Source organism: Dermacentor variabilis, chromosome 8, assembly GCF_050947875.1.
Source record: "Dermacentor variabilis isolate Ectoservices chromosome 8, ASM5094787v1, whole genome shotgun sequence".
Lineage (NCBI taxonomy): Eukaryota > Metazoa > Arthropoda > Arachnida > Ixodida > Ixodidae > Dermacentor > Dermacentor variabilis.
In genome coordinates, this window is record NC_134575.1 from 63,618,722 (window position 1) to 63,907,079 (window position 288,358).

The following is a 288,358-nucleotide window of genomic DNA, read 5'->3' on the forward strand; positions in this document are numbered from 1 at the left end:
AAGAATACGACATACACGGCTTATACCGCTCAGGTCGCAAGCACACTGACGCTGACGCTCTGTCCCGCTCTCCGCTGCCCCCCCCCCCCAGCCGACACGCCCTTCCTCTCCACCATTAAGGCGGTATCCTCGGCCGACATTCACACCTTCGCAACAGAGCAGCGCAAGGATCCCTGAGTGGCCTCTCTTTCGGATCTCCTTTCTGGCTCGCCTGCATCTACCATCTCCGGCTCCCTGCGTCGCCAGGCTGTCCATTTTGCTGTCCGGGAAGACCTCTTCTATCGACGCAGCTACCAGCCCGATGGTCGCAAGTGGTTCCTGGTTCCCAAGGACTTTGCGTTCCGACATGTGCGCGTCTTTTCATACTGACCCACAATGTGTACACGCAGGCGTTTTGAAGACGTATGATCGCAGTGGGCATAACCAGGGTGCTGCTGCTACTGCTGCTGCTGATGATGATGATGTGCGCCAGCGGCAACGTTACTACTGGCGAGGAATGCTAACGTTTGTCCAAAAGTTTGTCGGCTCGTGCCCGCAAAGGCAACACCGCAAATCTCCGCCTCATATGGCCCACAGTTTCTTACAGCCGCTTCCGTGCCCTGCTCCTGCCTTCGACCGTGTGGGAATTCGCCCGTACGGGCCGCTACCGCTAACACCCGCTGGAAAAAAATGCAGTATTGTTGTAGTTGATCACCTTACACGCTATGCTGAAACCGCTGCTCTACCTGTAGCGACCGCCAGTGACGTTGCATCCTTTCTGCTCCATCGTTTCATTCTTCGTCATGGCCCACATGGGGAGCATCGGAGTGATAGAGGCCATGTGTTTTTGTCGCAGGTGCTTGAAGCTCTGCTTGCTCAATGCCGTATAGTTCACGGGACCACCACGGCGTACCGTCCTCAAACTAACGGGCTTACAGAGCGTTTGAGTCGCACCCTTGGTGATATGCTCTCTATGTACGTTTCATCGGAGCACACAAACTGGGATATCATCCTCCTATTTGTCACGTACGCATATAATACGACTACACAAAGTACTACAGAATTTTCTCCATACTTTCTTCTCTACGATCGCAATCGTTCCCATACTATCGATACGGTTTTGCCTTACACGCCAGACACGTCAGAGTGTGCTCCCGTTTTAGCGGTCGCCTGATACGCCAAGGAATGCAAGCAATTAGCCCGAATGTTCACCTCCGCCGACCAACAAGGACAAAAAGCCAATCGGGTTGGTGACGCTACGAATCCGAACTTCACTCCCGGCACGCTTGTCTTGCTGTCCGTGCCTTTTAGCACGCCTGGACTTTCGTGAAAACGTCTCTCGCAGTATGATGTACCATACCGCATCATCAAACTCACCTCTCTGGTCAACTATGTCATAGACCCCCTTACATCGACATCCGACAAGTGCCGCCGAGGACGGGATGTTGTCCAGCTTCGCAGCCTGAAACAATTCTATGACCCACTCGTCTCCACGTCGTCAGTCGCCAGGATAGCTCCGCTTTTCCACCGGGAGTAATTGTAATGAGGAAGAAGAGCGCAAGAACAAGGCCAGCCAGATCGTCTCTTCCGTGCCTACTGTGCAACCAGTGGGCTAGCCGGATCACCAGTGCTTAGCACGAGTGTGAGCCGCTCGGGCAACCAGCTGTTCCTGCTCTGCTTCACCTCCCTTCTCAATTACGAATAGACGTTCCCATCGGAACTCTTCAGCACACCCATTACATTACATTACATTGCAGTACATTAAAGTGCATTACAGCACCATAAAATCTGTTTTTCTTGAGGATTCTGCAAAAATACTCGGTTATGGATTATGAACCTAACGAGTGCCTAATAAACACAATATATCAGTATAATTATTTTGACCACCTGGGGTATTTTACGTGTACACAATACGCGGCGAACAGGAATTCTTGTATTTCACCAAATCCGAAATGGGTGCCGCCGTGGCCGACATTCAATCCCACCCTCAGAGGCATTTCGGCATGACGCAGGAAACACTACTCCACCACGGAGAGTCCGCTGGATCAGGACCTTTAGCTATTTCGTATTTAATTTGCATCCACAAACCACTGCTTAAGTAAATGCTAGTTTTCGGTGTTTATCGCTAGTACGAGTGTATATTCCATGCCCACAATTATAGTTTTCTCAAGATTTCGAAAGCACTTCCAAGCCGTTATACATATATCCGCATATTCATGAGATTTTACTCAATTTCTTTGCCGGCCGTGCTTAGGAAATACCTATAACTGTTTCGTGAAAACTGATTTTATGACCTCATACATTATTATCAATCCAAAAAAAGGCACCGAAGGAGCTATTCCCAGTGAGGGCAGTCAATTGGGCTGCATATTTTTGCTAAGAGAAAAGATTGTCTCGCAAGACAAGTTGTTTTCTTGTTTTGCACATTGAGAAGTGCTAATTTCACACGCCCCGCTTACAAGAAAGCAGTTTCCGATTGCTCCCCGGCCGAGCTTTGCATTGCGTAATTGCCAACTGCGGCTCCGTGGCGAAATTTCGATGGCATTTCTGATACTTCCGGTGAATAAGCTGCTTTTTTCACATTTTTCCTCATTTCTTTGCTACATTTACACTGATTGGATGACAAACTTCCGTATCAGTCATTCGCTGCACCAAGCTACACGTGCGTGCCATTGTTGTTTTCTTTGTCTTCGCCATTTCTCTCTTGCCGGTTCAATGAACCGCTATGGGCAAATACAAACTTTGAAAAGCAGAGATAACAAGCAGGGGCAACTGAAACGTACTCTCAACAAATAAAGAAACCAAGCATAAATGGCCACCCGAATAGCATTCCGTAGGATGAAAGCTGGCTTGAAATTCCTTCTGCTCTCTCATACACGTTCACAGGCTAGAAAACGGTGCTGCGAAGATGTATACAGTCAAACTCATAATGTCACAGCAGCGCTGCGTATGACCTTACGTCGTGCCGCTCATGCGTCTTAACATGATAAATGGGATGTCGCTTTAAAGCTTTTGCAGGTTGGAAAAACGCTTCGAAAACTACACGTGTGTGACATTTCTTTCCTCTTAGAGTACGTTGTCCTGATCCAGCAAAGCTTCGTTGAAAGCAAATGCGAAATTTACTGATAAAGCTAGTAGAAAGTAAAGCAATACTGCCCAATAGAAGCTTAGTCCAAGTCATCGCCTGTGTTGTGTTCTTCCTTTTGTCCTCTCCTTTAGCGCTGCGCAGACATATTGATATTGCGGACAACCTGGTTATCATGCGTAGAACGGTCTGATAACTCGCGCAAGGACGCCATTGCTTTATTGCGAACTTAGTAATTGTATTCGAGAATTTGATATTGATGAGAATTTGGCTTATGCGATCGTATGCTCGTCTCTAATTGTTGGTAGAATCCCAAATATTTATTTATTTCATACCATAGAAGTGTACGACAACTGGCGACCATGCTTTCTACATGGTTGTTAGTTTCACTTTTATAACTTTATATTTATCTAAGCAAAGTTCCCCGAAATGTCTTCACGGCTGAGGGTATCACATGGAGGGGGACTTGTCAAGCAATCGATAAAAAGATACAATACACTACAAATTCATTGAAAGAAAATTGAGCACAGGACATGTGACATAAGAACAAAACTACCAAATACTGTTAATTCAGACAAGGATAAAGTTAAAAGAAAAAAGCAGTGACAAGAACAAAGCAGTAGTAAAAATTTGTACCAAATATACATCTTCCCACAGCATAAAATGAAAGGGAACAAGATATATATCATAAGAAGTACGATGTTTATAGAGAGTTCGAATGTGAGATAACATGCATCATGTTAAGCAACAGGAAAGGCGGACAACAGTTTCCAAAACTTATTGGGATCAGTGGCAGCAGCAACATATGGAGGCAGAACATTCCATTTCGCTATGACGCGTGGTATGAAGGAATGTGTGTATTATATGCATGACAAGACTAGGGCTGATCCTTAAACGGGCGGTCGCGTTGGTGAAAGATGGATGAAGGCAAACGAAAAAAAGTCATTATAGAGTGATGATACAGCTTATGAGAAAGTGATAAACATGCAGATTTTGGCGGTGACATAGTTCTTGCCGGCCGGCGTGTTTCTTTAATGTTGTGATTCTAGTAGGACGTGTGCAACTAGAGTAAAAAAACGAACTGCGAAGTTCTGCAATGATTTTCTATTGTTTAATAAATGTTTGATGAGGGTCCGAAATGAGAAAAGCATGTTCAACTTTAACTCTAATTAGTGTAGAGAAGGCCCGTCATAGGAGGTGAGAAGGAGCATGCTCAAAGTTATGTTTTAGGAAACCTAATCACCGATTTGGTCTGTTTGCTTTCTGTGCCAACTGCGCCACTAAACACTTCGGTTCCTTATATTGTCTTCAGTCTATCGTTCCCTCATGTTCACGCCAACTACACAATGTCCATAAACAAGAAAAACATATCCTTCAGCGTTGGTACTTTAGCATCAACATCCGGTTTTTAAACTGATCATTCTATGATTACTCGAGGCATTCTGCTGTAGGTATACCTACGCATGATTCACACTCGCATAGCTTTGGCTTCTCTGAAAAAAATAGAAGTGTCCGACGGTGAACAGAACTTCGTGCCGTGGAACAATAGCGCAATGTATTAATAATTGAGACCGATATGACAGCTAATTTTCAAGCTTTACACCAGGATTGCCCAAGAAATCTTCCATAACCTACAGCAAGGTCGAAAAGTGTATCACATTTCGGTGCCTAAGAAAATCTGTATTTAAAATTTTATATCGTACTTCAATCTCGCACCAGTCTCGCTACGCTTAGTGGTGACGCAAAGAATCATACACCGGGAAATGGCATCCTGGTTGTTACTGAGGCCAGTTTCGAGGGCCATGTTTTCCTGTACTTCAAGCGCGCAAAGCAACTGCAGTAGCTAAAAATGTTTTTGTTTATGTCGTTGTTTATGTACAGGTGTCATCGCGGCCAGCAGCTACTCTTCAGCACCAGAATGAATATATGCTGGGCACAACTGAGCGGCAATGCCCTTGCAGCCTTTTGGGTGCCTGAGCATGCGATGCAAGGTGCTCCGTGTGCTCCCGAACACTTTGTGGGCAGACGAAACAGCGGTGGCCCCACATTTTCGGAAGTCACAAATTCCATGAAAAATGTCTGTCGCTCTCCCTGAAAGTGGCTGAGGAGTAGCGATTTCAATTAGAATTTTCGAATGTCGGCGAATAGCCCACACTTTTTGTATAGCCACGTTCCGCCAACCCAGTGGAGTCTGCTGTCTACGCACTATGTTGTGGGTAGAGGCATATTCCGGACTTCCTTCTCATGTAGACCAGAAAGAACAGCTCTGATGCAAAGTGGCACTTTTTAACTTTGAAAGTATGTCTGGATGACTGGACAGCCTCGAATACTGTTTCAAGGTATGTCATGTATTCGTCACTGCTTGCGGGAAAAACATCCACATTACTGAAGCGAACGGAGGAGGTCGCAACCTAAAGCAAGCCAATGCTGTTTCAGCCACATGCTTGAACGTTGCCGTTGCTGAGGTGTAGCCGATTGGCATGACCTTGAATTCAATGTGGCCGTCCGGTACACTGGAAGCCGTCATATATCCGTCTCTCTCAACACCTTCGATTTGCCAGCCACCAGTGTTGAGACATGTTCCCCAAAATTACTAGGCATAGCAAAGTCACTGCAGTGCATCATATATTGATGGATAGGGGCACATATTCTCCTTCGTGAAGTTTTGCGTCGATGACAAATCAAGCAAAACTAAGTGCTCCATGGTTTTAATCCACCAGGTCAAAAGGTATCAGTTTGGGCGAGTTGGAATGTCATGACCTTCTTATGCTGGTAGCGTAGCTTATAAAGAGCAAAAAGGAAGCTGGAACGGTTAATGAAAGGGCACAGTGCGCTCCCTCAATTTCCTTTCATTAGCCCTTCTGTCTTCCTGTTTGCTCTTTCAAAGCGGCGCTACAGGCCCAAAAAATCCGCCAGGATTACAGCAAACGAAAACGGAATTTTTGATGCAAAATCATTTCGAATTCATTGCGGAACATTTCATCGACATGTTGCTTTATTGCCTATTTATCACTTTGCGATACTCGGTGTGGTGTTGAAGTGGTCAACTGGATGTTTCGTATAGCATGCGACGGTTAGGAACTGATGTCTGTTTAATCCTTGATGGCAATGTAAATAACTCCATGGATTGTTGGCGGAGACTTTTGACATGTGCTTCTTTGTGCCAGCGAAGACTCGGAAGAATATGAAAGGCTAGTTCAGGTACTGTGATATCAATAATACCAGGGGATCGCTTGCTACCGTAAGCTCTCTATATAAAAAGTTCATGCTCTTGTTCAAGTGTTCTAATTCGTGGCTGATGTTTGTCACTATTACCTTCGCAATTACATATATAGAAAGGATATGGCTCGAAGCAGACGAGGACGAAGTGCGACACAAACGGCATATACGGGCGCCCGTACACGTCGTTTGTGTCTTCCTCGGTCCTTGTCTGCTTAGAGGCGCAAATTTTCTTCTTAATTCATGAACCAACTAACTTAGCAAGAAGTTTTGTTATTATATACGATTAAAGGATTCCCCTTGCAATGAAGGTTTCACGGTGGAGCAGGTGCTTTTGGTCACTCTCTACAATGCCGCGCATACCTCATGTGCCCTTGTGCGGAAAGAAGTTATCATGTTGGTGTGAGACAGCATATTCAGTTGACCTTCAAGCACACGCATGGCTTGGTGACCGACAGAGCTCTCCAGGTTGTAGTGTTCGGCCTTTTGATAGCATTATCGACTAGTAGTCCAAGGTCAATTATGGTGCCCTCTTTGTTCAGGAAGTTCATGCTGAAAATCATGTCTCATGAGCATTGTTGTAAGATAGCGATGATAACAGGTTGTGCCACAATTGTTTTCTGCGCTCTATTTCGAATGCGCTCTGTCACATTTTACGCAGAAAAGTTGTAATAAATCGACAAAATATTCATATTCCTCTAACTTTTGTCAAATCAACTCATTTTTCGATATCGAAGGAATTTAAGTATTTTTCAAGTGTACGGCTGCTGATGTGGGGTCCTACAGGTATCATAACCAGTTATCCAAGGAAGCGCTCTTGGCGCTGTGCTATCGCTCGTATATATCGGTGATACTATAACGACAATGGGTACATCACCTGCACGTACCCGGCTATTTCTAGAAGACCTAATTTCCTCTACAACTGTACTTTCGCCGAAAGTCAAACGGTGCTTAAAGACGAATTGCGCTGGCAGATTTCGTCCATAATATTGAGCGCCAAAAAATCTGTTTCTCTAGAGGATTTTGCAAAAAAACCTACTCGGTTATTGGATTACAAAGCTAACGAGCGCCTAATAAACACATCTTAGCAACATAATTATTTTGACCACATGGGGCCCGTTACTTGTGCACAATAGACGGTGAACGGGCATTCTCGTATTTCGCCACCTCCGAAATGCGGCCGCCATGGCCGACATTCAATGCCACCGTCAGAGGCGTTGCGGCGCGGTGCATGAAACACTACTTCACCACGGAGAGTCCGGTGCATCCGGACGCTTAACTATTTGCAATTTAATTTCCCTACATAAATTAGTGCTTAAGTAAATGCAAGTTTTTGATGTTTCTTTCTAGTACGAGTGCATATTCCATGTTCACATTTCTAGTTGTCCTTTCGTTATTTATCAAGCACTTCTGGGCCTTAACTCAAATTTTTGAAGGGGCATGAAAATCTGTTGGATTCCTTTTGATGGACAATATTTTTTATGGTAGTGCTTGCAGCCACATATCCGCAAATCCGTGTGATTTAACTCAATTTAATTGCCAAAAACAGTGAGGTACTGCTTAAAACAGCTTTGTAAGAGCTGATGTTATCTGCTTACACATCTTTTAGCAATCAAAAAGAGCGGAGAGATTGAAGAAGCTATTTTCGATGAGGGCAGCTTTCGGGCTGCATATTTTTGATTAGGGCAAGGACTGTCTCGTAAGAGACGTTATTATTCGCACCCAGGATTGCTGTCTTCAAACGCCCAGTTTACAGCAAACCATTTTCTCATTTGATCCCAGCGGAGCTTTGCGTTATGGATTTCCCGATTGAGACAGCGTGGCGACATTTTGGGGGCATTTTCGATACTTGCCGTGAATTGGCAGCTTCTTTCACTATCTTTTGTAATTTCTTGGCTGCATTTACACTTTTTGGATGACGAAACATCGGAACAGTCAATCTCGGCACCACGCATCACGTGCATTGCCGTTTTGTTTTCATTGTTTTGCCATTTTCTGTTGATTTTTCAATAAAATATTGCCTGCGCCTCCACCGTTTTGAAGCCTGCCTTGCCGTTAACGTCTCAACATGAAAAGAACATTTTTTTGCATAGAATGAAAGTAAAACTGTATCATGTCCACTAAAATTTCCTGCAAGATTCGCCACAACTAAAGGCTTCGTTTTTCCGAAAAAAACTTGACTAATTAGTCCAATCACAAGAACACCAATGGACAAATCAAGGCTTTGAAAAGGAGAGTTCAAACGTAGGGGCGACTGAAGCGTGCTGTCAACAAAGAAGAATACCGAGAGTAAAAGTCAACCCAAGTAGCATTCCGTACGAAGAAAGCTGACGTCAAGTGCCTTGTGCGCTCTGAGAGATGTTCACCCACCAGCTAATGGTATTGCGAAGTCATGTACAGTAAACTCATAGAGTCACAGCGCTGCTGCTTATGACTTGACGTCATCCCCATCGTGTGTGCTAGCATAGCAAATGGGACGACGTTTTAATACTTTGCAAGTTTCGGAAACGTTTGAAAATCTTCACGGGTATGACATTTCTCCTCTGTTAGAGATCATCGTCCCGATGCTGTAAAGATGCCTTGAAACCAAATGCGAAATGAACTGACAAAGCATGTAGACAGTAAAGCAGTACTGGGCAGTAGAAGTTTAGTTGAAGTTAATGCCTGTGTTGTGTTCTTCCTTCTGTCCTCGTCTTCAGCGCTGCGCAGACACGTCCATATTGCAGAGAACCTGGTTAGCATGTGTAAAACGGCCCATAGGTCTCGCGCAAGGACTGCACTGATATTTTGGGAGTTTAGTAAACATTTTCGAGAATTTTATTTTGATAAGGATTTGCCACATGCGATTGTATGCGCGGCTCGAATTGTTGGTAGAATCCCAAAAATTTAGTTCTCTCATACCATGAAAGTGTAGAGCAACTGGCGACCATGCTTGCTGCTATGGTTATTAATTTCACTTTGCTTCGCTTTCTGCGCCCACTGCCCCTCTAAGCACATCAGACGCCTCAGAGTGTCTTCCGTTTTTCGTTCCCTCATGTTCGCCATAACTATGCCATGTGCATGAACAAGAAAAAAAAGACGTATGCTTCTCGTAGCGGCCAATCTACAGTCGTCCTGTGAGACAGTCGTGTGTAGCTCCAGCGGCGGTACTTAAGCTTCAGCACGCGGTTTTTAACAGAGCATCCTATGATTATTCTGGGAACTGTGCAGTAGGTATATCTAACCATGATTCACTCTCGCATTGGCTTAGGATCTATAAAAGAATAGAAGTGTCCGACCGTCAACAGAACTTCGTGATAAAGAACAAATAGCCCAATGCTCTAATAATGAGGACCGATATCACACTGATTTTCCAATCTTTGTTTCAGGATATTATGAAAAACTTTCCACAATCTACATCTAGGTCGAAAAGCTTGATCATACTTTCGTTCCTCAGAAAATTTGTATTTCAATTTTTGATATCGTATTTGAACCAAGCACCAGTCTCGCAACACTTAGCATTGGCGAAAAAAGTAATACGCGAGCTGTAACAGAGGACAATTTCGATGGCCGTGTTTTCATGTACTTGAAGCATGGAAAGCAGCTGCAGGAGTTGAATTTTATTTTTGTTAATGTCGTTGTTTTTTATGTAGGCATCTCTGCGGTCTGCAACTTCTCTTCAGCAGCAGAGTGAATATATTAAGGGCACAATTCACCCGCAATGCCCATGCTTCCACGTCGGGTGCGTCAGTATGCGATGCCAGGTGCTACGTGTGCACTCCGGAACACTCACTTTTCAGATGACACAGTGCTGGCGCCACATTTGCTGAAGTAACCGGCTGGCTAACAAATGTTGGTCACTGTCCCGAAGAGTGGTTTAGGAGTAGGGATTTCATTTAGAATTTCGGAATGTGGGTGACTGGCCGACTGTTTTTGTTTGGATAGCCGCGTCGCGCTCTCCATCCTTAGATACAATGATAAATTAAATATAGAAGCAAGATCGTGGTCAAGCGCCTTTATGCAAACGTGTTATTTCTTTTTTGGCGCCAAAACACAATAGGCACAAAAAGACACAAACATAGCTGTCAGAAGAATTAAACATATCAAGGTAATATAGGAAGACCATAATAAATTAGGTATGTTTCACATGCGACAAAGTTTACACACTCAGGGCATCCATTCAGCAACACACATATGTAATATATGCAATTCCAGAAATATTATTGCAGCCCCACGCAATACTCGAGGCTTTGTTTTGCTTAAATGTGATAAAGGCGAGTATTCATCCGGGACCTCCATGTTGTCATGTTGTAAGGACGATGAACAAACACGTTGGCACAACAGAAGTAACGGAAATATCTATTTATGTCGACGTATAAGATGTCATTGGCAAAAACCATTTAGTAGGCACATAGGCCAAGCAATCTGCGCACTGCCTTGTTGTCTTTGCGCTGATCAACCTTCGCGTTGTCCGCTGTCTGTTGTAGGTGGGGCATATTCCGGACTGCCTGATCACGTACACCAGAAATAACAGCTCTCATGCGAAGTGGCACATTTTAGTTTTCAAAGTGTGTCTGGTTGACTGGACAGCCTCCAGTACTGTTTCAAGGCACGTCATGTATTTGTCGTTACTTACGGGAAAACTATACTATGCAAGCAGAAGAAGGAGGTCTGTAACTCAAAGAGTGCAATCGCTGTGTCCACCACATGCTTGAACGTTTCCGTTGCCGAGCAATCGCCGAATGACATGAACCTAATTTCAAAGTGTAGTGAAAACCGTCATTTCTCGGTCTCTCTTCAATGCATCGCTTTGCCAATAGCAAGTGAAATTCACATTCAATTTCAAGTTTATTTACCAGACAACATGCTGGATGGTTCGCTGGGCTAAAAGCCGTGAAAACTGCTTGAAGGGGACCAGGTGACTGTTACATGTCAGCGGCGATACGAGGTGCAGATGTAGAGGACTAAGATATGCTGCGATAAAGGCAAAAATAAAAAAAACGTACAGATTACAGTGCATAATATAACGTATTCATAAATCACACAAATGCGCTTCAAATACGATGCATATGAAAGAGCATATGCAAATTACAATACATAGTAAAACATATTTATCACTCACATAAGTACACTCAAAATGCTGCAAAACAAGTTTATTTGCTTTAATGACTGATTGGCAAGCAGTGTGCGTATATATATATATATATATATATATATATATATATATATATATATATGTGTGTGTGTGTGTGTGTGTGTGTGTGTGTGTGTGTGTGTGTGTGTGTGTGTGTGTGTGCGTAGTAGATATTTATAAATGCTGCCAATTTTACTAGCAAACAAAAGAACCAAAGAAACAAGGTAACTGTTTCTTACTGCAAGCGGCTGTGTTTTCATGTGTTTTTATTGCTGTTGGGGTTTTGCCTGCAACTTCGATACTTATAAGTTGTATGAAATCGAGGTATAGTCCATGTATGGGTGTTTCTCGTAGGTACTTTAATAACACGACTCTCTAGACATAAGGCTTTAATAAAGTCCGAGAGCTCTCTGTTTGAAAAGCAGTGTGTGTTTCACAAACGGTACGAGTAAATGTTATAAACCCGAACTATACTGAACCAATGAAACGAGTTGAACGTTGTTCCAAGTTGTTCAATGTTTGCAACGCAGCGAGTTACCCTTTTTAGTAGAACAAGAATATTATTTATGTTTGTTTTTGGTGAAATCTTTAGATCTTTTGTTGAAGTCTTGAGATCTATCAGTCAATATTTCTAGGCCTAGCAAAGTCGCTACAGTGCATCATCTATTCGTGGCTGGGGGCACACCTCCACCTTCGTGACGTTTTGTGGCGATGACAATTCAAGCAACATGCTGAGCTGCATGCTACTAATCCCCCAGGGTTACGGCAAATGGCCACGGAACCTTGAATGGCGAAAAGATTTCGAATTCAATGCGCAGCATTTCATCCAGGTGTTCTTTTATAGCCTAGTTATCACAATCGGTTTTATTGTGTGCTCTCGAGCTGTCTTGGTTCCAGGGTCTTCTCAGGCAGATTTACCTTTCTGCAACTTGCTGGCGAAACGCCCTTTCATGACGGAGTGGTCGGCTCTTGTGTTCCCTCAAGTGTTGATTACGTGGCAATCGAGAGCCATGTCGAGGTGAGTGTTCTTTTCTCTTGCATTGCAGTTATGTGATGACATCGGATCAAGGGTGCGTGCCGCTGTCCCGCTTTTAAGTCCCATCGTCAGGTCTTCTGTAGGAGGCGCAATTCTGGCTTCAAGGCTTCCGTCGTCTAGCGTGGTGCCATCGTTACGTTGTCGAGATGGTCTTTTTGGCGTCTCCGGCATCGCTGTGGAGCCGCTGGGTCACGCAGCTTGATCATATGGTAGTCCCAGGGAAGAGCCCGTCTGCATACGCACCCCATGTATGACGCTTTACTGCCTTGACAGCATGGTGTCTCTGCGTTGATTTCGGTATGATCACATTAATTTCGACATTCAAGGCGAGTCGGGTTGTGCTACAATATTTTCACGCCGGATTCCCAATGCGCTCTGTCGCGTTCCGTGCAGCAAAGTTGTATTAAATCGGAAAGATAGTGATCTTCCTGAAACTATTGTCAAATCAACTGTTTCTTACATCTTAAGACAACTTCAGTTTGTTCATGTGCGCGGTCGCTGATGTAGGGTCCTACAGGTAATATATGCAGTTCTTCAGGGGAGCGCTCCTAGCGCTATACAGTTGCTTGCAGTAATACTATCAGAACAATGCGTATATCACCTGCACATATTCGATTATTTCTAGACGACGGAATTTCGTTTAAAACAATTCCTTCCCTGAGAATCAAACGGTGCTTAAGGAAAACCTACAATGCTATAAATTGTGCTGCCAGGTACGGTCCATAAAAATAAGCGCCACAATATCTGTTTTTCTTGATGACTCTGGAAAAAATAGACGGTTTTTAATTAAAAACCTAACGAGCGCCTACTAAACAAATGTTATCAGTATAATTATTCTGACCACCTGGGGTTCTTTACGTGTACACAAAAGACGGTAAACGGGCGTTCTTTTATTTCGCCACATTGGAAATGCGGCCGCCATGGCCGACATTCAATCCCGGTCTCAGAGGTATTGCTGCGCGACGCAAGAAACACTAGTCCACCATGGAGCGTGCGGTGTAACTGGACCTTTAGCTATTTTGGATTTAATTTCCTTCCACAAATCACTGCTTAGGTAAATGCAAGTTTTTGGCGTTTCTCTCTAGTACGAGTGCATATTCTATATCCACAATACTTGTTCTCTTCTCACGATTTTAAAAGCACTCCTGGGTCTTAAATGTTATTTTTGAAGGCACATGAATTGTGAGGGACTTCTTTTGATTGACAAAATCCTTTCAGATAGTTGTTGCAGCCGCTTATCCACACACTCATATGACTTTACTCCGCTTCCTTGTCGACCACCGTGAGGGACAATTTATGAATGTTTTGTAAAAACTGAGTCGATTACTTTGGAAATTATTAAGCACTCTAAAATAAAGGATACATAAAAGAAGCTATTCCCAGTGAGGCAGATTTCTGGGCATTTTTCATACTTGTGGTAAATTGGCTGCTTCTTTCACTACACTTCCAGATTTTTTGGCTACATTTACACTTTTTGGATGACGAACCTGCAGTGAAGTCAATCATGTTACCGAGCATCACGCGCGTTGCCTTTGTTGTTTTCTTTGTATTCGCTATTTTTCCCTTGCCCTTTCAATGAAACTTTGGCTGCACCTCAACCTTGTTGAAGCCTGCCTTGCCGTTGGCACCGCAACAACGTGTAAAAGAACATTTTGTTGCATAGAATAAAAATATTCTGTATCATCTCCGCACAAAATTTGTGCGTAATTGGCCATAAATGAGAGCTCCGCTTATTCCGAAAGAAAGTTGGCTGCTTTGACCAATCACAAGAATGGCTATGGGCAAAAGACGTTTGGAAAATTACAGGCAAATTTCGGAGGCGACTGAATCATACTGTGAACAAATAAGAATACCGATCGTAAATATCAAACGAAATAGCATTTTGTAGGATGGAAGCTGAGGCCAAATTCCTTCTGTTCTCTCAGACACGTTGAGATGCCAAGAAATGGCACGGCGAAGTTGTGTACGTTAACCTCACAGAATCAGAGCCGCACTGCGTGTTAACTGACGTCATCCCTGTCGTGCGTCTGAGCATGATAAATGGGATGACGTTTTAAGGCTTTTGTAGGTTGGAAAAACGTTTCAATATCTACACGTGCGTGACATTTCTCACCTCTTAGAGTACATCGTCATGATAACGCAAAGCTACCTAGAAACCAAATGCGAACTGTACTGATAAAGGCAGCAGACAGTAAAGCAATAGTGCACAGTATCAGCTTAGTTGAAGTCGGTGCCTGTGTTGCGTTGTTCCTTCTGTTCTCGCCATTAGCGCTGCGGAGACATGTAGATACTGTGGACAACCTGGTTAGCATGCGTAGAACGGTTTATGGATCTCGCGCAAGGACGCCATAGCTGCATTCGGATTTTAGAAAACGTTTTCGGGAATTTATTATTGATAAGATATGCCTCATGCGATTGTTTGACCGACTCAACTTGTTGGTAGAGTACCAAATAATTCTTTCTTTGATACCTTTAAAGTGCACGACAACCAGCGACCATGCTTGTTGTTATGGCTGTTAATTACGTTTTGCTGAGCTTTCCCTGCCCACTGCTCTAATAAAGACATTGGTCCCTTTCATTAGCTTCCTTCTATGGTTCCTTTATGGTCACTGTAACTACGTCATGTACATAAAGGAAAAAAAACGTATCCTTATCGTAGCGGTCTAAACACCCTTGTCCCGCGATGCTGTTGTGTGTAGCTCGTGCGTTGCTAACAAATCCCCAACGTCCAATTTTTAAAAAGAGGATTCTATCACTCATTCCAGGCACTCTGCTGTGGGCATAGCTAAGCATGTTGCACTCTCGCAGTTGCTTTGAATCGCTTGAAGAATAGGAGTGTCTGACAGTAAACATAACTTCATGCCACGGAACAATACCATAATGATCTAATAATTAAGTCTGATATGAAACCTAATTTTCGAGATTTATTGCTGGATTGCAGGTTACACTGTCCAAAAACCACAGCAAGGCCCCAACATTTGAGCATATTTCGGTTCCCTAGAAAATTTCTATTTAACTTTGTTTATATCCTACTTGAACGAAGCACCAGTCTGACAACGCTTAGTGGTGACAAAAGGAATCAGACTCCCTGTAATGGCTTCCTGGGTGTAATAGAGGACAATTCCTAAGGTCTCTATCCGATGTATTTCAAGCACGGGAAGCAGTTGCAGAAGCTGCAAAACAATATTTTTGATGCCGTGTTGTTTTATAGGCGTCTTTGCGGTCTGCAGCTTCTCTTCAACACCTGAGTGAAAATATTCACGGCACAATTTAGCGGTAATGCCTTTCCTTCCCCGTTCGGCGCCTTAATATGCGAAGTGCTCCGTGTGCTTCCAAACAGTTTGATTGTTTGAAGTCGTTTGCAGACGACACAGTGGTGGCTCCACAAGGTCCATGGCAAAGTTGTGGCACTTCCTTAGGAGTAGAGACTTCAATTAGAACTTCTGAATGTGCGCGAATAGCCCACTTTCTTGCTTGTATAGCCACGTTGTGCTCTATTTTGTTAGATAAAAAATAAATTAAAAATAAACCGAAGACTGTGGGCAACGCGCCATTACGCAAGCCTTTTATTTGATTTTCCAGGCAAAACACAATACGCATAAAAAGACGCAGACAAAACTGTCAGACAATTCAACATGACCAACTAAACGTAGGATGACCTAACAAAATATTTTTTTTCAGAAGAAGCAAAGTTTACAAACAAGGCACGCTTTCAACTACACACATCTGTAATATAAGCACCTCCAAAAATATTAATACGCCCTCACGTAAGTACCCGTGGTCTCGATATTCTGGACTATCATAATGGCTTGTATTAATCCGGGACCTCCATATTGTCTTGTTGCAGACAATGAACAAATAAATAGGCACAACCCGAGTAAAGGAAATCTTTACTTCGACACATAACAATTCTTTGACAAACACCATTTAGTACGCACAGAGGCCCAGCAAATTGGCTCTGATTCTTGTCGATGTGCTGATAAAGTATTACAGTGACTGCTGTCTGTGTGCGTCGCGGCATACTCGGGACTTACTGCTGACGGGGTTTCGAAAGAACAGCTCTCGTGCAAAGTGGCACTTTCGAGGTCTCAAAATGCGTCTGGGTGACTTGATTGCCTCTAGTACTGTTTCAAGGCGTCTCATGTGTTGGTCGTTACTACGAGAAAAAATTCATTATGCAAGCAGACGAAGCAGCTCGGCCGCATAATACCAGCCAACGCAGTGTCCACCACAGGCTCGAACGTTGCCGCTGCAGAGCAATGACAGAATGGCACTACCTTGAATTCAAAGAGGGCTTCCGGCGTAATAATGGCCGCCATTTCGTGGTCTCTCAAGGCTTTGATTTCTCCTTATGCAGTCTTGAGGTCTGTCAAACAAAAATTATTTGCGTAGCAAAGTCAGTCCAGTGCGTTGTCTAGAAGTGGGATGGGTGCACATCCTTCTTCGTGATGTTTGGTGGCGTTGATAATTCATGCAAAACGCAGTGCTCCACGCTACTAACCGACAAGGATTACGGGAAACGACCACAAAGTTTAGGAATGGATGAATGGGAAGTATGGGAGAGGCCTTTGCCATGCAGTGGGCGTAACCAGGCTGATGACGATGATGATAATGAACAACATTTCATGCACGTGTTGCTTCATGCCTGCTTGCTCACTTGCCAATACTGTGTGCAGGGTTTGAGAGAGCGTTCACCTAACCGCTTCGGTCATTATGCAATGCTTAGCGAGTGATGTTTGTCGAATCCTTGATGACAATGTAAACAAGGCCCTGTATCGCAGGAGGAGACCTTTGACGTTTGCTTCCTTCGACCTGCGAAGACTCGGAATAATATTAAAGGCCATTTGATGGACACAGGCCGTTGGTTTAGGTTCGGTAATATCAAAAAGAACACTCGCGTGCTACCGTAAATTTTCGACACGGGATTTTCATGCGCTTCAAGTGCTCAAATTTGTGACTGAAGTTTCTCGCGATTACCTGCGTTTTTAGTACATACAAATAAAGGATGTGGCACTAAACAGACGAGGACGAAGCGAGATTCAAACGGCATATACGGGCGCGCGTATATGCCGTTTGTGTCGAATTTCGTCTTCGTCTGCTTAGCGCTGCGAATTTAGTTTTTATGTAGTTAACCAACTAACCCAGATGGAATTTTGTTACTTTATATGATTCAACGATTTGTCATACGATGGAACTTTCATGGTGGAGCAGCTGTATTTTGGTCACTCTCAACGATGCCATCCATACTTCTTGTGCCCTTGGCACCGACCGAAATTATCAAGCTGGCGTGAGACGACATATTCAGCGGATCTTCAAGCAGTCTCAAGGCATGGTGGCGCAGAGAGTTCTCCAGGTTGTATTGTTCTTTTTTCTGACAGCACTATCGGCTAGTACTTCAGGGAGGATGATGGTCGCAACGTTTGTTCAGGAATTTCATTTTGAAAGTTGCGTGTGCTGAGCATTGTTATAAGATAACAATCCTAACAGGGCAAGTCCGGTCATTAATTGTATTTGTTGGCATGCTGATCACAATCGGTGTTATTAGGCGTCCTCAAGCTGCCTTGGTTCCGGGGCCTTCCCAGGCAAATTTCACTCGCTGAAACTTGGTTGTGAAATGTCCTCTCATGAACGGAGTAATCGGTTCTTGTGTGAACTAAGGTGGTGAGTGCGTGGCAGTCGAGAGCGTAGTCGATGTGCGTGTTCCATTCCATGGGATTGCGGTTATTTCACGGCATCGGCTAAAGGGCCCTTGGCATTGTATTGCTTTAGTGTCTCATCGTCAGGTCTTCTGTACGTGGAATAGTTTTGGCTTCGATGCTTCCTTTTGCTGGCGTGGTGGCGTCGCTACATCGTCGATAGGGTCTTTTGACATATTTGGCGATGGTGGAGTGCCTTCGGCATTTTGACAGACAGCAACCACACCAGTGTTGGTCGGTGCTATTAGTTTTCCGGATATCGGCTTACAGACGAGTCGCGAGATGGGCCAGTTTATGGTCGGCGCTGCAGCGGTAGTCTGTGATAGTCTGTAACTCGCGGCGGTTTGTGCAAAGACGGTTGTAATGGGAGACTTCTCTGCAGTGACAGCAAAGTGAAAGGTTGTCGGGAGTGCGTCAAACATCCATCTTCCATGACAAGTGACGCTGGCAGTTTGCGGGTCTGCTAGTTGTGCCGGCCGTGGTTTGGGGCTCAAATGCATGCTACTGAGCCCTGGCATGGGAAAGGTGGGGGAACGTGACGGCAGATGACGGCAGCCAAGCTAAAATCTTCTGGCAGGAGCTGCCGTAGTTCAAGAACTCGCAGAGACTACTCCAGCTGTTCATGGGAAATGTCTACGGTCGAGGCCACGTAAGGCTGCGACGAACGGAACAAGTGCTTCAGCTCCTCACAGACGGCCACTCTGTTCGCTGGTTTCGTGCTGGTCTTTGGTGCCCAGTGATAGATGGTGGAGTTGATGATGATGATGATATTGTTCCGGTGTTACGCGCAAGAGAGAGACCCAGAGGAAGCGATAGACATGACTGTATCTTGAAAATGCGACATTTCTACCAGCCTGCGCGATTAGCTTCTCCCCATGAAATTCTTGTGAATACATTTGGTAGAGAGCTTTCTCTTCGTAACAAATGGTGAAAATGCAGGGTATTGAGTGAGAGCGGATCTTTCTAGTGGCCACCGTTCCGGTTCTTCAGCGATGTCGCAGAAGACAGTGCCTATTTCCGTAACGCCTACGTCTACTGCGTCCAGCATCGTACTCAAGCACACGGGTTATGCAGGAAACTTCTGCGTTACCGCTGGCGCCGGTGTCGATGACTTCGTGGAAATGTATGAGCGGGTGAGCAGTCACAAGAAATGGTATCCCATAGTGACGCTGGCGAACACATATTTTTTTACTTGCCGGTAACTGCGCGAGTGTGGCCCCAAAACCACGAAAATACCTCGATGACTGGGATATCTGCAAGCAAAAGCTGTGAGATCTTGTCAAAAAACAGCTGGGTCGGAAGGTCATCCCCAAGAAATAGTATGCATCACGAGTTAAGACGTCCACCGAAGGCGACAACACCTATATGCAAGACGCGCTGGCACGCCGCTGCAATGCCGACACTGAAATGGAGTTTGAAAAAAGTTAGGCATGTCTTGAAAGGTAGCAACGATGGTCCACCCAGTTTAGTCAGTTGTGAGAACTCTACTTCGGCTAATAACATAACTACGGAGCACAAACCTTTCGAGGAGGTGAAAAGTCGTCGTATTTATCAGTAATTCGCACGACTACCCAATACGGCGTCATCACCTTGCGAAGACCAACAGGACTCTCCTTCGCAGCAGCACCCTTCAGAGCATCTGACGAAGACTGTGCGCCGTGAGTTAGAAGTCATGTGCCTCGCGGTTCTGTACCCAACTATCATCGATACAAGCAGAGCTTGATGCTGCATATGGAACGGAACCTTGGATGGCGAAACGATTTCGCCATCCAAGGCGATTTTCGCCATCCAAGGTTCATGCAACGGAAACTTGGATGGCGAAAAGATTTCGAATTCAATGCGCAGCATTTCATCCACGTGTTCTTTTATAGTCTAGTTATCACAATCGGTTTCGTTATGTGTCCTCTAGCTGTCTTGGTTCCAGGGTCTTCTCAGGCTGATTTACCTTTGTGCAACTTGCTGGCGAAACGTCCCTTCATGACGGAGTGGTCGGCTCTTGTGTTCCCTCAGGTGTTGATTACGTGGCACTCGAGAGCCAAGTCGAGGTGAGGGTTCTATTCTCTTGCATTGCAGTTATGTCATGACATCGGGTCAAGGGTGCGTGCCACTGTCCCCCTTTTAAGTCCCATAGTCAGGTCTTTTGTAGGAGGCGCAGTTCTGGCTTCAAGGCTTTCGTCGTCTTGCGTGGTGCCATCGTTACATTGTCGAGATGGTCTTTTTGGAGTCTTCGGCATCGCTGTGGAGCCGCTGGGTCACGCAGCTTGACCATATGGTAGTCCCAGGGAAGAGCCCGTCTGCATACGCACCCCAAGTATGACGCTTTACTGCCTTGAGAGCATGGTGTGTCTCTGCGTTGATGTCGGGATGATCACATTAATATCGACATTCATGGCGAGTCGGGTTGGGCTACAATAGTTTTCACGCCCGATTCCCAATACGCTCCGTCGCGTTCTATGCAGCAAAGTTGTATTAAAACGGAAAGATAGTGATCTTCCTGAAACTATTGTCAAATCAACTGTTTCTTACATCTTAAGACAACTTCAATTTGTTCATGTGCACGGTTGCTCATGTGGGGTCCTACAGGTATCATATCCAGTTCTTCAGGGGAGCGCTCCTAGCGCTATACAGTTGCTTGCAGTAACACTATCAGAACAATGCGTACATCACCTGTACATATTCGATTATTTCTAGACGACGGAATTTCCTTGAAAACAATAACATCCCTGAGAGTCAAACGGTGCTTAAGGAAAACCTACAATGCAATCCATTGTGCTGCCAGGTACGGTCCATAATAATGAGCGCCACAATATCTGTTTTTCTTGATGACTCTATAAAAAATAGACGGTTTTTTTAATTAAAAACCTAACGACCGCCTAATCAACAAATTTTATCAGTAAAATTAATTTGACCACCTGGGGTTCTTTACGTGTACACAAGACGGTAAACGGGCGTTCTTTTATTTCGCCACATCGGAAATGCGGCCGCCATGGCCTACGTTCAATCCCACCCTCAGAGGCATTCCTGCGCGACGCAAGAAACACTACTCCACCATGGAGCGTGCGGTGTAACCGGACCTTTAGCTATTTGGGATTTTATTTCCTTCCACAAATCACTGCTTAGGTAAAAGCAAGTTTTTGGCGTTTCTCTCTAGTACGAGTGCATATTCTATGTCCACAATTCTTGTTCTCTTCTCACGATTTTAAAAGCACTCCTGGATCTTTAATGTTATTTTTGGAGGCACATGAATTGTGGGGGACTTCTTTTGATTCACAAAATCCTTTCAGATAGTTGTTGCAGCCGCATATCCACACACTCATGTGACTTTACTCCCGTTTCATCGTCGACCACCGTGAGGGACAATTTATGACTGTTTTGTAAAAACTGAGTCGATCACTTTGGAAATTATTTAGCACTCAAAAACAAAGGATACATAGAAGAAGCTATTGCCAGTGAGGCAGTTTTCTGGGCTGCAGAAAACGCCATGCTTACAAGAAAGCAGTTTCTGATCGCACCCCAGCCGAGCTTTGCCTTACGTAATTGCCAATTGCGGCAGCGTAGCGACATTTTGGTGGCATTTGTGATACTTGTGCTAAATTGGCTGCTTCTTTCACTACACTTCCAGATTCTTTGGCTACATTTACACTTTTTCGATGACGAACCTGCAGAGAAGTCTATCATGTTACCGCGCATCACGCGCGTTGCCTTTGTTGTTTTCTTTGTATTGGCTATTTTTCTCTTGCCCTTTCAATGAAACTTTGGCTGCACCGCAACCTTGTTGGAGCCTGCCTTGCCGTTGGCACCACAACAACGAGTAAAAGAACATTTTGTTGAATAGAATAAAAATATTCTGTAATATATCTGCACAAAATTTGTGCGTAATTTGCCATAAATAGAAGCTCCACTTATTCCGAGAAGAAAGTTGACTGCCTTGACCAATTACAAGAACGGCTATGGGCAAAAAACGTTTTGAAAATTACAGGCAAATCTCGGGGGCGATTGAATCATACTGTGAACAAATAAGAATACCGAGCGTAAATGTCAAACGGAATAACATTTTGTAGGATGGAAGCTGAGGCCAAATTCCTTCTGTTCTCTCAGACACGTTGAGATGCTAGCAAATGGCACGGCGAAGTTGTGTACGTCAAACTCACAGAATCAGAGCCGCGTTGCGTGTTAACTGACGTCATCCCTGTCGTGCGTCTTAACATGATAAATGGGATGAAGTTTTAAGGCTTTCGTAGGTTGGAAAAACGTTTCAAAAACTACACGTGCGTGACATTTCTCTCCTCTTAGAGAACATCGTCCTGATAATGCAAAGCTACCTAGAAACCAAATGCGAAATGTGCTGATAAAGGCAGCAGACAGTAAAGAAATAGTGCACAGTATCAGCTTAGTTGAAGTCGGTGCCTGTGTTGCGTTGTTCCTTCTGTCCTCGCCTTTAGCGCTGCGGAGACATGTCGATGCTGTGGACAACCTGGTTGGCATGCGTAGAATGGGCTACGGAACTCGCACAAGGACGCCATAGCTGCATTTGTGAATTTAGAAAACGTTTTCGGGAATTTATTACTATAAAGATTTGCCTCATGCGATTGTTTGACCGGCTCAACTTGTTGGTAGAGTACCAAATAATTCTTTCTTTGATACCTTTAAAGTGCACGACAACCAGCGACCATGCTTGTTGTTATGGTTGTTAATTACGCTTTGCTGTGCTTTCCCTGCCCACTGCGCTAATAAACACATTGGTCCCTTTTATTATCTTCCTGCTATCGTTCCTTCATATTCACTGTAACTACGCCATGTACTTAAAAAAACGTATCCTTATCGGAGCGGTCTAAACATCCCTGTCCCGCGATGCATTTGTGTGTAGCTCCTGCGCTGCTAACAAATCTCCAACGTCCAATTTTTAAAAAGAGGATTCTATGACTCATCCCAGGTGCTCTGCCGTGGGCATACCTAAGCATGTTTCATTCTCGCAGTGGTTTGAATCGCTTGAAGAATAGCAGTGTCTAACTGTAAACATACCTTCATGCCATGGAACAATACCATAATGATCTAATAATTAAGCGTGATATGAAACCTAATTTTCGAGATTTATTCCTGGATTGCAGGCTACACTGTCCAAAAACCACAGGAAGGTCCCAAAATTTGAGCACATTTCGGTTCCCAACAAAATTTCTATTTAGATTTGTTTATATCCTACTTGAATGAAGCACCAGTCTGACAACACTTAGTGGTGACAAAAGCAATCAGCTCCCGGTAATGGCTTCCTGGTTGTAATAGAGGGCAATTCCTAAGGTCTATATCTGATGTATTACAAGCACGGGAAGCTGTTGCGGAAGATGCAAAACAATATTTTTGATGCCGTTGTGTATTATAGGCGTCTTTGCGGCCTGCAGCTTCTCTTCAACACCTGAGTGAAAATATCCACGCCGCAATTTAGCGGTAATGCCTTTGCTTCTCCTTTGGGTGCCTTAGTATGCGAAGTGCTCCGTGTGCTTCCAAACAGTTTGACTCTTTGAAGTCGTTTGCAGACGATACAGTGGTGGCTCCACAACGTCCATGGCAAAGTTCTGTCACGGCCCTAAGAGGGCCTTAGTAGTAGAGACTTCAATTATGACTTCTGAATGTGCGCGAATGGCCCACTTTTTTACTTGTATTGCCACGTTGCGCTCTCTTTTGTTAGATAAAAGATAAATTAAAAATAAACCGAAAACTGCGGTCAACGCGCTATATGCAAGCCTTTTATTTGTTTTTCGAGACAAAAAACAATACACATAAAAAGACGCAGACAAAACTGTCAGAATAATTCAACATGAGCTACTAAACGTAGGATGACCTAACCAAATATTTTTTTTTTCGAAAGAGGCAAAGTTTACAAACAAGGCACCCATTCATCTACACACATCTGTAATATAAGCACCTCCAGAAATATTAATACGTCCTCCCGTAATTCCCCGTTCTCGATATTCTGGACTATCATAATGGCTTGTATTAATCCGGGACCTCCATATTGTCTTGTTGCAGACAATGAACAAAAAAATAGGCACAACCCAAGTAAAGGAAATCTTCACTTCGACACATTACAATTCTTTGACAAACACCATTTAGTACGCACAGAGGCCAAGCAAATTGGCTCTGATTCTTGTCGATGCGGATGATAAAGTTTTACTGCGACAGCTGTCTGTTGCGCGTCGCGGCATACTCGGGACTTACTGCTAACGAGGTTTGGAAAGAACAGCTCTCGTGCAAAGTGGCAATTTCTAGGTTTCAAAATGCGTCTGGGTGACTTGATTGCCTCTAGTGCTGTTTCAAGGCGTCTCATGTGTTGGTCGTTACTTCGGAAAAAAAATTCATTATCCAAGCAGACGAAGCAGTTCGGCCGCGTAATACCAACCAACGCAGTGTCCACCACAGGCTGGAACGTTGCCGCTGCTGAGCAATGACAGAATGGCACTACCTTGAATTCAAAGAGGGCTTCCGGCGTAATAATGGCCGCCATATCGTGGTCTCTCAATGGATTTGAATTCTTCGTATGCAGTCTTGAGGTCTATCAAACAAAAATTATTTGTTTAGCAAGGTCAGTCCAGTGCGTTGTCTAGGCGTGGGATGGGTGCATATCCTTCTTCGTGATGTTTGGTGGCGTTGATAATTCATGCAAAACGCAGAGCTCCACGCCACTAACCGACAAGGATTACGGGAAACTACCAGAGAGCTTGGGAATGGCGTAATTGTTTCGAATTCATTGAGCAGCATTTTATCCACGTGTTGCTTTATGCCTGCTTGCTCACATGCCGATACTGGGTACAGAGTTGAGAGAGCGTTCCCCTAACCGCTTCGGTCATTACGCAATGTTTAGCGACTGATGTTTGTCGAGTCCTTGATGACAATCTAAAGAAGTCGCTGTATCGCAGGAGGAGACCTTTGACGTTTGCTTCCTTCGAACTGCGAAGACTCGGAATAATATTAAAGGCTAGTTGATGGACACGGGCCGTTAGTTTAGGTTCGGTGATATCAAAAAGAACACTCGCGTGCTACCGTAAATTTTCGACATGCGATTTTCATGCGGTTCAAGTGCTCAAATTTGTGACTGAAGTTTCTCAGGATTACCTGCGTTTTAGTACATACAAAGAAAGGATGCGGCGCTAAACAGACGAGGATGAAGCGAGATTCAAACGGCATATACGGGCCTCCGTATATGCCGTTTGTGTCTCATTTCGTCCTCGTCTGCTTAGCGCTGCGAATTTAGTTTTTATGTAGTTAACCAACTAACCCAGATGGAATTTTGTTACTTTAAATGATTCAACGATTTGTCATACGATGGAACTTTCATGGTGGAGCAGCTGTATTTTGGTCACTCTCAACGATGCCATCCATACTTCTTGTGCCCTTGGCGCCGACCGAAATTATCAAGCTGGCGTGAGACGACATATTCAGCGGATCTTCAAGCAGTCTCAAGGCATGGTGGCGCAGAGAGTTCTCCAGGTTGTATTGTTCTTTTTTCTGACAGCACTATCGGCTGGTACTTCAGGGTGGATGATGGTCGCAACGTTTGTTCAGGAATTTCATGCTGAAAGTTACCTGTGCTGAGCATTGTTGTAAGACAACAATCCTAACAGGGTAAGTCCGGTCAATAATTGTATTTGTTGCCATGCTGATCACAATCGGTGTTATTAGGCGTCCTCAAGCTGTCTTGGTTCCGGGGCTTTCCCAGGCAGATTTAACTCGCTGAAACTTGGTTGTGAAATGTCCTCTTAAGAACGGAGTGATCGCCTCTTCTGTGCACTATGGTGGTGAGTGCGTGGCAGTCGAGAGCTTAGTCGAGGTGCGTGTTGCATTGCATGGAATTGCGGTTATGTCACGGCATCGGCTAACGGGTCCTTGGCAGTGTCCTGCTTTAATGTCTCATCGTCAGGTCTTCTGTAGGTGGCATATAGTTGGCTTCGATGCATCCTTTTGGTGGCGTGGTGGCGTCGCTACATTGTCGATAGGGTCATTTGGCATAATAGCGATGGTGGAGCACCTTCGACATTTCGACAGACAGCAACCACACGTGTATTGGTCGGTGCTGTTAGTTTTCCGGATATCGGTTTACAGACGAGTCGCGAGTTCGGTAAGTGTATGGTCGGCGCTGCGGCGGTAGTATGTGATAGTCTGTGACTCGCGGTGGTTTGTGCAAAGACGTTTGTAATGGGAGACTTCTCTGCAGTGACTGCAAAGCGAAAGGTTGCCGGGAGCGCGTCAAACATCCATCTTCCATGGCAAATAACGCCGGGAGTTTGCGGGTCTGCTGGTTGTGCCGGCCGTGGTTTGGGGCTCGAATGCATGCTACTGAGCCCTGGCATGGGAAAGGTGGGGGAACGTGCCTGCAGATCACGGCAGCCAAGCTAAAATCTTCTTGCAGGAGCTGCCGCAGTTCAAGAACTCGCAGAGACTGCTCCTGCTGTTCATGGGCAATGTCTACGGTGGAGGCCACGTAAGGCTGTGACGAACGGAACAAGAGCTTCAGCTCCTCACACACGGCCACTCTGCTCGCTGGTGTCGTGCTGGTCTTTGGTGCCCAGTTATTGATGGTGGGTTTGATGATGATGATGATATTCTTCCGGTGTTACGCGCAAGAGAGAGACCAAGTGGAAGCGATAGATATGACTGTATCTTGAAAATGCGACATTTCTGCCAACCTGCGCGATCAGCTTCTCCCTATGAAATTGTTGTAATAACATTTGGTATAGAGCTTTCTCTACGTAACAAATGGTGAAAATGCAGGGTATTGAGTAAGAGTGGATCTTTCTAGTGGCCACCGTTGCGGTTCTTCAGCGATGTCGCAGGAGACAGTGCCTATTTCCGTAACGCCTGCGTCTACTGCGTCGAGCATCGTACTCACGCATACGCGTTATGCAGGAAACATCTGCGTTACCGCTGGCGCCGATGTCAATGACTTCGTGGAAATGTATGAGCGGGTGAGCAGCCACAAGAAATGGGATCGCATAGTGACGCTGGCGAACACGTATTTTTTACTTGGCGGTAACTGTGCGAGTGTGGCCCCACAACGACGAAAATACCTCGATAACTGGGATATCTGCAAGCAAAAGCTGTGAGACCATGTCGAAAAATAGATGGGTCGGAAGGTCATCACCAAGAAATAGTATGCATCAAGAGTTCAGACATCCACCGAAGGCTACAGCGCCTATATGCAGGACCCGCTGGCACGCCGCTGCAATGCCGACACTGAAATAGAGTTTGAAAAAGTTAGGCATGTCTTAAAAGGTACCAACGATGGTCCACCCAGTTTACTCAATTCTGAGAACTGTACTTCGGGTAATGACATAACTACGGAGCACAAACCTTTCGAGAAAGTGAAAAGTCGTCGTATTCATCAGTAATTCGCACGACTACCCAATACGGCATGATCACATCACGAAGACCAACAGGACTCTGCTTCGCAGCAGCAGCCTTCAAAGCAGCTGACGAAGACTGTGCGCCGTGAGTTAGAAGCCATGTGCCTGGCGGGTCTGTACCCACCTGTCAACGACACATGCCCTTCTAGGTTTGCTCTATTTCAGGTTATTGTGGACAAAGAACATGCCATTGTCTGCTTGCAGTCCGTTTGTACCGTGGTTAGTTCCCAGTTAACCAAACGTCCTTCGCTCGTACATACTGAGAACCAATGGGTCGGTCATGGTTTTCGCAGCATGGCAGAGTGCCGAGCACCGGACGACAGAGTTTTTTGCTTCAGTTCTCACCGCGTTAGTCACGTCGCCCGATACTGCCGCAACCGTAGGTCCTCGATGCCGTTCTCGAACAGGCCTCGTCGAGACGGCTATTTTTGCCATATGCAGCCGCAAGCAGAGCCGAACAGGCAAGCCACTGACGGTACCACAGCATGGCGCCGTCAATGACGGTGGCTGCAGTCACCAGTCGTGTTCGCCTCATTGTCCTCTCCCGTCGTCCAGATCGCCCCAGTCCCGTCGCCGTTCGCCGTCATTCCTACCTGGGCGTGTTCCTTCGGGAAACTGCAAGATTCAGGTCCCTGAGGTGACGCTGCATTATCGATGTCTCTGCCAAAGACTCCACAATATAGTCGACGTAGAAGTTGACGGTGTATTTCTCCTAGCGCTTGCTGATACAGGAGCCCATATTGCGGGGATGAGCAACCGTGTTCGTTGCCGCCTGAAGAGAGGCTTTACAACTGCTGCCTCTCGTGCTATCAGGGTCGCTGATGGAGCAACGCCCATTAACCTTGACACGTGCACTGCTCCAAACACTGTTGCTGGTTGTAAAATTTCCGTTTTACTTGCTGTTAATTGCAAGAGGTGTGGTTGCAGACCAGACTTTCTTTCTTTGTCCCTCATTGATAAGGAGCGAAATAGACTGCAAAGGCAGTTATGGGAAGTTTTCATATGATAAAATTGGGCAAAGTCTTGTGCGTTAGTGAGGCTTCTTTCCAATTTAATGATAAATTGCAATTTTAAAACACAGCGCCTAAGCTTGGCGCTAAGCACGTGTTCTTGGATGTTTATAGGCTCATTCACGAAAACAATCCATGACATTGTATTCCATTTAAAAGTTATCTGTAAGTGGAGCGCTTTTCCCATGCTTTTTTCTGCTTATGCTAGCGTCTTTTCACCTCCTGGAAGCATTTTACCGGAACTATGCACGAAATCGCCCAACAAATCACCTTACCCATTATATATTCATATTAAACGAGAGACCAGGATACGCATGATGGCCGCCGTGGTTGAGCAAGTTCACTACCACAAATCCTCCCAGTCATTTCAGAGCAACAATTTATTAAATCCGTGACCCGTTCTGGCTTTGCAGTGTACCTTTATGGGCAGCCTGTCATCTGGGCAACTACCAAAAATCATTCAGAATACATTGCGTGGGTATGTTTATAAGCGCCAACGTACACGGCGTAAAAAAGCCGAAACCTTTTCGTTGAAAACTTCTAAAAAGAAACTCAAGGCAGGCATTTAGGCGGCAGCTCTTTTAAGCTATATTGTGCCTGGAAACGTGTTCTGGCATGATATATTCAAGGAGTAATATCTTTATTTAAATACAGTACCACTGGCACAATTTAATGCGGTTATTTGTTCCTGTTGCACGATCGCCTCACTTGAAGCGTTGTGTGATGTGTTGTTGTCGCTGTTGTTGCGCTCACAGTTGTTCGTGACCTGTTCCCGCATTAGACGATTGGTAAATTGGTGACAATTGGTGGATGAAGAGGAACAGGATTACTTAGGCATGTAGGGAAATAAATATTTCCGAAATAAAAGTTCTGAGGTGCCGAGAAAATAACATAATTACACAATCTACCCTATTAGCTACTATTCCTAAATAATTAGTCATCTTTACCATACTGACGAAGGAAAATAAAGATGAAGTTGCTGGAAGAAGAAGAAACTCACTGGTAATTGCAACATGTGTGAAGTGTAGAAAGGCACACTGCAAGAATTATTAACTAATCATGGCAATGAATTTGGAAACACAACCATATTTAGAGTAGTAACCAATCAAAATTTCAGCGTCTTACTTTACAGTTAAAGACTTCATTGAGAAAAGAAACAAACTTTCGTAACCACACTGATTGTCCTAAATTACCTAGGTAAAAAAATGACGTCTTCTGTTAAGGTAGTTTTGAATAACCAGAAACTGAAAATAGGAGTGTTAAGTTCGATCATACTTCAGCATAATTCCTCAAGCGTTGTTGTATAGGGTACAAGAAGTGTTACATTCCAGTTGCAGCAACCACAGCATTTTCTTGTCTTTTTCAGTGGCGAACAATTGCGTTTTGATACTTACTTATGAGGTAAATGCAACCCCATACTCATGGCACTATGCTGCTGATTCATTCGATATTCAAATATATTTTCTGTTTGTGGGTAATTGGCTAAGAGCTAATCATAGATGTCCAAACTTTTAGAGTCGTTTTCGACTAGATTTTTTAAAAGAGCCTATTTTCTAGAAATATTGTATTTGTACATGTTAAACGTCGCGACAACAGTGTACTAGCACACAGTCAATGAACTGCACCAAAAATTTAAGCTGATAATTTAGACCGCTAGTTCCATGGCATTAAATTCCTACAGAAGTGTTTGGAATCTCTATGGCTCATTAGCTATTGCACTTAAGGTTTGCTCGCCTAACCTTATTTCATGAACTTTATCACCATTCCACGCTTCATGATGACTTCTTTTTACCACAACGTGCAGTCATCCCGTGCCGTGACCATGCTAACAAAGTAAAACGCATAACGTGCCGCTCATCGCTCTACGCAAATTCATTTATTCCTCGCACAATATTAGAATGGAATAACCTACCAACACGCGCTGTTACTGAAGTTCATCTACCATCTTTCCGAACCTTGTTGCGCGAAAACGGTTAGCGGTAGCAGATGAGTTATTAATTATTGTTATATGTACATATTAACATATTGTGTAAAAAATGTTCTTTTGATTTCATGAATTAGTGCGTATGTCCCCTATTCTATCTATTAATTTTATGTTCCTTGTATGCGTTTTTATTTCATGTTGTTTTAGTTCTTGTGTATATTTAATATTTGTCCCCCCCCCATCCTATGTAATACCCTCGAACGAGGGCCGTTAGGAGTAATGTATATAAATAAAAATAAATAAATAAGGTCATAAGCAAAAGATCAAAAACTACCATCGAGGAAGACTGGCAGTACTTCAGCGCTTCTTCTAGGGACATGCCGCAGATATCAAATACGCATCTGCGCGAACTGGGGGCTCTCATTTACAATATGTATCAAGGTAAGCCACTTCTCAACGCTTATGAGTCATGTCCGCTTATGTTATTAAGCTCCAAGAATATTTTAACCATCTTCCTTTAAATGACCTCTTTGAGGGAAGAAATGAATATGAAAACGTAGATTAGTTCTAAAGTATTGATAAAAAAATTACCATCTAACAAGCACGCAAGACTCACACGTCAAATGCGCAGGAACGTAAGTCGACGAAGACCTAAGTGCCTTAGCAGGTGTAGAAGAAGCGCGATTTCATCTCTAACTTTGACAGCAAAAATGCTTATTGTTTGAAGACTAACGTCGGAAAGAATACCGGTTTGTTCGGAATCGGGTTCAGCACGCTCCAATTTCGTTCGGGCTCCGTCCCCGGAGAAAGAAATACTTAAAGCGATTCTTGAACTAATTCGCAATACTGCACCTCTCCTGAACCAGTAGTGTAAACCGCAATCTACCCTACCCTATGGCGAAATTTTGTAGTGTGCTATCGACTTGTCCGTATGGCTACAAGTAGCGCACTCTTCGTGAATGTCATCAATCGCAATTCTTTCTAAAAAACAAGTATATTTATACATTCCAGATACAATGAAGTTGTCGTGTTCTAATTATATTCATTTAATGAACAACCGCCATTCCAATGCCATACTTCGGATGTTGGATATGAGTTATCATGTCGCGGAATACGTGATAATGATAATTAATGATGATATTATCGGCCTTAGTGAAATTAGAACTGGTAAGGCTCACACATTGCTCAATAACGGCCATGTCTTCTGCTATAGAGGCCTCCCTGATAAGAAGCAATAAGGAGTAGGATTCCTAATTTATAAAGACATAGCGGGTCAAATTACCTAACTCTACAGCATTATGAGAGGGTGGCAGTAGTCGTAATCAAACTTAATAAAAGGGATAGATTGATGGTAGTACGAGCCCACGTTTGCTTCCTTCGAACTGCGAAGACTCGGAATAATATTAAAGGCTAGTTGATGGACACGGGCCGTTAGTTTAGGTTCGGTGATATCAAAAAGAACACTCGCGTGCTACCGTAAATTTTCGACATGCGATTTTCATGCGGTTCAAGTGCTCAAATTTGTGACTGAAGTTTCTCAGGATTACCTGCGTTTTAGTACATACAAAGAAAGGATGCGGCGCTAAACAGACGAGGATGAAGCGAGATTCAAACGGCATATACGGGCCTCCGTATATGCCGTTTGTGTCTCATTTCGTCCTCGTCTGCTTAGCGCTGCGAATTTAGTTTTTATGTAGTTAACCAACTAACCCAGATGGAATTTTGTTACTTTAAATGATTCAACGATTTGTCATACGATGGAACTTTCATGGTGGAGCAGCTGTATTTTGGTCACTCTCAACGATGCCATCCATACTTCTTGTGCCCTTGGCGCCGACCGAAATTATCAAGCTGGCGTGAGACGACATATTCAGCGGATCTTCAAGCAGTCTCAAGGCATGGTGGCGCAGAGAGTTCTCCAGGTTGTATTGTTCTTTTTTCTGACAGCACTATCGGCTGGTACTTCAGGGTGGATGATGGTCGCAACGTTTGTTCAGGAATTTCATGCTGAAAGTTACCTGTGCTGAGCATTGTTGTAAGACAACAATCCTAACAGGGTAAGTCCGGTCAATAATTGTATTTGTTGCCATGCTGATCACAATCGGTGTTATTAGGCGTCCTCAAGCTGTCTTGGTTCCGGGGCTTTCCCAGGCAGATTTAACTCGCTGAAACTTGGTTGTGAAATGTCCTCTTAAGAACGGAGTGATCGCCTCTTCTGTGCACTATGGTGGTGAGTGCGTGGCAGTCGAGAGCTTAGTCGAGGTGCGTGTTGCATTGCATGGAATTGCGGTTATGTCACGGCATCGGCTAACGGGTCCTTGGCAGTGTCCTGCTTTAATGTCTCATCGTCAGGTCTTCTGTAGGTGGCATATAGTTGGCTTCGATGCATCCTTTTGGTGGCGTGGTGGCGTCGCTACATTGTCGATAGGGTCATTTGGCATAATAGCGATGGTGGAGCACCTTCGACATTTCGACAGACAGCAACCACACGTGTATTGGTCGGTGCTGTTAGTTTTCCGGATATCGGTTTACAGACGAGTCGCGAGTTCGGTAAGTGTATGGTCGGCGCTGCGGCGGTAGTATGTGATAGTCTGTGACTCGCGGTGGTTTGTGCAAAGACGTTTGTAATGGGAGACTTCTCTGCAGTGACTGCAAAGCGAAAGGTTGCCGGGAGCGCGTCAAACATCCATCTTCCATGGCAAATAACGCCGGGAGTTTGCGGGTCTGCTGGTTGTGCCGGCCGTGGTTTGGGGCTCGAATGCATGCTACTGAGCCCTGGCATGGGAAAGGTGGGGGAACGTGCCTGCAGATCACGGCAGCCAAGCTAAAATCTTCTTGCAGGAGCTGCCGCAGTTCAAGAACTCGCAGAGACTGCTCCTGCTGTTCATGGGCAATGTCTACGGTGGAGGCCACGTAAGGCTGTGACGAACGGAACAAGAGCTTCAGCTCCTCACACACGGCCACTCTGCTCGCTGGTGTCGTGCTGGTCTTTGGTGCCCAGTTATTGATGGTGGGTTTGATGATGATGATGATATTCTTCCGGTGTTACGCGCAAGAGAGAGACCAAGTGGAAGCGATAGATATGACTGTATCTTGAAAATGCGACATTTCTGCCAACCTGCGCGATCAGCTTCTCCCTATGAAATTGTTGTAATAACATTTGGTATAGAGCTTTCTCTACGTAACAAATGGTGAAAATGCAGGGTATTGAGTAAGAGTGGATCTTTCTAGTGGCCACCGTTGCGGTTCTTCAGCGATGTCGCAGGAGACAGTGCCTATTTCCGTAACGCCTGCGTCTACTGCGTCGAGCATCGTACTCACGCATACGCGTTATGCAGGAAACATCTGCGTTACCGCTGGCGCCGATGTCAATGACTTCGTGGAAATGTATGAGCGGGTGAGCAGCCACAAGAAATGGGATCGCATAGTGACGCTGGCGAACACGTATTTTTTACTTGGCGGTAACTGTGCGAGTGTGGCCCCACAACGACGAAAATACCTCGATAACTGGGATATCTGCAAGCAAAAGCTGTGAGACCATGTCGAAAAATAGATGGGTCGGAAGGTCATCACCAAGAAATAGTATGCATCAAGAGTTCAGACATCCACCGAAGGCTACAGCGCCTATATGCAGGACCCGCTGGCACGCCGCTGCAATGCCGACACTGAAATAGAGTTTGAAAAAGTTAGGCATGTCTTAAAAGGTACCAACGATGGTCCACCCAGTTTACTCAATTCTGAGAACTGTACTTCGGGTAATGACATAACTACGGAGCACAAACCTTTCGAGAAAGTGAAAAGTCGTCGTATTCATCAGTAATTCGCACGACTACCCAATACGGCATGATCACATCACGAAGACCAACAGGACTCTGCTTCGCAGCAGCAGCCTTCAAAGCAGCTGACGAAGACTGTGCGCCGTGAGTTAGAAGCCATGTGCCTGGCGGGTCTGTACCCACCTGTCAACGACACATGCCCTTCTAGGTTTGCTCTATTTCAGGTTATTGTGGACAAAGAACATGCCATTGTCTGCTTGCAGTCCGTTTGTACCGTGGTTAGTTCCCAGTTAACCAAACGTCCTTCGCTCGTACATACTGAGAACCAATGGGTCGGTCATGGTTTTCGCAGCATGGCAGAGTGCCGAGCACCGGACGACAGAGTTTTTTGCTTCAGTTCTCACCGCGTTAGTCACGTCGCCCGATACTGCCGCAACCGTAGGTCCTCGATGCCGTTCTCGAACAGGCCTCGTCGAGACGGCTATTTTTGCCATATGCAGCCGCAAGCAGAGCCGAACAGGCAAGCCACTGACGGTACCACAGCATGGCGCCGTCAATGACGGTGGCTGCAGTCACCAGTCGTGTTCGCCTCATTGTCCTCTCCCGTCGTCCAGATCGCCCCAGTCCCGTCGCCGTTCGCCGTCATTCCTACCTGGGCGTGTTCCTTCGGGAAACTGCAAGATTCAGGTCCCTGAGGTGACGCTGCATTATCGATGTCTCTGCCAAAGACTCCACAATATAGTCGACGTAGAAGTTGACGGTGTATTTCTCCTAGCGCTTGCTGATACAGGAGCCCATATTGCGGGGATGAGCAACCGTGTTCGTTGCCGCCTGAAGAGAGGCTTTACAACTGCTGCCTCTCGTGCTATCAGGGTCGCTGATGGAGCAACGCCCATTAACCTTGACACGTGCACTGCTCCAAACACTGTTGCTGGTTGTAAAATTTCCGTTTTACTTGCTGTTAATTGCAAGAGGTGTGGTTGCAGACCAGACTTTCTTTCTTTGTCCCTCATTGATAAGGAGCGAAATAGACTGCAAAGGCAGTTATGGGAAGTTTTCATATGATAAAATTGGGCAAAGTCTTGTGCGTTAGTGAGGCTTCTTTCCAATTTAATGATAAATTGCAATTTTAAAACACAGCGCCTAAGCTTGGCGCTAAGCACGTGTTCTTGGATGTTTATAGGCTCATTCACGAAAACAATCCATGACATTGTATTCCATTTAAAAGTTATCTGTAAGTGGAGCGCTTTTCCCATGCTTTTTTCTGCTTATGCTAGCGTCTTTTCACCTCCTGGAAGCATTTTACCGGAACTATGCACGAAATCGCCCAACAAATCACCTTACCCATTATATATTCATATTAAACGAGAGACCAGGATACGCATGATGGCCGCCGTGGTTGAGCAAGTTCACTACCACAAATCCTCCCAGTCATTTCAGAGCAACAATTTATTAAATCCGTGACCCGTTCTGGCTTTGCAGTGTACCTTTATGGGCAGCCTGTCATCTGGGCAACTACCAAAAATCATTCAGAATACATTGCGTGGGTATGTTTATAAGCGCCAACGTACACGGCGTAAAAAAGCCGAAACCTTTTCGTTGAAAACTTCTAAAAAGAAACTCAAGGCAGGCATTTAGGCGGCAGCTCTTTTAAGCTATATTGTGCCTGGAAACGTGTTCTGGCATGATATATTCAAGGAGTAATATCTTTATTTAAATACAGTACCACTGGCACAATTTAATGCGGTTATTTGTTCCTGTTGCACGATCGCCTCACTTGAAGCGTTGTGTGATGTGTTGTTGTCGCTGTTGTTGCGCTCACAGTTGTTCGTGACCTGTTCCCGCATTAGACGATTGGTAAATTGGTGACAATTGGTGGATGAAGAGGAACAGGATTACTTAGGCATGTAGGGAAATAAATATTTCCGAAATAAAAGTTCTGAGGTGCCGAGAAAATAACATAATTACACAATCTACCCTATTAGCTACTATTCCTAAATAATTAGTCATCTTTACCATACTGACGAAGGAAAATAAAGATGAAGTTGCTGGAAGAAGAAGAAACTCACTGGTAATTGCAACATGTGTGAAGTGTAGAAAGGCACACTGCAAGAATTATTAACTAATCATGGCAATGAATTTGGAAACACAACCATATTTAGAGTAGTAACCAATCAAAATTTCAGCGTCTTACTTTACAGTTAAAGACTTCATTGAGAAAAGAAACAAACTTTCGTAACCACACTGATTGTCCTAAATTACCTAGGTAAAAAAATGACGTCTTCTGTTAAGGTAGTTTTGAATAACCAGAAACTGAAAATAGGAGTGTTAAGTTCGATCATACTTCAGCATAATTCCTCAAGCGTTGTTGTATAGGGTACAAGAAGTGTTACATTCCAGTTGCAGCAACCACAGCATTTTCTTGTCTTTTTCAGTGGCGAACAATTGCGTTTTGATACTTACTTATGAGGTAAATGCAACCCCATACTCATGGCACTATGCTGCTGATTCATTCGATATTCAAATATATTTTCTGTTTGTGGGTAATTGGCTAAGAGCTAATCATAGATGTCCAAACTTTTAGAGTCGTTTTCGACTAGATTTTTTAAAAGAGCCTATTTTCTAGAAATATTGTATTTGTACATGTTAAACGTCGCGACAACAGTGTACTAGCACACAGTCAATGAACTGCACCAAAAATTTAAGCTGATAATTTAGACCGCTAGTTCCATGGCATTAAATTCCTACAGAAGTGTTTGGAATCTCTATGGCTCATTAGCTATTGCACTTAAGGTTTGCTCGCCTAACCTTATTTCATGAACTTTATCACCATTCCACGCTTCATGATGACTTCTTTTTACCACAACGTGCAGTCATCCCGTGCCGTGACCATGCTAACAAAGTAAAACGCATAACGTGCCGCTCATCGCTCTACGCAAATTCATTTATTCCTCGCACAATATTAGAATGGAATAACCTACCAACACGCGCTGTTACTGAAGTTCATCTACCATCTTTCCGAACCTTGTTGCGCGAAAACGGTTAGCGGTAGCAGATGAGTTATTAATTATTGTTATATGTACATATTAACATATTGTGTAAAAAATGTTCTTTTGATTTCATGAATTAGTGCGTATGTCCCCTATTCTATCTATTAATTTTATGTTCCTTGTATGCGTTTTTATTTCATGTTGTTTTAGTTCTTGTGTATATTTAATATTTGTCCCCCCCCCATCCTATGTAATACCCTCGAACGAGGGCCGTTAGGAGTAATGTATATAAATAAAAATAAATAAATAAGGTCATAAGCAAAAGATCAAAAACTACCATCGAGGAAGACTGGCAGTACTTCAGCGCTTCTTCTAGGGACATGCCGCAGATATCAAATACGCATCTGCGCGAACTGGGGGCTCTCATTTACAATATGTATCAAGGTAAGCCACTTCTCAACGCTTATGAGTCATGTCCGCTTATGTTATTAAGCTCCAAGAATATTTTAACCATCTTCCTTTAAATGACCTCTTTGAGGGAAGAAATGAATATGAAAACGTAGATTAGTTCTAAAGTATTGATAAAAAAATTACCATATAACAAGCACGCAAGACTCACACGTCAAATGCGCAGGAACGTAAGTCGACGAAGACCTAAGTGCCTTAGCAGGTGTAGAAGAAGCGCGATTTCATCTCTAACTTTGACAGCAAAAATGCTTATTGTTTGAAGACTAACGTCGGAAAGAATACCGGTTTGTTCGGAATCGGGTTCAGCACGCTCCAATTTCGTTCGGGCTCCGTCCCCGGAGAAAGAAATACTTAAAGCGATTCTTGAACTAATTCGCAATACTGCACCTCTCCTGAACCAGTAGTGTAAACCGCAATCTACCCTACCCTATGGCGAAATTTTGTAGTGTGCTATCGACTTGTCCGTATGGCTACAAGTAGCGCACTCTTCGTGAATGTCATCAATCGCAATTCTTTCTAAAAAACAAGTATATTTATACATTCCAGATACAATGAAGTTGTCGTGTTCTAATTATATTCATTTAATGAACAACCGCCATTCCAATGCCATACTTCGGATGTTGGATATGAGTTATCATGTCGCGGAATACGTGATAATGATAATTAATGATGATATTATCGGCCTTAGTGAAATTAGAACTGGTAAGGCTCACACATTGCTCAATAACGGCCATGTCTTCTGCTATAGAGGCCTCCCTGATAAGAAGCAATAAGGAGTAGGATTCCTAATTTATAAAGACATAGCGGGTCAAATTACCTAACTCTACAGCATTATGAGAGGGTGGCAGTAGTCGTAATCAAACTTAATAAAAGGGATAGATTGATGGTAGTACGAGCCCACGTTCCAACATACAGTCACGGCGATGAGGAGAAAGATCAGTTTTATGAATATGTTGTATTCGCGATCAGGAAAGTGAAAACTCGGTGTACAGTAGTAATGGATGACTTCTAAGCGAAAGTGAGGAAAAAGCAGCTGGGTGAACAGACAATTGTTAAGTACGGCTTCGATTGAAGAAACGCTAGAGGACAAATGCTGGCAGAATTTGCAGAAAGGAATCAGCAGAAAATAGTGAACAACTTCTTCAGGAAACGTAGCTACGGACAGTGGACCTGCAAAAGCCCTATGGTGAAACAAGAAATGAAATTGTTGTCATACATTCTGCAGATCCCAGCATAGTGCAGGATGTAGAAGTGATAGGGCGGGTAAAGTGCAGTGGTAATAGACTACTTAGGGCTAGGATTCACCTCAATTTGAACCAAAACAGGCTAAGATTGGTCAAGAAATAACGGGCCAGCTTAGACGCGAAAAGATAAAAGCAGACCAGTTTAGGCGGGTACTTGCGAACAAATATGGGGCCCTAGAACAGAGAGATAATGATGATGATGACATAGAGGTAATGACTGAAACCCTAAGGAGGCTGGCTTCAGCGTCACCTATTGAAGTGGGAGGCAAGGCACCAAGGCAACCAGTAAGCAAACTCTTCAAAGTAACAAATGACGAAATCAAAAACGTGTCCAACTCAAGAGATAAGAAAGTATTCGCGGAACTGTCAAAACTCATCAATAACGCGGATATAAGTGATATTCGAAATTATAACGCGAGTAATACTGAAGATGCCGTACATAAATTTAGCGTGAATTCAGTGAGAAGGAAATTTGGCATAGGAAAAGCCGAAATTTATTCACTGAAAGATAATCGGGGTAATATTATCTGCAATCTCGAAGGTATAATAAAAGCAGCGGAAGAATTCTGTACTGACGCGTACAGTACCCAGAAGACTCAGGACTAGTCCATTCGAAACAATAATGAATAGGATACAGAAACTCCTCCTATAAGGTGATGTCAGAATGCCCTTTCAAGACATGAAACGGGGAAAAGCGGCAAGAGAAGATGATATAACAGTCAACAGAAAATGATATATAACAGAAGATGATAACAGTCAAAGATGGAAAAGCGATCATGCTATCAAAACTGGTGGCTCTCTATACAATGTATCTATCGACAACAAGAGCCCCAGAAAACTGGAAGAATGGATCCATTATACTAATCAACCAAGCGGGAGATATTAAAGAACTGAAAAACTATGTGCCCTTTAGCTTACTCCCAGTATTGTATAAAATATTTACCAAAAAATTATACAATAAAAGAAGGCCAATACCGGACTTTAATCAACAAAGGGGGGCTGGCTTCAGGATGCGATACTCTACAATAGATCAAATTTATCTCATTAATCCGGCTATGAAGAAATCCGCAGAGTACAACACACCTAGTTATATATCTCTGATCGATTACGAAAATGCATTTCATTCGGTAGATAAACCAGCAGTCATAGAGGTATTGCATAACCAAGGAGTGCAGACCGCTTGCGTAAATACCCTGGAAAATATCTACAGAGATCCGACAGCCACCTTCATTCTACACAAAAACAGCAGCAAGATACCTATCAGCAAAGGGGTCACGCAGGGAGACACAATCTCTCTAATGCTATTCACTGCATGCTTGGAAGAATATTCAAGCTATTAAATTGGGAATGTTTAACAGTAAGAATCGACGGCGAATACCTCTGCCACCTTCGGTGTGCCGACGACGTTGTTCTATTGGCCCTCCGGGGTAATACAAGCCGTCATCTCTTGGTACCCCTCAAAGACTTCGATATGCCTGTATGCAGTCTTGAAAACATCCCCCCAAAATTTTTTGCGTAGCAAAGTTAGTGCTGTGCATCATCTATTCGTGAGAGGGGTACACCTCCTTCGTGAAGTTTTTGGCGATGGCAATTCTTGCAAAACACATTGATTCATGCCACTAATGCACAAAGATAACAAGAACCGGCACCAAGTTTCGGATGGCTGAATAATTTCCAATTCATTGCGCAGCATTTCATGCACATGTAGTTTTGTGGCATATTTATCACTTTGCGATACTCCCTACGGACTAGGAAGGGTTCAAGTGGACGCTTCGGTAAATATGCGATGCTTCGCAACTGATTTTTGTCAAATCATTTTGTCGAATATTATGAAAGGCTAGTTCAGGTTCTATGTCATCAAAAAAAGAGAAGATCGCTTCCTACCGTAAAGTTTCTATGTGAAATACTCATGCTCTTATTCAATTGTTCCGATTCCTGGCTCAAGTTCAAAAGTATTACCTGCGCAATTACTCCGTACAAAGAAAGTATATGGCTCTAAGCAGACGAGAACGAAGTGGAACACAAGCGGCATATACGGGCATCCATAATTGTCGTTTGGGTCTCATTTGGCCCTCGTCTGCTTAGCGCCACAAATGTTGTTTTAAAATCATTAGCCAACTAGCTCAGCACCAAGTTTTGTTAATATATATGATTACAAGATTCTCCTTGCGATGGAGGTTGCACTGTGGAGCAGGTGCTTTTGGAAACTGTCGACGATGCCGTCCACAGCTCATGTAGACTCGGCGCCGACAGAAATCATCATGCAGGCTTGAGACGGCATACTCTGCTGATATTCAAGCACTCTCAAGGCAAGGTGACAGAAAAAGCTCTCCAGGTTGTATCCCTGGTTCATTTAATAGCCTTATCCACTTCTACATCAGGTCGACGATTGACCAATGAAGGTTCAGGAAGTTCAAGCCGCACATTATGTCTCGTGAGCATTGCTGCAAGATAACGATCGTTGTAGGCTATCTGCGATCATGGATTGTGTTTGTTGCCATGCTGATCTAAGCCGGTGTTATTATTTGTCCTGGCGCTGTCGTGGTTCCAGGGCCTTCCCAGGAAGATTCAACTTTTTGCAACTGGGTGGCGAACCGTCCTCTCGTGACGGGGTGGTCGGCTCTTGCATGAACTCAAGTGGCGCTTACGCACTAGTCGACAGCCATGTCGAGGTGAGTGTTCGTTTCTCTTGCATTGCTGTTTTGTCGTGACATCGGATCACGCGTGCATACACTGTCCAGCTTTTAGGTCACATCGTCAGCTCTTCTGTAGACGGCACTCGCCGTGGTTGCTCAGTTCCTATGATGTTGGGCTGCTGAGCACTAAGTCATGGGATCGAATCCGGGCCACGGCGGCCGCATTTTGATGTGGGCGAAATGCGAATACACCTGTGTACTTATGCTTAGTTGCACGTTAAACAACTCCAGGTGGTCGAAATTTCCGGAGTCCTCTACTACAACGTGCCTTCCAATCAGAGTCGTTTTGGCTCGTAAAACCCGAGAATTTTTTTCTCTAGGAAGCGTAATGCTGTCTTTGAGGCTTCTTTCTTGTGGCGTGGTAACATCGTTACATCATCGAGATGGCATCTTTGACGTCTTCGCCATCGCTGAGGAGCAGCTAAGTCAAGCAGCTTGACCATATGGAAGTGCCAGGGAGGAGCTCGTCTGCCTATGCACTCCATGCATGACGCGTTACTGCCTTGAAAGCATAGTGTGCCACTGAGTTGATTCCTGGATAATAACGTTAACGTCGATATTGATGGCGAGACACGTTGTGCCACAGCTGCTTTGGCGCCCCATTCCCAATACGCTCTGTCTAGTTTTACTTAGCAAAGTTGCATTAAATCGGCATATTATTGATCTCGCTCTATAATTAAACAACTTTACTCATTCTTAGATGTTAAAGCAATATCTGCTTTTTCATGTGCCCGGCTGCTCATGTCGGGTCCTGCAGGCATCAAATCCAGTTATCCAAGGGAGCTTTGAGTTGAGTTGAGTTGAGTTGAGTGGTTGTAGGCTACTGGTGGGATCAGCCTTGCAGTTGGTGCCGGCAATTGCTCCACCGTAGCGACACTTAAAATACATAAATCATATATATCATGCACAGACATCACAACTACGCATAGTCACTCCAAAGGTCACCATGTGGAGGCGGGAAAACAGTGTCCTGAATAGAACTGTGAGGAATACTTGTCTTCTTGAGGGACCCGAATAACACACTCCTTTCTGCCTTGTGAAGAGTACAGCACATTAGGTAATGTTGTATGTCACCACACACACCACACGTTGAACATAATGGAGACAATGCCAGGCCAGTCTTCTACACACAGTCTTGTGCACGGAACGTAGGGAGCTTATACATGAGGCATCAGGAGGGTACCCGCGCTCTAACCTTTCAAGGGAGGATTTTGAATCTGTAAGAATTACACAGGTCGAGGCGTACAAAACCGTAGCTTCTTTAGAGCTGCCTCAATGACAACGCTTTCGGTCATTGTGAAAGACACGACTGCAGTGAAGTGAACCGACCAATCATACTTCAAAGAGGGAATGTGAAAAACAGCGGCACTAGATCTTCTGACCTTGTCCATAGAGCCATCAGTAAAAATTCGGAGATAGCGTGCATATTCAGTCTCAAGATGTTCCAGTACGAACGAACGCGTTGCCGCCAAAGGAGAACTCCGCTTAGTACGAACTTGAGGAATTGTCAACGACCAATCGACGCTCGCGAAAGACCAAGGAGGTTTCAACCTCTTATTTGTACCTCTAGCGTCAAGACCCAGGTAACCAAGAGTATTTAGGGCCAAGTACGCTCGGGACTCAGATCTCTTTCGAAGGCTCTCTAGAAGGGCTCGTCCTGCTGTCGTCTGTTTGAGGCGGCCAATTTTCATCAAGAACCTTTGTGAAGCGACTAGGCTAAGAGGTCTCGATAGAGACTCATAAAGTACTGCATTGTTTGGAGCAGTCTGCGGAACGCCAAGAGCCCTTCTTAGGCCCTTTCTGTGCAAAATCTCAAGCCGTTCCAGCTGTAACAGTGAGGGGCAAATTAAAGGGAGATGGTAGAATATTCGCCTCGTCACTTGTGCATCGTTCAGCCTGATCATAGAAGAAGGGTGATTTCCCCATTGCTCACTTGCAACTCTACGTATCACATTGAGACGCGCAGATAGTGATGTCACAATAGAGTCCACAGCTCGTCGCCACTGTAGACGGTCGTCAATGATGACACCCAAAGAGCGCTTTTGCTTCAATTGACGAAGGCAAGATTGATCAAGGTCTACCTTCAGCCGCGCATACCGTCTTCCTCGACCTGGAAACATGATGAAGCAAGATTTTTTCACCGAGAGAGTCAACCCAACACCTTGTAGGTAATTTTGAACTGAAAGTAATGCCTGTCGAGCTATCAGATCTAAACGCTTGTGTTGATATCCGCTTAACCAAAGGCAAATGTCGTCCGCATATAACGACATATGGATATGCCTGCAATGCTTTTGCACTTCAGTGGGAAGACCAGCCATTACAACGCTAAACAGCGTCGGGGAAAGAACACTTCCCCGAGGTACACCTCGCAATACCGCCCTTTCGGTGCTTATGGTACTTCCTAGCCGCACTTGAATTTTACGATCACTGATAAGTGAGTGAATGAATCGCAGAAGATAGCCCTGTATGCCTATGCCCTGCAAGCTATTTAGTATTGAGCTCTGAAGGACGCGATGATAAGCATTTTATACGTCTAGGAATATAGCTGGTGTTGAGAGGCCGAAAGCTCTTTGATGTTCAATGTGGCTTATCAAGTCGAAGACGCTATTTTGCGCGCTTAAACCTGTGCGGATTCCACTCATGCATGTTGGCAGGACCCTTCTATCTTCGAGACACCATGATAAACGCTTACTTGCCAGCTTCTCCATGAGCTTAGCCACACATGACGTCAGTGATACAGGACGATACTAGGCCAAGTCTGTCACTTCTGGGCCGGGCTTCAGCACTGGGAAAATACAAGCCACCTTCCATGAAGAACGAACGTCGCCAGTCTCCCATACTCTATTGAAATAGCTTAGGAGCATCTTACAGTGTTCTAGAGGTAGGTTCTGCATCATCTGGTTGGTAGTGCGGTCAGGGCCTGGTGCACATCGACGCTGCAGGCTGCTGAGTGCTTTCTGTAGCTCTCGAAGTGTGAACGGGGCGTCCATAACAGACGTAGATGTTCCAGGCAGAGCACATAGACGAATTCCTGAACTTGCGCGCACAAGTGCATCTGCAAATTCCTCTGCCCAGCACGCGAGAGGTCGCTGCTTGCGCAGTGCAAGCGCTTCGAAAGGTTCACTGGGACGAGAATTGCCAGCAAGGCTACCAATGACACGCCAATTCTCGTCATCGGTGAAAAAACAGTCAAGCTAGCGCAGAAGGACGTCCACTGCAACCTAGAGAGCTTTTTCTTATGGCGGCAAATGGAAGAGTTAAGCCTGTTGAAGGTCGTCTTCAAGAATTTGTCGTCCTTCTTCCGCATCAGTTGTCGCTCCGCCCTTCAGCGCGCTGCCCAAAGGTTCCTGAGTTTTAAATCCGGAGTCGGAAAATGATTTGGCAACTTGACCGCCGTGGTAGCAGCCATCTTACCACAAATCATTTTGACTATCACATCACCAGAAACACTTGAAAGTGGCTCCCTGCATTTGTCCCAATTAACAAAATGGTTCATTTTACTGCCACGCATGTGGAAGTCGGCAGCAAACACTAAAATTGGATAATGATCACTTCCCATGCGGTCAGATGCAGTTTACCTCTTCACACGGACGTCAGGCGAATGCAAGGTTATGTCTATAGATGTGGCTGAGGCTGGAGGCCAGAAGAAAGTGGGACTTCCATCATTGGCCACGCCCAGGTCCGAACTGTCGATAAATTATACAAGTTTTCGTCCGCGGGAGTCTGTGTTCCTATCACTCCAGACAGTGTCATGGGCGTTGAATTCACCGCAGATAATTCGGGGCGCTGGGCTACGGTCACAAAGCTGCTGGAGAAACAGATCCATTGCTACGATCTTCCGCGGAGACACGTATACCGATGCAACAGAGAGAGTTCGGAAGCCGAGCCATATCCTCACAGCCGCTACCACACTCCTATCGGTGCAAAGATCGGTGAAGTTCAAAGCCACATTAGGAATCGCTCTTCGTATCTAAAGGGCGGAAATTCTTGCGGGAAATGACTTTATTCTGCAATTCTTGTGTGCGACATATCTAGTCAGAGATCTCCCCCTTGGTAGGCCAGCATCCGAGAGGGCAATAGTGGAACACAAGTTCCTTTCAATATAATTTCAGCTCTGCTACTCGACTTATAATCGCAACGCAGGTCCATTGCATAATAAACGGCACTCTCCGGTAATTTTTAGTTGCCCGAGGTTGAAGAAAACAAGCCATATAATAAGGTAAAGTTCGCAGCGAAGGCGGTAATCATTGACTCAAACGAAAGAACGAGTTCTAGAAAGTTCTTCAGGGTGCCAGTCTGCATCGCTTGAATATATGAACGGAAGACTCCAAACAAAACTTGCAGAAAGCCGGACAGATCCCGATTTTTGAGCTACTTATTTTGCTGGACGCACTGCGTCACAACATCAACAAAAGTTGCGGATTGGGACCCACTTATGGCTGCTGCAGATGGTTTCTTCGTCTGTTTTGAGGCAAGAGGATGTCCTCTTTGTCTTCGGGTCTGGCTGTGATCTTGTCCCTGAAGAACTTGGACACTTTTGGCTAAAACAGTCCGAACAACCGACTCACCCACAGAGGACTTTGCCGTCTTGCTAAGGTCAGGTAGCTCACTGACGTTGCTTGTTACCCGGCCACGAACTTCCGACTCTAATGCAGGGAACTTGTCACTTCCAGGTATCGGCTTCTCAGTAGGCTGTGGCTTGGGACCACTTATGAAGGACACTCGACGGTGTAAGGCGCTTACACGGAAGGGGCAGCCACCGAAACTTGCTGGATGGTCACCCCCCCTTATTAGCGCAAGAAAAATGTGCCTTGCAGCCTTTGTAATCGTAGGCGCCACCACATCGATTGCAATGTTGATCTTTCATGCAAACTTTGGCTACATGCCCAAAGCGTTGCAAATTATTGCATCGGGGAGGAGTTTCGACGAATTCTTTGACTGCATGCTTGGTGAAACCTAGGTCATTTTTTTCTGGGCGCTGGGTGTTGGGAGCAAACGTTAGCACAACAGAGTTAGTAGGCTTCGCTACCCATTCTTTTTCTTGAGTCTCCACCCGGCGCACCATACGTTTCACGCGCAAAACACCTTGCGATTTCAAGTAGTCAAGAAGGTCGCTTTCTGAATACCACACTGGTGCTCCCCTAATAAGACATGTGTTAGTCACGTAGGAGTGGGGCAACCGGGCTTTAACTCTTATGTCAGCGATCTGAGAGCACCGGAGAGCACTCGCTCTTCCGTTGCGATATCTAGTTGAAGGGCACCTTGCGTTGTGAAGTGACTGCGAATCGCAGCAGATCCCAGCAGTACTTTAATGGCTTCCAAGAGCCTAATAGCGTCCCGCTCTCTCAAATCAACACCTTCGTCTGTTAGTAAAACTACCACTTGGATTCCGACCGTTCTTTGCTTCCGATGACTCACCACCTTGAAGCCGTCTCTGTTCACTTCCGCCATATCAGCCACTTCTTCGTCAGGGTCGACAATAGTTGAGTCGTCCCCACTGAGCGATGATGAGGCACTGGACGGCTGATCGCCCCTGATGACTGACAGCTCCACGCCTTGGAAGGCCATGGCCGCCTCCGCCACGCCGGGTTCCTACCGAAGGCGCTGTCTCTTTAAAGATTCCGGCGCTGGAACAGCCGTACCCTTTCCAAAGGGACAGTACCGCCTTAAAGGTGCGGCCGTCTTCTAAGGATATAAATAACTCACTCAATGAATAGCAAAACTTATGGAAAAATTAAAGAGCTGAGGAGACAACAGCTTTCAACTATCTCAACTATGGGTACATCATCTGTAGGTATCCGGTTATTTCTAGACGCCTGCATTTTTTGAAACTGTGCCTTAACCGAGAGTCAAATGGTGCTCAAAGACTACCTACAATGCTATCAATTTCGCTGCCAGGCTTGGTCCATCAGATTGAGCGCTGTAATGAGGAAGAAGAGCACAAGTACAAGGCCAGCCAGATCGTCTCTTCCATGCCTACTGTGCAACCAGTGGGCCAGGCGTATCACCAGTGCTTAGCACCAGTGTGAGCCGCTCGGGGAACCAGCTGTTCCTGCTCTGCTTCAAGTGCCTTCTCAATTACGAACCGACATTACTATCGGAACTGTTCAGTACACCCATTACAATTGGGGGAAAGTGCGGGGTATTCAAGAACATCTATACCCTGGAACTCCGATCTCGGACTGTGGCTCCCGTCATGCCCGATTCTCCCCAGCCGACGTCGTTGGCACCCCCCGTTGCCTGCTCTGGCGTTGTGCCGCAACGGCATCCAGGGGTTATCAGTGGTACGGATGAACAGGACGTCAATGACTGGTTGTCTGCCTACGAGCGGGTGAGCTTGCACAATCGATTGGATGATACCGCCAAGTTAATGCCGTCATATTCTCACTTCCGGGAATGGCTCACATGTAGTTTAATAATCACGAAGCCGACTTTCAGTCCTGGTCCTCGTTCAACATCAGTTTCGCTGCAGTTTTCAGTCGCCCTGCCGTCCACAAGTTGCGCGCCGAGCAGCGGTGACGAGAGCGAGCCCAACAACGCGGTGAAACATTCACCCGTTATATCGAAGAGGTTCTCGACCTATGCAAACGTGTGAATTCTTGTTTGCCCGAAAATGACAAATTGAAGCCCATTTTGAAGGGCATCGCCGATGACATATTGCAAATGTTGATCGCCAAGAGTCCGCGCACCGTTACAGAGCTGATAAACTTGCGCAAAGCTGTGACGAGTTGAGGAGGCAACGCGAGTTGACCAGGCTCCCCTCAGTGGCTGACGAAGCCCTCTCTTCTATGAAAACCTTCTCTGATCGCTCCCCCTTGCTCATACAAATCCAAGCTTTCGTGCGGGAGGATGTTGCACGTCACCTTTCTCTGCTACCCGTCGCTGAGCTACAGCAGGCGCTGCCGCAACAGCCTCCTACACAGCTCGCTCCTACGCTCCGGCGGGTTATTGAAGATCAAGTCGCTGAGGCTCTACCAATGCAGCATCAGCAGTACCCTGTCGCCGCGCCACTTTACGCATCCGTTGCTCGCAGCCTCCTCATCAACCACTCGTTACGCTACATTCTCGGCCGCTACCACCCGTTCATCATCCCATTCATCGACCTGCTCCTGCCTTTACTAATCCTAGGCGCACGCAAGACAACAGGCTCAGATGTTATGCTTGCCGTATTCCCGGCCATGTTGCACGACTCTACCGCCGCCGCATGCTTCACTCTGATGGGTTTGTGCACTTGCCTCCCTACGCCGACGTGCAGCCTGTCCACGACACTTATTTTTGTCGGCAGTCGAACAGGCAACCACGCGAGCCCCGGAACCTTACACGCAGTTCACCTCCGCCACATCGCCGCTCGTTGTCCCCCATGCGTCGGCGACCTTCACCCATGGAAGAGGAAAACGAAGCGCCGCTGTTCAGGAGGCAGGAACTGCGTCGCCATTGATCTGTACCAGTCCTCAATTATCGCCTTCGAACGTTGTCGGCATTACTGTTGACGGCGTCCTTACCGTTGCGCTAATTGATACTGGAGCAGCCGTGTCTGTGCTAAACGAACGCCTCTATCGTGCTTTACGAAAAGTTACGAGGCTACTATCTGGGTTTTCTCTTCGCACAGCAAGTACCCAGCCAGTTCAGCCTTCAGCAGCATGCACACCTAGAGTTGCTATTCAGGGCGTTCTCTATATTGTGGAGTATGTGGTTCGGCAGTCCTGTTCTCACGGCGTGATACTTGGGTGGGACTTTCTTTCGCGAAATAACGCCGTCATCAATATTGCACATGCTGAAGTCGAATTATCGCCTTTGTGTGACATGCCCCTCGTCGGCGTCATTTCTCTTCCCGGAAAGCTAGTTCTTGAAGAAGGCATCGCCATACCACCGCAATCATCTGCTGTTGTTCCTGTCTTCTGTGGCACTATCTCTGAAGGCGCTGTCCTCTTTACTCCTTCGTAACTCTTCATAACCCGCAAAACGTTCCCCTTCCTTTCGCCACGCTTGACATTTCAGCCGGTTCCAGCACCGTCGTCGTCTGCAATCCGCTTCCTACAGCCCTGATGGTTCTTTGCGGTGAAACACTTGGTCATGTTCAGCCTCTTAATGACATGTTTATAACCGACCTGCCGGATGCTTCGTATGCAGAGCTCACTGATTTCTGTGCACTTTCCCCTGCTGCTCCGCCATCACCTGATCTATTCACAACTTTCATTGCCGATGACCTTACTGTATGCGAGTCGGGGTCAGGTAATGAACAACTTTATTGCAAGAATGAACGGGGTATATATACAAAGTAGTGCCGCAGTGGGTATTGCCCAGTGCATACATATAAGCGTGACATTGCACTTATTCATCCTTGCTACACGTACTTCTGAGCAGCACTCCCAGCTTCTTCACCTGCTTGCCCAGTTCCACTCTTCTTTTGATGTCGCCCAGCCTACACTGGGTCGCACGTCAACTGTCAGCCACATCATCGACACTGGATCCAACGCGCCATTGCGGCAGCGCCCTTACCGCATATCCGCCAAGGAGCGTCAGGTGATCAGTGAGCACGTGTACGACATGCTTCAGCGCGACGTCATTCGACCTTCCAATAGCCCGTGGGCGTCGCCTGTTGTTCCCGTCACAAAAAAAATATGATTCCATCCAGTTCTGCGTCAATTATCACCGTCTTAATAAGATAAAGCGAAAAGATGTCTACCCTCTACCGCACATTGAGGACGCTCTAGGCAGATTGTAAGGCGGTAACTTCTCTTCGTTAGCTTTACGCTCAAGCTACTCGCAGGTCCCGATGTCAGCAGTTGATCGCCCTAAAGCTGCATTCATTACCACAGATGGTTTATACGAATTTAGTATGATAACATTTCGCCTAGGCAATGCGTCTGCTACGTTTGAACGAATGATGGAAAATATCTTGCGCAGCCCAACACGGAGCGCGTGTTTGTGCTACATCTACATCATTGCTGTGTTCGCCCCTGATTTCAGCACGCATCTTCTTCGCCTTAGACAAGTCTTGACGTCCTTGACCAACGCTGGAAGGCAACTGAACCTGTAAAAGTGCCAGTTCGCCGCGCGCAAGCTCATGAGTTTAGGTCCCGTCGTATCCCAAGACGGCGTTTGCCCCGACCTATGAAATCTTCGCGCTGTGGCAGAATTTCCTAAACCTAAGACACTCAAAGAACCCCGTACCTTCATCGGCCTCTCTTCTTACTTCAGGCGCTTTCTTCGCCATTTTGCCTTCATAATATCGCCTCTGACACAGCTCTTAAGTGGCGCCAGCGACCTATCCTCCTCGTCTCCTGCATGGGAAACCGCATTCGTGACCTTACGCCGTATCCTGGCGTCTCCGCCTATACTGCGACACTACGACCACGCCGCCCCAACTGAAGTGCATACCGATGCCAGTGGTATTGACCTTAGCGCTGTCCTTGCGCAGCACAGGTCTGGTTGTTCCGAGTACGTCGTTGCTTACGCCAGTCGTGCGCTGATCAAAACGGAACGCAATTACAGCTTCACAGAAAAAGAATGCCAGGCCATCATTCAGCTATCGGGAAGTTTTGCCCTTATTTATACGGCAGGCCTTTCAATGTGGTTACTGACCATCACGCCCTTTGTTGGTTATCATCTTTAAAAGACCCGTCCGGACGCCTTGCCCGCTGGGAACTGCGCATTCAAGAATACGACATACACGGCTTATACCGCTCAGGTCGCAAGCACACTGACGCTGACGCTCTGTCCCGCTCTCCGCTGCCCCCCCCCCCAGCCGACACGCCCTTCCTCTCCACCATTAAGGCGGTATCCTCGGCCGACATTCACACCTTCGCAACAGAGCAGCGCAAGGATCCCTGAGTGGCCTCTCTTTCGGATCTCCTTTCTGGCTCGCCTGCATCTACCATCTCCGGCTCCCTGCGTCGCCAGGGTGTCCATTTTGCTGTCCGGGAAGACCTCCTGTATCGACGCAGCTACCAGCCCGATGGTCGCAAGTGGTTCCTGGTTCCCAAGGACTTTGCGTTCCGACATGTGCGGGTCTTTTCATACTGACCCACAATGTGTACACGCAGGCGTTTTGAAGACGTATGATCGCAGTGTGCATAACCAGGGTGCTGCTGCTACTGCTGCTGCTGATGATGATGATGAGCGCCAGCGGCAACGTTACTAATGGCGAGGAATGCTAACGTTTGTCCAAAAGTTTATCGGCTCGTGCCCGCAAAGGCAACACCGCAAATCTCCGCCTCATATGGCCCACAGTTTCTTACAGCCGCTTCCGTGCCCTGCTCGTGCATTCGACCGTGTGAGAATTTGCCTGTACGGGCCGCTACCGCTAACACCCGCTGGAAAAAATGGACTATTGTTGCAGTTGATCACCTTACACGCTATGCTGAAACCGCTGCTCTACCTGCAGCGACCGCCAGTGACGTTGCATCCTTTCTGCTCCATCGTTTCATTCTTCGTCATGGCCCACCTGGGGAGCATCGGAGTGACAGAGGCCATGTGTTTTTGTCGCAGGTGCTTGAAGCTCTGCTTGCTCAATGCCGTATAGTTCACGGGACCACCACGGCATACCGTCCTCAAACTAACGGGCTTACAGAGCGTTTGAGTCACACCCTTGGTGATATGCTCGCTATGTACGTTTCATCGGAGCACACAAACTGGGACATCATCCTCCTATTTGTCACGTACGCATATAATACGACTACACAAAGTACTACAGGATTTTCTCCATACTTTCTTCTCTACGATCGCAATCCTTCCCATACTATCGATACGGTTTTCGCCTTACGCACCAGACACGTCAGAGTGTCCTCCCGTTTTAGCCGTCGCCTGATACGCCAAGGAATGCAGACAATTAGCCCGAAAGTTCACCTCCGCCGACCAACAAGGACAAAAAGCCAATCGTGTAGGTAACGCTACGAATCCGAACTTCACTCCCGGCACGCTTGTCTTGCTGTCCGTGCCCTTCTAACTCGCCTGGACTTTCGAGAAAACGTCTCTCGCAGTATGATGGACCATACCGCATCATCGAACTCACCTCTCTGGTCAACTATGTCATAGATCCGCTTACATCGACATCCGACAAGTGCCGCCGAGGACGGGATGTTGTCCAGCTTCGCAGCCTGAAACAATTCTAGGACCCACTCGTCTACACGTCGTCAGTCGCCAGGGTAGCTCCGCTTTTCCACCGGGAGTAATTGTAATGAGGAAGAAGAGCACAAGAACAAGGCCAGCCAGATCGTCTCTTCCGTGCTTACTGTGCAACCAGTGGGCTAGCCGGATCACCAGTGCTTAGCACGAGTGTGAGCCGCTCGGGCAACCAGCTGTTCCTGCTCTGCTTCGCCTGCCTTCTCAATTACGAATAGACGTTCCCATCGGAACTCTTCAGCACACCCATTACATTGCATTACATTGCAGTACATTAAAGTGCATTACAGCACCATACAATCTGTTTTTCTTGAGGACTCTGCAAAAATACTCGGTTATGGATTATGAACCTAACGAGTGCCTAATAAACACAATACATCAGTATAATTATTTTGACCACTTGGGGTACTTTACGTGTACACAATACGCGGCGAACGGGAATTCTTGTATTTCACCAACTCCGAAATGGGGCCGCCGTGGCCGACATTCAATCCCACCCTCAGAGGCATAGCGGCATGACGCAGGAAACACTACTCCACCACGGAGAGTCCGCTGGATCCGGACCTTTAGCTATTTCGTATTTAATTTGCCTCCACAAACCACTGCTTAAGTAAATGCAAGTTTTTGGCGTTTATCGCTAGTACGAGTGTATATTCCATGCCCACAATTATAGTTTTCTCAAGATTTCAAAAGCACTTCCGAGACGTTATACATATATCCGCATATTCATGAGATTTTACTCAATTTCTTTGCCGGCCGTGCTTAGGGAATACCTATAACTGTTTCGTGAAAACTGATTTTATGACCTCATACATTATTATCAATCCAAAAAAAGGCACTGAAGGAGCTATTCCCAGTGAGGGCAGTCAATTGGGCTGCATATTTTTGCTAAGAGAAAAGATTGTCTCGTAAGACCAGTTGTTTTCTTGTTTTGCACATTGAGAAGTGCTAATTTCACACGCCCCGCTTACAAGAAAGCAGTTTCCGATTGCTCCGCGGCCGAGCTTTGCATTGCGTAATTGCCAGCTGCGGCTCCGTGGCGAAATTTCGATGGCATTTCTGATACTTCCGGTGAATTAGCTGCTTTTTTCACATTTTTCCTCATTTCTTTGCTACATTTACACTGATTGGATGACAAACTTCCGTATCGGTCATTCGCTGCACCAAGCTACACGTGCGTGCCATTGTTGTTTTCTTTGTCTTCGCCATTTCTCTCTTGCCGGTTCAATGAACCGCTATGGGCAAATACAAACTTTGAAAAGCAGAGATAAAACGCAGGGGCAACTGAAACGTACTCTCAACAAATAAAGAAACCAAGCATAAATGTCCACCCGAATAGCATCCCGTAGGATGAAAGCTGGCTTGAAATTCCTTCAGCTCTTTCATACACGCTCACAGGCTAGAAAATGGTGCTGCGAAGATGTATACAGTCGAACTCATGATGTCACAGCAGCGCTGCGTATGACCTTACGTCGCGCCGGTCATGCGTCTTAACATGATAAATGGGATGTCGCTTTAAAGCTTTTGCACGTTGGAAAAACGCTTCGAAAACTACACGTGTGTGACATTTCTTTCCTCTTAGAGTACGTCGTCCTGATCCAGTAAAGCTTCCTTGAAAGCAAATGCGAAATTTACTGACAAAGCTAGTAGAAAGTAAAGCAATACTGCGCAATAGAAGCTTAGTCCAAGTCATCGCCTGTGTTGTGTTCTTCCTTTTGTCCTCTCCTTTAGCGCTGCGCAGACATATTGATATTTCGGAAAACCTGGTTATCATGCGTAGAACGGTCTGATAACTCCCGCAAGGACGCCATTGCTTTATTGCGAACTTAGTAATTGTATTCGAGAATTTGATATTGATGAGAATTTGGCTTATGCGATCGTATGCTCGTCTCTAATTGTTGGTAGAATCCCAAATATTTATTTATTTCATACCATAGAAGTGTACGACAACTGGCGACCATGCTTTCTGCATGGTTGTTAGTTTCACTTTTATAACTTTATATTTATCTAAGCAAAGTTCCCCGAAATGTCTTCACGGCTGAGGGTATCACATGGAGGGGGGCTTGTCAAGCAATCGATAAAAAGATACAATACACTACAAATTCATTGAAAGAAAATTGAGCACAGGTCATGTGACATAAGAACAATACTACCAAATACTGTTAATTCAGACAAGCATAAAGTTAAAAGAAAAAAAGCAGTGACATGAACAAAGCAGTAGTAAAAATTTGTACCAAATATACATCTTCCCACAGCATAAAATGAAAGGGAACAAGATATATATCATAAGAAGTACGATGTTTATAGAGACAGTTCGAATGTGAGATAACATATGTATCATGTTAAGCAACAGGAAAGGCGGAAAACAGTTTCCAAAACTTATTGGGATCAGTGGCAGCAGCAACATATGGAGGCAGAACATCCCATTTAGTTAGGACGCGTGGTATGAAGGAATGTGTGTATTATATGCATGACAAGACTAGGGCTGATCCTTAAACGGGTGGTCGGGTTGGTGAAAGATGGATGAAGGCAAACGAAAAAAAGTCATTATAGAGTGATGATACAGCTTATGAGAAAGTGATAAACATGCAGATTTTGGCGGTGACATAGTTCTTGCCGGGCGGTGTGTTTCTTTAATGTTGTGATTCTAGTAGGACGTTTGCAACTAGAGTAAAAAAACGAACTGCGAAGTTCTGCAATGATTTTCTATTGTTTAATAAATGTTTGATGAGGGTCCTAAATGAGAGAAGCATGTTCAACTTTAACTCTAATTAGTGTAGAGAAGGCCCGTAATAGGAGGTGGGAAGGAGCATGCTCAAAGTTATGTTTTAGGAAACCTAATCACCGATTTGGTCTGTTTGCTTTCTGTGCCAACTGCGCCACTAAACACTTCGGTTCCTTATATTGTCTTCAGTCTATCGTTCCCTCATGTTCACGCCAACTACACAATGTACATAAACAAAAAAAACATATCCTTCTGCGTTGGTACTTTAGCATCAACATCCGGTTTTTAAACTGATCATTCTATGATTACTCGAGGCATTCTGCTGTAGGTATACCCATGCATGATTCACACTCGCATAGCTTTGGCTTCTCTGAAAAAAAATAGAACTGTCCGACGGTGAACAGAACTTCGTGCCGTGGAACAATAGCGCAATGTATTAATAATTGAGACCGATATGACAGCTAATTTTCAAGCTTTACACCAGGATTGCCCAAAAAATCTTCCATAACCTACAGCAAGGTCGAAAAGTGTATCACATTTCGGTGCCTAAGAAAATCTGTATTTAAAATTTGATATCGTACTTCAATCTCGCACCAGTCTCGCTACGCTTAGTGGTGACGCAAAGAATCATACACCGGGAAATGGCATCCTGGTTGTAACTGAGGCCAGTTTCGAGGGCCATGTTTTCCTGTACTTCAAGCGCGCAAAGCAACTGCAGTAGCTAAAAATGTTTTTGTTTATGTCGTTGTTTATGTACAGGTGTCATCGCGGCCTGCAGCTACTCTTCAGCACCAGAATGAATATATGCTGGGCACAACTGAGCGGCAATGCCCTTGCTTGCCTTTTGGGTGCCTGAGCATGCGATGCATGGTGCTCCGTGTGCTCCCGATCACTTTGTGGGCAGACGAAACAGCGGTGGCCCCACATTTTCGGAAGTCACAAACTCCATGAAAAATGTCTGTCGCTCTCCCTGAAAGTGGCTGAGGAGTAGCGATTTCAATTAGAATTTTCGAATGTCTGCGAACAGCCCACTCTTTTTGTATAGCCACGTTCCGCCAACCCAGTGGAGTCTGCTGTCTCCGCCCTATGTTGTGGGTAGAGGCATATTCCGGACTTCCTTCTCATGTAGACCAGAAAGAACAGCTCTGATGCAAAGGGGCACTTTTTAGCTTTGAAAGTATGTCTGGATGACTGGACAGCCTCTAATACTGTTTCAAGGTATGTCATGTAATCGTCACTGCTTGCGGGAAAAACATCCACATTACTGAAGCGGACGGAGGAGGTCGCAACCTAAAGCAAGCCAATGCTGTTTCAGCCACATGATTGAACGTTGCCGTTGCTGAGGAGTAGCCGATTGGCATAACCATGAATTCAATGTGGCCGTCCGGTACACTGGAAGCCGTCATATATCAGTCTCTCTCAACAACTTCGATTTGCCAGCCGCCAGTGTTGAGACATGTCCCCCAAAATTACTAGGCATAGCAAAGTCACTGCAGTGCATCATATATTGATGGATAGGGGCACATATCCTCCTTCGTGAAGTTTTGCGCCGATGACAAATCAAGCAAAACTAAGTGCTCCATGGTTTTAATCCACCAGGTCAAAAGGTATCAGTTTGGGCGAGTTGGAATGTCATGACCTTCATATGCTGGTAGCGTAGCTTATAAAGAGCAAAAAGGAAGGTGGAACGGTTAATGAAAGGGCACAGTGCGCTCACTCAATTTCCTTTCATTAGCCATTCTGTCTTCCTGTTTGCTCTTTCAAAGCGGCGCTACAGGCCCAAAAAATCCGCCAGGATTACAGGAAACGAAAACGGAATTTTTGATGCAAAATCATTTCGAATTCATTGCGGAACATTTCATCGACATGTTGCTTTATTGCCTATTTATCACTTTGCGATACTCGGTGTGGTGTTGAAGTGCTCAACTGGATGCTTCGTATAGCATGCGAAGGTTAGGAACTGATGTCTGTTTAATCCTTGATGGCAATGTAAATAACTCCATGGATTGTTGGCGGAGACTTTTGACATGTGCTTCTTTGTGCCAGCGAAGACTCGGAAGAATATGAAAGGCTAGTTCAGGTACTGTGATATCAATAATACCAGGGGATCGCTTGCTACCGTAAGCTCTATATATAAAAAGTTCATGCTCTTGTTCAAGTGTTCTAATTCGTGGCTGATGTTTGTCACTATTACCTTCGCAATTACATATATAGAAAGGATATGGCTCGAAGCAGACCAGGACGAAGTGCGACACAAACGCTATATACGGGCGCCCGTATACGTCGTTTGTGTCTCCCCCGGTCCTTGTCTGCTTAGAGGCGCAAATTTTCTTCTTAATTCATGAACCAACTAACTTAGCAAGAAGTTTTGTTATTATATACGATTAAAGGATTCCCCTTGCGATGAAGGTTTCACGGTGGAGCAGGTGCTTTTGGTCACTCTCTACAATGCCGCGCATACCTCATGTGCCCTTGTGCGGAAAGAAGTTATCATGTTGGTGTGAGACAGCATATTCAGTTGACCTTCAAGCACACGCATGGCTTGGTGACCGACAGAGCTCTCCAGGTTGTAGTGTTCGGCCTTTTGATAGCATTATCGACTAGTAGTCCAAGGTCAATGATGGTGCCCTCTTTGTTCATGAAGTTCATGCTGAAAATCATGTCTCGTGAGCATTGTTGTAAGATAGCGATGATAACAGGTTAAGTGCGGTCATGAATGGTATTTGTGGCCATGCTTATCATAATCGGTGGTATTACGTTCCCTCTAACAGTGCTGACTCCACAGCCTTCCCAGGCAGATTTCACTTCTTACTGGGTGGCAAAATGTCCTCTCGACGGTGTGGTCGGCTCTTCTGCCCGCTAAAGTAGTCAGTGCGTAGCAGTCGAGAGCCCGGTCGAGGTGAGTGTTATTTTCTCTTGCATTGCAGTTATGCCATGACCTTGGGTCAAAGGTGGGTACCACTGTCCAGCTGTTAGGTGCCATGATCAGGTCTTCTGTAGGAGGCGCAGTGTTGGCAATGATGCTTCCTTCTGGTGGCGTGGTGGTGTCGTTACATTCTCCATATAGTATTTTTGGCATCTTCGGCATCGCTGAGGCGCCGCTGAGTGACGCACCTTGACCCTATGAAAGTGCTGCGGAGGATTCCGTCTGCACACGCACCCTATAAATGAGGCGTTACTCTTTTGAGCGCTTGGTGTGTCACGGCGTTGATTCCAGAATAATCACATAAACGTCGATGTTGATGGCGAGACGTGTTGTGCCACAATTGTTTTCCGCGCTCTATTTCGAATGCGCTCTGTCACATTTTACGCAGAAAAGTTGTAATAAATCGACAAAATATTTATATTCCACTAACTTTTGTCAAATCAACTCATTTTTTGATCTCGAAGGAATTTAAGTATTTTTCATGTGTGCGGCGGCTGATGTGGGGTCCTACAGGTATCATAACCAGTTATCCAAGGAAGCGCTCTTGGCGCTGTGCTATCGCTCGTATATATCGGTGATACTCTAACGACAATGGGTACATCACCTGCACGTAACCGGCTATTTCTAGAAGACCTAATTTCCTCTAAAACTGTACTTTCGCCGAGAGTGAATCGGTGCTTAAAGACGAATTGCGCTGGCAGATTTCGTCCATATTATATAGCGCCAAAAAATCTGTTTCTCTAGAGGATTTTGCAAAAAAACCTGCAAGGTTATTGGATTATAAAGCTAACGAGCGCCTAATAAACACATCTTAGCAACATAATTATTTTGAGCACATGAGGCCCGTTACGTGTGCACAATAGACGGTGAACGGGCATTCTCGTATTTCGCCGCCTCCGAAATGCGGCCGCCAAGTCCGACATTCAATGCCACCGTCAGAGGCGTTGCGGCGCGGTGCATGAAACACTACTTCACCACGGAGAGTCCGGTGCATCCGTACGCTGAACTATTTGCAATTTAATTTCCCTACACAAATTAGTGCTTAAGTAAATGCAAGTTTTTGACGTTTCTTTCTAGTACGAGTGCATATTCCATGTTCACGTTTCTAGTTGTCCTTTCGTGATTTATCAAGCACTTCTGGGCCTTAACTCAAATTTTTGAAGGGGCATGAAAATCTGTGGGATTGCTTTTGATGGACAATATTTTTTATGGTAGTGGTTGCAGCCACATATCCGCAAATCCGTGTGATTTAACTCAATTTCATTGCCAACAACAGTGAGGTACTGCTTAAAACAGCTTTGTAAGAGCTGATGTTATCTGCTTACACTTCTTTTAGCAGTCAAAAAGAGCGGAGAGATTGAAGAAGCTATTTCCGATGAGGGCAGCTTTTGTGCTGCATATTTTTGATTAGGGCAAGGACTGTCTCGTAAGAGACGTTATTATTCGCACCCAGGATTGCTGTCTTCAAACGCCCAGTTTACAGCAAACCATTTTCTCATTTGATCCCAGCGGAGCTTTGCGTTATGTATTTCCCGATTGAGACAGCGTGGCGACATTTTAGGGGCATTTTCGATACTTGAGGTGAATTGGCAGCTTCTTTCACTATTTTTTGTAATTTCTTGGCTGCATTTACACTTTTTGGATGACGAAACATCGGAACAGTCAATCTCGGCACCACGCATCACGTGCATTGCCGTTGTTGTTTTCATTGTTTTGCCATTTTCTGTTGATTTTTCAGTAAAATATTGCCTGCACCTCAACCTTTTTGAAGCCTGCCTTGCCGTTAACGTCTCAACATAAAAAGAACATATTGTTGCTTAGAATGAAAGTAAAACTGTATAATGTCCACACAAATTTCCTGCAAGATTCGCCACAACTAAAGGCTTCGTTTTTCCGAAAGAAACTTGACTAATTAGTCCAATCACAAGAACGGCAATGGACAAATCAAGGCTTTGAAAAGCAGAGTTCAAACGTAGGGGCGACTGAAGCGTGCTGTCAACAAAGAAGAATACCGAGAGTAAAAGTCAACTCAAGTAGCATTCCGTACGAAGAAAGCTGACGTCAAGTTCCTTCTGCGCTCTGAGAGATGTTCACCCCACAGCTAAAGGTATGGCGAAGTCATGTACAGTAAACTCATGGAGTCACAGCGCTGCTGCTTATGACTTGACGTCATCCCCATCGTGTGTGCTAGCATAGCAAATGGGATGACGTTTTAATACTTTTGCAAGTTTCGGAAACGTTTGAAAATCTTCACGGGCATGACATTTCTCCTCTGTTAGATGCCTTGAAACCAAATGCGAAATGAACTGACAAAGCAAGTAGACAGTAAAGCAGTACTGGGCAGTAGAAGTTTAGTTGAAGTTAATGCCTGTGTTGTGTTCTTCCTTCTGTCCTCGTCTTCAGCGCTGCGCAGACACGTCGATATTGCAGAGAACCTGGTTAGCATGTGTAAAACGGCCCATAGGTCTCGCGCAAAGACTGCACTGATATTTTGGGAATTTAGTAAACATTTTCGAGAATTTTATTTTGATAAGGATTTGCCACATTCGATTGTATGCGCGGCTCGAATTGTTGGTAGAATCCTAAAAATTTAGTTCTCTCATACCATGAAAGTGTAGGGCAACTGGCGACCATGCTTGCTGCTATGGTTAATAATTTCACTTTGCTTCGCTCTCTGCGCCCACTGCCCCTCTAAGCACATCAGACGCCTTAGAGTGTCTTCCGTTTTTCGTTCCCTCATGTTCCCCATAACTATGCCATGTGCATGAACAAGAAAAAAAAGACGTATGCTTCTCGTAGCGGCCAATCTACAGTCGTCCTGTGAGACAGTCGTGTGTAGCTTCAGCGGCGGTAGTTAAGCTTCAGCACGCGGTTTTTTAACAGAGCATCCTATGATTATTCCGGGAACTGTGCAGTAGGTATATCTAACCATGATTCACTCACGCATTGGCTTAGGATCTATAAAAGAATAGAAGTGTCCGACCGTCAACAGAACTTCGTGATAAAGAACAAATAGCCCAATGCTCTAATAATGAGGACCGATATCACACTGATTTTCCAATCTTTGTTTCAGGATATTATGAAAAACTTTCCACAATCTACATCTAGGTCGAAAAGCTTGATCATACTTTCGTTCCTCAGAAAATTTGTATTTCAATTTTTGATATCGTATTTGAACCAAGCACCAGTCTCGCAACACTGAGCATTGGCGAAAAAAGTAATACGCGAGCTGTAACAGAGGACAATTTCGATGGCCGTGTTTTCATGTACTTGAAGCATGGAAAGCAACTGCAGGAGTTGAATTATATTTTTGTTAATGTCGTTGTTTTTTATGTAGGCATCTCTGCGGTCTGCAACTTCTCTTCAGCAGCAGAGTGAATATATTAAGGGCACAATTCACCCGCAATGCCCATGCTTCCACGTCGGGTGCGTCAGTATGCGATGCCAGGTGCTACGTGTGCACTCCGGAACACTCACTTTTCAGATGACACAGTGCTGGCCCCACATTTGCTGAAGTAACCGGCTGGCTAACAAATGTTGGTCACTGTCCCGAAGAGTGGTTTAGGAGTAGGGATTTCATTTAGAATTTCGGAATGTGGGTGACTGGCCGACTGTTTTTGTTTGGATAGCCGCGTCGCGCTCTCCATCCTTAGATAATATGATAAATTAAATATAGACACAAGATCGTGGTCAAGCGCCTTTATGCAAACGTGTTATTTCTTTTTTGGCGCCAAAACACAATAGGCACAAAAGGACACAAACATAGCTGTCAGAAGAATTGAAACATATCAAGTTAATATATGAAGACCTTAATAAATTAGGTATGTTTCACATGCGACAAAGTTTACACACTCAGGGCATCCATTCAGCAACACGCATATGTAATATATGCAATTCCAGAAATATTATTGCAGCCCCACGCAATACTCGTGGCGTTGTTTTGCTTAAATGTGAAAAAGGCGAGTATTCATCCGGGACCTCCATGTTGTCATGTTGTAAGGACGATGAACAAACACGTTGGCACAACAGAAGTAACGGAAATATCTATTTCTGTCGACGTATAAAATGTCATTGGCAAAAACCATTTAGTAGGCACATAGGCCAAGCAATCTGCGCACTGCCTTGTTGTCTATGCGCTGATCAACCTTCACGTTGTCCGCTGTCTGTTGTAGGTGGGCCATATTCCGGACTTCCTGATCACGTACACCAGAAATCACAGCTCTCATGCGAAGTGGCACTTTTTAGTTTTCAAAGTGTGTCTGGTTGACTGGACAGCCTCTAATACTGTTTCAAGGCACGTCATGTATTTGTCGTTACTTACGGGAAAACTATACTATGCAAGCAGAAGAAGGAGGTCTGTAACTCAAAGAGTGCAATCGCTGTGTCCACCACATGCTTGAACGTTTCCGTTGCCGAGCAATCGCCGAATGACATGAACCTAAATTCAAAGTGTAGTGAAAGCCGTCATTTCTCGGTCTCTCTTCACGACATCGCTTTGCCAATAGCAAGTGAAATTCACATTCAATTTCAAGTTTATTTACCAGACAACATGCTGGATGGTTCGCTGGGCTAAAAGCCGTGAAAACTGCTTGATGGGGACCAGGTGACTGTTACATGTCAGCGGCTATACGAGGTACACATGTAGAGGACTAAGATATGCTGCGATAAAGGCAAAAATGAAAAAAAACGTACAGATTACAGTGCATAATATAACGTATTCATAAATCACACAACTTCGCTTCAAATACGATGCATATGAAAGAGTATATGCAAATTACAACTCATAGTAAAACATATTTATCACTCGCATAAGTACACTCACAATGCTGCAAAACCTGTTTATTTCCTTTAATGACTGATTGGCAAGCAGTGTGCGTATATATATATATATATATATATATATATATATATATATGTGTGTGTGTGTGTGTGTGTGTGTGTGTGCCTAGTACATATTTATAAATGCTGACTATTTTACTTGCAAACAAAAGAACCAAAGAAACAAGGTAACTGTTTCTTACTGCAAGCGGCTGTGTTTTCATGTGTTTTTATTGCTGTTGGGGTTTTGACTGCAACTTCGATACTTGTACGATAAGTTGTACGAAATCGAGGTATAGTCCATGTATGGGTGTTTCTTGTAGGTACTTTAATAACACGACTCTCTAGACATAAGGCTTTAATAAAGTCCGAGAACTCTCTGTTTGAAAAGCAGAGTGTGTTTCACAAACGGTACGAGTAAATGTTATAAACCCGAACTATACTGAACCAATGAAACTAGTTGAACGTTGTTGCAAGATGTTCAATGTTTCCAACGCAGGGAATTACCCTTTTTAGTAGAACAAGAATATCATTTATGTTAGTTTTTGGTGAAATCTTTAGATCTTTTGTTGAAGTCTTGAGATCTATCAGTCAATATTTTTAGGCCTAGCAAAGTCGCTACAGTGCATCATCTATTCGTGGCTGGGGGCACACCTCCACCTTTGTGATGTTTTGTGGCGATGACAATTCAAGCAACATGCTGAGCTGCATGCTACTAATCCCCAGGGTTACGGCAAATGGCCACGGAACCTTGAATGGCGAAAAGATTTCGAATTCAATGCGCAGCATTTCATCCACGTGTTCTTTTATAGTCTAGTTATCACAATCGGTTTCGTTATGTGTCCTCTAGCTGTCTTGGTTCCAGGGTCTTCTCAGGCTGATTTACCTTTGTGCAACTTGCTGGCGAAACGTCCTTTCATGATGGAGCGGTCGGCTCTTGTGTTGCCTCAAGTGTTCATTACGTGGCAATCGAGAGCCAAGTCGAGCTGAGTTTTCTTTTCTCTTGCATTGCAGTTATGTCATGACATCGGGTCAAGGGTGCGTGCCACTGTCCCACTTTTAAGTCCCATCGTCAGGTCTTCTGTAGGAGGCGCAATTCTGGCTTCAAGGCTTCCGTCGTCTAGCGTGGTGCCATCGTTACGTTGTCGAGATGGTCTTTTTGGCGTCTCCGGCATCGCTGTGGAGCCGCTGGCTCACGCAGCTTGATCATATGGTAGTCCCAGGGTAGAGCCCCTCTGCATACGCACCCCATGTATGACGCTTTACTGCCTTGACAGCATGGTGTGTCTCTGCGTTGATTTCGGTATGACCACTTTAATTTCGACATTCAAGGCGAGTCGGGTTGTGCTACAATACTTTTCACGCCCGATTCCCAATACGCTCTGTCGCGTTCCATGCAGCAAAGTTGTATTAAATCGGAAAGATAGTGATCTTCCTGAAACTATTGTCAAATCAACTGTTTCTTACATCTTAAGACAACTTCAGTTTGTTCATGTGCACGGTCGCTGATGTAGAGTCCTACAGGTATTATATGCAGTTCTTCAGGGGAGCGCTCCTAGCGCTATACAGTTGCTTGCAGTAATACTATCAGAACAATGCGTACATCACCTGCACATATTCGATTATTTCTAGACGACGGAATTTCCTTTAAAACAATTCCTTCCCTGAGAGTCAAACGGTGCTTAAGGAAAACCTACTATGCTATAAATTGTGCTGCCAGGTACGGTCCGTAAAAATAAGCGCCACAATATCTGTTTTTCTTGATGACTCTGGAAAAAATAGACGGTTTTTAATTAAAAACCTAACGAGCGCCTACTAAACAAATGTTATCAGTATAATTATTCTGACCACCTGGGGTTCTTTACGTGTACACAAAAGACGGTAAACGGGCGTTCTTTTATTTCGCCACATTGGAAATGCGGCCGCCATGGCCGACATTCAATCCCGCCCTCAGAGGTATTCCTGCGCGACGCAAGAAACACTACTCCACCATGGAGCGTGCGGTGTAACTGGACCTTTAGCTATTTTGGATTTCATTTCCTTCCACAAATCACTGCTTAGGTAAATGCAAGTTTTTGGCGTTTCTCTCTAGTACGAGTGCATATTCTATATCCACAATACTTGTTCTCTTCTCACGATTTTAAAAGCACTCCTGGGTCTTAAATGTTATTTTTGAAGGCACATGAATTGTGAGGGACTTCTTTTGATTGACAAAATCCTTTCAGATAGTTGTTGCAGCCGCTTATCCACACACTCATGTGACTTTACTCCGCTTCATTGTCGACCACCGTGAGGGACAACTTATGAATGTTTTGTAAAAACTGAGTCGATTACTTTGGAAATTATTTAGCACTCTAAAATAAAGGATAAATAAAAGAAGCTATTCCCAGTGAGGCAGATTTCTGGGCATTTTTCATACTTGTGGTAAATTCCAGATTTTTTGGCTACATTTACACTTTTTGGATTACGAACCTGCAGTGAAGTCAATCATGTTACCGAGCATCACGCGCGTTGCCTTTGTTGTTTTCTTTGTATTCGCTATTTTTCCCTTGCCCTTTCTATGAAACTTTGGCTGCACCTCAACCTTGTTGAAGCCTGCCTTGCCGTTGGCACCGCAACAACGTGTAAAAGAACATTTTGTTGCATAGAATAAAAATATTCTGTATCATGTCCGCACAAAATTTGTGCGTAATTGGCCATAAATGAAAGCTCCGCTTATTCCGAAAGAAAGTTGACTGCTTTGACCAATCACAAGAATGGCTATGGGCAAAAGACGTTTGGAAAATTACAGGCAAATTGCGGGGGCGACTGAATCATACTGTGAACAAATAAGAATACCGAGCGTAAATATCAAACGAAATAGCATTTTGTAGGATGGAAGCTGAGGCCAAATTCCTTCTGTTCTCTCAGACACGTTGAGATGCCAACAAATGGCACGGCGAAGTTGTGTACGTTAACCTCACAGAATCAGAGCCGCGCTGCATGTTAACTGACGTCATCCCTGTCGTGCGTCTTAACATGATAAATGGGATGAAGTTTTAAGGCTTTCGTAGGTTGGAAAAACGTTTCAAAAACTACACGTGCGTGACATTTCTCTCCTCTTAGAGAACATCGTCCTGATAATGCAAAGCTACCTAGCAACCAAATGCGAAATGTGCTGATAAAGGCAGCAGACAGTAAAGAAATAGTGCACAGTATCAGCTTAGTTGAAGTCGGTGCCTGTGTTGCGTTGTTCCTTCTGTCCTCGCCTTTAGCGCTGCGGAGACATGTCGATGCTGTGGACAACCTGGTTGGCATGCGTAGAACGGGCTATGGAACTCGCACAAGGACGCCATAGCTGCATTTGTGAATTTAGAAAACGTTTTCCGGAATTTATTACTATAAAGATTTGCCTCATGCGATTGTTTGACCGGCTCAACTTGTTGGTAGAGTACCAAATAATTCTTTCTTTGATACCTTTAAAGTGCACGACAACCAGCGACCATGCTTGTTGTTATGGTTGTTAATTACGTTTTGCTCTGCTTTCCCTGCCCACTGCTCTAATAAAGACATTGGTCCCTTACATTAGCTTCCTTCTATGGTTCCTTTATGGTCACTGTAACTACGTCATGTACATAAAGGAAAAAAAACGTATCCTTATCGTAGCGGTCTAAACACCCTTGTCCCGCGATGCAGGTGTGTGAAGCTCCTGCGTTCCTAACAAAGCCCCAACGTCCAATTTTTAACCAGAGGATTCTATGACTCATTCCAGGCACTCTGCTGCGGGCATAGCTAAGCATGTTTCACTCTCGCAGTGGCTTTGAATCGCTTGAAGAATAGCAGTGTCTGACAGTAAACATAACTTCATGCCGCGGAACAATACCATAATGATCTAATAATTAAGTCTGATATGAAACCTAATTTTCGAGATTTATTGTGGGATTGCAGGTTACACTGTCCAAAAACCACAGCAAGGCCCCAACATTTGAGCATATTTCTGTTCCCTAGAAGATTTCTATTTAAATTTGTTTATATCCTACTTGAACGAAGCACCAGTCTGACAACGCTTAGTGGTGACAAAAGGAATCAGACTCCCTGTAATGGCTTCCTGGGTGTAATAGAGGACAATTCCTAAGGTCTATATCCAATGTATTTCAAGCACGGGAAGCAGTTGCAGCAGCTGCAAAACAATATTTTTAATGCCGTGTTGTTTTATAGGCGTCTTTTCGGTCTGCAGCTTCTCTTCAACACCTGAGTGAAAATATTCACGCCACAATTTAGCGGTAATGCCTTTCCTTCCCCGTTCGGCGCCTTAGTATGCGAAGTGCTCCGTGTGCTTCCAAACAGTTTGATTGTTTGAAGTCGTTTGCAGACGACACAGTGGTGGCTCCACAAGGTCCATGGCAAAGTTCTGGCACTTCCTTAGGAGTAGAGACTTCAATTAGAACTTCTGAATGTGCGCGAATAGTCCACTTTTTTGATTGTATAGCCACGCTGTGCTCTCTTTTGTTAGATAAAAAATAAATTAAAAATATACAGAAGACTGTGGTCAACGCGCCATTATGCAAGCTTTTTATTTGTTTTTCGAGACAAAACACAATACCCATAAAAAGACACCGACAAAACTGTCAGAATAATTTAACATGGACAACTAAACGTAGGATGACCTAACAAAATATTTTTTTCAGAAGAGGCAAAGTTTACAAACAAGGCGCCATTTCAACTACACACATCTGTAATATAAGCACTTCCAAAAATATAAATACGTCCTCACGAAAGTACCCGTGGTCTCGATATTCTGGACTGTCATAATGGCTTAAATAATCCGGGACCTCGATATTGTCTTGTTGCAGACAATGAACAAATAAATAGGCACAACCCAAGTAAAGGAAATCTTTACTTCGACACATATCAATTCTTTGACAAACACCATTTAGTACGCACAGAGGCCAAGCGAATTGGCTCTGATTGTTGTCGATGCGCTGATAAAGTTTTACAGTGACTGCTGTCTGTTGTGCGTCGCGGCATACTCGGGACTTACTGCTGACGGGGTATGGAAAGAACAGCTCTCGTGCAAAGTGGCATTTTCTAGGTTTCAAAATGCGTCTGGGTGACTTGATTGCCTCTAGTAATGTTTCAAGATGTCTGATGTGTTGATCGTTACTTCGGGAAAAAAATTCATTATCCAAGCAGACGAAGCAGTTCGGCCGCGTAATACCAGCAAACGCAGTGTCCACCACAGGCTCGAACGTTGGCGCTGCTGAGCAATGACAGAATGGCACTACCTTGAATTCAAAGAGGGCTTCCGGCGTACTAATGGCCGCCATTTCGTGGTCTCTCAATGGCTTTGATTTCTCCGTATGCAGTCTTGAGGTCTATAAAACAAAAGTTATTTGCGTAGCAAAGTCAGTCCAGTGCGTTGTCTAGGCGTGGGATTGGCGCACATCCTTCTTCGTGATGTTTGGTGGCGTTGATAATTCATGCAAGACGCAGTGCTCCACGCCACTAACTGACAAGGATTACGGCAAACGACCACAGAGCTTGGGAATGGCGTAATTGTTTCGAATTCATTGAGCAGCATTTCATCCACGTGTTGCTTTATGCCTGTTTTGCTCACTTGCCGATACTGTGTACAGGGTTTGAGAGAGCGTTCACCTAACCGCTTCGGTCGTTACGCAATGCATAGCGACTGATGTTTGTCGAATCCTTGATGACAATGTAAAGAAGTCCATGTATCGCAGGAGGAGACCTTTGACGTTTGCTTCCTTCGACCTGAGAAGACTTGGAATAATAATTAAGGCTAGTTGATGGACACGGGCCGTTGGTTTAGGTTCAGTAATATCAAAAAGAACACTCGCGTGCTACCGTAAATTTTCTACATGCGAATTTCATGCGCTTCAAGTGCTCAAATTTCTGACCGAAGTTTCTCACGATTACCTGCGTTTTAAGTACATACAAAAAAAGGATGTGGCCTTAAACAGACGAGGACGAAGCGAGATTCTAACGGCATATACGGGCGCCCGTATATGCCGTTTGTGTCTCATTTCGTCCTCGTCTGCTTAACGCTGCAAACTTAGTTTTTATGTAGTTAACACACTAACCCAGATGGAGTTTTGTTACTTTATATGATTGAACAATTTCTCATACGATGGAACTTTCATGTTGGAGTAGCTGTTTTTGGTCACTCTCAATGATGCCATCCATACTTCTTGTGCCCTTGGCGCCGACCGAAATTATCAAGCTGTCGTGAGACGACATATTCAGTGGATCTTCAAGCACTAGTAAGGCGTGGTGGCGCAGAGATTTCTCCAGGTTTAATTGTTCTTTTTTCTGAGAGCACTATCGGCTAGTACTTCAGGGTGGATGATGGTCCCAAAGTTTGTTCAGGAATTTCATGCAGAAAGTTACGTGTGCTGAGCATTGTTGTAAGATAACAATCCTAACAGGGCAAGTGCGGTTATTAATTGTATTTGTTGCCGTGCTGATCACAATCGGTGTTATTAGGCGTCCTCAAGCTGTCTGGGTTCCGGGGCTCTCCCAGGCAGATTTAACTCGCTGGAACTCGGTTGTGAAATGTCCTCTCATGAACGGAGTAATCGGTTCTTGTGTGCACTAAGGTGGTGAGTGCGTGGCAGTCGAGAGCTTAGTCGATGTGCGTGTTCCATTCCATCGAATCGCGGTTATGTCACGGAATCGGCAAACGGGTGCTTGGCATTGTCTTGCTTTAATGTCTCATCGTCAGGTCTTCTGTACGTGGCATAGTGTTGGCTTCGATGCTTCCTTTTGGTGGCGTGGTGGCGTCGCTACATCTTGCACAGGGTCTTTTGGCATATTTGGCGATGGTGTAGCACCTTCGGCATTTTGACAGACAGCAACCACAACTGTGTTGGTCGGTGCTATTTGTTTTCCGGATATCGGTTTACAGACGAGTCGCGAGATGGGCCAGTGTATGGTCGGTACTGCGGCGGTAGTCTGTGATAGTCTGTGATTCGCGGCGGTTTGTGCAAAGACGATTGTAATGGGAGACTTCTCTGCAGTGACAGCAAAGCGAAAGGTTGCCGGCAGCGCGGCAAACATCCATCTTCCATGGCAAGTGACGCTGGGAGTATGTGGGTCTGCTGGTTGTGCCGGCCATGGTTTGGGGCACAAATGCATGCTACTGAGCCCTGGCATGGGAAAGGTGGGATAACGTGACGGCAGATGACGGCAGCCAAGCTAAAATCTTCTGGCAGGAGCTGCCGTAGTTCAAGAACTTGCAGAGACTGCTCCAGCTGTTCATGGGCAATGTCTACGGTCGAGGCCACGTAAGGCTGCGACGAACGGAACAAGTGATTCAGCTCCTCAAACACGGCCACTCTGCTCGCTGGTTTCGTGCTGGCCTTTGGTGCCCAGTGATTGATGGTGGAGTTGATGATGATGATGATATTGTTCCGGTGTTACGCGCAAGAGAGAGACCCAGAGGAAGCGATAGACATGACTGTATCTTGAAAATGAGACATTTCTACCAAACTGCGCGATCACCTTCTGCCCATGAATTTGTTGTGGATACATTTGGTATAGAGCTTTGTCTTCGTAACAAATGGTGAAAATGCAGGGTATTGAGTGAGAGCGGATCTTTCTAGTGGCCACCGTTCCGGTTCTTCAGCGATGTCGCAGGAGACAGTGCCTATTTCCGTAAGGCCTGCGTCTACTGCGTCGAGCATCGTACTGACGCATACGCTTTAACTGTACTTCGGTTTATGACATAACTACGGAGCACGAGCCTTTCGAGGAGGTGAAAAGTCATCGTATTTCTCAGTAATTCGCACGACTACCCAATACGGCATCATCACCTTGCGAAGACCAAGAGGACTGTGCTTCGCAGCAGCACCCTTCAGAGCAGCTGCCGAAGACTGTGCGCCGTGAGTTAGAAGTCATGTGCCTCGCGGTTCTGTAACCAACTGTCAACGATATATGCCCTTTTAGGTTTCCCCTATTTCAGGTTATTGTGGACAAAGAACATGCCAATGTCGGCTTGCAGTCAATTTGTACCATGGTTAGTTCCCAGCAAATCAAACATCCTTCGCTCGTGCATACTGAGAATCAATGGGTCCCTCATAGTTTTCGCAGTATGGCAGAGTGGCGAACACCGGACGACCGACTTATTTGCTTCAGTTGTCATCGCGTTGGTCACGTCGCCCGATACTGCTGCAACCGTAGGTCCTCGATGCCGTCCTCAAACAGGCCTCGTCGAGACGGCGATTTTTGCCATATGCAGCCGCAAGCAGAGCCGAACCGGCAAGCCACTCACGGTACCACAGCATGGCGCCGTCAATGACAGTGGCTGCAGTCACCAGTCCTGTTCGCCTCAATGTCCTCTCCCGTCGTCCAGATCGCCCCAGTCCCGTCGCCGTTCGCCTTCATTCCTATCTGGGCGTATTCCTTCGGGAAACTACAAGATTGAGGTCCCTGAGGTGACGCTGCATTATCGATGACTCTGTCAAAGACTCCGCAATATAGTCGACGTAGAAGTTGACGGTGCATTTCTCCCAGCGCTTGCTGATACAGGAGCCCATATTGCGGGGACGAGCAACCGTGTTCGTTGCAGCCTGAAGAGAGTCTTTGCAACTGCGGCCTCTCATGTTATCAGGGTCACTGATGGAGCAACCCCCATTATCCTTGGCACGTGCACTGCTCCATACACTGTTGCTGGTTGTAAAATTTCCGTTTTATTTGCTTTTCATTGCAAGAGGTGTGGTTGCAGACCACGCTTTCTTTCTTTGTACTCATTGATAAGCAGCGAAATAGACTGCAAAGGCAGTTATGGGAAGCTTTCATGTGATAAAATTGGGCACAGTCTTGTGCGTTAGTGAGCCTTCTTTCCAATTTAATGATAAATTACAATTTTAAAACACAGAACTTAAGCTTGGCGCTAAGTACGTGTTCTTGGATGCTTATATGCTCATTCACGACAACAATCCATGGGGTTGTATTCCATTTCAACGTTATCTGTAAGTGGAGCGCTTTTGCCATGCTTTTTTCTGCTTATGCTAGCGTCTTTTCACCTCCTGGAAGCATTTTACCGGAACTATGCACGAAATCGCCCAACAAATCACCTTACCTGAGAGTGCGTTACATAATAAACGAGAGACCAGGATACCCATGGTGGCTGCCGTGGTTGAGCAAGTTCACTACCCCAAATCTTCCCAGTCATTTCAGTGCAACAATTTATTAAATCCGTGACCCGTTCTGGCTTTGCAGTGTAACTTCATGGGCAGCCTGTCATCTGGGCAACTACCAAAATTCATTCAGAATACATTGCGTGGGTATGTTTATAAGCGCCAACGTACACGGCGTAAAAAAGCCGAAACCTTTTCGTTGAAAACTTCGAAAAAGAAACTCATGGCAGGCATTTAGGCGGCAGCTCTGTTAAGCTATATTGTGCCTGGAAACGTGTTCTGGCATGATATATTCAAGGAGTAATATCTTTATTTAAACACAGTACCACTGGCACCATTTAATGCGGTTATTTGTTTCTGTTGCACGATCGCCTCACTTGAAACATTGTGTGATGTGTTGTTGTCGCTGTTCTTGTGGTCACAGTTGTTCGTGACCTATTCCCGCATTAGACAATTGGTAAATTGGTGACAATTGGTGGATGAAGAAGAACAGGATTACTTAGGCATGCAGGGAAATAAATATTTCCGAAATAAAAGTTCTGAGGTGCCGAGAAAATAACGTAACTACACAATCTACCCTGTTAGCTACTATTCCTAAATTATTCGTCATCTTTGCCATACTGACGAAGCAAAATAAAGATCAAGTTGCTGGAAAAAGAAGAAACTCATTGGTAATTGCAACATTTGTGAAGTGTAGAAAACCACACTGCAAGAATTATTAACTAATCATGGCAATCAATTTGGCAATACAACCATATTTAGAGTAGTAACCAATCAAAAAATTTCCGCGTCTTAGTTTACAGTTGAAGACTTCATTGAGAAAAGAAACAAACTTTCGTAACCACACTGATTGTCCTAAATTACCTAGGTAAAAAATGACGTCTTGTGTTAAGGTAGTTTTGAATAACTAGAAACTGAAATAGGAGTGTTAAGTTCGATCATACTTAAGCATAATTCCTCAAGCGTTGTTGTATAGGGTACAAGAATTGTTACATTCCAGTTGCAGCAACCCCAGCATTTTCTTGTCTTTTTCAGTGGCGAACAATTGCGTTTGGATACTTACTAATGAGGTAAATGCAGCCCCATACTCATGGCACTATGCTGCTGGTTCATTCGATATTCAAATATATTTTCTGTTTGTGGGTAATTCGCTAAGACCTAATCATATATGTCCAAACTTTTATATTCGTTTTCGACTAGATATTTTAAAACAGCATATTTGCTAGAAATATTGTATTTGTACATGTTAAAGATCGCGAAAACAGTGTCCTAGCACAGTCAATGAACTGCACCAAAAATTCATGCTGATAATTTAGACCACTAATTCCATAGCCTTAAATTGCTACAGAAGTGTTTCGAATCTCTATGGCTCATTAGCTATTGCACATAAGGTTTGCTCGCCTAACCTTATTTCATCAACTTTATCACCATGCCACGCTTCATGATGACTTCTTTTTACCACCGCGTGCAGTCATCCCGTGCCGTGACCAGGCTAACAAAGTAAAACGCATAACGTGCCGCTCATCGCTCTACGCAAATTCATTTATTCCTCGCACAATATTAGAATGGAATAACCTACCAACACGCGCAGTTACTGAAGTTCATTTACCGTCTTTCCGAACCGTGTTGCACGAAAACGGTTAGCGGTAGCAGATTAGTTATTAATTATTGTTATATGTACATATTAACATATTCTGTAAAAAATGTTCTTTTGATTTCATGAATTAGTGCGTATGTCCCCTCTTCTATCTATTAATATTATGTTCCTTCTATGCGTTTTTATTTCATGTAGTATTATTTCTTTTCTATATTTAGTATTTGTCCCCCCCATCCTATGTAATACTCTCGAACGAGGGCCGTTAAGAGTAATGTATATAAATAAAAATAAATAAGGTTATAAGCGAAAGATCAAAAACTACCATCGAGGAAGACTGGCAGTACTTCAGCGCTTCTTCTAGGGACAAGCCGCAGATATCAACTACGAATCTGTGCTAACTGGGGGCTCTCATTTAAAATATGTATCAAGGTAAGCCACTTCTCAACGCTTATGAGTCAAGTCCGCTTATGTTATTAAGCTCCAAGAATATCTTAACCATCTTCCTCTAAATGACCTCTTTGAGGGAAGAAATGAATATGAAACGTAGATTAGTTCAAAAGTATTGATAAAAAAATTACCATCTAACAAGCACGCAAGACTCACATGTCAAATGCGCAGGAACGTAAGTCGACGAAGACCTAAGTGCCTTAGCAGGTGTACAAGAAGCGCGATTTCATCTCTAACTTTGACAGCAAAAATGCTTATTGTTTGAAGAGTAACGTCGAAAAGAATACCGGTTTGTTCGGAATCGGGTTCAGCATGCTCCAATTTCGTTCGGGCTCCGTCCCCGGAGAAAGAAATACTTAAAGCGATTCTTGAACTAATTCGCAATACTGCACCCCTCGTGAACCAGTAGTGTAAACCGCAATCTACCCTACCCTATGGCGAAATTTTCTAGTGTGCTATCGACTTGTCCGTATGGCGACAAGTAGCGCACTCTTCGCGAAGTTCATTAATGGCAATTCTTTCTAAAAAACAAGTATATTTGTACATTCCAGATACAATGAAGTTGTCGTGTTCTAATTATATTCATTTAATGAACAACCGCCATTCCAATGCCATACTCCGGATGTTGGATATGAGTTATCATGTCGCGGAATACGTGATAATTTAAAGATAATGTTAATACCACTGTTGACGTGCTAGCGTAGGTTAAAGGAAATCCGCTCGCTAGGTAAACTCTGGATATCAGAAATCTTCAATGTCAGAAGGCCGCCTTTTTTTGCCCACACCGTGTCTATAACGGTGTTCTTGAAAGCCTATGTGAAAGAAATGACTCCTATAAAACAAGAAATCCCTTTTCAGAAGTCTCTAGAACTGACTAATTGTACGCGTCGCGTGTGGAGTGACGCGTCACTCCACAATGACTCCACAGTGACGCGTGGAGTGACGCGTGTGGAGTACGCGTCACTCCACAAATATAGATATAAGGGCACTTTAGCAGCAAAACATTAGCAAAGAAACAGCATTCAGGCAAAACTTGCTTTTTATCTGATAATAGATCCACCGCTTACAGAGGGAATGCGAGGAGTTTGGTTGCTACGGTGGAAGGATTGAGATTTTTATTATTTGGGATCTCAAAAAATTTTATAATGGATTTTTAGTTGCCAAAGACGCGTTATGATGATGAGGCGTGCCTTAGTGGGAAACTATAAAAATTTGGGCCACGTGGCCTTTTAACGCGCACCTTGCATTTCGCCCCCACCACGATTCGTTCCTGAGCCCTCGTGCAAATTTGAGATCTACGCGAGCTCCGACAAAGCCCTGTGCTCTATGACATAATTGTACGCAGAAACAAAATTATACATTCGGCATGTTCCAGTTTCACTGACTTATCTCGTTTCACTCTTATGTTGTGACGACTTCGGCGTTACCTCATCATTGGCCTAAAAACAACCAGGAAAGTAATCGAATTATCAGTGCCCTCTTTTATTTATCTTTCCACCCAGTGCATTACCTGTGCCAGTGGGTTGAAGAAAAAAAGTATAATCTTTCAGCGTATTAGAAACAAAGGAGAGTGGTGGCGTGCGAATGAAACACGTCTGCACAATTCGCATACCGTGGTGCATAGGGAGAAGAGACCATGAAGAAAAGGCATACCTATTACGCGCATTAGAAATGCGCAACAGCAGGTTGTGCAGAGGGTTCAGATAGATAACGGGACAGCCAATGGCATTGCAATATTCCTCTAAGAACAATAAGTGGGGCTGGTGCGTACCATTCCTCAGTCATCTGTGTTTGAAACGCGGAAACAGCATGCTCAAAGTACCACTCGTGTCGCCATTGGCAGCTTTATTTGATCGCTTTGTTGCAGTGTTTTCTGCTATGGGCTCATTCCGGCAGCCGTTTTGCGTGGCTATTGTGTTCGCCGCCGCCACCGCCGGTATCCATAGCTGCGATCACAGGGAATGAGAAAAACAAAACCCAGATCCCGCAGGGATCAAACCGGGCCCCGCTGACTGGGCGTCACCTACTCTGCGATAAGCCAAGCCAACGCTGCTCGCGTGCAGCGGGAAAAAATGTCCTATAAACGCGTCCATGTCCGCGAGGAGAAAGAGAATAAAGCATTTATTGGGCCTTTGAAAGGACAAGCTTCGTAAGTGGGACTCTTTGTCCGCTGTCTTCGCCCGTTTAACGAGGGCCTCTTGGGTCTCTGGATCCGAGTTTGACCGAGCTATTACCAATACTTCTCTGTTAGCTTGTGTCCTGTGTTGTCTGTATGAATTGGATTGACATTCCCATAACATGTCATACAGGCTGGATTTTTGATACCCACAAAACCTGCACTTTGGTGTGTGTGCGTGTGTGTGTGTCAGCATTTATCTTATATAATATGTATGGGTCTCGTATGTATAGTATGGCAATATGTATGGTAATATGTATGTTTGCTGGCATCGCCACGCTACCTGAGAATGCTTGATTAGTTCGGGTCCCGGTGGCGGGAGTTTCCGTCTTCCCAGCCTTTGGTAGCGAAAAGTTTCGGTGTACGCGAGGAGTGGATCTATACGCATGATAGTGGAACGGTTCGATGCTGTCGGAGGTCCAGAAGAGTAATTCTTGTATTAAGGGGTGAGGAAGCTCGTTGCGTCTAACTCCGCAGTGCCTGAGAATTTATATAATTTGTTTCCACTCCAACTCGTAGCGTCGGGGTATTATGTGTGGGTCAAGGTACGGTATAATTCGATTCGGAGAAGCATCGAGCAACGGGTGCGAAAAGGTCGGAGGAATTGGAGCTGGCATGCATGACGGTTGTTGCCGCCCACTCGAGCAAACGGCCGAAAGAAGTCGAAGGTAGGTTTAGATGATATAGTCTTTTTGACGTCGGCACAATCGTGACGACCCTACGGCTTTTTGTAGCGACCCCTGTGGATTCCCTGGGCCGCGCGTGCATTGAGAAGCTTGCTAAGAAAGCAGGGGTGCGAATACTCCGATATATGTGGTGTCTCTGTGCAATTCTGTGTCCACGAATTGATGACAGTGTATGTGTTCCGACAATGCCTTATAGCCCGCTGCCGAGGTTTCTTCTGTGTTTGTCAACGAAGAATAGAGACCCGCCACGGACTCAAGGTTGCGCGTGTGTGGTGCAATACAACTGCGCGACCTCTATGAGCAAGGGTGACCCACCCGTTCCCTCGCCCCTAATAAGAGGGGCGCGGCCAACCCCATGGGAGGAGCCGTGGCACAATTGGGCGAACTTGATTGGATCGTCACCAATAGCTGCCCTATCCCAATACAGAGAAATAGGGAAAGCAGAAGTTATTTAAACGCAGGTTTTACACCTAGCTAAGCAGTCTAAAAGCTGAGCCTAAAATCTGCTGAGAAGTGTCAAAAAGCTAGTGCGGTCCAGTATCGGCAGGGCCGCATAGCCGCGTCTGAACTGCTAGTTAATAGTTTACGTAAGAGACGACTAACAAACGCCTGCAACGAAGCTCACGGTACTTCCCCTCAGGTTAGCTCAACATGCTCGAGGGAAGACGTCAGACCTAGACTACCGCGAAACTCAGCACCCCAATCGCATAAAACAGAACGAAATCGGCTCGCAGGCGTTCTTCAAAAAAGCTCTGATGCCGATTCGAATTTTTATGGAATTCCTGCTGCTAGTTGGCCACGCGTATGCCATAATTTCTTTTATTTTGAACACTGTTTAGTTGATAACATTTAAGTGTATTCGTGGGTAGTGTTAGTTTTTACATCCCCTGTTATTTGCTCGTTGTATTTACTTTGTAGTGGCCATTGATCTATAATAAGCACATGTGTCTTACTGTTACTTGTGTTTCTTTAAATTTGCGTTTTGTTGTCAGTCGATAAATTTTTTTTCTCTCTTCCACTGCAAGAATCCCACTGCTACGCACATCAGAGCAAGGAAACACATAAATGCCCTCGGTATCAGTAGCCGCTCTAGTGGAACTGTGATGCTGAACCTAAAAGCATTGTCGCTTCCTGTTAAAAACGTCTTAGATGCTGTTGGAGCTTCTTGTTTTATCATTGAGATCCGATGATTAGAACAAGCTATGTTTAGCGACTACATTGATTGTGCAGGTATCTGTTGGATAACCAAACCAGTTTGGATCTAGGCTGCAACACGGCAGTTTTATTTTGTTTTGAGCGTATGTTATTCAAAGCTTGAGCAGAAATTTGTATGCTGAGTATTTTACGAAACATATAAAAGATAGAGGGAATGTATAGCTACGGTATTTCGTTTGAGGTGTTCCTTGCCGCATGTATTTTCACATTTGGCGCATGTGTTTTCATTGTGGCGTGTCAGTGACGTGCCGTTAACCAAGTCATCCGCGCATCGCCTGTCACGTGCATTGTAACTAAGCTACAATCGATGTGATCACAACAGTGTAAACATATTCTGTGTACTCTTGTCCACTCCCAGCTTCAGCAAGGATATAGTATTTGTACCTACCGTGTGTGCCAGACAACGTTACCCGAGCTGTTAAACGAAAAATGCAATCTAAAAACAGTGCAACATGGCATTATATGACCTGCGGTGGTTGTTCTGCAGTGTTTTGAAAAAAATTGAACACCACGCGTCTTAACATTTTATTTTGCACCGTGTTTCATTGCGTAGCATTCTTGGACTAGGTGCCCGGGGTAACTTCCCGCTCCGTTCCTTTCTTCCTTTTCTTTCGTGTCCAAAGAAACCGTAGCGGCGTCTAGGCTTGAAGAGGTGAATTTCTGTGCACGCATGAGCAGTCCCACAGTAATCAAGAATATTCTCTTTCTATCTACTCTGTGTCCCAGCTAACATTAGGCAAGCTGTTCAGCGAAAAACAGTACATTTAAAACATATTTCAAGACGCAATTATAAGGTCTACGTTATTCGGTGTACAGCATTCTAGCAACCGAATATCACACGTCTTAAAAATGCTTTTTTGCCATATTTAATTGCACAGCGTTCTTTTGACTAGGTAGCCGGGGTCATTTCCTGCTCCGTTTCATGGTTCGTTCGAGACAAACAATCCATGGAACGGAGCGCGAAGTGGCAAGATGGTGTCGTCCCACAAGAATGGAAACTCAGCCGCCTGGTAGAGCTGCCAAAATCAGGAAAGTCGCCGCTCGAACTGGCACCGTATCGGCGCATAGCACTTGCCAGCTGAGTCGGGAAGCTCGTGGAACGTGTTGGAACACCACAAAGTTTACCGTGACTCTATGGCAGGATTTCGACGAGGCCATTCATCGATTAACTGTGTCATCGATCTAGTGTCATCTGTAGAACAGTAAAAATCTTGAAAGCGATTCTCAGTAGCACTCTTTCTTGACTAGAAAGGCGCTTACGACAACGTTTCACATCAAACCATTCTAGTCGAAATTTTGACAATTGAACTATGAGTGCGACTACATCGATGGATCAGAAACTACTTGACGTAAATGTCCTTGTTCGTACGTACGGAAGATGGTCCGACTACCGACCACAACACATGCTGAGGCGTTTCCCGTGATGGTGTTCTAATCCCTATTAATTGCAAGCTCGTGCTTATTGGCCTTGCTGAATTCCTACCGGAAACAGTGAGTGTCTCAATCTATGCCGCGGTCATCAGCGGTCATCAGCGGTCACTCGAGTGCAGGTTGGCGCAAGCCTGCAGAAAGCAGCAACACAGGCATCTGACTATTTTCAAACGGAAGGCCTTACCATCTCAACAGAAAAAGTGCGTTAGTCGCTTTTACGCGAAAATCGATGTCTGATTATCCAGTATGCATTAATGGCCAGCCCATCTCCTACAAGACGAATCATCGGTTTTTACGTGTCTTTGTTGACCGGGACCTCTCTTAGAGTCCTCAGGTTGCCCACTTGAAGAAGATGGCCCCATCTATTGCTCACGTCTTCAAGTTCATCGCCGGCAAAACGTGGGCATGGGCAGTGGGCTCCATGCTACAGGTATATCTAGTACTTTTTATCAGATTCCTACGCTATAGCTGTCTCGTGACTCCTACAACATGCAAGTCAAATCTTCTAGCACTTCACAGCGTGCAAGCACAGGCACTACGTGTTTGTCTAGGCCTTCCGCGGAGCGCCTCAACAGCAGAAACCATTAAAATGGCTCAAGACCATCGGATCGCGACTTATAGTAGCAGCGACACACATAGGGACCATGTTCGTCATGTTTATCGGAGGCATTCAAGCTCTCTTGCCTTCCTGCTATAATGACAACCGAGCGGGTCCTTCTTCGACTAGGTCAACATCCATCATGCCTCCCTACCATTGGGCTTCACACTCTCAGCAAGTTCATCTTCAGCTTTGTGCTGTTTAAAGCAACCACAAGTTCGTGTTACGGTTCCAGGGATAAGAAAGAAAACCGACCTGCCTACTTTGGCCTTGAAGCAAGCAGCTCTGGATTGTCTGCACACTCTTCTACTCAGACCAGCTCCACCGGCGCAGTGGTTGCACCATCACGATCAACAAGCATCAGATGCAAGATTTCTCATTTGCCAACGTCGACCTGTTGGGAGGTTGTTGCCCTCCGAGGTGGTGTTGATTATATTAACCACCAACCGGCTAATCGGTGAGCAATACTCTGCGATTCGAAGGCGGCCCTACAATGTCTTTTGTCATCCCTTCATCGTGGTCGTGTGAACAACTCGTGTCGGATATACGAGAAATGCACCATCATATGATCACCAAAGGATACGACATTGTGTTTCAGTGGCTGAGTGGCCATTGCGGTTTCTCCGGCAACGACCTCTCTGACGAAGCTGCTAGGATAGCACACGAAGGAGAAACCCTTGTTTCTGTACCTTTATCGCGGACTGACGCAGCCCCACGCTGAAACAAGCTAGCGCACCGTATGACATTGGAGAAGCAGCGCACCCCTGAATTCATACAAGATCGATTGCATTCCCTCTACCCATTTATGAAACTGCGGCTGTTGCCAGGGCTTCCGCGAAGAGAGGAAATAATGCTGCACCCCTAACGCTTGGGCGTCGCATTCACCAATACATATACGTTTTTGATTGGAATGGCTGACAGCGCCGATTGCAATGGCTGCGGTGTCGAGGAACCTATAGAACATTTACTGTGCTACTGACCATCTTTTGAAAATGAGACACATGCCCTGTGCCCAGCTCTCAGTCAGTTAGATAGAAAACCGTTCATCTTGAACAAGATTTTGGGACCATGGCCTCGCATATGCAGTTACTGCAGTTTATTCAGCCGATGAAACTACGAACCTTGGTTCGTGCAATAGTTCGTGCAGTGGTTCATGCAGCATTGGGGTGAAACTGCTACATTTTTTGTTTTTATATTTCTAGGGGGTTCCAAAGGAGTGTTGCGTACGCCAATACTTGTTTCTGGTCGCGGAACGCAACGCATTGCGGCAGCCCAGTGGCTTTGGTGTTGCGCTGCTGAGCTCGAGGTGATGGGTCCAATCACAACCGCGGCAGTCGCATTCCAACGGGGTCAGAATGCGAAAACGCCAGTATACCGCGCATTCCGTACACGTTAAATAACCGAAGCTGCTGAAAATAGATCTGCAGCTTTCCGTTACCGTGCGCCTCATAAGAAGATCTTGATTTTGGAACTTAAATCTTCAAAATTTAATTTTAAGTCGCGGAATTACGTTTACAATCGACACTGTTGAGTGCGCCTACTCAACTTGTTATCTCGTGGCTGTGCTCTCTTTAGTAGCCAATACTTTTTTTTTAGATTTACTTATGGTCAGAATCCAGTGTGACGAATCCAGGTCTCCCTTAGCATAGGAAACGAGCTATCGCTTAAGCGTGTGAGTTATCAGCAAACATGGTCAAAGAAAATCAATATATAGAGTTCGAAGTAATTGCAGCACATGACAACGATTAAAAAATGATACACCGCATTACAACCAGGACAGAAATTCTAGGGCCTGCCTACAACAGAACAGGTTATCTGGTATTTCTTCTCCTGCATTAAAATCTTTCTCCCGCCAGACTCATCTCGAATATCAGAGGAATCGCGATCTTCCAGGACGTCTCTTCGCGTGCTATTGGGAGTCAAACGACCCATGCGCCAATGTTGACTCTTCTTTTCTGACTCTACTCGCGCAAAAGTGGGTCTTCGGAAGAAAAAAGAGATCAAGTTGCCGTGACTCACTTTTTACTCTCTTTTTTCTTAGAGTGTGTCCCTATAACGTATATACACACATGGTTTTCAAGTGCCTCCCAAAATAAAACCATGAAGCTTAATTTTGACGAGCTGGCACTCTATTCAATATCAAACGGTAGTTCTTCTCAAGTATTCGTATTCGCGGCTTTAACTGAATGTGTTGATAATCAATAAATTCTGTAAATTTTATGCTTTCTGTACCGTAATCATTGTAAATTACAATAAGAGAAACGCGGGTAGGAGGGAGGCCGCGTCGAGGCAGTGCACCGTCTGCCTCTTTTGCGTCGGCAATGTCTAAAACGATGGTCTTTACCTGTACGGCTGTCGTAGCTGTAAAACATTAAACTGCATCAATATTCATGTAAAAAGACATTGATTTCGATCTCTCTTGCAGCATACGGCGCAAGCGTGATCGTTTGGGAACCGTTAAATTTTTTTATTTTATTTGAAACGGAACTGAACTTGAACAATTTTGAAGCCTGCTGAACAAGACCCCGAGCACAATTATTATTTGTTTTCGTTCGGTACTTTTGTTAGGGGCCGTTAGTTGGAAAGCCAACAAAGATTCTCTATTGCCTTTGCAGTACCAAGAAGGGCACCAATTTCATATTTAGAGAAAACTGGAGACACAAAAGTGGTGACGTGTGCCGAAGGATTTACATACGTAGGACATTTATGTCTTCTTAAAATATTTACTCAAGGCTCATTTTCTTCCCAATTTCTTGCATTAATATAGGCGTGTAAGTTTTGTCGAGCTTCCCAGTGAACTCCACGAGACGTGTTGCTAATATTTCATTGATTTAAGAAATCATTTTTTGGTGACGGACTATAAATGTTCATTCTGTCTAAGTTATATAAGAACATGTGTGGAAAATTACCTACTCAAACATTTCACCGTGCCAAACAACGGCTATATGCAGTATTTACTCGTGTACTAAAAGAGCATCACACGGCACCGAAATATGATTAGGTGGTAATTAGAAGCAGCTTAAGTGTAATGTCCATCGGGACTTTGATGTTTCTGGCTTCAACAGAGCCCTGCAATTAAATACTGAAGTATCTTTTTTCCTATAATTATGCGTAACAACTTTCGTAATTGCTTTCCCGGGTGATCCCTGTGAACAAAATATGAACCTGATGTGTACCTGGCGAAAAATAAAAAGCAGGCCATAGGTTATTCTTCGTTAGTGAGTATCTTACGGTAGTTCACAACTAAGTTTCTACATTACACCAAGTTTTTATTTTGTGGAAATTGGTGGCATCATAAGTGGAATATGTAGCGAAACATAAATAGTTCTGTCGTATTTAGTAGCGTTGTAACTAATTGTTTAAACATTAATTTTTTTATGTTGTACGAAGTGTGCAGCCAGCTTTCTCTTTGTCCTCGGTGAATAAAAGAAGTCTTGCTTTAAGATCTTTGGTGAAAGGTAGCGTCATGTTATAGATGTTGTGCAGGCTATGTTCAACATGCGGGCTAACCACGACATTGGCAATATGTTACGTATTCAAGAGCACTGGAGTTATATATGTGCATTTAAGGGACGGTTTATTATTTAGTCCATTGCCGCGACATAACCCACAAGTGTAACAAATGTAAATTTCTCCGTAGTGAGAGGCAAGTATATATGACAATTTTGTATTTAGACTCAACTGCGTGCGGATATAAAATGGACTTTGCAACTAGGGCTTTCGCAATTTCCTGACAGGGCTGTATGTTCTCCCAAATTTATTTTCCCGTCAAAATATAGGTCGGTTTATGAGAGATCTGTGTATGAATTCCGAAACATATGAATAATTTTCACTTCTCACAGCAAATTAAGTATGCAGGCGCTTCAGAAGCGGTACGAATATTTTTTTTAGAACCACGCATGATTGAGCTCACTGTACTGCGAGAGCAAATAATGCAGCCAAGGTTGAATTTCCCGAAGAGGCGGGGTACATTAGTAGAAAGATCCCTGCAAAATTTAATGTATGTGCATGTAATACAGTACATGCAAAATATTCCATTATGTGCCCGAAAAAGTTACACGGCATGTTGACGCTATTTTCCAATTTCCCGAGAGCTAGACGTCAAAATAACACCAAGCTTGAACTTAGTGAAAGTGAGTAGCAGCTTAAGTCCTCACCTGGCCATACCTTTACCTACTCGTTTGGGGAAAATAATTTGTAAGTTTTGGCCAATATGTATGCAAAATCTGAAATGTGCGGATTATTGGAGGCATTTCCTTTGTATTACACGAGCAAGTGCTACAGAGCATTACAGGTGTTTTGCGAACGGCTCGTAATTTAGTATTTTCAGTATATTTAGTGATCTTATGCGAGCAAGCCAATGCGTTAGGTACTTCATAACGTAGCAGTTTGGAGACTCGCATGAGTGAGCGAGCGAGTAACAATCTTAGCACGTTCTTTCCCTCGTGGTAGCTAGCACTTTCAGATGAATATTACGTCGCGTGTCGATTCTACCCTAATGCAGCTGTCGCTTTTAGGAACACTTTGAAATTGGGCCATATTGACATCGCACAATTTGGATGTGCCGAGTTCAGTACGCTCACTACTATTAGTTCTCAGCAGGTTTGAACGGTGCAATGTAATGCTACTTCGTGGCGCTAAATTCTGAATGCTGTCGAATTCTGAATTCCGAAGACCCACAGGGAAAGCAACGCGAAACACATGTATATTCCAGAAGACCAGACAATCGCTCTGTTGTCTCCTCTCACATCCATGTTCTTGCCGCTTTTATTACTGTATATGGGCAACAAACCAGTCATCTCCCAGTCGAAATTGTCAGTATCTTCGGGCCATCACTTTTTAGTGAATGTCATAGTGGTTTCGCTTTACAATGTCTTCACACGACCACTCGCATAAAACACACAATCTTTCGTCAAAGCGAGATTATTCAAAATACCATTTTATTGGCAGGTTAATGCTTCTGGTGCCTATACGGGGCTTTCGCATATCCTCTGTAGCATATTTTATGAGACCCCATATTTTCATATTTTATTGAACGTTCGTAAAATTAGACGCTATAATGACGTTTCCCGTGACTTATCACTGCAGTTTTAGGCTATTTCACTAAAATATACCTTAGAAGAGAACAGCTTCGCTATGTAGAGGAGCGGTTCACTTCATTTTTTCGTTATTGGAACGGAACATTATAAAGAAGACTGACATAGTTCGGCGTTCGCGGCATTTTCAATGCCATAATAAATAATTAAATATCGAGCTATCAAGCATTACTTATTTTGCTGAGCCTTCAGGATGAAAGATGTGCGAGTACTAAAGGGGTAAAAGTTTTACGTAGGATAAGATATATAGCTATCCACTACAGGCGAATCTTACCAAGCCACGCAGCTTCGGCGGAACAAAATGGCTGGCCACTAAAATCATTCAGTGCTGAGGCAAACGCACGTCTTGTCTGTCAAATTGCTCATCAGGAACAGCTGTTTCGCGTTTCTACAGCCATGAGAATTCTCGGAAATTGACGTCTTCTTATAGAGCCTTACTTGAATGCTGCCTCACGCTAAGGGTGTGGCAAATTTTTAGCCTGTTTTCATGAAATTTCTATAAGTAGCTTCTGACTAACAAGTTCTCAAGCTTTCTCCGCGATACTCATAGATTTCAGCTTTTCAAGACAGGTTGTAGTGGTTTCTGAGTAGTGAGCAGTATTTCGTATTTTTGGCATTTGTAGCCTAATCATTCTATATTGGCGTGCTCTGCTTGTCGATGCTCATAATTGAGCACTGGAATTATCGTGACGCCACCATATTTTACTCCGCTACACACGCAGAAGCAATGTTACATTCATGGCAGAGCTTCCTCTGAGCAAATAATGGAGACGCGGCGAATCATAAAGATAACTTTTATTCGCGCACTTGTCGTTGATGCAACTCTTTACACCACCCCCGAAATGTTGCTGTGTTATAGTCAAAAGTTGGGATATTTAGGCCTTGGGGAGAAATGCGTCACCATATTTAGAAGTTTTTGGCTTCAATCAGTAGTACAAAACGAGCAGCATTCCGGGAAGGGTTCGTTGGGATTTCCTGGATTTCCGCAACCACGACCCGCAGGCTGAAGGCATCTGCACGTTTTAATATAGAAACGTTACTGAGCGGTACTCAGATCATCTATAGCGGCTCCAGTTTTGAGAACTGAAAGCTGACGACTTATCAAATCAGTAAAATATTGGTATTTTGCATGATAGATGCTTTGAGCCTCCTGGGATGCAAAGTTTACAGTGAAGCTCTCTTTATATCTTCTTTCAACTTTCCAACTGCGGCTGCTGCTGTCTGACACACCGGCTCGGGGAGTGTTTCCGAGCGTGTGTAAACATGAAAGGAGCGCGTCAGAGAAAAAATTCGACACGAGAAACTTGTTTGCACCTTTGCACCCCGTGAACAACCTATAGAGCTCCCTGGGCGTCGCCAATTTAGCCTCTCGACAGCTGTAATTATCTGTCGCCCGCCGCAAACACTTAGCAGAAATTGTGGCGCTTACCTTTCCACTAATGTGCGCGCCCAGAGGGAAAGCTAGACAGAATGGTAGAGAGTAGGGGGAAGGAAAGGAGAGAAAGTGTGGAACATACCCGATGCAGTCGCGAAACGAGTGAGTAACATCTTTTCTAATCGTGGTTCGCAGTTCCCATCCAGAGGGGGGGGGGGGGCGTGTAGGGAGTAGGCTACTTGTGAAGACAAGGAAACGCTACTATTATACGGTGTAATCATTTTAAGATTCCATGAAATTTAAAAAAGTAGTCTGTTTTAGACAGCATATTTCTAGTCCTTGAGTTGGCACGAGTATATTGAGAGAGGCGGACATCATTTGCAGGATAAAGCAAAACACATCTTCAACAAATGAACAAAATCTACTAATTAATTTTTAATAATTACTTTACGGCCCATATTGCAATTTATGAACTGTAGCTGTTGATTTGGCAAGGCGTAGCTGCTTGGAATGACTTTGCAGAATGACGCCAGTTTGGAGATATACGCCATCATACTTTAAAAATCCACTGTTCTTCTACTTACGTGTTTGACAAAACACTCTTTTATTCATTGACGAACGAAAGCGGACCGCCCATGTATTTTATTGCACACTTTTGGAAATAATATCTTAAAACTGCTGTCATCCCAGACATTTTTTATCAAGTGGTTACGTCTTGCCTGCTCAGAATCTGTATGTTCTAATAAGTGCGGTAAAGCAATTATTTACAAGATACTTATGGAATTTCTAGTAATTAGGTAAATATGTGTTTCGATTTACCGTGCTCATGAAGTGCGCCTCTTCGAAAATTTGGACAATGCTTAAGCACCGCCTTTAAGACTCGAACACGACAGCTTTCAAGGATTCCTCACTGCTTCTCACACATCCTGGCAACTGGAACGTATGTAGCCGCGACGTTTACCGGGAAATGCTGGCCGCGAACGCTATGAACGAAGGTGGGCATTCTGCTGGAAACACGACCTCTTGCGTATGTAGCAATGTGACGGAGGCGAGCGCACGCTCAGGTTTTGCAAGGAACCGGGCGCGCAGCTCTGTGGCCTCCGAAACACCCGCCGCCGGGGCGCGCAAATGGCAAACGCCGCAGATGGCTTGTGAATGGTAGAAACACTGGAAAAGGGTTTCTATAGGTTTCAGGGTAACAGAATTATGTTTTCTTGTATAGTCAAATTACATTCCAAGAGCCATTATGTCTGTAGTTTCTGTGTAAGTCATCGTTTACGATTTTTCCTCGTGTTTCGGCTTTAGAAAGTCAATTAGTTCAGTAATTTCATTGTGTCACAAGGAGGCCCTGGGTATCTGTAGTTTGAAAAACACAGAAACGACGTCGGAAGCTGGACTTTGTGCGGCACGGGCTCCTCAATGCTATCGCTGTAATATTTCTGCTCACGAACAATGATTATGCTATATGCCACAGGCTATTTCTAAATATTCCATAAAGCTTGAAAATTATCACTCTGTGCACATGATAGTGGTTGCGGGTAAACGGGAGAATTTTAAGTTCCAGGTACGGTGCAGAACGTTTCTGATATTTCTGACTAATAAATACCATGCAAATATGTCAGGAGGACAACTTTCACAGGGCGTACAGAGGTAGAGCAGCATTAGCGAGCAGCGTAGAGTCTAGCCAACACTACGGAAGCGATAAAGCATCAAATCAGCAGCTCTGTGTGCGCCGCGATAACTGGCGGCTATGGTCTTGCTCGACCTTTCTGGTTTTATCTCCACCGCACCAGCTGCATTTTGAAGTTGTCGAAATAAAAAAAAAACGCTCGTGCACTTAGATTTAAGGACAGGGTAAAAAACACCACGGTGTCAAAATAAATCAGGAGTCCACCACTATGGCACACCTCATAATCAGATTGTGGTTCTGGCATGTGCAGACCCATAATTCAATTAAAGTTTAATACTTCTGCCACGATGTGATTTGATATGTAAGTCAATGGAAATAATCAACCCTCTCTAGGAACCTTAACATAACTCTCTATTGTCGAGTTGGACTAAACGTTGAATAATCTCAACAGCCACTGTCCACATCAATGCTAATATGCCTCATTCAAACCAAACATCGCTGTAACCTTCACGCACATCGAAGCTCACAGTGCGTGTGATCCGTTAATTTTAAGATGAAAACATTACTATGCCCCCTTACGTGAAATATACGGCGTCGCCGGTGGTCGAAAATGGCCGACGGCAAAAAATGAAACGAAATCATAACATTCTTGAATTGATAAATTGGTGAAGTAGATTCCTGTAAACAAATGAACTTAATGCTTTTGAAAAGAAAATGAGGTAAATTTTGGTCTGGGTAGGAATCCGACCCATGTCTCTAGGATGGGAGGCAAGGATGATTCCCCGACGCCACGGTAGATATTTAGAAAAAATTCGCCGGCTTGCTTAAGGCCAGTTACATTTACTTGTGCACTTTCACTTCTGTAAAGGCCTCCCAGATTTGAAACCCTTCCTCTTAAGTGCCTTGGTGTTTCAGCACACCCCTGAGTTTCATGACATTCTCAAAAAAAAAATGAGCGTTAACCGATTCAGCTTGGGAATCAGCATTTTGGAAATCCGTTCATGAGCTTCATATCCTATAAAACCGAGAAGCATAAATACATCATAAGGGACGCTATTTCCTTGAACGGGCAGGAATCTTATTCCGTGTGCATCTATTGCATCTACAGCGTCCTTTGAAGGACATTACAATAGAAGACAGCGTTCCAGCAGTCAATGAGCACATGCTTAACTGTGTCTGCTTTCCTGCACCATCGCCTAGTCTATTTTTTCAGTGCCAGTACATCGCTCGCTCGCCAATGGGAGCCGTCGGTGCTCTTTACTTCAGTGAGCTGCCGCGATTCGGCGCTATCCAGACGGCACGGCTTCTTGCATCACGTGTGACGGAGAGCGCGCCGCTGCCGTTCCGATGGAAAAGCGGCACGAGCTCTGTCCCTGCCTCTGTCTGGCTTCCTCCGACTTCCGTCATGAGGCGCCACCCAGATGGTACTCTCCCCCATAACCGTAATACACGTGCGAACGCTAGCTGACGGGGGAGAGTAAGAAATGATGATAGGAGAGGGGGGTGAACAGTTGGATCGGATGCATCTGGTTGGCAGTGAAAAAAAATACAAGAGACGTTGCCTGCACAAAAACAGTTCCCCACGGCAGAAACGTACCTCGTCGTTCGATCAAAGGTATTACTGGCAGTGTGTTCGTGTGAATCTTAAAGGAAGACGCTTGGACCCATGCAGGTATAGAGATATTCTTGCCACATTTCAGAACATCGTTATTCTAATTTCGTCTGATAAATTGATGTATACAGGGGAACCAGAAGGACAGTGTCTTCCAAATTCATTCTGAGGTGCTTCTTGGGCGCATTGCTTAAGGACTCCATATAAAACCTGCTGATAAGAAAAATATAGGATGATACAACTTCGCATCGGTAACTGGATACCCTATACGGACCACTTTCTGTGGTGAAGACGACAAATTTTTGTACGGCTACTGTTAGCATCACGTATAAAATGATCTTGCTGATCTATTAGGAACAAAAACCTGCTGGTCATCTTTGTTAAGAACAAGTAGCTTGATCTCAAGGCCCCCTCCTTGACCTCACGGAGAGGATTAGTGCGCAATGTTCGGTGGTACTTGGAATTCCAGACAAATGTGTAAAGATCTCTGTGAACTCGCTGGATAATGGCCCTTATGCAATCGAGCACTTGGAGGACATACCATATTTTAGCTACTAAGAAAACGTTACGTATGGTTGCTCGAGCAAATATGGATAAATTTCGCCCCATCCAGCCTAACGTTTTCGTTCGCATTTCGTGCGTTTTCTGCTCTCAAAACCATGTATTCGCTCCATACCTATCTAGTGGAACACCCAGGTATGTGTTGGGTACTCTGCTCTACTGCATGTTCTCAAAGACCGTTGGTGCCTGATGCGTGCACCGAGACATAATCCCAAGTTCTTGTGCCTATTCAACAGGCTTCCACTTCAATTCACAACAAGGCTAGTCGTGCAGTTTTGATATCCCATTTGAACTCATTCGCATAATACAGAACCCAAGCCAAAATGCTCCAATATTCTACAATGAAACTAATGACACACCTTGTCAATGGCCTTTCAAAAATCCACTTCCATCATCGCTGCTCTTTCTAAATGAGTATAACATTATTCCAGAATGCATTTGCCACCTAAATATTTGTAAAAATGATTCTGCCTTTAATGCCGCAAGTCTGATGTGGGACTACTATATATTTATTGGGGCCTTGCAAACTGGCAACCAAAACTTGCATAACTGTTCGTACTCCACATTTGTTAACGTCATCAGCTTTTAGCCTTGTACCTACTGAAACTCAGCATCGTCAACACATTCGGAATCAGCACCGCGTGTGCTCGCACGGACGAGTGTGCTAATCGCCCTGTTTGCAAAGCTTCAGTAAATACATGCTGCAGGATCAGTTCGAATTGCGGCCTAAAAGCCTTGTAGAAGGCAGCTTTTAATCCGTCAGGACCAGACAATTTTCCGTTATTGAGGTCGTCTATAGCCCTCTCCACTTCCTTGACATCGATTTTTGTTTCTCATGAGGTGGTTTGTCCGCTGTTTTATTGTGGTACTTCAGGTGAGACATCTCTTTAAAAGTTTGGATCCTTAGGCTTTCGATATACAAAGAGATTTCTAAAGTAATCCAGGAAAGCTATATAAATTGAATTTTGGTCTCCAGCCATAGTGCATGCTAATTCAGTTTCGGCTATTTCTTTGCCTCGTGTATAGGTTTTCTTGTCTGAAAGGGCAAGCTTTGTTGGTGTCTCCCCTACAAGAAGTTCCTCGGATCTACCACGAACCATTACACCTTTGCATTTTTAGCTCTATAGCCTCTAATGTTGTCTTTCTTTCTTTCACTTCATTTATGCTTGACCCAGGATTATCTGTTCCTTCTTAAACTAAAGGTTCCAGATGGGAACGCAGGCATCTTTTTTCCATTCGCATCAAAAATTTCAACTGGCTTCCTCTTTCTATTAATTTCACCTGAATGTTATGTGAAAGTGTTTTTCCATTCATCAAATTCGTCTTGTTTCTGCTGATGAATCAAACGTTTAACTTCCCTCACCGTGTCGTCGACAAACTTCTCATACTTTAGCAGACCTGCATTACACTTCGAACGCTCCCATTCAATGCTCCTTTTCTTTTTGTACTGTATCCCAAAGATCACCAAACTGTTGTCACTGAATGAAACGTGGTAAACAACACAGTTTTCACAATATGAAGCCAGTTTTGAAGTAACATAAGCTCGGTCGACCCCTGCATGGCTAATACCCTGGAAACACCTAAAATATCGACGTTTTCCACTGACTGTTGTGTGGGCCACATTGAACATCTGGAAATTCCCGATCATCTCACTCAAGAACACAGCACGGGCATCAATAACACGTAACTCGCCAGAACAGTCATTAATTTAACAAACACAATTGAAATCACCATGAATTAACACTAACCTATCACATTCCAACAAACCTGAGATATTTTACAAGAAATGCAGACTGTCTTTCGGCTCTGTCGTATCATTAGCACAAACCGCTGGGAAAGCACATTTAACATAGGGGGAGAGGATGTACGGAGTCGCCATCTGTTGGAAGCGCCTCCATTGCGTAATATGAGGGATCACGCGGTGCCCACCTCATAGGTTTCGCTTACGGCGCTCAATGAAAACACCACGCGGCAACCCTCCTGGACATTTATTTAAGTACTCTGAAAACGAGGGAAGTCTTTGACTGTCGATATATTAATTTTGGGCACACTGAAAGCACAGAATCCTTTACATACGCCATCTCTTCACGGAATACGTACAGTGAACGCTACTGCGCGCGGTCGCCGCGATGGAGTCTCCCGCACCGGCTTCTTGTGTGAAAGATGGTAAACGCTGAGAGTAAGCTATGTGAAATATGTATTTATAGTGGGCTGTCCGTATAATCAAATGGAGCATAACAGAATGAAGCCTCAATGCTCATCGCGCAGGTTCGCAGCTACCGACTGCGCATCTGCATGCATGTCCTCGCACAATGTTTCCCTTTCGCTGTGAGCGCGCTTTCGCACCCTGCCGGGAGCTTTATGCCACAGCATTTCAGCATTTAACAGTACACTAGCAACTATGGTTGCGTGGATCCTATCAGAAGTGTTCAAAAATGATTTCATTATAGAGACTTCGACGCATACAGCGACTGTGATGTTCCGTCGCGACGATTCAATCTTTCTTTTATCTTCGAAATTCTTGGACATTTCAATACTATTTCTCAAGCTGCGTCTCACTGTATGCTTGTCGGTCTTCTCAGCGCGCGATTTCCCTCTGCTTATTTTTCGTAATTCAGTGAATTGATTCATAACACAAACATGACCATGTGCCATGTCTTTTTTTATTGTGAGTTTTGCCGCTCCCTTTCTGTTCCAGCGAACTTGCCAGTATCCAGCATCAACAAGTCATGACATTAGGCAGCGGGAGCGGGCGAGCGTCTCAGTGCGCGTTTTCTGCAACTCACCGAACACCGCAGTCCCGGTGCCATAGCAGAAATCTTCCTCGTGTCTGTGCCTCCGGCATACCCGAGTGGTAGCCGACGGCTGTCTGCCGGTTCCAAGTTCCGCGAGCCAAGCTTCACGCAGCTCCTTGTCCTGCGGCTACGTGTGAATAAGGCTGACAACGGACTCATTTGCGTGCGTCCGGCTCTGCGGCACCGAGCAGTAACCTACCATGCTGTACGCTTCCAAAGTCAACCCCTACTTATTATAGTACTTTCTAATGTTCTCACGCAGTCACCCAAGGCGGTAAAGCCTCACCACTTAATCCAGAACGCCAGCGCAGCCTGGGCTTTAGATTTCAGTTCGCTTCGGCGCTTCCGAAGCACCCGACGCGGCCGCTGTGTCCACATGATCCCTCATGCCACGTTATGAGAACGGTGGCGCCCGCATTTCCACTGGTGGAGCTCGGCATCAATACTTGAAGCTGCAGCTCACAAGCCTTCCCCTACCACAGAACACTACATTTTCTGGAACAATGCCGACTGAATTCTTAGGCAGTAGGCAACATCCTGCGGAGGTTCCAACCGCATGACTTACACACGCATTCTAATATATTCTAAAGGGTGCAAGCATGTCATCGGTATGGCTCACTCTCCACTTGTGTTTCTTGAATTGCAAACACATCAACTTCAAATTCGCGTGCCAGGCGTTTCAGCTTATACTATTTGCGCCTGGTGCCAAATCCGCGCACATACAGAGTGGCTGCATGAAGCGGTGCAGTAATGTCGCCATAATGGTAGCAAGAGAACAGCGGTAGCTAGGTGCTTACCGGCGAGTGCGACAGTGAGCAACGTTCACTGGCCAAAGCGACTACCGCGAGGCAATGACGCCGCTACGGCTTGGGGAACTTACTTCCCTTTCTTTCCTGTTGCCATATTTCCACTCGCTTTAGGTCTGACGCTGCCCACATTCTGTCACCGCGCCATCCTCCTCACGGTGTCGCTTCGCGATTGCTGGCTCCACGTCCATCTTCACCAATGTTCCCGAGTCACTCCCGACGCAGCATTTCTCCACCTTCGCAGATCTTTCATCTCAGGCTACTTCAGTAGCCGCACTGCTGTCTGTCTCACTGCATTCGCCTTCTCTTACTGCAGCTTCCAAACCCGTTGTTTTCTGAGACGTAGTAAGCGACTCTTCCGAGGATCCTATGGCCACCAATTTATAAACCTCTTTTCCATGCAATGCATTTCTACATGCTACTGCGCGGCTAGCGTTCTGCTTGCGACGCCTTTGGTGTACCCATTTTCTTCGATATTTCCTTTCCCAGAAGGTGACGCTGCCTCTCCTGCTTCTACTTCATCCATTATATCAAGTGTTTCCTGACGCAGTGAAGTAGCGCCAATCACCGTGGCATAGGTGCACACGCAATCCTGGCATTCGTGACCGAAAGCACGACATTTACTGCAGCGCGGCATTCGACAGTCGCGGCGAATGTGCCCCTTCGTCCGAAAACCCGGGCAAGTAGGTGCTCTGCCTGGCGGCACTACCAAAACTGCGGCTCGTTGGAACTTAAACAGATCCGGCAACTCATCCGCGGTGAAGCTCTCACGAAGGGTCATACGAGCGACGCGCGTGGTAGAATCGGCCTGTTCAAATCTTGGCGCTGCACTCCTCTAGCTTGACGTCTTTCACATCGTATAACTCGCTAAGAACTGTACGTAGAGCCTCGCTGGGCACTTCAAACTTAACCCAGCGTACCTTTACAGTTATCTCCAGCTTCACAAGATCCATTACAGCGTAGTATCGCTGTTTTACCCTAATTCTGCCGCTGCTCAAGAGGTGATTTTTCGCTGCAGAGGCACGGAGCTTGAACGCCCAAACAGGACTCATTCGGTACGGCCCGATGCCACTCGCCGCTTTGGTCACACTCAGTTCTTCAAGTGGCGAGCGAAAGTGCTCGATCCACTATGGTCTTCCTCTCCCGTCCCAATGCAGGAAAACACATGGCTTCCTTGTTTCGTCTGATTGCAACTTGGGAGGGGCAAACTTGTGGCCGGCAAGCGGACTGCAACCCTTTACACCGGCGCCAGACGCAGCCACCGAAACACCTTCGGCGGAGCAAGCTATGATGCGTCCAAACACTGGAAATGGCAAGGTGTTCTGCCGACGGTTCCCATTGTCACCGAAGATTCTCATTGTCAAAATAGGTGCCTAGAACATGCGTCATTCTGCACGTCATGTCCCAGACATCTGACTGACTAAACATGTGGCTTAGAGCTTTCGTCGTTGGGCATGTTTCGGTGCAGCAATGGTGGTGGTGCCACGTCAAGAGTATAAAGACTATATAAAATAAAATTTCGCACTTCTTACGGAAAGGCGAAGCACCAATTGCGATAGCAAATAATAGTTCAATCACGCTTACACATTCTATCATGGATTCAAACGAACTAGCTTGTCAACGCATTTTAACTAAATTAGGCAGCACGGTGTCGCGAGCGCACAGGAAAACATGAGCACACATCACTCGACGACAGCGGAAACTGTTTGTCAAAACGCTAAAGGTAGGACTCGCGGCCGCCGCCTCGAGGCAACTAACATCCGTGTATGTATCGCTTGGGACACGATCCCATGTCTTCGCATTGAGCGTGCGAATCTATCAGGCAGCATGGATTGTCGCCTTATATAGAGCCCTGTTTTCACCCGCATGGTCCTGTCGATCATTTTTCGCTTTAGTGGAGACAGCACGTTGTATTCATCTGAAACTTTAGAACAGGAGTTGTGGGCAAAGACTACTTTTAAATGGTTGTTTGATGAGTTCGATACTCCTTGATTCTCTAGTGACTTCTGTAAGCCAGTATTTATTTTTATTCAGGGCCAGCGAGTGTGTGTGTTATAGGCGAATAACGTCATAGCAAGAATTATCATGATGTACTTCAGGAAAATATTAAGTTCCAACTCAAAAGTTTTAAGCCACTTGAATTTCTCGAAATACATTGATTTATTTAACGGTACTCTCTCGCAAAGAACAGAGTCACATTGTGCTCCTTCAAATGAGTGCGGATATTCAAGCATAGATTGAAAAAAGAAAGAAAATGAATAAATCACATACCAGACCACAATGCAGGGCGTTTGTTGTTTGAAACGCCGTCTCGGTCACAAAAGAGCATTTCACTAGGCCTGAACAAGGTAAGAATCATTTAGCGATCAACTTCGCACACAAAGTCTGCGTGCCGTCTGCTTGTGCACACGACACACGTCACCGCGGTGGAAAGTTAGCTGGCGATAGAGAACACGAAGAAAAAATTTCACATTTGTGAGCATCATGTTCTATGAAAGCTCGTCAATAATCATTGGGAAGATTAAAGCTCGCAACAAATTTAAAGCCCCTTACTGGCGTGAATTCATCATTTTCCCACAGAAACCCTACGTAAACAAAAAAAACGACAAGCCAGCAAAACTAGTGCCATCCCTTAACGACACCAAACATGTATTTGACGTGCCATTTTCATTACCAGCAAGCACCGTCGAAGCACATTCCTTCGTATACCTTGGCAGTGTCCTGTGGTGCATTGTGGTTAGGTATCAGAGTAATATTATTTTCATTTATTCTTAAAACGTTATTTTGTATTTGTTTATGGTATGTATCACAGTTGTTTGAGCTTAGTGCAGAGTACGTGAATCAAAGGATAGCTTCATGAGCATGAATGTTTCTCGGATAAGAGTTATATCGGAGTGTGTTTATTTATAGAACTTGATGTACTGCTTACTAAATATTTTGTAGAGATATCTCAATGAGAACTCATGTAGCGAAGCATATTCAATTCAAATGCGCAATATAGTTCCATTTGAAAGCGTATAAAATTGCTTTAAAACAGATTAACAAGTTGCTTTGTAAAAGTTGACAATTGGCAAAAAACAGAGAGGGTAAGAAGCATGTTGTAAAATACCATTGGGAGAGTTACGGCGCCTGCACACTCCTCAGGAAAACGAGGTTATAAATAAAGACAGAAACAACAGAAATAAAGACGATAGTACCAGATAACAGATCATAAACACTAAATAAACCAATGGCTGTATAAATAGACCAGTTTTAGAAAAATAAAAGTAATTATTCGAAGTTTTGCAACTAAAAAATACTAAAGATATGAAAAGCACTGTGTGATGCCTCGACAGCCACAGAAGAAGATGGAGAAGAAAAAGCACCAGTGATGATAATCGCGCAAGACATCTCATGTCAGTGACCTGGTTATGTGCAATTTATTCATTAAGGAGAACGATTTTTGCAACAACATTATTTCTGCGAAGATGATATAGAAAAAAGTAATGATGTAGCCACCGAAAAAGAAATAATCAAGAACAACAGGGATTCTTGTTTCTGTCAGTAATTATGTTTCTCTCTTTAAATTCCTCATCCCGCCAGGTAACTATAGACTCATGTACCATGGTCGTACGTAGTACGCCAAGCTTACAGCACTCTTACGTAGTACGCTGCAAGAACGCCACTTTGTTTTTGCGCGTATCGACACGTGAGATATTACGCGCTGGTCAGCAACATAGTGACGGTATGCACAAATAATACTTCATCAGTTGATTGCTCATAATCTAAATTATAATTTAGATTTTGATAATGCGTGTCCTCCACTCTATCTACATTCGTAATCTTGTCTTATGCACATTAGTTACAAGATCAATTATACACACACTCGCGATGCTTTCGTGCCATTGCTCTTAGCGAGACTGAGCTGCCTAAGGTGCTGGGATGCATGCGCTGCTGGCACTGCCGATCCCGCACGACTTGTGCGCGCCCTGTATTGTATGTCACATGGTCTGCGCTAGATGCCATGGCTGATGACTTTATGCGCATCATGTTGCCGCTCACCCAGTGTTGGACGTCAGGTGACCTGCGGTGATTTTGAGGCAATCATAGTTTAAACGTTGAAGGAGACGACAGCACGGAGCATTTTGTTACGCAAGAGCCCATGCACTAGCAGTGACCGGCGCTGCTGATCATGCCACCGTTGTGAAAGTCGGTGCTATGGCAGTCTGTGACAATCTGTGACAACGGATCACGGAGTGAGGAGCTTTGAGCTGCATGAAAAGTGTAGATGTCTGCAGTAGGAAATTCGAGTACTCGGCCACACAGTAAAAGAGTTTTGGATGTGAAAAATTTAGCAGAACATTGTGCGGCTACATTGCTTCAATGGTAATTGCAATAGCGTGGAGATTCGTCATAAGGTTAGCTCTTCAAGGATTTCTCATTAACAAGCTATAATTGTAATACCTGCAATTGCCGATAAGCATAAGGGCCCTTTTCTTTTAATTAGCGTAAAGCTTTGATGTTAGTGTCACTGTCTTGCCGCGTCAGGGGATCTGTGCTTTTTATCAATTTTTTACGAATGCTGGTGTGTAACGGTTGGCAGCCTGCGTGACGCCCGCTAGTCATTTTCTCTTAGGAAAACAGTACACAACAAAGATAGGCCAGCTGCAGCAAAGAGTTAAACAAATCGGATGGAATAATAAAACAAATGCTACTAAAGGTCGGAACGCCCTAACGCATAGTTCACTTGAAGTGCGCGTTAAGAAATGCCGATTAAGATTATAGAGATGTGTCAGTTACAGTTCACTTGAATGTCAAGGAAACAAAATGAGAAGCTCGGCTGTTAGAGCCTCGGATTTCTGTGCGGGCTTTTTGAAATAAATGTACGAAATAATGACTAATAACCGAAATCGAAATTATTTACTTTTACTTGCCGTAACCACGATATGAGTATGAGGCACGCCTTAGTGGGGTATTCGGATATAATTTTGACTACCTAGGATCCCTTACCGTTCAGCCAACGCACTGTACGTGGGGCGTCATTGCATTTCCCCCCCCCCCCCCATCAAAACGCGGCAGCCCTGGCCAACATTTCACCCCACGTCCTAGGGCTTAGCACCACAATGCCAATGCCCCTACGCCATCATGGTGTGTAATCTAATAACTATCAGAGAGGCACACAAGAGACTTACGTGTGAATAGTGAGGGTCCCATTCTGATCACATTGGACCATCTGGCAAGGTTCCGCACTGGAATGATTCTCACCTCTTTTAAACCATTGGTTGTCATAGAGGCACCCATCTGCTGTGTTGGGGAATGTGATGGCATCAATAAAAATTCAAATATCAAATTGCTTGCAGGGAAGTTGCTGCTCCCACCATAATGAGAAAGCTGCACCTGAGATCCCTATTACTATGCCAGAAATTCTGTAGATTCAATAATTCATTACCAAGGCATATACGCGAATTATGTTATATCACCATTCAATAGCATTGAATATAAAATTGCCTGTGTGACGTGTTATTTCCTTGATAAATATTTATTATGCAATTGATGTTCTTAAGACCCTTTCACTTTGCAAGTGCCATTATAATGCGCTGCGTCTTGCTGGACACAGTGCCTAAATGAATCCTAAAATACTGACCTCCTTGTTAATTTATATCCTTTCGACACAATTTTAGTAGTTGGATGTGCCGCCGATTATGATGACCATCCATAGAAATCCCACTTCAGAAACTGGGGTTTCTTAAGAGCCACTCGTTATCTAAGTCCGCGAACAAACATTACCTGACGCAGTGGTGTATACCAACACCTGCACGTCCTTATACTTTCTTAAACTTTCTTCTGCTTCTTGTGCTTAGGTAACATGGCTCCGATTCGCGCCTCCGTCTGCACTGTTAGAAATGCAACGTGATGGAGTGCACGAATCGCAATCAATTGCCGATAGAAAACGTCATCGGTGATAGCTTTCTGAATGCAGTTAACTGAATTGACAGGCTCGATAAAGGGATACACTGACAGTATTTTTAATATTTCTCACTACAGTACCGCGACTTTAGGAATGTGTACTAGTATTTGCTTCAGAAATTGTACTTTCTACAGTTATCATCTCGTGTGAGTTAACAGTGCTGAATTAAAAAAAAGACTGTCAATACCGGTGGAAAAAATATCAGCATCGCACTCCGCTGAAAAGGAAACGAAAATACAGAAACGACCTCTCCATACACGCCTATTTGTTCACAGTCGGAAGAGAACGGAGAAATCTGCATACGGGCCGCGCTAACTTCATGTTATCGCTTGATCTATGTAACAAAGCGCACCACATTCGCGCCAATCTGAGAAAATTATGTATGGCAGACGCCGAAGCAGTATAAGGTAATTCCTTGTGACCCGTTCCGGCAGTGTATAAGATATTCGCGATACATTCCAAGCCCTCCATTGAATCCGGTGCATTTTCTTGGCTAGACCATAGCTGCTTCAAATACGTTATTATTTCCAAACTTAGTAAGTGTATATACTCAGTTATATTTCACACATGCTCGTGTGTGATGCGCCCATTCGACCAAAGCAGGCCTATCGTTGTGTGTTCCGATGTCCACACATGGATGCGTTGCTCGGTGTTTCTAGCGATAGCATAAAAAGAGGCGTCTGGCTGCCCGTTCCTATTGATGAGAGTTCCGCTACGGTTCGTTTAGTGGAACTCCCGCTAAGACCTTAGCTGTAGAGTAATAAACACAGTTACAAGTAGGTACAACATCTAAGTCAGTCATTTTTTATACTTGTCATCTCGCGCAGAAGAATAACACAAATGTAGATTAGAGCAATACCATACTTTACCATATGACTCTGTTTGAAATGTTTTGTTATTTGCTTTTTTACACAAAGACAAGGGGAGGGTTCATAAAATTTGTAGTGTTTAGAAATAGTTGGAATGGCAGATCTATGAAGTAGTCCTGAGCAACAAATCAATAACATTTTTTGTTAACTCCACGGGAAACCATTTCGCTGTGATGTCTAACTCTCTCTGTGTTGCGAGTACTAGGGTCATTTTATGCCTGCAAAGTTACTAATTTATTTAAACCATCTCCATCATCACTTGCACTTTCCTTTATTGGGGCTCGTCCAGAACTCTAATGGGGTATATGATTGTCAGCCATATATACTACGTCGCCTTCCGGACTCGAGTTCTTTGACTTACTGTCACCTTGACTACAGGCTATTCCCCTTTCTTGTATAGTCAATACCAAAGTCTACCTTTCTCGTAATGTTACTCATATCATATTTGTTCCGTGACTCATTGTTCAGGTTCATGACTCATGAAATCAGGTTCTTCTGAAGCTTCTCTTATTTCACTTCAACTTTCATACCCGATGTCTGACGCCTCACAATTAACACCGACTTGTGCAGTGCAATTAGTACAAGTGCGCCAAATGCAAAAGTTGTGGGATCGTTCTCTACCTGCGGCAAGTTGTATTGTCATCCACTTTCATTTCCGTTAATTTATTCTTTTTTATTTTGTTTAATTAATGCATGTAATTTCCCCTATGTTGTCCTTGGTGTCAGTATTTGTTTGGTTCTTGTGATTTCACTAATAAAAATCGGTCCTATTGGTTAACTCCCTTTCTTCTCGTTCATTACATAGCGGGGGTTTGGAATGCGGCGACATTGATGCCTTCAGGTGGGATGTGTGGGTTAAGTGACCGGAGGGCTTCACCTAAAAAGATCACGTTCTCGTGACGCGTGCGGCAGAAAGGATGTTCCACGTCCACCGCCAAGGTTTGTGAGGGGCGGCGCTGCCTAACACTCCCAGGGTTCTACTAGTAAACATCAATACCCAAGTAAGTGGATGGGGAAACGGCACCGCGGTACCTCAATTGGTAGAGCATCACACGCGAAACGCGAAGGTTGTGGGATCGTTTCCAATGTGCGGCAAGTTGTTTTTTCATCCACTTTCGTTTCCATTAATTTATCGTTTCTTTCTTTCATTTAATAAGCACAAGTAATTTTCCCTATGTTGTCCCTGGTGTCAGTGTTCGTTGGCTTCTTGTGATATGACAATTCCCATAGAGCAATTTTGCACCTTCATAAATTACCCGTACAATGTTCATATACAAAGGATGTGAAATGAGATTCGCCGGATACGCGGCCAATGGTATTTGCAAGTTGCGCCAAAACAACCCCATCAGCAAGGGGATCACAACATGCCAAAATTCTTGCAGCAACATAGGTATTTGCATCAAATGAACGCCTTTTATACCACCGGTTTCATGCGGTCTGTCTAGCAGCTGCATAACACTTCGTAGATGGCTCGTTGAAGCTTACGTTCAAACTTTCTTATCGGTGGGGTGAGACCTGTTAGACGATGACTCTCCACCAACCGTCGGCGACCAAGGTCTTCTATTGGTGGCATCAGTACAGTATACGATGAGATGAACGAAGGCGGTATATTCGGTACATCATACGCTTCCGCCAAATTAGAAACAATGCCTGATGCAGACGGTCCTTAAGTAGCTTGTGGAATAGCACCACTCTTCCCATAAAGTCCTGGTGCCTTTCTGGATGCCAAGTCAGCTATTGCGGTTTCTAATTCGCGGATGTCAATTGGCTTTTCAAGATGTTCTTTCACGTCATCTGCAACGTGTGGCCTAAGTGCCTATAACCAATTGCTTGATTCCAACTTACCTAAAAGTAAGTTCCGAGAATTCCAGCTACCTAAAAGTGCATCAAAATCATCCACCAATTCTCGTGGTATAATATTAGAACTGCATTCAATCTCATGGTTATACGGCAATTTGTTGACTTCCTTTTGACAAGCATAACTTCTGTCGTCCGCAATTGCAAGCTGTGGGTGATTTCAGCAGAGCACATGTTTTATCCTCTCGCTCTTATCACTACGACGGTACACATCCGACAATCAACGGGTTCTAGCTGGTGCTTAATCGCTCCAATGTTTGTGAGCTTTCCATGCATAATAGTTTCCATCGTTGTCGGACAATGCTGCTGCTTAAAAAGTTCCGTTTCATTTTTATATTGCTGTAGCAGTGTGTGTTGCTTCATTCTAAGGCTTTCACTTTGATAGATACTTTAAAATAATCTCATGACTAAACTTACGGAATAATCCGCAAGTAGGGCTTTTGAGTTCGTCAGCTCTGTGCGTTACAAAACATTAGTCATTCAATAGTTCCTATCTGAATCTTTAGAGAACGCAGCTGAGCAGCGTTCTTTTTGTTTCGTTAAAAAATTACTGCTATCAGAGAATGGTCACTTAACTGAAGCTGCTCCTCGCCTCAGTCAGTAAACGTAGGAATAAGGTGAACTAAAATATAAATCTTACTCAGTCTAGCATTGATTCCACCCAGAGAATGTGTAAATCTAGTTTTGAATCCATTGCTTAAAACATGGCCATTCTCTTCTGAATTCTACTGCATCACCTAGTTCTTCAGCATAACTGCCCTCTTGTCATAACGAGCATTAAAAGAGAATCAGCCAGTCGCGGGACATTCACAATTGAAATCTACCTGAAAGGTAAATTTTTCTCGAAATTGCTCAACTTTCAAGGCATTCGAAAAAGTCACAGCGAGCTGTTCCGGCATCCAGTGCTTAAATATATACTACACGCTAAAGGGTACTGGAAAACAAGAAAAAATGCACTCCTTATATCACTTATATTATACTCCTTATATTAAACTCCTTATATTATAACAGAACGACCAACAAATACACAAATTAGCCACCATACGATCTGCCTTTTCCTAAGTTTCGGCATTTGTCTCTTGCAACACAGCTTAATCGAAATCGCTTGGAGGCAAGACTATAGATATGACATAGGGTCTTCGCGCCCCTAGATCTTTCTTATTTTGCCTGGCTATACCAAGTGAAATATTAACTTGAACCCACTTTGCTTCACGCTAGGAATACTTAGCACCAATTGTTGGCCCCCAATGTAATGCAGCTGCAGGCTTGGTATTTACACTTCCATTTACATGCATGTTGTTTCCCTCCAATTCCTCTGTAGAGTTGTTTCGCAGCCTAAATGCACTGATCACTGCATTTATTGAAACTGCATCACTAATACACCATACCTGACAAGTCGCGCAAATTCTATTGATTTGGAATCTACATCTATGACTTTTACACCTGCCACTAATCGGCCAAGAGGTTCGGCCGCGGCTTAAACGTCGGCCATGTTGGTAATGTGTCAGCATTACTTTAGTCTTTGGTTTCCTACCTGCCCATGTACCTGGTCTTTATTCGTGACTGTGGCTTCCTCTTAGGGGGCTTATTTCTTTAGAAATAGGCTGCACCTTCAATGACCTTCAAGGCGTCTTTCTACTCTTCCTCGGGCTTTGCTGGCAAATCTGCCACATTTCTAATATCGTCCTACGACGTAGGGTTGCACACTTTCTTAAAACGTGTCGAGTTTTGCTTGGTGCAATCAATTCTGCCTTCACATTATCACCATGAGAGCCTGATGGCGGCATCTCTAAAGGAGTTTGGCCTTCCTTCTGTGCAAAGGTCTCCACAGCGTCGTTCTAGTTCCGCACAACCTGTAGCACCAGCTGAATTAGAGTGTGTTCGCACGCAGCGCCGCTCTTCCTTTTCAAACCAGCGCCAAGTTCCGAATCCTGGAACACGGCACTCGCGTGTGGTACAGCCCTTGCCGTGGCACCTCATCCGAAGTGTCCTCTACCCGGATTGACCACCAGGGCTAACTCTCGAGCAATTTTCACCTGATGCGGCCAGCCTTGCAGCTTCAAAGTAGGATTCACCTACAGCGTTAGTTGCCAAGTAGTGGATCCTTTGTTAGCCACAGGATGAAGAAGCCACCGCCCCTTGCGAATCTCCGTGACCTTGCCTTAAGGAACAAAGACCATTCACACATTTTGATGATAGTCCATCTCTAGTCTTTCATCTTCATATCTACTAAATTTCCTCTCTTCTTCCTAAATTGTCTCTCTTCCTCTTACCGAAAACAAAGCAACAAGGCTCCACGAACAACCCTAACAGTATGGCAGTGCAACTTCAGGAGCTGCCACAGTAAGCGGCGGCACCTGCAGCTTCACATCCAACACAACACGCAAGACATACCAGACTTCATAGCTCTCCAAGAGACGAACACTCCGATAAAACAACCAGGTTAGACTCTGTACAATGAGGTAGGACCGGCCGACAGGCCTCATCCCAACACGGCCACCTAGTACACCGGAGTCTTAGACACAGACAACAAGTATTGCAGAACACAGACATCCGACAGACACCCTTTGAAATACTGCCGAGGAGGAAGGGTGACAGGCCGCTATTCGTGCTCAGCATTCACATATCACCACGATACAAAGGAACTGACATTCCATTAGTCCTATGCAAAGCGTTCTTGCTGGCCAAAGGAGAGGAATTACTGATTTTGGGGGACTTCAACACCAAACAACCAGAGTGGGGTTACCCAATCTCCGCCCGCAAGGGCACCCGGTTAAGAGGCCCCGCAAGATCTAGGTCTTACTATCGTGAACGACCCACAACAGCCCACACATGCCGGTAACAGTGTGTGCAGAGGCACCACGCCAGAACTCTGCCTTTGCAAGAATATACCGGACGCCCACTGGCAGAACACAGGCCACACGGTTGGCAGCGATCATTACATTTTGTCGCTGACTTTTGAAACGACTCCCAGCAGGCAGAAGCCGGCAACGCATTACCACCTGGGACAAAATGCGTCAGCTAGGCCCAGAAACAGCACCCGACTCCATATCGGATCTCAGCGAATGGATCAGGCCGCTGAGCCGCGACATGACTTCCGGGGCATACAAAATGGCGGCGACTCAAGAGCAGCCTGCGACAGATTCCTGGCTCATGCACATGTGGGAAGCGCACGACAACCGCACGCGCTGGTGGCAGCGCCAACGTCACAACAGAAAGCTGCGACGGCGCATAGCATAGCTCGAACGGGAGGTAGCGGCTCAGACCTCTACATTGGAAGGTAGCAGTGGGGCCAGCTCTGCAACAGCCTCAACTGCCAGCTGGGCTGCCTAAAGACATGGCACCTGTTGCGATACCTACTGGATCCCGGCAGCAGCAAATCGGCGGTACGCTAGAAGCTGACGGCACTATTACGCCAATTCCCTGGCACCGACGAGGAGCTGCTGGTGGAGCTCGCCAGCCGGTATATTAACACCACGAGACAGCAGCAAGCACATTCCACACTATGTCGCAGCTCCCAATGAACAGCTGGATGCCGATATTTCGGACGCCGAGTTCCGCGCTGCGCTGCAGAAGCTGCGCATGACGTCAGCTCCGGGCCCCGACGGGGTTACGAACAAGTCACAGCGCAACCTCAACTCGAAGTCGGCGGGTAATACATGAACAAGTGCTGGCGCTCCAGCCATATACCTGCTCAGTGGAAACACGCAGGGGCGGTGTTCATACCAAAACCGGGCATGGAATTGAACCTAGAGAATCTTCGCCCCATTTCACTCACCTTCTGTCTAGGAAAGATTGTGGAGCATGTAATCCTCTGCCGCTTGCACAGCTTTGCAGAGGGACACGATCTACTACCAACCTCGACGCTTGGTTTTCGGGCACACTAGTCTAGCCAGGACGTCTTCCTTCAATTACACAACGACCTCTTGCATCCAGACAGTGGTTCGAGCACGAAAGCTCTACAAAGTCTGGACGTCAATAAGGCTTTTAACAACGTCCTTCAGGCGGCCGCGCTCGAGAGCTTACCCGAATAACAGCCCGGCGAACGAACCTAAACTATATAAGGTCGTTCCTGCCAGACAGGACGGTCGAGCTCGCGATCAGAGACCTGCGCTCGCCTATAATCCGGCTCGGGGACAGGGGCACGCCGCAAGACGCATTCTTGTCACCATTCTTATTCGACTAAGCAAAGCGCACCCGGCCTCCGAAACTTAACGAAGTCCCGGGACTCAGACACATGCTATACGCAGACGACATCACACACTGGACGTGTGAAGGGTCCGACCACACAGTTGAAGAAACGCTCCAACATGCCACTGACATCGTCGTGCAACACGTGAACGCAGCGGGACTTGAGTGCTCCCACGACAAGTCGAAACCCCTCCTGATGAGGCCACCGAAATGAAGCAAGCACAGTTCATCTCCACCTCCCATCACGGTAGGCGTAAACCGGCAGCCTTACACCCCCGTCGAGCACATGCCGGTATCGGGAACAATACTGCAGCAGAGCCGGCGGAACGTCCGCACCATTGACCGTCTCCAGATGACGGTGAACCAGACCACAAGACTGTCGCACAGAGTGAGCGCGCATAAGCAAGGCATGGAGGAGCTACTCAAAATGGTCCAGGCCTTTGCAGTGTGCCGTCACACCTATGCACTACCATACCTATAGCGAAAAAAAACGACCTCGTCTCGACTGCATTATACGACACGCATGCAAGGTCGCTATCTGCTTACCAAGACACACATCCCATTTACAACACCATAGACAAACTAATTCAAGCACACCACACATCACAGGCTCACCATCGCCTAGTAGCAAGACCGGCCACTGGATCTTCGCTCAAATGGGCCTCAGAGTGTCCCCAACGGGTAGTGAACCCGCCACCGTCCTACCACACATAGGGGGCATGTTCGTGATCAAACCGCTGCCTGAAAGCACACTTGCTGGGCACCATGACGGAAGAAGAGCGAGGGCCCAGGCCTTACACAATACGTATGAAACCGACTCCGCTGTGGCGTACGTCGAGGCAGCCCAGTACTCTGATCGGACCCACACCCAGACCATTTGAGCCCTTCTATGCTCACGAGTCAAGGGACAGACAGCTTCGAGCTCTCTGTGCGTTGCCACCACCACCGAAGCAGAAGAAGCTGCTATTGTGGAGGCCGTGGCCTCAACAGACACCTGTATAGTTATGAGTGGTTCCAAAACTGCCATAACAAACTTTGAGTGAGGACTAGCGGCACAGACCGCACTAAAGCTCCTATAGTTATTACACAACAGAGAAGACCCAAACTCCATACAGTAGATATAGGACCCGGCTCACGCGGGGAATCTAGGGAATGAAGCGGCCCACCTCCATCCAAGCTCGAGGATTCGTCAACCGATCTGAGGGCCTGCCACAACCGAAGCCGTCAAACGAAGTCCTGCCCTTATATCCCGACATAACCCAATATTGCCGTCTTACACGACAAACTAGGGCCACACCACACAGTAAACTAAACAAGCGTCAGGCGATCACCTGGAGCAGGTTAGACACACTCTTACCCGAACCCCTACGTATACTCGCACATTTACCCGGATAGAATAAGTCCGTACTGTCACCTGTGCGGTGAGCTAGCTTCGCTAAGTCACATCTTCTGGGACTGTGAGGAGGAGCACCCTTCCCCATCTCCTGCCCTCTCGTCACCTTCATCGTGGAAGGAAGGGCTGCTTAGTTCCAGCGCGGACGTCCAACTCTGAGCCGTGGAGCGAGCTGAAGAGGTCGTCGTCAGGCATCGCCTGGCAGCCACCTGGTCTTCATGACGAGCCCATGAATTATCTCACCACTCTGATGTATGAAAATTCTCTCTCTCTCTCTCTGACATTTTCGAACAGGTGCGGCCTTGCATGAACGTGCGCACACGTAGGAAAACAGTAAAATCCACAAAGCTCCTAGTTGGAAGGGTAGGCAAAGTCCTCTGGCACTCGTCAGTTGCAAATTCATTATTCCCGCGGGTAGGCATGCCACTAAAAGTGCTCCAAGGAATCCCATTGTCACATCTCCCCTTTTAGGTGACCGGAGTGGATAATTTGGTGACGATAACACACCTCCGAAACCGACTAGTGCTTTGAGACGTTTCTCCTGTGCGTCACGCCCCACATTATTGTGTTTTCTCGTGACAGTTTGTGCTTTGAGACGGTGTTACACCACCCCTCCGCCATCTTTTGGATCGAGCCACATTCCCCAATATTTTCATCTTATCAGTTAACGCCGTGTAGACTCGCCGTGGCTGCTCAGTGGCTACGGCGTTAGGCTGCTGAACAGGAGGTCGCGTGATTGAATCCCGGCCATGGCGGCCGCATTCCGATGGGGGCGAAATGCGAAAACGCCCGTGTACTTAGATTTAGGTGCACGTTAAAGATGCCCAGGTGGTCGAAATTTCCGGAGTCCTCCACTACGGCGTGCCTCAAAATAAGAAAGTGGTTTTGGCACGTAAAAATCCATAATTTATTTAAAGCTGTGTGGAAACTGTTCGACTTGCTCTATTGTATATTGTTCCGTCTTCATGATAATTTGTTTGCCGGAGTACAAATGCTGTCGTAATTTTAACTTACACCACATCACCAAAACAAAGGTATGTACGAATATATAACACTTCTTTGGAGCTCACATGACAACTCTTGTATCTCTCGCTTACACCCTTTCAGTGCCTACGTAGAACTCAACACTCATCATGTCGTATAAATTAGTATCAAAGGGTCGCCTTAGCAATAACACCGCGGTCGTCACCCACTCGTCATGACCATCGTCATCGTCGTGCTGCCATCGTCACGCAGACGTAGGCTCTCGTCCGACTGACATTTACTGAACTTGAAGAGGTAATTTGTTCCGTCTGAAATATAACTGCGGATGTCCAAACAGTTCTACATAACGAGCTACCTGAAAGATGTTTCGCACAACATCGATTCCGGCTTTTGGTGGGATCTCTGCTATCTTTTTTGAGTTTTCTATTTAAATTATCTTAGTGACAGCAACAAGTTAGGTTTCATAGTAATGAACTGATCTCCTCCTAGGTGTCACTCTGTACTTCGAGCACACATAAGTCCTTACGTGTTCGTTTTCGATGTGATCTATTATGTTTACGTTATTATGTTATGACTCATATAGTTGAAGATTAGGTAAAGACTATACAGGTTAAAAGACACTTTCAGCAAACGGCATGTGCGAAGGTTAAACTGTCACGTCTGAAGTTTCTGCACCAACTACTGCATAAGCACAGCCGGACGGATGCGACCAAACACGCCTTTCTTCCAGAATCTCGAACAATAAGAAACCAACATGCATACACTCTAAGATAACACACTTATAGCAACGATTGCTTCAAACATTCTTTTTTTTACCACTGACAATTGCTGAATGGAATTATGTAGACCCATTCAATACTCACAGATAATACTTTGCGGATTTCACCTCCAAATTGAAAATATGCTGAAGAGTTAAGGCCTTATAAGGTAAAGCATTCCAACATATTTTTATTCCAATTTCCTAGCCCAAATTTACTGAAGCGCCAACGCAAGAATCGCGCTGTGACTCGCCATGTTGCCTGAACAGCCCAATTCAAGGCTATCTTCGTTTATAGGAGGTCGCTTTTGTTTCATTTCGAAACAAATGACATTGCCTTCATGGAGCGGTTTTTCTTATATAATTGGCGGAAAAGAGGCGACGAGCTTCTCAAGTGGAGAGGGTTTTGATAGGTCCGAGCCCGCGCAGTGAAAATAGACAATCGGATGAAGAGGGAGGTGTTGGGCGTCTGCCATTGGCCCACATTCCCTTACTTAGCTTGAGGTTGCTGGTCGAAAATCACGGTGGTGGGAAACGGATATTTCAAAAGGCCGCTAAAACGAATCGTCAGCAAAGAAGAGTTGGCAGAGCGATTTCGTAAACGCTCCCAAAGGCTCGGTAACGTTATATGGCCACGCAAAAAGTTCTGTTAATGGAAATAAAGGCATTTTTTCCGGCAGGTGCGAGTAGCCATTGCCTGAACGATGGGTGACAGCCATCTTCTATTCCTTTCAGAACGGGATATTCTCCATCCATTTAACAAAATGCAGCTTTGTGCGCCATATTAATGCAACTTCAGCGCGTACACGTCACTTTGACGCAATGAGTATTCGTGGTTTTGTGATGTCGAGTGACAGACAGGTGAAGTATCTGCAGCCTGAAACCTTTTGACCAATATTAAAGGGTGAATGGCGAAAGGTGTCGAATCAGCGATAATTATTTCCCTTTTATTCAGGGCAATCATCCATAATCTGTGGGTACACGCCATGTCAGATTGGGCGTTACGCGGTTTTTGTGAAGTCGCATGACAGACAGGCGAAGTGCGAGTGGTCCAAAAAACGGTTTTTGACCAATCTCGGAATGTTGAATGGAAACCCGGAATAGAAAAGTTGTTTGAAATACTTTTACGTTATAGCGCCTTAGTCTTCAGTTTTTTTCTGTGCTATTCTCTATAGCAGCGACATGCTCCTCTAGATCACCAGCATCCAGCTTTGAGGATCCATTTACTAATTTTAAGCACATGTCCGGGACCAGAGGGCATCAGCAAAAGCGTAATATACAACATCCCCACAGGCAAGAGCGCAGAAGAACTATTACAAGGGCTACCAGTATCCGCAAGATACACGGTTCTCGCAGCACGCATGCTGGGAAGATCGTTAACAGCATTCACCTACTTCGACGGACCGCATTTCCCGTACAATATCATATATAAATGCTTTGACTGACGCTGCAAACCATACAGGAAATCCGGGCAATACTGCAGAACCTGCGGAGAACTAGGGCCCCGGCAAGATATCTGCTCCATACGCCTTATCAACTTCTTTTACAAATGCGGGATCGAAAATCAACCGGAATACCATGAGTGCCAACCAAGTTTTATAATCTGTCAACAACCCCATGAGACAACAGGAAAGAGGTGCCGGCATAAACTGAAACGAAATCCACCACCGTAAAAGATCTGACTGCAATGGGAAAAGACCCAAGAGCAGCGACACGGATGGAACTCAAATGCATACTCACACTTCCCGGCACTATCCGTATCAAGCAGTACCTCAATACACAGTGCACGCAAATCCACAAGTGACTCCAAATCAACAGGCGGTCAAGCAAACGATGGACCCCGGTCAAGATCACGGTCTGGATCGCGTACACGCAACCCCCAAAAGCGAGTCATGAATGCAGAGGCTGCAAGGTGAAACACACGAGCACAAAAACCCACGGGAGCGGAAAAAGATCTGCGAGCACAAATACAAAATCAGCAAGTACTCATTGACAAACTAATAGAAAGGTGCTAAGAACCATACACCGTCAATCAAGCCCTGAAACCGAAAGGAATGCTAAACATCCCCTCCCCCTTACGGAAGAAATGACCAAGGAAATTGTAACAACGGAGGTGCAGAAGGAGATACAGGAGGCCATGACCTATTTTGCAAAGGAGATAACACAACAGCTCCAGCAACACATCACCGCTCAGCTGGCCTCTATCCATGCTACCAAGACCGCAGCAACTTCATGTCCTATGCCAAGCAAAACGACGTAACGAAATCCACAGTAGAAAAGACACTTAACAACATTGACACGGCTCGCAAGAAAGCTCGTAATCACCTCGACAATGCACCCAGACCGGTATCCATGGCCTGGAGCGAAAACAATGATATCGAACAAGATGGCTAGTAATACCAAGAACAGATTACCACAGTTCACAATGAAGTGTGGCAATGGAACAGTCGCTCTAGTTGAACCGAAAGAACAAACCTCCAGGAACGGACCAAGCTAGAACAACCAGATATCATTGCAATACAAGAAACTTATCACACCAATCTTCGCTTACAGGGATATGATAAACACACTGGATCTCAGAGAACAGCTATCCTGACGAATAAATATCGCAGCACGCGAGTTCAAACAATCCAGGGAAATCCGTAGAACGCACCCTAGTGGAAATGCTACCTGTGAAGAAGACACGCCAAAGGCTATACGTACTATGCTTATATAGCCCATCCAGAGATCCGTCATCCGACTTTGTATACTTCATCACGCAAGCCTGAAGACCATCTAAAGGCCATAAACTCGTAATAATGGGGGATTATAATGCCCCCCCCACACACAGCATGGGGTTACCAGCACGCGACCAAGAATGGAGCATGAGTGCATGACTCGGCGCAACAGAATTACCTCACCCTCTTGAATGGTCCAAAGCTAACGCCTCGAATAGGCAATAGTGTGTCCAGAGATAGAAATCCCGACTTCAGTTTTACAATAACAATATCCAAGGCGGAATGAACCCGACTGGAAGAAAATCTCGGCAGCGACTACCACATCCTTCAGCTCGAAATCCTGCAGCATGAGAAGGCAAGCCGAATCTTAGCGGCAAAGCGGACGGACTGGAAGGCCGTCCGAGAACATGACATAGAAGAAAACATCAAAAAATATTGAAGAGTGGCTCACCGAAGTGTTGAAGACGGCGAAGAAGCACACTAAAGTCATACAACTCACAATGGAGACGCTGGCTGGAGTTTCTCACCTCCTACATCTTTGGGATGCGAGAAGAGGACTACTGAGACGGTGGAAAAAGATGAAAGTTAACCTCAAGCTGCAGAAACGGGTCCCTCACACAACAAAGCAAGCGGGATAATACGGAGATCAACTCAGCAGTCAGAACTGGCGTAAGCTGTGCGACCAACCTCAAGGCACACTCAGAACAAAGAAGGCCTGGCATATACTGCGAACCCTTCTAGCTACCACCAAAACCAAGATCCAACAAACAGCTCTAGACAATCATTCACTCGTTCCAGGAACTGAGAAACAAATTCTGGAAGTAATCAAGCATAAATTTGTTGGAGACAATGCCGCCAAGATTACCGATCCCCGACCGTACAAAGACGAACCAAACCTCACCCTCGACCGGCCTTTCACGCTTCTTGAACTGCATGCCACCCTTGCCAAATTAACTCGCAACACATTCCCAGGAAATGGCAAGGTGACCAACAACATCCTGCGAAGCCTCCCAGACAAGGCTCTGAATGTACTCCTCGACTACATAAGTAACTGCTGGGAAAAAGATGAGCTCCCGGCAGAATGGAAGCACGGAGAAGTCATTAGGATCCAAAAACAGAACAAGCCACTACAAATCAACAACCTACGGGCCATCTCCCTTACTTCCTGCGCTGGAAAGATTCTCGAAGACATGGCTCACGATCGCCTCACCATATACATCGAAGACTCAGGTCTCATGCCTGACACAATGTTTGCCTTCCGACTGCTCCTCTCAGCGCAAGATACACTACTACAGCTTAAGAAAAACCTCTTGGATTACCTATAACAACAAAAAATTTCTGCATTTTAACAATAGATATAAAAGGAGCCTTCCACAATGTGAAGCATGAAGCGACCTTCCAGAATCTCCAAGACACAAACTGCGGAATTCGGACCTACCAATACTTACACGAGTTCATCAAAGATCGCACGGCCATGGTAGGTATCGGTAACATCCGAAGCGACAAGTTTTAAATGCCCAACAAAGCAACTTCACAAGGGTCAGTTATTTCATCTTCGCTGTTCAATCTCACCTTGATTCAGCTCCCGCAACAACTCGGTGGCATCGAAGGCTATACGCCTACGGTATAACGTTATAGACAAAAGCATCCACAGCCGGCCAACAGCAAACTACCCTTCAAGAGGCAAGCGATACTTTAGAACAGTACCTCTCAAGATGCGGTCTCCAGTGCGCCCCCAGCATATCAGTGTTACTTATAGTCAAGGCAAGGACCCGGGAAACACCACCAGCCTACGTCACCCCAGATCCCAACGTCAGACTCAATGGAATCGATATCCCTCAAGTTGGCTCCCTCTGCGTCCTTGGCATCACAATACATAAAAACAGTTCTGGCAAAGATACACTTGCGAAACTTCAGAAGACCCTACCACAAAAAACCCATCTCATTCAACGTATAACCACTCAAACAAGAGGACTTAAAGAGCAAGAGACCGTCCAATTAATCCAAGCAATCCTGATAAGCCGCATGACATATGGCACCCCGTATCTACTCCTCAACAAATCTTAAACGGAAAAACTCAACATCTTCATCAGAAAAGCAATCAAGAGCGTCCTAGGACTTCCCAGTACAACCTCAACCACGACACTTCTCAAACTTTGCCTCCATAACACCTTGGAAAAAATGAGTGAAGCGCACAGAGCCAGCCAGCTGAAACGCCTTAAGGTGACTCAAACAGACAGAGTAGTACTTCGCGATCTCGCATACAGGGAAAACTTCTAGCAGACGCGGACGCAAGAGCGGGATTGGCGCCACTTCTTCGTGACTCTATCTCAGTCGCTCCAATACCTTGCAACTTGCATGCAACATGCCACAAAGACAGAAGACTATCAAGGGTTGGAGCGCTCAGTAAGAAATACTCAAAGAACCCCGACACGAGATCTTCAGATGCCGCAAAATACCCAGGTAGAAGAGCATACGAAATTATCAACAACACACCAAGAGGCAATGGAATACCAACAACCAAGAGAATGAGCTAGTCGCTGCCACTATACCGGCCGGAAATCCAGAAATGATGGAGGAAGTGGTCATCCTCCTTGGCATCGCCACATGCAAAGACACAGCATTCATATTAAGCGACTCGCAAACAGCATTTAGAAAAATACGAAAAGGCCGAATTTCTGCCGCGAGAGTGAAGATTCTAAAATAAATAACAAGACGCCAAGAACGACCCAAAACCTACGTCGCATCGATCGCTGACCACTTACACCTGGCAGGAAACGAAGCAGTACATGCTGTCGCCCGAGAGAATACCAGCCGGGATTTCCTGCCGCATGGTCTCCGGCAAGCGACGAGGGTGGAGGAAATTCCCATCAAGTACGCCGTAATAGTGGAACATTACCGACTGAAAAGTAAACAATATCCTCTACCAGATCCAAAATTAAGCAAAGAAGAAGCCAGCGCCCTCCGCAGTCTACAAACGAATACCTATGTCCACGGAATTCTTATGCGCCGGAGGCACCCCACCAAATTCTCATACCTATGCTGATATTGTGATGTACCAGACACCCTCCAACACATGTTGTTGGTGCACCCACACCGCGAGAAAAACAGTTAAGATGATGCCTCAGAGCCGATAAAAGCAACTGACGAAACGTGGAAGGCAATGTTAAAGGCTCAGAGCCTGGAAGATCAGCGAAGTCTGGTGGACCGTGCCTGGGCAGCGGCATTAGCCAACGGCTTTCTGGACTAAGAGAGCCACCCACCCAGGGCAAAGAAGCAACACATTTCGCTGTTTCTCACAATAAACGTTCATCCGTCCTCCTCCTCTTCTATCGTAGCAAAGAGCTAGGTGGGTGCATTGTATGTGTGTGTACCTTTTGTGGTGTATAAATTGGTCCGCCGTCCCGTTTGGATGTAGCTAGCGTTCGAATTTTCAGTTTCTGAAAGTGCACTGTTTCCTTTATCGCTTATAAAATATAGTTGCGTAGTGTTCCATTGCATTGTAGTGTCATAGCCTCCCTGCTTTGGTCACTAATGACAATGGCAGTATTTTGAATAAATAAAAGAAATAAACCTCGATGCCTTTCCTCCCTTTTAGCTGTCTCGTCAGTGAAGCACCATGTGGCAGTCGTCGTTGCGGACAACCATTGACACATACAACATAAGCAACTACTTCATTCTAAACACCACTTCTCCTGGCCTTTGGCTGGATTATGTTCTAGTTACAGGGTCTCTTTTTGCTCTGGCGCGCTCAATGATAGCGCTGGTACAGGTTCTCTCTGGTTAGCACAGTACAATGAGAAAGGGAAGCAGCCTTATACGGAAAATATACTTCATTTTGATTTATCATTTTCACTAAGCAGATTGTTTACTTCTGTAAGCTTCGGCGAATAATTGGCATAATCACGTTATGCGAACAGCAGCCTTTGTATACTTCATGCACATTACAGTATTTATGGATCTAACCTGTTACGCGCAAACTTGGGGTATTGGGTTGTCCATGTTCTAATGGGTACATAACCTGGCTGCTATACTCAGAAAACCGGGTTGCAAAATAACCATCGAACATAATTTGAAGCAATTCGCATTCTTTCCGAATTTCACCCATTTTACAGTATGTGCGTTGTAACTAACCTAATAATGCGTCATCATTCTTAGGGTGCATCACGAACTTTGCGATGACTATGCACCTCTCTTTGTTTTTCTGTTTGCACTAACTGTTTTCCAGCCTACCTGCGTCATTAGGTAGTCCGGAATCTAAAGGACAGTGCATCGGGCTTGCATGCAGAGGGAATAGGGCTCAAAGCCAACCATCGGAGAAGCTTATGCAACTCAGTAAGTGGTAATGCCTACGAACGTGCCACGCTGCAAGAAGGCACTTTCCCGCCGACAGGAACCGCTGTAGAAGCGGAACTAGTTAGGTGCCATGGTTCCAATAAGCTCTTTTACGCCAGCTTGGAGCACTCACTCAGTATGGCGCCACTGGGAGTGTGCTGGCCATCAATGAACCTCTTCCATGCTAACTTGAGTCACTGGTGACATGTGCCAGCAGGTGCGTGCCGCTCCTCGATGAACGTTTTGACGACAGATTTCAGCACGTTGCCCCAGGTGATGTGCGAAAGGACAATCACGAAACAGATCTTGCCAATTTCTCCTGCGTGCAATCGAACCCCTGCCACAAGCTATCCTCAATGACAGCGACCGTACGCATTAGCAGGCAGCGCCATAAATGCACTGCCTATGTACACCTTTTCAGTGAACGCATTTCACGCATCAGATTTTTTGCGCCGCACCATGATTGGACTGAGTATGCGCGGCTTTTCTTAAACGCCTCGCCAATTTGGGTCGCAGAGTATGTTCCAATGAGCGATCGAGAAGAAGGGAACAATTATAAGCGTTCTCCTGCACCAGCGCGCCACGCTTATCGTCTCAGAGGCCACGCGCGGATTTCTCCGCAGGCCCACTAGATGGTGCAGCGTGTCCATAAGAAAAATAAGAGCGAGGAGCGTTGTTGCCGCATGACACGTTTCGCTGCGTCTGCACGCACCGGTGTGCCATGCATTTAGGGGGTCAGGCGCAAGTTTCGTATCAATGGTTCTAGATGATGCCGAGCCTTCTGGGGAACACGGATATAGGGATCCCCCTGTTGCCCACGCTTCATACATAAATCGTTTCGATGGTGAAAATAGGTTGTGTCGCTGAATTTATTCAATGCCAAACGTGCTACTTTACACTGTAATCGTTACATGGGTTCAGCCACAATTATTTCACGCCAATTGGGTACTGACTGCGTGGCATTGAACATGTGTCACTCTTAAGTTAAATTCTTGGACGCCACCTTAGATCACTAGGTATTCCCCGCTTGGTTTCTTCCGCTGTGAAGCTATACAAAACATTTTTTTCGAATTGCACAGCGCTGGGTGGAATCGGACCAGATTCATACGCATATTCAGATAATCTTCTCTCGAGATATATTTAGGCACGCTATGGTGCACCTTTCGCAGTGACACTGCTAGGTGGCGCCTAACCACCTAGCAACCACTTTGGCTCCAAAATTTGCCGGGATGGTCGCATATACACTTGCACCACTGGTACCTCAAACGTTCGAGAAAAAAGAATGGTTAGTAAAGTGTCACTCAAGCAACCGCTCGTTATATTATCTACACATGTGTAGGTCAAGTATTCTATGAGGATCTTAACACTGGTTCAGCGTACGTAATAGTTGGATATCTATCTGACCTTTTCTTCAAAAAATGGTCCTTTTGAGCCGGCAGAGCACCTCATCGAGTCGAAAGAGGCTGAAAAATGAAGGTTTCAACGAGAGAAGACGCGAGCATTAGTCGCAAAGTAGGTAAAATTCACGGTTCCGTAGTATATAGTGGCTCTACGGCCGAAAATAACCATATTCCACCACAGACAGCACTGTGGCCGTATTCAGCCAACCTGTCCTGTCTGACACACAAAAAAAGAAAGGCGTGTTCGCAAACGTTGAACCGATAGAAGACAACGTCTACATATATGCGCGTAAACATGAATAACAAAATTGAGTGGTTGGAAATAAATTATAACACGTTGCAATGAAGCAAAGAAAGCAATACAATAATATGATAAAATTATGCAACATGACATTATTATTAATGTTCCGATTTCAGCACATATGTATATATACATCATTTCACTCGACCTTGCCTAGTCTCGCATCTACTTTAATTGACACGCCCGTTTTATAATTTTGAATAATAATCTCTTTAACAGGCTGCATTACGATTTTCCTTCATAAGGTGACAGGAGCGAACGATATTGTGAAGCCTTGGTGCAGCAATGTTTGTACGGTTGGCTATGTAAACTGTAACAACTTCAACCTACTTTGAGGGCTTCTTTGTGATGGTGAAACGACGCCAATACGAAATACAATTAGCCCCAGAAGAAGAGACGCTGTTGATAGGTACTGCTTGTACTGCATCTGTCTGAAAGAAAAAAAGAATTATTATACAATTAAAACAAGTATTGTGCTATTGAAAAAAAACGCCTGCACAATATAGAAAATTATCTCATTATAGGAGCCAGCGAGATGCATGATCCACTCACGGTTTGCTCGTGGCTAGTTAAACTAAACATAGGACCATGTTTATGCAGCCCTATGATACAATCATAAATGGCGAGTACTGTCTGTTACAGAGTTACTGTCTAAGTATGGAGAAAACGGGATTTTTCATGCGTTGCAACTTTATACGACGCGTCGCAAGGTGACGTTTATTTCGCTATTGTACGCCCCTATATTTTCATGTCCTAGCAATCTCCAATAACCCCAATATTGCGCTATCTAGGTTCAAAGGCAAGCATGCAAAGTTAATAATTTCATCCCACCACATAATTTTTAGTCATCCTCGACTACGCTGTCAATGCTTTGGCACCCATTCTGCAAATATAATGGCCCATTGGTCGGATGTCTACCCTACACATTACATCGTCTGCGCAGGTCCATCAGCCCTCTTAACGTCAACTAGAATATTAGCTAATAACATTTACTCTTTATTCCAACCTGCTACACTTCTTAAAGTTCGGCGTAGCATTTCTTGTCCCATTGCTCGTGGCGATTGTTTATTTGAAGCGTCTTTATTAATCTCCATGTTTCTGTCCTTATATGGTAGTACTGGTAAAATGGAAGGATTGCACACTTTTTAAGATAGTGGAAAACTGCCAGTCATAATATGGTAATGCCTGAGGCACGTGATCTAATCCGCTGTTATCTTTCGGTAAATTTTCTTTTCATAATAAGGGTGATATGCTTTCAAGGTCTCGTCAACAGGATTGCGGAATCAATGTCGTCAATAAGGTAATGGATATGTTAACGAAGTACAACTCACTTGTCCTTATGATTTTCATAGATTACTAAAAGACGTTCTGTTAAGTAGAGATGGTGGCAGCCACTGACGAATTTGGTAATCAAGGAGTGCCGAAAGCGTACACGAATATAACAACAAATATCTATAAAGACACCAAAGCTACCTTTATTCTTTGTAAAGAAAGCAGAAAATCAGCGATGAAAAAGGTAGCAAGGAAGGAGACACAATCTCTCTCATGCTAGTCACTGCGTGCTTACAAGACTTATTCTCTTTATTAGACAAGGAAGCATTCGAAGCATAAAAATATTGCGAATATCTGAGCATCGCATGGAGTGCAGATGTCAGTGTGCTGTTCAGCAATGCTGCGGATGAACTGCAACAAAGGATTCAGGAGCTTATCCGAGAATGTAGAAGTGTAGGGTTGAATATTATTATTCAGCTGACAAGAGTAATGTTAAGTAGCCTGGCAAGGGAACAAGAATTTATGACAGGCAGTCACCCTCTGCAATCGGTACAAGAGTACGTTCATCTAGGTCAGCTACTTATAGGGGGCGACCTTGATCATGAGAAAGAAATAATTGCGGTAACTGCGTGCAACTCATTTCACTTCTCGTCAAACACAACCCCTAAGTGTGCGTGAAGGTTGCGAATCAGCCGAGCTGGACAGTTAAAGGGGCATTTCAAAGGGCACTGCAGCGCCTGTATAGAACTAATCACCGAAAATCTACATGCATTCCGTTTACTTGCATGTCACCTGCACGCAGTCATTATAAATCTACGTCAACTGCTCACACAACACATTGCCACAGCGAATCCTACTGTGACAAACTTCAGGGCAAGGAAACAGCCGCAATGCCCTCGATATCAGTACCCGCGCTACTGGAACTATGATGCTCAACCTAAAAGCAAGCAAACTTTCCTATTAAGAAAACCTATGAGATGCTTGTTGGAGCTTTTCGTTTAATCGTGGACATCTGATGAACAGAACAAGCTATGTTTAGCGTTTGCATTTATTGGACCGGTTTTCGTTGAATAAGCAAACCAATCTGGATCTGGGCTGCAACACACCGGTTTTCTTTTGCTTTTTTGAGCGTATGTTAGCCACAGCTAGAGCTGAAACTCCTATGTTCAGTACTGTACGAAACACACATAAGATAGAAGGGATATACGTATAGCTACGGTATTCTGCTTGAGGTGTTCCTTGCGCATGTGGTTTCTGAGTCAGTGCGGTGCACGATTGACGTGCCGCCCGCTACGTGAATCGCCCATCGCCTGTCACGTGAATTGCAACTAAGCTACAATGGACTTAACCATAACTGCGCAAGCCGTTTCTGTGTACACATGTGTGTGATCCAAGATATTGTCTTGGTACCCACAGTGTGTCCCAACTAACATTAGCTAAGCTGTTCAACGAAAAAAAAAACAATTTAAAAACAGTGCAACATAGCAATATAAGACCTAAGACGTTCGTTCTGCAGCGTATTGGAAAACCGAACATCGCACTTGTTAACATTCTGTTTAGCACCGTGTTTTATTGCCTAGCATTCTTAAACTAGGTTACCGGGGTAACATTCGGCCTTTCCGTTCGGCATTCCGTTCGGCCTTTTTTTTTCGTGTCCCAAATACCCCGCAGCATCAGCTAGGCTTGAATAGGGGAATTTCTGTGTACACATACGCAGTTGCACAGTGATACAGAACCTTTGAAAATATGGTCTGTTCCATCTAACATGAGCGAAGCTGTTCAACAATACAAAGAAGATTTGAAGAACATAGTTCAAGATGACATTAACAGGCCTACGTTATTCGGCCTACAGCATTCTAGCAACCGAGCAGCATAAGTCCTAAAATTGTGATTTTCACTATGTCTTATTGCATGGCATTCTTTGACTTGGTACATGGGCTCATTTCCTGCTCGGTCCATTCGTCCTTTTGTTTCACGTCCCAAAATCCCGTAGCCCCTTCTAGGCTTCAATGGACAAAATTGTGTGCAAGTAATTTCTGGGTACGCATGTTCAGTCACACAGCGTTCAAGGATATAGGCTTTGTATCTGCCGTGTATCCCAGCTGTGCGACAAAGTAAGAAGATGAAGCTTTAAAAACATAGCGCAAGATGCAATGAGAAGGTCCCTTCTGTGCTGTTACCGCCACCTACTAGTTTGTGCGCGAACCTCCGACGGGTTGTTTAGTCAGAAAGTAGCCAGGTGCCGACAGAAGTACCTCAAAGTTGGATTGCTGCCGCCTTACTTTTTTTTACTGTAATGGCACGCACAAATTTTTTTGCGCTTTCTCTTTACATGGACGACTGTGTTGTGGACCGATAAATGTTTAATGAATCCGACCCCATTGCCCTTGAAGCAGCTCTTGTTAACTATTTTGCTTGGGGACACAATAGTATATATTTACCGAATGCAAGGTTATGAGGATACCGCACCAGCAGTCATCTTGGCTTCATAATAAATATTTTTTAGGAGCAACAGTCGACATTACACAAGTTTCTCTCCTGTGCTGTCTAACGATGCGCTTAAAAACTTCTCAATGCACCAATCAAGCAACTAGCCCGAATGATCATATTGTCGCATCTTGACTTTAGCTTTCAATTCATAACCTTCCACTTGAATCTATTACGTTCTATGAATACATTGAAAAACAAAGAATTTGTCAATTTTCACGATTTTCGATTATCAATGTGAACAGTTCCCAACACAGGTTTATGCTGGGAAAATGAAAGCCTAACTTCTACCTGACCTCAATGTCTTTGATAAAGCAACTATATAATACTTACGTTAAATCAAACACGGATTGTGCATTTTTGATGTAATATACCGGCTGGATAACAATAATGATCCTTTTTACAGAGATGTAGCAGTTTCGCGTGCTACGAGAAGCAGTGATCGTAATATAAACAAATCCTACAGCTACACGAATTGAGCATAGTACTTCTATCGGCCCTATAAATTGCACTAACCTTTACCTTTATAATAAGATTATCAAGCATGGTGCTACGCGCGCACAGGCAAACCTCAACAGATCCCACTCGATGACCACGAACGCTGGCTGTCGTAATTATCGCGTGATGAATAACGCCGGCGTTGAGGAGTGATGCCATCAAGTGGCCTCTTGCTTCAACGTGTGTCCCACACTTGAGGTCATGGCGCCTGCGACACTTCAGCTCAGGAAGCCAGGCTGGGCAAAAACACTTTGCAAACGTATCCTAATTCAGATAGAAGATACTGATACTATAACTATCTGTAATGCAGATACAAGATACAATTGAATAAATCATATCCGATGCAAATACAGGTCATTTGCATCGTGGGATACTTGAATATATTACTTTATTCATCATTACGGCTTCAAACAAGAGCCAACGCATTAGCGGGGAATGCTTCCCCGTTTGCTCACGTGACATGCAACAAACAGCTCGCAGGACGACGGGGCACATACAAGCCTTCACGCTCTCCGCTCATACTCGCACATTTTCTTTGTCGCCCAGAGCAAACGGCGTGCGAGCAGGGACCTCACCATACTTCAACATAAAAGAAACTTCACGCCAAAGGCGACGGTTACAATAAAGGCGATATATGGCCTGGAGTGTCTATATAAGCACTAGTTCACCAAAATATAGATGCACAATGCCCCTGAAATTCATCCCATATAGTTTTATCGCTTTTTTAGCATTACTGTCAAAAAAAATCTCTAGACATTCCATCTCTGTTTCATCGCTACAAGACACTGCGGTTGCTTTTGTTTCAGAATATACAGGCTGTCCCAATTTTCATGCACCCGTGCCTAGACAGAACCATGGAAATGTTTGCGGTAGCTTGGGGAAAGTCAGATTTTTTTTGTATTCCACCTGTTATATAGAATATTGTTATTATATAGTTTATATAGTTTACTTTATGACTGATTCAAATTCTCAGCTCTTATAAACTGATGAAAGCAGTCCTTGAGAAATTTGTAGAGCAACATAAAAAACTCCCGATAAAGCTTTCTGCTGCTCGCTACAAGTACGTGCTAGATAAAAGTGTTTTTCCGAGCGTGAAAGCAGCCGCAACCGGAAAAGTTCCGGGAGCGGCCAGTCGCTCAGCAACTTTGCACATAGTTGCGTGCTCGTCTCACGCTAAGAAAAAGCCTTTATATAGCACGTATAGAGCAACAGAATGCTGTGTGGGGAGTTTTTGATGCTGCTCTGCAATTTTCTCATTGACAGCTTAATATAACTATAATGTTTCAGAAGCTCATAAATAATGAACGCTAATTATCTAATTAGCCGAAATGCGAGAAATTACCGTAGCATCTCTAAGGAACACCAAACAACGTTACATTGTTTCTGTCCCGCCAGGTGCCATTTCCATGTTTTTATTAATCGTAGTGCAGTTGGGAAACCCTGTATATTGCCCTAATTCTTACTTTAAGTAACTCTAGATCAAACGTGCATCACAAATCTGTTATTCTGATCATTGCAAGGAAGTAAACGCTAGCAGCCCTAGAAGGCTGACAATTAATTTACAGCGTTCAGTACGTAACGAAATTGTCAAATTTCGTTGAACTTAAGACAAATAGAAGCACCAAGCTTACAATGTCATTACAATGCGTGAAAATGGATATGAGTGTTTTTTAAATTTCGCCTGTTAGAGAATATAAAGCAGACATACGGGATATATGAATTTACGGCGGACATGAATTCTTTGCACTGTTTATAAACGAGAAGCAAGGGGGTTAACCGAGGGGCCAGATTTTTCTTAGTCATATCATAAGAAGCCAACAAACAACGACATTGAGGACAACATAGGGGAAATTACGTGTGCGTAATAAATGAAATAAAGAAACTGTAAATGAATCGAAATGAAAGTGGATCAAAAAACAACTTGCCGCAGGTGGGAACCGAACCCTAAACCTTCGCATTTCGCGTGCGATGCTCTACCAATTCAGCTACCGTGGCGCCGTTTCCCCATCCACTTTCTGGGGTATTTATGTGTCCTAGTAGAACCCTGGGAGTGTTAGCCAGCGCCGCCACTCACAGACCTTGGCGGCTGACGTGGAACGTCCTTTTTGCCGCAGGCGTCACGAGAACCTGATCTTTTTGGTTGAAGGCAACTGGTCATTAAACCTACATATGGTACCTGAAGGCATCAATGTTGCCGAATTCGCGACCCTCGCGAATTCGGCAACATTGATCTAATAATCTAATAAACGTATCTAATGTCTAATAAACGAGAAGAAAGGGGGTTAACCGAGGGGCCCAATTTTTATTAGTCATATCATAAGAAGCCAACAAACACTGACACCAAGGACAACAGAGGGGAAATTACTTGTGCTTAATAAATGAAATAATGAAACGATAAATTGATGGAAATTAAAGCGGATGAACAGGCAACTTGCCGTGGCGTGATGCCCATATTTATTAAAACTTTTTATAAAATGATCTCAAATTTTTGCGCGTTATTCCACACTTTCACATTAATATAATATTGCACTGTTTATGACGGACTAATAAAGTGCATAGTTATTGTTATTCAGGCATTCTTTCCTAAATTTGGGGATAATTTAGCAGCCATCCATTGTAAATAAAAGTTATGCTTACCTGGCCATTCTTGCAAAATTTTGCACAGTCGGTGTTAGTTCAGTAGGCAAAAGATGAAATGTGCTGAAATGAATCAGAGCAAATGTGACAGATCACATCTACACAGAAAAATAAGACGACAGTGCAGATTCACATGCATATCTACAATAGCGCATAACTGCATAACTCAGCTATACGTGCCCATTGTTAATATTGTTTTTCTGGTGTCAACCAAAAATGACTTTTCTGATCATTTTTTTTCTTGGTGCATAGAAACAGCTTGCGGCGGAGGACGTTGTAGGCTACTAGCAATGCTCTCTGACATCAATCTATGCAAAACCTTGCAGCAAAATGAAACCAAATTGAAGAATTGCAATAATCTGGCAATTATTCAATTAATCCCACTCATCACCACGCGCCAATTACCACAGAATGAGCATCTGATTTACCACCCATAGTCAGCTAAAGTAAGAAGCTCTTGGGAAATTAAAATTCTTACATCGGTTAACATCTTCCAACTCACAATCTTTCTCTCAGTAGTTGTGCCTAAATTAGTAAATATTGAATCAGTGAATGCTGGGAACTAGTCAAGCTGACTTGCCAGTTTTTTTCCCACACACCCTCACTTCATGAGTGAAATAAAGATTATTATTAATATTATTATTATTATTATTATTATTATTATTATTATTATTATTATTATTATTATTATTATTATTATTATTATTATTATTATTATTATTATTAACTTCATTTTTCTCGCCAAACTGCAAGGCTTCAGGGAAGAAAGCTCCTCCATTTCCCGGCAGCATCGCCGGAAACATTCAAGGAAGTAGGTGTGTCAAGAATCACATATATATTAATGAGCCCGAACGAAATGAAGAATACCAGCCGTTAGATAGTTGCTAAAGGCAGCCCACTCTACCACTGAAAAAATTTCCCGGAGTTTCAAAAGAAAAACTCAGGCAATGTTCACTCCCTAAATTTATACTTCTTAGATGCAACAAAAGGTGACGTCTTTGACGGTGAAGTGACGGTGAAGTACTAGAACAGGATTTAAAGAAATAACTGTTTTTTCACAGCACTTAGGGAAGAGAATAAGTGCAGCAGGCTCCCCAAAGTGACTATTGGGTTCCTGCACTCAATAATTGCGATGTTCCCTGTGTGAAGCTTGGGGACAAATACTGCTATCATCATCATCCCTCAGCACTCTTGTATGTCATTTTTCTTTTTTCGCCTGTGCAGAGCGGCAGGCCTGAACGTTCTAGCTCACACCGGTCTCTCTGTTTCCTAACAAATTATCTATCTTGCGGCCAAAGCTCCGCGAAAAGAGAAAACCCACCTGGGCTTGAAGTGTAAGGCCGCATAATTCATAGTAGTACTTTTATTTATTCACTGTGAATTTATGAAATTATTCTGTATGGAAGCCTGACGTTCACACTTTTCTTTTTTTGCACCAATACAGGTAAACAAACGCAATTTCAAGGCAGTTCCTCTACGAATCATACATAAATATTCTTCCCACTTTTCTTGCGTCCACTCTAAAAACCTCCGGAATATGGAATGAAGTGTTAAAAATGGATTTTTATTCACCTACGCCTGTTTAATACAGGCATCTTATTTGCTGCCATCCTGTTCTTTACTCCCATATCCACTTTGTCTACCATTGTCACCTAACAATTTTGTATGTTATAGAAGTTATTATTAGATACACCTAATTACCAATTTTGTAAAGCTCAAGTCACTCCACATACGTGAACATAATATTGTCGGAGTCCACAACCACACAAAGTCTCCTTTAGCGTACGAGACAGACTGGTGTCGGCTGTCATAGCGCTCTTTCGATCGGTGTTGCGATGCCACAGTACGAAGGCGAGCGATACGCCGGGCTTCTTCGGCAAGACAAAGCGTCTTGGCAACAGAGTACTCGCTGTGAAAGTCAAACGGTAGTATAGTGTCAATGCAGCTTAGCGGTGAACGTGCGTAAAGGAGATAAAAAGGACTGTAATCGGTCGTCTCATGCTTTGCAGTATTATAAGCATAGGTGATGAAGGGGAGTACGTCATCCCAGTCCTTGTGATCGGAAGATACGTACATGGCCAGCATGTTAGTTAGAGTTCTGTTCGTACGTTCTACAAGCCCATTTGTCTGAGGGTGATAAGGCGTTGAATGACGGAACTGTGAACTGCAGAGACGAAGCAGTTCTTCTACGGCGTCCGCAACAAACTGACGACCGCGATCGCTAATGATGACACGGGGGGGACCATGTCGAAGAATAATGAATCGAAGCAAAAACGTTGCAACGGACACTGCTGTTGAAGATGGTACGGCCGCCGTTTCCGCGTAACGGGTCAGATGGTCGACACATACGATCACCCATCGGTTGTCGTTAGATGATCGGGGAAATGGGCCCAGAAGATCGATACCCACTTGTTCAAATGGCAGGCGAGGCGGCGGCAGAGGTTGGAGAAGACCTGGCGGAGCGGTCGTAGGGCGTTTGTAGCGTTGACATTGTTCACAACTGGCGACGTAGTGCTTGACTGTGTCCCGCATTTTGGGCCAGTAAAAACGCTCCTGAGTCCGGTTCAAAGTTCTGATGAATCCTAGATGGCCAGAGGTCACATCGTCGTGCATGGCTCTCAGTATGTCCGTTCGCAGACTCTGCGGCACCACCAGAAGGAAGCGTGCGCCTTTAGCTGAATAATTGGTCTTGTAAAGCAGGCCGTCGCGGACACAAAATCGGCCAGTGGCTCCAGGACGCGATGCGGCTACAAATAGAGGTTCCAAACTAATATCATTTTCCTGCTCTGCTTTGAAAGTCGTCGAGTCTGGGAATGTAGAAGAAATGGGAGCAAAACAGTTATCAAAATTGTCGGCGTCACACTCCGTCGTCGTCAGAGGAAGGCGGGAGAGACAGTCCGCATCTGCGTGGCGACGCCCGGACTTGTAGAAAATAACGAAGTCGTACTCCTGCAGTCGAAGAGCCCAACGTGCCAGTCGTCCACTCGGGTCACGGAGATTCACCAACCAGCATAACGCGTGGTGGTCAGTAACGATAGTGAACGGGCGTCCGTAGATATAGGGCCGAAATTTGTGGACAGCGAAAACAGCTGCCAAGCATTCTTGCTCGGTCACAGTGTAATTGCGTTCCGCCTTAGTCAAAGAGCGACTAGCATAAGCCACAACGTGTTCAGCTCCGTCATGACGTTGCACTAGTACGGCACCGATGCCGATGCCACTGGCATCAGCGTGCACTTCCGTAGGTGCGGATGCATCGAAGTGACGCAATAGGGGCCCTGACGTTAGTAGAAATTTTAGCTGGCGGAACGCGTCGTCGCAAGCCGATGTCCAGTTGAAGGGGACGGCTTTTTGGAGAAGACATGTTAGGGGGTACACCACGTCGGCGAACCTTGGGATGAAGCGCCGAACATACGAGCACAGGCCCAAGAAACTCCTCAACTCCCGCACTGACTTCGGTGCTTCGAAGGAGCTGACTGCCTCAATCTTCCGTGGATCTGGCCTCACACCGTTTTTGTCGACCAGATGCCCAAGTACTAACGTCTCCGTTTCCCCGAAACGACATTTCTTGGAATTTAGGATCAAGCCGGCTTGTTTGACACAATCCAGAACAAGATTGAGACGGCTGTTATGTTCACTCAATGTGCTGCCAAAAATCACCACATCATCGAGGTAGCACAAACAAATTTCCCATTTAAGTCCTCGGAGGATAGTATCCATGAATCGTTCGAATGTTGCTGGCGCGTTACAAAGGCCGAACGGCATAACGTTAAATTCATAAAGACCATCTGGTGTCACGAAGGCCGTTTTCTCCTTATCGTCTGGGTGCATGGGTATCTGCCAATACCCTGATCGCAAATCCAGTGATGAAAAGTAGGCAGCGGAATGTAAACAATCGATGACATCATCAATTCTAGGAAGTGGATACACATCCTTTTTGGTGACTGCATTCAGTTTCCTGTAATCAACGCAAAACCGCCACGATCCATCCTTCTTCTTTACTAAGATTACTGGTGCTGCCCACGGACTAGAGGACTCTTGAACAACACTTTTCCGCAGCATGTCTTTTACCTGTTCAGCAATAACTGTCCTCTCTGTTGCAGAAACGCGGTAAGGCTTTTGCCGAATGGGATGCGCAGATCCGGTGTCAATTCTGTGGCGAGCACGAGAACGAGGGAGTGAAGCCTGCTTGTCGCCTTGTGCGAAATCGAATACAGAAAGATGTGCCCACAAAACTTCCGCGAGAACGCGGCGCTCATGTGAGGGCAGCGCCTTGTTGATCATCCATAGGATCTGCTCTTCAGAAGTGCTTTGGTGAGGATCGCTAGTACGAGACTGCTCCTCCTCGCTTAGAACTGTAATGGAGCTGTAAGTAATCTCGTCAAATTCAGCGAGCTTCATATCACGCGGAAGAACAGCAGGGACGCAAGAGCAATTGAAAGCCCACAAATTTGAGACGCCATTCACTACTCTCACGACAGAGCGTGGTACGAGTACATCTTTCTTTGCGCAGCTCGACGTAAGTGGCTGGACTTGCGCGTCAAACGATGAAAGGTCGGCAGCAGCGAAGTTGACAGGGATACGTGACAGCGACCAAGGTGGTACCAGCAAATCTTTCGAAACAACACAATAGTTTTTCACTGGTAAGGATGTGTCGGCAAGGGTGGCGAGAAGCGCGCTATTCAAAGTAATTTCGCCTGTGCCACAGTTAACGGATGCACCACAATCCTGAAGAAAGTCAATCCCGAGAATCACGTCGTGAGTGCACCGCGGCAGTACGAGAAATTCTGTTATAAGATCTTCTGCTCCGAACAAAACACTTGCAACACAAATACCAAGGGGAACTAGGCACTCTCCACTGACACCACGAAACGTCACACCACCATTCCACGGGAACATAACTTTCCGACCCAGCCTCTCTTTGAATGTCACACTCATGACGGAAACGGTAGCACCAGTATCAACTAATGCTGTTGCAGGTATACTATCAATTAACACACGCACTTTGTTCTTCACCATCATAATAGGCAGAGGAGTATTTCGCAGAGACGCAGACTGTCCGGCGACCTTACCTCCATCGGTCGCGCCGGCTAGTTTCCCGACGGCGGTGGTGACGCAGCACGTCGCCGTGGTGACGGTGAACGGCGTTGGCGACTGGTTGGGGGCGTCAGGCTACGGTCTGAAGCTGGCGAGCCACTCCTTCTACTATATTGACGGAAGGTATTCCGGGGTGGCGCGCCTGTGGTGGTTGCACTATCAGGGTCTGTCGGCCAACGGTCGTCATAACTGTCACGTTCAAAAGTAGGCCAAGTTGGTGGTGGGCCATATCTTGTCTGTCGGCGCCGGCGACAAAAACGAGCAATGTGTCCCGAGGCGCCACAGCTGTAACACACAGCCGATGCGCGACCGACGTTGTAAACCTCGGGGTCAATCCTGGGACGCTGCGAATAATAAATGCGACCTTCCGAATTCCGATTCGTGGTGGTAGCTGCACGAGTTCGTTGATCGTGCGTCACGTCGTCGGGAAAGGTACGTCGGTGCTGTCGCAGCTGATCTACTCGACACTCTGCAACGCCTGGCATGGCGGACAATGCGGACACAGCAGATGCATGTTCTTGAGGTTGGTTGGGAACCCACCCAAGCTGGTCGACATCCGCCCCTTTGGTGTGTCTTTCAAGTTCTTCGCGAACAATTTGCCTTATAGTTGCCGCAAGGTCTAGTTGAAAACTGTAGTTGTCATTGTCTTCAACGCTTGCCACCGTTGTCACATTTGCTAACCTGCCGAACTTAGGCGTGATACGGCGCAGCTTCAAGGCCTCAAATGTGCGGCAATGCTTGATGAGGTCGGCGACCGAGGCGAGACTTTCCTTTCCGATTAAATAATTGTACACATCCTCGGCTATGCCTTTAAGAAGGTGTCCAACCTTGTCCTCTTCGGACATTCGAGGATTGACCGTTCTGCAAAGCTTCAGGATTGCCTCAATGTACGTAGTACAGGTCTCACCTGGGACTTGAGCGCGCTGAAGCAATGTCTGCTCCGCCCGCTTCCTTTTCGTGGTGGAATCGCCGAAGCACTCAGTAAGGTGAGTAACGCAGCTGTCCCACGTTGTGCAGATATCTTCATGGTTCTCGAACCACACTAGCGCAGTGTCTGTGAGGAACAGAACCACATTGTCGAGCTGAGCCGTGGAGTTCCAGCCGTTGTACTTGCTCACACGCTTGTAGTGGGTGAGCCATTCCTCCACGTCCTCGCCGAATTTGCCTGAGAAAGGGCGGGGCTCCATCTGATGCATCCAGGCGCCGGTTGTTCGAACTGGAGCTGCCAGAGAAGGCTGTTGGTCACCGCTGTGGGACATCGGGATTTCAAGTGGTATTGGGGGCAGTTGAGCGAGGCGTCGGCTCCGGCGTGGTGCTTGCTGCAGCAGCTCCGTCGTCTTGGTCGAAGTACCCAGCACCTCCACCACAAAACTGTTACGGTTAATGTTAAACCGGCTTTATTTAAGGGACGAGATTGATGGTGAAGTCAAGATGGCGTCCCGAGGCTGCACACGCTCACGTCTTCTTCCTCTTCTGCTCGCCCGGCTCATGCCGTAGCAATATGTTAGCTCATAAGTCTCTTACGCCTATGTATCTGCCTGTGTAGCTTAACTATCGTGTTATAAAAACGCCACTTAATATGCACAACAAAAAAAAGTGATACCAGTGGCAAATTGCATCCGGATGGGCTTGAAGATTATGACCCACAAAAACCGCTCCGATTGCCAGGATTTGCAGTTAAAATAGAACCTGTCAACACGAGAGAACGGTGTACCGCACGCAATTTTTCATGTCGATGAAAACCATAAAAGCGCATTTTTTTTGCTTATCTGTGAATACACGGAATTATAATGGCTGTTGTGGATTTTCAAGCTTGAATAGTGCACAACCTCGTTGGCCAAGGCCACCGCCATCAGCTGCTGAAAATGTTATGATGGTATAGCGGAATGTAGGACGAATACCGCGGAATATAAACTGTTTTTATTGAATATACCTATTCATGAAGGTGTTTTGCATATTTCTGTATGAATATAGAAAAAAATTGTATATATATGCGGCGTTATTAAAGGGTAACCAAGGTCAACTGTTTCTGCGAGCTATAAATACTTTAGCTCCCTGCCTATTCCCTGTATAACTGGCGATTCTCATAAATATTATTTAAAGTGATATTCTAAAGCTAAATCTTTTTCTACGTTTGCTTAAACATACAGGTCACACAACTTTAAACCCAAGAATATGGTCAGCTTCGTTGAATGTAAGTTCAAGCCTGCCCAAGAACTCCCTAAAGAAAGTCTGTATATCACTAATATTTAACCAATTGTCTCGTATGCGTCTACACTATTCGATGATTATGGAGAACGCTAATGTATAAGTTTGAATCTACACATTACCGTGATGCACGCTTTGTTGGTTGTAATTACAATATTAAGTTTCTTACGACTGACATTGCGAGTGAACTAATTTGGAAACCTGTTGTTCATCCCGGCCACGACGGCCGCATTTCGATGAGGGGGAAATCCGAAAATACCCGCGTACTTAGATTTAGGTGCACGTTAAAGAACCCCAGGTGGTCGAAATTTCCGGAGTCCTCCACTACAGCGTGCCTCATAATCAGAAAGTGGTTTTGGCACGTAAAACCACATAATTAAAAAAAACCTGTTGTTCATTGAATGGAATTTAAGGATAAAGTGTTTCTAAATCATAATCGATAATCATACTGATAATAGCAGATTCGATACATCGCACAGATGCGATCAAGCAAAAAAATTGTGAAATAAGATGCCGTACCCGACGTAGTAGCACATTCAGTCTTTCCCCTGTTACAATTCGCGAATAGAATAAGTTAAATCCGAGGGTTGTATTCGCTCGCGCATGTATACTTTCCTTATCCTTCTAAAATGTAAGCTTTAGTTGAATGTGGACGTGACAGCTGTGTGTGTTGTTTTCATATCTTAATTCTTCTGACGGTTATGCCCAAGTGGACAATCTGGGCTTCTGACTCAATAAGTGAATGAATACATTTTTTATATAAATGATGAAAGAATAATTAAAAAGTTCACAGTGTGGTTCCTAACTAGTGCGCCTTCACAGCCAGTGAAATAGATACCGCCCCGAACATTGACGAGACGACGCCTTGGTTACGTGCATGAGAAGTCGGTTCCTACACAACGTTGGTGTCAAAAGCCCATTTTGGCTACGCTGGTACACGTGTCATTGCACCTAAAACATCCCTAGAGGAGCCTGCGGGTGAGCATTTTAGCATACTGCCCAGGAACATTAGGCATAACATTAGGATAATGCAGCAATGTCATCAGAAAGACTTAGCTGCTTCTGAGTAACTTGTTCTTACTTGTCAGCTTGTTTAACTGGTTCAGAACAAGCTTTATAAGATTTGTCCCTTAGCGCGCAAATGAAGTGAGGAGATGCGAACTATTCGCACATGCCTTAAAACTTACCGATCATGCTGCAGCCCTTCTTCCTGCCTTCGAATTCAGAGGTGCTCTTATAGAGCCTGCCCTTTGGCGGCTTCTGAGTTTAAAGGTTCACTCTCTCCTGTTGTTTTTCTAGAAGCATGCATACACGCCTTCGTATCAAGGCCAGCATTTCCAGAAAGTGTAAATAATAATGATGGATTCAGCACCACGTTTGTCAACACTTCTTTCATGCGACCTTAGGAGGAAATGTAAGCAGCTTCTGGCGGAGTTCTTTTTTTTTTGCACAGCATGTTGGTCAATGTCATCTAAATTATTCTACGTGCGTCATCTATATCGAAGTAGCGGTGCAAACAATCCATAATCCTTGTCATACGGGCATTCTTCAAAGAAAGCAGCGTGCAAGCGAACGCCATCCTCGTGCTCTACACAGGCGTATGGGTGGGTATACATACACCATCGCATTTCATATAAGTTCCACAAAGTATTTGCACTAAATCATCGTTTGAGAAAACTCGCAATACGCGCCAAAACACAGCGTGAACTCGCCAAGCGGGAAAGTGCACAGCCAGGCATAATAAGCGACTTAAGTAGGCGGTGTCCTTTTCATGTGCTTTGGTATAGCGGTAACTATGCATTTAACATTCCGTAGAAACGGCACCGCTTTGTCGTATGTACGATATCCGTATTAGGCCACTTTTATGCGAACTCGGGTATGTGGAATTCACTGTGATACAAAGCCCACGTTCGCAACATAGAAGTCAGACACGAACACCAAATTGATCCTATATTATGCCTCCAGCGCTAGACAGAATCAGAACCCCAACATCACAATCATCAGAATGAGAATCAGAATGAGAACCCCGACACACGGGTGCCCCAAGCATATCAACTCGACGCCTTAGAGAGCGGCAGCGCGAATGCACCCGGCCGGCATTGGAAAAGATTCCCCAAAAAATCATCTCGGTACGACTACCGACGAGAATGCAACTCGCATTGAAGTCATATAGCGGCGTTCCGTATTGCCACCACCGCAGCACGTCACATACGAGCCGTATATTACAGCCGGTCAGGCTTCTTTATGGACGCGCCGCATCATTAGATGGGGCCGCCGCGACGTCCGTGCGTGACCCGCTTTTGAACATATATCCAGATAAGATTGTCGTAACATCTATGACGCAGGCTCAATTCCGCCATGCATTGGATAAATATTAAACGATATTATTTTATTATGCACTGCGGCTCATACCCAGTGGCAATTACCCTGTGGACCAAGTTGGCGTCAAAACAGCGTTCATTGAAGAGCGGCACACATTCAGTGGCACTTGGTAATGTAGCTACACCGTCGCTTGGAGATGCTCGAGTTATTTTTTCATTCAGCCTAATTAGATAATTAGTCTAAGTAAATAATCATCATCTCTAATATTATATTTAGGTTAAAAGTTTCAAGCAGAAAATAGGAGAACGACATGAAAAACTCCGGGTACAAATTTCTGTTGCTCAATAGGTGCTACATAAAAGTCTTTTTTTTTTCGAGCGTTAATGTAGCCCGCAAATTCACGTAAAATTGCCGGGCGACTCACTGTTCGAGGGACTTTCCCTGTATTCGCGGGTTTCTTTCACGCTGAGCAAAACACTTTTATGTAGCACGTATTGAGCAACATGAAGCTGTATCGGGATTTTTTCATTTTGTTCTACAATTTGTCTTTGTCATTTTCATCAAATAATAGTATGAGAACTTGACAAATGCATTAGGAGTAATTATCTAATTAGGCAGAATGAAAAAAAATAGTTATTTATCTCCAAGCTACTGCAAAGAACCTCACCTTGGTTCTGGCCAGCTACGTGGCTTTCGCATATTTGATGTTTTGCTAAAGTTAGCTGCGACACCCGGTATTCACCATCCACACTGTCAGGCCCCATTCCTCAATTTTTCCTCATCTTTACCAATGCAATCGGGAGGAGCATAAAAATCAAACTGGTTGGAAAAAAAGAAGGAACTGATCGGTAATTGCGAGATGTGTGGAGAAAGCCAGACTCCAAGAAATGTAAGCCAACTATTGCGACCAAATCCTCAATGAATGCATAATATCAGCAGTAAGCAATCAAAAATTACTGCGTATTACTTTACAATTTAAGTTTTCATTGAGAAAAGAAACACTTTCGTAATCATGCTGATTGTCCTAGACCTAGTACAAAAAATATGAGGTCTGCTGTTTAGGTAGTTTGGGGAACTAGGAACTCAAGATATGAGTATTAAATTTACCCATACTTAGGTATAATTCCTCAGGCATTGGTAATAACGGTACATGGATTGTTACATTCCACTCAATGAAATCACAGAATATTTTTTTTTACTTTTTCGCATATGTAAAAATGCATTTTGATCTTCATTGAACAGGTTAATTCAACCGCATACATTTTGGTCAAAGCCGATGTAGAAAAAATGCATTCACCAAATATTACAAAATAACGACATAAAAGCTCAACTGGGTATGACCATGAAATATGAATGAACAGCCTGTGAAAAAATTGGAAGGGCATTATGATAACCTGGCGCAAGATTGCCAAACGCTGAGTGCTGTTTGTATACATTCCAATGTTAATGGCTTCCATGTTTCTGTCTTTCTGTGAAACCTTTGTCTTACTTGAACAAGGGAATGAGACATCTTTTTAAACAAGTTTAAGTCCAAATGCTGTTCAATGCTTTAGCGTTACTATAATGGAAGAAAACGTTATGGGCAGTTCTCCTGGTTGAGCATTCATTCAGCTGTAAAAACGACAGATGCAAGCTCAAAACTTAGTTGCGTAAGTGGACCTTAGCTTCTCACAAACCATTAGCTGCTCTTTTTTCCAACACAGATGCCTACCCATTATATATGCTGGCAGCAGCGCTAGCAAACTACATTAAGCTTGTTGCCACCACCAAAGTGAAGTTTCGTAACAATGAGTGAAAGAAACAAACAGCACTCGACAATGTTGATTCAAGGCATCCCTAAAAGTTGCTAAAACTATTGCCCCCCCCCACTCCACTAGACACGCAATTATATACCACGCTGACTCTCATGGTGTCGATCATGCTATTAAACACTAGGTATCAAGGGTGGAGAAACAGGGGTTCAGAGGGCACCATTCATTTTGTTAGAATATCAAGTGTTGTATACATTTATGCTACATTCTAACTAACGAAGGAGCAGCCAGTTTGTGAGATGGTGGCCAATGCATGTAGGAAAGCTCATAACAATCTGGCCAGCAGAACGTTGCCGATGAGGTGTTGTGCGCACAACAGCAATCTTTCATGCAAAATGAAATCCTGCAGTCAAACCTTCTACAGATATGCCAACCTTAGATTTCAGAAAGCACCACAGAGTAAGGCAAAAAGTGTTATATTTGCCAAAATATACTAAAAATTATTTGATTATTTATTATGACTATGGTGTCCCGTGGGGAGGAATTGGTGCAGCAGGCCTACAGCCAAAAGGCCGCTGTGCTGAGGTTGCAGCAGGGCTGCCTATTGTCTCGTTCTGGGCGGTGGTCTCACGAAGTATCCGGTCCAGGGTCCTGCAGTTGCTGCACGCGGGTCATCCCGGCGTGAAAAAGACCAAGATGGTGGACCGGTGCCATGTTTGGTGGCCTGGCTTGGACCAGGACATCGCTCACATGGTGCAGAGCTGCCAAATCTGCTAGGATCATCAGTGGGCCTCACGTCACGTGGACAACACCCCCTGGCCATTCCAACAGAAACCCTGGTACCGCCTACATGTGGATTTTGGGGGGCCCTTCAAAGGCCATTACTTCGTGGTGGTGGTGGATGCCTTTTCGAAGTGGGTGGATGTTCTACCTGTCACCAATCCATCAGCAGGCGCAACCATTGCAGCGCTACGACAGATCTTCACCGCCTAGGGGTTGCCAGACGTCATCATGTCCGACAATGGTCCTGCTTTCGCCAGCACCGAGTACCTGGCCTGGCTGACAAAGAACGCAATACGCTGAATGATGGTTCCGCCGTACCACCCTGCTTCAAATGGTGCAGCCGAGCGGGCGGTGCAAACCATCAAGGATGAGCTCAAGAGGAGCCAGACTGGGGATTTGCGGACGCAGATTGCCCGGATACTGTTTGAGTACAGGACCACGCCCCAAGATGTCACTGGCCGTGCCCCTGTGCGCCCTTGGAAGTCTCGCATCTGTACCTCCGATCCACAGTGCTCCTGAAACAGTTGAAGCAGAAGCTGGCTGCTGACCGAGGATGCCTGTCCGGGGCCTTTGCCGGAGTCGGGAGTTCCAGTTTTCACTAGGAACGTTCATTCTGGCCCACCCTGGTCCGCCGGACGTGTAGTGTCTCCTGTCAGTGCCTCGTCGCTGCTCATCCGCATTCCAGACGGGCCCACGTGGCACAGACACGCCGACCATGTTAGGCCTCGCCTCGGTACAAGGCCAGAACCTTCTGCTGCCACATCAGAGTTCCAGCCCGCAGGAAGACTAGTGGCAACACCAGTCGCTTTCAGCGGAGCACCGCCCACTTCGGAGGCGGCAAGGTTTCCCAGTGGTGTGGCGCCCGTTGGGGCCGGTGTCGAGCCCCTCACCACTCACAATGCCGACCGCTGTCAACCCCCGGGTAAAGTGAGACTGTCCGAGGCAGCACCCGGCGTTGCCACACTCGCCCCGTCAACCGCGGCGCCCAGGCGAAGTACTCGACTGCGGAGGCCACCAGACCGTTATTCGCCAGGGTAGTAGGCACCGTCGACCCAGCTAGGGGGCAGGTAGAGCCTCGTACTTTGAACTTCGACTTTTGTTATCGACAAACAAACTGGGGGTGAGGGTGTGTGACAAGTATGTGACGCCCCCTGCGGGTATAATCTTCTTTTTCCCGCCAGGCTGCGTAGCCCAGCAGGCTCAGTAGGCAACATTGGTCACCGCACCAACGAACACCGACGAGCACAGCTGCTCGGCGGTCAGTCATCGTTCATCACCACCATGCTGCGGAGCGTCCGTCTAACGGAGGGTGCTTCGAGCCCTCCCTTGTTTACGAACGTGGGGGATCGTGAGAGACGCTGGCTTCAAAAGCAATTCCCCACGGCAGAAACATACCTCGTCGTTCAAGCCAAGTTATTGCTGGCAGTGGGTTCGCGTGAACATTAAAGAAAAGCATTTTGGTCACTTCAGGTACCAACATGTTTTGCCACATTTCAGAATTTCATCGTTTTCTAATTTCGTCTGATAAATTGATGTACATATAGGGACCAGATAGACAGTGTCAGCCAAATCCCTTAGGAGGCGCTTCCTGGGGACATTGCTTAAGTACTCCATAGAAAACCTGCTGATAAGAAACTTATGGGAGGATACAACTTCGCATAGGTAACTGGATACCTTGTGCGGACGAGTTTCTGTGGTTGAGAGGACATATCTTGGTATAGCTACCGTTAGCATCACTTGAATGTATGTGCGGATAAAATAATCTTGCCGATCTCTTAAGAACAAAGACCTGATGGTAGCCTGTTTTAAGAACAAGTGGCTTGATTCCAGGGCCACTTCCTTCACCTTAAGGTGAAGATTAGTCCGCGATGTTCGCTCGTACTTGGAATTACCTGGGACCATACCATATTCTAGCTACTAAAAAAACGTTACGTAGGGTGGCTCGTGCAAATAATGATAAATTTCACCCCTCCTAGCCTAAAGTTTTGGTTCACATTTCATCCGTTTTCTGCGTCAAAACCGTGTATTCTATTTATACCTATCTAGTGGTTCGATATGCAAAAAGATTTCTGCAGTAATCCAGGAAAGCAATCTAAATTCAATTTGGGTCTCGAGCCATAGTGCATCCTTATTCACTATCGGCTATTTCATTGCCTTGTGCATAAGTTTTCTTGTCTGAGAGGGCAAGCGTTGTTGGCGTCTCACCTAGACGAAGTTCCTCGGGTCTATCACGAATCATTGCACCTTTGTATTTTTCTTGCTCTGTAGCCTCTAATCATGTCTTTGTTTCTTTTACTTCGTTTATGCAAGGCCCACGATTACCTGTTTCTTCTTGAACTAAAGTTTCCGGACGGGACAGCATGTATCTTTTTTTCCATGCGCATGCGAAATTCCAACTTACATGCTCTTTCTATTGCTTTCGTCGTAATGTTCTTTTAAAGTATTTTAATTCACAAAATTCATGTTGCTTCTTCTGGTGAACCAAACGTTTAACATCACTCTCCATGTTGTAGAGAAACTTCTCATGCTTTAGCAGACCTTCATTAAGTTTCCTAAGCTCCCATTCAAATCTCCCTTTCTTTTTGTACTCTATCCCAAAGACCACCAAGCTGTGGTCAGTGAATGAAACGTGTTTAACAACACAGTTTTCATAATATGCAGCCAGTCCTGAAGTAACATAAGCTTGGTCGAGACGTGCATGGCTGCTACTCTCGAAACGGCTAAAATGTCGGCTGTTTCCACTGACTGCTGCGTGGGCTACATAGATCATCCGGAGATTCCCGATCATCTCACCTAAAACACTGCACTTGCATCACTGACACGTAACTCACCAGAAGAGTCATTAAATTAGCAAACACAATTGAAATCACCAAACATTATCACTGACCTACCACATTCCAACAAAAATGACATATTTTAGTCGAAATGTAGCCTGTCTTTTGGCTTCTCGTGGTAATAACACACACCACACGGAAAGCAGATGGACCATACTTAAAGTCGCAGCTCACAAACCTTCCCCGACCACATTGCACTACAATTTGTGGAACAATGCCGATTTATTTCTTCCGCAGTAGGGAAGATCCTGAGGAGGTGCCAACCGCATGGCTTACACACACAATGTGTGTGTAAGCCATGTGTATATTCTAAAGGGCGCAAGCATGTCGTCGGTGTGACTCACTCTCCACTTTCGTTTCTTGAATCGCGAACACATCAAGGCGAAGTTGGCGTGCCAGATGTTTCAGCTTCTACTGCTTGCGACTGGCGCCAAATCCGCGGACATACAGAGTGGCCGCACAAAGGGGTGCAGTAAACGTCGCCATAATGGTAGCGAGAGAACCCCGGGAGCTAGGTACTTACCGGCGGGTCCGACAGTGAGCAACGTTCACCTACCAGGGCGGCTGCCGCGAGGCACCGACGCCGCTCAGGCTTGGGGAACATATTTTCATTTCTTTTCGATTGCCGTTTTCTACTCACGTACAAACAGACACTGCCCATATTGGGTCACCGCGTCGCCCTCCTCATGGTGTCACTTCATGATTCCTGGGCCCATGTGCATCTTCACTAAAGCTCCCGAGTCACCCTCGACGCGGATTCCTCCACCTTCGCAGATCTTTCATTTCTGGCTACTTCAGTAGACGCACTGCTGTCTATCTCACTGCATTCGCCTTCTCCTACTTCCGCTTGCGAACGCGTTGTGTTGTGACGCATAGTCGTCGATTCTTCCGAGGTTTCTATGGCCATCGATTTATAAAACTCTTTTCGACGCAATGTATTTCTACTTTCCTGACATTTCCGGTAGTTTCCTGACGTTTGGAGTAGCGCCGATCACCGTGGCATAAATGGCAATCCTGCAGTTCGTGACCGGAAGCATGGCATTTAGCGCAGTGTGGCATTCGACAGTCGCGGCGGATGTGCCCCTTCATTTAACAACGCATGCAAGTGGGTGCTCTGCCTGGCACCACTACCAAAAATTCGGCGTGTTGGAACTTAAACCGATCCGGCAAATCATCCGCGGTGATTTCGTCACGAAGAATCATACGAGTGACGCACGTGTTTGAATCGGACTGCTCAAACCCTAGCGCGCTCCACTCCTCTAGCTTGACGTCTCTCACATAGTCAAACTCGCTAAGAACTTTTTGCACAGCTTCGCTCGGAACGTCAAAAGCAACCCAGCGCACTTTTACAATTCGCTCCTGCTTCGCAAGGTGAATGACAGCGTATTATCGCCATTTTACCGTAATTCCTCCGCTGCTCACGAGCTGATTTTTCGCTGCTGAGGTGCAAAGCTTGAACATCCAAAAATGACTCATTTGATATGGCCTGATGCCACTCACCACTTTGATAAAGCTCAGTTATTCAAGTGGAGAGCTAGCGGAAATCGCCGATGAAGTATTGTCTGCATACTCCCAATGCAGTAAAACACATGTCCTCACTGTTTCATCTGATCGCAACGTAGGAAGGGCAAACTTGTAGCCGTACGGTGGGCTGCGACCCTTTACACCGGCGCCAGACATAGTCGTGGAAACACCTTTGTGGGAGCATGCCATGATGCGTCCACACACGGAACACGGTAAGGCATTCTGCCGACGCCACCGCGGATCAATTGTCAAAATAAGTGCCTAGTGCGTGCGTCATTGCGCACGTCATGTCGCAGACATCTGGCTGACTAAACATGTGGCTTAGAGCTTGCGTCGTTGGGCACGTGATGGCGCAGCCAATGAATAGGAGGTGGTACCAGGTCATGAGTATCTAAAGTAGAAAATTCCCACTTCTGCCGGAAAGGTAAAGTACCTATTGCAATAGAGAATTATTAGATAGGTGTACGAAGTAAGCATGGTGGATTTGTAAGCTCTGTAAAACTGTAAACATTAGCTTACTACCTAAATCACCAATGATAGAATGTGTAGGCGGGACTCAACAAGGACGTAGAAAGAAACACCCGCACGAAGACACCGCTGTTTTTCTGTGTCTCCTCCTTTCTACCTCCTCGTTCAGTCCCGCTTGCACATTCTATCAGACATTCTATCAGACAATTCAGACAAACTAGCCTTTCAACGTGTTTTAACTAAATTAACTAGCACGGTGTCACAAAAGCACAAGAAAAGATGAACACGCATCGCTTGACCACAGCGGAAACTATGTTTGAAAACTCTGGAGGTAGGAATTGCGCCAGCAGCCGTGAGCCATTTGACATCCGTGCATCTATCGCTTCAACGCGTACGAAATGCAGAGAGCACAGCGTATACGAAGCTACCGGCACTACGCGCACTCTGAAAACATCGCGCATCCCTTTGAAGATGAGGCCCGCGCGGCCGCGCACCTTATCCACCTCGCAGACCACTGTCAAGACATAAGCGGCGGCAACGCGTCCCTACGGCGTTCGCCAAAGGCGACTGCTACGGCGTGCGAGATTCGCGTGGCGAACGCCGCAGGCGACGCCGCGGTTGTGTCCACTCTATATCGAACGGCGGGCGAGAATGAAATTGAGGCAGCATAGCAGCCACTATAGTGGAACAGCCCTCCTCCCTAAAACCCCTTAAGCTTCGTAAAGTAGCGACACGCTTTAAAGAATGCCGCCTCCTCCTCCCGCGCTCAGGCCGACACCGCTTCGCAAATGGCCTAATTGCATCACGTGGACCTCCCGCCGGCTTCGATTGTTTACATTCGTTCTTAGGCGCCATTCTCGATTTCGAAGCGTCTACGGAGTGGGCAGGAGCGCATGTTTGCGCCGTTCCTACGCTCGAGCGGTGTAGGCGGCGTAGCATCGAGGAGGGAGTGTGAGAAAGAGGAAAAAAGAGGAGGCGTGAAGGGGAAGGAGGAGAGTGTCGCTACTTTACGATGTTTAAGGGGCTTTACTCTTCCGTCGCCTCACACCGCAGCCTCGCGTGCCACAGGAAAAAGACACGCATCCGGGCCGCGTTCAATGGATCACCCTCACACGTTCACACCATCACAATGGATCACCCTCACACAGATTGAACCGCGTTCAATGGATCACCCTCACACGCTCCACTCATAAAGAACCTCCGGCGACGGCAAAGATGACAGCGAGGAATTTTGCCTGCAGTGTCCATATAATTGCTATCGCAATAAAGGCACTAATGTCCACTTGAATGCCGCTGAGCAGTCTTTGGAGTTAAGACCTCATCGTGGCCAAGTAAGGTCATTGAAACGCGTTTGTTTTGCCTTACTGTGGCACTTTTAAAACGCAGGCGAGAGCTTGCGTGGACAGAGAATGCACTGAAAAAACATTTCGCTAAAGCGATTATAACGCTTTTGCATCACTACACGTAAGTAGCCCTGTGTCCCTGCCGACTTTTTTTTCTGAGACGCGCCAAAACAATGTTGTATTCATGCTAATATAAACAGACCACTACATCACCTGCCTTAGTGGGCTGCTTTTAAAAGCGAAACTATGTTTGCCTTTTTCTTCGACTTTTTTCCTACTGCTGCTGCTGCTGTGGCTGTCTTGCCTTCTGAGTCGCGGAGGGGGGAGGGGGGCCGTGTGTATGCGTGAACAGAGCGTGGTGGAAAAAATGCGACACGAGAAACTTGTTTGGGCCTTTCCGTCATGTCGCATGTCGTAATTATGGAGCTCTTGACAGCTGCAGTTATCCGTGGCAGCCCGCAAAAGCGCTAGATAAACTGCAGTGCTTACCTTTTTACTAATGTGCAAGCCGAGAGAAGAGCAGATAGAACTTTAGAGAGGACGTAATGAGGGGAGGGAAAGAATGGGCAGAACCGATGCAGTGGCGAAAGGAATAGATACCAGCCTGGCCACTCATTTGCTGCACTCTAGATAGTATTGTAAATTTATTTCATTTATTTGTGAGAAAGTGTAACGGATCAATCCCCAACAGCACCACGAAACTACTTTCGGGAGGACGCCAATGGAATAGGAAGTATGATACGCCTATTTTCAGCTTTGAGATTGGGCGGGATATGGGTCCACAACCACGACAAGACACGCTTAGAAACAACGGGGTGCAGCCAATACATGAATAGCCATGTGAAATATAACCAAAGCTTGACCGGCTGCCTCACGTGAGAATATGTGAAAAGTTTCGGAATGCCCTGTAATCTCAGTCAGGAATTTCCATACGTTGTACAGGATGTTATCAAATCAGCTGCTGCCAAAATGTGGCACAACTGCTAGTCGCTGCCATATAAGGTCATGTGTGTTGTGCTAGAAATGCGTTTGCTGGCCAGTAATGTGGCGCATATCTATCTTTCTGTCGTAGTGTCAACAGTTTGTAAGTTTGCGCACGTTTGTTCTATGCTTAACTTTCCATTGTATGCCTTATTTTTGAATTGATAGAGCCAATTGATAATAAAGGATATTTCTATACTGTAATACTGATGAAACTTTAGAGAATATACGTATGTTTTATAAAAAGATGTGTTGTAAAGTTCATGGGTATCATTGTAATCTGATGTTATGTGTGTCAGTATGTTTCGGAAATCATTATTCCGTTTGTCTCGTGATAGCTCAAAAAAGATTTTGACCTTTTAAAAGAAAAAATGCTTCGTTTGAGTAAGTCGGCAACTACATATTATATCCAATTCACCAAGCATAAATCCAGAATATGAAAGAATCAAATATTCCTCACATGTAAGTATTCCGAATTCATTCTATCGTGACCATTGTTCTACATAGGTGGCGCTTTCACACTATTGGCAAGACTACTAGCACTCTGTTCTGAAGGAGTACAATCTCGCTCTTAGGAGTACAAGCACTCTGAGGGAGTAGAAGCACTCAATTTGGAGGAGTATAAGTACTCTGGAGGAGTAGAAGGACTCGGCCCGGAAGAACACTTCTACCTTGGTGGGGAGAGTATTAGCACTCTCCGGAAGAGTACTAGCACGTCCTTGCGATAGAGTAATAAAATTCTGTCAGGGGTAGCTATTCTACTCTATCTCAAAGGGCGTCGATCTGATCTTGAAAAGGGAGTGAAACATGAGACTAGCAGATACTCGGTCGAGAAGAGTTCCCGGAACTTTCTTTTTAGAGTGTAGTTGCAAGCAAGGTCAGAAAAAGGACACGCTGATGGACGTCGTGACATTTTGATGACGTTTTGATGACGTTTTGATGACGTTTTGTCTCCGAAAATTTTTAACCGACGCCGGAAATGATGCAGTATAAGGTGCATAGATATAGTACGAATGAAAACAACCCATTTTGGCGGTACTGGACACAGTACATACAAGTATAAAATGAGTCTAAATTAGCACAAACGAGCAATGGATATGGTAGAGTTTTAGCAGTGCCAAGTTAGGGAACGGCAAGTGAGGTAATACTGTACCTGCCGAAAACTGCGCATGCATGCACTTTACTGTACGGAAAGACTTTCCGTGTGTCACACAACACGGTAAGGAGTTGGTAAGGCTCGACTCGCACAATGTTTTGCGTACTGAGCCGTAAAAAGCCAAAAGAGTTAGAATTTGGCGTTGGCCACAGTCCACGCCGTGCGTGTTCGCGGCTCGCGTGCCTTTTTCACTATGATAAAAGCAAGATACTAGTTAACTTTATTTCACCGCTTGCAGCGAGACGTAGTGGCAGCAAGCCTGACAGCCCTTCTAACGGGAAGGTAAACTGGGGCTGAACTGAACTTGTGACCGTAAGAGGCGAGCAATATACTCTGGCCGATCGAGAGAAAAAGAATATTTAAGAAAGCGGAAATCAATTAAAGAAAATAGGAAAAAAAAGTCGCAAAAAACACTGGGATGGTAGCGTCATCTACTGACGCAGAGTTTACTTAAGAGTTTTCATTCCAGTAACTAATTGTGTTCTGCTTATCTACTGTTGTACAGCGTCGGCACTGCCAAAGTGTACAACAAACAATCCTTTATATATATATATATATATATATATATATATATATATATATATATATATATATATATATATATATATATATATATATATATATATATATATATATATATAGAGAGAGAGAGAGAGAGAGAGAGAGAGAGAGAGAGAGGGGATTGTTTGTTGTAAAGTTTGGCAGTCACAAGAACGGTAGCGACTTCTTGTGGCACTTTGCCATACAACACGTCAAATCTTGTTTTTGTTACACAGGTGTTCTTGTCTCAGCAGTACATATATATATATATATATATATATATATATATATATATATGTACTGCTGAGACAAGAACACCTGTGTAAAAAAAAACAAGATTTGACGTGTTGTAGGGCAAAGTGTCACAACAAGACGCTACCGTTCTTGTGACTGCCATTTAGGTGTGCCGTAGCAGGGCACTTCTGTAAGAATAATGTGTATGGACAGGCTAAAGCTTTCTAATATTCGCCGAAATGAATATATCGCGCTCAGCACATAGTTATTATATTCAGCGAAGCCTCAATGCTAGCCACTATCATTATTATCACTTTACCTTACGCATGAGAGGCACACGCAGCTAAAACGCCTTCGATCATAGCTTTCGCTTAACAAGGAGCGGTAATACCGTCCTGAATACCGCACTCGCCGTACAGTCATACCGCAACGCTACAACTCTCTAGAGTGTATTATGGGAGCCCGCGGCGGGAGCTGATGCACGTAAGCGCAGACGAGAGCGGCAACACAAACATGCCTTTGCTGTCAGGCTCTCGTCATTTCATTGCCTTCGTTACATTTGTAGCATTCCTAATAAACGCAACTAAAGGAAACACAGTTATTAATACCGACGCATGTATTCGGCCATCTTATTCTAACCGAACTGCCCTTCTCGTGCTCCTATTCTTTCGCCGCCTTGGTTCTTCCTGTTCTTTCGTGGCCTAAATCCGCCACGCTTCCCCCTCCCTGGCTCTCTTCGTTCACACCTCCTGGCGTATCTTTTCAAAACATTTCCGATGGAGGCACACTCTTCTTTACCCGAAGCTCCCACACTCCGTATTGTCTCAAGAAGCTGCGCTGTGACGCAGACTATACCACACGAAAGATCCCGTGAAATTTCACATTTGAAGTCCCAAAGTGTTTTCGTATTAGGACCTGGTCATCAAACTTTATGTGTGGCATTTCTTTCTTGCGTCTTCTCTCAAAGTTTCTCTTCATGCGTTGTGTGTAGGTATCCTCCTCCTGGGCGCTTTTCTTTGTTTTGGTAAGTTGAAGCTTTCGCATGATACCCAGTTCGGTATCTACAGGAAATGTCGGCATAAAGGTGGCTTAAAGATGGCCGCACCGCAAGCTGTATATAAAGGGCTATGTTGCCTCACAGCAGCCTCTAAGCAGCATTTCCAACAATCTACAAACTTTGCGTTCATCCTCATACATTTTTTCACATCTCGGATGCCGCTATCCGCAACGCCGTTTGATATTCATGCCATGGTCTCTAGTCCACTTCGCTTATTTGGCATTACGCAATGCCAGTCGGCTGTCACAAAGTATGGTGTTCATATGTGTAAAACATTCGGCTTCAAGAAGATGACTGACGCTGTGGGCGTCCTGTTATTGTGCCTTCGTCGCAACCATTCCGGTGCATTTGCCTATCAAACTGAATACACTTGCGTTTTTCTGACACCTTCCCCCGCTTTTTCTAGCTCCGCAAAATCCAAACGAAGTACTTCAAAGGGGACTCGCGAATGCTGCCGGATTACCATTATGTCGGTCGCCTGTCTGAACTGTACATTGTTTACTTGACATGTGTTACATTTCCGTACGTACTTGGTAATGCCTTCTTTCATACTTGTCCATGTAAAGCGCTTCAGAAGATTGTGTGTGCGCCAAACTCATCATGCTCACCTGACTCTCGAGTATTTTGGTAAATGAAAACAGTCACTGCAAACATTGTCGGTGGCACGTGTTGCTTTCCATCGATGCCTTTCATTTATTATTTACCTTCCTACAGCTTCCCGTAATTTATTTGTTCCTGTTTGCGCCAAATATTAAGTGGCTCCTACTAAATCTTCTTAGCATAGCGGGAAAATCTATCTAGAAGCCCAGTACCTGGCAATGTGCATGAAGAAGCAAGAAGAGAGCAGTGAGTAATATGCCACGCACCAAATAATTCTTCCATAAACGTAACATGTATACCACACAATTTCCTTAACATGCCCTCACATATATTACCAAATGTGAACTCGGAGTGATATACAGAGTTCTAAAACACTGAATATATTCAGATAGGCACCATATTACTGCTGTGAGCATTTGCATGAATATGTTTACGAGGGTGTAATTACCTGATGACCTGGAAGGTTTTCAAAAGATCACCAATGAGATAAAATCCATTTCACGGTAACTTCAACTGTTTGTTGTCGTCAATTCTTTTAAAACATTGGGAAGGTTTCGTAACGGTGCATGACGTACGCTCTAAACACTTTAGAGCACTTAAATAATTAGTATAAAATATACTCGGATGTCATCCGAAGTCGTAATTGCTATAAGCGAAGCTTTCAGTGGTGCTTGCGAAAACCGCTGTACTTTTTGATCTTCAACTTGCGAAACTTGCAAGCATAGAACACAAAACCAATGTGGACTCACTTGCACCCGGAAATGCCTAGTTCACGCAAACTGGTGGTGTCTGAATATGCGAATCTGACGCATGACATTGATTCCATGACGACGACGGGAAGACGACTGTGAAATGAGCATGACAGAATGACGACGAAGGGACCAGCATGACGGCATGAAGGTCGCTCTATGATGACGGCTTTGTGACGGTGACGGAAACACTAGGACGGCATTTTTACAATGTAGTAATGAACCCGCATACCTCCGCGTATACGCGACTCCGGGTTCCTCGGTAAGCGCTGTAACCTTTTACCTTCTTCCTTTTTTTCACACATGTTTCAAGTGCTGTTCAAATTCTGCGAAAATATATGTGGTATCTAGGCGCGTTCATGGCCGCATACGTACGTGAGGCTCCGGAACCACGATGTTAGGGCCAGTGCGCACTGACCCTATATTCCGCTACCCGGCAGTAGAGGATAAATCGACGGATCTTTTATGCATGTAAGGGTATACTCTGGGCAGGACTTCCCCACGATAAGGTAACTTTGAGCCTACACGATTACCTGACTGAGCTATGTCGAATACTCGGTTGCCATAGAAGTTCGAATCCTGCTATAATTTTATTTATCTGAGTATGGAAAACTTGAATTTTTCCTCCTTCAGTGCACTACATCTTCAGGCTTGGAGTGGCGCCTCACACCAGCAAGAGATGCCGAGAGTGACTAGGGCTACACTAATTCAGGTACAACCAAATCAGGAAGGCTCACTAACCTTCAACAAAAACACTCCCTCACCAGAACACGAATTGGCCTCAAAGGCGCAGTGCTCGGCCACTACCTCCCAAATGACTCATTCTTACCACCAATGTCCCTAAGTCCAAGGCAGCCGCGGGCCACCTGACCAAGGCGGCGGTCAAACCTGTAACGCAACAGAAGGTGCTAGAATCTCTGGACACGCCGCCAATAAAACCGGCCCTGGCAACCTTTAACACCCGAATTCTGTCGAGTGAGGCTAGCTTAGCAGAACCCTTTGAATTGTTATCAGGCATTGTTTTGGGATACATTGGCCTTAGTGATATTATAGGAACTGGTGAGATTTATACAATACTGACTAACGACCATGTCCTCTTCTATAGAGGTCTCCCAGATAAGAAGCTTTACAGGGTAGGATTCCTAATCCGTGAGGACATAGCGGGTAACATTGACGAATTCTGCAGCATTGATGAGAAGGTAGCAGTAGCCGTAATCAAATTGAATAAGAGGTATAAAGTTAGTACAAGCTTACGCTTTAACATCCAGTCATGATGATGATGAAGCAGATCAGTTTTATGAAGATGTTGAATTAGCGATCAGAAAAGTGCAAACACAGTATACTGTAGTAGTGGGCGACTTGAATGCAAAAGTGGGGAAAAGCAGTCCGGTGAACATGCAAATCGCAACCACGGCGCATTCTAGGAACGCTAGAGGAGAGGTTCTGGTAGAGTTCACGGAAGGGAATAAACTGCAAATAATGAACACTTTGCGCAGGAAGCATAGTAACAGAAAGTGGCCCTGTAAAAGCCTTAAAGGTGAAACAAGAAATGAAATTGATTTTATAGTTTCTGCCTATTCCAGCACGGTGCAGGATGAAAGTGTTAGGTAGGGTAACTTGCAGTGATCTTATGTAATTGAGGGTTAAGATTCACCTCAATTTGAAGAGAAAAAGAGTAAAATCGGTCAAGAAGAAACAGACCAACCTAGATGCAGTAAAGGTAAAAGCCGACACATTCAGGCCCGTATAAGCAAACGAATATGCAGCCTTCGAAGAGCGAGATAAAGATGACACAGAGGTGATGAATGAAACAGTAACTAGTCCTGGCTTCTGAGGCAGAAATTGAAGGGGGAGGTAAGGCACCAAGGCAACCAGTACACAAGATCTCCCAAGTAATAAGTGACATAAAAAAACGACAGAGAATGAAAGTGTCCAGCTCTAGAGATAAGATAAAATTTGCGCAACTGTCAAAACTGATCCTAGAGGAGACATTCAGGGATATTCGAAATTATAACCTGAGAGAGACTGAGGAAGCCGAAAAAATGTGTGCAGCATAAAATCAGTGAGAAGAAAACTTGGCATAGTGCAAACCAAGATGTAGTCACTGAAAGATAAGCAGGGTAATATCGACAGCAGACTGGAAGTTATTGCAAAAGCAGCGGAAGAATTTTATACTGACTTGTAAAGTACCCAAAAGAGGCACGATACTTCCATTCGAAGTCGTAATGCCTAAGTTGCAGATATTCCCTCTATAACTACCGATGATCTGTCTCCCTAGGAACCATCAACATCTGGAAGCTATATAAGCTGGGATCACCTCAGAATTGTTAATATGGCAGCTGTAGTCACGGCAACGCAACATTCGGCTGATTATTTTTCGTTACCTATGCAGGTTCCTACAGATCCGGCGCAGTATTACCGCGAACCAGCGGCAGCAGTGTATCAACTAACACTATTTAATGCGCGTGTGCCTTGAACGAAGATAAAACAGGACTGGCTGTGTCATCAGAGCGCTACATGTCACCGGTCATAAACGCCACCTATCGATCTCCCTGTGGGAACCATCAGCATCTGGGAGCTATATAAGCTTGGATCACCCCAGAATTGTTCACTTTGCAGCTGAGGTCACGGCAACGCAACATTCTGCTGATTGTTTCCCGGAGATGAAACAACAGTCGATTTAATCAAGGATGGAGGAGACATAATGCCTGAAAAACTAGCTACTCTCTATACGAAGTGTCTATCGACATCAGGGGCCCCAGGAAACTGGAAAAACGCAAACATTATACTAATCGACAAAAATGTAGACGTTAAAGAATTGAAAATAATAGCGCCAGTAGTTCACTATGAGTATCATATAACGCATTCCCCAAGGCCATTTTCAATAGAATAAGGGCAACACTTCAGTCAACCACGGAAACAGGCTGGCTTCAGGAGGGTATACTTTACCATGGATCACATTCATGTCGTTATTCAGGTAATCTAGAAATCCGCAGAGTAAAATCAGACTCTCTATATGGTTTTCATTGATTACGAAAAGAGATTTGATTTAGTAGAGATACCAACAGTCATATAGGCATTACGTAATCAAGGATTATGGGCCGCTCACATCGTGGAAAATAGCTACAGAGATTCCACAGCTACCTTTATTCTCTACAATAAAAGTAGGAAGATGCCTATAAAGAAAGGGGTCAGACAAGCAGACACAATCTCTCCTATGTAATTCACTGCGTGCTTGGAAGAAGTATGCAAGCTATAAAACTTGGAAGGCTTAAGAGTAAGGATCCACAGTGAATGTGACAGCAACCTTCGGTTTGCAGATGACATTGTCCTGTTCAGCAACAATTGATTAAAACGAATGGCTGAGTAACTTAACAGAGAGTGTCCAAGAGTGGGTTTTAACATTATTATGCTAAAGACAAATTTAATCACGAATAGCTGGGCAAGGGTAGAAGAGTTCAAGATCACCAGTTAGCCTCTATAGTCTATAAAGGAGTGTGTTTACATAGGTCACTTACTCACAGGGAACCCTGATCATGAGATGTAAATTCACAGGAGAATAAAAATTGGTTGGTGTGCATAGGCAGGCAACGTCAGCTCTTGACTGGAAGCTTACCATTATCGCTGAAAAGGAAGGTGTACAATTAGTGCATTTTACCGGTGCTGACACTTGGGGCAGAAACTTGGATACTGATAAAGAAGCTTGAAAACAAGTTAAGGAACGCCCAAAGAGCGATGGAACGAAAAATGCTAGGCGTAACGTTAAGAGACAGAAAGAGAGCGGCTTGGATCAGAGAGCAAACAGGTATATGCCATATTCTAATGGACATTAGGAGAAAAACATAGAGCTGGGCAGGTGATGTAATGCGCAGGTTAGACAACCGGTGGACTATTAGGGTTGCATAATTGGTCCCAAGAGAAGGGAAGCACAGTCGAGGATGGCAGAAGATTGGGTGGGTCAATGAAATTAGGAAATTTGCCTTTGCTAGTTGGAATCGGTTGGCACAGGACAGGGGTAATCGGAGATCGCAACGAGAAGCCTTTGTCCTGCAGTGGACATAAAATATGATGATAATGATGGTGGTGGTGTTATGATGATGATGATAACCACGGTGTGTGAGTCACCGGTAACTTCCTAGTTTCTGAAATCTCCTATATACATCACTTAAAAAAATTATGTCATAAAAACAACAGCATGAAGACGACATAACGATTACAATAGCGTGATGACGATTGTATAATAATGTCGAAATGGGGAGCACAATAACGATGACTTCATAATTTTGAAAGCGTGACTGTGACAACTCTATGACGACGATGCAATGACGAACGTCGAGTGACTACTGCACAGTGACGGTGGCATGACGATGATGGTATGAGAGCGACATCATGATTACAATAACGTGATGACAATGGTACTACGACGTCTATGTGGGGACAACGGAATGAAGAAGACAGCGCAATTTTGACAGCCTAACGACGATTGCATGAAGGCAACACTCCGACGACGCTCGAGTAACTCTGATCGTACGATATAGATGGCGTGAAGACGACAGGATGGCGAAAATAAGGTGACCAAACTCTAATGATAATGATGGTTTTATGACGAAGGATTGGGAAGACCCGATGATGAAGCTGGAACAAGGATGATGTAGGGACAGTGGCTCAACGAGCACGGCGGCATCTTGACGATGTTATACCCATGAATGCATGACGACGCCTGTATGATGACGAAGCAATGACGGCATGGCATGGCAACGACGAGAACATAATACGACAGCTTGATGATGACGGAATGGTGATTATGACTACCTGGCAACGCATTAACGATGACACAGTGAAATCAGCAGAAGTATGACTACTCCACGGCAACAATAATTCATCCCAATAAAGCGAAAACGAGTAAAGGGCAGCGATGACGTGTTTGTGTTGATTTCACGTTTGCGCTTACCATCTCTTGCCACACCACACCACATAGGTTTTACTATATCTGGTGCCGGTTCCTACTGTGCACGATATCGGCCATACGGGTAAGACGGCAGCCAGCGAGTACTGCCACTTTCCAAATAAGATTAATTGGTGGACGGCAAGAATAGGCCAAAAAGCTTCGCATTATGAAACTTCTATTAGCGTGTAGAGTTCTAACTTTATTCGCAGTTTATCCGAAATATCCTCCCTACTGCAAGCAAGTGTAGCCAAACTTCTTTCTTTATAGCACCTGGGCGAAAGAGGAAGCCTACTGAATACAGGCATCGCATTAGGCATCGATGAAAACGACAAGTCAAGAATTATCCTGAGTGCTCATAAATTAATACACAGTCAAACTATCAGCGCACATTTCCCATGATCGGGCCTCGATACACGCCATATGTAGAATTGGTGGCAGCTTCTGTTCTCGAAGTTCAGCTGGCCAACATCGTAAGCGTTTAATGTATCGTCTCTGGCCAGGCTGAAAACTTGCGTTGAAATATTTCACCCCTAAAAACGCAGACGTCACATCTTATTCTGCCATTGTGCCTCCTTTTCTCCAAATATAAACAAGGTCAATTACCAAGATCTTCCCGAGAAAAGGAAACCACGGATCTAAAGTGGCCGTGCACTTTTTTCTAAGCGTCATAACAAATTGGATGTCAAACAAAGTCTAGAGAAATGATACTATATTGGTTTAGTACAGTAATACAGCAGCAAAAAATGAGCGGAATTAAAGCAGTCGTTTAATTCGGTGCAGTCGGCATGGATACACTTCAATACATTGCTCGCTTGAATAACCTGAGGAGTATCCGGGCGTTTTCGCGTGTTACCCCTGACCGTTTGTAATGGTCCTATGACTCAGTTGCCCGTCCAATCAACTTAGCTTCTACGCATCTTGTTTCTCGTCTGCAAATAAAGCTTCAATAATATCATAAGATGTCACAGTAAAGCTGTTAGTATTACTAAAGAAGCACTTAAAATGTTAAATCCCTGCTTTCACAATTGCTAAAGAAATGCTATCACTAAGAAAGTTTACAATTTGAGCAAATATGAGAAAGTTGTATGTGATCGGCAGGCAAATTTTTAGGTATGTAGCTTAACGACAGGCTGAACGAAACCGCTAAACCATCGTTTTTTACATGCTATAGTAACAGGGTGTGGAACTAAACCCGAACCCGGGCCTAAAACAATACACGAACGGGAATTCAAGCCAGAACTGAACCCCAACCCGTATCGATATTATTAGAACTTGCCTGAACTCAAACCGGAGCTGAGCCGAAGATACCTAATAACGGTTACCGGTTCTGCACAAAACGGTTCAAACATACTGGGTGTAAACGTGTGCTCAATACATAAGTGATTATTCCAAATGCTTTTCAGAAGGCATGCTCTCGAAAAAATCCTGGTTACGACTCACAAATTTGCTTTAGTGAAAAAACGGTGATAGACGATTTCTTCACGCTCGCAATTTCACGGCCAGCTCGGCAGACACGCTTGCACTTCTATAGCCGGCCATGCCACTTGTGTTCCGCTACCGAAACTTTGTTTCAGCGGCACCGCACAATCATTATTTCTGACAGCGCGAAATGACTCTTCACTCGCTTGCAGCATCAAGCTACGAACGAACCCTGTATTGGTTTCCTTTGTAACTTCCTGCTACTATTGGGTAGATGACAATTTTTCGCTTTCATCAATTTTCGTGCACGTTGCGGGTTTCTGCGCAACTGATTTCCCATAATCACCGTTTTTGTTCAAGCTCGCACTTAGGCTGTCAGGCCGGCTACCTGTTATTAATAGACTGACGGAACAGCAAACACGCGCGGACACACGGGGTGCAAGAAAGGCGGCGTCCTCGAATGTAGAAAATTAAAAAGCCAGCTTGTTAATCAGCATGGCTTCTTCCAAGAATATTATAGAATAACAGCGTGGTCGCTAACGAACGTAGGCACCTTCTGAATGCTTGGTGGCAACGGCTCTAAACAGCACGGGAAATGTGCTTTTTTTTGTATGCCATGCCTGAATGCACATTTGGCACCTGCAAACAGAGTACAATGCTCTTCGATTTTTGCAAAATCATTCCCGATGCACAATATGCGTTATTTGGGCTTTGTTTATTAACGCTTAGTCGGCGCAAGACTTCGTGCTACATGCGGTTGCGTAAGCAATATTGTCGAGGTGTTTAGCACAAACTTTCTTTGTGCATGGTCCAGAAGCATCAATATCCTCATGCGCGTTTACTTGAGAAAAATACATGAGAACTGAGAAAACTGTCACTTGCTGGCTTATTAGCCCTTAGTCAGCACAAGACTGCGCTCCACGTGCACTTGGGTTAGAAATATTGTGGAAGTGTTTACCACAAGCTGTCATTATTTATGATCCAAAAGAATCAGTATCCTCCTGCATATTGGCTATGGTATTGGGCTGCTCAGCACTAGGTCGGGGGATGAAATACTGGCGTCGGCGGCCGCATTTCGGAGGTGGCGTCTGGTGTCCGTGTACTTAGATATTGACAGACGTCAGAGAATCCCTGATGGTCTAAATTATTGTCCCCCACAAAGGCGTGCCTCATTATCAAATCGTGGTTTTCGCACGTAGAACCCCTTAACATAATCAATATCCTCACCTGCTTTTATTTAGGAAAAAGATCAGAAAACTGAGGAAGTTATCCCTTGCTGGCTTATTCCTTGGGTTCAGACTAGAAGATTAGAGTTCTAATTTATGTAATACATTGTGATTAGGCGCTGTATAATAAGGCATGCTTCACTTCACTGCCTTATCTGATGACTGGAGCTAAGCGCATCCCTCCTAGGCAAAGGCATTATCACTTATTAACTCCTTTTTTGATAAGTACAGAGAGATTTATCCATACCTGTGCGCGGTGATAAAAAAAAAACTTCCTTGCTCATTCTTATTGAGATGCACTGCCTGGAATGCGTTCCGTTAGCTCAGTTTGTGCAACGCTGTTGCTAGAATCGTGGCTATGGCGGCAATGCGAGAAGCTTATCTGAGCTATCTGTGCTCTCGCACATCGCCTTTCGAACGAGTCAGAAAAGAAACGAAATACGGGGCGTTTCAGCTGACACTTTCAAACATTTTTTAATATTGCCTGTGACGGATAGGACGATTCTAGTCCCTGAGCTGTTTTACTCAAAGAGACGGTCATTACGAGCACAAAAATTGAACTGCATAATCGACTAACAATAAAGGTTCAGTATTTAAGCTTTCAACCAATTAGCTTATATGTCATATACTGTAATTTAGAAAATCTAGCGGGTGAGCCTGCAAGGCTTGCCGAGTTCAAAAAAATTGTGTCGATGACATCATTTACAAGAAATGGGCCGCAAACATGCGGTGAAAATGCGCTGTCGATCCACTCACTTTCTTTTAAAATGTCGTTATATGCGCTGAAGCACAAAAGTAACTTCAATAACGCCAAGGCATTTCTCCGCAAAGTTCCGAAAATATTAGCTCAAAACTTGTGTCATCCTGGTTCATTCTAAGTCGATCTTCCTTGTCCCAGGCTATAAATTATTAATTGCAATATGTGCCATAAGATAATTTTTTTTAAAACTTAAATTAGTCGATTATACATTTCACTTCTGTTGTGCAAGAATCTGTCCGCCACTTCGCGCAGGCCAGCTAATGCACTAGAATTGTGGTATCTGCCACAGGTAATTTTTAAAGTGTTCGCTAAAGCCCCCAGTATATGACCATGAACATAACCGCATAGCCGCCGTTTTTGTTGGTCTGCTTCTCAACGAACGTGTTTACGTCGCATGCTACATCCAATGAAAGCAATAGGTTATCTGATGCTTCATTGTTTGTTTTTTTCTTTCAGGCAATTGTTCATCCTATGGAAAGTATCTTGAGAATGTGCACTTTATGATCGCGCTGCATGCTCACTATAAGCCGCTTTATAGAGTTGAGTTGGTGGCGTTCTGATCCAAAGAAAAAAAATTTATTTGTTGTATGTTTGATACTTGCTCGCGACACTTTACGTCAAGATTGTCTATTGTAGTCTTTGTGCACGTGCTAAATTAGCATATTAGACTTTAGCCTTTCCTTGTCGTGTTCTTCAAAAGAGATGCTTTTTCTCCGAGATTTTAAAAGCCCACAGTACTTTATTTTGGTTATCTAGAAAAATGAAATGACACGGGTAATGGGAAATGTAATGTTAGTACGCTACTCATTGGGGGTGGACTACATACATTTACGTCAGCGAAAAGTTGGAAGAGAAACCCGGAAACGTACCAGTACGTTTCAGTCACACTGAAAAGGCTAATAATGTATTTAACTTCTTTATGTGCATGACAAAGTTGCTTTGTAAATTTTCAAATCTCAATGCTACGTTTACAAAGAAAATAACCGTTGCAATAGTGGCTTTGCGATTTGGAGAATTTCGGTTTACAAATCGGAGTCCCTATACGTCTCGCCAGAGTAGTGTTCTCTAGAAGGCGTGTGCAAATATTCGCAATTTCCAGAATGAATCAAATAGTTTTGACGCCGATGATTCACTTTTTGAAGTGGTCGAATATTCGTTTGTGCTGACGACCGAGTACTAAAAAACACATGAAAGACGTCAATTCTGCACAGTTGTTACCAGCCATTGAGTAAGCATCTTTCACCTTAGCCACCTAATAAAATTGTTCTTTCGACCCACAAATAAGTTTATCTGACCAATCTCATCATGCGTTAATTCTTTGAAATTGGTGCACAGCGCAATAGTATTGCCCAGTGCTCTTTTAATGAGCACTATACACTTTTTTAAACACGTATGGAATCTTCTGTTTTTTTTTTCGTTTTTGTTACTTTCAATCTCATGGTGCACCAGATGTGATCTTACTGTATCAAAGTTTAGTATCGTGCTTAGTATGAGCTACAACTTGCGAGTGCTTGGCGAAGTGCTTTGACAGGTTGTATACCAGCGCCAATTCGCACAGTGTTTCCGTCATTAAAGGAAAAGGTTCCTGTGTCATTGTTTCCAACACTGCCCCTTCATGGATGTTTTCCCTCTCTCTATCTCTTCCGCGCTTCACTATGGAATGTTTGTCCCAAAAAAATTATCAGTTTAGACCAATGAGCACTTTTCGTGAAAGCAGGTAACCAATCGCGCTTCTGGAAATGAAAACTGCCGTCATATCAAAAGGGGATACTTGATTTACCCCCGATGCGTTGTCAGGCACGTTTCTGCCTTATCCCTTAATTCATACATTTGCCTCCTCTCTCCTTGTACACGCGACCGCAAAATATGCAATCTGCAATATGTGAAATTGTTGTCCCGTACCTGAAATATTTCGCCTGTTGAAGTACGTAGAATAATAAATTACGCATATCTCTCGCAAAAGACCGTCTCTCCTTAGAGTTTTTGTAAGACCAATACTTTGCGGACTAATTTCGGAAGGAGCACCAAAGCAGGCAGGAAGAGGCGGTGTTCGAAATTGAATAGAACCCTTTGACGTTGTTTTATTTGAACCCTCTCACGTTCATGATATGTGGTTGATGCAAGAAACTATTTTCGAATGGTATGTTACTAAGGTTCATTCGGTGCAGGTGAATTGTATCCAAGTGCAGAAATTAAAATTAAAAATGGGGTTTTACGGGCCGATGCCACTTTCTGATTATGAGGGGCGCCGTAGTGGTGGACTCCGGAAATTTCAACCGTCTGGGCTTCATTAACGGGCATCTAAATCTATGTACACGGGTGTTTTCGCATTTCACCCCCATCGAAATGCGGCCGCCGTGGTCGGCATTCAATGCCGCGACCTCGTGCTCTGAGCCACTGTGCAAACATGGCGGGCGAAGGCAGAAATTTACCTTATAAAATATTACTGAGGGTCATACTGCCGTTATGTGCAATATTTCCCGGAGTAGAAAAAGAATAGCGCAACCCAAGGAGTTCGAATTCGGTGGGATTTCGGAGCCTCCTGAATGCAATATGTAGCGATACATTGATGATCTTGGCCTAAATAACAGCGTTCTATTGCATTATTAGCAATGCAATATAGCATATATAATTCCGTAACAAGGTCCACAGTTGGTTTCCCGTGTGTTCCCATGGAAGCAAAAATTGAACCTCATTTGTATTGGGTAAAATAAAGGGCCCCCTTTGGGATATGCTTTGTTCGTTAGTGCATCAGTTAGGCTTCGACTAGGTTTCCCACTGTCGTTACAAATTATACGGTACACTACATTTATATTTAGTCAAAATGGGGGGCATCCTAAATATGTGTAGCGAAACTTCAATGGTTCTGTTCTAATCAAAAGCGTTGCAAATATTTATCCAACTCTTTATTTTTATAAAATTCTGGCGTTGGCACCAGGTACGAAGCAAGCTTCTTTGATGTCGGTGGTGAGCTAAATCAGGCTTGTTGCTTTATGTGTGGTTAAAAGTTGAGTCTTGTTATGTATTTTGTGTAGTCAGATCAAAATGGTGCGCGCTAATGAAGGCATTGCCCATAAGTTACGTTTTCAAGAGTTCTGGAGTGATATGTTTGCATTGTAGCAGCGGGGCCATATTTACTCCTCTGCAGCGGCAGAACCGACATGTATATAAAATGAAAATTCCCCCCAAATACCAATTTTTTGTGCAACATAAATGCGTGTGCATCCAATGAAGGTTTCAAAAAAAATTTTCAGCTAGAGTTCAAAACTACCATCTTTCCCGATGCCCTAAAAGAACATTACGTTATACCAAGCTTTCTTTTTGTTTTTGTAAAAATAAAGGTCGGCATATCAGATACGTCTAGATAATGTTCGAAGTGGATCAATTACTTGCGCCGTCTGGAGTAAATTACATGCGCAGGCGTTTCCACAGCGGTAAGAATGTGTTTCGTGTAGACAGACAGGCGGGTAATAAACTTTATTTAGGTCCTGAGGAGCGACTCCGACACCTCCTTACAGGGGAGGAGCCACCGTAAGCCGCTCCCATTTTGGGACGGGCAGGCCGTTCCTGACCGCCGCGCCGCGGGCCCTGAGTGGCAAGGTTGCAGCTCTTGAGCGCCTCCTCGCATGAGCGTTGAAATGAAAAAAATAGGAAGAGCGTTTAAAGTAATTATTAGGCGACTTTTTTTCTCTATTTTCATGTGTTGCTACGAGTTTGTATAGTAGCATTTCCTGGTGTCCTCTGTGAAACAGTTGAGCCACGTTATATATACGTATGTGTTTGCTGAAAATAGCATGTAGTTTTTTGATAACCTGTAGACAAATTTAAACGTATCTGGTTGAATTTAGCCTTTCCCCTAAATTACCTGCGCACGCACTACACAGCGTTATACGTGTGCTGCGAAGAGCACAAAATTTAGTGTTTTCAGTATTTTAAGTTCTTTATTTTGAGGAAGCAAGTCAGCTGGATGCTTCGTAATGTAACGGTTTCTGCAGTTGCACGCGTGAGCGATTAAATGAAAACCTTAGCACTTTCTTTCTCTCATGGCAGCTACCGCTTTCAGATTATTACCACTTGATTCAAATAGCACGCCAATAGTCCCTCATTGCAGCTGTCGCTTTACAGGAAACACTAGCTAAGTCCCAAGTCCAACATGGCCTATTAAAATACATGTAAAACGCAGAAACGCTTTTCTGAATAAACCCCCGGACTACATTTAATAATTTTTTTTTTTTGCATTTGAGAAAGAAAGTCAACTTCTAGTAACTGTTGGAAGCGGGATTTCGAGTTAGGGTCTGCATTTTCTGAAAATAATTTTCAAAAACTTGCAAGTTAGAAAGAAATAGAAGCAGAGAGTTTACAAATTCAGAGATCTGCATCAAGAACAGATGTCGCGGTTCTGTAAAAGGCATATATTACAAAATTCCCACATGTCAATTTATATCCTACGTGTACTCGTTACCTTGCGTAAAACGGTTCCGCAAACACTGTCTTTCTATATTACTATATTTTTATATTCATGCGTAACATATCAACTTTGTCCCCTTTAGATGTACTATTATATGTACTTCCGAGAATTGTGAAAAAATTTTTCATTGCTCAGTTACAGAGCTGCAAATTTATAGTTTTATTTTCGGAAAGTCTTCGATACTCATTACATGAGAAAAAACTTAGGTCATTCTCGTGGTCAGTCAACCGCTGAGTTTTTTTGCAGTGAGAAGGGGCACTTCATTTCGACAAGGCATTATTTTTCCTTTTGCAACATGAATCCCATCTGGGCTGCAACACAGCCATGGTTGCTCAGCATCTATTATGAGCCAAACATAGAAAAGAATGAAAATATTTAGCTTCATGAAGTCGTATGAGAAACGCCTGAACATTACCTCACATTCTGGACTTCACAGACTCACTGCTTTAGCTTCTTCGGTCTTGCCTTAAACACAGCAGAACTATGCCATGTATTGTAATAGAAGTAAATATATGTAGTTGTTACTCTACTAAATTGTTACAACATAAAAATTTGAATTATGCAGAAATACTGTTTTGCACAAGCTGGAAAAGCTCATCATTCATGCATGTGTAAGATCATTGTATGCACTTCGGTATCATGTGCGCAACATATTACCATATGAGGTAGCTCTGTTGAAAAGACCCTTGGTTTTATCAGGAATTCCGCCATATCTTCAAAGTAAGATGCCCGGGGTTTGATTCTGTGCGCAATTGTGCTTGATATGCGAACGCGCCGTTTTTGATGCCACCTGAGATGAAACGCGAATCAACCATTGGGAAAAGAAAAAGAAAGCCGGGCGCGAAGAAACTGGTAAAAAAATTTGCTCATAAACCTTGCGCATGCTGCGTGACCTTTCTTCACGAGAGCGATTTCCAATACTTCATCGGAATTTTTCTGGACCTACTTCTAAAAGAAAGGCTCTCTCGATTCCGGAAAGCTACATGTGGCATCTTTTCAGCTTCAATGACCACACATCCGCGACTTTTATCGCAGTAAAACGCTGTCTTTTCGCACTCAACCAGTCTCTGTTAAGATAAGCACATGCATCGTCAACAGCTTTGTTTTGCGAAGGAAGCGCAACTGCGCGCTTTTCTACGCAGTGGGCGCGTCTTTCCTCTAGGGTAAGCGCAAGACTGCAATAAACCTCGGCAAATTATGTGAGCACACTTGTTGGACACAGAGGCCCAAGTACGGGAACCGGTAGGAGACGACCTCACAGAATAATGACGAAAAAAAATTGCTTCTCACGAAACAGGAACTCTTGACTGGAAATAATCTTACTTGTAAGAAGCTCCTGCACAGATTTATTTTTTTTTGTGTGTGGAGCGTAGGGCGAGCGGTAGGATGTTTCCCAGCGCATGGCAGATCTGTTAACGATGTGGGCCTGTGATTGCTTACAAACACTGTTAACGCGGCGCCATGCTTTTGCACCGTCCCCGGCAACCGGCCTTGCAGCTGAAGCTGGCATCCACGACAGATCTGGATTTGCAGACAACTGGAGAACAATATTACAAACTGGTTTCTTCGGAAAAATAACAGTTGTACACAAGAATTAGGCTTACCTGCAGCCGCAATTCGTACTCCGCAGCCTTCATTGGCGCCGCACATTTCCCGATTATTTAGGATGGTGCCGTTGAAGCCACGAATTCTTCACTGACACCATAAACATAATTGCTCTCATACAGGCCGTGGCTTCGCAACAAATTGCTTAGTTTAAAGTATCCTTCGATGTTGTCGATTCTTTTAAATACGCAGGACAAAACACGCGCCTCACTTTCCGTCGCCATTTCCCATCCGGCTGGGAGGTCCAGATGATCCAGTCTTACGCCTAACGCCCGCTTCGCCCGTCAGTGGCGCTCGCTGCACCGCAACGGTAGTGCCTCTATGTCAGCGCACGAGCCTTGTAATAAGCCGCGTGCTTGACGGTGTCTTTGGCCCGTGGGTAATCTCCAACTACTGAGTTACGTGCAGTGCCATTGCTAGTTAGAAACTTTGTCGCAAGTATTCAACTGCATGCTGCAAGACGTTACTTGGGCGCGTTATCGTGAACTTACTGAAAATGCATGAGGAATTCATATTTTAGGCTGAATAAGACTAAACTGTTTTTGCTCATGTACTGAAATGGTGTAATTATACGTGTGATTTTATGTCTCGCGTTGCGTTTTCGAGCACAGAGGGAATGTGAAAGGGTGTTTATGTGCACGAACTCGGTGATTTGTCAAGAGGTAGGTTATGCATCCAAATCGAAGAAAACAGCTTATGTGTGGAATTACAGCCGCAGGCGCATTTTGCACAAGCTTACAGTTTTGGGCATGCCTGGGTATTTCCTAATATGAGTTGGTGCTTCAGAATTACGTCATATGAACAGTTATATCACTCGTCCCATTGGGGTTACATGCGTCATCTGTGCACCTTTCTGTTGCATGGCCGATGAAAATGTGTTTATTGCTTTATTATTTTTAGTAGGGAAATGAAGTATTAAATTAAAACGTTGCTTTAATCGTGTGTTACCCGTCATCTGACATACATAAAGAAGAGTTCGTCTATTAAACTAATAAATGCGGTCTAACTGCAATTCTTACGTGGCTTTATGACTGTAAAATGTTAGATTTCAAACTTCAGTAATAGTCGAGTATGTCAAAAAATGAACTCCATTGCGCACCTCATAAATGAAAATAATTTCATGCCTTCTAGTCAGCTTAAAAGATAGCCGCAGAGAACTGTTTCTCGTTAGTCTTGAAAGATGGGTAAGATTGCCATAACAAGCCTTGTTGCCCATTTTTATAGGCACATCCACTAATATTCATTCAACTGGAGGGCGACCCTACTGGGCATCAACCCTACTGGGCATCATGTTTGCAGATATGATCCTGATATTATGGCTTGAGCAGTGGCACGAACAGAAATGGTGCGGGGGGCATACTGGGCACGTGCTTAGGATGTGTATCAAGTGGTGTTTGTGACACAGCAGACTAATGAGAGACATATATCATCGGACAATGTCTAATATTCTATTGATTAGTAAGAGTATTGTAACATTGATGCTCAACGAGGATGAACTGTCTGTTATTTCTCTTTTCTTTAAATCTGAAAATTAAAGTTAGTTTAGCAGTTGACTATTGCAGTCATTTAGACGTTTGGCATGCATTTCAGTAGGAAGACTAAGAGCGAAAACGTTTCTTTAGTGCAGTGACCTTATTTCTTGACTGTCTTGATCTTTTTACACCATGTATTCGTGTTGGCTTCTGTGCATGATATTTTTCAGGCCACCGCTTTATGTAACGCAAGAAGGCAGCTGCAAGGGCACAAGAATATCAAAGAGCCATCCCAGCACGGCTTCACATGCTGCAAGGGAGCGCACTGCAAAGAATCAAAATGCATTGCCGTGTAATTTGACCAGAAAACTAAAATATGGGTATATTGGTCGTACCATTTGACTGAGTGTCACCAAAACTTGCAAAATACGGTATGTCTCACGAAGATGAAAATTCTCACGTGCTCCAGGCAGTCATCATAACGTGGTAGTTTTTTGTAATGTCTCTAATGGGAAAGTCAAGTATAATTACGCACTCTGCAGACAAGCACATAGTAGCAAGTGTCATTGAAAAGTTAGAAATGTCTTTTACAGAAAAGCTGATTAGTTTTGTGGAATTAAGTGGAATTAAGGTGAATTAGAGTATTGTTAATAAAAGTCAGAACAAGTTCAATTAATGTGACATAAGGTGTAAGAAAGCGCAAGAAAGCGAAGCAAAATAAACAAGGTGAATTAAAGGTGTATAATATTGATTTAGGTTGGTAGAAATGAGAGCAAGGTAGAATGAGGTAGAAGATTGCGGAATAAGGAGGGTTAGGGTGTAATAAAATTGATTAAGGTGAATTAGGGTTGTACAAATTAGGGCAAGGTCGATTAATGCATACTACAGTGGATTATGGTTGGTACAAGTTATAGCAAGTTGGCTTAAGGTAGAGTTGTGAATGACACGTGGCAGTTTATAGCGTCAAGTATCACGGACGTAACACATTAATTAGAGAAATCATAATGCTTTCGCATTCAACTCAAGTAAGGATACTTAAGTGACTCTCAATATTTTTCGGATCCGGTCAGCTCAGTAACTGCACTACCTTGTACCTCCACCCATGTTTAAACGGTTTGAATATCTGTCCACTCACTCTAGTTGATTGAGACCCACAGTAAAAGCATCGTAAAGGAGGTGGACAACCCAGAAGACTAGACAATCGCTTGTGTCGTGTTTTGATTCGTCCTTGTTTTTCGGTGTATTCTCGCTGTATACGGGCAATTAAGCAGTGGTCATGCAGTCAAAATTGTCAGCGTTGTCAGGCCACTACGTCCGACTGGCCATTATTGTGGTTTCGCTTTGCATTATCATGGCACGCACAGTTACATCAAACACACTATTGTTCGTCTAACGTAGATAGATCAAAAAGCCGTTTTATTGAAAGGTTGCGCCATCCAGTGCTCCAAATGCGTCTATAGCCAGCAAAAAAAACTACCAATATATTTCGCATAACGTCTACGGTGCAATGTCTGAGATCTCCATATTTTTGTTGTGTTGTTGAGACTGCGTGGCTGTCGATGATAAAAAGCCGTTTTCTTGGGCTTCCTATCCCACAATGCAAAACTTTGTACATTTGGATATATTTTATCTTACCTTTATTTCATGCCGATGTACATTTAGAATTATGGCAGTGGTCCATCTCGCCCTAATCTTTTTCATTGAATTTAACGTTATGTAAAATATGGTAACATATTTGTTCCTGACATATTCAATGCCATATTGAATAAATGAAGTCATGTAAGCTCTCAATACTGATTATGCTTAGGTTTCTGAATAACCGATGCACCTTTACTAAACGAGTAATAGTTTCGCGTCGACAAAAATAGAGCCATCCGCTACCACCCCATGAGACGCAGCCACCTATTTTGGCATGCTCTAAAGTCAATCTCAATAGCTGAGGGGACATTCGTCTTCTGCGGATTGAAACATAGCCATAAATTCCTTTCAGAGGCGGGTTTACTACCATCTCAGGTGATAGGAAAACTAGTGAATGGTAGCGTGATGTGGAAATAATGAAAAATTAAATTGTTGAGAACATCAAGAATAAGACATTTATTTCTGGGTTTTTATGAGGCAATACCATAATTTATTTATAAGGCACGTCGAAGTCGGAAACTCCGAGATAATTTTGACCACCTGCTGATCTTTAATGTGGCCCCAATGCACAGGATACGGGCGTATTCGCTTTCCGCCCTCTTTCAAATGCGGCTCCGATGGCCTTCAAAAATAAGAGAGCTCTGCGGAAATCAATGTAGCATAAGGGTTATATAAGGAAACATTGTCTACTTGATATAGCAGAATTCTCCGGCAATCCCATGGATCGCAAGAATGCTACAGGGTATTTTTGAATTGCTACTAGAGAACTGCAATGAAAACGCGATGCCTTGGGAGAGTGCTTTATTGCCTATGGAACTGATTCTGATGGAAGACCGACGAGACGCTTAAGGTTTCTTGTAGACTGTGAGCTCGTGACAGTACTGTAGCTTCGGCAGGATGAACGGCTGCCGACCGGAATCATTCGAAGGTCAGTTGAATGCCCTTCTTGCCGGCCAGGTTGCTGATCAGGAGCAACCTTTTTGCCACACTCAGCCGATCAGGACTATGAAAAAATCACGCCTTCAAACAGTGTCCCTTCAAGGCATTCTTTCTTTATTTTCTTTCCATAAAAGGAGGCTATATGGCTCCTTGCTTAAGAAATGACAAGATATTCTGCGATATTCACATCTTCTAGCTTTGTAACACCGTTTGTAGTGCTGTCTGCGTGTTGTTCAGTAGTTAGCATTACTGGCATTTCTAGTTCATTTCATGTGACTATGCTTGTATCGTTCTTGCTTATGTTTCAGCACTGGAATTACCTGGACGTAATTACCTTTCACCCCACTCTTCATGGAGAAGCAATGACATTTATTGCAGCACTTTTTGCAAAGCTTGCGTTGAGCAAATAATGGAGCCAAGATGGATAATAAAGGTAGCTTTTATTCGTCCACTGCTCGTTTGTTAAAGTTAACTTTTAAACCGAACTCCAAATGACCCACCGTAAGGGTCACATGTTACTAAATTTAGGTGTTTGGAAGAAATGTGCCACCATATTACGAAGTTCCTTGCCTTGAACTAGCACATGTTTTGCAGCAACTGGGGAAGTGTCCATCGAATTTGGAGGGTCCGCAGTTAGTGAGATTGCGCTTAGGACACCTGCAAATTGTAATACACGATGGTCAATCAGCTATGCTCAGATCATCAGTAGCAGTCTATGTTTAGCGAACTGCTAGCTGATGATTTCCGCAAGCATAATAAAATATTGACATTTTCACACGCGCACTTATCTTTATCGGGCAACCACGTTTCGCCGCCTAACAAATGCAATCGCACAGCGCGGGACGCGCCTGCATGTATCCGAAGCTTCTGGAAAGTTATCGATGCTGGCTTTCTGGAAAGTTATCCGCTGGCTGTTGTCGACGAACCTTGTGTTATCTGATTTCATCGCGTGACTCGAATGGTGTAGAACTTTGTGGAAGGCATGCGGGTCCCAGCGTAAGTCTGGAACATTTGACGACTGCTGTATAAAAGCCGACGCGCTTGACCATCTGATTAGATTTCCGACGATCGCCGACCGTGTTCGCCGCTATCGTTGTGCTATAAGTGTAGCCTGTTTTTGTGGGCACAGGTTCGCCCAATAAAAGGTAGTTTTGTATTCCACCGTATTGCTCCTTTCTTCACCGTCACTACCACGGGAAATCTGGTCGAGGTGCTTGTGCGTTTATGTACCGAACGCCCCTGCAAAGTCGCGATCCAAGCCAGAAGCCCGAGGACAAAACCAACCTCGCCCAAGACCAGCGTGCTAGCTGCATACTGCAAGGACTGCCCCCAGAACACGGACTTCTACCTGAGACAACAAAGAAGATCGTGGACAAGACAACCCCAATGGCTGCCCCAGCGTCCCCCGTTATCCTACAACAACCTCGGGACACACCAACCTTCCATGGAGCAGCGACTGAAGACCCGGAATTATGGCTGGAGACCTACAAACGAAACGCGACATTCAACAACTTGGACTCCGACGACAAGCTGCGGCATGTCTACTTCGCCTTAGACGGCGCCGCCAGAAGGTGGTTTGAGAACATGGAGTCGACCTTGACAACGTGGGACCTGCTCCGTAGCGGCTTCCTGCGCACCTTTACAAGCGTCGTGCGCAAGGAAAGGGCCAAAGGTATGCTGACGCGCGAGTGCAGCTACCAAACGAGAACGTTGCCATCTTTACGGAAGAAATTAGCAGTTTGTTCCGCCACGCCTTCCCGGATATGGCCGAGGAGAAGAAAGTCCGCCTACTGATGCGTGGTGTAAAGGAGTAACTATTCGCCGGAATGGTAAGAAGCCCACCGAAGACCGTCGAAGAGTTTCTTCGTGAGGCGACAAACATTGAGAAGACACTCGAGATCCATAACCGGCAATTCGATCACCGCACGAACTCTACAAACTAGGCCGGGGTTCAATCACTAGCTACAGACGATCTACGCGAGACTATCAGAGTGGTCGTACGGGAGGAGTTGCAGAAGTTCTACCCAAGGACGTAGTCCCAAGTGGATGCAATCGCTGAAATCGTCAAAGAAGAGGTTCAGCGATCGCTTGGAGTCCCTGAGGTGCAACCACGATCACCGCAACCTCAGCCGGAAGCGATGACCTACGCCGCCGTCGCCCGACGTCAAGGTCCCCTCCACGACAACGCCAGGGTCCTGTAACGCCGCAGTTCCGTCGTCCACCGCCGCCGCCGCCAGCACGCCCACCGTCGCCCAGCGCAGCTACGCGAGGAAGACGGACATTCGGCGAGCCCCCGACCACCGCCTGCTCTACTACCGCTGCGGCGAAGCCGCCCATGTGTACCGCCGATGCCCATACCGCGACCTGGGATTGCGAGGGTTCGCCATCGATGCACCGCGCCCTCGGGAAGGTGAACGCCCTCGTGACATCGCCGACTACCTCGCCGCTACTCAGTGGAGCCCTCGACGACCGTCCCGTTCGCCGTTTCAGGCCGCTACCTGTCGCCGCAGCGCCGACCATACACTGGCCCAACCCGGGGCCGGTCAGTGAGCCCATATCCGGAAAACTAAATGCAGCAACCGATGGATGTGCGGTTGCTGTTCGTGAACTGACGAAGATCCTCCGCCGCCGACGAAGACGACGAAGAGACCATCTCGACGACATAATACCGACACGCCGCCGTCCAGACGAAGTCAGGAAGCCACGACTACACCGACGAATAACGACTTGACGACGCGACGTTCCAGCTTCCGTTCAACACGACGCAGCCGTGATCCGACGTCAAGACCTAATTGCAATGCCAGACAAAGAACCACCGACCTCGACGTGCTTCTCGACGGACACGCAGTCACCGCTTTAGTGGGCACAGCAGCCGATTACTCCGTCATGAGTGGACCCATCGCCGCGCAGTTGAAGAAAGTTAAAACTGTATGGGAAGGCCCTAAAATTCGGACCGCTGGAGGATACCTCAACACGCCGACTGGAATCTGGACGGCAAGAATAACCATTCATGACCGGACTTACCCTGCCACCTTCGTTATTCTCCAACAGTGTTCACGAGACATCATTCTCGGTATGGACTTCCTGGACCAACACGGCGCACTCTTCGACCTGATGTCGAAGACAATAACGCTGTTCGAAGATAAAGCGATGCCACCGGAGAGTCCTCGTACTCACGACACCTTGAGTGTGCTCGAAGATCAAGTGAGCATCTCGCCTCGCTCCAGCATTGTTATTTCGGTCGGCACCGAAACACCCGCTGACGTAGAAGGCGTCATTGAAGGCGACCAACGTCTACTACTAGACCATGAAATTTGCGTCGCAAGAGGGATCGCTCGATTGCGTGAAGGGAAAACTGAAGTGTTGCTGACAAACTTTAGCCGAGAGTTCAAGCACATCAACAAGGGCACAACGATCGCGTACATCGAGGTAATTCTGGAAACCAGTAACACGTTTGCCCTCTCGGATTCCACCGCATCTACCCCGACGACCCTGGTTCCCGAACCAGACTACGACATTAATCCAAGTCTCCCCGTGATTAAGCAACAGCAGCTGAGAAGTCTGCTCCGACGATACAAAGGCTCTTTTCGACGTCATCGAAGACTCGACAAACACCAGTCGCCAAGCATCGCATATTCACAGAGGAGTGCGCTCGACCACTCCGCCAGAGCCCTTACCGAGTTTCGCCGCGAGAACGTGAGGCTATAAAAGAACAAGCCGTCGAAAAGCCCGTGGGCATCCACTGTTGTCCTGGTGAAGAAAAAGGACGGAACCCTACATTTCTGCGTCGATTATAGTCGTCTGAACAAGATGACGAAGAAGGACGTATACCCCCTCCCACGGATAGACGACGCATTGGATCGGCTCTGCAACGCTAAATACTTCTCGTCGATGGACCTGAAGTCTGGCTATTGGCAAATAGAAGTCGACGAAAGAGATCGCGAAAAGACCGCCTTCATCACCCCGGACGGCCTGTACGAGTTCAAGGTTATGCCAGTTGGACTGTGCTCGGCGCCTGCAACGTTCCAGCGCGTGATGGACGCGGTTTTAGCAGGATTGAAGTGACAGACCTGTCTCGTTTAATTGGATGACGTCGTTGTCATCGCCGGAAACTTCGACGATCACCTTAGGCAGTTTGCAACAGTACTCGAGGCCATCAAGTCATCAGGGCTTACTCTGAAGCCAGAAAAGTGCGGCTTCGCTTACGATGAGCTTCTGTTCCTAGGCAATGTCATCAGCAAGTCTGGAGTCCGCCCCGACCCGCAGAAGACAGCTGTCATTGCAAAGTTCCCGCAGCCCATCGAAAAGAAGGCAGTGCGTAGATTTCTTGACATGTGTGCCTACTACAGGCGATTTGTCAAGGACTTTTCACGCATCGCTGAGCCGCTGACAAAGCTAACTAAACGTGACGTAGCGTTCAAGTGGGAAACGCCGCAGGCCGACGCATTTCAAGAATTCAAACGACGCATGCCGTCGCCGCCCGTACTTGCGCACTTCGACGAGCACACCGATACCGAAATACACACTGACGCCAGTAGCCTTGTCCTCGGTGCCGTCCTAGTCCAGAGAAAAGATGGACGTGGACACGTGATAGCTTACGCTAGCCGGTCGTTGTCAAAAGCGGAAGGCAATTATTCTACATCAGAAAAGGAATGCCTCGTCATCGTTTAGGCTACAGCAAAATATCGGATTTACCTCTATGGCAGGCTATTGATAGTGGTCAGTGACCATCACGCGTTGTGTTGGCTAGCTAACTTAAAAGACCCTTCAGGACGGCTGGCACGGTGGAGCCTCAGACTACAAGAATACGACATCACTGTAACATACAAGTCTGGACGAACACACTCAGATGCCGATTGCCTATCACGCGCCCCCACTGACCCGCCGCCGCAAGATGACGAGGATGACGATGCCTTCCTTGGCATAATAAACGCGGAAGACTTCGCCGAACAACAACGAGAGGACCCGGAGCTAAAAGCCCTAGTCGAGTATTTGGAAGGGCACACCGACGTTGTCCCTAGGGCATTTGAGCGTGGCTTATCTTCGTTCACGCTTCAAAAAACCTACTCGTGTAGAAGAACTTCTCACCAGTCCGCGCCAACTACCTTCTTGTTGTTCCGTCAGCGCTGCGTCCAGAAGTACTGCACGCCCTACATGACGAGCCGACCGCTGGGCACCTCGGTTTCTCCCGGACGCTATCGAGCATACAAGAAAGGTATTACTGGCCGCAGCTAACCGCCGATGTCGCCCGTTACGTCAAGACAAGCCTAGACTGTCAACGACGCAAGACACCACCGACAAGGCCAGCAGAAATACTACAGCCGATCAAGACTACTTACTGAACTTTTCAGCAGATTGCGATGGACTTGTTAGGACCGGGTCCGACATCAACATCCGGAAATAAGTGGATCGTCGTGGCAACGGACTAAAGCTCTACCGAAAGGCAGCGAAGCCGAAGTGGCGAAATTTTTCGTCGAGAACATCCTGCTGTGACATGGTGCTCCAGAAGTCCTCATGACCGACAGAGGAACGGCTTTTACAGCAGAGCTCACGCAAGCCATTTTGCAATACAGCCAGACTAGTCACACGAGGACAACTGCCTACCATCCGCAGACGAATGGTCTCACGGAACGCCTGAACAAGACCCTCGCCGACATGCTAGCAATGTACGTCGACGTCGAGCACAAGACGTGGGATGCGGTCCTGCCGTACGTAACATTCGCTTACAACACGGCGGTGCAAGAAACAACACAGATCACGTCATTTAAGCTGGTTTACGGCAGGAACCCGACGACGACGCTCGACGCCATGCTGCCGCACGTGACTAACGAGGAAAATCTTGACGTCGCTACCTTTATCCAGCGCGCCGAAGAAGCCCGACAGCTCGCCCACCTGCGAATCAAGAACCAGCAGCGTACCGACAGCCGACACTACAACCACCGACGACGCTTCGTCGAGTACCAGCCCGGTGACCGTGTTTGGGTTTGGACCCCTATACGCCGACGAGGACTGAGCGAGAAGCTTTTAGAAGCCGTACAACCAGCGTTACTGAACTTTGGGGCTTCGCGTAACTGACCTTTGGACTTTGTTTCTTTTCGTTGTTTTGTTATGTTTATTAGGCGTCCTTTTGTGTTTCGCTCTCATATTTGTAGCATCGGGGCGAAGCTTTCTAAGAGGGGGTATCGACACGTGCACTTATCTTTATCGGGCAACCACGTTTCGCCGCCTAACAAATGTAATCGCACAGCGCGGGACGCGCCTGCATGTATCCGAAGTTTCTGGAAAGTTATCGATGCTTCTATCCGCTGTCTGTTGTCGCCGAACCTTGTGTTATCTGATTTCATCGCGTGACTCGAATGGTGTAGAACTTTGTGGAAGGCATGTGGGTCCCAACGATTAGTCTGGGACATTCGACAACTGCTGTATAAAAGCCGACGCGCTTGACCCGCTGATTTACGACGATCGCCGACCGTGTTCGCCGCTATCGTTGTGCGATAAGTGTAGCCTGTTTTTGTGGGCACAGGTTCGCCCAATAAAAGCTAGTTTTGTATTCCACCGTATTGCTGCTTTTTTCACCGTCACTTCCACGTGCCAATATTGCATGCTAGGATGGTGGAATTTGCCTGCTTTCCTGCGCTTTTGGTGTCCTGGGAGGCCAGTTTTCCTAAAATGCGTCAAAATATTATGGTGCGCATGATAACAGACCAGCCTATCACACTGTCAGCGTGTTCCTTCTTCTATAGGTAAGCATTCTGTTATTGTGAGCGATAGGAGGGTATATATGCTGCAATTCACTGGGCCTGCCCATCTGCACTTTTTCTCCTTGTGCAAAGTCGTTGAGACTGTAACCATTTTTTTTAAATAATTGATAAGCTACGGACAGCTACGCAGATGGCTGGCAGCTACGTGCTGCACCCGCTTTGCGAGCCTTCTAATATTTTACGTGCAGAGTAGCCAACCAGGCTCTGCCCTGGTGAACCTCCCTGCTTCCCTGCTTTTCATTTCTCATTCTCTCTGTCTCTCTCATCTGTAATTTCACCATTAAGAACAAGAACATTTTCTACCGGATAGAGTTACGCCCAGACTATTTGTTCATTGCTCATGCGGAATCTTATGCTCTCAAAATCGGCAGACGAAGCGTGACACGAACAGCAACAACAACTAGATGGTTTTCGGCAGGCCGCTTGAGGGACTACATCCAATTTGGCATTGTTCGAAATGGCTCTATAGGTCTTTGAAATAATGTGTGACCTCTGAAAGGCTCTACATATGCGAAAATATATTTATTACTGTATGGACAAACTACAAGCCAAACAAATCGAAGACGTTCGATTTCCGCTAACTCTTACCACGCGTATGACACACGCCGCGTGCTCATTCATTTCCCTACAATTAAAGAGAATTCTTCGCACATTTGCCTCTTCACCAGAACAGCGGAGAGCTTGACGTATCGTCTTCATATTGAGGGTGAGATTGAGTAGTCGTCGACGGATTGTCGTTGTGCATTTTGTTCCGAAAGGAATTATATAGACACTCCAGCCGCATATTTGTCATGGCCGCGCGTCGTATCCTGTATGTGCGACTGAAAGAACGTGAGGGAAGCCGACGATCGCGGCTCCATCTGGTGCGCGCGAGGGAAGCGGAGGCAAACGCTTCACTTCACTGACTTCACTGTGCCCGTTGCGCGAAAGGTCGTGGGCTGATGGGAAGGGGAGGGAGGGGGGGCGTTTTGCTTCAGCAGCAACTGCGCATTTCGCGACTGGACGCAATGGGAACTGACGACCGTGGTTCAATCTCGTGCACCATGCAGGGAGGAAAGCATGAACGCATCGCCGGAGGTAGGAGGGGGGAGGTGCGGCTGCGACTCCGACATGAAGTGCGTACTTTGCCGTCTGCACGCGGTTGCGTGCGCAGTACCTTGAAAGGGATCTGCAGACGGCTCATACCATTGCGGGCGCCATGTTCTCGCCGCTCTTTCGCCGAAGCGATAGGCCCCACGAAGGTAACATTGCTCGCTGCGGTGGCCGCGCTTGCTCACAACAGCGCTTTGACTGCGAGTATCTACGCTCATCGAGTGTGGTGCGTTTATGTTTACTTGTGCGCGCTGACACCATGCTTGTCAAATCAATTAGTAAGCGAGTGTTTCCAAGTTTCTACGGCCGATAAAACTACTTTCCATACCTTGTATAATTTGCTATCGTAATCGATGCGTCGCCTTCCCGGCCAAACTGAGACTTTATTTCATGACGCCGTCGTGGATACAGGCTCACCGCCTCAGAGTAGTCGTCCTTCGAGTATCATTATGCCGTCATTCTCGTACTATCGTAATCATTTTACCACTCTTTTCATACCATCGCCACCATCCAGCATCGTCATCCCGTTGTTTTTTGTTGTGGATGCGGTGTCGACGAGGGCGCATGCACCAAATGGCGTGGATGTTCTTTAATAATGCTCAAGGGTGAGGGAGTGCCTGTTCAGCGTCCTTTCTGACTAAGAATAGTTCCCAGCTTTGTTTTCAAATATCTGCGAATTCTCCACACAGATGTTTTCTTTTCTTTAGGGTACAATGCTTATTTAGCGTCATGTGGGTTATGGAATGAAAACAGTTCAAGAAGGAAACATTCTCGAACGAGCGCGGGCGCGCTCAAAAAGTTCTCGTGTACGCCAAGCTCCAAGACAACGGGCAGCCAATGTCATGGTGGCCTATTGTCCGGCTTTTTATGCTGGAGCTTCAACAGGTCTTCAGTGGGTGCATTCTCTTTGGGGGAGTAGTTTTGCATTTAATAAATATTTTAGCGCTAGAAATCAGTGTGAGTCGCAAAAGTGTCGCGCATACCTATTGGCGGCATTTGGTCAGCGTCGGCAAAGATTGTGGCCTCTGAGAATCCTTGTTTTTGGTACACTCTGTAATTACGTTTATTTTTTGCGCTCCGGTGTAGATTGCACTTTGCGCTCAGCTGACCATTCTGAGGGAGATTTTTGGCTAAATAATACTTTCAAATAATGGCTTGATGCTTTTGAAGCTCCTTTGTTATTTGGTGACTTCTGACTGCCTGTAATTTTGTCCTGTAATATTGGCGAGTGTGTGTGGCACTAGTGAATGACACCACGCCACAAATTATTGGGATGCATCTTGGAAAAATAAATAAATTCGACAGAGGAAGGTTTTATGACACTTTCCCAATGAAGACAGGGGACATCTTCAGCGGTATCTTGAAAACTCGCTAGCCCGTTCAGTGATTAGTGCGTAAACAATCTAACAAGAAGAGTAGAAGATTGAGGAGGCCTTGTTTGAGTTAGGCCGTTTCCAAGGTGAGTCCTAGGGCTTCATTTGTCACAGGCTACTTTGAATGGTAACTGGGCCATTTAATAAATATCTAAAACTATCACGACTCTTCTGCAAGACGTACTCACCCCTTGGTACCTGCAAGCCCAACGCCACCGTGCAATGCAGTCAATGTATTGGCATAAAAAGCCAGAAGTGCTTGTCGCTGACATGCTCCTCTAGTTCAAATATGACCTTCTTCTACATTATTAGTCGTTCATTTTTCGCTGTTGTTGTTTTCCCAGTCACACAAGATGTACACTCATTTATCGCAGGAACCGTAGCCGCTGTTCGCTAGTTGACGCAGACATACTATGTTTTCACGAGTCTACTAGGTAACGGTACGCTCCTTTTTTGCTACTTTCTCAACGAAGGAATGAAATACTTTTATATCTTGAACAGCACTCCCTCACGAGAGCCATAGTCAGATTGTGCTCGCTAATTATTGAAGAAATGCAAGGAGAGATGGCTCGAAGAAAATGTTTCAATCACAGAATAGACCACACTACAGGGCATCTCAGGAATTCTTAAAGGGCGGTATATGTCACAAAAGAATATACAGTATGGCTGCGAAAAGTAAGAATCGCCAAACAATAAATGTTCGCACACCAAGTCTGCGTGTAGTCTGCTTAACAGAAACCATAAGCCACCGCTACAGAAACTTCGCTAATGACGAAGGGGCGGAACAAAAATTACAAACTTGTGAGCATCGTGCTCCACAACAGCTCGAAAATATTCCCTGGAAAGAATAAACCTCGCAACTTATAAGCTATACACCTCGTTATTGGTGCGTAGGCTCTTGTTTTCCATAGAAACTCCAACAAAACCAACGAAATGACAGGCAACGAAAACCGGTGCTGCCAGCCAGTGACACTAAACCCTTATATTCGACATCCTCTTACCAATGCGGCGGATTGAAGAGGATATCGGGAAGAGGACCTTCCTCCGTACACACTGGTAATAACGATGTGCTAGATTGTTGTTAGGTTTTAGACTAGTGATATTTTTTGCTATTTCTGAGAATTTTGTTTGGTCTTCTTTAGTATTTATGCCAGTTGTTTGAGCTTAGCGTAGAGTATGTGAACCAAACAGCAGATTCAGAGGCGCACGTGATTGTTGGTTTGAAAGGAGTGAGATTAGAGTGTTTTCATTTGTGCAACAGGGTGTCCTGCTGTCTAATTTTTGGGGGACATGCCTTATTGCAAGCTCTTGCGCCGGAGAAAATTTTGTTCAAATGCACGGAGAAGTTGATTTAGCAACCATATACGTTTGCTTTGAAGCATATAAACAAATTGTTTTGCAAGCGTTTCTAATTGACACATAACATTAAGAGCGTAGGGAACTTGCTGGCAATTACTAGCGGGAGAGACACAACGCATCATTACTGCTCATGAAGGCAAGATTCGGAACATACAAATTGAAGACAGGAAGAAAAGAAAGGAAGAGGGAAGTACAACAGATTAGAAAACTAAAGGAAACCCATGACAAAGAAATAGACTTCAGTATTGGGGCAAAACATTAGTGCATTTCCCACTACTACTGAAACTCTAAAAATAGTTGAGGTAATGCTCAAGGTCTTGTCAGCCACCGAGAAATATGGGAGCAAAAGAAATAGTCAAGATATTCAAGATATGTGGGGTCAGGGGATTGTGTATCTGCAATTCATGTTTTAAGGAGAACAGTTTTGGCAACATCATTACTTCTAGGAAGATTACTCATAAAGAAATAGTGAAGTGGTCACCAGTAAGGTTCGGTCAAAATCAAGAAGAAACTACGTTGCTGTTTGATTTGTTTTTGTCAGGAAATATTTTTACCCTTAAATGTTTGTCAAAAGTGCCTCATCAAGCATGACAGGTAGGATCTCGTACTATGCTCGCACGCAGTGCGTCACAATTATGCCAATGAAACGTATTAGGGCACAACTGTCCCACATTCTTTTAACACACTTCAACACTTGAGATTTCATGCCTTAGTCAGCAACACAACGAAAGTATGCACATTGAGTATCCTATGAATATATTGCCCGTACATAACCTAAATTAGTATTTACGGTTTTCATAATGCGTGCCTTCTACGCTTGTAATATCAGCACCCTTGTCTGATGCCCTTAAATTGCAATATCAAATAGTCACACACTTGAGAGGAACTGGTACCGTCACTCTCAGTGACGCTCAACTCCCTAAGATGCTAGTGTACATTCGCTGCCCACACTAACAGACCCGCTTGGGCTGCGGTCCAAGTAATTGACGTCACGTGGCCTGCGCAATGTTCCATAAAGAACATGCGAAGGCGAGGCGAAAAGACTTGTGGCCTGATGCGCACGATGTTCCCGTGCACCCACTGCTGGTCTTAGGGTGTTTCGGAGGCGTGCATAATGGCAACGTTTAAGGAAACGGTAGCCCGAACCATTCAGTTGCGGAAAAGCCCGTACGTTCGTCACGAGCGCTGCTGCTGATCACTTCATGCTTGTGACGATCAGTGCTCACTGCCACCATGTCATCTCTCTTAATGGGCATACAAACACGTGCCACAAAGCACATTCACGTGATCGGCACTCCTTGGGAACTTCCTGGCTTATGTGCAAAAATAGACAACTTGGGTCATTCATAGTATGCAATGGGTTGGGTGCGACTGGATACATGTGTTGAGCGCGAGAGGGAAAATATGTGGATCCCACGCACTGTGAGGATCAATGTTCTCGAAGCTTTGTATGTTGTTTTCATTGATTGACGATAATTAGCGGGGGATATTGGCGGCGAATGTGCATTTATTTCACCATTAGGTTGAATACGACAGTGCTGAGTTGATGTTAAACGTTATCTTGTATGCACCGCTGCTCTTTGCATATTGCACAGAGCACGCACGGAAACGTCTCTGCTTGAGGCCTTGTTGTGCGTCCTTGTTCATAATCTTCGAGTGAGTTGAGTAATATCATTGCCTGACATGGCAAGTCGCATCATGGCAGAAGTGTTAAACTTTATTAGAAATATGGGGAGGTAAGTAATTCAATTAGGGACGAAAATGTCGCTCCAGCACTCCGATGAAGAAGAGAAGAATGCGAGTGTAAATGAGCGTTTTTGTCAAGGCGCAGTAAAAAAGAAGTCGCAGTTGCGCTCGGTATCAAAAAGGCAACCTTCAACTCTCCCTCCTGCGGTCGACGACCCCTGTTTTTGACATTGCCACAATGTTATAAAATTGTATGTATTGTAAGGTGGCTAAACAAGCCAGAACGTTACACGATACATAGGCAGGCCTGTTGCTGAAGCGTCGGGCACCGAGCAAGGCGTGGACCATGGGCCTGAAGCGCACGCCTGTATTCTTCGCGACAAATTCCCCACGGAAAACAGGGCGCCATCCTAGCCACTCCAGGGAAGGAAAGGATGCCCATCTTGTAGTATGGTTTGAGTTGCTGCACGTGTACCGTCTCACTTCAAAGGCGCCTTACGTCAACGGATAGCGTGAGAGGCTCGACAAGGTAATAGACAAGAGACGTCTGTTGCACGACGCGGTGGGGCACGTGGTACTTGGCTAGGTGTTTAGAGGAAATACCGGAAGTGGTCGAAGGTATCCAGAGCGAGAATAAAGAGTTGAACTGATATGAACCGGTAGGCCGTTCATCATCGCGACGGAAGTTTTGCTGACATTGGTCGTCAGGGGCATAGGCGCGGCTTATCTGGCGGCATTCCTCGACGTATCTGGATGCTACAGACAATGAACCATCCCCTCGGATGGACCACGTCAGTAGGGGAGAATAGTGTCGAAGGTGCAGGATGGTTACCAGCGATATACGAAAAACCATGGGGAAGAGCCCGTCATGGTATGAGACGATGTTTCATGCGTAGGTCACATGGTAAAACAAGGTTCCATTCCAGTTGATGTGGTCGGATGCAATTTACCTGGAGAGAATATTACCCAAAGTACAATTGAATCGCTCAGTCATGCAGCTGGCCTGCGGCTGATAGGCAGTAGTGGTAAGACGGAGAGTACGGCATGCAGTAAGTCGCGCGTTAACTACCTCAGAAAGGAAGAGACTTCCGTCCTCTGTCACTGAGAAGTTGCCGGGTCCCACCATGGCAAAGTAAAAATTGTTGCAAGAGGAAGGTAACAATGTCGCTGGCTGTGGCGGTTCTTAGGGCAGCTGCTTCTGCATAACACGTAAAGGAATCTACGGCAACAACAATCCGGGGTAGAGGGTCGTAGAAGTCGATGCCTACGTGTTCGAAAGATCGAGAGGAGCAAGGGATTGGCTGTAAGGGACCACAAAGACGACGAGCAGCAGACTTGCGGCGTTGGCATTCTGAACATCAGCGGATGTACTTCAGGAGAAAAGTACATCCCGTGCCACTAAATGCGGAAGCGGAGCCTGGTGTACGTTTTATAGACGCCAGCGTGGGTGCATTGTGAGTCTGCATGGAAAGCGGAGCACTTATCTGCGCGGAACTGGCGAGCGACGATGAACAACCACTTTCGATCGTTTGAAGCCTAGTTGCGGCGATAGAGCAGTCCATCTCGTACCGCAAAGTGAGAATATTGACGGCGCACAACACGGAAAGGGTGACTTCCCGGTGAGTCAGAAAGGCAATCCAAAAGATCCGCAATCCCCGAATCTGCGCTGCTCCGCAGCCATATCGATGAGCGCTGGTGACTAAAACACCGAGTGCATAGCAGAAAGGTAAGTTGTGGCACTTTATGAGGGGGAGCGAGATAGAGCGTCCGCGTCGGTGTGTTTGCGGCCAGATCGATAAGCAACATGCATCTCGAAGTCTTGTAAATGGAGGGCCCAGCGGGCGAGGAGTCCTGATGGGTCTTTCAATGTCAACAGCCAATATAGGGCGTGATGGTCCGTAACGACGTAACACTTTCATGGTGCTGCTAGCACTTTGAACTTGAAGGTTATATGTGATAGTTCTTTTTGGTCTTACTACAAATGTTTGTGTATTAAAACTTCGCAGCATGCCTGGCCTTCAGTACTCCTTCTCTCTTAGAAAAACATTGCACGGCAATGATAGGCTGGCTTGTATAAACAAAGAATCAAACCAGATAGAATAATATTACTAAATGCAATTAAAGTTGTAACGCGCTTATGCATAGTTCACATGGCATTCGCACAAAATAGTGTCACTTAGGGTGGCAGAGCTGTCAACTGCGGTTAACCTGAATTTCAAGGAAGCATAGTGAGGTGCTCAATAGTTACCAATGAAAAAGGGAAGTAATAGCAAATGAAAAATGAAGTCACTCGGTTTTATGTGTGAAATGCACGTATATGAGGAGTGGCGTAGCGGCGTACACGGGAATAATTTTTACCTCCTAGGATTCTTCACCGTGCACTCAACGCGAAGTACACGAATGTTTTTGCATTTCGCCCTCCTCTAAATGCGGCATTGAAGTACGCTAATTGATCTCGCGCGCTGTAGCTTAGCAGCGTAAAGCCGAAGTCACTATGTCACCACCGAGCGTAATGTAATAAGTTTACATAACTATTAGTGAGACACACATGAGACTTACGTGTACAAAAAGAGGGTTCCATTCCCATCGCACTCCACCTTCTGGCAAGGTGTAGTGGTGTAAACCGTGTGGTCCCGTGAGAGCCGCGAACCGTTATAATAGCAGCCATCTCCTTTGTGTGACATAATGAAAATACAAGCACCAGCATTACATGTCGGGATGTTGCTGTTCACATTATGATAAGAAAGCTGTGGTCTATATCTCTAATAATAAATATACAATTCCAGCAATTCTACATATTGAATTATTTCATATTAGCACACAGGTATGGAATATGGTATATTTTCGTGTAATAGTAATAAATATAATATACACGTGTCGCATGACCTTTCATGGATAAAGATTTATTATGCAATTGATGCGCTAAGGCCTCTTTACTTTGCAAGAGAGTTTACACTGCACCGCGTCTAAAAGGAAAGAGAGACGACGTTAAACCTAAAATATTCGCGCTGTTGTTAAATTCTCCACTCAAGACAATAGTGCAAGTTAGATTCGCCGCTAATCTTAATGACCATTCATTGAAACGACACTTCAGAAGCCGAAACTTCTTATAGCACACGCGTTACCAAAAGCAGCGCTGTGTAAACGTGTCAACTGGCCGAGAACGTTGCAAACATGACGCGCTGGTGCGCACAGACAAATAAAAACATTTTTGCTTATACATTCTTGTAGTGCGTTGGCATTTGGCGCCATTCTGGCGGCATTCTGGAGACATTTTTGCGGCATTCGACAACAGTAGGAGATCTTGAAAAAATTAAGAAATAATTTCATGTAGTCAAGACAGCAAAGTACACTTATGCGAATCTGAGCAAATCATTTAAAGGGTATATGCATTCCAAGATTTAACCAAGATTTATAAAATGCAAATGCCATGTTAATCGATCATATAAGTGTAATATTGTTTGCCGTCCCTTGGAGATACCCGGATATTTTTTTTTAATCCGTGTGATTACTAAATTAGTCCTGTTTAATTAACCAACTTCTCTAAAATTATAGTTAGATGAAGCATCTCAATGATAACATTGTATATCAAACGAAAAATTCCCAATACTGCTTTCTGTTACTCAATACGCGCTACATAGAAGAGTTTTTCCGAGCGTGAAAGAGGTCCGCGATTAGACCCAAAATTGGCGCGCGACTGCACGCTCGAGGCGCTTTCGTGTGTCGTGAAAGGCACTTTACACTTTGCCAGGCATAGCAGTTTTCATCGCTGTTGGAAACTGCGCCAAAAGAAGTGCGCCAAAAGCCCCTTTTCACTTTTTATATTGCTGTGTCGGTGTGTGCTGCCTCGTTGTATACCTTTCATCTTGATACATAGTTTAAAATTTTCTTAAAACTGAACAGAACCTCCTGAAAAATTTTGTAGTATTGCTTTGAGTTCGCCCATTACATACCTTTCAAAACATTATTCCTCCAACAATTCCTAGCGAAATGTTTGCATACCACAGGTGAAGTGAAGGTTTTCTTGCAGTGGTCTCTAAACCATAAGGGCTTATCATCATGGTCGACACATTTAGGAACAATCTCAGCTAAAGTATATGTCTTATGGAGTATGATTTCACCCTGAAAATGCGTAAATGTAGTTCTGAAGCCATTGCTTAAATTACAGCTACTGTCGTCTAAATGGTAATTTGTCACCAAGTTTGTCAATGCACTCTTGTTACGTATATAGCATTACAGTGACTCAGCGAGTCGAGGAATTTTCACCATTAAAATGACCCTGGAAGATTATCTTTTCTCAGAATTGAACTTTCAAGGCGTTCGAAAAAGTCACAGCGATCCGTTTCAGCATTTGGTGCTTACACGCCAAAGGGTACTAGAACATACAAAATAATGTGTACTACCATAAACCACCCCTAGTGTATATATATAGACCTCCTTGCACGCTAACAAGGCTGCCAATACGTACACAATCTATAGCCACCAAACGGTTGGCTTTTTCTTCAGTTTCTACATTTCTCTCTTTCGCCACACTTTAATCGAAACCACTTTCAGGCAGAAGTCTATCGAACTGACATTGGCGTCATAGCGCCCCTAGATTTTAACATTCGGCCTGGCTACAATGAGGTATGTCCTAATTTGAACCACCATTGCTTTGCGATAGGAAAATTTAGCTTCATTTCGTGGCCCTGAATCTAGCACAACTGCAGGCTTCGTATGTCGTGCCATTTACGTGCATGTCGGTTGCCTCCTATTGTTCTGTAGAGTTGTTTCTCAGCCTAAATACACTGCTCAGTACACTTACAGAAGCTGACGACACCCACTGCATCACTAAAACATCCTACCTGGCACAGTCGTGTGGCTGCAGCTTTGGCTTCGGAACCTGCCACTTATCGGCTGAGAGGTTCTGACGGGCTGCGAGAGTCGCTCACATTGGTATTCTCATGAGCGTTGCTTTTGGGAACGGTTCCCCACCGCACATTGCGCTTCGCATTTTTTTCACGTGTGTGGTTTCCTCATGAGGGCGCTTAATGGTTTGAGTATGGGTGAGGCGTAAACTGGTATATGGCCATGGGAATTGCCATATGCTTGGCGCTTCCGGTTCAACAGATGTCGGCTTTGGCGCATAATTCTCCATTAGTGCGGCCGGTCGCGCTTGCTATCTGTGCGCCTTGGTCTCAAGCTACCGACCACGCTGCTAGGTTCTAGAGCTTGCGATTGCCGCATTGATGACTTACCAGGAAGAATTCAGCGTAGGCATTCATTTAAAATAATTTGTTAACCGAATCGATTGAGCACGTCAATTAGCTATGTGTGCGGTGGAATTTTCGTGATTATCTTGAATGGCGAGTCATATTTTCTTGTTCTCAAGGGAATTGTGTTCGTGCCAAGGACACTTTTTTGCTTGTTTGTTTTATTTTAATTTGACAAGGACGGTTCAAACATGGGTGGTTTCGTTATGGAGGTTCTGCAGGCAACTAAGCGGTTCCAATGCAAGTTTTTTCTGGCACAAATATCATGCACAACATTTAGGCGAGCACCTTGCATAGTATAGCGACCTTAATATCGTGTTCCGTGCACGATCAGCTAGGTCTACTGAGAGGATCGAAAAGACATAGACCATATATTTTTCTCGTATATTTTCTGAAAGGTGAACCAGGCGTTAAACACTAGTCTGACGATGACAAAGCTGCGCTGTTAACGCGATAGCGCTAAGGAGCCCGTCTCGCAAGCAATCCGGGGTGAGCGTCCCGCGTATGTGTTGGACGCCGCTTCGGCAAAAATAATTTTGAACCGAATTCTGAACCAGACATAACCAACCACTTCTCCATCACCAAAGTCGCTCATACCTTGTCGTTCGTTCTTTGCAAAGTGATTCTTCGGAATTTTGAGAATGGCAGCCCCCAAACAAATATAATCGAGAAAAAAACACACTGACAGCGCTTCCACTTTATGTTAGCTCTTCTCATACTGAAATTTGAAAAGTGCGAAACAATAACAGGTGATTGACCCACGCAAGAGGCCACGTTTCTACTAGAAAGCTCGCTTTCGTGGATAGCGTTGGCAGCCAGCGTTTCCCGGTAAACATTACGGTTACATAAGCTGCAGCTGCCGGGAAGCATGAAAACAACTAAGAGGCCTTTGAACGCTATCGCGTTCCACTCTTAAAGGCGGAGCTTAAGCGTCCTGTAAATTTTTCCATATAGAGAGCAGGAAAGCCAACGGCGGTCGAAGAACACTTCTTGCATGCGTCATGTTCCATCTCTCACACAAATATCGCAAGGTGTCTCAAACATGTGCGGTATACTGCAGCTTTAAACGCGTTAGAGACATCTATAAGAAATATTTTGGTGAAGTTGGAGAAAGAAAAAATACCTAAAAATCTGGTTAAACCATGCTTACCGCATGGTTAGCGTTTTATTTCTGCGCATGTGACAGGAAATATTATCAGTAACGTGGAGAGCAAGTGATTTTACAAAGCAACACATATATGATTCTTATGTAAACGTCGCCAAACGCTTAAATGTTCGCTTTAAAATGATATACAATTCCAAGTATGTGTTCCAACTTCCGAACCGTCGAATTTAGGAGTGATATAAAAGTTTGAAAAGCCAAATGTGTCGAAGATATGTTTCTTGGGGAAAATCAAGGTTCTTTGCAGCTGGCTGATTCACATATTCAATTGGTCGACTAAAATATCTTAAATTACAGCCAGGGCTCAGATTTCTTTGTCAGTCTTCGATGCGAGCTCAACAGGCTCTAGAAATTAGCAGCGTGGTTGCTACCTTCCTATGAAGGTGTACGGATAGCAAGCGTGACCAGTCCCGCGAACGGAAGATCATGCGCTAGATCCGGTCATCTGTTCAACCGAAAGCGTCGAGCAGATGACGCGTCCCATGAGCCTTTACGAGTTTGTGGTTAACCTATAGGCTGCCTCTTCGATGACCATCATGGCATCTTTCCACTACTTCTCAGTCTTTGCAGGCAATTTCAGCAAATTCGTAATCCTCCTAAGTTATAGAGGTGGAGCCATCATTAAAGCCTTGCCGAGTTGTGGTCGGTGCAGCGTTCTGTTCTGCCTTCACATTGACGGTTCTAGAGCTTTACGTTCGCATATCTACTCGTATCCAATGTCAGCTATGCCTTACTTTTGTGCAAACGTCTCCACAGCGTCGTTGTTGTTCACACCACTCCGCGCATTTTTAAGACGAGTTACATTAGAGTATGTAAGTCCTCCATGCCTCATATAATTTTCGAATCGTTGGCAAGTTCCCCATCGTAATACACATGCCACTTGCGTGTGATATAGCCGTTGTAGCACGTAATGCGAGTAGGCGCGCTACCCGGGTGAAGACCACAGCGAACCAACGAGCAAATTTCACCAGATGCGGCAAGCCCATCCAGCGTCAAACCAGAATACACCTTCATCGTTAATTACCAAGCAGTGGATTCTTAGCAGAGTTACCGAAGCAGTGGATCCACACTATGAGCAAGTAAGCGTTCTTGCTAATCTACGGGACCTTGCATTAAGGAACAAAGGACAGTCAAGCATATTGATAATAGTGTATCTCTAGGCTTTCACTCTCATCTCAACCAAATTTACTTTCTTTGCGACTCATTTGGTAGCCGTCCAAGCAATTAAGGGTGTCTGTATCTTCGACAGGTATGGTTTTGAATGAACGTGCGGTCATGTAGGAAAACAGTATCCTCAGCAGAACTGCGGGTTCGCAGTGTAGGTAAGATAACCTGGGGCCCTATAACGTAAAATATATCCAATCGGTTTTTATTTCAATCACCTGGCGTCAAATTTGCGTAACCGCCGACGCAGGCATCGGGCGGTCACCCGCCGGGTTCTCTGAACAGACAAATAAAACACTCTCCGCGTTCACAGGAGGTCACTTTTCTTTGCTTGAAAAACGAATAACATTGCCTACACTGAGCGGCTTGTCTTATCTAATTGGCTCACAAGAGGCGAGGAGCACGCTCAAGTGGAGAGGAATTCGTTAGGGCCGAGCCACTGCACTTAAAATCGATATCCGGATGAAGAAGGTGGTGCCGGCGTCTGAGATTGGTCCGCTTCCCCTTACTTAGCTTGCGGTGGCTCGTCGACAATCGCGGCGGCATGCAAAGGAAGCACAAGAATGACGCTAAAACGGATCCTCAGCAAAGGAGAGTTGGCAGAACGAGGTCATAAACGGGCCGAAAGTCCTCGAAAATGTTACACGGTCACGTAGAAAGTTTTACTACACGCAAATAAACCCATGCTCTTCCACAGGTGCGAGTAGCCAGTGCCTGAGCGATCGGCGACAGCCATCTTTTATTCCTTTCGGAACGGGGCAGCCTGCGGCTATTCAGAAGAAAATTCAGTTTTGTTCGGCATAATAATGTATCCTTATCGCGAACACGAAACTTTGACGTGTTGAGTTCTTGCGGTTTTGTGACGTCGCGTGAGAGGCAGGTGAAGTGGGCGCAGCCCGAAAACTTTTGACCAATGGCCGAGGGCTAATGGCGAAGAGGCGTCGAATCAGAAATAACTATTTTTCTTTTGTTCGGTCAAATCATGCATAATTCGTGTGTACACGTTATATCAGATGGGGAGCTACCGCGGTTTTCGTGATGTCGCGTATCAGACAGGTGAAAGGGGGGTGGTCCAAAAAGTTTTTGACCAATCGCGGAAGGCTGATTGCAAAATTAGAATAGAAAAGTTTGGAATAATTTTACGTTATAGCGCCCCTGGCACTCATCAGTTGCAAAATACCTGTTCCAACGGTAAGGCTAAATCTGTTCCAACGGAGCCCGACATTGCATTTCCGCTCGCTTCGGTGTATGGAGAGGATAACTAGGTCACAATAGTACCACTACCAAACACACTAGCTCTTTGAGATGTTTCCCGCGTGCGTCACGCCCCAGACTATTGTTATTTTCGTGACAACTCGTAGTTTCGGACTGTGTTATACTAGTCCCTCCCCACCTTGTGGATCAGACCACATTCCCCAGTACTTTTGCCATGTTAGTTAACGCGTGGCAGAAACTATGCGATTGGTTGTATTGTAAACAGTAAAGTCTTCATGATAATTTATATGCCTTAGTACGAATGCTGTCATCGTTTTAACATGCATCCCATCGCTACAACTTAGGTATGTACTAATACACAACACTGAATTGCAGATTACGTCACAACTCATGTATCCCCCATTTACGCCCTTTGACTACCTACGTAGAACACAACAACCAGCATGTCATATAAAGTCCTATCAAACGGTCGCAGTAGTAATCACACCGCGGTCGTCATCAACTCGTCATAATCATTGCCATTGTCGGGCTGCCATCGTCACACACACATTGACTGTCGTCAGAGGCACATTCGCTTAATTTAAAGAGACGCTTTGTCCATCTGTTCACCAACTGAAGATTTCCTAACAGCACTGGATAGCCAGTTACTTGAGGAAAGCTTTAGACAACATAGATTCCCACTGTGAGTGGGATCTCTGCAATATTTTCTTAGCGTTTTATTTAAATGTTCTTACAGGCAGCAACAACTTAGGTTTCACAGTAAAGAAGTGCTCTCCGCCAAGGTGCCACGTGATGCTTCGAGCACACTGAAATACTTACGTATGCGTTTTCGCTGTGGCCTATTAGGCATTTACAATGTTTCGACTGATATATTCTTTCCTTCCCTCCTCTCTCTCCCTGTGATCTTTGCTTTCCCCTTTCCCATTCCCCCGGTGTAGGGTAGCCAACCGGACGTTATTCTGGTTAACCTTCCTGCCTTCTTCTTTTCTCTTTCTTTCTCCTCCTTCGACTGATATAGGTGCAGATTGGCTAAAGGCCAAGTACAGTAAAGGACACATTCAGCAAATGGCACTTGCGGGAAGTTAACCGTCATGCATTTGCCCTCTGTTGCCTCTCGATAGTGAAGTACCATGTGGTAGTCGCTGTGGCAGACAATCATTGCGACATTCATTAGAAGCGACTACTTTAATTCTAAACATGAACTTTTTTGGCCGTTGGGGGAATTCTGTTCTAGTTAGAGCGTCTCTTCTTGATCTGGCGCGCTCAGTGATAGCGTTCAGGTTCTCTTCCACTAGCGCCACACAGTGATGTTACTGAAACAGCCTTATACAGAAATGATATTTAATTTTTGTTCATGAAATTCCATGACTACATTGATTACACTGTAAGCTTGGGTGATTAATTCAGCAAAATCACTTTTTGCGAATATTGGCATATTAGCCTTATCATACTTCACGCACTTTCCTGTACCTCCGGGAAGAAAAAGACGAAGTGCCTTTCAGGCAGAAGGCCGAGTCTTCCATCTCTTCTCATTTTGTGAATCTCTTAGCATTTGCCAGTGAAGTGCTGGCAACGGCAGCAAGTGAAGCGGAACGGCAATGAGAGCGACACTGACAGCGACAACACCATGCAGTACTATGTCAGCAGTGAAGAATCTTGTTACGACACCTTCGATCTGGTGCAGAATCGTAAAGCAAAGCAAAGGATTCTCAGCAGATCATCGAATTCGAGCGAATCCACCTTAAAATCTTCGCGAAATACCGAAGTGCTCACCATCCTGTTCGCGGCCGTTCTCGCCACTGACAACCTGAGACGCCTCAACAGGCAAGCCGTGTCTTTACATCTAGAGGCACTGATTCCGATTCAAATCAATTACATCAGATTGAACACCCGTAAGAACGTGCTAGCGATAGAAGTTCAACACGTGGCTGCGTTGGATTCCTTGCGCAATGTCCCGGAACTTGACGGGATGAAATTCCGCCCTCGTATTCCGCTGAGCAAACAAGTCAGCACTGGTGTAATTTATGATATTGACGAGACCATTGTTGACGCCGATCTCTCGATCTTAATCAGGCCTGCTACAGAAAGCACTATCGTCTCAAACGCGTTTCGCCTCAGCACGTCATGGTGTGTTAAGATCATACTTCAGGTCGAATCCCACCCATCGCATGTAAAAGTGGGCCACTTCCGAGAAGCAGTTCGCCCGTTTATACCAAAACCGCTGCAGTGCTGGAAGTGCAGGAAGATTGACCATAGTGTGTGCAATAACACTACCGTCTATTCTCGCAGCACTGGGTCCCACACCACTAAAACGTGCAAGGCCAGTGTGCTGAAGTGCACAAACTGCAGCGATCCTCACGATGCATCCTCAAAGGAATGCCCTTTGATTCAAAAGGAAATGGCAATACTAAAGGAAATGGTTAGAGACCACTCGTCTCACCAGAAAGCAGCAACATCTATTAAGCGACGACGATCACGGTGCCGACATCCATCAAGAGCCTCCAAAGCTTCTGCAGAACGCCCCCCACGTACGTTACCACCCACTCTTCCACCCAGGCCAAACGCAGTCAGCTCAAATGGCAAAGGTGCATCGAACACCTGGCTGCTCACGCTTCAGCTGCACTCCCTAGGCTACATGCCCCTACTGAGCGAAATCAGACTTCTACAGCAAGGGACAATTCGTCTGCTCCTGATAAATTGACAAACCAAGATCAACACTTTGTTGTCATGATCAGCTGCCTGGTGAATGCCATTCGTGTTCATCTGAACAAGTTACAGACACCAACAGCTCGAAGCGCGTTGCAAGTGCTGGATGCCATCGATCTGGTTCTTGCGAGCCTTCAGAAGTCCAGTGCTTGAGAACTTCGACAGCAGAACCATGACTCATCGACAACAATTGCGATCGTTCATGCATGATGTCAGAAGTGCCTCCATATTTCAATGGAATGCGAGAGGCCTGATGTAACTTATTTCGGATTTTCGACAGTTCATGTTTGAAAATCACTTTCCTATACTGGTCTTCTGTGAACCGAACTTATCAGCCTCCACAAGACTATCAGGATATGAACCCTTTGCTTCAAACACGTATGTCCGTAGTAGTAAGGTCCTGGTTTACCTTCGCAAGGACTTTACGTATTTTTCCCAACACGTAATGCCACACTGCGGTAACCAATACGGACTGTGGAAAAGAAGACGCTGTGTTTTACTCTTATTGGCGTCTACCTTTCCCCAAGAAGTCAGTTTGATAGCAAAATACTAGAAGATATTATGGCTGCTACTCCCTGTCCTTGGATAATAACAGGTGACTTCAACGCTCACCACTATATATTGGGAAGGTGTAAGATAAATTCGAGGGGCAAGTCACTAATATTCTTTGCATGAGACCACAAACTGTGTCTTCTAAATGACGGAAGCCCGACATTTCTGCGAGGAACAACGTACAGCAGCTGCCTTGGCTTGACTTTGTTGTCACGTTGCCTGACTTTGACCGTGCAGTGGTTCACTGATATTGAAACCGATGGAAGTGATCATATTCTGACCTATGTGACGATTGATGGACTAGACGCCGCATTACCAGTTGTATCTCACCAAATCGACTGGTAAGTCTTTCAAGATCGTGTAGAAGACATGCAAGAAACATATCGCAAGCAGATTAGAAGACATAATTGCAGCCGCAATGCAAGATTTTACACGCTGTTTCACACATTCTTCAAAGCGTAGAGAGAATGACACTAAATTCGAAAGGTTTCGTGCGTTACCTCGCCGAGCTGAGAGGCGACACAGGCGCAGGAAGTAAATCCTTGACCTCAGAGAAGCTCGGTACATGCAAAAGAAGATAAAACGCCGAATGGATAAGCTAGTGGTTCAACAATGGAAATGTTCTTGCGAGTCACTGGACCTTCGCAAGCCATCGTGAAGTATGTGGTGTACCCTACGGGGTCATTGCTGAAGTCCCCAGCAACGACGCCCCTTTAACGCTCTTGCTCTCTATCACAACCACCGTGAGATAGACGGTGCAAAGGAATTTAGTGCGAAATCCGCTGGTGGCGCAGTTTTAGTCCCTGACATGGCTTTAGGCAACATCCCCGGTTCCCAAGATACAAGCATGGACGCTCCATTCTAAATGAAAGAGTTAGAAGCTGCTATGGCGCTCTGTAGGGGTTCGTCTTCACCAGGGACCGATGGCGTGACATATACTGTTTTGCGCCACCTAGGTCGCGAAGCACGAAGAGCACTGAGCCCTTTTAATAGTTCATGGCAAGATGGTGTCGTCACACAGGAATGGAAACGCAGCCACCTAGTACCATTTCTAAACGCAGGAAACTCACCGCTCGAACTGGCATCGTATCGGCCTATACCTCTTGCAGCTGCGTCGGGAAGCTCATGGAACGTGTGATCCTCATGCGTCTCGAATGGTACCTTGAGCATCACAACATTTACCCTGACTATAATGCGGGATTTCAACGAAGTCGTTCATCAATTGACAGTGTCATCGATCTAGTATCATATGTAGAACAGCAAAAATTTCGGAAGCCATTATGAGTAGCACTCTTTCTTGACCTGAAAGGTGCTTACGACAACGTTTCCCATCAAACCATACTAGACGCACTTTACACAATTGAGCTAGGCGAGCGAGTATATGGATGGATCAGGAACTACTTGAGACAGAGGTCCTTGTTCGTACGTATGGAAGATGGTCCGACTAGCGATCGCTGCACATTCCGAGGCGTTCTCTAAGCCGGTGTTCTAAGCCCTATTATTTTCAACCTCGTGCTTCTTGGGCTGGTCGAATCCCTACCGGAAACAGTGAGTGTATCAATCTAAGCTGACGACATCTGCATTGGGACATCAGCGGTCACTCGCCTGTACGCTTACTCAAGGGGGCAGAAAGCAGCAACACAGGCATCTTACTATCTTCACATAGAAAGCCTTACCATTTCAACAGAAGAATGTGCGTTAGTCGCTTTAACGCGAAAAGCGATGACTCCTCAACCAGTGTGCATAAATGGCCAGCCTTTCTCCTACCAGAGAAAGCATCGGTTCTTGGGCGTCTTAGTTCACGGGGACCTTTCTTGGAGCCCTCAGGTTGCTCACTTGAAGCTCACACCTATTGCTCACGCCTTTAAGTTCATCGCCGGAAAAACATGGGGATCGCCACTGGGCTCCAGGTTACAGTTATATCGAGCACTTTTCATCAGATTCCTACGCTATAGCTCTCGCGCACTTGCTAAAACTTGCAAATCTTTGAGAAATTCACAGCGTGCAAGCACAGGTACTACGTGTTTGCCTAGGCAATCCGCGGAGCGCCTGAACAACACGAACCATTATAATGGCTCGAAACCATCCTATCGCGCTTACATTAGCACCGACACGCTTAGGGCCCATGTTCGTCATGTTTAACGGACACAGTCAAGCTCTCGTGCCTGCCTGCCAGTACGACGACCACAGGCGTCCTTCTCCAATGAGGTCAGCATCCATCGTGCCTCGTTACCATCGAGCTGCGTACCCTCAGTATGTTAAACCTCAGCTTTGTGGCGTTTAAAACAAGCTCACGTGCGTCTTACGGTTCCGGGGATAAGAAGGAAGGCCTAACTGCCTACCTTGGCCTTGAAGCATGCAGCTCTGGATTCTTTGCAGACTTTCTACTTTGACCGAGTCCAGATATATATGGACGGTTCTTCCACTCAGACCATCTCCACCGGCGGAGTTGTTATACAGTCACGATCAATAAGCATCCCATACAAGATGTCTCACTTGACAACATTCACTGGTTCGGAGCTTGTTGCTATCCTAGGTGCCATTGATTATATTGTCAATGAACCGGCTAATCGGTGGGCGATATTCTGCGATTCCAAGGCCGCCTTACAATGCCTTCTGTCATCTCTTTGTTGCGGGTCCTGTGAACAACTCGTGTCGGAGATACGAGAAATGCACCATCATATGATCGTGAAAGGACATGACGTCGTGTTTCAGTGGCTACCTGGTCATTGCGGTATCTCCGGTAACGACCTCGCTGACGAACCTGCTAGGAAATGACACGAAGCAGCAACCCTTGTTTCTGCACCTTTATCGCGGACTGACGCAATCCAACACTTGAACAAGCTAGCGCACCGTATGATATTCGAGAAGTGGTACACACCTGAATTCACTCAAGATCGATTGTATTCCCTCGATCCATTTATGGAACTGCGGCTGTTACCAGGACTTCCGCGTAATGAGGAAACCATGCTCTCCCGCTTACGCTTGGGCGTCGCATTAACCAATGTATACACCTTTTTGACTGGAATGGCTGATAGCGCCGAGTGCAATGCCTGCGGCATCGAGGAAACTATAGAACATCTACTGTGCTACTGCGCATCTTTGAAAATGAAAGACGTGACCTCTGCACACCTCTCAATCAGCTAGATAGAAAGCAGTTCACCTTGAATAAGATCTGACCATGGCCTCGGATATCGCAGCTACAAATGGCGACAAAAGCGCTGCGGCAATATTTGAAAGCTACCGGATTGAGTCAGCGCCTGCGATACGGGCTGAGGGAACGAATGATATCCGCAGTGGACTTTCTCTTCTTATTTTAATCTTTTCGCCCCCTTTTTCCTTTCCCCAGTGTAGGATAGCCAACAGGCCTCAGTCCTGGTTGATCTCCCTACCTTTTATTTACCATTGGCACTCTCTCTCGCTCACTTCATGTACCTATGGATCTAAGCCCTGTCACGCCAACTTGGATTATCGGGTGCATTATCGGGATGCTATGTTCAGGAAACCGGGTTGCACACAACCATTGGACGTAAGTCAAAGTACTTAGCATTCTTTCAGAACATCACCTATTTTGTCGTATCTATGTTTGCAAATGACCTAATAATACGTTAGCATTCTTAGAGTGAATCATGAACTTTCCCTAGTCTATGTATTTATCTTTGTTTTATGTTTTAAATAACCGTTTTCTAGCTAGTCCGTGGTCGAATCGGCAGTGCATACGCTGCCATGTTGAGAGAACAGGATTCAAAAACAACCATCTGCCAAGCTTCTGTAACTGAGTAAGTAGTAAAGCGTACATACGCGCCACTCTACAACGAACCATTTTCCCGCCGACAGGAAGCAAAGCAGAGGCAGAACTAGCTAGGTACCGCGGTTCGAAGAAACTCTTTAACGCCGTCTTGGAGCACTCAATATGGCGCCACTTGGACGGTGCTGGTGTTCAATGAACCTTTTCAATGCTAACTTGGGTCGATGGTCACGTGTACCAGCAGGTGCGTGCCACTCCTCGATGAACGTCTTTGACGACAGCTTTCAGCATGCTGCCGCGGGCAACGTGCCAAACTACAATCACGAAAAAGATCTCTGAAATTTCTCTTGTGGGGAGTGCAATAGAGCCCGTGTCACAAGCGTTTCTTAATTACAGCAACCCTGCGCATTAGCTGGTTGCGCAAGTAATGCACTATGTTTGTACGCCTTTTCAGTGAACACCTTTTCCTTCTTAGATTTAGTGAGCTGCGGCATGAATGCGCTGAGTTTGTGTGGCTTTTCATGAACGTCTCGCGAACTTGGGTTACATAGTATGTTCCACGGTACGAGTGAAAGTAAGGGAACAATTATAAGCGTTCTCCGGCGCCAGCGCGCCACGCTTGTTGTCTCGGAGGCCACGCGCGGACTGCTCCACAGGCCCGCCAGATGGTGCAGCGTTTCCATAAAGAAGCGATAGAGAAGAACCCTGTTGACGCCTGACAAATTTCGCTGCGTCTGCACGCGCCGGTGTGCCACGCATTTCAGAGAAGAGGCGCAGGCTTCGCCGCAGCGGCTGAAGATGGTGCCGAACGTTCTAGAAAACAGCGATAGAGGAATCACCCTGCAGCCCACGCCTCATACACAACCCGTTTCGACGATGGCAATACGTTGTGTCACTGAATTGATTCAATGCCAAACATGCTACCCGACACAGTAATCGTTACGTAGGTTTAGCCACATTTTTTTTTTCACGCCTCTTGGGAATTGACCGCGTGACATTAAACATGTGCTACTCTTCAATTAACTTCTTGGACGCTGCCTTACATCACTAGGTTTACCGCGCTGGGTTTCTTCCGCTGTGAATCTGTGCAACCAATTAAGAATTGTTCACGGCTGGGTGGAATCGGACCCAAGTCATATATATATATTGTCACGGAAGGACGAAACAAGACAGAGGAAGAAGATTGCGAGACGCTGGCTGCTGCGTGTTGTTGGTGGTCAGATATCTTGCTTACGCTGACTTATCCGGTATCTATAATGTAAATGCAGTCTTTATATATTCCTAACATCCCCGTAAAATATTGGTGGCGGTTCGGGGTACCACGGCGGCAAACGGAACTCCGCAGTTCACGTCGCATCACCGTCCGCATCATGAATGACGGTGAGAACGCAGGATCAACGTCGTTGCCACCTCCAACGTCACCGTCGCCACCTACGTCGCTGACGCCTTCGGCTGTGATTGTGCAACCCAGGGATCCTGGAACTTTCTGCGGGACCGATGGTGCCGACGTCGAAGAGTGGGTGGCTATGTATGAACGCGTGAGTGGAATCAACAGATGGGGCCCTACACTTATGCTAGCCAACCTGTTGTTCTACCTACGAGGCACGCAAAGGTATGGTACGGAAACCACGAAGAGGAGCTCACCAGCCGGAACCAATCCAAAGAGAAGTTTACAGAGTTTTTTGGCAAACAAACCGGCCGTAATATTGCCGCAAAGCAGAAACTGTCCTCCCATGCCCAATCCCCCACGGAGTCCTATGTCTCGTACATCCAGGGCGTGCTGGCACTTTGTCGTGAAGCCGATCGCGACATGACAGAAGCTGAGGAGGTCGGGCACGTGCTTAAGGGCATAGCTGACGACGGCTTTAATCTGTTCATGTGCCAAAGCTGTTCTACAGTTGATGACATTATTAAAGAATGCTGACAATTCGAGCAGGCAAAAAGCTGACGTGTCTTGCAACCATTCGCCAGACTTGCCAATACTGCCGCAACGTCGAGATGTCAAGATTAACCCGCACAGCAGCATACCTGGCCCTCAGAGGACGTGGTGCAAATCATTCGAGGTGAACTGGATGCAATGACGCCCGCAGCTTTCTGATCGCGTAGCCCCGATGCTACCACTTTTTCGGCTCCCCTTGTACAAGCCATCGTTTGCCAGGAACTTGAAAACGTTGCTTTACATTCCGTCTGTGCTGTCGCCTATCGCAGAGCTAGCCAGCACCCTTCTACTATTTTCGATACACCCCGACGCTTCTCTCCGCGTTATCGCAACCCGACTGAGTGGAGAACTGCGGACGACCGGCCCATATGTTTCACGGGTCGCCGCATTGGTCATGTCGCCCGATACTGTCGCAACTCGTGGCCCTCTACACCTCGCACGCCGAACGACCTGAACCATTTTAATGAAAATGCCCGCTATGTTTCGCCCACCGCCGAGTCCAACAGCGCCGACAACCCTGCTAGGAGCACGTGGTACCGTCGCAAGCCACGGCCGCGTGGACATCAGTCGCACTTACTGCAAATAGGTCACCCATCTTCCCGTTCGCCGCAGTCACGTCGCCTTTCGTACCCTGTGGCTTTTGGCAGCAACTTTTAGGAAAACTAAGAAATGGAGCCCTCAGAGGTGGTGCTGCATTGCCTACTACTGCAGCATATCCTCTGCCTGTGCCCACAAGGAGAAGCGTAATTTACGTTAAAATAGGCAGTGTACCTGTCCAAGCACTCGTCAACACTGGAGCACTTGTGTCTGTGATGAGTGCTAGCTTACGTACATGTTTAAAGAAGGTCCTCACCCCAGCAGCTGCCCGAGTGCTTCGTGTGGCGGACGGCGGCGTGCTGGTACTTCTTGGGATCTGTACTGCGCGTTTAATTATAGCCGGCCGCCCTACTTCTGTTCTGTTTGCTGTGATCGACGACTGCCCTCATGACGTTATTTTTGGATTCGACTTTTTATCCACGCATTCTGCTCTCATCGACAGCGCGACCGGCGTTCTTTAGTTAGAACTGCCTCAACTCGCCGAAGCCCCACCGCACTTGTGCTCGCTTCACGATGTGCGTCCGGCACCCGAGGCAGTTACGTCGCTTTGACCGCTCAGTCACAGGTCCCTGACGTTGAATATGTGCTTCGCCGCATCGTCGACGTGCTTTTGAACCGGAACGTTGCTGTTCCGCATACGCTGGTCACGGCTGCTAATAACGGCGTCGCTGTACCACTTCAGGATTTCACTTCACTTCACTTCACTTTATTACCTTAAAGGCCCCCGGGGTTGGGGGTGTTACATAAGGGGTGGGTTACATGTATAAATCTTAATAAACAAAGAAAACACGTAATGAACATAAATTATTCGCTGTTAAATATAGTAGTTATACAATTCAGAAATTTGGATGTACAGATGATTGCGGCGATGTCGTGTGGAAGGCCGTTCCAGTCCGGGGCTGAGCGTGGAAAGAATGAAGATGCGAAAGTAGCAGTGCGCGTACGAAGCCGTGCAACTTGAAGGGGATGACTAATGCGGGGGGAGATACGTGCCGGCGGATTGATGTAGGGCGGATGACGAAGTGAGCTGTAATAAAGTTTATGAAACAAGCACATACTAGTAATACGACGTCTACAAGCTAGAGATGTTAAACCTGCCTCTGCTTTTAATGATGATATACTAACGTTATATGAATAGCATGAATATATGAATCTTGTGGCTCGACTTTGTACTGATTCTAGGGAAATTGTTAGATAATTTTGGTTAGGGCTCCAAATAGCAGAGGCGTATTCTAATTTAGGACGGACAAGTGATTTGTACGCAAGTAGTTTTACGTTTTGTGGGGCATGTCGTAGATGACGTTTTAAGAATCCAAGGGTTCTGTTAGCGGATGATATGATTTTTGTGACATGTGCGTTCCAGGTTAGATCATTGGACAATGTTACGCCGAGGTATTTATAAGTGGTTCCGGCCGGCATGTTCTTGGCCAGCGTTTCTAGTGCTTCCGAATTTGACATTGCGAGTCTGAATGCCGAGAGCGGTTTCTTAGCGCCAATTGCAGCTCACAGCTCTGGTTCCTTAAGGGATAACCTCGCGAAAATGATTAAACCTGCCCTCACCTCGACACAGGCCACGGACAGGCGTCTCCTGCTTGAATAGTACAGTGACATGTTTGATTTCGGCGACAGGCCTTCAGGCCAAACATCTCTTGTTCACCACCCTATAAACACTGAAGACACGAATCCTATTCGTCGGCGTCCCTATCGAGTATCGCATGCTGAACGTCGAATCATCCAATCAGAACTGGACAAAATGCTCCGCAAAGGGGTCATTGAGCCATCAGCCAGCCCTTGGGTCTCGCCTGTCGTGCTTCTGAAAAAGAAAGATAGTACCTGGCGTTTTTGTGTCGACTATCGCCACTTAAATCAATCATGCGAAAAGACGTCTACCCACTACCACGCATCGCTGGCGCGTTGGACGGCTTGCACTGAGCTAAATACTTCACGTCCACCGATCTTCGATCCGGCTACTGGAAGATTTCAGTTGATGAAATGAACCTCGAGAAGACAGGCCTTCATCACGCCGGATGGCTTATATTAGTTCAAAGCCATGCCCTTTGGCCTATGCAATGCTCGTGCGTCATTAGAACGTATCAGGGACCCTTGTCTGTGAGGTTGCAAATGGACCATCTGTCTTTGTTACCTTGACGACGTTATTTATTTTTCTCCCACATTCGACCGCCACCTTACCCGACTCGCTGCCATTCTTGCAGTCTTCTGAAAAGCAGGCCTCCAACTGAATTCCACGAAGTGTCAATTCGGTCGCCCTCAGATTACCGTGTTGAGACACCTGGTTGACGCATCCGGTCTTGAACCAGACCCGGAAAAAATTCGTGCCGTATGCAGTTTCCCTGTGCCACGGTCTACTTCTGACGTGCGCTGCTTCGTCGGCCTGTGTTCTTACTTTCGCCGCTACGTCGAAAACTTTGCCGACGTTGCTCAGCCTTTGACAGACCTTCTAAAGAAGAACACGCCTTTCTCATGGGGCCCGGAGCAAGATCACGCGTGGTCGCTCTCATCAGATTTCTGAACACCCCTCCCATACTTGCCAACTTTGATCCATCTGCACCAACCGAAGTTCACACCGATAGAAGCGGCCATGGCATCGGCGCTCTTCTCGCCCAACTACAGAATGGTACCGAGTGCGTGATAGCTTACGCCAGCCGCCTGTTGTCACCTGCCCAGATAAACTACTTCATCACCGAGCTGGAGTGCTTGGCTTTAGTTTGGGCTGTCGCCATGTTCCTGCCATATTTGTGCGGCCGCACGTTTTCGGTGGTTACAGACCACCACGCACTCTACTGGCTGTGCTCCCTCCGGAAGCGGACAGGACGGCTTGGTCGTTGGGCTTTGCGGTTCCAGGAATTTTCATTTATTGTCAGTTACAAGAGTGGAAGACTCCACAAGGACGCTGGCTGCCTCTCTCGTCACCCCGTGGATCCGCCTGATCCTGCTGCGCATGATCTGGCGACCTGCGTGATGTCTTTTACTGACATGACCGATATGCGCGCTGAACCACGACGTGACGAATCCTTGCAGTCCATCCTCGCCGGAGTGCAATCTGGCAGCACTGACGGCACCGGCCGCATGTTGGTTCTGCACGACAGCGTCCTCTACAGCCGCAGTATGACCCATGACGGCCCTGAGTTGCTCCTTGCCTTTCCTCACCATCTGCGATTCATCGCTCTCGAACAACTTCACGACGCACTGACGGTGGGCACCTTGGAGTTTTGCGTACATACGACCACGTGCTACGCCGGTTCTTCTGGCTGGGTCTCTACCGCTCCGTGCATCGCTATGTCGCAGCTTGCGAATTGTGTTAGCGCCGGAAGAAACCTCACCTGCCACCTGTCGGAGGACTCCGTCCAATTGAGGTTCCCTCTTAACCGTTCTTTCGGGTAGGCTTTGATTTACTTGGGCATTTTCCGACGACGACTTGAGGGAATAAGTGGATCGCGGTCGCTACTGATTACGCGGCACGCTACACGATAACAAATGCGTCGTCGAGTAGTTGCGCAACCGACGTCGCCGATTTTCTCCTTCATGACGTTTTTGTACCCCTTGGTGCGCCTCGACAGTTACTTACACAACGCGGCCGCTCGTTCTTGTCTCGAGTCGTCGACGACCTCCTCCGCTCTTGTGCCACTGAGCACAAGTTGTCCACCGCCTACCGCCCACAAACCAAGGTCTTACGGAACATCTCAACCGAGCAATCACAGAGATGCTGTCGATGTACGTCTCCAATGACCACCGTGGCTGGGACGCCACGCTGGCCTGCGTGACGTTCGCGTACAACTCGTCCCGACACGACACCGCAGGATATTCATCCTTTTATCTTTTGTATGGTCGCAATCCCACATTGCCGTTTGACCCCCTCTGTGCCACGTTTGCACTGAGTGCGCTCGCGAAGTCATCGATCGCGCTCACATGGCACGTCAATTCACCCGATCTCGTTTACTAGCATCGCAGCATATACAGAAATAGCGTTATGACCGGTGCCATCGCGATGTCAAGTTCACGCCAGGTGCTTGGGTGCTCCTTCTCTTGTCTCGAGATGTATTTGGTGACATGCCACGGGCACCCTTCGCCTTCCGTGACGATCACGCCTTCCATGACGATCTTCACACTGGTGCAGTGTACGTAATATTTTGGCATCTATCTAGCCTTTTGCCTTTATCTAGCCTTGAGAACAACCTCTTTAACATGCTGCATTAAGATTTTCCTACATGAAGTGACAGGAGTGAACGCTATTGTGAAGCTTGTTTACCGAAAAGATTGTATAGTTGGCTATGCCACTATAACTTGTCCAACCTACTTTGAGAGCTGCTGCCTGATTCTGCAACAAGGGCAATATGAAATACAATCAGCCCCAGAAGAAGAAACACTGTTGATTGGTGTTGCATGTACTGCATGTGTCTGAAAGAAAGAAAAGTGATTGTACAATTAAGGCAGGTATTGTTTTATTGAAAAAAGGCATGCACAATATAGTAAATTATATCTGATTAGTGTAGCCACCAAGATACATGACCCACTCACCATTTACTCGTGGCTAGTTCGACTAAACATGGCACAGCGTGCATGCACCCCTATGATACAGTCATGAGTGCTAAGAGATGTCTGTTATTAAAGACTTACTAGTTCTAAGTTTGGAGAAAAGGGGATTTTCATGCGGCGCACATTCATACTACGCGCCACACGGTGACATTTATTTCGCCATTGTACGCACCCTATATTTTCAGGTCCCAGCAATCTCCAATAACTGCAATGTTTGGCTATATAAATTCGAAGTCTGCGAATTGCATAATTTTATCACACCACGTAATTTTTAGACATCCCCGACTGCGTTCTTTGTGCCTTGGCACCTACTCTGCAAATGCTATCACCCAGTGGTCAGTTACCTACCCTAGGCATTACATGGTCGGCTCAGCTGAAACAGTTCTCTTAACGTCCGCTAGAATATTAGCTAATCAAGTTTATTCGTTATTCCAACCCGCTGCCTTTGTTATTCCAACCCGCTGCCTTTCTTCCTCTCAAAGTTAGGCCTAGCATTTATTTTTCCATTGCTCGTGGCGCCTCTTCTTCCAAAGTTTCTTTATTAGGCTGCAAGTTTCAGCCCTCATATGGGAGTACTGGTACAACGGAAGCATTGTACACTTTTTGATAGCGGCAAGCTGCGAGTCATAACATGGTAATGCCCGACGCATGTGCTCCAATCTATTGTCATCTTTCGGTAAATTTCTGTCTCCTAATAAGGGTGATATGGCCTCAAAATCTCATCAGCAGGATGCCATAATCACTGTCGTGAGTAAAGTAATGGAGAAATTAGCGAACTGCAGTTCACTTTTCTATATGACTTTCATTTAGTAGTAAAAGACCTTCTGTTAAGCAGTGATGGTGGCAGTCACTGAGGAATTTAGTAATCAAGGAGTACTGAAAGCGTACATGAATATAATAGGAAATAACTATAACCACACCAAAGCTACCTTTATTCTTTATAAAAAAGCAGAAAAATAGCGATAAAAAATAAGCAGAAAGGAGAAACAATCTCGCCCATACCAGTACCTACATGCTTACAAGACTTATTCAGTTTATTAGACAAGAAAGTATTCAAAGGGAGGATAGAAAATTGGCTGAGGCTTAGCTAGTGGATTGCTAGCCTAGTGGATTGCGAAAGCAATCTTCGGTTCAGGTTGTAGAGTTCCATACTGCTCATCGAGCGTGTAGATGCAGTTTCGTCGCCATTTAAAGCATCCATAACGCTTGCTGTCGAACGATCTGGTGTCGCCAAAGTCGCGTCAGCATTGAGAGCATGCATGATACTTGTAGATGCACTCAGATTAAGAGGTGTTGAATGCATTCGCCTGGCTGCATAATATGCACGCCGTTTACCTAAACGTTGTGCCCGCTCTTCATCCGTTTCTTCCGCACGCCGCCGCTTCTTAGCTGCAGCACATCGTTGCAGCTTCACCTCATACACATCATCCGACATACTGTGGAAGATTCGCTGGGACGACTGCGACGAGCCGAGTTGGGGGGCCTCTTTTCCACAGCTGGCATGACGTCACGTAGAGCGAGCGCCCCACGCGGCAGCGGCGCGCAGCTGCAGCATGGAGGATTCGCTGGGACGATCGCGACGAGCCGAGTTGGGGCCCCGCTTTTCCACAGCTGGTATGACGTCACACATAGGTCACGCTAAAGGTCAATGCTGGATTCTCCGGGACGACGGCCAAGAGCGGAAACCTCGAGCAGTATTGCTTTCGCAATAATAGCGAATATGTGAGCATTGCATGAAGTGCAGATGACATTGTGCTGTTCTGCAACGCTGCGGATGAACTGCATTAAAGGATTCAGGAGATTATCCGAGAAAATAGAAGCGCAGGGTCGATTATTATTATTCAGCTGACAAAAGTATGTTTAAGTAGCCTGGCAAGAAAACAATTATTTGCGAATGGTAGTCACCCTCTAGAATCGGTGCAAGGGTGCGTTCATCTAGGTGAGCTACTCACAGAGGACCTTGATCATAAGAAGGAGCTGCGTACAATTCGTTTTACTTCTCTTCAAACACAGCCGCTAAGAGTTCTGGAGGATGGAGAATCGGGCGAGCTGGACAATTAAAAGAGTTTTTTCACAGGGCGCTGCACGCCCTCTATAGAAGCGAACTAATCACTCAAAATCTACTTGCATTTCATTTATATGCGTCTAGCCTGCATGCGGTCATTATAAATCTACGTCTACTGCTCCACAGCACCTTGGCGATAAGAATCCTACTCTGACATACTTCAGGGCAAGAAACAGCTGAAATGTCCTCGAAATCAGTAACCGTGCTCCTAGAACTCTGATGCTCAACCTAAAGCAAGCACACTTGCTTGTTAAGATAGCTTGAGATGCTCTTGGAGCTTCTCATTAAATCGTTGAGATCTGATGAGCAGAACGAGCTATGTTTAGCGACTCCATTGACTGGACCGTTTCCATTTAATAACCAAACAAATTTGGAATTACGCTGCAACACGGCGCTTTTCTTTTTCGTTTTTTAGCCTCTGTTATTCACGGCTAGAGCTGAAATTTGTATGCTGAGTACAGTACGAAACACATAAAAGCTAGAAGTCATGTGGAGCTTCAGTATTCCGTTGGAGGTGTACCTTGCCGCATGTGTTTTCAGAGTCAATGCGGTGTGCCTTTGACGTGCCACCCACCACGTCAACCGAACATCGCCTGTCACATGGATTGCAACTATGCTACAACACACGGGAGCCCAACAGCGTAAGCTATTTCTTTGTATGCATGTGCATCCCAGCGTGATCAAGGATGTAGTCTGTGTACCTGCTGTATGTCGCTGCTAACGTTAGCCAAGCTGTTCAATGAAAAGAAAAAAAAGCTATTTATAAACAGTACAAGGTGGCGTTATATGACCGGGGGTGTTAGTTCTGCCGCGTTTTGGAAAACCTAACCCCGCACGTTTTAACATTCCATTTTGCACCATGTTTTATTGCGTAGTGTTATTTAACTAGGTGCCCGGGATAAGTTCCCGCTCTACTCCTCTCTTCCTTTTGTTTTGCGTCCCTCAAAACCCGTTGTGCTATCTAGGCTGGAATATGTGAATTTCTGTATGCGCATGCGCAGTCGCACAGTGATAAAGAATAAAGCATTTGTATTCACTGTGTGTGCCAGCTAACATTAGCCAAGCGGTTCAACGAAAAAAAAGACGATTTTAAAATCTTAGTACAAGACGCAATTATAAGGCCTAAGTTACTCGGTCTTCAGCCTACTAGCAACCGAATTCTACTAACCGAATACTAGCGTCCTACAATTCTATTTTTCACCATCTTATATTGCATAGAATTCTTGGACTAGACACCCGTCGTCATTTTCTTCTCCTTTCCGTTCTTCCTTTTGTTTCGTGTCCCAGAAAACCCACAGCGCCATGTAGTCTTCAATGGAAAAATTTCTGTGTAAGCAGTTTCTGTGTACGCTTGCGTAGTCACACAGTGTTCAAGAATATAGGCTTTGTATCTGCTGCGTATCTCAGCTGTTCGAGAAAGTAAAAAAGATTTAAAGAACATAGTGCTAGTTGCAATTATAAGGCTACTTCCTTGCTCTTACCGCCACCTACTTGCGGGCGCACGAACCTCTGATGGGTCGTTTTGTCAGAAATCAGCCAGGAGCCACACGAGTACCACAAAGTTGCGTTGTTGCTGCCTTTATTTTCTTCGTTTTTTACACTATTAGATCACACAAATCTTTTTTGCACTTAGTTTTTACATGGGCGACTGTGTTGTGAACCACGAAACTTTCGAAAAGTCTGACCCCATGGTCCTTCAAACCGCTCTTTTTAACAATATTGGTTGGGATGCCCAATGGTATACGTTGGTTACAAATGCGAGGTGATGAGGATCCCGCGCGACTAATCATCTTGGCTTCCATCTTAAATATTTGTTTCAGAGCAATAGTCGACATTACACAAAATAATCAACAGGACAAGCGCTTTGTCCTGTTGTTTTTCACCAGTATTCTCTAACGTTGCGGTTAAAATTCCTCAATGCACGAATCAATCAACTAGCCCGATTGATAATATTTTCACATCTACGCTTTAGCTTTCAATTAGTAACTTTCCACCTGAATGCATTACGCTCCATGAATATATTTAATAACATAGAATTAGCCACCTCTCATGATTTCTGCATATCGATGTGAACAGTTCTAAGCACAGTTTTGTGCTGGGATATATAAAGTTTAACTTCTACCTGACCTCCACGTGTTTGATAAAGCAACTGTATGATACTTACGTCCAATGCAACTCAGATAGTGAATTTTCAATATAAGATACAGGCTATATAACAATAATCAAACATTCACAGAAATGTAGCTGTTTCGCGTTCTAGGAGAAGCAGTGATAGTCATATACATGAATCAGACAGATACATCAAGTGGGCACAGTACATTTATCGGCCCTATATATTGCACTAGAGAGCCAATATATAATAAAATTAACAAGCATGGTGTCACGCGTGCACTGGCAAACTTCAACAGATCCCCCTCGATGACCATGAACCCTCGCTGTCACAATTCTCGGCTAATCAAGAACGCTGACCTCAGGGAGCAATCTCATCAAGCTGCCTCTTGCTTCAACGTCACCTTCAACGACACTGGCAGAGCACTTTAAAAGCAAGGCACAGAAGCAGGGAACATTACAAGCAGGGCACAAAGGCACTTTACAAATGTATAGTAATAGAGATAGAAGATACTGAGGCCGTAACTATTTGAGATACAGATACAAGATACAACTGACTAAATAATATCCCATGCAATACATGTCATGTGCGTCGTGAGATACTTTAATATATAACTTAATTGCTCATTAAGGCAACATTACACGAGCCAGTGCAATACCGTGGAATGCATCCTCGTACGATTACACCACGCAGAAATTGACGAATTCCGCAGAAGACGCGTACCGCACTCCCATGATACCGTCTGCCTTCGCTTTAGAAGTAATGCATTCAGGAAAGGTGGTCATTTCAGCCCGGTTGGTTCATCGGAGGACTTCCTACATAAAGCACTATCAAAGCAAGTCGCTCACTGCGCGCACAGCTACCGTGCTGCGCCCTTAGAACAACGTTCAACTTGTGTCAAGCACTTTTTCTCGATAGCGTCTGTTAAGGCACACCATAATTTGCATGACGTACCGAAAATGCAGGTACTGATAAACGTCTTACTTAGCGTATCATAATGCAGATACAAAATACCCAAAGATTATCCTAAGATAATATGATAGGTGAATCTTCTAGTCCTCGCCGGTACACAGGTCCCGTTGAAGGATCAAGCATCACAGCTTCGCCAAATATTTGCACATGCCACAGAGTATCTCGATGATACAGCGACTAGACCACGTATTCGCTCTCTCGCGCGGACAGCCACTCGCGTATATGGCTTGTTTAGAGGAGGGGCCTGCTTCCCTTTATACTACTACAGGGTGCGTAAGCTCACGTGACCGGCAACATTCAGCACGTGGGACGACTGTGCACAAACAAGCATTCACCCTACTCGGCTCACTTCCGCATACTTTCCGGCTCGCCCAGGGCAAACGGCGTGCGAGGAGCAATCTTCTCATAATTCAACCTAAAGGAATCTTCAGGCCGAAGGCGAAGGTGACGATGAAGGCGAAAATTGGCCTTGAGTGTGTGTACAAGCTCTATTTCAATAAAATACAGATGGTCCATGCGAAGCTGACCCCATATAATTTTGATCACGTTTCAGCATTACTGGCATAAAAAATTCTATAGACCTTCCTCATCTTGTTCATCACTGTAAGGCATTGCGGTTGCTTCTGTTCCAGAATATACAGGGTATGCCAATATCATACCCCAAGATTAAAAAAATTTGCAAATGCCCCGTAGTTAGGCATATCCATGGAAATGTTTGCGGTCGCTTCGAGATACTCAGATTATGACTGCATTACGCGTATTACATAAATAGTCTTAATTAGTTATTCAAATTATAAACTATTATAAGTAGAAGACAGGTGTCAATGAGAATGTAGCAACATTAAAAAGTCCCGATATGGCTGTTAGGGAATATGAAGGCGACAGACGGGATATATGAAGTTATGGCGGACATGAACTCCTTGCAATGCTTATCAATTTTTGCAACATTCCTACTCTAATATTAGGGCCATATTGATGACCAGTGTATTTTAAATAAATTTTGTCTGCTTTAGATGTTACGTTAGGTGCAGCTTAAAGAACAACGATAGCATGTTTAGCTGCAAACTATAAAAAAATGAAAGTGTCACTACAATATCTTAAAATTTGCGCGGTTGTTTTGGGAAAAATTTACGACCGGTATGCTAGTTATACTTTATGCTTTCAATGCAATATAACTGAATCCCTTTTTTTTGAAATGCAACTAGCGTAATAAAAATTGGTCTAGCAGTTTCGGTGAACAAGAATGTATTATTTCGCGTCATCTTACGCCGGGGCTCCTATGCTTTGCTTTCCTCTTAAAGGAGCCTTGACGCACTTTTCCAAGCAATTATAGAATGTCGTCATTATTAATGCATGTGACTTCATGAATCTCCTGGCTGAAAACTTTTAGAAACCTTCAAGTAAGCGAAATTGGATGTATTTATCCCACCGTTGGTAGCAGATTTCTCTCATTTCGCTCAGCTAGCACGCTGGAAACAGCTCAGGGGAGATGGCAAGAGGGCGAAGAGCTGGGAATTTTCGTGATTTCCTTTTACTGTGATAGAAGTTTTATGGCACTCCAGGCACAATGCTGCGTCGCCATTGCCGTCGCGTGAGGTTTCACATAAAGTACAAGGGGCGATAACATCGGCGCCGCGCGCTGTTTGCTGTATGTTCGTGTGAAAGGCGCGAAGATGAGGTGGCAATGGCGGCTCATTCTCGCGCGCTCTACAGAGAACAGGGAGAAGGAAGGACGCAGTCTTCCGTCGCGCGCAAAGCTCCGGCGATAGGTTAGGTAGGACGGGGGGCTTGGAGGAAGGAAAAAGAAACATGGCGGGGGTATCTACGCCTATGTCTGAACCGGGCGTCCCAGGCGCGTGTGTACAATTTTTAGTAGGTACAGCTGGGCGTGGCACTTGCGGAGACGCCGGACGTGTGCACGCATGTGCACACGTCCGGCGTCTACACGTCGTCGTCTACACAGCGTGTACACGTCCGGCGTCTACACGTCTATCTGTAACAATAAATGAATAAAAGGAAATATTAGGCATGTTTCGGAAAATAAACAGTTATTCCAAAACACGTAACAAAAATTATCAAACTGCAAAAATTAATGAAATTCAGGCGAAACTTTCCTAATGATTGGCTCATATCTCCAGGGGAAAAAATTCTCTACGGTGGTTTGTCAAGGATATGCGTCCGTGCATATTTGTTGGTGTTTACACATATGGCATGAACGACTTCCACCCTACAAGAGAGGCTAAAAAAATTGAGAGTTCTCGCCAGCCGCTTTGGACCTCTATGGAGCGTCATCGCGTGGTCAATGCCCGGATATCTCTGGCGTCGAAACCTGGTGATAGCACGTCTTGTCCAAATGAAGTGGACACACCGTACACAAAGAAAATAACAGTTTGGACACGGAAAGGGCAATTGAACCGGCTGTAGACATCAGTAAACAAAACGGGAGGCCAAAACGAAACTTGGCGGCGGGTAACAACTGATGATCCCGGCTAATATGCCGAACTAAGCTCCGAAGACGCGACATCAATGGCTGAGTCATCACTGCTCGAAAAGTAAAAAATATCGCTTCTAGGATCATCGGGATCATGCGAAACTGCTTCTTTCGAGCGCGCGCGGTACCGGATGTGGACGCCTTCACGCCGATCAAGTGCACCTCGACCTTTGAGCTCACGCGCCTTTTAACAATCCGCACCACGCAGTTAAAATTTGAACTGTGCAGAAAAGGAAAAATCACCGAGATGGCGCTACGAGTCCAGGAGCGCAGCGTTCTTTTTTAAATAGGCGCTCAAAAACGTCAATCGCCGGTGACCGATGCATAGTGCTGTGGTAAGGAAGGAGTCAAGTTAATATAGCCTAACCAAATCAACCTGTGCCGCTGCATGCTTCGTGGTTTTCTCTTAATCGCCTTAACGAGCAAACAATGTACGAGAAGCTATAATTCGTTTCAGAAGTTGTTCGCAGTGGAGCAAAAGCTTCGAGTTACCCACAGCGGCGCTTACAAAACAATGACACATGCATGCGATAGAGCCCCGACTTCCTGGTGCGCGCAGTAATGCTGAAATCAGTTCCTGCTAAAATACACTCACCTGTACTTGTTTGCCAGATTTTCAATCTTTGTCTTCGTCTCTTTCAAAGTCTTGCTGATGCCAGCATCGAGCAGCTTTTCAACAATCAGCTGGCACACTTTTCCGTTGCGCTTCGCCCTTCTTAGGTCATGGAGATGGTCTTCCCATATTTTGATAAGGGCGAATGTCTCCTCGAGGCTCCAGTGCGCGTTTTCTTTCGGGTCCGCTGCAGCTGTAACTATGGCACCGCACGCCAATCATCGAGGAACCACCTCGAAAGTACACAACACCACTGCAGCCACCATACCTCTGCTGCGGTTGCTAAACAAACATTCAATGTGGCCGACAGCCGCGATAGACTCCTGATGCAAAGAGTAATAGCGCTTGAGCACAGCCAGTGGTGAAAATATCATGGCGGCAAAAATTATTATTCCTATTTATAAGCTTAAAAAATACCTTGCAACATGCGATTTCCACGCAAACAGTTCAATTTTATTGATGCACGAAAACGTCTAAATTTAGTATGAATTCGCAAAGCGGCGCAATCCGAGCACTTGCACCTCCTTCCTAGTCTGCTGCTGACACAGTGCCATAGCGTCTATAATCTCTGGGTACGTTAATGCAAAGAAGGGCCTTGCATACTTTTATTACGTGCCACACGTTTTGACGTAAGGTATGGTGCCAAGTTGAAATTACAATATTCTTCAAGGAACGTTGATATTTTTTAGTTTCTCCTGATTCGTGTGTGTTTCTTTGGAGAAGAAATTACAAAGAAAATTACGTCACTGCCATCTCTCATTAAAAAGATGCGATTACTGCTTGCCCCACCCAGTGCCCACGAAACCGAAACTCGATGTGTCGGCTTCACATGTGACAAAATGTATATTTGAATTGCTTCGTGTAGTTCAATTTTTAACCCGAACTTTAGGTTCAAAAAGTTGAGCTCAAGAGCATTTGCAGCTTGTTTCCAGTCTTTTTTTTTAACAGAGGCCCTCATACGAAGGACGCGCTCCGCTGGACACGTGCTTTTTTAGTGTCTAGAGTTTTGCTTACTGAATGAAGAGTAAATTTTCTTTACCTATTGGTCTTCTACACTGTTATTTTCTCATTTATAGTACTAGTAACAATGAGGTGAATTTTATAGTGCACAGTCAAGGGACAACACCGTTTCCTTCATGTTAATAGAACGAAGTCACTGTTCGGGGCGAACCAAGCGGCTGGTGTGCTTTAGAAGGCGGCTACAAATGAAATGTGCGGTATTACACGCCAAAAGTACCATATAATGATGAGGCACACATTAGTGGAGAACTGCGGATAATTTTGAGGAATTGCAATAAAGCTTGCCAGTAAATGTGGATGGTGAATTCAGTATTCTGGCACTAAGCTGCGCACTGAAAGAAAACAGTCATTGGCCCTGGCTGCCTGTAATAACTTTTGTCGACATGAGTGAGTATTTCAGCTGTATGAGTTCGCAAAGGGTAATGAGAGGCTCCCATGGGAGCCTTTCGACTATGACCAATGCTACTCATGGCCCACTTTGTCATTTCAGCAATGTCAGGGGAGGTACACTTGATGTCATAAAATCCTCTACTATGAAACCTTTTCTTTAGAAAATAAAAAAAAATTCTGTAACATTTCACCTGCCACTAAATGTTAAGGGCCCTCGTTACAGTATTGCTGCTGCAAAACAAGCTAGAAAAGAAATATGATGCGCTTTGTGGACAAAGTTTGATCAATACAAGAATGAAGTCCAGGCTACCTGCAGATACGGGGAAGTTTAAGTACTCTGGATCTTGTCTCCACAATGCCATATTTTGAAATCTGATTTCTTTATCTTTATGAACTATTCTGTCGCATATTTTTCGCACATCAAAATAACTCTTTTATTGCAGTATGACTAATAATGAAACATTGTGCATTCATTTCTTGCGACTTTGACCGTGCAATGGACATCGAAAAATAAAATGGTTGTAGAATGTTTGATAAGGCTCCATTTTACAGCAAGGCGTCCAAATCAGAAGAGCGCGTCATTTCAGTTTTTCATCATTACACTCGTGGGATTCGTCAGACCTCGTTAGCTTTCGTTCATTGCACAAAAAGGTATTTATCCTTCATGTGTACACTTTGTTTTGATGTAGTGAGCGTAATTTAGCTCATGAGTGCAGGCGTGATACCCATAACTTTCTACAAGATTTTATAAAATGATTTGAAATTTTTACTCGTTGTTCAACATCTTCACTTGAACATAATATTGCGCTGTTTAATATGGACTAATCGTGTGTATTGTTATTGTTCTCCAGACATTCTTTCCTGGAAGTGGCCTCAATTAACGCCACCATGCATTCTAATTAAAAGGTACGCTTACCTGGCCATTCATGCAAAATTATGCAGAATCTGTGCTAGTTCAGTTAGAAAAGTAGTGTTACTTTATATGAAAGAGTTTGCGAATAGGCAAGGTAAGAGATTTGTTGAAATTATTCAGAGCAAGTCTCACAGATCACAGCTGTACACAAAAATAAGACAATGCAAAGTCGCATGCCAATCTACAATAGCGAATAGCTGCGTAACTAAGCTATTTGCGTCCATTGGTAATATAATTTTTCTGTTATCAACAAAAAATGACTTTTCTGAATAATCTTTTTCTTGGTGCATCGAAACAGCCTGCGGTGGAGGGCGTTATGTGTTACAGCAATGCTCTGTGTCATCACTATACAAAATCTTCTATGAAATTGAAACGAAATTGAAGTTGTGCGATCCCCTGGCAATTATTCAATGAAATTATACTTATCACCGAACAGAATACGCATGCTCTTTACCACCCATAGCTAAAGTAGGGAGCTCTTGGGAAACTAAAATTATTCGATTGGCTAACAACTTCCAAAACACAATCTTTCTCTCAGTAGTTGTGCTTGGGTGAGTAGATATTGACACAGTGAATGAGATTCATTCTTCTCTTTAAACTGCAAGGCTTCAAGAAAGAAAGCCCCTACATTTGTTGGCAGCATCTCCGGAAACAATCGAAGAAGTAGGTGCATCAAAAACCACATTTATAATTATGAGCCAGAATGAAATGAAGCATAACGGCCCTTAGATAGTTGCTAAAGACAACCCACATTACCACTCATAAAAATTCTCAGAGATTGAAACGCAAATATCAGACAATTACCATTCCCTAAATTTATCCTTCTTAGAGGGAACAAGAGGTGATCTCTTTTGCGGTTAATTATTAGAAAAAGGATTTCAAGAAACAACTGCGGTTTCACGGCCATTAGTGAAGTGAATGAGTGCAGAAGGCTCGCCAGTATATCTATTAGGTTCCTCCACTCAATAATTGCGCAGTTCACTGTGTAAACCTTTGGAACAAATGTTTCTGTCATCATCATCTCTCAGCACTTTTGTCTGTCATTTTTCCCCTGTGCAGAGTGGCAAGCCAGAACATGCTCGCTAAGACCAAACCTCTTTGTTTTCTAATTAATTATCTCTCTCTTCCGGACAATGTTCCGCCAAACGAGAAAACTCGCATAGATTTGAAGTGTAAGGCCACATAATTCATCGAAGCACTTTTCTTTGATCATTATAAATTCATGAATAAATTTTGTATGAAAGCCTGACATTTATAATTTTGTTTCATTACAACATTACAACTAAACAAACGTAATTTGTTTATGTTCGACGAATCATGCCCGAATGTTCGTCCCATTATTGTAGCCTCCACTCTAAACAACCTCAGGAATTTGGAAGGAAGTGTTAAAAACAGATCTTTATTCATATACGCCTGTTTAGAATACGCAGCGTATTTCTTGCAATACTGGTCTTTATTTCCATATCGGCTCTGTGTACCATTCTCACCCAACAATATTCCATGTTATAAAAGTTTTTAGATATGCCTAGTTAACAAATTTTATACCACTCAAATGGCTGCACCTATGTGACGATAATATTTTAGCTCATAAAATTTCTTACAGCAGCCAACGTATCCTCAACTATCACGTTATAAAACGCGACCTAGTATGCACAAAAAAAAGCAAGTGCGACCAGTGGCAATGTGCATCCCGATCGGCTTGAAGATTATGACCCGCAAAAACCGTTCTGGTTGCCAGGATACGCAGTTAAAACCGAACTTATCAACATGAGAGAACGGTGTACTACACTCAAACCTTCATGTCAATAAAAATTGTAAAATTACAATTTCTTTTTATCCATACATAAACTGAATTATAATGGCTGTTGTGTATTTGGGAGCTTAAATAATCTACAACCTCGTTGGGCCATGACTCCGTCATCTGCTGCTGGAACAGTTATCATGGTAGAGGGGAATGCAGGTCGAATACACGGAATACAGACTCTTTTCGTTGAATATGATGATCGCGGTGTGATTTGCATATTTGTGTATCAAACAAGAAAAACTTGTATTTATATGCGCTTTGTTTAGAGGGTCGCGAAGGTCAAATGTTTCAGCGAGCTGTAAATTTGTGAACTACCTGTCTCTTCCCTGTGTAACTGGCTATTCTTAAAAATGTTATTTAAAGTGATTTTCTAAAGCTAAATCTTGATCTACGTTTGCATAAACATACAGGTCATACAAATGTTAAACCCAAGGACATCTTAAATTTCACTGAACGTAATTTCAAGCCTGCCCCAAACTCCTTATAGAAGCTCTGTATATCAATTATATTTAACCAATTCTCTAGTATGTCTCTACAGTATTCGATGATTGTGGAAAACGCTAATCTATAAGTTAGAACCTACACATTACATGCTATACGATTTGTCAGCTCTAATAAATTCATGAATAAATTTTGTATGAAAGCCTGACATTTATAATTTTGTTTCATTGCACATTAAAACAAAACAAACATAATTTTTATTGTTCGACGAATCATACCCGAATGTTCGTCCCATTATTGTAGCCTCCACTCTAAACAACCTCAGGAATTTGGAAAGAAGTGTTAAAAACCGATTGTTATTCATATACGCCTGTTTAAAATACGCATCGTATTTCTTGCCATACTGGTCTTTATTTCCATATCGGCTCTGTGTACCATTCTCACATAACAATATTGCATGTCATAAAAGTTTTAGGGAATTTGGAGTTTATTACCTCTCACATTGAGAGCGAACTAGTTTGGAAATCTGTTGTTTGGTAAATGAAATTTATGGCTAAAGTGTTTTTATATCATCATCAATAATGAGACTGGTAACAGCAAATTTGATACATCGCACAGAAGAGATCAAGCAAAACATTTTGCCCCACCAACGCAGTGGCACACTCAGTTACAATTACAATACGCCAATGAAATCTGCTGAAGACGAGTGTTGTAGATGTTCGCGCATGTATATTTTCGCCATCCTTGCAAGATGTAAGCTATAGTTGAATGTGGACGTGAAAAATGCGTGTGTTGTTTTCATGCGGTAATTATTTCGATTGTTATGCCCAATTGGATAATGTTGGTTTCTGACTGAATGACTGAATAAATTTATTAAATGAAATGATGAAATAATGAGTAAAAGTTCATCTTATGCTTTCTAAGTAGGGCGCCTTCACAGCCCGTGAAAGAGATACCGCCCCATACTTTGACGAGGTCACGCCTTTGTTACGTGTGTGATAAGTTGGCTCCTACAAAATGTTAGTGCCAACAGCCCTATTTCGCTACACTAGTACACGTGTCGTAGCGCCTAAACCATCTCTGAAGGAGCCTGCGGGCGAGCATATTAGCATACTGCTCAGGAACATTAGGCTGCATATTATCGCAAACACCTAGCTGCACCTGGCGAACTTGTTCTTACTTGGCAGCCTGTTTAACTAGTTGAGCATCAGGTTTATAAGATTCGTCCCTTAGCGCGTAAATGAAGGTAGCGGATGGGAACTATTCGCACATGGCTGAAAACTTACCGATAATTCAGCAGCCCTTCTTGCTGCCTTTGAATTCAGAGGTGCTTCTATAGAGCCAGCCCTTTGGTGACTTCCGAGTTTAAACGGTTCACTCTCTCTGTTGTTATTCCAGAAGCATGCTTAAAACTGTTCATGTTGACGCCCGCATTTGAAGAAATTGTCAATATTAATCATAGATTCAGCAGCATGGCCGTCAGCACTTCCTTGAAGCGATCTTAGGAGGAAACGTAAGCAGCTTGTGACGCTTTTTTGTTTTTTTTTCGCTCACTTTGTTAAATGTCAGGTCAGTTCTTCCACTTGCGTCATCTGTATTGATGTAGTGGTGCTAACAATCCATAACATTTGTTATACGGTCATCACTCGCCCAAACGATCACCCTTCTCAGTAACACCTCTTACTCGCGTTTTCTTTTATTGTCATTCACACCGATCCTTAACTGCCAGTTATCATGGGCAAAACTGTAATATCGTAATGTTTTCTTTTTCTTTTTGTTTCCTTAGTGTCACATGCCAAGGTAGCAGCATAACAATGCGGACGTTAAAAAAAGGTTGTCCGGGAATATACAGAAAAATAAAAGACAATTTTCCAACGAACCTGATCTCTTCATGATTTATTTTCATGGAAAAAATAATTATGAGAAGAATTGCAGACGCCTATCCATATGTTCATGTGTAAGTGCGTAATTCCGTTGATTACTGCGGCGAGTGATTACTTATATCAGTTTTGTGAAAACTGATTTTATAACCTTGCACTTTCCTTAGCAAAGAACAGATTGCACTAGCCGTTCCACATTAGGGTATTTCTTGGCTGCATATTTCTGCTAAGGAGAGCGAGCACTGTGCCCTATGCACTGTGCACTGTGCTTGGAGTCACGCCTGACACCGTCAAAAGATGCCGAGAGAGAGAGAGAGTGGGGCTATTCTACTTCAGGTACAACCAAATTAGGATGGCCCACTAATCTTGACCAGACACTCCCTCACCAGAACAGTAACTGGCCTCCCTTTTGCACTATTCGGATACCACACCCCCTTGCCTCATTTAATAAAGCCATGGCCCTCAGTCCCCAGTAGCTGCGGAGCACCTGACCAAGGCGGTGGTCAGACCTGTAACGCAGAAGAGGGTGCTCAGAATCTCTAGATCCGGACAGGCAGCCAACAGAAATTGGCCCTGCAAATCTTTAATTGCCGAACTCTGCCGAGTGAGACTAGCTTAGCAGGACTCTTTAGGGAACTATCGGATATTGTTCTTGTATATCATCAGCCTTAGTGAGATTAGAACTGGTGAGGCTTATACATTGCTGAATAATGGCCATGTCCTCTGCTATAGAGATCTGCCTAATAAGAAGCAATACGGAGATGGATTCCTAATTCATAAGGATATAGCGAACAACATTGACGAATTCTACAGCATCAATGAGGGGGTAGCTATAGTAGTAAAGAAACTTAATAGAAGGTATAGAATTAGGGTAGTACAAGCCTACACTCCGATATCCAGTCACATTGATGAAGGAGTAGATCAGTTTTGTGAAGATGTTGAATTAGTGATGGCAAAAATACCAACTCATTATAATGTAGTAATTGGCGACTTCAATGCAAAAGTGGCGGAAAAACAGGCTGTGAACAAGCAACTACGGTGCCGATTCTAGGAACGCTAGAGAAGAAATGTTGGTTGAATTCGCGGAAAAGAATAATCTTTGAATAATGAACACAATTTTCAGGAAACGTAGCAACAGGAAGCGGACCTCGAAAAGCCATAATTGCTAAACAAGACATGAAATTGACTTCATACTTTCTCGTGATCACAGAATTGTGCACGATGTAGAACTGATAAGTAGGGTAAAGTGCAGTGATAATAGGCTAGTGATAGCTAGGATTCACCTCAGTTTGAAGAGAGAAAGAGCAAAATTGGGCAAGAAGAAACAGGTCAACTTAAAGGTAGTAAGGGTAAAAGCAGACAAATTCAGGCTGGTACTTGCAAACAAATATACAGCCTTAAGACAGAGAGATGAAGATGACATAGAGATAATGAATGAACCTGCAACGAGGCTTGCTTCAGAGGCAGCAATTGAAGTGAGAGGCATCGCACCAAGACAACCAGTATAGTTCGAGCTCTCCTAAGTACCAAAGGATCTAATAAAGAAACGACAAATAAATAAAGTGTCCAACTCACGAGATAAGATAGAATTCGAGAAACTCTCAAAACTGGTCAACTGGCGAAAATATGTGATTTTCAAAACTATAACATGAGAAAGACTGAAGAACCGTAAAAAAATTGACGCAGCCTGAAATCAGTGGGAAGGAAACTTTGCATAGGACAAACCAAGATGTATGTACTGACAGATAAGCAAAGTAATATCATCAGCAATCTCGAAGATATAGTAAAAGAAGCGGCATAATTCTATACTCACGTGTATAGCACACAGAGGAGTCCGGATACCTCCACAAGAAACAGTAATGAATAAGATACAGAAGCTCCTCCTATAACTGACGGTGAGGTCATAAGGGCCTTGTAAGACATAAAACGAAGAAGAATGGCAGGGGAAGATGGAATAATAAAGATGGACAGACATAATGCCTGGAAAACTGGCGGCTCTTTCTATGAAGTGTCTATCGACTACAAGGGTCTCAGAAAACTGGAAGAATACAAACATCATACTGATCCACCAATAGGGACAAGTTAGAGAACTGAAAAATTATAGGCCCATTAGCTTAATCCAAGCATTAAATAAAATATTTACCAAAATAACCTCCAATAGAATAAGGGCCACCCTGGAATTTAGTCAACCAAGGGAACAGACTGGCTTCAGGAAGCTTTACTCTACAATGGATCACATCCATCTCATTAATCAGGTTATCAAGAAATGCGGAGAAAGCAATACGCCTCTCTAGATGGCTTTCATAAATTACGAAAAGGCATTCGATTATGTAGCGATACCAGCAGTTAGAGTCATTACGTAATCAAGCAGTACAGACCGCTTACGTAAATGCATTGGAAAATATCTACAGGGATTCCACAGCTACCATAATTCTACACAACTGGGAAGATACCTATAAAGGAAAGAGTAAGTCAAGGAGACACAATCTCTCGAATGCTATTCACCGCCTGGTTGGACGAACTATTCAAGCTGTTAAACTGGGAAGGCTTAGGAGTAAGGATCGGCGGGCAAATGCGTCAGCAACAGTCGGTTTCCCGATGACATTGTTGTATTCAGCGAGAGTGCAGACGAGTTACAACAAATGATTGCGGACCTTAAAAGAGAGAGTGAAAGTGTGGGGTTGGAGATTAATGTGCAGAAGATAATGATAAATAATAGGATAAGGGGAGAAGTCTGCAAGTTCCCCAGTAAGCCTCTAGAATCTGTGAAGGAGTACGTTTACCTAGGTCAGTTATTCACGGGGAACCCTGTTCTTGAGAACAAAATTCGTAGAAGAATAAGAATAGGTTGGATCATATACAGCAGACATTGTCAGCTCCTGACTTGAAGCTTACCATTATCATTAAAAAGAAAGGTGTTCAATCAGTGCATTTTACCAGTGCTGACATATGGGAAGAGACTTGGAGCAGTCTCCAAGTCTCTCCACAAAGAAGTTTCAGAACAAGTTAAGAACCGCGCAAAGAGTGATAGAACGGAAATTGCTAGGCATAACGTTAAAAGACAGAAAGAACGGTTTTGGATCAGAGAGCAAACGGGTATAGACAATATTCTCATTGTCATCAAGAGAAAGAAATGGAGCTGGGCAGGTCATGTAATGCGCAGGTTAGATAGCCGTTGGACCATTAGGGTTACAGAATGGGTTCCAAGAGAAGGGAAGCGCAGTCGAGGACGGCAGAACAATAGGTGCAGCGATGAAATTAGGAAATTAGCGGTTGCTAGTGGGATTCGGTCGGCGCAGGACAGGGGTAATTGGGGATCTCAGGGAGAGGCCTTCGTCCTGCAGCGGAGATAAAACAGGCTGATTATTATTATTATTATTATTATTATTATTATTATTATTATTATTATTATTATTATTATTATTATTATTATTATTATTATTATTATTATTATTATTATTATTATTATTATTATTATTATTATTACCGGACATTAACGACCGGACATTAACGCAAATATTTTACAGGCTCGCACGTGTAATCATCCGAGAACATTCTACTGCTGGATTGGACCTTCATCCGGTTTTCAAGCCAGCACCACTTCACAAACGTCATCGCAGAAGGCTTTTGCAAAATCACACCAGCCTCTGGAAACCCTGGAAGAAAACACCTACTTAAACAGCCTGCAGCACGGGACGCTCTGCAGTCGGCGGCGATTCAACGACCGGACATTAACGCAAATATTTTACAGGCTCGCACGTGTAATAATCCGAGAACATTCTACTGCTGGATTGGACCTTCATCCGGTTTTCAAGCCAGCACCACTTCACAAACGTCATCGCAGAAGGCTTTTGCAAAATCACACCAGCCTCTGGAAACCCTGGAAGAAAACGCCTACTTAAACAGCCTGCAGCACGGGACGCTCTGCAGTCGGCGGCGATTCAACGACCGGACATTAACGCAAATATTTTACAGGTACTGTACTCACCTTGTGAATCTAACTAAGGGTGTTGGCCGCCGACTGCAGAGTGTATCTTGTTGAGTGTTATTATGGACAATTGTATTGCTTGTAACAAACTACTACCCGATGATGGTCGTTTCATTACTTGTTCGGAGTGCGGGAACCCATATCATTTGGGTCAACATTGCTCAGGTGTAGCTCAAAATACTTTCGCAGCGAAGAGTCAAAGTAAGCGTGAATCATGGGTGTGCAAAACGTGTCGCGCGGTAAAGCAACGAGGGGGGGCGGGCTCACAATCTGCGAGTACGACTCTACCAGAAGAAGACACTTCAGGAGCCACATTACTGTCAGAGCTGGCAGGTATTAAGCAAACTTTGACCTATTTGCTGACTTTACATGCAAAAGTAGATTCTCTGCTCCTTCTCAAAGCAGAATTCACAAACTTGAGCATAACAATGAAAGACCTAGAATAAACAGTCTCCTTTTTGTCTAAACAATACGACATGGCGTTAGCACAGCTTTCCGCAAGTAAAGAACGGGAAGCTGCGCGTGAAGCACAAATTACTGACATGAAAACGCAACTGGAAACACAGGCGGAACAGCTACAGCAGCTGCAACAGGATCTAAATGAGAGCGAACAGTATAGCAGAAAAGTAAATATGGAAATTGAAGGGCTACCTGTCAAACACGAGGAAAACCTAAAAGAAGTCTTATCGAACATAGCCAGCAAACTGCAGCTATCAGATTTCAGTAGCTCTGATATCGAGGCGGTGCATCGCTTACCAAACAAACATAAGGCGAACCCAACAGTACTAGTACGTTTTTCTTCCGTGACCGCAAGGAATGCGTGGTTTGATGCGCGGGGCAAGCTAAGACGCTTGCATCAAATTGGACAACTGCCGAGGCTTTTCATCAATGATAATCTGACAAGAATGAACCGAAATCTGTTCTGGCGAGCTAGAACTACAGCAAAAGAAAAGAACTACAAATTTGCGTGGGTCAAGGGCGGAAGTATTTTCGTGAAGAAGAATGAAGATGCACCCCTGATTCGAATTAAGAGTCTAGCCGATATTCTTAAAATTTCATAAGCAACATGGCAACGAATTTTTCCTCTGTCTCAAATTTCAAAGAGTTCAAAGATATATTTGCTACCAGCCGTGAACACGGTTTCACAGTAATTAGTATTAATATCAGAAGTCTACGAAAATATTGGGAGGAATTTAGACAGGTAGCGGAATCAGTCGCAGATGTAGTAGATGCATTTATAATAGTGGAAACAAATGTACCAGAGGACTGCACTAACATTTACAATTTAAAAGGTTACAAAGCCCATTTCATGTCACGACAGAAACGACGAGGAGGGGGTTTAGCAGTGTTTGTTAAGATAAGATATGACACTGTGGTTACAGACATTTCTTTAAACCACGCCGAAAGTTTGACAGTAAAAATTACGCTTCCGAACACAGAATTATTGTTGATAGCTATTTATCGGCCACCTAATAACAGTGTCGCACGATTCTTGCGTGAACTTGAAGAAATTTTAGAAGGCCACAAAGCAGCAGATCAGATTTGTTTGGCGGGTGACCTAAACATTAATATATTGAACATCAGTTCGACTACTGTGTCGGATTACCTCTCCATCTTATCAACCTATGGCTTACAAGTGACTATAAATCAACCTACAAGAGTAGAACTTTTACAAAATAGACTAGTATCCTCCTGTCTAGACCATATAGCAATAAGAGCACCGAATTATTCTTTAGAGGCATGTATCATAAGGCAAAACATAGCGGATCACTATTTTGTCGCATGTCGCCTTAAGGCACTCTTACCCCTGCCCGGAAAGGACAAATCAGAAGAAAAACATGACAGTAATCAATTAAAAGTGCAGATTTTAAACAAGAGAACATTTGATCATTTGATCGCACAGTTTGACTGGGCGGAAATGATTAAGGATTGTAATTATGCTAAAGTTTATGAAAAATTTTGTGAGCAACTAAAAAAATTTGAGCTTTCTAGTATGTACACAATAACTAAAAAACAAAGGAAAAGTTACCCCTGGTTCACAGCCGACAGAGACTGGTTGTGGAAAAGGAGCAGGCGTGCGCCGAAAAATCAAGATTTGAAAACTGAATATAAGATTGCGAGGAATAGGGTCGTTGCTCTCTTGAGATCAGCAAAACGGCGGTATTTCGTAGACAGATTTAATCAAGCACACAAAAATTCTGCAAAAACTTGGGCTTTAATAAATACGCTCCGAGGCAGAACTGCGGCAGCTGCGAATTTCTTGGAATCTTTTTCAAAGAAGCCAGATGTAGTTGTAAATAATTTCAATAATTTTTTCACGCGTTTTTCTAACACTGTGCAGTCGCAGAGACACACTTGCTCACTCAAACATACTGTTCAAGCATCTGCTTTTTTGCCCACGTTGTCGAAGGAAGATCTGAGGCGAATAATTTTTAGTTTCCGACCTAATAAACAACCGGGTATAGATGGGTTGGCTGTGGCCACACTAAGAAGAAATTTTGATACATTAGCAGACATACTGCTTTTTATGATTAATGGTTTTATAAACACCGCATTAATTCCGGAGACATTAAAAACGGCGATTGTTAAGCCACTGTATAAAGCAGGAAAAAAAATGAAGTTGAAAACTATAGACCTATTTCTGTTTTGCCTATACTCGCTCAAATACTGGAAAAGTTTCTGTTTGATTGCATGACTTCCTTCTTAAAGAAATTTTCACTCCTAACACCAAGAAAGTTTGGATTTGTTGCTGAGCGAGGTACTATTACACTGTTAGAAGAATTCACAGATGAATTATATTCTGCTCTAGATAAGAACCTGTATAGTTGTGCTTTGTTTTTAGATTTAGCAAAAGCGTTCGAAACTGTAAATCACGATATTTTATTGGAAAAGTTGTTTCGTTTGGGTTTCAGGGGACCCTTTTTTGATATTATTTGCAATTATTTACAGGATAGATCACAGGTGGTCAAGGGCAGTAAAGAAATTTTTAGCGCTAGAAAATATATTACAGCTGGTGTTCCACAGGGATCCGTGTTGTCCCCTCTTTTATTCAATTTATTTATGAACGACTTTCCCACGATAATTACAAAAGCCACTGTGTATCAATATGCAGATGATACAGTTCTACTCACTCGTCATATGCATTATGAAGAAGAAATTAGCACCCTACAAAATGCAGTCCATAAGGCTATGCAATGGTTTGAAGAAAACTGTGTTTATATCAATGCTATGAAAAGCAAAATCATGTGCTTTCGTAGTCCATTAAAAACTCAAAAAATGAACTTGCCAATATTTCTGCATAATGAACATTGTATTTCATGTAAATGTACTGCTATAGAATATGTGGAGACATTCAAATACCTGGGTATAACGTTCAACAGCGGCATGTCTTGGCAACATCACATGGCGTTTTTGTGTGGGAAACTACGTAGTGTTGCATATTTACTTTTCAACATAAAAGGTTTAGTACCTCTACCAGTCAAGAAAATGATAGTGCATGCACTAGCATACAGTGTGCTGAGGTATGGGATAACGATCTTCGCCTTTTGTACAGAGCACTGGAAAAATCGGATTGATAAACTACTAAAAACATATTAAGAAATGTGGCTTATGGTACTACACTTAACGACAATAATATTTTTCAGAAATTAGGATTTTGCACATTGGAGGATTTATTTACCAGAACTGTTATTATGCGGCATAATTGGAGCGATGAATTCAAAGAGGCATACGATACACCCCGTCTGTTAAGAAATATAAAACGTTTTAAGGTACCCTATTCCACAACTAAGTATGGTGAAGCGAGAAGAAGTGTATACATCCCAAAAATATTTAACGAATTGGCCGATGAATTCTTCTTGGCAACTTCGAAAAAACAGTTGAGGAAATTATTGATGAAACGTTGAAATTTAGTCCTGATCTTTACTTAAGTTGTTGATGTGTTTCTCTTTTTTTACTATGTCATTGTCTGTTAACGGGTAATACAACCAAACATTTTTCTCAAAGTTGAAAAAAAGTGTTATTATGTATATGTCTACCTTTTCACTTTTTATGTAAATATATAACCACATCGCAGTACCGACTCTGCCGGGCCTAGTCGCACAAGTCCTCGTAGACTTAGACAGGCCCGTTTCTTTGTTTTGTTTTTGGATGTGTGTCAATAAATATTATTATTATTATTATTATTATTATTATTATTATTATTATTATTATTATTATTATTATTATTATTATTATTATTATTATTATTATTATTATTATTATATTAATAATAATAATAATAATAATAATAATAATAATAATAATAATAATAATAATAATATTATTAGTATTATTAAGAAGTGCTAAAACACCACGCTTCTAACATCACAGTTTCTCATTTCACCCCTGAGGCATTTTGTCCTAATTGCCCATGGGGGCAGTCTGGCGACAATTGGGTGACATTTCGGAGATTTACCGTGAACTGGCTGCCTTTTTTGCAGTTTACCAGAGTTCTTGGCTAGTTTCACCTTTTTGGAAATTACAAGCCTCTGAACAGTCAATCTCGGCTCCACTGTTCACGCGCGTTGCCATTCCTTATTTCGGTGCGATCGCCATTTCTCTCTTTTCTGTGGAAATAAACTTTGGCTGCACGTCAAGATTTTCGAAGCCTGATTTGTCGTTATCATCAGCATAAAGTAAACAGAGCGCGTTTTTTTGCATTGCATAAAATAAATCTGTATTGTGCCGGCACATACTTTCAGCATGATTTGCGATAACTAAGGGCACCATTTTGTCCGAAGTTTGTCTCATTTCCCCAATCACATCTAGCGCTGTGGGCAAGTAAAACCTTTGCAAACCAGAGATAAAACGCAGGGGTGACTGAAACGTACCGTAGTCAAACAAGAATACCGATCGAAAATGTCAACCCAAATACCATTTGGTAGGATGAAGGCTGAGGCGAAATTCCTTCAGCATATGTCAGACAGTTTCACGAGCTAGCAAATGCTACTGCGAAGTCGTGTTCGATGACCTCGTGAACTTAACGCGGCGCTGCACATAACTTGAGACGTCGTCCCCATCGTACGTTTTAACGTGGTAAATTTGATGACGTTTTAAACCCTTTCTTAGTTTAGAAATCATTTCAAAAACTACGCATGCGTGGCACTTCTCTTCTCTTAGAAACCATCGCGCTGATGTTGTAAATATATCTCTAAACCCAATGCGAAATGAATTCACAAAGCAAGCAGAAAATACTATAATTCTTCGACCTAGCTGGTCAGCATGCGTGAAACGGTTTATGCAATTCGCACATGGAGGCCACTGCTGTATTGGAAACTTGACTAAAGTTTTCGAGAGTTTCATACTGATAGGATATCCCTTATGTGATTGCATTTTGTAGGATGAAAGTTGAGGTGACATTCATATTGCATATATTAGACAGATTCACACGCTAGCTAACGAGACTAAGAAGTCGTTTTCGAATTACGCATGGAGCAACAGCTGTCCTGTGCACAATTTGACATCGCCCGAGTCGTTCGCCCTACAGTGGTAAGTATGATAACGCTTTAAATGTTCTTGGAAGCTGCTAAAACTTTTCAAAAACAACGCAAGCAGAAAGTAAAGTAATACAGCGCGCAAGCTTGTTAGCCTGCGTAGACGCTACAGCTGTATTGGAAACATTGTAAATGTTTTGGAGAATTCGGTATTGATACCGTTTTGTCTAGTGCAATATTGTGTCTGGCTCGAATCGTTTGTAAAATCCCAAATATTCCAATCTTTGATGCCTATAAAGTGTTCCACAAACAGCGATCATGCTTGCTCTTATGGTTGTTAATTTCTCTTTGCTTTGATTTCTGTCCCGAGTGCGCCAATTAACAGACTGACAGTGACTAGAACTTTATTAGAGCGTCCTGAGGAACTCGAATGGGGGGCACCGAAGGCTCCCCAATCAAGTTGGTGGCTCCGCCCACGGCGGGACAAGGAGGTGGTGACTCTCCGCGACGTCGCGGGCCCTCTGGACGGCCTGTAGTTGGTTTGTGAAATCCGAGTTCTTCAGCAAGGCGTCCCACTTGGAATTGTTATGATAGTCGGCGCCCGCGTTGTACGGACACAGCCAGAGCATGTGGTCGAAAGAGCAGCACGCGTTACGGCATTTGGAGCACGATTGCGGGAAGTTCGGGTCTATCGAACTAAGCGCTCTCGGGGTGAGTTAGGGTCTCGTCTGTAAAAGCCTGAAAGTAACAGCCTGAGCTCTGTTCAGTTTCGGGCTGGGGGGAGGGAATTTCCTTCTGCTGTGTCTGTAATGTGACGTAATTTCGTGAAAGGTCCTAAGGTTATCTTTGAAGGGGCAATCCGGCGGGAGAGCCGGACCCTTAGCTCGGGCGCGGTTCGTGAATTCACGCGCCAGGCAGTTCGCCTGCTCGTTAGGGTTGCAACCCACTTGGTTAGTTACATCGTTCACGTGCGCCGGGAACCACGCTATGGTATGACCTCGAGCGTCTTATCGCGTAGTAATACGAAAGGATCTGTTGACGATGTCGGCTGCGTGTTTACAAACTAGAGCGGACGAGAAGCATCAATCTACCCTAAACACGGGAACGTTGGCGGAGGAAACTGCGATAGCCTTGGCTCTTCAAGCCGCAAAAGGCCCAGCGACCATTTTCGCCCACTGGTGCACGGCGGTCAAGGCTTTCGCGTCCGCTCTAGCTTGTAATTAACAGGCTGTTCTTTTATTGTCTTACTTCTATCGTTCCCTGCTGTTCTGCGTAACTACGCGGTTTCAATAAACAAAAAAAAAGTATCCTCATCGTAGCGGCCTAAACAAAATCGTCTCGCGCAACAGCCGTAGCTCCTCCGTTGCTACTTAACCTTCAAAATCCGATTTCTAAACAAAACATTCCATGACGGATTCCAAGCATTCTGCTGTAGGTATAGCTAGGAATGTTTCGCTCTTGCATTTCTTTGGGCTATCGTAATAAATGGAAGTGTCCGAGTGTAAAGTGAACTTCATGCCGTAGCCCAATAACGCAGTGCTCTAATAATTAGGACCACTATGAAACCTAACTTTCGAGCTTTATTTCTGGATTGCACGCTTCATCGTCCACAGCCCCCAGGAAGCTCCAAAGATATAAACATATTTCTGTTCGGTAAAAAAAAAATGTGTATGTCAATTTATTTATATCGCACTTGAACAAAACACCAGTCTCGCAACGCTTAGTGGCGATGAAAATAATCATAAACTCGGAAATGGCTTCCTCGAGGTAACAGAGGACAATATTGAAGGCCATGTTTTCATGTACTTGAAACCCAGGAATCAAGTGCAGGAGCTGGAAGATGTTATTTGTTATATCGTTGTTTTTGCATAGGCGTCCTCGCGGTGTGCAGGTGCTTTTTATTGTCAGAGTGAGCATATTCAGGGCGCAATTCAGCGGCAATGCCCTTACTTCGCCATTGGGTGCCTCTGCATGCGAAGTAAAGTGCTTCATGTTGTCCCGAACACTTTCTGGGCGGACGACATAGTTGGGCTCCACAATTCCTGAAGTCACAGAGTCCACAACAAAGGTCTGTCACGGTCCCTGAGAGTCGCTTACGAGTAGCGATTTCAATTATAAATTGTGAATGTGAGCGAATAGCCCACTGATTTAATGCAAAAGCTTTATATGCGCCATTACGCGATAACACGGCGTTATCGTCGTCGGCACGTCCACAAGATAGTACCAAAAATGGCAGACGGCGCGAAGAGCAAAAACACGTCAAAAATGCTCGGATCGGCGTCAAATTTGTGCCGCAGGTTTCTGTAAACAAACTGCCCTCGAAATAACACCCCCGAAAAAAATTAGGTATATTTCGGTCAAGTCCGGGCATACGGGGTGCGAGACAAGCACGCTTCATCGATGCCACCGTGGCTCTGTGGTTATGGTAGACTAAACTTTTGCCTAGTGCGTGCGTCATTGTACACGTCACTGCCTCCCGCGCGTCATTTTCCCTTCGGGTTTTATCAGTAGTGTGTCTAGTGGAATGCACTTCGAAGCGGCTAAGTAAGCGGCAGCTGTGAAATGTGTTGACCTACAGAACCGCGCCTCTGAAGACAAAGCAAACAAACACAAAATAATACGACATAGCCTCCGACAGGCCTATAATTCGGCGTAAAACAAAATTCATCGTTCTGAATGCTACCAGTCTGTGGACAACCTATACGGAAACACGTACACCGATGCAGCAGAAAGAATTTTTATGCATGTCGAAAACATCCATCGAAAAGATATCACACAAGCGATAATAGTTATTTCGCCTTCCTACACGCAAGCAGTCTTCAGTGTCACTGCGGAAGGTTTTGTGCATAGCCACGTTGCGCTAACTATCCTTAGATAATATTATAAATTAAACAAATAGATCAACAACCGCGGCCAAGGCACCCTTATGCAAGCCATCTTTTTTCTTTATTGGAGCCAAACGCAACACACAGAAGAAGACGCAAACGGCATGTCGAAATAATTGCAACATGACCAATCCAACGTAGGAAAACCTTATTAGAAAAATTCTCATGCAACATCGTTCACACACTGGGCAGCTATTCGGGAACACATATCTACGCAAACAAGAACCTCTAATCATACCTTGCTGCTGAAGCCGCGCACTGACACGGACACGGCGAAGACGCACAAGAATACACGACACTCACTGCACTCGCAACTATATTATTTCAGAATACATACTTCATATTTTTGTACTGGTGTTCAGGGGTGAAAGATAACCAGGACAAGATAAAAGGCATTTTTCAAATTCATCTGCCCGCGCATACTAGGGTGTGTGTCTATCGTCGTGTGCAATCCTATCCTATTGTTGCAAGCCTAACGAACATTTTTATTATACAATTTTTCTTTACTGTTGCTCCAAGAAGGCAACCTCACCATGGCTTTCAAGTACAGATGGCTGACAGATACAATCATCTCTCCTCTTGTGAATGTGAAAAGTTTCGATTATTTGACTGATCAGCTGATCCTTATGGTGCTCTAGAACTGTAGTTTCATGTAAAGCCGCCAGCACCCATGTTGTGAGCCGTGCCCTTTAATGTGAAATGAATGTTTCCCCCCAGCGACCTTCTCGTGCTCCAAAAGTCTTGTGTTTTAACGCCCACAAGTTTGGTCGTTGTATACTTTTACACAAGATATGGACAAACAGTAGACAACGGACGACATGGACTTGACAATTCTTTGCCTATGCTTTACCGTGCACTTATGATCATTTACTTTTACTTTTCTTGAAACTCTACGATCCAGTCCTGCACATATTTTTCCGAGTTTCTTAGGGGATGAAAAAACCATTTGCACACTCTATCTGCTTCCTACACTTCTTAGGTTATGCATAATTTTGTGTGCATATGATATTGATAGCTTTTTTTTCTTCCATTCTCTTTTCTATTACGCTCTTTCTGATAGCCATTGCGCACATAACGATTCAACCTATAGGCTGATGTACACAGTACATGTTTTTCATATCCTGCCTTCTTTAACCTGATAACTTGTTCGCTGAAGGATTCTTTTTAGTTTTTCCGGGCAAGACTTAGTTAAGGCCGCTCGCAGTCACGAAAAAAACTATGCCGCATTTTACCACTTCTGGGTATCCCAAATTGTAGCAAAGCAGGGTTTTTCTGATCGTGGGTTGTATGATGGGCAAACGTGGTCCGGTGTAGTAGTAAACGGTGCATCTAAAATCTGTAGCTTGGCATTATTTGGCAACTCAACGATGAAATCCAATCCTTGGCTGTTGTCGTTGAACATTTTCAAGAACTCTTCCACTCTTATGTCCAAAACACCATGTTCTACTATTGCCAAAAAATCGTCCACAAAACGGAACACCTTTACCGCAAGTCCTTTAAGCTTTGCATCAATCACTTTGTCAAAGCTACAGTAAAGATCGCGCTAAGCACCGGAGCTACCTTTTAGTAGAAGAAAAAAAACAGTAAAAAAACACAAAGGGAAAGAGGCGACGTTCACACCGCAACGACTGTCGTTGTGGTGTGAACCTCTCCTCTTCTCCTTTGTGTTTATTACTGGTTTTTTCCTTCAACTATGTACCAACTGGGGCCGAGATTTCAACCCTTCTACATTTCAGCCTGTACATATGCCGTACTTTTGTCTGCTCATAGGATTATTCCACATTACAACGGTGAATTCAACGTGGAAAGTTAATAATTCTAGAAATGTATTAACTGATGAGCCAGATTTCTTGACAAATTCCGTCTCATCATTGTCTTCCGTTATACAAAGCCTAACACTTGATAACACTAGCGCCTTCCTTCACGCTGGAGAGCACAAGGGCCCTATAACGTAAAACTATTCCAATATGTTTCTATTCCAATTTCCTGACGTCAAATTTACGTAACAACCGACGCAAGCACCGGGCGGTCACCCGCAGGGTTGTCTGAACAGACCAATCAAACGCTCTTCTCGTTCATAGGAGGTCACTTTTGTTTGCTTGAAAAACGAATAACATTGCCTACACTGAGCCTCTTGTCGTATCTAATTGGCTGACAAGAGGCCAGGAGAACGCTCAAGTGGAGAGGGATTCACAGGGACAGAGCCAGTGCACTGAAAATCGATAACCGGATGAAGAGGGTGGTGCCGGGGTCTGCGATTGGTAAGCTTTCCCTTACTTAGCTTGTGGTGGCTGGTCGAAAATCAAGGCGGCATGCAACGGAAGATTAAGAATGACGCTAAAACAGACCCTCAGCAAGGAAGAGTTGGGAGAATGAGGTAGTAAGCGTGCCGAAAGTGCATGAAAACGTTACACGGTCATGCAAGAAGTTTTATTATTCGCAAATACACGCATGCTCTCCGGCAGGTGCGAGTAGCCAGCGTCTCAGCGATCGGCAGCAGCCATCTTTTATTCCTTTCGGAACGGGGCAGCCTGCGGCTATTCCGAAAAAAGTTCAGTTTTGTTCGGCACATTAATGCATCTTTATCGCGTACACGTCACTTTGACGCGGTGAGTTCGTGCAGTTTTGTGACGTCGCGTGACAGGCAGGTAAAGTGGGTGCAGCCCGAAAACTTTTTACCAATAGCCGAGGGCTAATGGCGAAAAGGGATTGAATCAGAAAAAAACTTTCTTTTTTCTGTCAAATCATGAATAATCAGTGTGTACACTGATCAGATGGGGAGGTATTGCGGTTTTCGTGACGTCGCGTGACAGACAGGTGAAGTGGGGGGTGGTCAAAAAAGTTTTTGACCAATCTCGGAGGGCTGATACCAGAATTGGAATAGGAAAGTTTGGAATAGTTTTACGTTATAGCATCCCAACAAACACTTCAGGGAATGCTGTAGGACGTGCGACAGTTTGGCGGACAGGTTGTGGCAAAACGAGAAACCACACTTACCTAGACCAAGAAGCAAAACCGTCGGAAGGCAGGGTGGTCACCTAAGAAGACACCACCGTTCCCGAGAACTACAAAAGGATTGTTAGACTCGATTCCAAGTTCTGCTTCGAGCCGGCCTTCACACCGCTAGAAAACGTAGCGCGGACCAAGTCTATGGCGCGTCGTGTGGCTGAAGAAGAGCGTCCACATTTTATAACAGAGTGTATGGAAGTGCTTTCCAGGACGATGACCTCCAACAGAAAAGAGCAAGAAGTAAGGCATCTGGTGAACTTTGGCGCGAGGAACAATTTACCGTTTCTTACTTCTGTTAAGGAAGGTTATCTTGCAGTCGTGCCTGAAGGTCTCTTCCAAGAGAAGACGACGACAGCGCTAAAAAAGAATTTCGTCCGTGTCGACGTTACAGCTTGAAAGATGACGGATAAATAAATCACGTTACTGGCAAGAAACAATTTTGAACGACTTGCTTCAGCAGTTGAGCGCTCAAGTAGCCTGCAGCTCGAATAGTTTTTTGTGGATAGGACATATACCGTTGGCGTTCCGTTCACAGCCATAGTATCAGGAAGGGACTCATGGCAGTTAATTGTTTCTTCATTTCTTCAAAACTGCCTTAGTGCCTTGATAGTTACTGATCCGTTCATTTTACCAAACTCTGAAACGTCAGTAATGCACTTAAGGACGTCTAACCCTGGAAGATGCGATTTTTTCAGCATAGATGTACAGGATCTGTATTGCAACATTCCGCATTGTCCCGTAATATAGATTGTTATGCATTGTATAACTGGAGACAACGATGACATGGAATTCATCAAGAAATGGGGCGTATCACTTGATACCTTTCTTGAGCTATTAACCTTCTACTTGAATCCACCTTTGTACTGTGGAATAATGTTATGTACCGACAAAAGTCCGGTGTATGTATAGGCTCGAAGGTAGCTCCAGTACTTAGCACGATTCTCTTAGGTAGCATTGACAATGCGATTGGTGCAAACCTTAAAGGCATTGCGGTAAAGGGGTGTTCCGCTTTCTGGACGATTCCTTGCCTTTGGACGAACATGGTGTTTTGCATATAAGAGTGGAAGAGGTCTTGGAAGTGTTCAAGGACAACAGCCAAGGATTGGATTTCACTGTTGAGTGGCCAAAGAATGCCAAGCTACAGTTTTAGATGTGTCGTTAACTACCATACCGGACCACGTTTGCTGATCATACAACCCATGATCAGAAAAATCCTTGCTTTGCTACAATTTGGGACACTCAAAAGTCGTAATAAGTGGCACAGCTTTTTCGTGCCTGCGAGCGGTTTTAACTAAGTCTTGCCCGGTAGAAAATAAAAGAAACTTTGAACCCACAAGCTATCAAGCTAAAGAATACCGGATATGAAAATCATATATGGTGTACATTAGCATATAAGTTGATTCGTTATGTGTGCAATGGATATCAGAAAGAGCGTAAAGGAAAAAGAATGACAGCAAGAAAATTCTGTCAATACCATATGCACAAAAAATTGCGCATAATTAAAAGAAACCTAGGTGGAAGATAGGGCCTACAAGTAGTTCTTTCAGCGCTTAGAAACTCGGAAAAGTATGTGCCGGACTTAATCGCAGAGTTTTAGAAAAATAAAAGTAAATGGTCATATGAGTGCATGGTCAAGCATAGGGGAAACCCTGCCAAGTGCAGATCGTCCGTTGTCTACTGCTTGCCCATATCTTGTGGAAATGTGTACATTGGACAAACGGGTCGGTATGCAAACACAAGACTTCTAGAGCACAATAAGGTCACTGGGGGGAAACATTCGTTCCCACATTAAGGGGCACTGCTCACAACATGAGTGCTGGTCGCTTTACAATGATGGTTCATTTCTATCTCACCATACGAATCTGGTGACTAGGGATATAAACCAAGCTTTTCATATTCACAAGACGGGGGAGGGCTGTATCAGCCAGCCACCTGTGCCTCTAAGCCATGCTGAGGTTGCCAATTTGCAAAAACACTAAAAAAAGATGTGTGGTAGGAAATGTGTGTTCGGGGTCCAACAAATAGGAAAGGGTTGCACACCATGACGCTGGGTCCACGTCAGTGTGCTGCTTCATCAGCCAGGTATGATGATTATTCACCAACTAGCCCAACTTTCCACATTACTGAAGAACCTCTCAGTTCCAAAATGTCGCAAGGGAAGCCACATGTTACCGCTGATGAGTCATCTCGGCCTATGTACTTAAGCGCCAAGAATAACTTATTCAGTTTCGCCTAAACGACATCTTTGCGGAAAGAAATGCACATGCAAAATGTATATTCTATGAAAAAGTTGGATAACTATATCACCACCTAACAGTCACGGAAGGCCCAAATGTGACAGGCAAAGCAACGCAAATCAACGAAGAGCGTAAATGCCTTTGCTGGAGTAGAAGTGCGACCTCATCTCTAACTTCGAAACGAAAATAATTAGTGTTCGAAGTAGGATGTCAAACCAAAAAAGAAACCGGTTTGGTTCGGGTTTGGGTATGCCACGCTTCAAATTTGTTCCGGCTGAGTTCCCGAAGAAATAAAAATTTAAAACGCTTATCGAAATGGCTCGCAATGCTGCACCATTCGCTAATCGTTTTATCACGGCGAAATTTACCCTACCGCATGGCAAAATCCTTCAGAGTGCTATTGACTTGTTCGCTTAGCGCAAGCGTAAGCTTCGTCAAGAGATTAAGAAAATATGACACAAAAATCAGTGTTGTTTCTTATATGAATATCAACGAAGGTTAAAGCTGTAGAGCTACAGCAGACACACCCAAAAAGAGGGTCGGGATAGGCAGTGGCTTACGTGGTGCGGTGCCTGTACGCGCCCTTCCTCTAACTCGCGTTTTCTTTTATGGTCATCCACACAGATTTTTAAACGCCAATTACCACGGTCGCAACTGTAATATTGTAACATTTTTTTTTCGTAGATGTTAGATAGCAATGTAGCAGCTAAACACTGCTCACGTTAAAAAAGCTTTGCAGGGAATATAATCGAAAAATAAAAGACGATAGAATGTTTAGTACGCAAGTATATTACATGTACAGGTATTCCAAGCAATGATATTGAACAAGAGTGACGCAGACTGGTCTCACACAAAGAAAACAAAGCACCTTATTTTCCATAGATCACACTGATCACAAATGAACTATAAGTGCCACAAAGCAACAAACAACGTTGTCATAAAATGCGCGATTTGAAGTACCCCGCACAAAAATAAACACTGTCTGAATGAATAAATCTATAGTGGTACTATGAAACTGCATGTTATCCCTCGATTTCATAAGTACCCTGCTGACGCTGTGTGCCACGCTCGCCAAGTTTGCATTTTATGACATAAAACATTCCTATTAACAAAATTTTGCCTAACTACAATAAAACAAAGTACCAATGAATGTTGAGCTCATTGGCCTTGAGGATGCATTGTAGATACGGGCGTCAAGATGTCGACAACGCCAACAGCAGCCGCGTGGTTCCCTGCTGGGTCCATTTTTTGTACACTCCTTGAAAGCACGGCGTGCGCGCTCAAGGAAACTATTCAAGTGGCCTCCTTTACCTTGATTCCAATGATAGCGTTAGAGAAAATGAGCTAAACAAAAGCAACTGAGGAACCCTGATCAGAAGGAGAAACGAAATTTTTTTTTTCAGCAACGTACACTATGTGAAGGAATGCACAGATGCAGCAAAAATTTTATGTGTAGATCTAAGACAGGATTGTCAGAACGCCTGCGTCCTTGCGGTGTGGGCTTAGCTTTCGTGCCTTGGTAGCAGCCTACAGTTAATTTTTCGTCTACTTCGAGTAATTATTGCTGATAAGCTAACTGTACCGAATTACGAATTCAGATTAAGGTTAAGCGTATGCTAGGTTTTGGTTCGGGTTCAATTGGAAGCCGTTGCTGAAAAGAACATAAGCCTACTTTTTTCATTCAGCATACTCACGAACGTCATCAGTTGCCATCGTTTCTACTTAACTTGTATTTTTGTACGCTCCAGATGCAGAGCTGTCCTGGTCTACTTACGTTCATAAAATCAACAAACACCACTCCAATGCCATCCGTAGCAATAGGGGTTCGAGTTATCATGTCACCGAATAGGCGATGCTTTCTAAATAATGGTAATACCATCCTTGACGTGGTAGCGTACGTTAAAGGGCATCCTCTCACGGGGTAAATAATTTTCTGGATAACGGAAAATCTTTTAGGTCAGAGGGCCACTTTTCTGTGCCAACAGAAACTCTATAACGGTGTTTCTGAACGCTTATGTCAAAGAAATGACTCTGACTCCGGCAAAACATAATATAGCTTTTTAGAAATCTCAACAACTGACTATTTATATGTGTCGCGTGTGATTTAATTCTGCAAATGGAGATCTCGAGGCACACTTGCAGCATAACTTGAGCAAAGAAAGAGCGTTCCGGTGAAACCTGCTTTTTATGGGATAATATATCCGCCGATTATAGATGAAATGTGTGGAGTCGGGTTGCTATGGTGGAAGGCCTGAGATTTACAAGATTTGAGATCTCAAAAAAATGGAATAATGAGATTTTAGTTGCTAAAACCACGTTATGATTATGAGGCATGCCTTAGTTGAGGACTACGGAAATTCGCACCACGTGGGGGTTATTTAACATTCACCTAAAGATAAGCACACGCGTGTTTTCGCATGTCGGGCCCACCGAAATGCTGCCACCGTGGGCGCGATTCGTTTCCGCGACCTCGTGCAAATTTGGAATCTACGCGAGCTCCGGCATAGCAGCGCGATCTATGAGGTAACTGTATGAAAAAACGAAATTCAACACTCCGCACGCCCTAGTTTCATTTGCTCATGTCGTTTCACTCTTAGGCTATGATCACTTGCGCGTTACATCATGGTTGGCCCAAAAACAAGCAGTAAAGTGGTGAAATCGTCGGTGCCTTCTTTCATTTGTTTATTGTGCCAGTGGGTTGCACAAGAAAGTATTATCATTGAGCGTATTAGAAAGAAAGAGAGGGGTGGCATGAGAATGCAACGCGTCTGCACAGTTCGCATTCCGTGGTGCATAGGCAGAAACTGCCTAAAATAGGAGACATGCACGTCCAGCACAGAGTATTTAGAAAGATAGCGGAACAGGAAACGGTATTGCGATATCCCATTGATAACAACAAGTGGCGCCGGACCATAACATTCCTCAGTCCTCTGTGTTTCAAACGAGGAAATGGCATGCTCAGGGCAGAATCTTATAACGGTTCAGAAGGGAACCGGTTCACTGGACTCTGGCAGCGGCAGCGGCGACGTACGCACGTCATTTAATCAACTTGTCTGGATTTTTGCAGAGGCCGGCGCTTCATCTGATACCTGACCAGGACTGTTCTGCGTGTCCCGCCATCTGCCTGACTGTACCGTAACCACGGCCTTTTGTCGCTTCTGTTTTGGGGGCGGTGTTTTCACTGGAAAGCTGGGTTCACTCTGGCAGCGGCAGCGGCGACGTACGCACGTCATTTAATCAACTTGTCTGGATTTTTGCAGAGGCCGGCGCTTCATCTGATACCTGTAAGAGGATCCGAACTGGGCCGTGGCTGCCTGTTTGTTTCTCAAGAAAACAGACTACGTGAGCAACTCACCGTTGTTCCATTTGCCTTTACCAGGACCAGGACTGTTCTGCGTGTCCCGCCATCTGCCTGACTGTACCGTAACCACGGCCTTTTGTCGCTTCTGTTTTGGGGGCGGTGTTTTCACTGGAAAGCTGGGTTCACTCTGGCAGCGGCAGCGGCGACGTACGCACGTCATTTAATCAACTTGTCTGGATTTTTGCAGAGGCCGGCGCTTCATCTGATACCTGTAAGAGGATCCGAACTGGGCCGTGGCTGCCTGTTTGTTTCTCAAGAAAACAGACTACGTGAGCAACTCACCGTTGTTCCATTTGCCTTTACCAGGACCAGGACTGTTCTGCGTGTCCCGCCATCTGCCTGACTGTACCGTAACCACGGCCTTTTGTCGCTTCTGTTTTGGGGGCGGTGTTTTCACTGGAAAGCTGGGTTCACTCTGGCAGCGGCAGCGGCGATGTACGCACGTCATTTAATCAACTTGTCTGGATTTTTGCAGAGGCCGGCGCTTCATCTGATACCTGTAAGAGGATCCGAACTGGGCCGTGGCTGCCTGTTTGTTTCTCAAGAAAACAGACTACGTGAGCAACTCACCGTTGTTCCATTTGCCTTTACCAGGACCAGGACTGTTCTGCGTGTCCCGCCATCTGCCTGACTGTACCGTAACCACGGCCTTTTGTCGCTTCTGTTTTGGGGGCGGTGTTTTCACTGGAAAGCTGGGTTCACTCTGGCAGCGGCAGCGGCGACGTACGCACGTCATTTAATCAACTTGTCTGGATTTTTGCAGAGGCCGGTGCTTCATCTGATACCTGTAAGAGGATCCGAACTGGGCCGTGGCTGCCTGTTTGTTTCTCAAGAAAACAGACTACGTGAGCAACTCACCGTTGTTCCATTTGCCTTTACCAGGACCAGGACTGTTCTGCGTGTCCCGCCATCTGCCTGACTGTACCGTAACCACGGCCTTTTGTCGCTTCTGTTTTGGGGGCGGTGTTTTCACTGGAAAGCTGGGTTCACTCTGGCAGCGGCAGCGGCGACGTACGCACGTCATTTAATCAACTTGTCTGGATTTTTGCAGGCTGGTGGAATTTCTTATTCTGTGCTGTAGCATAGCTCCTCCCCTGTCGTCGCTGTTGCTGCCACGAGTCTTGTAGTGCTTTTACCATGTTGTGACTACTGGTTAGAGTGTCGTATATGCCATATCTGTGCCGCCTTTAGGCTATGGAGGGTTCTGGCTCTGGAAGCCTGCGCGATGTCGCAAAGTCTCTTGCTGATAAGCAGCCAGGTACTATAAAGGAAGTCACAAAAGTGTTAGTTGAACTGACAGCTAAGCTTGAGGCGTTTGCGAAGGACATGAGAAATGTCGTCGGTGGTGTTGGTAACTCCAATACAGAGATTCGCAGTGAACTTGGAGCCATTCGCGACTCCATTGGCTTTATGAACGATGGTTTCGAACAATTCAAGAAGGATGTTGACGGGTTCCGTCGCGAGCTGACTACAGTGACGGCTGAAAATCAGCGATGTAAAAGGGAAAATGAGAAACAAAGTAAAGAACTGAAAGAAGCAAAGAGAGAAATAGTTGAGCTGAAACAATACAGCAGGAACATGAACCTTGAGGTTAAAGGACTACCGTTAGTTGCAAACGAAGATCTGAGAAGAAGTGTTGGACAAATTGCCACATGTATAGGCACAAGTGTCACGGACAACGACATTGATGTAGTACATCGTGTCCCTTCTAAAGATAAAAATAAACCAAACGTGATCATAAAGTTTTCGACTAGGTCTGCACGAGACAGAGTACTCTCTGCTGCGCGAACCGCTAAGTTAAGCACTGGGACCCTGGGCATTGAAGAGAGTAATCCTGTATATATCAATGAGCATCTGTGCGTTGAAAACAAGCGTTTATTGGGTAGAGCTCGACAACTGAGGCGAGAAAAAGAATGGAAGTTTGTGTGGGTGTCACAGGGAAAGATACTGATGCGGAAGTTTGAAAATTCGCCTGTCCTACATGTTACCTGTGACTCGGACCTAGACAAGGTGCGTTAGGTTACCCGTTATTGCATACTCAACGCCATTTATGTCATGGTGCCAACAGATAGAATGGCTCAAGAACAATCTAGGAACCTATGGTTCTTCTTGCTTTTCTCTATATTTTTGGAAACAGTTAACGGAGCGATTCTTCAGACACCCACGCACATTTTCCGAATCTATGCGGCTTCGTACCTAGCAAATGTGCCTGATAGTGTCCTTATGTATGTAAGCTCTAAACTACTGTCGGAAACAGTTATTTTTATGAACGTTAACCTTTTGACCAATATTGTACACCTTAGAGTCTATAGTACATCAGTGTTGCACTCATATGTTCTTGCTTGCTACAGTGCTGTGGTTGAGGGCGTCACCCACATAAAAATTAAATTCCCCTTAATATTCTCTTCAGCAGTTGGTCTTGCATATATAACGTCTTATTCGTCTATGCCAACGGCACTGTTTCTACATTGCAATGGCTGTCTTTTTTTCCTGAGAATTAAGTTTCAAAATGGCTCTGAAATGTACTAGTCCCTCTCAATTAAGCACGATTGTTGCGCATCAGCGCCTATCGACTGAGTTTCCTGCATATGAACATACAGTCAGCCCGTTCTAAAGAAGACGAATTGTGGAATTTTCTAGATGAATTTAAATGTAAATTTTCTGTCATTATGTTGACTGAAACTTGGTACTGCAATGAAACCGATATAGTGCATATTGATGGGTATAATGTGGCCTATATAAATAGAGAAACTATAGGCGGTGGTGTATGCATGTATGTGGAAACAAGTATTGACTATCAGTATATTGATGAATGGTCTCGATGCTGTGAAGACATTGAAATTCTGTGTTTAAAATTCGAAAACTCTCTATTTACTGTTGTGTATAGACCTCCTCACGGCAACATCAACAAGTTTCTTCAATATTTAGATGAATTCTTTTGGTTTGTTAATGAAAATAATTATACATTAGTACTCGGAGGTGACCTCAACATTGACATGCTCACAAAGACTAGCAAACAAACTGACCTGTCAAATCTACTTCTTTCGCATGGCCTTTCAAATGTTATAACTACCCCAACTCGCATTACAGCTGCTACAGCCACCTTGAGAGATCAATTTATAACAAATTTTGCTAACCTACTACACCATGGTCCGATAAGTATCGCTATCAGTGATCATTTACCGATTTGCCTAATTACTACGGTTGAAATTAAACAGAGGCACCCGGTGAAATCAGACATTTATTTCCAAGACATTAATTCACAATCTCTTTCTTGCTTTCGTGACGAAATAAGCTCGTTGAGCTGGGATGACATACTCTCCTCTTCATCACCTGATAGCGCCTATGACCGCTTCATTAAGATCGTGTGCACAGTATACCGAAAACACTTTCCTTACAGGCACGTAAAAAAACCTAAACACGCTCGCAAGCCATGGATCTCCTCTAAGCTAATCAAAATGATAAATGAAAAGAATAGGCTGTACCATGCGTTTTTGAATAGCCGTGACCCAGATGATTTGAAGCGGTTTAAGAAATATCGAAATAACCTGACTAAGCTGCAAAAACAAGCTAAATGCGAATATTACTACTCCATGTTCGATGGTATCGTTGATGCAAAACAGACTTGGAATAAGCAGAATTCTGTTATATCATCAAGGCGACCCGCCAGTACTATTAAAGAGCTCAAGGTTGGTAATGAGGTTCTTAAAGATGAAGCACTCGCCAATAAATTTAATGATTACTTTGCCTCTCTAGTTGAAAGCACTTATGATCAAGATGCCTTGATGTATTTGCCCAGTCCCCTTACACATTCTTTGTATATTGATGAGACTGATGACACTGAGGTTTTAAATGTGTTCAAAAATTTTAGGCGATCTAAAAGTGAGGATGTGCATGGATTAAAAATACAACCAATTCTTTTTGTTATTGACCTGCTCACCCCTTGGCTCACTCACATTTACAACATCTCCCTAACCTCTGGCATTTTTCCTCAACAGATGAAAATCGCAAGGGTCGCTGTGGTTTACAAAGGCGGAGAAAGGGAAAACTTAAGCAACTATAGACCAATCTCAAATCTTCCACTGTTTTCAAAAGGTTTAGAAAAAATTATTCTCCTTAGGATGACTGCCTTTTTTAACAAGTATTCTGTTTTAACACCATGTCAATATGGCTTCAGGTCAGGCTGCTCGACTGAAACTGCTCTTCTTAAACAAAAGGAACTAATTTTGAAAAATATAGAGGCGAGGAAACTAACATTGGGAGTATTCCTAGATTTCTCAAAGGCCTTTGACAGAATTAACCATGGAACACTATTAGAAAAATTGAATTGTTATGGTACACGCGGAATAGTTTTAGATTTAATTAGAAGTTACATAACCAATAGAAAGCAATGCGTATCAATAAATAGAAAATTATCTTCGTTTAAACTTATTAAGCAAGGCGTGCCTCAAGGTAGCATATTGGGAGCACTTCTATTTATCATTTACATAAATGACATTGTTAATATTGATGTTTCGATTACCTATATTATTTACGCAGATGATACTAGTTGATTCTTCTCAGGAACTAAGGAGGATCAACTCATCAATTTTGCAAATGAAACACTTCACAAGATATATAACTGGTCTGTAAAAAATTCTCTCCAGTTAAACTGCTCCAAGACAAAAGCGGTCCTCTTTAGAGCGAAGTCCACGCCTTGTGATCTAACCCAATGCCTCACACTCAATGGCAGAAAAATAGAACTTTCCGCTACAGCAAAAACATTCGGTGTTATCTTCCATGAATTGATGCTATGGGACCACGACACCGATTACTTAAGAAATAAACTTAGTAAAGCGTTAGGTATGTTGCGCAGATGCCAGAGGCTACTACCAATACCACAGAAACTTATGGTTTATAACGCACTATTTGCTTCTCACCTGCGCTATTGTAACCTGGTCTGGTCAAATAGTACTAAGAAATCATTAGGTAATTTAGTTTCAGTTCAAAAGAATGCCTTACGTGCTATTTCAGACTTACCTTACAATGGACATACGCGTGACATATTCCGGAAGTTCAAGATTTTACGTGTAGACCGCCTTTATGAGTATCAACTTATGTGTTCTTCTAAAGGTGACATGGTTAAGGGTACTAATCATATCATAAACATCGCGAACTTGCAGCGCAATCCTTCTTTTCGCCTAAATCGATATACGGAACACTGGGAAGTCCCGCGCCCTCGGACTAACTATGGCCTTCAAGCACTCTCCTACTGTCTTCCCTCTACACTTAACAAATATAGTCTAAATGATGTAAACATACGCCATATATCCAAGAGCACATTACTGCAAAAAATTTCTGTGAATAATTAACTTTTTGGTTTGTCGGTTGAAAAGTATTTCTTTGCTATTTCTAAGTTGCCATTTCTGGTTGTCATGCATACATGTATGCGTATGTGCATGTGTGTGTGTATATATATATATATATATATATATATATATATATATATATATATATATATATATATATATATGCGTCTGTGAATATGTATATATTGACCTTGACACAAGAATGTACTACGAATATCTTGCCATGTTGCTGCCTGTTGTTCATGGGGAGGTGGGACTAGTCAAGCTGCCGTTATGCAGCTTTTATCCTGCCATCCCTACCGCTTTGTATATATCAGTGTACTTATGTGGTAAATAAACTTCTTCTTCTTCTTCTTCATCTGATTGGCCAAAATTCTGCTTGCGTCAAAGGCCGTCAGATACAGCCGGGCAGCACCGCAAATTATGATCACATCACGCATCTGTCATTTCGAAAACAAACCCGTCTTTGGCTAAGAGTGGAACCGGTGAAGGGGTAGTCCGCTTTTGGTTCCGTTGCTGTGGTTTGACTGTTGGCTTTGCAGCCTGATGGGCGCGCCGGTCGCGCGACCCTGGAGACACGCAGGCGTTGCGTGCGTGTGCGTTGGTTGCTTCGAAGGCTACTACTGGCCTTTGTTGTCTGCTTGGCCTTGCTCTTTCGGTGTCGACCACAGCTGTAAGTCTTATACACGTTAGGAGGAATGACGAATAATGAGTTGCACCGCCCCTGCCGGCTTTCTAAGCGGACCTTTTGCAGGCAAGGCTATCGATTGGAGAAGGCTCGGGTGCAAGCGTAGCAGCGGTCATTCCACGCTGCGAAAGGGATTGCGCGCTGCGGCTCATCACCACTGGCCTGCAGCTCCCAGAGGTCGGTCGGAAGCGAAGCATTATTCGGCATCACCTAGATCTCTGCTGCCAACACTGTCCACGAAGTTGCTCTCGCAATCACTCTGTTGGCCGGTGGACTGGCCGGGTCAGCTTTACCGTGACCTCTGCTTCATAGCCAATGCCAAGGAGATATTTGCATGGTGAGATCGAATTCCCAGTGCTATTGCCAACGTGAACAGCTCCCGCACATTGCCTTTCAGCAATCAGAAAAGTTCAAATTAGGCTGCTCCAGCACTTCCTTCGTTCGGCTAATAAAACTATACAGTCAGGACGGGAAGATATTATGGAGATCTCTTATTTGACTGCCCTTTTCTCTCTAGTTCGGGAGTGCCGCATTTTGTCCCTCGATTTCACGGCAGAGTGCGCACCACCTGCACCGCGCTCTTCGATTTTACTTCGTGCAGGCAATGCAGGGCTCGTATATCGTAATGTTCGATTTAAAGTTCGATTGCTCCTATGACGCGACGCGAGATGGGGCAGGTCGCACGCTTGCGCTACCGACGGTCAGCTGAGAATGAAAAGCAATCACTATAATACATTACTTCTGCATTGTATTACCGCCCGGCACCACACGTTTATACTTTAGAACTCGCCATATTTATTTTATATTTTATATTGATTTAGCAAGCAGAAGCATTCTCATTTTCCTCGATTAGCTCGTCATAGAATGACGTACACTTCAGAGGTGGCACCCTCTCATTTATTGGTCGCCTCTTCCCCTTCCTCCCCCATCGCCTCGGGAGTGGCACATTTAGGGACGTAAGCGGCGAAGTGAACGGTTTGTTTACTGAACCGTTATAATATTCCGCCCTAGGGTACCACTCGTGTCGACACTGGCAGCTTTATTTCATTCTTTGATTACTGCATAAGCTGTTATGGGCTCATTTTAACAGTCGTTTTGGATGGCAATTTTGTTCGCCACCACCGCCGCCACCCGTAGAACTCCGCCGATAACCGGTAGAAGAAGGGTTTCACCTCTTCTTTGACTTCATCGTCGCTCCGTAAGCACTCGTCACTCAAATGTTCCTTTAACTTGTAGAACAAGTCATAATCACTAGGCGCGAGGTCTCGACTATAGGGTGGGTAGGACATGACAGTCCACCCAAAGCTTTTGAAAAGTTCCTGGGTTTGACAGGAGACGTGAGGCCGGGTGTTGTCGTGAAGCAGCCTTTCACCGGCTGCCAGTCGTCCTCGCCGGCGGTTCTGGATAGCTCGCCGGACTTTTCATAGTGTTGCACAATAACTATGAGTTTTTTGGTGTCCCACGTTCCATGAAATTGATCAGCAGCATCCCTTCACGATCCCTAAAAACCCTTGCCGTGACTTTGTCAGCAGATGGAGTTTTTTTGAACGTCTTTTCCACTGGTGACTCTGGGTGACACCACTGTTCGTATTGTTGTTTCGTTTCGGAGTGAAATGAAACACCCACGTTTCGTCTCCCGTAGCATGGATTCCAGCAATCCTTCCTTATCTTATTGACACTTTTGAAGAAACTAACGACCACAGTCAAGGCGTTTCTCCTTGTCATCTGATGTCAATAATCGGGGTACCCATCGAGCCCAACGCATCAGCTAAGCCAATTTTTCATTCAAAGCTCTCTCCACTGTACCGTAAGAACTCCCAGAAATCTGAGCAACATGTTCACGGACGGTGATTCTTCTGTGTTCAAGCACTTCGCATTGGACCATCTCGATAACCGCCTCATAAACTGATGGTCTTCCACTCCGTTTGTCATCGTGGACTTTCTCCCGACCGCCACTCAACTCCCTGCACCACTTTCGTACATGTTGAACAGAGATACACTAGTCGGCGTACACCTCTGTCAACTGACGATGAATATCCGCGGGTGGAGTTCCTTTGGCGAATAAAAAGTGAATTAAGCAACGAGAGGGGGGAACAGTGGGAACCTTATTTCTGGATCAACCTCGTATATATATATATATATATATATATATATATATATATATATATATATATATATATATATATATCCAACATTACCACGAGAACAGAAAGAGACAGCATTCAAAACATTATAGAAGGTTTCCCAACTATCATTCGCCAAGATTTAAAATACGCAAATGCCGCGCAGCTGGACAGAACTTAGCTGATGTTGCTTGCCGTCACTTCGAGAAACTCGGAGCAATTCTCCATTCCGTCTGCTTACAAAGTTCGTAATTATAATCAACTTCTCAAATATTGTCGTTAGATGCAAAGTGTTGCGAGGAACTTGCACAGCAACATTAAAAACCCCCAATGCAGATTTCTGTAGCTCGATAGGTGCTAAATAAACGTGTTCTTGCGGGCGTGAAAGATGGCCGCGGCAATTTTTGTGGCAGTCGTGGGCTTCTTTCACGCTCGGAAAAATACCTTTACGTAGCAGGTATTTACCAACAGAAAGCTGCATCCGGAGTTTTTCATGTTGCTCTACAATTTTCTCATTTACACTTTTATGCATCTATAATATTTGAGAATTTTTTTAATATTTAGGTCTTACTATGTAATTACGCGAGATGCAAAAGATATTCTAAGTAGCTCCAAGCCACGACAAACAACATTACCTTGGCTCCCTCTAGCTACTCAGCCTTTGCATATCTTTAAATCTTGGTGAGTAATATCCGGACTTTGTATAAGAATGCATGACTGTCTTCTGAAGGTTGTGATAATATACATTTGTCAATTGCTAGCGAGGTACCAAAGTCAGCGTCCCTCAGGGCGATGAAGAGAGGTCTAACGCAGCCGTCTCTTTTCTGTCTGATATGGAATGTCTGGATTACTTCCCTTGCAACCGGCTCCCTGTGGCGTGAAAGGAGTACTTTGTCGTCGGAAATAGCTGCGGAGCCACATTAACGGCACTGTGCGCCAAGCCATAGCGTCTGGCCTCTCAATATGAAGGCTGGTGTTCTCAAAGTATGACATTAAGACGTCTTCCCTTCTGGCCAGCCCCACATGGGCGTTACCTGATTGATGACATGGATGTAATCCATTGTAGGGTATCCCTTCCTTAGGCCAGCCTGTTCCCTTTGCTGATTGAAGTAAAGCGTTGCCCTACTTATTGGAGAATATATTGGTGAATGTTTTATATAATGTTGGAAGTAAACTTATTGGCCTATAACTTTTCAATTTTTGAACGTCTCTCTTTTTCTGGAATACTATAAGTTTGGAATCCTTTCTGTTCACTGGAACCCTTAAAATCAAAAGACACTTCATATCAAGGGCCGCCAGATTTTCAAGTGTTCTTTGACCTCGATATTTTCATAAATGGACGGTTACACCATCTTGTCTTGCCACTTTTTCCCGTTTTGTGTCTTGCGAGGCCCTTCTAACATCATCGCTCGTCATTAAGGAGGCTCTGTAACATGTTGATTACTACTCCGAATGGAGTTATGGGGGCGGCTGTGGGTACTGTACAGGTCAGTATAGAATTCTTCCGCTGCTTTTACTATATCATCGAAATTGGACATCATAGTAACTTGCCTCTATTTCAGTACGCAGTCTCACATTCGAAGGACAGCTATGGGCACTCCAAAGGGCCCGTGAAGCGTGCGAAAGGCTCGGCCGTTCGGTCCCAGCGTGGCAGCGGCCCGCTTCGCTCTAGGAAGCCAGCGCGCCTTATTGGACCACAATAAAATTTTCCCATCCTTCCATTCATCTTCGTTTGTCCAATGAAAAGCTTTTTTCTCACCGACTTCATGATGCCTTCATTTCTTTTTACTGCTCCCTCAGACTTTCTCACGTTATATTTTCGAATGTTCCTTATTTTCACCTTGCTCATCAGTTTAGACAGTTGCACATATTTTAGCTGATCTCTTGATTTCGACACTTTCGTTCTTTGTATTTCTTTATTAGATCTTTTGTTACTTGAGAGAGCTTACGTACTGGTTGCCTTGATGCCTTACCTCTAACTTGAATCGCTGCTTCTGAAGACAGCTTAGTCACGGTTTCATTCAGTACCTATATGTCATTATCTCTCCGCATATTTCTTTGGAAGTACCAACGTGAATTTGTCTGCTTTTATCCTTATCGCCTTTAGATTGGTCTGTTTTTTTCTTTAGCATATTACTCTTTCTGTGTTGAAATTGAGGTTAATCCTAGAACTCATAAACCTATGATCACTGCACTTTACGTTATCTAACACTTCTACATCCTGCACTGTGCTGGGAATCGGCAGAAAGTATGAAATAAGTTTGATTTCTTGTTTCACCATTCGGTGCTTTTCCAAGTCCAATTTTAGTTCCTACGCTTCCTGAAGAAGGCGTTCATTATTCATTGTTTACTCCTTTTCGCGAATTCTACAACGATCTCTCCTCGAGTGTCCCTAGAATCGATGACGTACTTGCTAATTTCTTGTTCACCAACATGCTTTTGTATTGAAGTCACCCATTGCTACAGTATACAGAGTTTGTATTTTTCTCATCGCTAATTCAACATCTTCATGAAAATTATGTCTATGCCTATGCGTTTACGAATCATTGCGCTCTCAGGTCTTCGAAGAATAGTGATTTTTTCCAAGGTGTGTGCGAATATTCGCAATTTCGAACATGACTCGAATGATGTCGATTTCATCATTCAATATTCGAAGTTTCGTAATATTAGTTTGCGCAGACCGATGAAGTTCCTGAACGAACACATGATGATGGTCACTTATGCACAATAGTAACCAGCTGTTAGCATGTTTCGCCTTTAGCTGCCAAGGAAATCGCTCTTTCGATTTGGACAAATTTGTGTATAATTTGATAGAGCACATCATGCTTGGATTCCTCGAATGCCATGCTAAGCGCAATAATATTGTCCCTATCTCTTTCAATGAACACTCGACGTTTTACATGCAATTCGGACCATCTGTTGTTTTGTTTATATTACTTTCAATGCAATCGCGCACAAAATGCGACCATACTTTAATTTATTATGGTGTGCTATACATCTGAGCATGAGTTACTACGCTCGTGCACTTGACGAAAAGAAAAACAATTTCTAGAGTTTTATATGGCAAAATCACGATTTAATTAGGAGGCGGGCCACGTGAGAAACTGCGGATTAATTTTGACTTCCTGCGGTTCTGTAACGTACACCCAGCACGTGATACACGGGCGTTTTTGCAGTTCAGCTACGTCTAAATGTGGTAGCCGCGGCCGGGACTCGATCCCGCATCCTCGGGCGTAGTGGCGCAACGCCATTACCACCTGGCCACGCCGGCTCGGTGCGTAGCGAAGCACTCTTCCAGGCTGCATGCAGGCGCCAATTGGAACCGTGTTCCCAACCTAAGAAGCACTATTATTGTTTAGAACGTCAACCCCTCGTGCCAGCGTTTCCTCTCTCTCTCCGCGCTCAAAGGCAAAGTCTTTGTTTTACTAAAATAACCAGATTAGACCGGTGACCACGTTTAGTGTAAACTGGGTATCATTCGTGCTACTGTAACTTAACACCACCGTCATCAAAGAATGTGATGCTTGATTTATCAAAGGCGCTTCGTCAGGTACGTTTCTGCATTACATTTCTATGGCTACATCTTCCCTTTCTCTCTTCCTCTGCGAGATCACAATATATGTAATACAGAAACGTCACAGTCAACTCGCTGTCTCTTATGCGCAAAACTTCGCCGATTGATATGTGTAAAGCCATAAAGGACACATAGCTCCCACAAAATGTGTCCACCGTGCGCCCTTACAGTTCTTTCGAGGCCATTTCATTGAGAAATAAATTGGAAAAGAATGCAAAAGCAGGCGAGAAAGGGCGATGGTCGAATCTAGGACATCAGAACCCTCACCGTTTAGTAGGAAACATGATCCCAATCACGATACTATTTAGTAAACTGTGCCAAACCGTCCGTTGCGCAGTTCATACTGTGCCTAATAGGACATGCGTAGAATAATGTAAGCGAATCTTTTTTGTAGCATAACAGGCTCTGCAATATTTTTCTTGGAGCATTTTTTTTTCATTAGAAAAGCTTTATAGAGGGTGTTCAAAATTGAAATGTATGGTTTTCTTAATATGAGCACAGGGAGACACACAAAGTCCACCGGTGCCAATGAGTTGTGTGGCCAGGATGACACAAAGTGAGATGATAATTATCGCTCTCAGCAGCCCATATAACTAAAATTAATTGATTAACTCGATGACTGCAGTAAGTGGACATTTTTCTATCTAAAAATTAGATGCATCCGTGTTTCTACACAGTATCAGTTGGGGAACTATTCAAGCCTGTCTGTACTCCGAGATACCCGACTCCAAATTTTAAGTCTTTCGCGAGATTGCGCACGCAAGAGAGTGAGGATAGGCGCAAACCTCCTCCCTGATGTGACGCGTCTTTTGCGTGCGGCGTTTAGTCCGACAACGGGGCGCAGTCATTTGCAAAGATGATAACTGCCCCTTCCCTTCTCGTCTTGAAAAGTAAAAAATCAGGAACCCAGAACCGCTGTCGTAACACGCTAGCGCGCAGCTTCTAACGACGGCGGCAGCTGCCACGCCGAGATAATGGCGGGATCGGACAGGCTGGTGCGCAGTGCAAGAGCGCAGTTGTGACTAGACGAGCGGGCATGGTCTTTGCCTTGGCTACGCAAATAAAGTGACTGATGATTTCCAAGCATTGCAAGTTTAATTCAAAGCAAGAGCAACAACAGCACCATAAACAGCAGAAAGAGTTTCAGCTATGCTAACGAGTATTTCATACTGCCGCTTAAAGTTTGGTGTGGCCATTCCCTAATCTCAAGAAAACACTTCCCGGATCATGACGTCAATGTCCTAAAAATGTTCAAAATGCCTCCCTTTCACAGCATTGCAATGCATAAACCGCTCTCACGTCGACTCGATGACTCTGCGCAGTACTTCTGAGCGGATAATCTGCCCCGCACAGGCCCATATTACCCTGTACTTCATATCATTGCCATCACTAGGCTACGTTGAATAAACTCAATCTGTAACGTTGCTCCAAAGAAAAAATGAAGCGCAGAAACATCAGGCTATCTCGGCGGCGAAATCATCGCTACTGGACGCCCGATCCAATGTCGTGGAAAACCTGTGTCCAACCAGCTATTTGCCGTGGTGGAGAAATGTGGTGGTGCTCCATCGTACTGGAACCACATTTGGAGCCGGTCATTCAGAGAAAAACTGGAAACAAAGTCGGAGACAACAACACGTATTATTTCCCTTGTGTACATATTTCCATTCAAGTTGCCCGCAAAGAAGTAACGTCCGTTGATCCTGTCCCCGAATATGAGATACCAAATTCAGACTCCAGCGAAATTGATACTTGTGCTGCCACAACCTCTGTAGCTTTTCCTGTGATCAATAATGCGCGTTTTCAATATTGACAGTATCATTGGGGCCAATACGAGCTTCATCTGTCCAAATTATTCTGTCTAAGAAGCCCTCTTCTTCATCAATTTTGTTGAGGCCCTAATTGTAGGAGTCAACCCGTATTTCAAAGTCCGCCTCGCTTAGGTCTTGGTGAAGGTAAACATGATAAGCGCTGAAGTTATGCTTTGTTAGCACATTTGCGACTGGGGGGGCGGGGTAAGGGAGGTTCCAGCGCAGTGACTGCACTGATCAACAATCTGTCGGATTCAGAGTTATGTCTTTGACGTTATGCACGCCACTACGCCGATATCAAAGACTTGAACGACGATTGTCTCCCTGTCGTGTCAAAGACGATTGACTGACGCTGTTGTGCGGAAGCGTCAAAGCACGTTCATGAAAGTAGGCCTAGTTTAAAGGAGATCGTGTGGGTGGCAAGCCGTGTACGGCCGCATTTCTAATGACGCTTTGCCATTCACCTCGACCACTGCATGTACCACATCTATCTTCTCTACGGTAGAAGACCACATCCCGCCAGAAGCAGCCATATTAGCATGAAGGGACTCCACGCGGATATTCTTGGTTATGCTTGCGCACAGAGGCTCTGCCATTTCAGAAGCATTCTAGTAGATGACAGTGAAGCTAACACGTTTCCAAGATTATGTCCCTGTGCAATCTCAAGTAAAACAAAAATGTGCCGAAATATTAACTCCTGTTATCACGTTTAACAGGATCATGCGTATGGCATACGGCACACCACGCTGTCATATCTTTATTTCGCCAGCCGAGAGGGGAAAGGGAGCAGTTATCATCTATGCGTATTCTTATGACCTGTTGTCAGACTAAACGCCGCACGCAACAGCCGCCTCACATCAGGAAAGAGCTTTGCGCCAATCCTCTCTCTTTAATGCGTAATCATGCAAACGACAAATATAATTTGAACTCTAGTATCTCGGAGCATATACACGATATAGTTATTCTCCCAACTGATACTGTGTAGAAACGCGGCTGCCTCTAAATTTTCAATACAAACACACCCTGTTATTGCAGTCAACAACAACATAATTACTCAATTTTAGTTAATTCAGCAGCTGGCAGGGATAATTATCATCTTACTTTTCGTTTCCGTGGCCACATAACATACTTGCACAGATGGTTTTCAATTGCCTCCCAGTGCCTAATTTGAAGAAAACCATCAAATTTAATTTTCAGCAGCTGGCATTCTATTTAATATTGAACGGTCGTTTTTCTCAAGAATTCGTGTTCGCGGCATTAAGTGAATATGTTAATAGACGATAAATTCTAAAAAAATTTAACTTTGTGGGACGTACTCAGTGCAAATTACAATAAGAGAAATGCGGGAAGGTGGGAGGTCGCATCGAGGCAGTGACCATCTGCTGTCCTCTTTTGCATCGACACTGTCTGAGACGATCGCATGTACTTAAACGGCTCCTGTAGATGTAGAACAATAAACTTCATCAGTATTCATGTAAACCGACATTGATATCGGTCTCTCCTGCACGACACGGCCCAAGCGAGATGGTTTAGGAACCGTTATAAATTTTTGTTTATTTGAAACGGAACTGAAGCAGAACACGATCAGAGCCTGCTGAACGAGAAACCGAACCAAATTATTATTGATTTTTGTTCGACTCTCTTGTTTGGGGCCGTTCACGGAAAAGCGCTCAAAAATTATCTATTGCCTTGGCAGGACCAAGAAGCGCACCATTTTCATATTTAGAGAAAACGGGAGACACAAAAGTGGTGACCTGCACCGAAGGATTTAGCTACGTAGGTCATTTATGAGTTCTGAAAATATTTACTCAAGGCTCATTATCTTCCCATTTTCTCACATTATACCATGCGAGCAAGTTTTCTCGGGCTTCTCTGTGAACTCCACGTTGCATTTTGCTAACATTTGGCTGATGTAAGAAATCATTTTCTGGTGACGGACTATAAAGTTTTATTCTGCGTAAGTGATATATGAAGATGTGTAGAAAATTACCTATTCAAGCATTTCAGAGTGTCATACAACGGTTATCGGCAGTATTTACTGGTGTACTAAATGAGCATCGTACGGCATCGAGTTCTGATTAGGTAAAAATTAGAAGCATCTTAAGTGTAATGCGCACCGACACTTTCATGTTTCTGGCTTCAATAGAAGCTCTGTAAATAAATACTAGAGGATCTTTTCTTTATATAGTGATCCATAACACTTTTTGTTATTGGTTGCTCTGGTGACCCCTTGGAAAAATTACGAACTTCTCGTGTACCTGGCAAAAAATAAAGAGCAGGTCATAGGTTTATGCTCCGTAAGTGAGTGTCCTAGGGTAGTTCTCAAGTAAGTTTTCTGTGTTACACCAAATTTTATTTTGTGGGAATTGGTGGCACCCAAAGTGGGATATGTCGCGAAATATTAATATTTTAGTCGTAATTAGCAGCGTTGTAAATAATTGTTTAAACGTTAATTTTTTCCCCTTGTACACAGTCTGCAGCTGGTTTCCTCGGTGTCCTCGGTGAATCAACAAAGACCTGTGTTGAGATCGATCTTTGGTGAAGGTAGCATCAAGTTATGGATGTTGCGGATGCAACGTTCAAAATGTGCACTAATGACGACGTTGGCATTATATTACGTATTCAAGAGCTCCGAAGTTATATGTGTCTATTTACGGGACGGTTTCATATTAAGTGCACTGCCGTAACACAACCGACAAGCATAACAAATAAAAATTTCTCCATAATGAGAGGCAACTATGTCTGGCAACATTGTATTAAGCCTAACGGCGTGCGGATATAATATGACTCTTGCAACTAGATCTTTCGCAACGTCCTGAGAGGGCTGTACGTTATAGCAAATTTATTTTTCCGTCACAATATCAGTCGGGTTATGAGAGATGTGTGTATGAATTTTGAAACGTACGGAACATTTGCGCTTGTCACAGCAAATGTCTTTCCCGCCATTCTTACAGTATATGGGCAATAAACCAGTCGTCTCCCAGTCGAAATTGTCATTATCTTTGGGCCACCACTTTTAAGCGACAGTCATAGTGGCTTTCCTTTGCATTGTCGTCGCACGACCACTCCCATCAAACACACAATATTTAATCTTAGCGAGATTAAACAAAAAAAAAACCTTTTATTCGCAGGTTGATGCTTATGGGGTCCTATACGAGGCTTTCGCATAACATCTATTGCATATTTTATGAGACGCCGTATTTTGTTTCTTTTTCGAATGTTCGTGACATTAGACGCTAAAAAGGCGTTTCCTGTGAGTTCCCATCACTTCAATTTGAAACTATTTAGATTTACTTTTTTTCTGCCTCTTCTTGATTTCGCTACAACATACCTTTAGAAGCGAACAGCTTCATTATGTAGACAAGCGGCTCACTCTATTATTTCATTCATGGGATTCAACATTGCAGAGAAGACGGTGACATATATTTCGGAATTCCCGACGTTTTCAATGCCATAATAAATAAATTATTTAATGTACTTATCGAGTATTACTTATTATGCTTCGAAGACCGAATGAATGATGTGTCAATACTAAACGGGTAAAAGTTTCACGTAGGATAAGAAATATTGTCATCCACTACTGCCGAATCTTACGAAGCCACCTATTTTGCTATGCCCGAAAACCAATTTCAATAGCTGATGCTACATTCGTCCTTGTCTGCGTATTGAATTATAGCCAAAAACGCTTTTCTGAGGCAGGTGTATTACGTCACAAGCTAATACCAAAACTAGTGAGGGGAATAAGTGAGGCGTAGTTAATGAAAAGTAATGTCGTTGAGAGCACAGAGAAGAAGAACGCTGTGCCATATATAACGTAGTGTAAGGGTCTAATTAGGAAAATTTGCCATCTCTCTGATATAGCTGAATTATCCGGCAATCAACTGAGCCACAATTATGCTACACACTATATTCGTAATCATTACTTCAAACATGCAATTAAAAATAGGGTGCTTTAAAAATTGTTTGAACATCGACGAGACGATTAAGATTCCTTCGAGCGTGTGACGGCATGACAGTGCCGGAACTTCGGCGGGACGAAATGGCTACTGACTAAAATCATTCGATGCTGATGCGAACATAGTTCCTGTCTGTCAGATTGCTCGTCAGGAACAGCTTTTTTGCAACATTCCTGCCATGAGCATTCTCCGAAATTCACGTCTTCTTCTAGAGCGTTAATTGAACGCTGTCGCACGTTAGGGGTGTATCCAATTCTTAGTCTATTTTCTTCCCTTAGAAAGTTGTATATATGCGTTATGACTTACAAGTCCTCAAGATTTCTTGCGGTACTCACGTATTTCAGCTTTTCAAGACAGTTTGTAGTGGTTTCTGAATAGTGATCAGTATTTCGCATGTCTGACATATCTAGCCTAATCATTCTATTTTGGCGTACTGTGGCTGTGGATACTCATATTTCAGCACTACAAGTATGTGACGCCACCGTATTTTACCGAACTATACACGCAGAAGCAATCGTACGTTTATTGCAGAGCTTCCTCTTGAGCAAGTAATGGAGCCGTAGCGAATCCGAAAGGTAACCTTTAGTCATGCACTCCTCGTTGAAGCAAATCTTTAAACCACCCCCAAACTGTAGAGGAGTAACAGTCAAATGTTGGGACATTTAGGTCGTTGGGAGAAATATGCCATCATATTTAGAAGTTTATTTGCTTTAACGAGCACATGCCGGGCAGCATTTCGGGTAGGGTCCTGTGCCTTTTTGAATATGGCATCCAGGTTTCGCGCTCCAAAGGCATCTGCAAGGTGTAATATAGAAAGTTTAGTGAGCTACGCTCACATAATCTATAGCGGCCCCAGTTTCGGGAACTTAAAGCTGAGACTGCCCAAAGGAAAGTAATAGATTGTCATATTGCATGATAGACGCTTTCAGCTTCCTAGGATTCAAAGTTTAAAGCGAAGCTCTCTTCCTCTTCCTTCGACTTTCCCACGCCTGCTGCTGCTGTCTGGCACACCGGCTCGGGGGGGGGGGGGGGAGGGAGGTTCAGAGCGTGTGTAATCATAAAAGGAGCGCGCCAGAGAATAAATGCGACGCGAGGAACTTGTTTGCGCCTTTGCACCGCGTCGAATGTGACAACAACCTCTAGAGCTCCCTGGGCGTCACCACATTAGCCTCTTGACAGCTGTAATTGTCACCCCCCGCAAACGCCTTGCAGAGAGTGCGGCGCTTACCTCTCTACTAGCGTGCGCACTCAGAGGGAAGCTAGATTCAATGGCAGAAAGTAGGGGGAAAGAAAGCAGAGAATGGGTGGAACATAACCGATAAAGTCTCAAATCTAGTGAGTAACAGCTTTTTTATTTTACGCTTGCAGTTCCCATACAGAGATGGGGGGAGGGATAGGGAATAGGTGACCTGGGGCCCCATAACGTAAAACTATTCCAATAGGTTTCTATTCCAATCTCCTGACGTCAAATTTGCGTAACCACCAACGCAAGCGCCGGGCGGTCACCCGCAGGGTTGTCTGGACAGACCAATAAAACACTCTCCTCGTTCATAGGAGGTCGCTTTTGTTTGCTTGAAAAACAAATAACATTGCCTACACTGAGTGGCTTGTCGTTTCTAATTGGCTAACAAGAGGCGAGGAGAACGCTCAAGTGGAGAGGGCTTCGATGGGGCCGAGCCACTGCACTGAAAGTCGATAACCGGATGAAGAGGGTGGTGCCGGCGTCTACGATTGGTCGGCTTTCCCTTACTTAGCTTGCGGTGGCTGGTCGAAAATCGCGACGGCATGCAACGGAAGCTGAAGAATGCCGCTAAAACGGACCCTCAGCAAAGAAGAGTTGGCAGAATGAGGGGGTGAACGTGCCGAAAGTGCTCGAAAACTTTACACGGCCACGCAAGAAGCTTTATTATACGCAAATACGCCCATGCTCTCCGGCAGGTGCGAATAGCCAGCGTCTGAGTGATCGGCGGCAGCCATCTTCTGTTCCTTTCGGAACGGGGCACCCTTCGGCTATTCCGAAGAAAATTCAGTTTTGTTCGGCATATTAATGCATCTTTATCGCGTACACGTCACTTTGACGTGGGGACTTCTTGCGGTTTTGTGACGTCGCGTGACAGGCAGGTGAAGTGAGTGCAGCCCGAAAACTTTTTACCAATAGCCGAGGGCTAATGCCGAAAAGGGGTCAAATCAGAAATAACTGTTTTTATCTTTCCTGTCAAATCATGCATAATCAGTGTGTACACATCATATCAGATGGGGAGGTACCGCGGTTTTCGTGACGTCGCGTGACAGATAGGTGAAGTGGGGGTGGTCGAAAAGAGTTTTTGACCAATCGTGGAGGGCTGATAGCAGAATTGGAATAGAAAAGTTTGGAATAGTTTTACGTTATAGCGCCCCTGAGAAGACAAAGAGACGCTACTGTTATACAGTGTGATCATATTTAGGTTCCATGAAATTTATAAAAGACGTGTGTTTTAATTAACATAGTTATCGTCTTTGAGCTGGTACGAGTAAATTTAGAAAGGTGGAGATTATTTGCAAGAGAAATCAACAGACATGTCCAACAAATGAACAAAATCTACAAATTATTTTTTAAATAAGTACTTTACGGCTCATATTGTAATTTATGAAATGTAGCTGTTGATATTGCAAGGCGTAGCTATTTCGAATGAATTTCGAGAATGACGCTAGTTTGGAGATATGTGCCATGATACTTGCCGTAAAAATCCGCTGTTCTTCGACTTATGTTTTTAACAAAACACTCTTTTATCCATTGAAGCTCAACAAGGCACCCCCTATGTATTTTATTCCACACTCTTGGAAATAATTATATTTCGAAACTACTGTCATCCTGGAAACTTGCCTCGGCACCAGCTAGAATTTGTAAGTTTTAATAAATGCCGTCAAGTAATAATTCATAATATACTTATGGAATTTCTGTTGATTAGTTAAATATGTGTTTCGATTTACCGTGCTAGTGAAGTGTGCCTCGTCGACAAACTTGGAAGATGCTTAAGCTTCGCCTTTAAGAGTGGTACGCGATAGCATTCAAGGATCCCTCACTGCTTCTCAAGCATCCCGGAAACTGAAGCTTATGTAAACGTAATGATTACCGTAAAACGCTGGCCGCGAACGCTTTGAAGGAAGTTAGGCTTTCTGCTGAAAAGACCCTTCGTGCGTGGGCCGCAATGCGACGGAGGCAAGCGCAAGCTGCGGGTATTGCAAGGAACCGGGCGAGCCGCTCTCCGGCCTCCGACACACCCTCCGCCGACGGAAGCAAATGGAGGACCCCGCGTATTATTTATGAACAAGAAAACGCTGGAAAAGGGTTCCTTTAAGATTTTTCGTAACACAATTATGCTTTCTTATACAGTCAAATTACACTCTGAGAGGCATTATGTCATTAGGTTGTGTGTAAGTCATAGTTTACGATTTGTCCACTTATATTGGCTTGAGAAAGTCAATTTAGTAAATTCGATGTGTCACATGGAGGGCCTGGGTATGGGTAGTTCGAAAATCGCAGAAACGACGTCCGAAGCCGGACTTTCTGCGACACGGGTTCCTTAACGCTATCGCTTTATTATTTTCGATCAAGAATAATAATTATGCTACCTGCCAAAGACGATTTCTAAATATTCCATAAAGCTTGAAAATTATCACTCCGTGCTCATAATGTGATTGCGGGAAAACGGGATAAATTTAAGTTCCAGCTATGGTACGGTACGTTTCTTCGATTCCTGAAAAATGAATACCATGCAAATATGTCAGGAGGACAACCTTCACAGTTCGTGCACAAGTAGAGCCGCATTAAAGAGCAGCGTAGAGTCTAGGCAACACTACGGAAGCGATCAATACTCAAATTAACACTTCTGTTCCCATCGCGGTAACTTGCTGCTCTGGCCTTGCTCGACCTCTCGGGTTCGATCTCGACCGCGGCAGCTGCACTTTGACGGGGACGAAAAAAAAAACTCGTGCACGTAGATTTAAGGACACGGTAAAGAATAACACGGTGTCAAAGTTAATCCGGAGTCCGCCACCACAGCATACCTCATAATCAGATTGTGGTTCTGGCATGTACAGACCGACGATTCAATTGAAGTTTAATACTTCTGCCACGGTGTGATGTGTCATGTGAGGCAATGAAAATTCTCAATCCTTTCAGATATATTCAACAATGGCGCACAACAACACCCCCAGTAATCACGACTCGCTGTGTATTCTTTAGACAAAAAGTAGTGGTGCACGCAAGTTATCCTTTACATAACTCGCCACTCTAGCGTTGGACTAAATGTTGAATAAATTAAGCAGCCACTGTCAAAACCACTGCTACTTTTCCTCGTTCAAACCAAACATAACTGTAAGCTTAGCGTACATCCATGATCACAGTGCGTGTGATCCGTTAATTTTAAGGCGAAAACATTATTCTTCCCATTACGTCTAATATACGGCGTTGCCGGTGGCATAACTTAATGATGGTACCAAAAATGGCCGAAGGCAAAAATTAAAATCACATTATGAATAATTCGAATTGACGTCAAATTTTTCAGGGAGGTTCCTGTAAACAAAGGAAAATAATGCTTTTGAAAATAAAAAGAGGTAAATTTCGGTCTGGGTAGGAACCCAAGCCCTGCCTCTGGGATGCGAGGTGAAGATGCTTCCCCGACGCCACGGCAGCTTTCTTTTTTGTGTATTGCCATATTCAAAAAAACATCCGCCAGCATGCTTAAGGCCTGTTACATTTATTTCTGCACTTTTACCTGGATAAGGGCATCCCTCTTTAAAGCCTTTCATCTTCAGCACCTTGGTTGTTCCGCACAGCCGTGAGTGCCATGACATTCTAAACAAACTGAGCAATAACCGATCGTGCTTGGGAATCAGCATTTTCGAAATACACACATGAGATGCATATGCTATAAAGGCAGGGAAGCGTAAATGCATCATAAGGGACACTTTTTCCTTGAACGGGGAAAAATCTTATGCAGAGTGCACTTATTCGAAGATCCTTCTGCAGTCTCCTTTGAAGGGCATTCCAATGAAGGGTAATGAAGGCCATTCCAACAGTCAATCACAACATGCTCTGCTGTCTCTGGTTTCCTGCACCATGGCCTCCTCTATTTTTTCAATGCCAGTGCAATCGCTCGCTCGCCAGTGAAAGCCGTTGGTGCACTTTACTACAGTGAGCTGCCGCTATGCGCCGCTACCGAGATGGCACGGCTGTTTGCATCACTTGTGCCTGAGCGTGCGCCGCTGCTGTTCCGATGAAAAAGCGGTAGACGCTCTGTCCCTGCGTCTGTCAAGTTATCACGAGTTGTCAGGCTTCCTCCGACTTCCGCCGTGAGGCGCCACCCAGAACGTAATCTCCCCCAGGAAGGTAAAGCAGGTGCGGACGCTAGCTGACGGGGAAGACTAGGAAAGGACGATAGGAGGCGTTGGTGAGCGGTCGGATCGCACGCATCTGGCTGGCATTGAGAAAAATACAACAAACGCTGCACAAAAACAATTCCCCATGGCTGAAACTTACCTCGTCATTCGAGCCAAGTTAATAGTGGCAGTGGGTTCGTGAAAAGTAAAAAGAAAAATATTTTGACCCCTGCAGGTACCAACATGTTTTTGCCACATTTCAGAACATCGTTTTCTAATTCGGTCTGATAAATTGTTGTATATACGGGGACCAGAAAGTCAGTGTCTTCATCATCCCTTAGGAGGCGCTTCTTGGGCACATTGCTTCAGTACTCCATAGGAAACTCGCTGATCAAAATCCTATCGGAGGATACAACTTCGCATAGGTAACAGGATACTCTATACGGACCCTTTTCTACGGAGGAGACGACAAATTCTGGTATGGCTCCGGTTAGCATCACTTGAGTGTATGTACGGATGAAATGATCTTGCTGATCTCCTAAGAACAAAAACCTGCTGGTCACGTGTTTTAAGAACAACTGACTTAATCCCAAGGCCCCTTCGTAGACCTCACGGAAAAGAATAATCCTCGATGTTCGCTCGTACTTGGAATTCCAGACAAATGTTGCAAGACCTGTGCGAATTCGCTGGATATTGATTCATGTGCAAGACCGCACATGGTGGACGTACTATATTTTAGCTACTAAGAAAATATTACATATAGTGGCTCGCGGAAATATTGATCAATTTCGCCCCATCCAGCCTAAAATTTTTGTTCGCATTTCATCCGTTCTCTGCATCCAACACTGTGTATTCTTTCTATACCTATCTATCGGGACACCCAGGTATGTGTTGGGTACTCTGCTCCACTGCATGATCTCAAAGACCGCTGGCACCTGAAGCCACGCACCGTGTCATAATCCAAAGCTCTTGGGCCTATTCAACAGGCTACCAGTTTGGTCACTGAAACTCTGCGTGGTATCCAGTGCAGCTGCCGCGCTTTTCCTGTCGGTGCATGTGATTGCAACATCATACGCGAAGCCCAGGACTCGTACTTCACGGGACTGCAACCTTCTAATCATTGGTATTTTTTTATCTACAATGCGGTTCTCAAAATAAAGCAAACAACAATGGAGGCACAGGACATCCCTACTTTACAGAAGAATGAACGTCGACGCGCAGTGTAAGTTCGCCATTCACAACCAGGCTTGTCATGCAGTTTTGATATCCCATTCGAACTCCGTCGCATAATATAGAACCCAAGACAACATGCTCCAATGTTCCAAAATGAATCTCATGATATGCCCTGTCAATCGGTTATGAAAAATCAACTTGGATCATCGCTGCTCTTTGTAAACGAGCTCACAGTATTCGAGAATGCTTTTCTCCACATGAATATTCGTAAAAATGCTTCTGTCTTTAATACCGCAAGTCTGATTCGGGCCTACTATATATTTAACAACACTATGTAACCAAGGAACTAAAACTTGGGTAAGTATTTTGTAGTCCAGATTTGTTAACGTTATCAGCATATAGCCTTGTACTGACCGAAGCTCAGCTTCGTCAATAGACTTCGGAATCAGCACCGTGTGTGCTCGCGCGGACGAGGTTTGTAATCGCCCTCTTTGGAAAGCTTATGGAAATGCGTTCTGCGGGATCAGTGCGAATTGCGGCTTAAAATCCTTGTAGAAGGCAGCTGTTAATCCGTCTGAACCAGGCCATCTTCCGTTATTGTGGTCGTCTATAGCCCTGCCTACTTCCTTGACATTGATTTTTTTTTCTCATGAAGTGGTTTGATCGCTCTCTAGTTGTGCTACTTCAGGTAGAAAATCTCTTTGAAAGTTTGGATCCTTTGGCTTTCGATAAGGAAAGAAATTTCTGTAGTAATCCAGGAAAGCTAGTTTAACTCGATTTCAGTCTCAAGCCACAGTGTCTTCGTATTCAATATCGGCTATTTCGTTGCCTCGTGCGTAAGTTTTCTCGTCGGAGGGGCCACGCTTTGCCGGCGTCTCACTTACAAGAAGTTCATCGGATCTAGCGCGAATGATTGCCACCTGTGTATTTTTCTAGCTCTATAGTTTGTAATGTCCCCTTTGTTTCTTTTACTTCGTTTATGCAGGACCCAGGATTACCTGTTTCTTCTTGAGGTAAAGTTTCCAGATTGGACCGCAAGCATCTTTTTTCCATGCGCATCAAAAATGTCAACTGGCATCCTGTTTATATTGCTTTCTTCTTAATGTTCTGTTAGTTTTTTTTCCATTCATCAAATTTGTCTCGCTTCTGTTGGTGAACCAAACGTATACCTTCACTCTCCATGTTGTCGAGAAGCTTCTGATCCTTTAGCAGACCTGCATTAAACATCTAAATCTCTCATTCAAGTTTTCTTTTATTTTTGTACGTTATCCCAAAGATCCCCAATCTGTTGTCCCTGAATGAAACGTGTTTAGCGACATAGTTTACCCAATATGAAACCAGTCCTTAAGTAACATAAGCTCGGTCGAGCCCTGCATGGCTGCTAAAATGGCTAAAATGCTAACTAGCTAAAATGTCGGCGTTTTCCCCCGCTAGTAGTGTGGGCCAAATCGATGATCTGGAGATTCCTCATCATCTCATTTAAAAATACTGCACTTGCATCACTGACAGGTAACTCATCAGAACCATCATTCATTTCACAAACACAACTGAAGTCACCAAGCATTATCACTCACCTATCACGTTCCAATAAACCTGAGATATTTTAGAAGAAATGTTGCCTCTTTTTGGGCTTTGTCAGGGGCATTAACACACACCACACGGAAAGCAAATTCACCATACTTGAAGTCGCAGCTCACAAACCTTCCCCGACCACAGGACACTACATTTTCTGGAACAATCCCGATCGAATTGTTCAGCAGTAGGCAAAATACTACGGAGGTATGAACCGCATGGCTTGCACACACATTGTAATGTATTCTAAAGGGTTCAAGCATGTCGTTGATATAACTCACTCTCCACTTTCGTTTTTTTGAATCGCGAACACATGAAGGTCAAATACGCGTGCTAGACGTTTCAGCCCATACTGTTTGCGCCTGGTGGCAAATCCGCAGCCATATAGAGTGGCCGCACGAAGTAGCGCAGTAAACGTCGCCATAATGGTAGCGAGAGAACACCGGGAGCTAGGCACTTGCCGACTGGTCAGACAGTCTGTAATGTGCACTATCAGAGAGGCTGCCCCGAAACAACGACGCTGCTCAGGCTTGGGGCGCATGCTTCCATTTCTCTCCAGTTTCCATTTTCTACTCGGGTTCGATCCGACGCTGTCCGCATTCAGTCACCGCGTCATCCTCCTCACGGCGTCGCTTCGTGATTGCTGGGTGCGCGTCCATCATTAATGCTCCCGAGTATCTCTCGACGCAGCATTCGTCCACCTTCACAGATCTTTCATTTCTGGCTACTTCGGTAGACGCGCTGCCGTCTGTCTCATTGCATTCGCCTTCTCCTACTGTCGCTTCCGAAACCGTTCTTTTCTGACGCGTAGTCCTCGACTCTTCTTAGGATTATGTGGCCACCTGTTTATAAACCCCTTTTCCACGCAATGTATTTCTACTTGCTACTGTGTGGCTAGCGTGCCGCTTGTGATGACGATGGTGTCCCGGCTTTCTTCGATATATCCTTTGCCGGAAGGTGACGCTGCCTCTCCTGCTTCTGCTTGATTCATTATATCAAGAGTTTCCTGACGCTTTGAAGTAGAGCCAATCACCGTGGCATAACTACACACGCAATCCTGCCGTTCATAATCGAAAGCAGGAAATTTAGTGCCGCGCGGCATTCAACCGTCGCGTCGGATGTACCTCTTCAGTGTACGCCGCGGGCAAGCAGGTGATCTTCCTGGCACCACTACAAGAAGTGCGGCTCGTTGCAACTTAAACAGATCTGGCAACTCATCCACGCTGATTCCATCATGAAGGAGCACACGAGCGACGCGGGTGTTGGAATCGGCCTGTTGAAATCCTGGCGCGCTCCGCTCCTCTAGCTTGACGTCTTTCATATAGGCAAACTCGCTAAGAACTTTTTGTACAGCCTCGCTCGGCACTTCAAGAGCAACCCAGTCTAATTTTACAGTAAGCTTCTGCTTCACAAGGTCAATGAGAGCGTAGTATCGACCTTTTAGCCTAATTTCCCCGCTGCTTACGAGCAGATTTTTCGCTTGTGAAGTACGCAGCTTGAGCATCTCAACACGACTCATTTGGTACGGCCCGATGCCACTCACCGTTTTGATGACGCTCAGTTCGTCAAGCAGCGTGCAGAATTGCTCCATCTGGTATGGTCTTCATCCCACGTCCCCGTGCAGGAAAACCCATGCCTTCATTGTTTCGTCTCATTACAGCGTAGGAAGGGCAAACTTGTAGCCGGCAGGCAGGCTGCAACCCAGACACAGCCGCCAAAACACCTTCGTCGGAGCAACTCATGCTGCGTCCGCACACTGAAAACGGTAAGGCGTTCTGCCTATGCCAGGATGGCTCAATGTTCTCATTGACAAAATATGTGCCTAGTGCGTGCATCATTGCGCACGTCATGTCGCAAACACGTGGCTGACTGAACATGTGGCTTAGAGCCTGCGTCGTTGGGCACGTGACAGTGTAGCAATTGGATAGGAAGTGGCGCCTCCATCATGTGTATATAAAATAAATATTGGCAGCTCCACCGGAAAGGAAAAAGCACCGATTGCGATAGCAAATTAGTAGATAGCTGTATGAAGTAAGCATAGTAGTTTTATAGGCCGTATAAAGTTGTAAACATTCGCTTACTACCTAAATTAACCATTATGGAATGCGTAGTCATGGCTCAATGAGGACGTAGAAAGAAACAGACACACGAAGACAGCGCGTTGTGTCTGCTTCTTTCTACGCCCTTGTTCAGTCGCGCTTAAACATTCTATCATGGATTCAAATGAACTTGCCTGTCAACGTGTTTTAACTAAATTAACCGCCACGGTGTGACGCGCGCGCAGCAAAACATGAACACACATCGCTTTATGACAGCGGAAACTGTCTGTCAAAACGCTGTAGTTAGGAATCGTGGAAGCAGCCGCGAGCCATTTGACATCCGTGCATCTGTCACTTCAATGCGTACGAAACATCGAACGAACAGAGCATACGAAACTACCGGCACTACGCGCACTCTGAAAATATCGCAGATCCCTTTGAAGATTAGGCCCGTGCGGCCGCGCACTCTATCCACGTCGCCGACCGCTTTCAAGACATAAGAGTACCGACGACGCGGCTCAACGGCGTCCGCGAAAGGCGTCTACTACGGTGTCCGCGATTCGCGTGGTCAACGCTTAGGTACGGAGCGGCCGGCGAGCAGGACATCGAGGTGCCATGGCAGCCGCCCGAGAAGAACGCCCCTCCGCCCTCGCCTCAACACCCCCCCCCCCACCAGCCTCGCGCGCCATAGGAGAGGGCACGCATCAGGGCCGCGTACCTCGCTCGCGCACGCCAGATTGAACCACGTTCGACGGCTCACCCTCACAAGGAATAAGGAATAACTTAATTGAAAGGGATTGGGATGAAATGAATGAATGAATGAATGAACTTTATTCCCCTTTTAAGAAAGGGGAGGGGCCGGGGGGAGAGAGGGGGTCTAAGTACTCCAGTCCCAGCAGGCGTCCATCGCCACATTATGCGGCTACAAGTACGTCTACCAGTCATGGTAGGCCTCCGCTACCTCCTCAGCCCACCTGAGGACTCGGTCCTGTAGGGTGGGATCGGAGCTGCGCAGGGCAGTCTCCCACAGCTCCTCGCTACTAATTAATGCTTTGAGCGTACGGGGGGGGGGAGAGTTTTGATGGGGCATTGCCACATGATATGGGAGAGGTCTGCTATGGGGACAGGGCAAAAGCGACACTTGGGTGTCGGGTATGTGGCGGGAAAGAATACGTGCAAAATGCGCGGGGTAAGCAAAGTGCGAGTTTGTAGTTGTCGCCACAGTATTTCTCTCTGGCGCGTTCTAGACACAGAGAGAGGTGTATACAATAGGCGTTGATTTCTGTAATATGTGCAAATTTCATGGTATGTGACGAGTGTGTCTTTATTGATGTGTTGTTGGGAGTCATTGGGTTCTAGAGTTATGCCAATATTTGTGGCCACTGGGTCCGTGAATCCTCGAGCAGCGGCACGAGCCATTTCGTTGCCATGGAGTCCTTCATGTGCTGGAGTCCATACGAGAGCGATGTCTTTTTCTGGTGGGTGAGCTACAAGTAGATTGTGCGCGAGGTTGTTAATGTAGCCGTTACTCAAGTTCCGGATAGCAGTCTTGGAGTCACTAATAATGACGTCGCAATCGGGTAGCCCTGATGCAAGTGCAATGGCGGCCTCTTCCTCGTCGCCCGGCTAGGTGGTCTTGACTGATGCTGAACAGTGTTTCCCTGGTTGTCTACGACCGCTATAGCATAACGATGTTTAGGGGTGTAGGCTGCAGCTTCCACATAGTACACTACTTCAGCCTGTCCATAGCTGCGTTGTAGCGCCTTGGCTCGAAGTTTGCGGCGTTTGACGTGAAATTCGGGGTGGATGCTTCTGGGTAGGGGCTGGATGTGATATTGGCCGTGTATGTTCGGAGGAAGTTGATGTTGCTTGATCTCGTTGAATGGTGGAGCATAATGAAGTTGTCTCAGGATCTCACGCCCAGCTTGAGTGGTGGTGAGTCTATGGTATTGCTATGAAAGATGGGCTTCGGTTAATTCTTAAAGGGTATTTAGTGTGGCAGTGGCCATCATCCTTTGTGTGGATGCTCTAACTGGAACACCAAGAGCGACTTTGTGTATCTTGCGGATCAAGCAATTCACGGTATCCTCTTCCTGCCTAGACAGTGAGAGATACGGTAGTGTGAAGGTGATTTTGCTGAAGACAAAAGCCTTGATTAGCTGAATTAACTTCTCCTCTCGAAGCCCTCCGTGTTTGTTGGAGATCCTCCCTATCAGGCGGAGCGTATTATCTACCGTTGTTTCTAGTGCTTGCAAGGTATGCTGATTTGATCGGCTGCATTGGAGGTGTAATCCTAGGACCCTTATCCTGTCTACTTGGGGTATAGGGTGCCCTTCAATCGTGAGTTGGATATTCGGGGGTGAAGTCCTGAAGCGTCTTGTGGAGCGCAGAAGGAGAAGTTGTGATTTGGTGGGGGAGCACCTGAGATTCAACTCGTGACCTACTTGTTCGACCTGATCAATTGCGGCTTGGAGGGTGTCTTGGATGTGCCCGTCAGAACCTCCGGTCATCCACAACGTAATATCGTCCGTGTACAGTGTGAATCGGAGGTCAGGAATCTTCTTGAGAGTGAAAGCTAAAGGTCGCATAGCCAAATTGAAGAGGAGGGGGGAGAGTACTGCCCCTTGGGGCGTGCCAGTGCTTCCTAAACTTACTTGGCCAGATTGTTCGCTGCCTAATTGTAGCGTCGCAGTGCGCTTCGTTAGGAAGCTGCGTATATAGCGGTAGATTCGCTCCCCGCAGCTGATACTGCTAAGTTCACGTAGTATGGCCAAGTGGGACACGTTGTTGAAGGCGCCCTTGAGGTTGAGGCCGAGCAACGCTTGTGTGTCACGTGCGTCGCTCGGTTCGATAATGTCTTCTTTGAGCCTTAGCATGGCACCCTGACAAGAAAGAGATTTTCAAAAGCCAGTCATTTCCAAAGGGAACAAGTGACTATGTTCAATGTATTTGGAGAGGCGTAGGTGGATTACGTGCTCGAAGATCTTCATTATGCATGAAGTCAGAGAAATTGGACGGAAGTTATCAATCTGAATTTGCTTATTCGGCTTTGGAATGAAAATCACTTTGGCTGCTTTCCATTGTTGGGGTATCTCCCCCTCTTCGAGACAGTGGTTGTAATACTACGTGAGTTTGCTTATGGATTGTTCATCGAGGTTGCGAAGGGTTTTATTAGTCACAGAGTCTGGGCCTGGTGCCGTGGTGGTTCGCACTTGGTTGAGGGCATGTCGAACCTCCGCTTCTGCGATTGGGCTGCAAAGCTCGTCATTGGGTTCACCAGCATAGTCGGGCATGGGTATTTGCGTAGGAGGGGTATATGTTTGCAGGCCAGGTTGCTGAACATGATCGGCAGGTCGGCTGCATGTTCATGGAGCAGTTTATTCATCTCGTGGTTATTGTGCGTCCTAGACGTGGTGGGTTCGAGCAGGTGCCGGAGCAATTGCCAGGTCTTTTTAGTGCTGAGATTACGATGCGCTCCTTCGCAAACCTGAGTCCATTGTTGCGCCGCCAATTTGATAGCGTATTGTTGGACCTGAGAGTAATTTGGCGATTCGGATTCGGAGTTTGTGATTGTAACGTGCTGTTAGCTATTTCCTAAGTAAAGCTTGCTTCGCTTCCAACATGTCTAGTTGCTTGGAATCAATTGTGGCCAAGGGTGTGTCTAGCGGGAGAGTGGTCGTATGGGCCTCTACGTCTGCCTGCAAGGCGTTCGCCCATCGCTAAATGTCGGTAATGGTTTCTTCGTTAGTGTTGCAGCGAAATTTTCTGAATTCCGTCCAATTCGTAAGCCTTAGTGGTTTCGTGGCTAGCGGTCTGTGCCTAAAATCTACAAGGAGTTCGAGGATGTGATGGTCGCTTCCCAAGTTGTTTTGGAGGTTTTGCTACGTCGCCTGAGTGATGCGGTGAGTTAGCGTGAGGTCGGGGGATGTATCCCTTCTGACTCTATTTCCTAGCCTGGTAGGAAGAGTGAAGTCATTGTAGATGGTGAAACCTTGATTTTGTATGTGCTGCCATAGAGCTCTTCCCTAAGGAGTGGATGCGGAGTGGCCTCACATTTGATGGGGTGCATTGCAGTCGCCCATTACGACTAGCGGCTGTTTTGTGGCGTTAGCTTTGGCCTGGGCAAGCATGTTCTCAAAGTGGTGTTGTAGAGCATTGGGAGGGCTATAAACATTTAACACACATAGGGTGGGTTGTGTGTGGCTTTTAGGTAGAATTTTGATGAAATCGTGGGGGATTTCCGTATTGCTGAATGTGTCCCGTTTAACAGAAAGATGTCGCCTTGCAAGTACGGCAGTGTTGGGCTTGTCTATGTGAGTGTCTTGAAACGCATTGTATCCAGGTAGCGTAACTTTCCCGTATGTTTCCTGCAAGGCTATAATGTCAGGGAGCTCGTTAAGACTCTGTAGTAATAGTGTAAGACATGCGCGCGTCTTGCGAAACCCCCTGCAGTACCACTGCCAGATGACTTGACTACGGGCTGACTTCATCATTATTGTCATATTGAAGGACGGGAACTTGTGACGTCGCGGAGCATCTTCGCCAGCTGTCGAAAAGCTCTTGGGACCGGCAAAACTGTGCAGGTGCCTCACAAATAAATGCATCAAGCTTGCTCTGTGGCCGATTTTCAAGGGCAACAAGTTTGCTTTCCAGGATGTCCATGCGGTCAGTGAGGACAAATATGGAGTTTTCAACGGTGTTCTCGGTGTCTGTTATTTCGGCATTCTTCCTTCTTGCGGGTGGGGGCTGCGTGTGTGATGAAGGCAGTATCGGAGTTGCGGCTTCCGTCGTAGCAGTGGATGCAAGAGTGTCCATTTGTTCTGTCGGAGGACGTGTGAGTGTGGGCGCAAGCGTTTGTGGTAGTGGTTTGGAAGTAGCAGCAGGAGTGTCAGTGATATCGATGGGGGGGTGGAGCATTGCTTTGTGCTGCTTGACTTCGTTATTAAGCATTTCGTTCAGATTTAGCAAGTATTTGATTAGAGAGCTATCAGCATATTGTGAGGAGCTGCTATGGTGGAAGACTACTCCTGCCCAGCTCACCTTTGTATGGTTGATGGGCGGTGTCTCCTCGTTGCGTGGAGTCAGCGGAGGCGAAGCTTGCTTCGATGATGGGAGCTGCACCGCTGTTGCAGTGTTCTTGCGGCCAGAGCTGCTCTGCGGCGTCCGTTGTCCGGTGCGTTGATTGGGGGCCTGTACAGTGTTCCTGGCCGGAAGTGTCAATTTAGACTCTGGAGGTGCCGGGGTTTGTAACGAAGTTTGCACTCTGAGGAGCCAGTCTCGTGTTTTCCGGTACAGATGATGCAAGTGGGAGTACAGCTATGGTCTTGAGGAAGATCTGGCGTGCCACATTTTGGGCAGAGACATATGGTCACATTGGGGCAGACGTCTTGGCGATGACCAAACTGCCGGTACTTAGTACACGCCTGCACTTTTTGTCGATATAGTCGGCAGAGAAGGTCTGTGTGGAGGTAGTCAATGCAGAAGGGGACCTTTGAGCCTTCGAAAGTGACCAGGATGGAGTCTTTAGAGCCCATTCTTCGAGCAGCTAGGGATGTTGATTGCTCGATTGGACTCTCGAAGGTTAGCCAACACGTTCCCTCTACCAGGGAGTCCGGCAGCTTGATTATACCCCTACACAAATTTTTAGGGTCTGCCACGTGCATGGAGACTTCGTGGCTCTTGCCCATGATGGTGAGGGTGGCGATCTTCAAATAGCGATCAGCCCTGTCCATGCAGGGAGTGCTTATGATGATTGTGTTGTTAATCTCGCTGGCCCGGAGTCGATCTAGCGATGCTGCAGCCGTGGAAAAACCAGGGACTTGATGACGATGTCGCCGAGAGAGACTGGATGTATGTTGGCGCAGTTGATTCCACCGTGTGCACAAAGAATTATTTTGTATTCTGCGGCTGGAATTGGAGGAGGACGGGGCAAAATGTGACTTACTTGCGGTGGAGTTTTGAGGGTGCTGGGCGAGGTTGGCGAAGGCTTATTTGTGTCGGAGTAAATAAATTTCTCGCGCCAATCGATGATCTCTTCCCGAGTCATGTAGACGCTGTCGACGACGCCGTCCTGACTCATGGCTGCTGCAGCTTCTACCGCCGACGCACGCTGCCAGCGTTGCGCGGCAGGGGCACGGGAGTTCGGATGTTTAGAATAATCGGCGATGAACTGAAGATCACAGGTCCGATTTCCGCTGAAGAGGTGTCGTCGGACAGCTGGTCACTTACAGCACCAGTGATCCAAAAATCACAAGAGTCCAGGCAAAAATTTGGACACAGCACTCGAAAAAAGACGGAGCCGATGCATCATGCAACCACAGCGTTCCACAGCCTTGGGATGAAAGGTTATGAGCTCGATGGGTGGGGCCTGAAGTTCAGGGCTCCACTGGCTGCTGCCGCCTGCCTGGCGTGATCCAAAAGCGCAAGCTGCACGTCCTGGTCAGAGCTGGCGAGTTGTGCTTCCCATTGCTTCAAATTGTTCGGTAATTGAAATTCACATAAAAAGATACTTAATTTTTTGGTCTATTTTGGCAGCCCCACGAAATGTGATATAGCGATGGCGAGCCTCCACACCACGGACCGGTGTGCCCATACAGCGTTGGAAAAAATTTGTTTAATCTGTCCAGGTTTCGAAAGACCCCCGCTTGAATTCTGCGGAGGTCAATGGCGTACTCCCCTTCTAATGATTTGTGGGGAGTGCTGTATTTTTGTCGCGTGCCACGCTGGTGAGCAAGAACCTCGCGAGGGGCCATTCGGGATAGGTCGTTGTCCTCGCTTGAGTCCCCTTGGAATGTTTGGGGGGATTGACAGTGCTGTCAAGGCTCTGCTTGGTTATTGAGCTTTGGAACAAAAGCGTCCCGGCTCTCGTTTCCCTCGAGGCCTGAGTGTCCCACACACCAAATCAACTTATATCCGTTTGTCAATTTCCCACCTAGGAAATCTTTAATTTTATCGGGAGGCGGCGGTTCAGAAAGAAACGGCACGCATCCTGCGAGTCGGAGATGATAATCGTGTGTGGTTCCTACCTCCGTTCTAGCTCTTTAATCGCCAGGGCAATGGGAAAGCATTCCGCCTTGGCGATCGAGGACGCCTACAGGGAAGCACTCGTCAACATTCTCCTGTCGCTGTCAATTACTGCTGCTGGCCGTCTCCAGTTCACATACAAAAGCGTCCACATACAAAAGATTTGTTTTGTTCTTGCGGCGTTTACGAAGCCATCTTACTCTCTCCTGTCTCTGCTTTTTGTTTTGGTTTGGGTCCATATTTTTTGGCAGGGGAGCGACCAAGATCTTGCATCAGACGGGATCCGGGATTGCCACCAGTACCTCGTCCATGTTCGGGGGGTGTGGTAGGAAGCCCACCCTAGCGAGTATCTCTCTCCCGCCCTCGCCTGGCTTAGACGACTTCTCTGCGCGGTCAGTACCCCCGTCTTTAGCTCGGAGTAGGTGTTATGTATTCCGAGCTCTAATAGCCTTTGGGTTGGTGTGCCTACCAGTAGCCGTAGGGCCGCTTTGTAGGCGCTCCTAATGATAGACTCGATGCTTCACTCATACAAAACGGGCTGCAGAATCAAGCATCTTTCCTTTCTTTAGATCACTATCATCATCATACAAAACGTCACTGCGGTGACGACGCTGACGGCGACGGCAGAAATGCGCCTGGATTGTCCATATATTTCCTATCACAATAAAAGCACTAATAATGTCCACTTGAATGCCGCTGAGCGGTCCATCCTGTTATGATCTCATGGTGGGCAAGTAAGGCCGTGGAAACGCTTGGTGCGTTTATATTTGGACTTACGGTGGCACTGTTAAAACGCAGGCGAGAGCTTGCGCGGACATGGAAAACGAAGAAAAAACATTTTGTCAAAGTGATTACAATGCTTTTGCATCCCCACACGTAAGTAGTCTTAAGTGTCCCTGCCGGATTTTCTTTCTAAGGCACATCAAAATAATACTGTATGTATGCTACTATAACCAGACCACTGCATCGCGAGCCTTCGTCGGCTGCATTTTAAAGCAAAGCTTTGCTTGCCTTTTCCTTCGACTTTTCCCATGTTGCCGCTGCTACTGTGCCATGGCTGTCTTGCACTATGCGGTGGTAGGGGGGGGGGGAGATGAGAGCGAGTATATGGATGGAAAGAGTGTGGCGGAAAGAAAATGCGACAGGTGAAAATTGTTTGCACCTTTGTTTCATGTCCCATGTGAACAATAGCCTGTCGAGCTATCTAGGAGTTACCACATTAGCCTCTCGACAGCTGTAGTTATCCGTGACATTCCGCAAAAGCATTACAGAAACTGCAGTGATTACCTTTCTGCTAAGATACTAGTCAAGAGCGGAGCAGATAGAACTATAGAGAGGAAGTAATGAGAGGAGGAAAAGGAATGGGCAAAACGGATGGTAGTCACGAAACGAGTAAATACCAGCCTGGCCACTCTTCGCTCGCAGTTCCCATACAGGGTTAGAGGGAGAAAGGAGAGGGAAAAGGTGACGTGGGGAGTCAAGGAAACGCCAGTACTGTGGACACGAACAGCGTTTGCGGGCAAACTAAATGTGCTGTCCCATGAGTCGATCCTATTTCTAAAAAATCGAACAACTGGCGTAGGCTGTGCCGTCGCAAAGTCGCATTAAACCACTGTATGGTCTAAATGACACTACAGCAGCCGTTAGACGTCAAATCAACACTACTGTGCCAGCCGTGGCATGTGAGTGCAGGGTAGCCTGCACTCCCTGCTTGCCTTTCATTTCTCTTTCTCTCTATTTCTCTCAGTGTTCATTTCCGTATCGACCACAGTTATTGTTTACGCCGGCTGGAAGCCGCACCAAGACTATTTTGTCTTTGTTTTCGCCGTAGCATTTACAAGCATGCCCAGCTGGCCCAGCGTAGCACTAATAGCCACAGAAACTATATGGGTTTTTGGTACATCTGGCAATCGGGCATAGTGTGAAATGAGAGTATGGGTGTACAAATTCATTTGTGATATCTGAGAGACATGGCACATAATAAAGCACATTTAATGTCATATGAAAAAGGTACCTGCCAAGGAAATTTTTCTCCATGACATTTAATTCCGGCCAACTTTTCCAACTTGTATGACGAATGCTGCAATGTTCGAAATTTCCCTATCATAAAAGCGACGCACATCACATTTGACCCTTCAAAAGCACAGCACACAGCTTGATGTAGAGGATCACTAATGCGCGATGACAGTGTACTATAATGTCGTCCCCATCCCTGCACCGGCGGGCCGGATTTCTTTTACTCAGGTCTCGAAAAATTACTACGCTTTAGTAAAGACGGCATGCTGTGTTCATCTGAAAATTTTCAAGTGGAATTGTGGGTTAAGTGGTTGTTTGATTAGTTCGATGCTCCTTTATTCTTTGGTTACTTCTGTTAGCCATTATTTCTTTTTATTCGAAGCCAGTGAGTGTGTGCATTGTTGGCGAATGACGTCACAGCAACAATTATTGTGATGTACTGCGGAAAAAATTAAGACCCTACTCAAAAGTTTTACACCACTTCAATTTCTTGAAGTACTTTGATTTAATTAACGGTACTCCCTCACAAGGACCAGAGTCACACCATGCTCGTTCAAACTAGTGCAGATGTTGAAGAATAGATTGCAAAAACAAAATAAATAAATCAAATACGGCACCACGATGCAAGCCACTTCTTCATTAAAGCACCTTCTATGCCATAAAAGAGTATTTCAGTAGGCCTGAACAAGGTAAGAATCATTTAGAGACCAACTTCGCACTCGAACTCTGCGTACCATCTGCCTGTGCAGACTACACACGCCACCGCGGCGGAAAGTAGGCTGGCGGTAGAGATCTCGAAGGAAAAATTGCATATTTGTAAGCATAATGTCCATAAAAGCTTGTCAATAATCATTGGGAACATTCAAGCTCGCAACGAGTTTATAGCTCATTACTGCCATGAATTCATCATTTTCGCATAGAAATCCGAGATAAACAAAACAAAGAAAGACAAGCCAGCAAAACTAGTGCTACCCCTAACGACACGAAACATGTATTTGACATGCCATTTCTATTAAGGGCAAGCACCGGTGAAGCACATTCCTTTGTATTCCTTGGCAGTGTCCTGTGGATTATTCTGGTTACATATCAGACTGATATTATTTTATTTTATTCATAATATGTGTATTCTATATTTTTCTAGTATTTATCACGGTAGTTTGACCTTAGTGTAGAGTATGTGAACGAAAGGATAGCTTCACGACCATCAATGTTTCTCAGATAAGAGTTATATTGGAGTGCGTTTATTTATGCAACTTCATGTACGGCTTGCTACGTATGTTGTAGAGATATCTTAGTAAGGACTCGTGTAGCAAAGAATACTCAATTAAAAATGGGCAATAAAACTTAATTTAAAGCGCGTAAAATTGCTTTAGAACATATTAACAAGTTGCTTTGCAAACGTTTACAATAGGCAGAAAAACTAACAGGGTATGAAGCATGATGCAAAGTACCATCGAAAGACTTACGGTGCCTGTTTACTTCTCAGGAAAACAAGGTTAGAAATATGGAAATAAAAGACAGAAACCACAGAAAGAAAGATGATAGTTTCAGATAACAGATCATAAAGACTAAATAAACCAATGACACGGTAAATAGACCAGCTTTCAAAAAAATTACTCGAAGTTATACAGCTAAAGAAATGCTAAACACATGAAAAGTAGTGTGCGAAGTCTCGTCAGCAACAAAGAAGGATGGAGAAAAAGAAACACCCGACATGATAATCACGCAAGATATTTCTTGTCAGTGAACTGGTTATGTGAAATTGATTTATTAATGAGAACGATTTTGGTAACAACCTCATTTCTGCGAAGACGATATAGAAAGAAAGTAGTGATGTGGCCACCAATTAAAAATAATCAAGAACAACAGGAATTCTTGTTTTTCATCAGCAATAATTTTCTGTTTTCAAGTTTGTCACAAGTTACTCATCGCGCGAGGTAAGTGTAAAATCATGTGCCGCGCTCGTACTCAGTACGCCAAGGTTACTGCAATCTTACGTAGTACGCTGCAAGTACGCCACATTCTTTTTGCACGTATCGATATCTCAGATTTCATGCACTGGTTAGCAACGTATTGACAGTATGCACAAATAGTGAATTATTTGCTCATTTTCTAAATTAGACCTTACATTTTAATAATGCGTGTCCTCCACGCTTCCTATATTAGTGCTCTTGTTTTATGCACATTAGTTGCAAAATCAATTATGCATACACTCACGATGCTTTCGTGCCATTGCTCTAAGCGACGCTGAGCTGCCTAAGACGCTTAGATACATGCGCTGCTAACACTGCCTATTGCTATCGACTTGCGCGCGCCGTGTATTTCATGTCACGTGGTCATCATGCCATGGCTAATAGCTTGATGGCTTATGGCTTTATGCGCACCATGCTGCCGCGCAGCCAGAGTTGGACGTCAGGTGACTTGCAGTATTTTTGAGGCAATCACAGTGGAAACGCTGAAGGAGACGACGGCAAGGAGCATTAAGTTACGCAAGAACCCGTGCACTAGCAGTGAACGGCGCTGCTGATCACGCCGCCATTTTGAAAGTCTGTGCTCTGACAATTTGTGATAGCATGTGATTAAAAATCACGGACTGAGGAGCATCCAGCTACAGAAAAGTGATGCCGGTAACAGGAAATTCGAGGAGTGGGCCACACAGTACGTAAAGTGAAGAGCATGTGAAGTGAAAACATTGGCAAAACGGTGTGTCGCTACTTTCCTTCAATGGTAATTGCAATAGCGTGGACACTCGTCCCACGGTTTGCTCTTCAAGAATGTCTAATAGCAGGCAATTCTTTACTCTAACTGCCAATAAGCAAGGAAGCTATTTTCCATTTATTAGCGTAATATTCTGATATTAGTGTCATTGTCTTGCGGTTTCAGGGCAGCTGTGCTTTTGATCCACTTTTCTATAAGTGCTCGTGTATAAAGGTTGGCAACATGCATGAGACCCGCTACTATATTTAACTTAGGGAAAGAGCACAGAATAAAGATAAGCCAGCAGGAGCAAGGAGTCCAACAAATAGCATGGAATAATAAACAAAAATGCTACTAAAAGTCGGAACGCGCTAACACATAGTTCAAATGAAGTGTGCGTTAAGTAATCTCGATTAAGATTAAAGAGGTGTCAGTTGCAGTTCACTTGAATGTCAAGGTAGAAAAATCAGAATCTCGATTGTTAGACCCTCGCAATTCTGTGCGCGCTCTTTGAAATAAATAGAGAAAGTAATGACTAATAAGTGAAAGTGAAATTATTTACTTTTACCTGCCACAACCACGATATGAGTATGAGGCACGCTATAGTGGCGTACTCCGGTATAATTTTGACTACCTATGATTCCTTACCGATCAGTCAACGCACTGTACACGGGCGTTATTGCATTTGGCCTCCCTCAATAGGCGGCACCCATGGCCAAAATTTGATCGCGATTTCTAGGGCTTAGCGGCACGATGCCAATGCCACTACGCCATGATGGCTGGTGATGTAATAACTCTCAGCCAGGCACACAGGAGACTTACGTAGTAATAAAGAGGGTCCCATTCTCATCACACTCTGTCAGTTGGCAAGGTTCCTGAGAGAAAAGCTTGTGATCTTTTTGAAGCCATGTGCCATTGAAGAAGCATCCATCTTCTGTGTTGGAGAAAGTGATGGCATCAATAAAAATTCAAGTATAAACATTGCCTGCAGGAAAGTGGCTGTTCCCATCATTATGAGAAAGCGGCACCGGAGATCTCAAATACTAAATCTCCTATGCCAGAAATTCTGTATATTCAATAATTGCATACGAAGGCATTAGCGCGATATATGTTATATCATGATTCGATAGTATCGAAAATAAAATGCCTGTGTGAGTTGTCATTTCTTTGATAGGGATATATTATGCAATTGGTGTCGTCAAGGCCCTTTACTTTGCAAGAGTTTTTATAATACACTTGCGCTTTGCAGAACACAGAGCCGACGTTTAACGTAAAATACTGACCTCGTTAATTTCTATCCATTCAACACAATTCTTTATGTTGGGTGTGCCGCTATATATAGTGACCACTTATAGAAACGATACTTCAGAAACCATGGTTTCTTAAGAGCCACTCGTTATCTAAGTCCCCGAACAAACGTTACCTGACGTGCTGTTGCATACCTACAAACAATCATAGGATGAAAAACTGGAGTTTTTCATCCTACTGACACCTTGAGTATTGGCTATTACCCTTTTTTGTATAGTCAATACCACAGTCTGCCTTTCTGGTAATGTTACTCATATCATATTTCTTGCGTGACTCGTTGCACGGTCATTAGGTTCCTCACAAGCTTATCTTATATCACTTCAACATTCATACCCGATATCTGACGCCTCACCATTAACACAGACTTCTGTATTACAATTTGCAAAGGGCATTTGAACACCTTCATAAATTACCTGTCCGATGTTCATATATAAAGGATGTGAAATGTGATTCGCAGGATAATCGGCCACTGGTATTTGCAAGATCAAGTTGCACCAAAACAACCCCGTCTGCAAGGGGACGGCAACATTGGAAAATTGTTCTAGCAACACAGCTATTTGCGTTCATTGAGCGCCATTGATATCACCTGTCTGATGAGGTTGGTCTACCAACTGCACAACGCTTCATAGATGCCTCCCTGAAGTTCACGTGTAAATTTTGTTATCGGTGGGGTAGGCTTGTTGGACCATAAGACCCCACCGACCATCGGCGACCAAGGTCTGCTATTAGTGGCATCGGTACAGTATATGACGAGGTGAATCAAGGCGGTACATTCTCTACATCATATGCTTCAACCAAATTAGAAAAAGTGCCTAATACAGACGGTTTTTATATTGCATGTGGAAAAGCACCAGTCATCCCACAAAGTGATGTTGCCTTTCTGGATGCCAAGTTACATTGCAGTTTCTATTTAGCGGATGTGCATTAGCTTTTCAAGATGTTTTTTCACGCCTTCTGCAAGTTGTGCCCTAACTGCCAAAAAACATATCACTGGATTCCGAGTTCATCAGTCTCAAGCCATCAAAATCATCTGCAAATTCTCGCGGTATTGTACAAACTGCATGCCTACTCGTTGTTGTAAGTTATTTTGTTGACTTCCTTTCTACAAGCATACCTGCAGTGAAAAACAGAATAATATGCGGATAATGAATACCTTCTTCCGCAAGCGGGATAGACGAAAGTGGACGTGGAGGAGCCCGAATGGCGAGACTAGAAATGAAATAGACCTTAGCCTCTACATCATACAAGATGTAGACTTGCTCGGCAAGGTGGCCTGCAGTGACCATAGGATGGTAAGAACTCGAATTAGCCTAGACCTAAGGAGGGAACGGAAGAAACTGGTACATAAGAAGCCGATCATCGAGTTAGCGGTAAGAGGGAAAATAGACGAATTCCAGATCAAGCTACAGAACAGGTATTCGGCTTTTACTCAGGAAGACGACCTTAGTGTTGAAGCAATGAACGACAGTCTTGTGGGCATCATTAAGGAGTGTGCAATAGAAGTCGGTGGCAACTCCGTTAGACAGGATACCAGCAAGCTATGGCATGAGACAAAAGATCTGATCAAGAAACGCCAATGTATGAAAGCCTCTAACCCTACAGCTACAGCTACAGGCAGAACTTTCGAAGTCAATCAACAAGCGTAAGACAGCTGACATTAGGAAGTATATTATGGATACAATTGAACACACTCTCAGGAACGGAGGAAGCCTAAAAGCTGTGAACAAGAAACTAAGAATTGGCAAGAATCAGAAGTATGCGTTAAGAGACAAAGCCGGCAATATCATTAGTAATATGGATGAGATAGTTCAAGTGGCTGAGGAGTTCTACAGATATTTGTACAGTACCAGCGGTCTCCACGACGCTAATGGAAGAAAGCATAGTCTAGATGAATTTGAAATCACAAAAGTGACGCCGGATGAAGTAAAAAAAGCCTTGGGAGCTATGCAAAGGGGGAAGGCAGTTGGGGAGGATCAGGTAACAGCACATTTGTTGAAGGTTGGTGGGCAGATTGTTCTAGAAAAAGTGGTTACCCTGTATACGCAATGCCTCATGACTTCGTGCGTACCAGAATCTTTGAAGAACGCTAACATAATCCTAATCCATAAGTAAGGGGACGCCAAACACTTGAAAAATTATAGACTGAACAGCTTACTGTCCGTTGCCTACAAAGTATTTACTAAGGTAATTGCAAATAGAATCAGGAACACCTTAGGCTTCCGTCAACCAAAGGACCAGGCAGGATTCGGTAAAGAATACTCAACAATAGACCATATTCACACTATCATTGAGGTGATAGAGAAATGGGCGGAATATAACCAACCCTTATATATAGCTTTCATTGATTACGAGAAAGCGTTTTTTTTTGTCGAAACCTCAGCAGTCATGCAGGCATTACGGAATCAGGGTGTAGACGAGCGGTAGGTAAAAATACTGAAAGATAACTATAACGGCTCCGCAGCCAACGTACTCCTCCATAAAGAAAGCAACAAAATCTCAGTAAAGACAGGCGTCAGGCAGGGAGCTACGATCTCTCTAATACTATTCATCATCATCATCATCATCATCAGCCTGGTTACGCCCACTGCAGGGCAAAGGCCTCTCCATACTTCTCCAACAACCCCGGTCATGTACTAATTGTGGCCATGCCGTGCCTGCAAACTTCTTAATCTCACCCGCCCACCTAACTTTCTGCCGCCCCCTGCTACGCTTCCCTTCCCTTGGGATCCAGTCCGTAACCCCTAATGACCATCGGTCATCTTCCCTCCTCATTACATGTCCTGCCCATGCCCATTTATTTTTCTTTATTTCAACTAAGATGTCATTAACTCGCGTTTGCAGGACATATATATGGAGGAAAGGTAACTGGTGGTCATTAAGGGTTACGGACTGGATTTCAAGGAAAGGGAAGCGTAGCAGAAGCCGGAAGTAAGTTAGGTGGACAGATGAGATTAAGAAGTTTGCAGGGACGACATGGCAACAATTAGTACATGACCGGGGTAGTTGGAGAAGTATGGGAGAAGCATTTGCCCTGCAGTGAACGTAACCAGGCTGATGATGATGATGATGATGATGATCATGACCTGCAGACGTCCGCAAATGCACGCGATGAGTAATTTCAGCAAACCACATATTTTATACCCTCGCTCTTATTATTTCGAAGGTGCACATAAGACAATAAATGTGCTCTAGCTTGTACTTAATTTCTCGTATGTTGTTTGTGAGCAATCCAGGCATAAGAATTTCCACCGCAATCGGATAATGTTGATGCTCAAAAAGCTCAGTTTAATTTTAAATTGCTGTGCGCGTGTGTGCTGCTTCATTCTTAAGCTTTCATTTTGATACGCATTTTAATATGATCTCATGACAGAGCTTAACTTAATAAATAATCCGCAAGTAAGGTTTTAAGTTTGTCTGTTCTGTGCCTTAAAAAACATTAGTCATTCGACAGTTCCTATCTGATTCATAGACAAGGCAGCCGAACTGCAGTTTTTATTTCACAGAAAAGTATTGCTATCAGACAATGCTCACATGACTGAGACTGCTCGTCACCTTAGTAGGTAAATAAAGGAATAGGCTCAACTAAAATATACATATTACGGAGTCTGGCATTGATTCTACCCAGATAATGGATAAATCTAGTTTTGCTTGAAACACAGCCATTCTCTTCTAAAATTGTACTTTGTCAATTAGATCTTCACCAGCACTGCGCTCTTATCATATCGAGCATTAGAAGTGAATCAGCCAGCTGCAGGACATTCACAATTGAAATCACCCTGAAAGGTAAACCTTTTCTCAGAATTGATGAACAATCAAGGGTTCGACAAGGTCACCGCCATTCGTTTAAGCATTCAGTGCCTAAATACATACTACGCGATAAAGAATACTGGAAAAGAAAAGAAAATGTACTGTGAACAATGTACCACTAGTGCCTAGAATTAGACCTCCTGACATTATAACAGAACGACCAAGACATACACAAAGTAAGCACCATACGATCTGGCTTTTCCTAAGTTTGGACATGTGACACTTACAACAGAACCTAATCAAAATCACTTTCAGGCAACAGATTATCGATCTGACATTGGCTCATCGCACCCTTAGATCTTTCGAATTCTTCCTGGCTATACTAAGTAAAATCTTAATTTGAACCATCTTTGCTTCACGCTAGGAAAATTCAGCACCAATTGGTGCGGGAAGGTATCAGGATCATGTAGACACCACCCGTTACGCTGGACCTTCGTAGATTCTCACAGGAGAGTTCTAGTTTACCGTACCACGCCGTTTGCCGCCCTAAGCCTAACTGGCTTAGCACGAGCACGGTCAACGGATGGCTTCACACCACCGCAACCGCTCCCTCAACGTGCACCAGTCGTCCACCGACATGGAATACGTGGTCGAAGGACAACTCCTCTCCGAGGAAGAATGGTCGGACGACTCCTAAACGTCCCCCGGTTACATCGCTCAAGAACGACGATCCCGCGAGCTCGTTACTCAAGGCAACGAAGTTCCCCAACCTGGATGCAACAAGAGTGAGCTCCAACGACAATGGGTGGCGCAAATAGAACCTCAAGCTGCACCCACCACCACTACGGAAGCGGGCACCACTACATAGAATGCTGGCGGAATGGCGCCTGGGTGGGACGCCCGCAGTCACCCATCGACCTCAAAAAGGTGCCGCCATTGCGGCTACACGAAACCCTCCTAAAGGCAGCCTCGTTGCCCGATCAACCACCTGCGAACAGGGATAACCTACGGACCGATCCTACCAATAACATTTCATGCTGAGTGTCATTGATTCTCATTCTCATTCTCATTGAGCCCACCTCCGCATCTAATGTTTCAACGTGAGCACCCGTACCGTCGACCTTCGCGTGTACGCTACCCCTCCGGACGAGGCCGTGCGAGGTATCGCATTCGATGATTTCTCGGATGAAGAGATGCTGGCAGACTTCCAAGCCAGCAACCCCGACATGCCTATTGTTAGCGGCAGACGCATGGGCCAGACAACGCACCTGGTGGTCACCCTCAATATAAGGAACTCCCGAAACGGACATTATTTCAAGCCACCGACATCAGACTCTACCCGTTCGACAAGCAGGTGGAGTCATGCTACAAGTGCCGCAAGGTCAGCCATGGCACGGACGTCTGTCCTTTGTCAGGCAATCAGCGATGCCACCGTTGCGGTGGGATGCACCCCCAATCCATGGAGGGCGAAGCTCCAATATACGCACCACGCTGCATCGTCTGCGGCGGGGCACACAATGCCACGAGTTCAGACTCTAAATAGCAATTCGTCAAGAAGATGCCGTCCACCCGACAAATGAAAAAAAGAGCAAGAACCTGCCTGGGCCAGCTGGTGCAGCGCGTCCCGCCGGGGCACCTTCAGCAGCCGCTCTCCGTGCCTCCGAGCCCAGTCGACGTCACTCCCGACGCTCGACTCCACGGCCAAACGCAACGCCGAGCCAGCAGGTGCCAGTCTCGCACCCGCCAGCGCAGTTTTGTTCAACCCCATTATCCCCCTCGACAAGCCGGCGCCAGTCATCCAGCCAAAGCCCGGGTGATACACTCAATATGGTGGCCTGGCCACAGGGACTGCCAGCGTCGCTGAAACCCAGCTCACAGATGAGGTAGATGGCAAAGGAGTACTGCTCCTTGAGAGCCCATATTTCAGTCCAGCAAGCCCAAATATCTGCTCACTAGTCCCAGATAGCTAAATTACCTGGCTATATCTAATCGCTTGAAGCTAAGGTCGACAGGGCCTCCCCTCGCACGCATCCGCCCGGCATCCACACCCACGTCACAAACACGGGAATATTGCCCCGCCCCCCTACACAAGCACGACATTACAGGCACAAACCTCAAAGAAACGCAGGCAGCCATATCCACTGCCTCGCTCCATACCGAACCGGACAATAGCCACAGCCGTTACGGTGGCCATCTCCGCCTTAGAAAATAAGCTGGAGGCGCGCTTTATTGTGATCATTCAACTCAAAAATGCAAATCTTCGGGAATTTCACGCGATCCACATGGATACGAGAAACGCATACACTGCACTCAAGAGCTGGGTGGAGTCAACACAGGCTAGACACGGAACACAGCTTGCCACACTACAAGAAACAACGGAGACCAGCCAAAACTACATCCTAGAGGAAATCCGTAAGAAGCCAGCCACACACCAACACCAGCCCGCCAGGAAGTCTCCAACACCGACAACAATGCAACATGGCTCCACGAAAAACCCTGACGGTCAGGCAGTACAACTGCAGGAGCTACCAGACTAAGCGTGGGCACTTGCAGCTCCACATTCAACACAAAACACAAGACACACCAGACATCATAACTCTACAAAAGACGACGAATCCTCTCAAACTACCACGTTACACTCTATACAATCCGCCGGGACCGGTCGACAGGCCTCGTCCTAATACGGCCACCCTTGTACACCACAATCTTACACACACATAACACGAATTTTCGAGGGCACAGACATCCGACACCCACTCGTTGAAATACTGCCGAGGAGAAGGGGCGGCAGCCCACTCTTCTTCCTCAGCATTTACAAATCGCCACGAGACAAGGGCACTGACATTCCAATAGTCCACCGCAAAGCATCCTTGCTGGCCGAAGGAACGCAACTAATTTTTGGGGACTTCATCGCCAAACGTCTAGAGTGGGGTTACCCATAACCCGACCACAAGGGCACCCGGCTATGGGAGGACCCGGAAGATCTAGAACTTACTATCCTGAACGACCCACAACAACCCACACGTGTCGGTAACAGTGTATACCGAGACACCACGCCAGACATCTCTCTTTGCGAGAATATACCCGGCGCCCGCTGGCAGAGCGCAGGCCACACGGTTGAGTGCGATCATTGCATATTGGCGCTGACTTTTGAAACGGCCGTCAGTAGGCAGAAGCCGGCCCGTGCCCGCATTACGAAGTGGGATGAATTCCGTCAGCTATGCGGAGAAACAGCACCCGACTCCATATCGGATCGCAACGAATGGATCAGGTCGCTGAACCGCGACGTGACTTCCCCGAAATTCAACATTGCGGCAACTCAAGAGCAGCGATCAAGCGATTCCCGCCTCCTGCACATGTGGGAAGCGCGCGAAATCCTCACGCGCAGGTGGCAGCGCCAACGTCACAACAAAAGCTCCGACGGCGCATAGCAAAGCTCAAACGGGAGTCAGAGGCTCACACCTCTACATCGGAACATCAGCATTGGAACATCACCTGTAACAGCCTCAACGGCCAGCTGGGCTGCAAAAAGACATGGCACCTGCTGCGATACCTACTGGATCCTGGCAACACCAAGGCCGTAGTACGCAAGAAGCTGACGCAACTATTACACCAATACCGTGGCACAGACGAGGAACTGTTGGCGGAGCTCGCCGGATGCCTGTTGGATGCCGATATTTCGGAGACAGAAATCGGCGCTGCGTGGCACAAGCTGCGCAAGACGTCAGCTCCGGGCCCCGACGGGGTTACGAACAAGGCACTGCGTGACCTAGACCCGAAGTTGGCGGGAGAATAACCGAATGCATGAAAAAGTGCTGGTGCGCCAGCCGTTTACCTCCTGAGTTGAAACACGCACGGGTGGTGTTCATACCAAAACCTAGCAAGAAATTTACCCAGAGAATCTTCATCTCATTTCATTCCCCTTTTCTCTGGACAAGCTCATGGAGCATGTAATCTTCTGCCGCTTGGAGAACTTTGCAGACAAACGGGAACGCTCCCCTCCGCGTACGTTAGTGGACTGCCCACGTGCTAACAAAGGGAGACAATAGGCCGCCCCATGCTGCTGCTGGACCACGTTTTAGTCACCCCTGAAGAAGGGACCAAGTTGGTCCCGAAACGTTGGGTTCAAATGAAATATTTTTCTTGGAGATAATTTTTCCACACAATTTCCTACCATCCACGATGTTTGGTTTTCGAAAGAACTAGTCTAGCCAGGACGTCTTCCTTCAATTAAACCCCGGCATCTTGCATCGAGACAGTGGTTCGAGCAGGAAAGCTCTACTAAATCTGGACGTCCATAAGGCTTTTAACAGCATCCTCCACGTGGCTGTGCTGGAGAGCTTAGCCGACTTACAACCCAGCGAACGAACCTGCAACTATATCAGATCGTTGCTCACAGACAGGGCGGTCGAGTTCGCGGTTGGAGACCTGCGCTCGCCTGTAATTCAGCCCGGGGACAGAGGCATACCGCAAGGCACAGTCTTGCCACCATTCCTATTCAACCTAGCAATGCGCATCATGCCTCCGACACTGAACGAAGTCCCGGGACTCAGACATACGCTATACGCAGACATCACACTCCACACGTGTGAAGGGTCAGACGGCACAGTTGAAGAAACGCTCCAACATGCCACCGACATCGTCGTCCAAAACGGGAACGCAGCGGGACTAGTACCCCCAGCACAAGTCAGAATTCCTCCTGATCTGGCCACTCAACCGAAGCAAGCACAAGTCACCCACACCTCCCAACACGGTATGCGTAAACCGGCTACCAGTCACCCACGTCGAGAACATGCGAGTCCTGGGCACGATACTGCAGCAGAACTGGTGCAATGGCATCACTAATGACAGTCTCTAGATGACGGTGAACCAGACCACGAGTTTGCTACACAGTGTGAGCGCGTGTAAGCAAGGCATGAAGGAGAAGAACCTGCTCAAGCTAGTCTAGGCATAGTCAGCCAT

At 45.0% G+C, this 288,358-nt stretch overlaps 2 protein-coding genes and 1 long non-coding RNA gene across 17 annotated transcripts; 2 read left to right on the forward strand and 1 right to left on the reverse strand.

Annotated features, from left to right (window-relative positions):
* The first annotated feature begins 14,658 nt into the window (after window positions 1–14,658).
* LOC142590280 (uncharacterized) lies at window positions 14,659–168,563 on the forward strand. 4 transcript variants are annotated; one of them, XM_075702272.1, is made up of 6 exons: window positions 14,659–14,871; window positions 16,114–16,199; window positions 36,669–36,703; window positions 41,487–41,607; window positions 73,397–73,431; window positions 76,273–76,518. In XM_075702272.1, exons 3-6 carry the CDS (start codon window positions 36,699–36,701, stop codon window positions 76,349–76,351), a joined length of 240 nt encoding a protein of 79 aa, XP_075558387.1. In that variant the 5' UTR covers window positions 14,659–14,871; window positions 16,114–16,199; window positions 36,669–36,698; the 3' UTR covers window positions 76,352–76,518. The 4 variants fall into 4 exon arrangements, 1 of the variants encoding a protein (XP_075558387.1); XR_012830065.1 differs by lacking the exons at window positions 14,659–14,871; window positions 16,114–16,199; window positions 36,669–36,703; window positions 41,487–41,607; window positions 76,273–76,518 and adding exons at window positions 33,329–33,467; window positions 58,252–58,379; window positions 165,804–166,004; window positions 168,459–168,563; XR_012830064.1 differs by lacking the exons at window positions 14,659–14,871; window positions 16,114–16,199; window positions 36,669–36,703; window positions 41,487–41,607; window positions 76,273–76,518 and adding exons at window positions 57,898–58,379; window positions 165,804–166,004; window positions 168,459–168,563.
* Window positions 86,413–233,558, reverse strand: LOC142590279 (uncharacterized). Of its 12 annotated transcripts, none has more exons than XM_075702263.1 (11): window positions 233,354–233,554; window positions 211,544–211,754; window positions 203,072–203,172; window positions 200,317–200,569; window positions 184,375–184,543; window positions 182,981–183,092; window positions 126,032–126,094; window positions 119,468–119,568; window positions 118,841–118,899; window positions 99,558–99,669; window positions 86,413–86,620 (listed from the first exon to the last, which is right to left on the reverse strand). In XM_075702263.1, the coding sequence occupies exons 4-11, from the start codon at window positions 200,365–200,367 to the stop codon at window positions 86,514–86,516; spliced, it is 774 nt and encodes a 257-aa protein (XP_075558378.1). In that variant the 5' UTR covers window positions 200,368–200,569; window positions 203,072–203,172; window positions 211,544–211,754; window positions 233,354–233,554; the 3' UTR covers window positions 86,413–86,513. The 12 variants fall into 12 exon arrangements, 9 of the variants coding, with proteins under 9 accessions (XP_075558378.1, XP_075558377.1, XP_075558382.1 ...); XM_075702262.1 differs by having other exon boundaries at window positions 211,544–211,760; window positions 233,354–233,548; XM_075702267.1 differs by having other exon boundaries at window positions 99,558–99,666; window positions 211,544–211,760; window positions 233,354–233,547.
* Window positions 233,559–238,814: 5,256 nt separating this feature from the next.
* LOC142591059 (uncharacterized) lies at window positions 238,815–239,404 on the forward strand. The gene is made up of 3 exons (XR_012830326.1): window positions 238,815–238,886; window positions 238,982–239,174; window positions 239,270–239,404. It is a non-coding gene; the product is annotated as an uncharacterized LOC142591059 (long non-coding RNA).
* The last annotated feature ends 48,954 nt before the right edge of the window (window positions 239,405–288,358 follow it).

Coding starts and splice junctions, on each gene's coding strand:
- LOC142590280 (XM_075702272.1), top strand. Junction 41,608..73,396: donor TAGTCGACAGCCATGTCGAG/GTGAGTGTTCGT, acceptor TGTCTTTTTCAG/TGGCGAACAATTGCGTTTGG. Junction 73,432..76,272: donor TTTGGATACTTACTAATGAG/GTAAATGCAGCC, acceptor GCTTTGTTGCAG/TGTTTTCTGCTATGGGCTCA.
- LOC142590279 (XM_075702266.1), bottom strand. CDS start 200,367: ATGTCACTGTACTATTCAAGCAGGAGACGCCTGTCCGTGGCCTGTGTC. Junction 119,569..126,031: donor AATTTTGCAAGAATGGCCAG/GTAAGCATAACT, acceptor TTTTTCTTTCAG/ACAGATGCAGTACAAGCAGT. Junction 118,900..119,467: donor ATCACAAAGAAGCCCTCAAA/GTAGGTTGAAGT, acceptor TTCATTTTTCAG/CCTCTTTCGACTCGATGAGG.